Source organism: Diabrotica virgifera, chromosome 10 (genome assembly GCF_917563875.1).
Source record: "Diabrotica virgifera virgifera chromosome 10, PGI_DIABVI_V3a".
Taxonomy (NCBI): domain Eukaryota; kingdom Metazoa; phylum Arthropoda; class Insecta; order Coleoptera; family Chrysomelidae; genus Diabrotica; species Diabrotica virgifera.
In genome coordinates, this window is record NC_065452.1 from 66571700 (window position 1) to 66860057 (window position 288358).

Sequence of the window (288358 nt, forward strand, 5' to 3'; positions counted from 1 at the left end):
AAGAAGAGTTGGGCTTGAATTTAGGTACTTAAAATTTTAAAAATTATATTTTTTACTTGTGTTCTTGAGCCTTGAAAATCGTCATTATTCGATTTTTTCAGTTTTAAATTGTTTATAACTCGGAAACGATTAATTTCAGAGAAAAATTACAACAGATCTTTTTTGTTCCCAATGATCCAAACAACCTAAAATAGTGTTTACCCGGGCCAAAAAAATTGATTTTTATAATTTGTTAAAATTTTTTTTTTAATAAATGTAGCAATAACTCCGAATTTATGGCATTTAGGTATAGGGAATATAACATATAAAATAATCAGTATTTCGTAAGGACTTCAAAACGCAAAAAATATATAGGGTGTTCCATTTGAAATAAGAAAGTTCATTAGATTTCCAGAAAAACGGAAAATATGACAACAATGTTTTTAGCACTATAATATCGGCCGCATTAAAAAACCCCTACCTACCAAAATATATAAAAATCGTCCAAGCCGTTTCGAGATAATTGAGTGTATTCTACTATTTTTTAAGTGTATTACAAGATATACACAATTTACACAAGACCCCCTCTGTGGCTCAGTGGTAAGAGCGCCTAACCTTTGGATCGAAAGTTCCGAATGGTAGTGAGTTCGAATCCCACCAGGGTCAGGAATTTTTTCGTTTATTATAAATTAATAAATGAGAATAGTTTCTGTCCTTGTGGGATACCTACTCACCGGAGGGACCGCAGACGTTCGGATACAATTAGCGTCTCTTTGCAAAGACAATGACGTCGACTTTGTAAAGTAACAAGACACTTACTCAACACACACACACACACACACACACACACACACACTACACATTACACCTGAGTTAGTGATAAGTTATACAATTACGTGGCTAAAGGTTCTAGTTCTAAACCAAGGCCAGAATCAGAGAAAAAAAAAGATATACACACTATTCCCGGGCTCGACCATTTTGGTTTTAACGGATAGTGACAGATGTTTATTGTTTAATGCAGTGGCGTACTGAGCAGGGTTCCGCCGGTTCCGCGGAACCAGGGGCCCGCACTAATATGCTTTTTGTTTTTTTTTTATAATTTGATGGGGACATTTTGAACTACAAACTACACAAGTACACACTAGGAAAAAATGTAACTGCTTATTAAACTTTTATTTTTGAATAGGTACTTATAAATAAAAACAAAGAATACCTATTCATAAAAAAGTTTGAAAACAAAATTTATTAAGAAACACAGGGAACGCTTTTGTAAGGATAGAGATTATAGGGATCTCCCTAGAGGTTTGATTCCGATGTTCATTTTTTAAAAGCTGTTTTAGTTTTTCGATAACGGTTTTTAATTATGACTGGAGATTTAGATGTAGAAAACGTTTGAGTTTCATTGTTTATAAAAACGGTTGGCGTAAAGTGATCAGTCATGTCAGTATGAAAAACGATATGGTTCATATTAACTTACGCCCGGTTTCATAATCGTTAAAGTGGACTTTAAATTTTAAGTTGGTATGTACCTTTATCAATGGAATTGTTATGGGTAAATGTCAACCTTAAAGTGAACTTTAGTTAATGTTCACATTCTGAAACTGGGCGTTACTGTTTTAATAGTCCATTGATTTTTAAGTGTTTCTAACATCAAAAATAGGTAAGTTACGATCAAAATAATGTTGGTATCTTTTCTTTTTTTGGTTGGTAAAAAAATCGTGAAAGTTACCCTCTAATTAGCATCCGAAATGAAATTAATCGTTACCGCTTCACAATTTACTTTACTTATGTATTGTTTATATATGTCCGATTTGTTGGTTCAAAGTGCATATTTTTGAAAAGGCTGTAGTTAAATGGGCTTAAACGAGTCACTAATCACGAGTGTATGCAAATTTTGAACAGCCATATCGTATACATATAACCAACTTTTGTCTTCAGGAAAACAAAAAGTCCAAAATATTCATAATAGCAAAATTAATTTTTTTTTTACTATGGAGCGTTTCACATTTAGAATAGAACATTACGGAGATAACCCCATGTATTTCTTACGAGCGATAGCAGCGCGGCGATGCCACGTCGTGTTGACTATTAGAATGAATCGTATATCGGCAGTCGAGTATCCACCTGTACGCGAGAGATTTGGCAATACTGATCTCCGTAAGCGTAATGTTCTATTCTTAACTTGAAATAAAGATTAGTTGAGATTTTTGGTATCACCAATAATTTTTAAGTTATTTTAAAAAAAAATATTTTTAAAATAATTTTTTTTTTATTTAACCCTTTCAGTCATCGTGTCCACACCGATGGACATCTATTTTCAAAGCATTCTCTTAAAACATCGATGGTTATTATCGCCCAAATCATTTTGTCCATGTGTGGGTACATGCATAAGAAAAGCATTGAATACATTGATAGCCATCTGTTAGTCGATTTGTGAAGCTATATAAAACGCAAAACAGGTTGCATTTAGCACGCTGTCGTGGTGGTGAAAACACCTGTTTGTTATTGGAACGATTTCTATTGAATAAACTTGTTTTTTCGTACAAATACCTGCTGATTTGGGTAAGTAAAGAGCATTAGTATAGTGTGTTTATATTATGTATCAAACTGTTGACCGAAAATATCTTATAAAGTGGTGTATATTTATATGTCCATGTAGATGGACAAAATGACTTAGGTATACTTATGCATATAAAAATTAGCAAGGTCGTGTTGTTTTAGATATCCATAAAATGGAAAGTTTACCGTCAACTAGTAAAGAAAAGAGATGGTCACGACCCTTGACTGAGGATGAACTTCTGGATTTACTCATGAAAGACGATGACTCAGAAATATTACGTTTGTCAGATGCTGATAAAGCCAACAGTATTGCGGATCTAAATGACGTTTCCTCAGAATTTGGCGATGATATCCAAGATATTGAGGAAACTATTTTTGACGGATTGATCCAAGAACAGAAGTCAACAGAAATAGGTGAGTTAGAAAATCTAGAATATCCCAATGAAGTGACTACAGAACAACCAATGTCTGAGGACATGAAAACCAAAGAAAATTCCAACCAAACCACTGAAAAACAAACAACTGCAAAGGAGAGACTGCTAGAGTTTTGTAAAGAGTTCAAACTCACAAATAAGAAAGATGTTTGTTGGAAAAAAAATATTACCTATCTTACCAGGCCAGTACAGTGGTTTGTTCCAGAAGAAGTACAAGTTGATGAATTACCTGCTCCTATTGAATATTTTATGAAATACATACCTGATGCTCTGTTTGAGAAGATTTCAGAAATGACTAACTTATATGCCGTACAAAAAAATATTGCTCGGTTTTCTCCATCAGATAAAGAAGAAATAAAGCGATTTGTAGGCATTCACATTATTATGGGAAATCTAAAATTCCCAAGAGCAAGACTGTATTGGTCCCAGCTTACAGGTATTTCAATTGTAAAAGATAATATGACATTCAATCGCTTCTCTAAGTTGTGCAATACCATTCACTTAGTAGATGTAACAGCAAGAGGTGACGAAACAGATCGCATGTGGAAAGTCCGAGAAATATATAATTCCATTAGAAATCGTTGTAGGGAACTTCAAACCGAAACAAATTTGTGCATTGACGAGCAAATTGTTCCATTCAAGGGACAGATCAATGTCAAGCAGTACCTCCCAAATAAACCGAAAAAATGGGGGATCAAATTATGGATATTGGCTGGACAATCTGGTACCATTTACGATTTCATCATATATCAAGGTGCTGAAACGGAAATAAAAGAAAATTATGCACAGTTTGGACAAGGAGCTGGAACTGTGATGCAGCTAGTTGAGAGAATTGAAGAAACTCATCACGGTTTGTACTTTGATAATTTCTTTAGTTCTTATCACCTCTTTCAATGGTTGAACAATAAATCTATTATGGCTGTCGGAACAATTAGAATAAACCGATTTTTTGGACCAGAACTAACATCTGATAAAGATCTAAAAAAAAATGGTAGAGGTAGTTTTGATGTAGCGGTTAGTGAAGATGGAATTGTGATTACAAAATGGTTCGACAATAAACCAGTTTTAGTGGCTTCAAATTTTGTTGCAGCGGGAAAAATGGATTTGTGCCAGAGATGGGATAAGACGTCGAAAGAGTATATAAATGTATCTAGACCGGAAGCCATATCGCTTTACAATTCCAACATGGGTGGTGTTGATAAGTTAGATTTTTTATTGAGCGTTTACAGATCCTACAGACGATCCAGAAAATGGACTGTACGTATGATAACACATGCTATAGATATGGCGATAGTAAATTCGTGGTTGGAATATAGAAAACAAGCTGAACTGCTAGGCGTACAACACAATAAAATCCTGGATTTGTGGGACTTTAGAATGAGTATTGGGCAACACCTCATTTTACATAAGGTTCTACCAAAGAGAGGCAGACCATCTGGTCAAGAAAATACTGGTACAACAAATAATAAAAAAACCAAAACTGAAGCAAGGCCATATATTGAATTACGGTTCGACAGCTATGGACATTTTCCGAAAATAGATGAAAAAAAAGATAGTACACGTTGCAAAATGGAGAACTGTAAGGGAAAATCACATACATTTTGCGTGAAATGTAATGTTCACTTATGTTTTGTAAGCGGTCGTAACTGTTTTTTTAAATTTCATGTAAAATGATTAATTCGTTATTTACAAAGAATATTGTTTATTTCGTCATTCTAATGATATTCAAATAAATTTCTAAAATCTTCAGGTTTATTTTATTTTGCTTCAAGTCATAATGTCCATCAACATGGACATGTCATATGCCAAGTGACATATGACATATCAAAAAAAAATGATGTTAAAATTATCAACAAAAATAGTTTATTTTATATACCAAATATGAGAATTTTCCCATAGCTCAAAAAAAGTTGTGACTGAAAGGGTTAAAACCAATTTTTTTTTCAAAAATGAGCACTTTGAACGGATAAAACTTACAGATCATATAAACAATACATAAGTCAAGTAACTTGTGGAGCGGTAACAATTATGTAATTTCATTTGGGATGCTTATTAGGAGGTGATTTTAACGATTTTTTAACCAAAAAAGTGACCAACTTTATTTTTAGTGTTACATAATACTTAATATTGATGGTAGAAGCTAAAAAAAAACAAAAATAAAGCTTTTTTTAAAACAAAAAACTAAGTTTTCAATCTAATAGCACATAAAACGACATCCAAAAATGTTATTCTACATCCTTCCAGACTGAAAACAATGGGAACCTTCTCTGGTAACACCTCCGAGGCTTCTACAATTTGCAAGCCATAACGGATGCTGAGACTAAGGAAGATGAGCGAATTTTACAATTTATAATTCACGTCCCATCTGCTCAGCGCGGTAAAGTTCCAACGAGAATGGTTCCCTTCGTACTCCAATCGGAGTAAACATGTAAATCAAAAATGAATAACCATTTTCAATTTCGTTGCAACACGAAACTACAGCCGCATCATTATTCCAGTTCAATCAGAGAGTGCAGCAAGCACCTCTACCGGTTTCGAAATTTATTAGTCTCTCATCAGGGGGCACATATGCTGCTCTCTCTGACCCAACTAGGACAAACCCCGGCTGAGACTAAGGAAGATGAGCAGATGGGACGTGAATTATAAATTGTAAAATTCCCTCATCTTGGAATCCGTGAGTACATCATACATAATCGATTATCCTCTTATACCGTAATGTGTCGAGGTGTCTTCTTTACTCGTTATTCTCTGCGAACTTATGCCACTTTTTTCGGTCCCTATCCTCTATCCTGCAATATTTACATCACACTGGTATTCCACGTTTTCCTTGGTCGGCCTCTCCTGTTTTTCCCTATCGGCCTCGCTTCCCATATCATTTTAACATGTCAGCAGTCGTTCATTCTGAATAAGTGCCCAGTCCACTTTAATTTCTTTTCATGAATTTTTTCCTTTAATGATTTTACTTTTAATTCTCTTCTAATATCTTCGCTACGTCTTTTATCGGTATCTCTTTTCTTGTTTGTCGTTCAATACCCAATTCTCTGCTCCATATGTAGTGATAGGTATGTAAATTGTTTTAAATATTATCATTTTGGTTTTCCTTGTTATTTTTTTTTATTTAGGAAGTTTTTATACAGCGAATGATATGTTCTTGTGGCTGCTTTTATCATATTTCCAATTTCGTCTTCTTGTGTCCCCTTCTTATTTAAAATTATTCCAAGGTATTTAAATGTATCTACCTGTTCTATTGTTTTGCCTTGGATTTCAATATTTAGCTTAACATCTTTCTTCGATATTGCCATTACTTTTGTTTTTTTCCATGTTAATTATTAGATTTTAATTTGTTAATTCTTCCTCCCAGATTCTTATGTTCTCCTCCAGAGCTCTTTCTGTTCTTGCCACAATAAGAATATCATCCGCAAATACACAGGCTTCGATTTTTATTTGTTGTAGGTTTCTGTATCCTATGGTATATTTTTTTGTTTTTGGCCAGCACTTTTTAATTACTTCGTCTATTACACAGATAAACAGTAGGGGGCTCAATATGCCTCCTTGTCTGACTCCGTCGTTATTCTCAAATTTGCTGGAAATAATATTGCCTGGTCTTACCTGATTTATGGTATTGCAATACAAACTCTTGATTGTGGTTATCAGTTCCATATCCACTTCCTTATTTGTCAAGCTTTGCCATATTCCCTCTCTGCTCACCATGTCAAAAGCTTTTTTCATATCTAGGAATCCCAAATATACCGTTTCATCTTTTAGTATGGCTTTTTCGGTGATCTGCTGTAGAGTGAAAATATGGTCCTGAACGCTATGTGCTGGCCTAAACCCACTTTGAATATCTGCTAAACTAGGCTCGACTAAATTCCGGAGCTTCCGTTCTAGGATAATTTCGTAGACTTTTAATGTTGAACAGAGCAACGATATGCCTCTGTAATTTCCACATTCTCTCGAATTTCCTTTTTTGTGTATAGGCAATATTATAGCCGTGTTCCAGTCACTCGGTATTTTTTTAGTTTTCCATGTTAGGCTTAACAGTTCATAAAGTTCCTTTTTGCCCAATTCTCCCAGATATTTCAACAACTCGGCATCTAATCCATCTATACCTGCAACTTTGCCTATTTTTAGTTGGGTTAAGGCATCTTCCACTTCATTCATTTGTATTTTATTGTCCTCAATTACATCTTGTTCTTCTGTGGTTGTATTGTTTAACTTTGCTGCCTGCTGTTGTCTTATCTTTGCTTAAAAGTTCCATAAAATATTCTTTCCATCTTTCTATAATGTGGTCTTCTGCAGTTATTATATTCCCATTCCGATCTTTAACCTGCTGCAGCTTCCTTTGTGGTTCCTTTCTCATATTTTTTAGGACTCGGTGAAATAATTTATTATTATGGGTTCTATTTTCTTCCATACTTTTCCCAAAATCTGCCCATGCATTTTGTTTTTCTTGTTTAACCATTGTTTTAACTTTGTTTCTTTGGTCTTTATATTTATCGTAGACCAACTGATTTCTGTTTTGTATATACATTTTCCATAAACGTTTCTTCTCTTTCACTTCTTTTTTAATATCTGCATTCCACCAGCTCGTCTGTTTTTTCTTGTTGTTTCTTCTTGTAAATCCACAAACGTTTTCTGCCGTTGTTAAGAGTATTTCTTTAAATCTAGTCCATTTAACTTCCACATTGTTTACATGTTTACTTTTATCAATCTGTTCAAACTCTTTTTCTGTTTTTTTTACATACTTATTCCTGGTTTCAATATTCCTTAGTTTGTATGTCCTAATTCTTCCGCTGTAGTTTCTTGTAGGTTCCTGAGTCTTATCAACTTTGTTTCTGCTTATTTTAATTTTTCCTTCTAATAAATAATGATCACTACTTATTTCGAAGCTTCTCTTTACTCTAACATCTTTGATTCTAGTTCTTGTTGCCCGCGAAACTATGATATAGTCTATTATTGATTTTTCATTTCGTTGGGGAACCTCTCTGGTTATTTTATGTATTTCTTCATGTTCAAAGAAAGTGTTCGTGATGATTAGGTCGTTATCAATGCAGAATTCTAATAATCTTCTCCCATTTGTATTTATTGTTGTTTCTCCATGTTTTTCAATAGTTCCTTGCCATTTTTTGTTTTCATTTCCCACTCTGGAATTAAAATCGCCCAATATTATAAGTGATCCCTCATAATCCTCAATTGCTTGTTGCAGTTGGTCCCAAAATTTATTTTTATTTTCGACATTATCATTTTCGCCTGGTGCGTATACTATAATTAATGTTACCACTTCATTTTTATTGCAGCTCATGGATACTTTCAGCAATCTTTCATTAATAAACTCCCAATTTCTTATCATTTTTATTTTGTTTTTGGGTATCAAACAAGCTACTCCTGCACAAGCCCATTCCGTTTCCTTTACTCCTCCAAAAATTAGCATATTACCATCTCCTATTATTTGAGTACCGGCGCCTTTCTTCTTTGTCTCTGTGATGGCTACTGCGCTGTAATCAGTGTTACAAAGATTTTCTATTAATTCCAATTCTTTACCACTTGTGTGTGTGTGTGGTTGAAAAAAATGACTGCGGATTACTGGATACATTCGCCTAACCGATTTCTTTACCACTTATTCCTCTGACATTTCATGTTGCTATTTTCCATATATCTGATGTTTTTTCATTACTTTTCTTATTTTCGTTTTCTACATGACTTTTACGAATTTTTCTTGTGCTCTTTGTTGTTTTGCAACTTCTCTTAATTGTCTTTGTACGTCCCTTTCTGGAATCCGTGAGTAAATGGACTATAAATATTAGATTCAGCTTTTATAAATATTTGATATATTTTATGATATATTATGATGATTTATATTTAATGTTTATTAAAAACTTTTAATATACAATGTGTGTCTTTATTGGGTGGGCAGGCCCGCATACCAACTGGAACTAGGGCCCGCTGATCTATCAGTACGCCACTGGTTTTATGTGAAATAACATAATTAAATTATTGTAAAATTATTATACAGATGTACAGCTGGTTCCTAAAAAAACTGATACGACTCTTAGTAAGATTTGATCATTTTGAGCAGTGTATGATTGGTCTGACATTATATTATATTTATTATGACAGACAAATAATAAAATAAACAAACAAACAGCCATTTTTTGAGGTTGAAGTTATCTGACAAATTTTAAGATTTGGAAGTGACAGTGACAGTATGTAAATAACAAGTTTATCCTTCAAAATATAATAAATTAAATATAATTAAACTCATATTCATTATATCACAGCTCATCAAAAGCTTTTTACAAGAACATAGTCAGATATTTTGATATGGCTTAGAGCCAGACTACATCAAGATCGCCTATAAATCGTGCTGGTAATTGCCTTGCAGCGAGACCAAAAACAAAAAGAAGAAGAAGAAGAAAATACACTGCTCAATTTTCTACAAAATACGCTTCAAGAGTCGTATCAGTTTTTTTTGGAACCAGCTGTACATGAAAACTAATAAACAGATTATTAGGTATAATTATTATTATAATCCCTATAGTACAGTTGTGTAAAAAAATTTACCCTGATCCGGTTTCTTCGCGGATTCCTGTTAAAAAATGTGCCCTTTAAACAAATGAGTGTGCCGGGCGAAATTTTTGGGCTTTTTCTTCTTCAAGTGCCGTCTCCTAATCGGAGGTTGGATATCATCATCACTCTCCTTTACTTACTCTATCCACCGCTGCTCTAAAGAGTTCTAGAGAACTGCATCTAAACCAGTCCCTTAAATTCTTTAACCATGACACTCTCCTTCTTCCTATACTCCTTCCGCCTCTTATCTTTCCCTGTATTATCAGTCTTAGCATTTCATATCGCGGTCCCGTCATTACGTGTCCAGATATTGTAACGTTCTTATTTTTATTGTGTTTATTATTTCGCATTATTTGCCCATTTCTCGCAGTACCTACTTCCGTGTTCGTTTTCCTCTGTGTCCATGCTATTCTAAGCATCCTTCTGTAACACCACATTTCAAATGACTGTAGCTTATTTATGTATTCTTGCTTTAATGTCCAGCTTTCAAGTCCATATTGTAGTATCGAGAACACGTGGCATCTCAAAGCTCTTACTCTCAGTTCTAAGCTAAGGTCTTTGTTGCAGAGAACTGTTTTCATTTTTACAAACGCATTTCTTTGCTATTTCTATCCTGATCCTTATTTCTGTTGTTTGATCATTTTTCTCTGAAATCCAGGTTCCTATGTATTTGTATTTATCAACCCTTTCTATCGGTACATTTCCCAAATGTATGCTTGTTTGTATGTTTGTTTTCTTAGTTATTATCATGTATTTGGTCTTTTTTATATTCATTTTTAGTCCATATTCTTCACAGAAATTGTTTGTTTTGTTTAGTATTAGTTGGAGTTGTTCAGCAGAGCTTGCCATAATCACGGTGTCATCTGCATATCTTATGTTGTTAATAGATCTTCCGTTAATTATTATTCCTTCACTTTGAGATAGCAATGCTTCTTCAAAAATGGCTTCACTATATGCATTAGAGAGTAATGGAGACATAACACATCCCTGCCGAACTCCTCTCCTGATTTCAATTTCTGGACTGGGTTCGTTATCTATTACAATTTGTGCTCTTTGATTCCAGTAAAGGTTTGTTATTATTCGTAAGTCCCTTTTGTCTATGTTTTTTGTCTTTAGAATTTGGACTAATTTTTCATGTCTTAGGTACTTTGTCAAAAGCTTTCTCAAAATCAAAGTAACAAACATGCACATCCACATTCATGTCCATGCATCTTTGAGCTAACACATTAAAAGCAAATAACGCCTCTCTGGTTCCTAGTCCGTTTCTGAACCCAAACTGACTATCATCTATTCCTTCTTCTAGTTTTTTATTTTACGACCATGTATTATTTTCAAGAATAATTTGAGAATGTGACTTATTAATTATATTGTTCTGTATTCACTGCAATCTTTGGCGTTTGTATTTTTAGGGATAGAACGAAAGGTTGAGAGTAACCATTGTTTTGGTATGTTTCCTGTTTTGTACACTGTGTTAAACAAGTCTACGATAATGTCTAAGGTTTGATCATTTATGCATTTTAAGCTTTCTACTGGGATTTGGTCTGGACCTACTGCTTTACCATTTTTGCTGTTTTTTAATGCCGATTTAATTTCTTCTTTTAATATCTTCAAAACGGTATCATCTTCTACTTCGACTTCCATCTGCTCTGTTCTATTGTCTTTGAACAATTCATTTATGTATTCTGTCCATCTCTTTAATTTTTCGTTAGTACTCAACACAAGTTTCCCATCTGTATCTTTTAGTATTCCCGGTTTTCTTTTTCTGTTGTTCTGAGTTAATTCCTTAATTTTTTTATGTGTGTTAAAATTATCTTGCCTTTTCTGGTGTTCTTTTATTTCTGCGCATTGTTCTTTTAACCATTGTTCTTTAGCCTGCTTAATTTTGGATTTTATTTGTTTATCCACATTTTTGTACATCTGATTATCTTTGTTTTTATGCTGACGTCTTTCTTCCATTAAATCTAAGATTTCCTCCGTCATCCATTGTTTCTTTTTGTATATGGTTGGTGTAAGAATTTCTTTTTGACATTTATCTATTTCTGTCTTTATTAATAACCATTTTGTCTCTGTTTCAGTATTTTGCTGGATTTGTTCTTTAACATTCATTAAACGGTTATTAATTTCATTTGTCAGGCGTTGTTTTATGAGTGGGTTTCTTAGTTTACTTGTATCGATTTTTTACATCTGTTGTTCTGCGTTTTATTATTTTCATTTTTAGCCTAATTTTGGTCACTACTGGGTTGTGATCTGATCCTATGTCGGCACCTGGATAGGTTTTTGAAGATATAATTGCGTTCTTGTATCTTTGTCTAATCAATACATAATATATTTGGTTTCTTATAATTCTCCCTTCTTGATCTGCTGATGACTTCCAGGTATATAGTCTTCTCTTTGTCATTTTAAACAATGTATTAGTTATGACAAAATTATTGTTTTGGCAAAATTCGATAAGCCTGTCACCTCTTTCGTTTCTGTTGCCCAGACCATATCCTCCTGTACATTCTTCTACTTTTTCGTCTCCAACCTTTGCGTTAAAATCTCCCATTATAATTGTAACATCCTGTGTTTTAATGGATTTTAAAATATTGTCTAGGTCTTCGTAGAAAGTTTCGATATCGCTCTCTGATTTGTCCGCAGTCGGAGCATAAACTTGTAGTATTTACTTGGAGCATAAACTTGTATTTAGTTTAATTTGGGTTTATTCTGATTTAATTGTAAGAGACAAATTCTGTTTTAGTATGGAATGAAATTTACTACAGTGTTCTTATTTTAAATGACATAGGTACTCGATATTCTATTCTTTATAAAGGAAGATATTTAAAATCTCTTCAATTCCATGTAAACATTCTCAATATACATGTTATTTGTAAATATAAATTCTCATGTTATTTTGTAAATAACCATTTTACATATTTTTGTACAATAGGCTCGTTTTCGTCAAAGTAGCCATTGCATTTAATTGTTTGTAATTGCGATTCAAAGATTCAAACAAAAAGTGGTGTTCTTAAATTTACTTAATACCCGTTGGGTTAAGATATAGAAAATACTTATACGGAATGAAATATAATTTAAATATCTTCCAGAATACGGCATCGGCATCTAATATAGGGTATGCAGTTTAATATAAACATATTATTCAATGTCACATGTAGGCCAAAATCAATTAAAATAATACAACACTCTGTGTGATTACACGATAACAATGAAAATTTTATTAATGACAGTATCTTGTCTAAGTATATTGCCGGTGCTGGTAATGTGTTGTACATAACCACGACATAGGTACTTAATTCTAATTTTTAAAGCTTACAAATTAGGAAATCTTCAAATATTTAAAAAATGAAGGGAGATAGGTATAGGAAACCCTAATAAGAATTGAAAGGTAAGTACATTTTCTACGCGATAGACTAGTAAGATATAGGGTATTTCATTTAAAATAAGTAAGTTATTACAGCTTGAATTTGTTAATAGAAAAATCTAATATTTTGACCACCCTGTAAAAAGATAGGTGTAGGAAACCCTAATACAAATTGAAAGCTAAGTAAATTTTCTACGCGATAGACTAGTAACATACAGGGTGTTCCATTTAAAATAAGTAACTTATTACAGCTTGAATTTGTTAATAGAACAATCTCATATTTTGACCACCCTGTAAGAAATTTTGTTGCAATAAGGATCTGTTTAAGTATGCTAAATAGTCTATTAATAGGATCCAAGAAAGAATTTGTTACTGATTCTTAGATTCGTAGATATTTATTTTTTTCTAAAACCTTACATTTTTATAAAAATCGAAATAAATCAAAACACCCTGTATTTAGGTATAGGGAACCCTTATGAAAGTATAGCTTATTTTTTAAGGTCAATTCAATAATGTCATCAGATATAAGGCATTCCATAAGAAAAAATATACTTTGATACACCTCTCTTTTTTGAGCACCCTGTATAATTCACATTATTTTTAGATTGTAGTATTGATGGCCCTGTATATTTCTGTGAAGAAATTTTTTTAAAATATGAAGTGGTTTTTCGTACAGATACCGAGGCGAATAAGATGAACCACCCTGTATTTAGTACAATTTGTATCCCAATTTAGTAGGTACCTATAATTCTGGTGATTCTTTTAAATCCCCTATTGTTAAGAGAATTTACACCTTTAACCATAGTTTTACGATTTTCTAACGGACATTGAAATATGCATGCTTTAGATCAGATCCCGTCTTTAAACGGCTTTAAAACTTTGGAGGACATATGCGAAATTTTTAATGGAAATTTTGAAATTGATTTTGGTGCAGAATTTTCGGCTTTAACAAGTTATTTTAAATACGCTTCAATTACTTCTGTTGATGTTGAAAGGAGTTTTTCAAGTTATAAAAGTATTTTATCAGATCAAAGAAAATGTTTCCTGGTAAAAAATTTGGAAAACACATTGTAGTGAATTATAATCGAAGATATACAGTATGTCCCTGCGTAAGTTTTATCCATATGGAAAAAATTTTTATTATTAATTTTACGAAAAAAAGTGATTCCTCATAAAAATCTCTGCATGGTCCAAAACCTATGATTTAACCATCAAATATCAAATTTTTTGAATATTATACGAGGTATGTCAAAAAGTTTGAATTTCACTCAAGAGTAAAGTAGCTTTATTTTTCACAATATTGAAAATTGCTATTATGAAAAGTTGTTTGGAATTAAAAACTATACTCTAGTAGGCAATTACATCCTTCTAATTGAAAAAATGTTTTTTTGAAAAATTATGGATTACTAACATTATTTTCAGTTATTTCAATTCAGATAACTCTTTTATTATTCATTTTACGAAAAAAAGTGTTTCTTAATAAAAAGTTCTGGATGGTCTAAAACCTGAAATACAACCATCTTACGTCAAATTTTATCAATTTTATACGAGGTATGTCAAAAAATATGAATTTCGCTCAAGAGTAAAATACGTTTATTTTAAGGTTACGTAAAAGTTATTTAGAATTAAAAACTATGTTTCAGTATGTAATTACATCCTTATAATTGAAATATTCTGAACTATAAAGATATTTTACTTTTGATCTAAATTTATCTTTTTTGACATACCTCGTATAAAATTGATAAAATTTGATATAAGATGGTTGTATTTTAGGTTTTAGACCATCCAAAACTTTTTATTAAGAATCACTTTTTTTCGTAAAATTAATAATAAAAGAGTTATCAGAATTGAAATAGGTACTGAAAATAATGTTAGTTATCCATGTTTAAAAAATTTTTTTTTTTCAATCAAAAGGATGTAATATATTAGAATATAGTTTTTAATTCCAAACAACTTTTCATAATAGCAATTTTCAATATTGTGAAAAATAAAGCTACTTTACTCTTAAGTGAAATTTAAACTTTTTGACATACCTACCTCGTATAACATTCATAAAATTTGATATCTGATCGTTGAATCTTAGGTTTTGGACCATGCAGAGCTTTTTATAAAGAATAACTTTTTTTCGTAAAATTAATAATAAAAAAGTTTTCCATATGGATACAACTTACAGGGACATAGTGTATACATATACTGTATACATACAGTATGTCCCTGTAGGTTTCACCCCTATTCAGCGGTCCCCATAAGCGCGGTCCCCGATTGAGCGGTCTCAATAAGAAAATAAATGACAATGATAAGTAATTAGTTTTATTGTAAGATATTATTTTAACCTATTCTTGTTTGAAAATATACAGGTAATATCTAAGTATCTGGTATTTACCCCAGTTAATAGGGAAAAAAATCATCGATTTCACGTAAAAATGTTCTAAAGGGTTTTCAAAGTTTTAAACGGTAGATGAGGGATAACTGATGATAATTCTGTGAAGACGTACAGCTGATTTTGCTTTTTTTTTAACAATTGTAAAGAATGAAAAAAGCAGTTTTTTGACTATAAAACGTTTCTTGTACATTTTAGAGAAAAAATGTTTCAAATAAATGTAGATCTTAAAAAGTTATTTAATTTGGTGGTAAGCCCTCATTTTTTGCAGTAAATTATAAATATTAATAACTTTATTTTTTGCACAATGACGTAAAATTTAATGGCTTTAAATTATGTCAATTATTGAGTTATTTAAGTGTGCTAAATTTCAACCAGATCGACCAAATAGTTTATAAGTTATTCAGTTTGTTTATCCCAGAGAGCAATTGTTTATACAACTGTTCTTGCCCTACAGTGACTCTGTGAGATATTTAGCAGATCGCAGTCGATTATTTGAGACTTTAATTTTAAGACGTATTAAAATTTTTTTAACATTTTATTGAAATTGTTATTAAAAAAACTGTTTGAAGAAGACCTGATTTTTAGCTTATAAACAATTACTTAGAATAACTTAGATATTTTTTATGTTCCGTGATTGCATGTAGGCTCAATGAAAAGCTGATGAAAAAATGTATATAAAAAAAGAAAAAATAATTTTATATGACAAACAGAAATCAAGTTAGCATTTATTATTTAATAAATCATATTTCCGTTGTTCATAAAAACTAAGAGCTGAAAATTGAACAGATTGTATATGAGAATCTACGTTTTATGATCCAGTTTATGAACTGCCTATGCAGTGAAATAATAAAAAGTTGTGACCCTTTAAAATGATGGAAAATCATGGAAAAATCAATTGATTACATTTTTTTTAATTATTGAATTTTACAATTATTTCTTAAGAATTCTGTAAATTTTATTAAATAAAGTATATTATTAAGATAAATATATAATAAAAAATACACATTAAAAAAGAAAAAAATAGTTTTATATGACCAGTAGAAATCAAGTTAACATTTGTTTTTTAATAAATCATTTTTCAATTGTTTACAAATATTAATAGGTGAAAATTGAAAAGATTTTATATAAGAATCTACATTTTATAATCCAATTTATGGATTGTACATGTAGTGAAATAATAAAAAGTAAGGACCCTTTAAAATAATGGAAAATCCCTGAAAACTAAATTGATTACATTTATTATAAAAGTTATTGAATTTTACAATTATTATTATTTTGTAAGTCACTTACACACGTAAAAACATGTGTAGTTCATATGCTGTCAAAGTCAAAGGTGACTTGACAATTTATTTTCGGTACGGTGTGGACTAACTGGACTAATCAATAATTGTGTTCGCATATGGAAACCGTGAAATAAAGTTAACGCTGTGGCATTTTTTTTAATGCCTTTTTACATTTTGTCACTCTAACTATAAACAGCCGTTTTAAGTGCAACAAACCGGTTGTGGGGGCCTCTAAAGATTTACCCAATCTAAACAAACCCCCGAGATTCGAGTTTAAATAAAAGACTTTGTACTTTTACTTTCTATAATCAGCTTTAAGATAACAGCTTGCAAAATTATTGAATGACGAAAAATTAACCGTATATCTCTAAAATGGATAAGTTCTAACACACCGCGTATAATTAAAATGTTAGTAAATACCATAATCCGGAGTGTCAAACGTGCATTACAGTATTTCTTGTCGAACCTATTATTACCACTACACGATATCTTAAAAAGGTTCCCGATTTTCCGGAAACGTTCTTTGAATGCTAAAATGTGTTTTTTATTACGCGGCTCGGAAAATCTCGATCGCCCGTATCTTGACTTATCAATTCACATTTCAACACTGAAAACTATTTACGACGCTCTCATTCTGAAATTCTTGTTACGAACATATATGTGTCAAAGATCTGCAAACTTAGCATGACGTGATTTCTTCGAAGTAGATAAATATTATCAAAACAAAACGTATATGTCTGAGCAGAAGAATGTGTCTATTCAGGGTTTTTGAAACGCCTAATATTATAACGATTTTTGAATACAGGGTGGTGCTTTAAACCAGACAACAATTAATTAAATATCTAAATGGCTCGAACATTCTCCCACCTGAGACATTCTCTTTTGTTACACAAAATGAACATGGCTCACAAAATTAACAGAGACATCAAAATACCATGATCATCAAACAACAGTAGCATAACATAAAATACAAAAATAAAAACCGAGTCTACCTCGTATACCGCAGCGGGGTCTTGACTTCACGCCCACTCCGCGTTACACTTATTTTCGCTTCGGGTACTCTGCTCTTAGACACTCCCGGCTCCGCGACACTCGCGGCCATAGCAACTCCCGCACTTTCGCACACATTCTCTGAAGGCGGTCCCTGGCTGTTGCTCGACTCCACACTGATGTCGTCACCTGGCATCTGAACCCAATCTGTTGGGCATCCAATGGGTAGAAACGCTGAATGGGTCTGAGAAACTGTCCTGTATCTATAGCAATTTTCTCAAAGCCCCCTCGACGAAACGCGTTCTCGGTACCGACAAAGTTAGTCCCATTGTCACTGGCTATAGTCTTCGACCGACCTCGTCTGGCAATAAAGTATTTGGTAAAGTCTACACCCGTCGTCTCGAATGCTATCGCGTCCCGGACACGATCTATTATCAACAGTGTCGCACTCACCCCAAACGACCCGGTATTATGTCTTTTGCAGACGACGCACTTGGAAATCGCGGATTCTATAGCGCGACGACCACCTAAAATCCAATATCGTTCGCGCACGATAGCCATCAGTCCTTGTGTTCCGACATGACACGACTTGACATGTTCGCGAAATAGTAGGCTATTCACTATAAAATGCTTGGCTGGCAAAACTACTGGAAAACGAAAATATTCATCGTCGTTTCTATTACTGATGCGAGACTTCAATCGAATCAAACCACTCTTGTCTTTGAAGGCTCCCATTCCACACAATTTTTTATCGTTTTCGTCCGAAAACGTCTCTTTTTGTACTAGGTTTAGTACCAATGTTTCAGCTTTATCAAGCTCCTCAAGGGTTAACTCTCCCTTTTGTTTGTCGTCCTTATTTCTAGCATTATTGGTAAATCGACAAATCCATGCGCACATGCGCAATGTCTTCAGATACTGAGAAAAGTAATTAAGATGCCAATCAGCTAAGGTCATACCATCTTTCTCACGGTTAACAAGGACCGTAACTAGCTTTTTCTTTTTCTCCTTGTTAATCTCTTCCTCATCACAGCTGTGATTGTCTCGGGGCCAAAATGATGGATCTTCATAAAGCCATTGCGGACCCTCCCACCATTTGGACTCTAGCAACTGTTCAAACACGCGCTGCGCTTGTGAGACTATGACTCTTTTAGTTGTAGGTTTTTCAAGAGGTAGATCTGTATCTTCATCCTCTTGTCGTAGACACAAGGTGTCATCTATCTTGTTCCATTTTATTCCCAAGACTTGGGTCGAGGCATCAATAGTGTCATCGGGGGGTTGGCCTGTATACTCCCACCCTCTGAGATCAAACTTGCCTTCAGCCATTATTATATTCGACTCTTCTACAAAAATTCGCAGCTCCTGTTCATTAGCAACACTAGTAACGCAATTGTCAACGTAAAAACTATGCGACAATTTTAAAATAGTGTCTTCCGAAACATTCAGCAGTTTTGACGCACATCTTGTTAACATCAAGGAAAAATGATGTTCTAGTGAAGCTCCTAATAAAAACGGACTACTGCTAATCCCGAATACCACACGACAGTGGCGGTACACCTTTTCTTTCCCTGCATCATCTATCCAAAGAAAACGAAGAAAATCTCTGTCAGCTTTGTGTATCCCAATCTGTAAAAAGGCTTTGCGAATATCTGAGATTACACCGATTTCTTGTCGTCTGAATCTTAATAAAATAGCAGGAATTAATTCAATCAAGTTAACCCCCTTTTCAAGGCACTGGTTTAAAGAAGGTTTGTCTTTTTCTTTCGCTGAAGCGTCAAAAACTGGTCTGATTTTTGTGGACGCGCTATTAGGCTTAATTACCGGCCTGTGGGGTAAATAATGACCTCGGTTCGGCTGGTCCTCGAACACTTCCTCAATTATATTTTCATCCAGCCATTCTTTAAATATTTGGCCGTAGGCTTCAAGATATCCATCTTTGTTTATCTTCTTCAACGTGGTATCCAGCCGTTTCTTAGCCATCTGGTAGTTACTTGGTAATGCCGGATGTCCTTCTAACCATGGCAGTCTGGTTTCATATCGTCCTGTGGAATCTGTTGCAACAGTCTCAAAGAAAAGTTGCTTTGCTGCTAGCGCTGTTTCTTCCCTTGTCTTCCTTTCAGCCGGATCATTGATACCCAAAGCATCTAACTCCCACAGTTGACTAATCGACGCGTTGCTAATAAAAAGTGAAACCGTTGTCGCGGTGCGATTGTCCTGTTGATCTAAAGGTATCTTTCCCATCAAAGTCCAGCCCAATAAGGTTTCTACAGCTACCAGTCCACATCCTAAAATATGTCTTCTTCCGGTATAGAGTTTTCCTGCAATATCTGCACCTATTAAAACCTCTATAGGAGATGTATCACCGGAATCTGTTATCTCTATATTCAGCTTCTTCAGTTCTTCCATCCAGGGACCATTAAATACGGAAGAAATATCGCTACAAATTACGGGCTGATCTAGTGCTTCAAATGTGCAACTGTAGTTATTATAACTCAAGTTAACGTCATAACAATCATGTTTTTGTGCTAGTTCGCTACCTCCAAATAATCCATGTACAAGGTTAATCTGTCGTTTACATGGATACTCTAATAATCTAGCAGTGGACCTCAGAATATACGTCTTTTGAGATCCGGTATCTATTAAGGCGCGTACAACTCGCGTCTTGCCTAAGTGGTTCATTTTGACGCGCAAAGATTGCAAAAAAACATTAGTAGTAGCACTATTGGCCAAGGACTGATTTATTTTCGGCACAGCTTGACCATCATTCTCTATCTTATTTTCCTCTTCCTTTTTTGCCTTGCCCATCGAAAATTCTCTGCACATTAGGGGCACATGTGGTTTATGACAAAGTAAGCAACTTAATTGACCACGGCATCTTCGAGATTGGTGTCCAATTTTCAAACAGCGGAAGCAAGCACCTTTCTCTGTCAAAATATTCACTCTTTGGTCGTGAGTCAACTTCTGAGCCTTGAAGCATTGACTGCTTTCGTGTGCATTTTCGCAAAATACACATCTATGATTTGTACTATGGGAATTCACCAAACCCATCGCCGAAGGAAACTGGGGTTCTTCCTCTTCAGGCATCCTCTTTTTCGGACCATTACGTTTAGAATTCCCAGACTTAGTACCTGATACGCCAAAGCCTTCGATCGCTAAAGAAACATGCTGTTCATTGTCGACTTCATTTTTCAAGAATTGCATTAAGCTTTTGAGTCGATTTTCTATGGTGGAAATACCGGCACTATTAATAGACGTTTGTGACCCAACATCTTCCGGAAATCTTTGCCATATCCTTAATAAATCCGCGGGTAGACACGATTCGACCAAAGGAAATAACATAGCCGCGTATTTATCCGATTTAATACCTAGTGTCTCCAAAGCCCTTAACTGAGTCTCTAACCTATCATACAATAAAGAAATGTCTAATTTATTGCCAGACGAAGTATTATTTATTACCAATTTGAGCAATTCCCGAACATATACCTCGATCTGCAAATCGTCGCGGCCAAAACGCGAAATTAGACAGTCTATAATCTTAGTGTAATTATCTCCAGTCGCGGGAAAACTATCAACTAGTTGCCTTGCCCTACTGCCCGGTACAGTAGCTTGAACTAAATACTCGACTTTATCGCTTAAGTCTATGTCTGAATCATGATGTATTTTTTGAAATTGTGACCAAAAGGGCAACCAGCTTTTAATGTTCCCATCGTACTTCTTGAATTCTAGCATAGGTAATTTGAATTTACGCTTACCTTGTAGGCTCCCTGTGCTCTTACCAGTTGTCCCAGAGGCCACCTCATCCTCCACGGACGCAGCTATCCTTGGTTGAACCCGTTCCTCGAACTGTATACTCAGGTCCGCAAACTTTCTGATGTAGCTGTCACTGTCTTCTATTTCCTTCAACAGGTCTTGTTCACTGGCATCCTCGTTTAACAGGAGATCATAAATTTCTTCATCTATTCTCCTTAGATCATGCATTTTCTGTCGTAATAGATCTAAGGATATTTTGATCTGTCGTACCTCACCTTTTTGGTCTTTTAATAGGTCCTCTAACTCTTTTGCTGCTTTGCTGAAAGTGGTACGAAGCACTTTGCGATGCTTTTCCTTAATATCCATTTTCACTGCAAACTAAACACACACGCTTACCGAAAAAACTAGAAGCGAAACGTGATAGAGTTCAACGATCCTCGATACGCTTTTTCGTCACACCTCGTATGCACACACGATTAACTTTAACTTAAAGCCGTCCTGTCCACACGGTCGCCACAAAATGTGGGGGCCTCTAAAGATTTACCCAATCTAAACAAACCCCCGAGATTCGAGTTTAAATAAAAGACTTTGTACTTTTACTTTCTATAATCAGCTTTAAGATAACAGCTTGCAAAATTATTGAATGACGAAAAATTAACCGTATATCTCTAAAATGGATAAGTTCTAACACACCGCGTATAATTAAAATGTTAGTAAATACCATAATCCGGAGTGTCAAACGTGCATTACAGTATTTCTTGTCGAACCTATTATTACCACTACACGATATCTTAAAAAGGTTCCCGATTTTCCGGAAACGTTCTTTGAATGCTAAAATGTGTTTTTTATTACGCGGCTCGGAAAATCTCGATCGCCCGTATCTTGACTTATCAATTCACATTTCAACACTGAAAACTATTTACGACGCTCTCATTCTGAAATTCTTGTTACGAACATATATGTGTCAAAGATCTGCAAACTTAGCATGACGTGATTTCTTCGAAGTAGATAAATATTATCAAAACAAAACGTATATGTCTGAGCAGAAGAATGTGTCTATTCAGGGTTTTTGAAACGCCTAATATTATAACGATTTTTGAATACAGGGTGGTGCTTTAAACCAGACAACAATTAATTAAATATCTAAATGGCTCGAACACCGGTGTAATATTAGGAACTTTAAAAATGGGGCGTAGAAAAAGCTCTTTTTGAGTAGTGGTTGTAAAAAAATGGATTTTACTCACTTTTTTTTTGGTGCGGAAAATGTGATTTTCCGCATGCTAGTAGAAAAAATATTTTTTTTACTTCTAACAAATTGATTTGATAAACCCGCTCTCCCTCTTTCGATAGGTACCCGCAGAATCATCCTAAGTAAATTGGTTTATGTAGAATATTGTTATAAATATTTAGCCTCTAGGATAAACTTTTACAATTTTACAAAAACTATTACATGAAATAATCTAAAAATTTTTTTGCAAATTATTTACTATATTACCCTACTTTTTATGCAATTGCAAAGCTATATATAGGGTGATTTTGGGACAATTTATTGTTTATTTTATAAAATTCATTTTTTATTTTTAAAACTACTGTCCCCAAGAGGGTCCTGATTTTACTCATTTTCCTGAACTATGCCTCTCAAACGGCATGCTGCAGAACCAAACGCCGCTGAAACGGGTCGGTGGAATCGAGAACCGCCGAAACGGGGACTGCTGAAATGGGTACCGCTGAACCGGGGACTGCTGAAAAGGGTCGGTGGAATCGAGAACCGCTGAAACGGGGACTGTTAAAATGGGGTCTTACCGTCCCTGTAAGTTGTATCCATATGGAAAACTTTTTTATTATTAATTTTACGAAAAAAGTCATTCTTCATAAAAAGCTCTGCATGGTCCAAAACCTAAGATTCAACCATCAGATATAAAATTTTATGAATATTATACGAGGTATGTCAAAAAGTTTGAATTTCACTCAAGAGTAAAGTAGCTTTATTTTTCACAATATTGAAAATTGCTATTATGAAAAGTTGTTTGAAATTAAAAACTATATTCTAATATGCAATTACATCCTTCTAATTGAAACATTTTTTTTTTTTGAAAAATTATGGATAACTAACATTATTTTAGTTATTTCAATTCTGATAACTCTTTTATTATTAATTTTACGAAAAAAAGTGATTCTTAATAAAAAGTTCTGCATGGTCTGAAACCTAAAATACAACCATCTTATGTCAAATTTTATCAATTTTATACAAGGTATGTCAAAAAATATGAATTTGGCTGAAGAATAAAATACCTTTATTTTTCACAATATCGAAAATTGTTATTAAGAAAAGTTATTAAGAATTAGAAACCATGTTATAGTATGTAATTACATCCTTCTTATTGAAATATTTTGAACTATAAAGGTACTTTACTTTTTATCTAAATTTATCTTTTTTGACACACCTCGTATAAAATTGACATAAGATGGTTGTATTTTAGGTTTTAGAGTATTTTAGACCATGCAGAACTTTTTATTACGAATCACTTTTTTCGTAAAATTAATAATAAAAGAGTTATTAGAATTAAAATTACTGAAAATAATGTTATCCATAATTTGTCAAAATTAGAAGGATGTAATTACATATTAAAATATAGTTTTTAATTCCAAACAACTTTTCATAATAGCAATTTTCAATATTGTGAAAAATAAAGCTACTTTACTTTTGAGTGAAATTCAAACTTTTTGACATACCTCGTATAATATTCATAAAATTTGATATCTGATGGTTGAATCTTAGGTTTTGGACCATGCAGAGCTTTTTATAAGGAATAACTTTTTTTCGTAAAATTAATAATAAAAAAGTTTTCCATATGGATACAACTTAGAGGGACATACTGTATAATAGTGATATTGTTATTTTATTTTAAATAGGTAACTATTGGTATCAGTTTTTGTAAAAAATGTGAATAAAGTGCATATATAAAAAATAATGGTTTTATTTGAAAGATAATAAATAAGACTGCCCCCCCCTATAAAAGTATAAAAGGACCCCCTAGAATAGAACAGAAAATTTGTGGTTTCTCGAAATGCGCATTTTTTGAATATTTGTGCATATCTTGCGCATATTTCGTAATTTTTTACTGCATATATATGCGCATATTTCATCAAAATTGATCGCATATAATCAGCTCTCTAGTAATAAGCTAAAAATTGACCATGTTCGGGACACTCAAAGATCCAGGTAGCTGACTACTTTTTTAGTTATTGTAGACCTATAGGAAGAAAATCTACCTGTTTCCTGCCTAGAGTTCGCGTCCGTTTTTTAATTATTAACAATTTAGTGCAAAAATCGCGATTTTTTCGATTTTTTGCACCTTGTTCAAAAGCTAAACAGTTTACATAAAACTACAAAATTTAATTTTTTAGAACATTGAAAAACCTTCAAAATGCCGATTTTTTTAAGTTAAAAAGTGAATTGGTTGCTACGCAAACTGCAAAATAAGAGAAAAATGTTATTTGTTAATAACTTTTACTAAAACTACTTTAGAACTTTAGTGTTTCGCCCAAAGTTGTGTATTGAGGTACTTAATAAACCCTCACTTGGTTCTCAATTTTGAGACTAATCCATTAATTAGTTTAAAAGTTATTCTATTTGTTTATCTCAGAGACCTTTATTTTGCAATAACATAAGACAGAAAATAATGAAGATAAGGCAATTCTGCGTATGTCAAATGAAAGTAGAAAAGTGATACTATCAAATGTTCTAAAAAAAAAGATAAACAAAATATCTAATATAGTCAAAAATACTAATGCCAAAGTTTTGAAATTTTGTAGTTTATAAACATTTGGAACAACTTTAAAAATATTGTCCGTAGAAAAAATCATTTGACATATTCTAAAAGCTGGTATTTTACACGAATTTTTAAAAATGTTGATCAGTTGGTGACTAAGTCTGACTGTCGGTGACTTAGTCGTGGTAAGTGAAGGGGGAGCTGGGAGCCGATAAATGCACGAATTCAAAAACTAAAAAAGGCAACTTAAAACTACTATCATTTTCTATATCTCGGGATCTACTGAATATATTTTGATCTTTCTTTTTTTAATTTGTATGTAATTTTTCTGTACATTACAAATATGTAATTTGTCTATTTGCAATTTGACATTTATTAATTAATAAAAAGTTTAATTTGTTTAAACAATTTTTGAAAAAATAATTTTTTCCCAAAAATCCATGTTTTTAATCAGACTATCATTATTAATCATACAAAAAGTTAAGGTATACTTTAATAAATAAATTATCTTCAATAAATAATTATCTAATAAAAATAATTTATTTATGAGAGTGAACTTTAACTTTTTGTATGATCATTAATGATACTATGATTAAAAAAATAGATTTTTGTAAATAATATTTGTTCAAGAATTGTTTAAACAAATTAGACTGATTATTAATTAATAAATTTATAAACAAATTGCATATTTGTAATATAAGTAGAAATTACATACGAATTAAAAAAAGAAAGATGAAAATCCATTAAGTTGATCCGGAGATACAGAAAATTGTATTAGTTTGAAATTGATTTTTCGGTATTTTAACTATGTGGATTCGTAGGTTCCCCCTAGTAATCGTTTGAACTACAATTTTAAAAAATCGTAGAGGGTGCTGTGAACATACAATGTTTATGAAAATTTTTTAATAAAAAATACAAATCCCATTATTTAAAATGGCAACAAATTAGCTGTGAATTAAAAAAAACCCATGGCTAACTTTGTCCCGAATGATCCCAGGCTAAATTTTTTTATTTGAAAATTCGTGTTAAAATACTAGCTTTTCGAATACATAAAAAATTGTTCCTACGGATAACATTTGTAAAGTTATTATAAATGTTTATAAACTACAAAATTTAAAAAATTTGGCATTAGGATTTTTGAATATAATGATTAATTTTTTATCTTTTGTTAATTCATTTTAATACTATCATTCTTTTACTTTCATTTGGCATACTCAGAATTGCCCTATCTTCATTATTTTCTGTCTTATGTTATGGCAAAATAAAGGTCTCTGGGATAAACAAATAGAATAACTGTTAAACTAATTAATGGATCGATCTCAAATTTTAAAGTTTTGTTAAGTACCCCAATACCCAACTTTTGGTGAAACACTAAAGTTATAAGGTAGTTTTATTAATAGTTATTAACAAATAACAATTCTCACTTATTTTGCAGTTTGCGTAGAAACAAATTACCTTTTTAACATTAAAAAATCGGCATTTTAAAGGTTTTTCAATGTTCTACTAAAAAATTGAATTTGGCAATTTTATGTCAACTATTTAGCTTTTAAATAGGGTGCAAAAAATCGAAAAAATCGCGATTTTTGCACTAAATTGTTAATAATTAAAAAACGGACGCGAACTCTAGGCAGGAAACATGTAGGTTTTCTTCCTATAGGTCTACAATAACTAAAAAAGTAGTCAACTACCTGGATCTTTGAGTGTCCCGAGAAAATCCTTATTACCCTGGACTAAGACGGACGTGGATAATTCAAAGTTTTCACATTTTTTCAAAATTGGGTTCAATTTAAACGTTCTTAAAAAAATTATTCTATAATTCTTGTAGGTACGTTTAACATTTATTGAAATTATGAAAGAAATAAACAAAAAAGTATGGCAACACTGTGACGCACAAACATAAGATTCAGATGTAGGTTACGTAGGGTGCACTAATATACAAGCTGTCCCAACTGTGAACCCACGTTCTTTGGCAATCTACGCAGTGTTAGCAACCATGCAATAATTATTATAGTACATACTATAATTACTCTCCTTTTTACTATGTACCTACTATCATGCCTTTACAGTAATTATCCTTAAAGCTACTATAATTTTCTAAACCATATTTTAGATCGAAAAAACCAATTTTTTTGTATAGGTACCGTCATCTCGGATAGCCCTAATTTGCATATTCTGGTGCATCCAGCAATTGTATAAGAACTGACATGTTGGTTTTATCTCAAATAAATGCTTCTGGTTTTCATGCCATCTGCTATTCCATATATCAACTATTTTGCTGTGGAAATATAATTTGAGATCTGACGCTGGAGTTGTTGTTGATAGATCTCTATAGTTGCGTCCTCTAAGGCTTCTCGAGCATGTTTATCTGCCAGTTAATTTCCAGCGATTCCAATATGAGATGGAACCCACAGGAAAGCAACATTTTTGTGATTTAGATTGTGCAATTCTTGTCTTATGAGTTTGGCCACAAGGTGGGGAGAATAGATTTTAGAGATGATTTCTAAAGAATTTAAAGAGTCCGTAATTATGAGAAAGTTAATTTGAGAACTTTTTCTAACATGACTTAGGGCTTTATATATCGCAAAGAGTTCTCCTGTTAAAATAGTGTTTGTCCCTGCTAGTTTATATTTAGTCTTTGATCCATCAGTGAATAACTGTTCGAATGAGGAAAATTGAGAAATTAAGGTTTGATATTTAGAAATAATTATATGACGATTGATTTCTTTCTTATTTTCTGACACTAGATCCATTATTAAATGAGGAGAAGATATTAGCCAAGGAGGGGGAGTTGGTATTTTGCTAGGATAGATTTTGGAAACTTTAAGGTGTAGTTCATTTATGATTCGTTTGCATTTTTCTTGAAAGGGAATGTGAGTTTTTGTATGCTGAGTACTTGAAGAGCAAATAGTTTGGTGACATTGTGAAGAGTACCGCTTCACTGCATATGAGAGTATTAATTCCTGTCTTCTTAAATCTAAAGGTAGTTCACCGAGTTCGGCCTGAAGACTTATAATAGGAGTTGTTCTAAATGCACCACATATTATTCTAAGAGCGCTGTTTTGTACGATATCTAAAACTTTTAGAGTTGTTTTTGAAGCAGATGAGTAAGCTTGGCATCCATAATCAACCTTGGAACGGATCAGATTTTTATATAATGTGAGTAGAGTCCTACCGTCCGCTCCCCAGTTTGTACCAGAAAGACATTTCAAGAGGTTTAGTCTTTTTTGACAGGCTGCTGAAATATATTTAATATGTTCTTTCCAGGTTAGAGCTTGATCAAATATTAGACCTAGATATTTAATTGTTTCTACATATTCGAGTCTCTGACCTCCAAATTTTAAAGTAGATATCTCCTTTATCTGCTTTGGTCTATTTGAAAATAGGATACAGCGAGTTTTGGGTGAAGCAAATTGAAAACCACTCTTTTTAGACCAAGATATAAATTTATCGAGTTGATCTTGTAGTAATTTGGCCATACTCTGTATATTGTTTCCCTTTAAGAATATTATGAGATCATCAGCATATAATCTGGCTATATTCATTGATTTGATGATTATATCATTAATAGCTCTAAGAAAAAGCGTCGGACTGATCACCGATCCTTGAGGTGTGCCATTTTCTTGATATTTCACATTAGATAGAAGACCGTTTATTTTTAGCTTGAAATTTCTATTTAGGAGAAAATTTTTAACAAAAGCGAGTATATTTCCTTGATAACAACATGATTTCAGTGTGATTTCATTTTGTGATTCCAGGTAATATCAAATGCTTTATGCAAATCAAAATAAATTGCAATACATTTCTGGTTGTTACAGAAGGCGTTATTAATATGCGTTTCTTTCTAGATCAACTAAGTTGTCGGTGGCCGATTTTAAAGGACGAAATCCAGATTGTTCATTAATCAGATGGTTACAACAATTATTGTTTTAGTTAATTTTATAGAATAAAAATATGCTTTATTGTCATTGAAAATTGTACAAATTTTTATCGACAAAGCTTACAAAGAGTCATAAAAACAAAACAATAACAAACACAATTTACTAAAATTACATAATTCGTCAATATAAATAAAAAAATAATGAAGTAAAACAAAAACAATCATCAATATTGCAAAATTTAAATAAATTGCAAATTGCATAGTCTACCTTAGTAACTAATAAGTTTAAAGTTAAGCTGCTGCATATGACACCCAAATACACTACTTGTACAAAGGGTTAGTTATTGATTAAGAAATTCTTCTATTGATTAATATGGTCTTTCAGATAGGTAGGCTTTTGCCATTTTACGGAATTTGGGGAAAGTTGTTGCAGATTTAAGTTGTAGAGAGAGATGGTTGTACAGTTTTTTTGCTGAATATAATATAGATTTTTTACTAACTCAGAGGACGGGATCGGTAAATAGACGTCAAAGGTAGAATTTCTGGTGGAATAGTCATGATTAGGTCTTGCTGGAAAGCAGAGCCTATTTTACTTCAAATCAGGCCCGAGGCACTAGCACTACACAATTTTCGGGCCCCTAAATATATTTAATAATAATAATAACTTTATGTATTAATTATTTAATAGAAATATAGTAGCACCACAAGTTTAAATTTTTATTACTTAAATATAAATAAAATTTATATTTAAACGATTAAACATTGTTTAATTATTATAACTCTTATTGTTACCATTTATCATTACCTGTTCGTAAAAGAAATACTTTTGAAAATTTATTTTGTTATTGTAATAAATATGTTTTTTGGTGATGTTTCCGGGCCCCATTAAAATACGGACCCGAGACAGGTGCCTCACGGGCCTAGTGGTAAAATAGGCCCTGCTGGAAAGACATGTAGATGTTTACGAATTAGGCAAACAGTTTCTAAAATATATATAGAAGGAAGTGTTAAAATCCCGTGATCTTTGAAGTAGCTTCTGCAATGTGTTGTTCTTCTGAGGCCAAACAGATATCTTATTGCTCTTTTTTGTAATTTGAAAATAACATCGGATTGGGCAGCTGTACCAGAACCCCAAAAAGAAAGACCATATCGAAGATGCGACTCGAACAAAGAAAAATATGTTATTTTGGAAGATGCTAAATTGAGTTCCTTCGAAACAGTAGCATAGCAAGCTGAAGATAGTTTCTTCCTTAACAAATCGATTTGAAGGGACCATTAAATGTTGCTGTCTAAAAAATACAAAGAAATTTTACAGAATAAACGTAACTGATCTGGCTGTTATTAAGAGGTAAGGGTTGAAGAGCAACTTTATAAGATAATGCTACTGTTTTATCTACGTTAAACGAGATTAAATTAGAGTCGGACCAGGTTTTTATTGTAAGTAAATCAGAAGTTATAGTGGCATGAAGAGTTTCAATATTTGAGTTGCTCTAAGTGATACTGGTATCATCAGCAAAAAGAAAGATTTTTCCATCGATATTTAAACTAGTGGTGACATTAATAAAGATAAGGAAAAGTAGAGGACCCAATACTGAACCTTGAGGTACCCCACATACAATGTTTTTGAGACTAGAGTCTGTATGATTTGCTCTAACCAGTTGTTTTCTATTATCCAAGTAAGATTGGAACCAATTCAAAGAAATGCCTCGAATTCCGTAGAAATTTAGTTTTTTTATCAAAATGTCGTGATTTACACAATCAGAAGCTTTGGCGTAGTCACAAAAAACGGTGGCAATGTGAAGATTATTGTTCAAGTTCAGTGCTTGATAAACCTCATGTAGTACAGAAAACATGGCATCAGTCATCAGTGATACATTTATTATTTAAAAAGCCGAACTGATTTTGTGATAAAATGTTGTTTTCAACGAGTAAGGACATAAGTCGGGCTTTTATGAGTCTCTCAATAATTTCGGAGAGTACCGGTAGCATCTGTAGTAATGCAATAGGCAATAGGCCTGCCTATACTAAATTCACAATCAAGATGCAGTAGAAATAAACAAACCAAGACACTTCAGTGTTTCGAGGAGCAAAATCATAATAGAAGATTATCTTTTAGATCCTGATTTTCGCTGTTTTTATATAACATCCCTAACATATTATTAATTAATTAAAAATGAATAACCATTTTCAATTTCGTTGCAAAACGAAAATACAGCCGAACCATATTCTAGTCCAATCAGAAAGTGCAGCAAGCACCTCTACCGGTTTCTAAACTTATTAGTCTCTCATCAGGAGGCACATATGCTGCCCTCCCCGATCCAACCAAAACAAACCCCAGCGTGCAGTCCCGGATTGCAACGAACGAAATGGCATAGATGCCCTAGCGGCAACTGCTAGCAAAAAGACTAAATCAGATTTTTTATCAGCTAGCCCTCATATACCTTTCAGAATCAGAACCTTCAAATATCTGTATAAGATTTTTTCATGTTTTTCCGTATTGACTTGAGTAAATGCAAGATCGCCGGAAGAAGCGGCCCAAGCCGAAAAAGAACATCGTTGCTCCCAAATCTCCAAGAGTGGTATTAAGCAACCGAGCAACCACCGCTAATCTCTTTCGAGCTGCAGTAAACAAAGTTATTATTGCCAATATGATTGCCAACGTTAGATAATCGGACAAGGCACTCATAGGCGTAACCAGGAGGGGGTTTTGGGGGTTATAACCCCCCCCATTGGGATGTACTTTGAGCTCTATACGCTTAACACCATACCCTTCAGAGACCTTCCAGTAGTTGTAACCCCCCCCTTTCAGGTAGTTGTAACCCCCCCCTTAGGATCATCCTGGTTACGCCTATGAAGGCACTGAAAGAAGAGGAATTTCCTGCCGAGCTAAAATTTCTAGTTCTATTTTTTTCATTTCTGGGGCTATTTCTTGCATTTAATGCTAGCATGTTTTTGATATCCCAGGATGCGATTTTAATGGGCTTTATTCTTCCTCCTATTACGTTTCTTTTTTTCTTCATTGTGTCTTGTTTTGTTATTCTCGTTAGCCTTTTCTCTTGTCTGTTTTCTTAGTCTAACTCTGGCGGTTATATTCATACAATTCTTAAATAACATTTTATTTGAAAATGATTTTCGAAAATGAGTGGAAATTGAAACGTCAAATTTTAGTTAAATGTAATTTTCATTACAGTCAATTGTGACTTAATCCCCCATATAACTAAATACAATATTTAACGGTGGTTTAAGTTGCGGATAAAAAATTGTGATTATCTTTTAGATCCTAATTTTCGCTGTTTTTATTATAACAACCCTAAAATATTATTAATTGTGCGAGATGTGTTCAAAAAATAAGACATAAAATTTGTGTTATAAAGTTGATTAAAAGATAATATCCAATACACTTTTCCATTGGCAAATTCTTTTCATTTTGTAGGAAAAAGTCAAAGAATGAAAGATGAAAGCTTTGTCCGAGATTTCTTTTCTTTAAAATATTAAAGAAGCTGTCGCACCTAATTTTGAACGCCCTGTATCAATGATGCCCTTTCTAAGTCAAGATACCCTGATTACAAAGAATTATTTTCCGTCTAACACATAAAAGATGACTTTATCAAGAAATCTATTCTCGTGAAGACATACATAGAGATGGTGACAAAAAACATAAGTAATATGATTTGGAATATTTACATCTAAAGAGAAATGTGGGTGGTCCAGCTTCGGTCTCAGTCGCTCCGGCTCGCCGAAGAATCAGAATCAAAGCAACGATACAAGACTGACTAAACTTCATTACATTTACAGTGTGCGAGCGAAACCGGGAGGTTACAGATCGCATGTCGTTTGTCACAACTAACGTGATCAGTTGTTTACTTTCGAAAGCATGTTTAGCATACAGCAACGGAACTGTCGAAGTAGTTTGTTTCCTAGTCGGGAGTTACAGATTTCGGGAACTGCTTAGTGCCAGTGCATGGTGCCTCCAGAGGGTCAGATGTGCAGTGTAAGAATTGCCGATGAGTGGGCCTGAGTGCTACCGCTGGAATCGTGTGTCCGTCGAGGATGGCCTCAATGGCGCCATCGGACTCAACGACGGAGTCTACACAGAGGCACGAGTCAGATATTTACACCAGAACAGGATGGGTAGACGCAGATATCGCCTTAGGACAATTGGACCAGGTAATCATTAACGATATATCACTCTATCAAATCCCAAAACAACCTCAAAATCATAACAAATATCCATTCAACTCACCCCAAACAAACTGAATCTAACTTAAAATTGAGTCAAAAACTTGTTATGTAGCCCGATCTCATGCATAGAATTTACTTAAATATACTAAACACAATCATTCTACCAGTATACCACTTTTACTTCAACAGTAAAATCTATTATTTTTTCTTTAGTTTTGTTATGTATTAAGTACGAAAAGGACCTTCAGCCTAACGTAATTTACTTCCAAACAAAATCTACATTAATAAAACAGGATAATGGTGAAAGTACATTATTTGATTCACGTTTTAAAAATCATGACTGAAAACATTTCCAATAGCTCTAGTTTCCGGTTGAATTTATTCATCATGTGTTCACAGAAGCAATTCAGTGCCGTTTGGACTATAAAGTTCGATTCAAAACTAAAAATTGTTCATCCGAGATCGACCAAATATCTAAAACAATATTTCACATCAATATGTATATTATAATGTTAGGTGAAATTATTTTTTGTTCTTAAAATGTGAGTGGGCCCGTATGGGAAGCAATAATTTCATACAATTTTCGTATAGCTTACGTCTACTAGAGAAAGTAAAATATTGAGACGTTTAGTTTTTTCTGTAACCCTTCTCTTTCCTACTTCTAGGTTTTGAACTTTTGTTAATTAAACCACATCTACAATTTTTATGCATCGAAAAGAATTAAACGATTTTATTTTTGTTTCTTATATTTTGGTTTTGTTTATAGTTTCTTTTATTATATGATATTATTCAATTGTATCCCTCACTCGTTTTTAATAATTATCTGTTCTGTTAATACTAAGCATAGGGGTGCTCCTAAATGTATCTATCTATGTGGTTTTCTTTATACATTTAGACATCAATCTCATTATTCCTTTATCACAGTACATACTTTTGTGTTTTTACACCTATTTGTAATTTTATTTTCATTGGAGATTTTAAAAATTCCCAATCTTTTATTAAAAATTAGGTTTAACCTTCTCGTGCTACTTATCATAGTTTAAACAACCAAAATTATTTAATTTGGACTTTTGTTTTAAATTCAGCAAAGAAAATTTTTATTCCCATGATTAATAGCTACTTTACTCGATGCAAGTAACTGCGAAATTTATTGCACAAGTTTTTGCAGCAATAGAAATTGCATGGTGTCATACAAAAATTGCACAGAAAAATTGCAGCTAAATAGAACCTGCGCTATTTTTCATGCAATTTTTTCTACAATTTGGTTATATTTTTAGTAACTTTTGGTTTTAAGGCTTCACTGTTTGTGTTTTTTACTTTTCTGTCAACTTCTGGTGACATTGACATTCTGCCATCCTCCCAAGTTTTTGATTGTTTTCCAATTTTATTTTAATTAAGATTGTAATAATTAACAGTAACGATGAAAGTACAATAAAATATTAAATAATCAATATAAAGTGAATTTTTATCCTTTATTTAAGTAACAATTTAAAAGTATTATGGTAATTATAAAAAAAGGCGGCTGAGAAGGAAATGGAACAAGTGTAAATAAAAACTGAAATAAAAGCAGGTTAAGGTTAAATCAAATAATACTTTTGATTTGAGAGTTTCTTCTCTGTTAACTGTCTAAGAAATTTCTGTTCATTTCATGTCAGTTGTCAGTTTATGCAATTGTTGCACCGTGTAATCACTTTATTGCAGAAAGTTACCTAGTTGCAACTTATTGCACAAGTTCTTGCGCAAGAAATTGTGCAATTAATTTCGCAATTACTTGCATCATGCAGTGGTGCACCGAGAATTTTGCTCTGGGGGGGGGGGGGGTTAGCTTGGGCACAGAAATTTTTTTGTATTGGTTGTGAAAGACAAATTACATTTTCCTACTATTCTTTATATATTTTTTACATGCCCCGGGAGGGGGTTTTAACCCCCAAAACCCCCCTGGGTGCGCCACTGGCATCATGTAAAGTGGCTATAATAATATGAGTGACTTTGTAACACTATATACATATTCATGTTATCTCATAGAACATTATGGATAAAAAATATAATACCTCTATACATAGCTGTGAAGATAATAACATATTTTACATTTTTCTGTCTCCATGGACTTGTAAACCCTTTGAATTTGTTTTTACCTTAAGTACATAGTAGTTAAACATTCTTCCTCTGAATTTGTTGGTGTTCTGCTGCATTTTCTAAAACTATTTACAATAATACTAAAAATAAAAAATAACAATTTTCTTTATAATATATGTACGTTCGCAACAACCTTCCATTTTATAAACACTTGTTGATTTAATCATTGCTTCACTGCTGTATTGTCAACCCTATCTATTTATTTCCAGCTATTTTCTAAAATACATTTTAATGCATGTACTTCCATAGGCGCCCATACCCATGGGCAGGGGGGCGTGGCCCCTCCTAGCTTTTCGGGTGCTTTAAACTATATATTGTTGTCCATAGTGTACAAAATGTAATGCGCAAAATCTTCACGTCTGCCCCCCTGAAAATTTTTATATGGGCGCCCATGTGTACTTCTCCACTGCCGCTGCTCTAGAGTTATATTTAAATTTAAACCAGTCCATTAAATTGTTCAACCATACACTCTCCATCTTCCCATACTCCTTCCTCCTCTTATCTTTTCCTGTATTATCAATCTTAGGATTTCATATCGCTATCACCTCATTACGTGTCCCAGATATTGCATCTTTCTTATTTTTATTGTGTTTATTATTTCGTATTCTTTGCCCATTTCTCGCAATACTTCCGTGTTCGTTTTCTTCTGCGTCCTTGCTATTCTAAGTATCTTTCTGTAACACCACATTTGAAACGACTGTAGCATATTTATGTGTTCTTGCTTCAGTCTCCAGCTTTTAAGTCCATACTGTAGTATTGTATGTGGAAAACGTGTAACATCTCAGAGCTCTTACTCTCAGTTAAATCCAAGGTCTTTATTGCAGAGGATTTTTTCATTTTTACGAACGTATTTCTTGCTATTTCTATCTGGCCCCTTATTTCGGTAATCCAGGTTCCCAGGAGTATGTTTGTATATTTGTTTTCTTTTGTTATTATCATATTTTATTTAGTTTTTTTTTATATTCATTTTTAGTCCATATTTTTCACAGAAACTGCTTGTCTTATTTAGTAGTAGATGGAGTTGTTCAGCAGAGCTTTAAATACCATAATCACGGTGTCATCTGCATATCATGTTGTTAATATTTAGTTCTTCCGATAATCATTATTCCTTCACTTTCAGATAGTAATGGTTCTTTAAAAATTGATTCACTATACATTGAATAATAATGGAGACAATACATCCCTACCTAACTCCTCTTCTTCTTCATGTGCTGTGCTCGATTATCGAGCGTTGGCTATAAAATTGGCTATATAAATTTTGTTGAAGGCAGCTCTTAGGTAAAAGGGATGCAGAGGATCTGTTAAATGTTAAACCATTCTCTCAGGTTTCTAAGCCATGACGTTCTTCTTCGACCTGGTCCACTTCTTTCGTCTACCTTGCCTTGTCAGGATATACAGACACAGATCTTGTATTATTAAATGGAGTACATTATATCTCTGGGTGTCGCATAACATGGCCAAAATATTTAAGTTTATTAACTGTTCTGACGACTTCCGTAACTTTTCCCATCCGATTTCAATTTCTGGACTGGGTTCGTTATCTATTACAATTTGTGCTCTTTGATTCCAGTAAGGTTTGTTATTATTCGTAAATCCCTTTTGTCTATGGTTTTTGTCTTCAGAATTTGGTCTAATTTTTCATGTGTTATTTTGTCTAATGCTTTTTCACAATCAACATAACAAACATGCACATCCACATTCATATATATGCAGGTTTGAGCTATCACGTTAAAAGCAAATAATGCCTTCTGGTTCCCTGTCCGTTTCTGAACCCAAACTGACTATAAGCTATTCCTTCTTCCAGTTTTTTATTTATAGGGCATGTTTTATTTTCAAGAATAATGTGAGGATATGACTTATTAATGATATTGTTCTGTATTCACTGCAATCTATAGCATTTGAATTTTTAGGGATAGAGCAAATGGAGGAGAGTTTTGACTTTTATCTATTTCTGTCTTTATTAATAACCATTTTGTATCCGTTTCATTATTTTGCGGAGTTTGTCCTTTCATTCATTAATCGATTATTGATTTCTTCTGTCACGCGTTGTCTTATGAGTGGATTCTTCATTGTATTTTTTTTGTAACATTCATTGCTTTAATTATCCCCTATTTTCCTGTTTTCTAATTTCTCGTCGTAGAATTTGGCGGGTATCCACTGCATGGTAAAGTTGGGCAAACTATTTTCGTCCAACCTTTGTAAATGTCCGTACCATATAAGCTGTTTGTTTTTGTTCTCATTATCAGTTATTAATGAGAGGCCCATTGCCATACCACAGTAAAAGAGGGACCATACCATACCATATCTGACATCATAATTTCTAATTCTACCCCCTTTTGTATGCTCTCAAGGATAGTCTGAACACATTCATGTCTGAGTCTGACTACTCTTTAATTTCAATGTTTTATTGGTTTGCCTCCAACTAGATGTTTTTAAAAATCGGTATAATAATAATAATAATATAATAATAATAATAACTGTTACGTCCAGCGCCGGCTCCAGACGTGCCCTGGCGATCCCCAGGCAGCGATCCTAAACATAAATTATTCTTATAATCTCCATTCTCATGGGTGTGCATTGTATACCTACTGCCAGGTGTCAGTTTTTGTTCCACGTCAAGTATCCCTGCTACTCTCTGGGTATTGGCGCTACGAATACCCAGAAAGTATCCCCCATTCGCAGGGGGCCGCGCCTGATAGAAGAACTGACAAAAAACTCCCACAGGATAATAACCGGTAACAAATTAATTATCAAATTCGAATTTAAACGATTATTATATGGAATTAATCCATTCTGCCTTGTTTGTACATTTCGAGTCGCCAAAGACATTCGATTGCTATTTTGTAATTACATACGAACATTTTGTTAAAAGCATAATAAGAAGGTGAAGACATAGGAAATCTGTTTAGAAATACCAAAACTAGCCTTAAGCAACCTCTTAACATAAGGAAGTAGGCCAGTCAAAATACATGCAAAAACGTGGAATGCATGCTATATGTTATTCAAATTCGGCCTTTGTGATTATGTTTAATATATTTTGAAGGAGGCATTTACATACATGTATAAAAGAATCTATAGGACGATTTTCCGAAAACATACATTGTAAACGTTCTTTCATTTTATTTTCATCCGATGATGAAATTAACTCTATTTTATTTTACTACTAGTCAAATCACTTATCTAAAATATAACTCAACTTGTATTGTAACAGCATCTCAACGAGACATTACCAGAAAATGCTATAACAATAGATAATAGGTATGTAGGAAATAAGTAATTATATAAAGGAACAATTGAAACCAAGTATTTATGTAGAGCAATTAATAACGAATTAACTATATAAAATATTTTTTAAATTTACTGAAAAAGTAAATTTCCCAGTAAAGTAAAATACTCCCAGTGTAAATGGTACCTATTTATTAAAAATGGTACCTATTTATATAAATTTTATTAAAAAATATCCAAATTGGATTAGTAAAAACATTATAGAACGAACGTTTTCGGTTATATCAGACCATCATCAATGTACGTGTACACTCTAAGTAGTCTAAGTCATCGTAGTTGAAACTACCCACAGAAACTGCGAAACTGGTCAAATGACCGTTAAATCACATATAGTCTAAGAGCTAGTGAACCCTCCGACTAACGGTCGTCCTGTAAGGCTAGAAATTTGTCTAGTGATAATTCATAGTACACCAAGGCTAAAAACCATGACCTGGCAGGCATCAGCCCTGCACGTGTATCTACCAGGTGAATCGAAAAGTGCAAAAGGGGGTAAAATAAACTTTCTCCTGTAAAGTTTAAATTTAAGTATGTGTTTGAGTAAGTCATTTAGAAGAAATGTGTACAATGACAAGCGATTCTGAAGAGCATAAGTCCTTGCCAGGCGAGGGGAAAGATTAGGTTTTTCCTAAAATTATTCTTTTTGCATCGAACAAAGTTTTTTTAGCTTTTTTGAATCATTCCAAACAGAAAAGGTATTTGGTTATTTTTCTCTTGTTAATAGTTTTTGTTATATAAGCGATTAAAAATTTTGAAAATTGCGAAATCGGGCATTTAACTAAAAATTTCAATGTTGCCAAGGTAAGTAGATATTCTTTAAACATTGATTGATGAAATCCCGAAGAGTTTTTTTGCAATACAATATCGAAAATCCCTTTGTTTTTTAATTGCTAATCAAGCGGGAGCGACACTGTAGTATAAGTGAGGACGTTTGAGTTTGCATAAATTCATTATCTCGAGAATGGGCAAATTTGAAGAGAAATCCTCAGACAGGTCGATTTTTATTTTTAAATTAGGACTTTTTGGCATATATATAATACTAGTGACGTCATCCATCTGGGTGTGATGACGTAATCGATGATTTTTTTAAATGAGAGTAGGGGTTGTGTGATAGCTTATTTGAAAGGTTATTTAATTCTCTATTTAGTAATATAAACATTAACATAATTATTTATACAGGGTGTACAAAAAAAATTTTTCTTCATTTTGTCTAAATTAATTTACTAAAAATAATTATGTTAATGTTTGTATTACTGAATAGAGAATTAAATAACCTTTCAAATGAGCAATCACACAACCCCTACTCCCATTTAAGAAAATCATGGATTACGTCATCACGCCCAGATGGATGACGTCACTAGTATTATATATATGCCAAAAAGTCCTAATTTAAAAATAAAAATCAAATTTGCCCATTCTCGAGATAATGAATTTATGCAAACTCAAACGTCCTCATTTTTATACTAGTGTCGCGCCCGCTTGATTAGCAATTAAAAAACAAAGGGGTTTTCGATATTGTATTGCAAAAAACTCTTCAGGATTTCATCAATCAATGTTTAAAGAATATCTACCTGCCTTGGCAACATTGAAATTTTTAGTTAAATGTCCGATTTAGGGTTAAAAATGGCCGATTTCGCAATTTTCAAAATTTTTAATCGCTTATATAACAAAAACTATTAACCTAAGATAAAAGTCACTAAAGACTTTTTCTGTTTGGAATGATTAAATCTAAAAAAAACTTTGTTCGATGCAAAAAAGATAATTTTAGGAAAAACCCCTAATCTTTCCCCTCGCCTGGCAAGGTCTTATGCTTTTCAGAATCGCCTGTCATTGTACACATTTCTTCTAAATGACTTACTCAAACACATACTTAAATTTAAACTTTACAGGAGAAAGTTTATTTTACCCCCTAAATTTGCACTTTTCGATTCACCTGGTAGATACACGTGCAGGGCTGATGCCTGCCAGGTCATGGTTTTTAGCCTTGGTGTGCTATGAATTATCACTAGACAAATTTCTAGCCTTACAGGACGACCGTTAGTCGGAGGGTTCACTAGCTCTTAGACTAATAGTTAACTCATTAAAATTTAATAAAAATGCGACAATAAGTCGACGATAATGGAATACAATTAAAGAAAATGTATTTATCCCTGCCCGAACTGTCCTTTTAATGATAATAAAATATGACAAATTGAAACAAAAAAAACATTTTCCATTAATGGTATAATACCCCGTTTAAAACGTGTTTGACGTTTGTCGGGGTAGTCATATTATTTTTATACAGTCATGTTACATAACAATGTTTTTATATATTCGTTAACTTCAGAATTGTAAAAAACATGCAGAATTTAACATAAGAAAGTGCTTTGATATTGTTGGTGTACGTAACACGCTATACAATACAGTCTCTACAGCATTTAGGGAAATGGTAAAACGAAAATAAATCTACACTAGGAGCATAATACGATTAGTCATAAATCAACAATAGTAAAAAAACAATGAATCGATAATTGACAAAAGTTGCACCACCCTTTTATGTCGAAAATCAAATATCGTCTTGTGGGGTTTAAGTTCAGGTACTAATCCTGAAAAGTGTGGAGAGTTCGTAGACGAGTATTTTCGGCTGGCCTAATGCGAAGTCTTTAATCAGGTGTGACAGATGATTTTGGAGCCAGTCCTGATATTCGGTCTGTGGGCGATGCGCCGGTATTACGTTAGCCTTGGTAGGACCACCGGGTAGGCAGCGTGTGTGGTCCTCGGCTAGCTTAGCGGCTAAAGTTACCTGTCCCCCTCACCCCACCACGTACTGCGCCTAGCTGTGAGACCGTACCTGTACCCCTACTCTCTTGGTCCTTATGTTTCCGGAACCCAAAGTTCAACCCCTGCGATGTCTCAATCTACATTGAACTATCGCCGTTGCCGCTTCATTCTATTTTTCGTGTATAGTAAATACAAAATTATTTCATCTCATAATTTTTACTCTTTAAACCGTTAGATTTAGTATACAGTAGTGAGTAGATGATAGTATTACTCAAATACGGTAAAATTCAGAACAGGATGCATTAGTATTATTGCGGAAAAAAATAAAATTTATTTACTTATGAGCAATATTTTTAATTTTCGACCACTTTTGTGGGGGGTGGTTTGTGGATATTTACCAAATTTTGGTATATTATTGGACCTTAAAAAAGTAGCCTACAGCTATTTTGTAGCTTCGAAAGGGTCAGAAATGGCGCTATATTTGAGGAGTTATATATCTCTGACACCGGTGAACCGATTTTATCGCACAAGGTCTCTCATTTTTCTTGTTATAATGCAAACTTTTTGATAAAATAATTTAAAACCGTAAAAGATACGTTTTTGGAGATAAACATGAGTAAAACTGAATTAATGAAGATTAACACACCAAGAGAAATGGGCATACAAATAGAAAACCAAGAGCTGAAATCAGTGGAAAGAGTTAGTTATCAAGGAAGCATACTGAACACGACAGGAGGAGCAGAGGAGGATATTCAAACACAAATTGGCAAAGCACAGACAGCATACTATATGTTAAATAATATATGGAAATCTAATGAGATAAAACTAGACACCAAAGCAAAGTCGATTTTCCGTACCATTGTCTTAGATTTTTCAGCCATGATGCTCTTCTTCTACCAGGACCACGTCTACCTTGGATCTTTCCCTGAATGATCAGATGTAAAAGTTCATATTTGTATTCAAATTTGTCTCATAATGTGACTTCTTCTTCTTCTTGTGCCACTCCTATCGGAGATTGGAAATCATCAAGGCTACCCTGACTTTGTTTACAGCTGACCTAAAAAGTTCATTAGTGGTGCAGCCAAACCACTCTCTCAAATTCCGCATCCACGACATTCTTCTACGACTTCTAATGTGACTAAATTATTCCAATTGAGTCTCTTTATTATATTGACCAGCAAGGGCGGATCCTGGACCGATTTTCGAGAGGGGCCATGAACTTTTTTTGGGGAGGGGTACCAGGGGGTCTGGGGGTAATTTTTAAAAATTAGGGTTACAGTGGTGAGTTTTAAGGTACTTTTCACACACTTTTGAGTGACATAAAAAAATTCAAAACTTATCGTTAATAAAGTCAGTACCGATTCCTACACATTCCTTCGGATCCAAGGGCAGTTCTTTCAACACATTCAATTTTTCCCAATGCTTCTCCTGTCAGGCATTGTTTCCATCTTTCTTGATGTTCACGAATTATTTTTATGTTCTCATAAGCGTCAATGAACTTGACAAACTCTTCATGAATGTTGTTATTGTAAATGTATCTCAAATTTAGAAAAAGCTGTTCCACGTGGGATACGTCGGTCGTTTCATCAAATATGGCAGAGTAATAATTTGCACTTTGACTCTAATTCATTATTTGTTCAATTATTTCTTCACCACATGTTATCAATTGATTTTGGCTAGTGCTAGTAATGTATGTTGCTCGGGAAGATGCTGTGGATAGGTGCTGTTTAGGTGTCTTATCTCCTAATGCGATTTTAAATCTTAACAATTCCCCTCATTGCTAGGTCCAGCATCTTCGTCCGGAAGCAGAAGGCCATCATTACGATGGCCTTTTAGAGGAATATTTTGTCGACCTAAGAACACTATAAACTCTACTATTAATCGTAGTCTTTCTCTATTTTCTGGTATCTGTGTAGACCTGTGAGAGTCTAACTGGTTAATGACTGACTTTTGCGGGTTGAGATAACTTTGTGGAAAATCCAGCCAAACCTGAACGCACTCCTTGTGGTATGATGTTTTTTCATGGGTTTGTATGGCTCCGTCTTTGCCCATGAGTTTGGCGAAAAATGTTAAAGGTTTTGTGACAAGGCTTTGGGCTATCATCCCTTTATTGTGACTACATTTCTCAGTAGAAAAATAAAACGCAAAACTTGCAAAACAATTCCTTTCGAATGTGCGAAAGTACCAACCAACTTTATTCTAAGTACTGGTGACCCAAGTATAACTCTTCATTTCTTTTTTATTCTTTTTGTGTACAGAATATGCAAATTCATACGATTTTGATGGCTGCCAAGGTCGATCTAACAATTGGCACTTTGTAAAATTATCAACATTTTGATTTACAAAATATGTCATTCTTGAAGCTTCCGTTATTGCTTTTGTTCAATTCTAATTCAGAAGACATATTTATCCCCTGTTTTTTTACATATATATGTGTTTGAAACTAAAAACATTTGAACTGCAAATATTTAAATTTCATTTTTTTTTAATTCTCGGAGGGGGTCATGGCCCCGCCCTTGTTGACCAGTTGTGTTGTTCGGTTTGGCCGTCTAAGGACCTCCTCATTTCTAACTCTATCGACCCAGCTTATTCTTAGTATTCGTCTGTATACCCACATATCAAAGGCTTCCAAGTGTTTAAGCATAGCCTCATTTAGTCCACGCCATGCAATAGAACAGGAAAGATATAGGAATATGTTATTCGAATGCGAAGGTCAATACTAAGATCGTGACTGCAAAGTACGTTTCTCATTTTTACAAAGGCAGCTCGGGCTTGTTTTATTCCGCTTTTAATTTCTGTTGTTGGATCCCAGCTCTCATTGATACTATTGCCGAGATACATGAGTTTCTCTACTCTGTCCAGTATGACATCTCCGACTTTTAAACCGCCATCCTGTATATGATTTTGTTTAATAACTATCATATATTTAGTTTTAATCCATACTGATTACAGGTTTGTTTTATTTTGTTCATTAGACTTTGAAGATCTCCTCAATTAGCCAGCACCAAGGTATTGTCGGCATATCTAATATTGTTCACGGTTAATATATTCACAATAATACCTTCTGTTGTCTCCATTAAGTCTTCCTTAAATATTTCTTCTGAATACAAGTTACAGAGTTAAGGCGGTAGTACACAGCAATACAGCCTTGTTTTACTCTTCTTTGTATATTTATTTTATCCGACAGTTCTTGTTCAACCTTTACTCTTGCCACTTGATGCCAGTACATATATATTTGTAACTACTACTTTTGGTTATTCCTAGTTTGGAACTAGAATTAGTTCACTTCCAATTCCATGCACTTTTTTGTTTAAAAATGACTCGATCTATAAATCTTGCTATGTGTCCATGTGGTCTTTTGTTATATGTGTTTTGTAGGTTCTGCCACATTTATTCTCCCTACATGGCCTATCGATCCTAGCCTGTTTTGATGGATTGGATAATGTAGGGTCACTGTAGAAGTGTAGAGTGGAACCTGTGCTACATTTTTTTACTCTTGTGCCTAATATGTTATGTTCAAATCAGGAACTTCATCATAGAGTTAAGGTGACCAAACGTCCCGTAAAAACGGGATTGTTCCGTTTTAAGTTGCAAAATCGTCGTTTTTATTAATTATACATACGCCCCACATTTTAAATTAAATTACATATTCATAGGTAAATTGAAAAAGGTGTATGTCTCAAATTACCTAAAAAGAGCATGTTTCAATGATTACGTCTCGATGGAGGCCCCTGAAGAGTATCTCATAGAAGCACTTCCTGCTTTTTGTAATCATTCATGTTGCTGAAGCATTTAGAGTTTTATATATAAGGGAGCGTTCAAGTATTACATAACGCGATTTTTAACTCCCCCCCCCCCCCACGTAATGCACTATTATGGGAGTTTAACTATTGCGTAACGCAATTTTTGAGGATTTTTGCCCCCACCCCCAACCTTTGTTTCGTAATACTTGAACGAAGTAGTTTCACACTTTTTGTGAATATACTTGTTGCCAAAAATTTCTTTCAAATCAAAAATATGTATTTACTAAATATGTATATAGTCCAGAGAAATAAGGTTTTTGTCGGGACACTTGAGCAGCCAGGTTGCAAATGGATTTTTTGGGTACTGTATACCTAATACATTATAAATAAAAAAATGCCCGTCACAGTTCGGACGAGAAACTTAGTTATTAACAAATAAGGGTCAAAAATGGCAGTTTTTTCGTTTAAATCGCTCCAGGTAAAAATTAACAAATAAGGATCAAAAATGGCAGTTTTTTCGATTAAATCGCTCCAGGTAAAAATAGGGTAATTAAATATCTCATTTATAATATTCTTCTTTTTGTAGATGAGCCAAGGTTTTAAATGGCACTTTTTGAATTTTGGTCCAATTCTTTTTTGTTTGGGAAAGTGCAAAATAAGACTAAAATTTCAAAAATTAAAAATGTGCTATAACTTTTGCAAAAATGGCCTTAAGACTTTCATATTGCACGAAAAGTTGAGTCAAACATTCCATATAATGCACAAAAAATTTTAAGACGATTTGTCAATTAGTTTAAATTTTATTCAATTTGTTTATCGCAAAGAGCTTTTCTTTCGCAATGTTATTGTTCAGAAAATAATAATGACATAGCAGTTCTGTGGAAACCACATTCAACAATAATAGTTTATATATTTTTAAAGTATTGAAAAAAATCATTATAAAGTCGTTTTTATCACTCCGAAAAAAGTTTAGTAAAATAGAGTCATTTTTGGCTTCTAAACAATTTTAATAACTTTGTTAATATTGACTATAGTGTAAATCTACTTTAGGATTTCAAAAGCTGGTATTTTTATACGAATTTTCAGAAAAAAACTTTTTGCCTAGGTTAATTAGGTTCAAACTTAGCCACTTTTATTATTTAATTCGCAGTTACTTCTATATACATCAAATTCTCCTGTAGCAGTGTTAGTTACCATACTACTCCGAAACGGCTTGGCCGATTTTTATAAAATTTTACACGTTTATCTTGTAGGACGTTGAAGAGATTTTAATCTATTTTTTATACCCATAAGTTATAAGGGGGTTGCCCCCTGACATTTTTTTTTATTTTTTTGGACAAAATTATCTACCTTAATTTTATATGATGTAATACATACAACCCTTAATTTTCACTCTTCTATCACCAACCCCTATTTGTTAATAGCCATCATATATTTACATCTATAAAATTCTCCTGTCACAGTGTTAGTTTCCGTACTCCTCCGAGACCGCTTGACCGATTTTTATGAAATTATATATTATGTATATTCGGTAGGTCTTAGAATCGGTCCTAATCTCTTTTTCATATCCCTGAGTGATAAGGGGAGTTCCCCTTAACATTTTGTAATGTTAGGTGGGGTTGTGTGTACATAACGTACTCTATAAGACTACGAGTGCATACAAATTTAAAAAATTATGATCGAAATCCATCAACAAATTCCAGCGATATTATTCGCAGCATATGTTTGCAGAATCAGTTTCATTTTTTGAGCGCACGTATTTTAGTAATTCCCCTCTGCCGACCACGAATTAATTCCGTTCGGACGCCATTTTTAAAGCTTTATTAACCACTGTTGAGCTTCAAAGTTTACTCAAACTTTTACACATAACCTATATATCTTCAACTTCAAAATGGCTCTAGTTAGGTTGCTTAATTGTTATAAACAAAGTAGCCGTCAATTAAATAAAAAAAGTGGCTAACTTTGACCGTAATTAACCTAGGTGAAAAGTTTTTCTTCGAAATTTCGTATAAAAATACCAGCTTTTCAAATTCCATTGTAGTTTTAGCCTACAGTCAATATTAACAAAGTTATTCAAATTGTTTATAAGCCAAAAATGACTCTCTTTTAGTAAAATGTTTTCTGAGTGATAAAAATGACTTTTTAATATTTTTTTTAAAGCGTTGATAATATGACTATTCTTCTTTCATGTTGTTTTCACATAATTGCTGTATCATTATTATTTTTAGCTCTTTTTTAGAAAAAAAAGCTCTTTGAGATAAACAAATTTAATAAAATTTAAACTAATTGACGCATCGTCTTAAAATTTTTTTGTGCATTGTATGGACTGTTTGACTCAACTTTTCATGCAATATGAAAGTCCTAAAATTTATTTTAGCAAAAGTTAGAGCAAATTTTTTATTTTCGAAATTTTAGTTTCATTTTGCAATATCCGAAGCAACAAATAATCGGACCAAAATTCAAAAAACGCTATTTTAAACCTTGGCTCATCTAGTAAAAGAAAAATATTATAAATAAGACATTTAATGTTGTTCTGAAGCTATTTTCTTGTGGCATTTTTATAATCAAGTATATTCAAATGGGAAATAAGCCACAATTTTACCTAAAAATGATTTTATTAACGTTTCGACGCCCAAGTCGGGTGTCGTTGTCAAAATACAAAATAATACTAAATAAACAAAAATGGTGTTGCTTAGTAAAAAATTCTTCTAATAATTTATTTAATCTGACTCATTTATATCGGCAATTCAGACACGTATTATACATTTTAAAGTAGACGACTTTAAAATGATATTGCCAATATTGATGAGTTGCGTTCCTGGGACGACTTTACTAAAAGATAGTTCATTCGATTACATGAAATCAATCCCAACTCAAGAATATCCACCGTTGCATTTGGTTGTCTTTTTAAAGACAGATCACATGCTATGATTTTTTGTGGCGGATATTCTTGAGTTGGGATTGATTTCATGTAATCGAATGAACTATCTTTTAGTAAAGTCGTCCCAGGAACGCAACTCATCAATATTGGCAATCGCATTTTAAAGTCGTCTACTTTAAAATGTATAATACGTGTCTGAATTGCCGATATAAATGAGTCAGATTAAATAAATTATTAGAAGAATTTTTTACTAAGCAACACCATTTTTGTTTATTTAGTATTATTTTGTATTTTGACAACGACACCCGACTTGGGCGTCGAAACGTTAATAAAATCATTTTTAGGTAAAATTGTGGCTTATTTCCCATTTGAATATACAAGACATTTAATTACCCTATTTTTACCTGTAGCGATTTAAACGAAAAAACTCGAATTTTTGACCCTTATTTGTTAATAACTAAATTTCTCGTCCAAACTGTGACGGGCATTTTTGTATTTATAATGTATTAGCTATATAGTACCCAAAAAACCCATTTGCAACCTGGCTGCTCAAGTGTCCCGAACACGGTATATTTTTGCCTTATTTCCCTGGTGTAATATCCCTGTGTTAATTTCTGTGCTTATTGTATTGTTCCAGTTTAGTTTTGAACCTATACTACAATCACAATAAAGATTCACTAGAAATAAACAAACCAAGGCACGTTGAATGTTACTAGGAGCACTCCCAAATCATGATTTACAAAATTTATACATTGTAAATAATGATTAGGGAGTGCTCCTCGTAACATTCAGCGTGTCTTGGTTTGTTTATTTCTAGTATCTTTATTGTGATTTTAGTATAGATATTTGAATTCTGTTACACTTTAAGACGATCAGTAGCCAACTCGATTTTTTTTGCGGTACATTTATAGATTATGTACTTGGATAAACTATTATATCAAATAGGGACATCTTGCTTTTTAATCTATTACCTATATCATATGGGCAACATTTAATGTTGATTTTGGTATTCTTGTAGGATTCAGATGATCTATAAGTACATTTCTATCCATCAGTAGTTATTTAGATTTAGACATTTTGATTATAATGCGCAAAACTTATTTGGTACGGACATCTAAAAAGAATGACAGACCATCGCCTACCTAAGTTAATATTGGATTGGTAGCCACTTGACCGGAAAAATAGACTTAATGGAGTCCAAAAGACAACGTCAGAGAGAGATTTACGACCAGGAGACTGGGCCGACAGACGTGAATGGAGACGGAACCGGACATTACGTACGATTATAATGCTAGTAGTCACATTTGACTCTCGAGTAGTGTTCTTATTATAACACGATCTGTTATCGAATGTCTACATGTACGTATTCTTTTAAGCTTTTAATAGTTTATTTATTCATTTCATGCCTTATATGAGGTCTAATTCAGTTACTTACTATGTGGCAACACCGGTCGATCGTATGCGAACGACGATGTGGAGTCACGTTATACAATGTTTTCCTTTTTCAATGGGGACCTAACCTAACAGTTTTTTTAAAGACAGCTGATTTTATTTAGGGCTTAATACTACATGTTTAAAATGGAACATGTATGTTCGTTAGATTTTTCTCTTTTGTGTGTATTATGCCAAATTGATATCTTTAATCCAATAACGGTTTGATCGGCACCTTTAGGTCTTCCTATTATTTTAATTTTGGGCGGTTATTGCAGTGTTTTTATTATAGTTATAAAAAGGTCTAAGGTGAAATTATACATAAATATGTACGAATTATGTAAAATCACAGTTTTCTCGAAAAGTTACCAAGATACGATTTTAATTTTGATCAGAGATGATTACTGGAACACCGACTTTTTATATTTTGGAAAAATGTTGCGGGTGGTTTGCATGTGGGATTAAATTTTTTTCTACACTACTGTGTTTACTAATCAATATTAAAATGTAAACACAACGCGATTAGACAAATTCTAACCTCACTCTGACACTCGCGGTACCTACCACAGATACACGCGGCTCAAGTTAGCGTGTACCAAAAAACCAGTCACAGTGCACGCTAAATAGTGACGTCACTGACTTGATGACGTTTAGCTCGCTTGTACCTAACTTTTTTATTTGCGTACAAACAAGTTAGCGTGTACCTAGACACAGCGTTTATTTTTAAATTAACCCGGGAGCAGTCGCGCTCACTTCAGTTACATCGTAGTCGCGCGTAGAGAAAAAATCTCACAATACAAATTTAAATACGAATTTAAAACAAATTTCTATTTTATAATACTTTTATTTACTTGCTATGTTAAAATATCTATTTCTAACAATTTTAAAGCTAATTGGTTCTCACCAAAGCCATAAATTCCACAAAAAAAAAAAATAAAAAAAATCCACGCATTACTACGATTCTCCTCGAGGCACTTACAAGTGGAAAGCAATGTTGCAACATTTTTCATCAAGTTATCATGGAAACGAATAAAATGTGAGATTTTTTCTCACGGCGCTACTGCTCCCGGGTTAAATAAGCATATTAAGTACAATTCAAAGAATATTCAAAAAATGAAAAGTAAGCCAATTGTGGCAAATTTCTACAGACACCTCAAAAAAAAATGGATTTTACAGTGGACATCATGTTCAACAAAAAATTTAAAAAGATTTTATTAGATTATGAGTTTCTCGAAGTCGAGATGTTGAGTTTTTTATTTTTAATGATTTTTGAGTTCTTGGTATCACTCGGAAGTTAAAAAAACGAAATTCTTGTAACAACAGGGTGAACATCAACATAGGTACCTATTTATTATTGTTCAACAAAAAATAAGCATAAAAACACATATAGGTATCTCGACATTCTCGACAGCGTTACCTCACAAAATGTCTAGTCTTCTTTTTGCACACCGGAATATGTTTTTGAATCGCGGAATAATCTGCAAAAGAGAAGGGAAACAGTTGTTGATTGAACGTTTCTCACTAGGCTCAAGCGTGCTGGCGCGAAAATGCGGCAAAGCGAGTCGAAGATAGGAATATTCAACATGCTGTATCTCTGGTAATTTTACTCTGGAAATATTTAATTTAGTATACAGGGTTGGTTTAAACTCGGAATGAGTATTTTCTTAAATGAAACACCCTGTAATTTAGTACTGTAATGAAGTGATATTTTATGGTACGTTTTTATTTCTTAAGCATTCCCTATACCTAATTGGTATGCTATAAAAACAATGAAAAATGGCAAATCACCGGGTCCAGATGGACTTCCATCGGAACTTCTTAAGCTTGTGGAAGATGAAACAGTAAATGTTTTGGTTGACCTCTTTAACTGCATTTATAAAACAGGAGAAATACCTAAGGAATGGCTTCTGTCAACTTTTGTAACTATTCCAAAGAAAACAAACGCAAAACTGTGCACCGACCATCGCACAATAAGCTTAATGGGACACACACTAAAAGTATTTCTTAAAGTGATACATACAAGAATTCACAAAAAACTAGACGCTGACATCAGTGATACTCAGTTCGGGTTTCGAAACGGGCTTGGAACAAGGGAAGCACTATTTGCACTTAATATCATGTGCCAAAGATGCCTGGATGTTAACCAGGATATATATATGTGCTTTATTGACTACAACAAGGCGTTCGATAAAGTTCGCCACGAACACCTGATGAGACTGTTGGTAGAGAAAAACTTGGATAAAAGGGACGTCATAATTATCTTCAATATTTACTATAACCAGAAGGCGAATATTAGAGTAGAACGGGAAACAACCGAGGAACTCGAGATCATAAAAGGCGTAAGGCAGGGATGCATACTTTCACCAACCTTGTTTAACTTATATTCAGAAGATATTATAAACAGAGCCCTTGCTGACCAAGATATAGGGGTTAAAATAAATGGCATTTTAATAAACAATTTGAGATACGCTGATGACACAGTATTAATAGCAGACACCCCGGAAGATCTCCGAACACTGATAAACAGAATAGTAGAATGCAGCGAAAAGTTCGGTTTATCACTTAACATCAAAAAAACAAAAATAATGATGGTGTCGAAATCTCCACAAAATTTTTCTGACATAACCGTACATGATCAAAGAATTGAGCGTGTTAGAAAATATAATTACCTGGGAACTGTTATTAATGAAAACAACGACAACTCTGAAGAAATCAAGATCAGAATAGAAAAAGCTAGAGCTACTTTTACCAAAATGAAAACAGTTTTATGCGGAAGAGAGCTAAGTTTAAATCTTAAAATTCGCCTCATGAGATGTTACGTGCTGTCAGTTCTTTTCTATGGAATGGAAGCTTGGACACTGAAAAAGATCGATACAAGGAAAATAGAAGCATTCGAGATGTGGATGTACCGCAGGATACTGAGAATATCGTGGACAGAGAGAGTGACAAACATGGAAGTGTTGCGAAGGATGCAGAAAGAAAAAGAACTTGCGCTTACTATTAAAAAGCGCAAACTGCAATACTTGGGACATATAATGAGGGGACAAAAGTACCAGCTACTACAATTAATTATTCAGGGAAAAATAATAGGTAAAAGATCCATTGGCAGAAGAAAACATTCATGGTTGAAGAATTTAAGAGATTGGTACAAGTGCAGCAGCTGCCAATTATTTAGATCTACGGTATCAAAAATACGCATAGCCTTGATGATAGCCAAACTTCGGAACGAGGACGGCACCTGAAGAAGAAGAAGATACCTAATTACTTTAATTCGCGAGTTATTCGTGATTCTTTAAGCCAAACATTAATTGCAACAAAAATTGCGTGAAATTATATTAGGTAGCCGTGAAAATATTCAATCAAAAATAATTTGTCGATAAAAATACATATTATTCTGGACTGATCGTTTATTAATTTATTAATATTGGACGAAAATCACAATACCTACGTAGTTAAGGTTGTTGGTGCGTAAAATATTAATAAAAACATACAACATACTACCTAGTTGGCTATGACACTAAATTTGCTTAAACATTTGACATTATATGAAGGAATAAACTATTTTTATAGTTCCAGTTGCTTTGTTACCATTACTAATATGAATTTTTCTAATGAGGAACTGATTAATATGGCTTTTATGCTAGGAGAATATAACAAAAATGTGGTACTAGCAATAAAAATCTGTCATCAGCAATTCCCTGATAGAGGACAACCAAGAAGAGAAACTTTTAAAAGTATACTAAAACGGTTTTAACAGACTAGACACTGTGAGAACGGTCGTACTAATATGCAGATCCTCAGTGACACTCAGGATTACAATTAATTCATTTCATTCATTTAATAGTTTTTGCTCGATCTGATTTTTTCATAATCTAAGTGCAGTCTGTTATAACCGTTTTAGTATACTTTAAACAGTTTCTCTTCTTGGTTGTCGTCTATCAGGGAATTGCTGATAATAAATTCTAATTGCTAGTTTTTTGGGGGAAAAGGAAGCGAACTGGAGTGGAGCTACTCGTAAACTAAGTCAAGATAGGACGTCTTGTCTGAACATCAGTCTAGACGTTTCGTTTTGTTCTATCAGTTCTAACAAAATGATGCTTCTTCCATCACTTCTTCAATCCGACCTTGAATTTCATTTCGATTCGACAAGACGTACGTATTGCTGCTTACAGCTTCGTCCACATGAGGGTTTACCAACGTCGACGTCGCGGTTTACCTGAAAAACCCAACCGCCGCGCCGGCGCCTCGGCTCAAGTTGCCAAGGAACAATGGAATCGTACACATGCAACCGCTCCGTCGTCAAACCGAGGCGGTTGTAAGACTAGGGGAGGAATGGGACCGCCAGTCAACCGCTCTCATGTGTACGATACAAACGTCGGCTAACCGCGGCGTCAACCGCAAAACGTACAATAAAACGTAGCGTGAAAACCGGCCTTAAAGGTTTTCAATATTAAAGTTGTACAGTACATATTATAACATAACATTTTAGAGAACAGGGTTAATATTTCTACAATTGCCCTACTTTATTTTCGTATAGGATTCATATTCCATTGAATAATTTCATTCCTACCCAAGAATTTTGGTTTGAGCTTAATTAAAATTATTTTATGGTTACTTTTCGCTTTTCTTTCTTTTTACTAATTTTTGAAGTTTGCACGAGAATTACGCAGAATAACAAATCAATCTCATCAGTATAATATAGTTTGTTTGTAAGTATGTACTTATACAGTTGTAAGTATGTATTGTCAAATATAAAATAAATAACATCGATGAAGACATGAGAAATATGGGAATACGCACTTGGTGGAGGAAGGCGATGAATAGGACCACTGGAAAGCCAGAATGGTGATGATGAAATAGTCTTAAATTAATTATAGTGTAAGTAATATTGGGTGTAATATCTTTGTTAGGTATCACAGAAAAACGAGAATCTGGTGAAAATATTGATGATATTATGTACTGTAATTGACTGGTGTTATTGTGTGATACTAAATCCATAATATAGCCCGATCAAAGTAAATAAAATCATCTTAGACAAAAAAGAAATGGATCTGAAGACTACTATTAGAATTTACAATAATTTAAGGATGGTGAGAATAAGTTACTGTAGATATATCCATGTATAGATGTGATGGAAGCTAAAAGAATAGACAAAAGACAAAAATACAGATCAACGAAAAGCTCGGAAATAGAATAACAGGAGCAATAAAAAAGTAATACACGTTTAGAAGCAATAAAACGTAAACGTAGAAGGTATAATATGTCTATGTAAAGGTACGTATAGATATGCGAGCCGCGCCGTTCGAGCCGTGGATGCGCTGCGCGTTCGTTATATTAGTACGTGTTTTCAAGAACATGGAACAAATCGCACAAACGGTGCACACACGGCGCACCACTATCCAACTTCTGTCGGCGCCACAAACGCTCCCATATGACTTTGAACGCTTTGGCTCCCATATGACTCACCGGTGATACATCAGCTTCAGTCGCTGTTATACCGGCATAAATTTGCATAGACTTCTGTCTGGTACCAAGCACACTGCGGTTATAAATGTATTCTCCTATTCATAGGTGTCGTTCGGGATATCTTAAATATCATACCGGAATACCTTTTAGGCGGGATTTGCTTGTGATCACCGGTTATTCACATGGTACATATATGAATGAACTAGAAGAGTATAGTTTTCGTATTTTTCGCCTGGTACCCTTCTGATTTGTTTAAAGGGGACATTTTTAAACAGGAATCCACAAAGAAATCGAATCAGAAAATTTTTCATACCGCGGCGGCCTCACAGCATGCACTAAATAGTTGCCCAAATGCTCCGGCCCTATGTTTGGAATGTTTTGAAAAAAGACAGTAAGATATTATTTTTTATCTGTTAAAATATATCTTTTTTTTCTGTAACTTTTTATAACAAAATATTCAGCAAACAGTGCGTGATTGTTTTAGTAATAGTCGTCAAATCTTGCTATGTTCTCATTACTTTTGCAACTTGACTAAGATGAATCACCCCTGATGCCCACTTATACCAGGTTCACTTATATATAATCGGTATACTCTGTTTGCCCGATTTTATATACCAACTATATTAATGGTCATTTAAAATATACTCTGCATGGTATCACCGGTGATACACATGGTCCAGATATAAACCAAGTAGGTTGATCACCGGTGATACATATGGTACCACAACGCACAATCATCACAGTATCATTGTAGCCAAAGTATTAATAGGAGAATTAAATGATTAAATCACAAAAAACAAATAATTTAAACCGATTGATGTAATAAAATCGTGTATTATTTCCGATTTTGGAATTCATTTTTATGTTATAGTAATAATTTATCATAATATTATCATCATGTTGATATTAAAAAATAATTTTCTGAGCTTTCACAATAATAATTAACTTAGGTAAGTATAAAAATTATTTTAACAGTATTTTGTACATGTCATGTCAACTAAATATTTATTTTGCTATCCTGAATATACTTTTATATGCACATGGATTTATTAAAATTAAGTTTGAAACATCTGAATAGTTCTGCTTCCCTTCCCCTTCCCTTAATAACAAATATTTTTCTATCAAACAAACACTAAACATATCAAAATAGCGTGTACCGACTGTACAGTATTGTACTGTAAAATATACAGTAACTGCTCACGCTAAATAATGACGTCACTGGCTTGATGAAGTTTAACTCGCTTGTATTACCTAACTTTTTTATTTGCGTACAAGTTAGCGTGTACCTAGACACAGCGAAAAATAAATTAATTGTACTATGATTTAAAAAAAACAGCCATAAGACCAGCTATGATGTACGGAACTGAATGTTGGGCAGTGAAAAAGAAAGAGGAACAGCGAATGCATGTGGCGGAAATGAGAATGCTTAGATGGATGAGTGGAGTGACAAAGAAGGATAAAATTAGAAATGAGTATATTAGGGGAAGTCTAGGTGTGGCACCAATTGATGCCAAAATGAGAGAGCATAGGTTAAGATGGTTTGGTCATGTTCAACGTCGAGACGTTAACCACCCAATACGAAGAATAGCTGAAGTGCAGATTCCTGGAAGGAGTAGGAGAGGAAGACCAAAGAAGAGCTGGGGGGAGACGATAAGGCAGGACATGTTGGTAAAGGGGATTAACATTGATATGGCCCAAGATAGAATTGTGTGGAGAAATGCAATTAGGGAAGCCGACCCCGCATAGGGATAAGGCAAAGAGAATGATGATGACTATGATTTAAAAAAAAATCACAAAAATGTGCTTGAAATGTTGATTTCAAACCATACCCTCCCCTAACATCATAATCATATAAATACGAAGACGGTCGTTGATATGAAACTGTTTACTGTGAATGAGTATTTTGAACTGAATTTTTTTGCTTATTGCTCGGCAATAAAAATCAGAAGTCGTGTTGAATATGACACCTTTCGACAATGTTTCCCACCTTAGTCAGAAGTCAGCCTAAAGAGAGTCATTAAAGAAATGTTTTTTTAATTTTTTAATTTGGAGCCTGTTTGGTTGAAAACTTCAAATGTCACGTACAGGCGCGGATAATATCTCAACTCAAGAAAGTTTATTCCCTTTTTTACAGTCTTAGTTTTAATTCCCTTTTTTACAGTCTCAGTTTTACAATAATTTTATAGTCCATAATATCGTTAAAATTTTGAATGCATTGTTACACCTTTAATTGTTGTATGTTGTAAGAATTTTTTACATGTTTATCTATGGCAAACAATCTTATATAAACTTATAGACCAGGGTATTTAGCACTAAAAACACCCGAATAAATCGATTTTTAAATACAGCACCTAGAGACTTGCAGTTTTTTGCATTATCTTCAGGATGACGTCTGGAAAAAAGTCTACTATTGAAAAATGGGTGGAAATGTATAATTGCACTTTAAAGTGCATAAAATGCATCCAAAAGTGCATAAATATAAAAATAAATTCAAAATCAGTATACTAAGGACCAGAATTTATTATTCGGGTGGCTTTTGGGTCACTGAATACGATTACGCCATCAGAACTGACCCCCGAATCACCTGGTGCCCAAGGTCACTGCAAGAGACGTCATCTTCTGGAGTTTCGATGGTTTTCGGCATTAAACCGATGCAAACGGATTACTCACTGGTTTTTTTTGGTCGATAAACACGAATATGCCATCATAATTGACCTCCGAAGTACCTGGTGCCCAGGGTCGCTACGAGGGCACGTCATCTTCTGAAGTTTTAAAGGATTTCGGCACTAAATTAATGCAACTAAACTAATCGGGGGTTTTTGCAAGATCACTGCAAGGTCACTGCAAGGGACATCATCTTCTGGAGTTTCGACGGCTTTCGGTATTAAATTGATGCAAATGGATTACTTACGGGTTTTTGGGGTCGCTTTTATCAAACTTTATGCAAAAATCAATTTTGTTGATTTTTCAACTTTAACTCGCTGTATCTCTGGTCGCTGTCAATATTTCCTGTTGAAGATTTTACTGTGTCATCTTTGAAGTATTTAGATAATAAAAAAATATAAAAAAAATTTTTAAGAAACGCTTTTCTTTAGTTACGAGTGACTGAAATTAAAAATATTATAAAAAAAATCAACTAAAACGCAAAAAATAAAAAAAATTGAAAAAATCTAACATTCGTCAAAGAAAAGCGTGGCGCATCTTCATCGAATAAACGGTTTTCGCCCCACGCTTTTCTTTAACGAATGTGTTAGATTTTTTCAATTTTTTTTATTTTTTGCGTTTTAGTTGATTTTTTTTATAATATTTTTAATTTTAGTCACTCGTAACTAAAGAAAAGCGTTTCTTAAAAAATTTTTTTCATATTTTTTTATTTTTTACTTTTTAGTCTTACACTTTTCAAACATTAAAATATATATGTTTCTTAAAATATGTATAAAACATATGATGTACTAACATGAAAAGTAGTCGGAATCGGCAAAAAAATTGAAACTTTATTGTTTATTTATGAAGCATAACGTAAACAATTAACGTAAAAAGTGAAATTATGTATAGTTCATATCATTAGCTACAACACGTAAAAGTTTCAAGTTTTTACATTGTAAAAAACAAGAGAACTTAAGCATTTTCCATTAAAATAGTTTTTTTTATTTAAACAATAATTAATAAACATAAAAAAATGTTTATTGATTATTCGTGTATTGTTTCCGCGAATACATATGTCTGCAAATTTTCATTCATTTGCATTGGAGAACAGGCACTCAAAATTAACGTCTAAAGATTTGACGCAAACTATTGAACTAAATAAAAGCGTTTAAAAATGAGATTCATCCGAAATGCTTAAACAGATTAAAAGAGGAGTTGTTAATTTTTAAACATTTTGTCGTCGACTTAGTTTCATAAAAAAGTTGAGTGACAAACTTTTTAATTTATAATTTTAACTAACACTATTAAACAAACATTAAAATATAAATCATGAAGAAGTTTCCTGGAAAATTTCAAGTCAAAATATGCAATAGGAACAAAGTTTGTGACTTTAGAGATCGGCATCGGCCGAGCGCTCGTTGCGCGTATAGTGTGCAACGCACTCGGTAACGCGGCAAATCGAAACTCAATGCTCTATAAACGAATATGATGCTATTTTCAAAACTTATAGTATCAATTATTGATTCACTATCATCGATTTGAAAGTAATACACAAATTTGGTTTTTTACTGAAAAAATTTCACTCGTACCGATTTGCGCAGATAACTACCTATTCACGTATTATCTGAAACATTAGCAAAAACTTTTAACTTCGTCATTTTTAGCAGCTCACGTTCTCATTGGCTATGGTACAGTTTCATCATTATTTTATGTAGGAAAAGAGACTGTTTAAAAAAAAATGTCAAATGATGATTCGAAAAATTTAGCTGATCTGTGCAACTTGCCAATTGAAGGAGCCATAGAAATAGTAACCCTTTTTATGTGTTTCCTTTATGGTCAACAAAAAAATTCCAAATTTACACAAACAAATATCACTTATTAAATATATCAAATAGCTTTTTCTAAAAATGTATGTACCTACATATAGATAAACCGCCTCCTTCAAAACCAGCTTTAAAAACACATTTTAAGAGCTCTTTGGCAAATTAATGAATGGAATCAAGCTACACTTTCCAATATATTTAGTAAAGATTTAAATGAATGTGGATGTCTTATCAATGATGAAATTATACTCCGGGGAAATAAGGCAAAAATATACCATTTTCGGGACACTTAAGCAGGCAGGTTGCAAATGGGTTTTTTATCTAATACATTATAAATACAAAAATGCCCGTCACAGTTCGGACGAGAATCTCAGTTATTAACAAATAAGGGTCAAAAATGGTAGTTTTTTCGTTTAAATCGCTACAGGTAAAAACGGTGTAATTAAATATCTTTTCGAGTATTTATCCTTTAGTAGATGAACAAAGGTTTAATATGGCAGTTTTTGAAATTTTGATCCGACCATTTGTTGCTTCGGAAATTGCAAAATAAAACTAAAATTTCGAAAATCAAGAATTTGCTATAACTTTTGCGAAAGTGAACTTAAGACTGATATTGCATGAAAAGTTGAATCAAACAGTCCTTAGAATGCACAAAAAAATTCAAGATGATTCATCGATTAGTTTTAAAAAAACTTTAAATTTTATTCAATCCCATGGAGCTTTTTTTGCAATGTTATTGCTCAGAAAATAATAATGATATATCGATTTTGCGGTACTACATGAAAGAAGAACAATATTTTCATTGTTTTTAATAAAAAATCAACAAAAGTCGTTTTTACCATTTCAAAAATATTTTAGTAAAGTAAAGTCATTTTTGGCTTATAAACAATTTGAATAACTTTGTTAATATGAACTGTAAACTAAATCTACTTTGTTATTTGTAAAGCTGGTATTTTTACACAAATTATCACAAAAAAAAATTCGCCCAGATCAATCAATGTCGAAAGTTGCCACTTTTTTTATTTAATTCACAGCTATTTGGTTTATATATTAAGCAACCTAACCAACGCCATTTTGAAGTTCAAGATATATAATTTATGTGTAAAAGTTTGAGTAAACTTTGAACTTTAACAGAGTGCTTAATAAATCTTTAAAAATGACGTCTTAACGAAATCGGTTCGGGGGGTCGGTGGAGGGGAATTATTAAAATCCGTGCTCTCAAAAAATGAAATTGATTTTTCAAAAATATGCTGCGATTTACATCTCCAGAGCTTGTGGATGGATTTTGATCATTATTTGTTTAATTTGTATGTACTCGTAGTCTTGTAGAGTACGTTATGTACACATATCCCTACCTAACATTACGATATATTAGGGGGGCGTCCCCATTGTCAATCAGGGATATGAAAAATAGATTACGACCGATTCTCAGACCTACCGAATATACATATACAGGGTGTTTCATTGGGAAACGGAAATACTTTAACGGTGAATAGAGGTCACCGAGCCGGTTCTAGATATACTACATTTTTTGCATTGTCGACTTTTATAACCGAGTTACAGGGTGTTTTATCGATTTTGCCCATTTCTTTCCTGTCATAACTTTAGAACCACCCTGTATATTTTTTTGATATTTTGTACACATATGTCTCCTTCAAAACCCAAACGACCGACATAATAACCATAAGAAAAATCCAGGTCCGGATTAACAAAAAATTATAAAGTAATTGTGACCTTAAAACAACACCCTGTATATTCAAATTTTGAAAATCTGTTTGCATATTTGAAAAGAGCACAAAAAAGTAAGTTTAATGGTTCGCTTCAATTTTTCGGCCAGACAATTTTATGACTTTAATTTTGACATTATATTGAATTTTTTAAGAACTCTTGACATTAAAAAGCAGGTATTATTAACTTTTAGTTACAAATTATTAAAGTTAATGAACAAATACTAATTTTAAAAATAATCGATAATTATTTACCACATTGGAACGACCCAATTACTAATGACAAGAAAAATCCAGGTCCGGATTAACAAAAAAATTTAGAGTAATTGTGACCTTAGACCAACACCCTGTATATTGAAATTTAGAAAATTTGTCAGTGTATTTTAAAAGAGCATAAAAACTGTGATTAAAGGTTCGTTTTAATTTTTTTGCCGTTGATTTAATTACATCAATTTTGAAAGTGTATTGAAATTTTAAAGAACTCTGAGATTAAAAACCAGGTATAGTATGTATTATTAACTTTTAATAATTTGATGTTAATGAATCAATACTTATTTTAAAAATACTTAATACTTATTTACTACGCTGGCTTCATGGATTCTCTGGATTTATAGCTGTATGCACATCATTAGAATTGCAAGAATTGGGATATTTTAATGATTTAGTAAAGAATTAAATAAAAAAAATATGAAAAAAAAATTTAAGAAACGCTTTTCTTTAGTTACGAGTGACTAAAATTAAAAATATTATAAAAAAATCAACTAAAACGTAAAAAATAAAAAAAAAATTGAAAAAATCTAACACATCCGTCAAAGAAAAGCGTGGCGCGAGTTCATCGAATAAACGGTTTTTGCCCTACGCTTTTCTTTAACGAATGTGTTACGATTTTTTCAATTTTTTGTTTATTTTTTACGTTTTAGTTGATTTTTTTATAATATTTTTAATTTTAGTCACTCGTAACTAAAGAAAAGCGTTTCTTAAAAATTTTTTTTTCATATTTTTTTATTTTTTACTTTTTAGTCTTACACTTTTCAAACATTAAAATATATCGTCATGTTTATTAAAATATGTATAAAACATATGATGTACTAACATGAAAAGTAGTCGGAATCGGCAAAAAATTTGAAACTTTATTGTTTATTAATAAAGCATAACGTAAACAATTAACGTAAAAAGTGAAATTATGAATTGTTCATATCATTAGCTATACAATCCGTAAAAGCTTCAAGTTTTTACATTGTAAAAAACAAGCGAATTTAAGCGTTTTCCATTAAAATCGTTTTTTTTTATTTAAACAATTAATAAACATGAAAAAAATTTTTTATTGACTATTCGTGTATTGTTCCCGCGAATGCATATGTCTGCAAATTTTCATTAATTTGCATTGAAGAAAAGGCAGTCAAATTAACGTCTAAAGATTTGACGCAAACTATTGAACTAAATAAAAGCGTTTAAAAAACAGCTATATTTAATAAAAAAAAATTCGTTTAAACAATTCAACAATTTAACATAAATTAAAAATATTTGAACTATAACAGTTGCTCAAAATGTCCGCCATTCTGTTCGATGCATTTCCGTGCTCGTTTTAAAAGATTTAGAATCGATTTTCGAATTACATTGGGATTGACCTTCATTTTTCTGGCAGCTTCTTGTGACCTTGACAGAATTAATGAATATGATTTCAAAATTGCCGTAATTAAATTATCTGCGCAAAAATTTGACATGCACCGTTTAACGCAGTTTCTTATGCTCTTTTAAAATACGCAAACAAATTTTCAAAATTTCATTATACAGGGTGTTGTTTCAAGGTCACAATTACTTTATATTTTTTTGTTAATCCGGACCTGGATTTTTCTTGTCATTAGTAATGAGTCGTTCCAATGTGGTAAATAAGTATTGATTATTTTTAAAATTAGTCTTTATTCATTAAATTTAATAATTTAGAACTAAAAGTTAATAATATCTGCTTTTTAATGAGTTCTTAAAAAATTCAATATAATTTCAAAATTAAAGTCAGAAAATTGTCTGGCCGAAAAATTGAAGCGAACCATTAAACTTACTTTTTTGTGCTCTTTTCAAATATGCAAACATATTTTCAAAATTTGAATATACAGGGTGTTGTCTTAAGGTCACAATTACTTCATAATTTTTTGTTAATCCGGACCTGGATTTTTCTTATGGTTAGTATGTCGGTCGTTTGGGCTCTGAATGAGACATACGTGTACCAAATATCAAAAAAATATACAGGGTGGTTCTAGAGTTATGGCTTAGGAAAGAAATGGGCAAAATCGATAAAACACCCTGTAACTCGGTTATAAAAGTCGGCAGGACAAAAAATGTAGTATATCTAGAACCGGCTCGGTGACCTCTATTCACCATTAAAGTATTTCGATTTCCCAATGAAACACCCTGTATAATTTGATAAAAATCGGTCAAGCCGTCTCGAAGCAATATGGTAACTAACACTATTACATGAGAATTTTATAGATGTAAATATATAGATGGCTATTAAAAATGGGGGTTTGTGATAGAAGGGTGAAAATTAAAAGTTATATTTATTTTTTAATGCTACATCATATAAAATGAAGGTCGACAATTTTGTCCAAAAAATTCAAAAAAATGTCAGGGGGCAACCCCCCTTATAAGTTATGGTTATAAAAAATAGATTAAATAATTATTTCATTAATTTCATAAAAAAACCGTTTCGGAGGAGTATGGTAACTTAACAGTTTTTTTTTAATCTGTTACATCACAAAAAAAGTAACACTAAGCAGTCCAATAGTCCAATGACTATCAACTCCTAGTAGGTTTGTTACTAATAACTACACTAAGTCACTTATTTTCACTTAAAACCTTTGTTGACACTTGAAACACTTATGTTCTAAATGGCAAGTCAAGAGGAGTTCTAATTTTCACTATATTTAGTTGTGTAGAGTTGTCCAATAAATTCACTGCTAATTCGTTGCTTCATCTGCTTCACTATCTCGATCTTCAAGTCCCTGTAAATGTCTGCATTTGGAATGAACCACGGTGCATTTGTGATGGCACGAAGAACCTTGGATTGAAACCGCTCCAGTATTGCTAGGTTGCTGTCAGCTGCAGTTCCCCACAGTTCAATCCCGTATGTCCAGATGGGCCGGATGATTGCTTTATACACTAATATTTTGTTAGATAGAGATACGGTGGATTTTCGGCCGAGTAACCATTAGTGTATTTTGTATTGTATTCCTAATTGCTTTCTCTTCGTCCAGATGTGTGTTCTCCATTAAAGTATTTCGATTTCCCAATGAAACACCCTGTATAATTTGTCACCTTGTCAAGGTGTAATCCGAGATATTTTACAGTATCATTTTTAGGAATATTCTTGTTGTGCATTAGGATATTCGGTGTTTCTTTGTGACATTTAGTGAATACTACGTTAACTGATTTTGCTTCGTTGATCTTTATCTTCCATTTCTTAGCCCATATTTTAACTAGATGTATGTTTTGTTGCAATATTTCAGCTGCCTGCATGGGATCTGGGTTTTTTACCAGAATTGCAGTGTCATCAGTGTAAAAATACCAGCTTTTTAAATCCCGAAGTAGATTTAATCCAAAGTCAATGTTAACAAAGCTATTCAAATTATTTATAGGCCAAAAATGACTACTTTAGTAAAATGTTTTCGGAAGGTTTAAAATGACTTTTCATTGGATTTTTTTAAATATGGTGAAAATATACGTATTCTTCTTTCATGTAATTTCCACAAAATTGCTGTATCATTATTATATTCTGAGCAATAACATTACAAAAAAAAGTTCTGGGATAAACAAATTGAATAATTAAACTGACAAATCGTCTTGAAATTTTTTGTGTATTATATATGAACTCTTTAACTCCACTTTTGGAGTTCGACACGAGCACCTGAGCGAGGAACATCGTTTTTGCTGTTCTCGTAAATTACCGTGTTTATAAATAGTTTTTAAACTTGTTTTACGTTTTTAAACTAGTTCCGGACAAAAACAAAAGTGCAGTGTATACAAGTGTAGAGTGTATCTACGTGTACTTTCGCAAATTTCACCACTATGGTGCATAATAAGTTGAATAATAAGGTGCAACCTCCTGACTCTTAATAATTATGGCAAACCAAACTGAAGAAGCTGTCTTTGATTACGAGGACAGCTCAAAACCAACAATGTCAACAAACCAAACTGCAAACAACACCAACTCAACCATCAACAATAACTTATCGTACACTGCTGCATTAAAAGCCGTCCCGAGGCCATCGTTTCCGAAAAAAAAATCAGGCAGTATTTCTTCATGCCGAGAACAGTTTAAAACTATATGACTACGTTCACGCAATTGGTAATATCATTGGGGCCAAGAATATTTGCTTCGCATCCAGAATATCTATTAATAGGGTATGTATTTACTTATCTAACTCCGAACTAGTTGAAAAATTGATAAATTCTCACCCATTAATTCAAATCAACACATTTTCTCTCAACATTCGAAGGCTTATATCTCCAACCAAAAGAATTTTAATTTCGAATATTCCACCTGTTATTCCTCATGAAATTGCTGAAAACGCTATAAAAAGTCTTGGTTTACACCTAGCATCCCCCATATCGTTTCTCAAAGCAGGTATCCCTGGAGATGAATACAGCCACGTATTAAGTTTCAGGCGCCAAGTTTATATAAATTCCCCTTCTGAAAACTACGAACTACAAACATCATTACTTATTCCATACGATGGCACCGAACATAGAATATTCCTTTCTACAGATAGAATGGAATGTTTTCTCTGCAAGCAAACCGGACACGTTGCAAATAATTGCAACAATCCCCCATCTTCCAGTATTCCTGCACAGTCAGAGGCCCAAGCCCCAACTTCTAACATTAAACCTAGCGCAAACATAAATGAAAGCGACCAGTCATCTCAAATTCAAGCAACAGTCCAAGAAAGACCTCCTTCATCTTCCATCATTCCTACACAGAGACCCAAGCCCCACCCATTAACATTGAACCTAGCACGAGCATGAATAAAAGTGACCAGCCATCTCAAATTCTAGCAACAGGCCTAAAAAGACCTCCTTTGGACTCACTTAATGACGAATCTAGTCTTCCTACATCTCCGTTAGCTGACACCTCCGAAATGCAACCTCCTGATATTCCCAATGAATTAAAAAGTAATAAGAAAACCAAGAAGAAGAGGCGAAAAACGGATGATACTATTATCACCGATATCACTAGACTGGATATAACTGAATCCTACAACAAAAATACACAAAATATCCTCTCTCTAAACGAACTTTTTGCGTTTTTAGAAAATAGTAAAGGTAGCAATGACCCCTACCATGAAGCCCTAGAGTTTACAAACGACATCAACACACTTCTTACCAATTTACATTCTATGTATACACACCTTTCTGAAAGAACAATAAAAAGCAGGCTCACACGATTAATAAAAAAAATCAAACAACAATGCAATGATAAATCTGCAGAAAATAATGATACATCAACAATACCGTGTCTTTTACAAACAGATCATAGTGATGACGAGTCATTCTCCGATACTTCTCTTACCTCCCAACAGTCACAAAAATAAATAATATCTTTCACTTTACTTTATCCTTCACTCTAATCCAGTGGAACTGCGATGGATTTTATCCACGCTTAGAACACCTTCAACATCTCACCTCTGAATTCTCCCCAGGGTTTTTCTGTCTCCAAGAAACAAACTTTACCCATTCTCATACACCTTTTCTAAAAAACTACATTGGCTACCATTTTATCAGAACTTCGCACCTACGAGTAAGTGGAGGTACATCAATTTTCGTTTCCTCTGATGTATACCATCAACAATTCCATCTAGACACCGCACAAAAAATCGTAATATGTAACTTATACATCCCTCCAAATTACAAACTATCTCCAACTGAAATCACAAATTTAATTAATCAGCTTCCAACTCCATTTATTCTAGTTGGTGACTTTAACTCCCATAGTCCTATGTGGGGGTCCAAATATACATCTGCGCGTGGCAAACTAATTGAAAAGGTGATAAATGATTTAAATATAAATGTTCTAAATACAGGTAGCAGCACATATTTCATGTCCAATCTGGCAGCACATCATCTATTGATCTAAGTATTTGTGACCCTGGTTCTGCTCCTCTCCTCTCCTGGTACACATTGGACGACCTATGACCTATACAATAGTAACCACTACCCAATCATTATCTCTAATAATACTTCTCAACCCATTCAAACTAAGATTAAATGGAAAATTTCAAAATCGAACTGGAATATTTTTAGCGAAACTGTTAGGGAAAAAACCGATCAGATCTTGTTTGAATATGATGTAAACAAAAACGTAGATGTTTTTACTAATTTTTTACTCTTTTCAGCTAAACAATGCATTGGCACATACAATACAAATTTCACAAGAAAAAGAGCTGTTCCATGGTGGAATAATACATGCCAAACTGCTGTAAGAGAATGTAAAAAAACTTTAAATAAATATCGACGAACACGCAATGAAACAGATCTTATACATTTCAAAAAAATGAGAGCCTTATCGAAACGTACCCTCAAGGAAAAGCAAGAAGGATTCGTGGAAAAAATACGTTAGCTCTATTAACTCTAACACAAACCCCTCTCAAGTGTGGAATAAAATCAGACAAATGAAAGGACACAACACATCATATAAAATTCCTGCACTCATCCAAGAAAATAAAGTTATTACTGATGACAAGGAAATTTCAGAAATAATTGCTGAACAAACATCCACAAAAACTTACGCAACAAATTCCAGCCATATAGAGTGTATAAATCTTCCTTTTTCTTTGTCAGAACTCGAATTTGCCATTTCCACTTTAAAAAATTCGGCAGCAGGACCCGACATGATCCCCTCAATTTTCATTAAAAATCTACATCCAAGTACACAATCGAAACTACTTGAGCTATATAACATTATATGGACAAGCCAAGAATTTCCTTCTCTTTGGCAACAATCGCTTGTTATTCCAATCAAGAAATCTTAACTCACTGTATAACACAGTAAACTCTTTCAGACCAATCTCTTTGACATGGACACTGTGCAAACTCTTAGAAAAGATGCTAAATTTTCGACTTATCTGGTATCTTGAAAAGCAATGTTTTTTTGACAAAGCCCAATCAGGATTTAGGAAAAATCGCTGTACACTAGACAACCTAATTATGTTACAAAATGAAATTGCACATGCCTTCGCCAGCAACAGAGATTTAATTGCTGTATCTCTCGACATAGAGAGCGCATTTGATACAGTTCAGAAATCGGTAGTTCCAGAAACACTTCAAAAAATGAGATTATAAAATATGGTAATAACAAAAAAAAACAGTAAAATCCTGTATAAAAGGTATATTTAAAAACCGTCAAAAGGGCCACATCCAAATCACATAACTAGTTTTCGACTGGTTTACCAGTCATCATCAGTGCTTACGTGCAATGTACATGCTAACCACCTAGATAGTATTTACAAAAATATTAGGGTCAAAGCCCAGTAAAAGAAGTCCGTCTAGGAAACATTGGTTTAAAAAGCTACGTAAAGTATGTATGTTTAAAATATTTAGCTAATCTGTCCCAGGTAACATCTGAGATGTGGATTTGACTTGTTTACATGTTGAATGTATGACGGCAAGTAAAATATTTTAAACATCCATACTTTATGTAGCTTTTTAAACCAATGTTTCCTAGACGGACTTCTTTTACTGGGCTTTGACCCTAATATTTTTGTTAAATACTATCTTGGTGGTTAGCATGTACATTGCACGTAAGCACTGATGATGACTGGTAAACCAGTCGAAAACTAGTTGTACAGGCAACCACAGGAAAACTTTTTCCTTGTGAATTTTTATATGGTAATGTATATTACTTTCTTGAGAACTTTTTGTCTAATAGAACCTTCAGAGTCTCCACCAACGGAAAATTCTCCGCAATACATCTTACTGAAAATGGTATACCACAAGGACCGGTTCTAAGTACTGCTCTATTTTTGATAAGTATAAATAATATTGGCACACTGATTCGACCCCCAGTCAAATATACAATATTCGCAGATGATCTAGTAATTTTCTCTCAAGGCAAAACCACATCATCCACTTGCGCCTTAATTCAAACTGCTTTAAATGATATCCACAGTTGGTCAAAAGGAACAGGATTTAAATTTTCATCAAAAGAATCTAAAATAGTTCATTTTAGTAAAAAACATAATCCCAACTTAATTAATTTAACCTTAAATGGCACCCCACTACAAGTAGTTCATCAACAAAAATTTTTAGGTGTAATCTTTGATAAAAAGTTATTTGGAGATATCATATTCAAGAATTAAAAGGTACCTGTCTTAAAAGAATAAATATCTTAAAATCACTAGCGCATCATCAGTGGGGAATAGATGAAGATATGTTGCTGAGAATTTACCGATCTTTAATTCGTTCAAAAATGAACTATGGAAGTATATTATACATGTTAGCTCCCAATTCACAACTAAATTGCCTCAATATCATCCAAAACACCGCTCTTCGAATATGTCTTGGTGCGTTTAGATCTAGTCCCATTGAAAGTATTCAAATCGAAGCTAACGAACCACCTACTCATATTCGCCGTCAGCGACTTCTTTTGTCATACTTTGTCAAAGCATCAGCTAATCCAAATAATTCAGTCAATGGATTAATCAACTCTACCAAACCAACGATAGTAAACAAACCCAGAACAGTAATACCAGCTTCTCAAATTCTTAAAAAACTAGTAGGTAATATAGACTTACGAACTACATACTACTCCAATCTCATATTCTAACATTCCACCATGGACAATAACATTGCCCACTATAAACACCAGTCTATCAACACATTATAACAAAAAAGAAACCCCTAGTTCGGCCCTAAATAAAGTCATCCTTCCTTGAACTCATCCACACCAAACAGTATGACTCAATCATCTACACAGATGCTTCTAAACTCGAAGATCAAGTTGGTTCGTCTGTGACTACCACCAACGAAGTTATACCGTCTTCCATATTACTGTAGCATCTTCACAGCCGAACTATATGCTGTCATGAAAGCACTTAGTTGTCCAACCAACAAAAGCAAAAACCTTGCAATCTGCACTGATTCGCTATCTTCCATACTATCCATCAAGGACTTTTACTACCAAAACCCACTAATTCAAAATATCCACAATGCATGCCACCTATTGTTAGATAAGAACGTATCGGTTAGCATTATTTGGACTCCATCGCACATGGGTATTACAGGAAACGAAAACTCCAATCAAGTGGCCAAAGAGGCATCCCGTTCTGACATTCCAATGGAGAGCATACAACTTGGTGTAGATTTACAACATACAGTAAACCAAATGTGCTTGAGAGTCTGGCAAAACCTCTGGAATAGAACAAACTCAAAACTCCATAGTATTCAACCCAGAATACCTGCCTTAAAAATACCAGCACTTTGTAGAAGGGACAAAGTTGTCATGAGAAGACTAAGAATTGGCCATTGCCGTCTTACACATGGTTACCTGATGAGCCAGGGAAATCCTCCTTGGTGTCATACCTGCAACACTCGTGTCCCCGTCAAACACATACTAGTTGAGTGCCAGCTATACACGAACACCCGAAGACAACATAAACTGGATGAAGACCAAACCGCCACTCTTAGTGATAATAGTAACTTTAATAATGTGATAATGTTTCTCAAAGACTCTCGGTTATACTACGCCATATAAATGTTGTTTTTTATCATTTTGCTAATATTGTAATTTCTTAATTTAAATTCTTTATTTTCTTAATTAATTCTTGTAATTTAAACATACTGTAAACCTTACTTTTGTAACCGTGTCAATGGCCTGCTTTGCTGAGACACGTTAATTTAAATAAAAAAAATAACTCTACTTTTTACGCAATTTCAAAGTCTTAAGGTCATTTTTGTAAAAGTTTTAGCAAATTTTTTATTTTCGAAATTTTAGTCTTATTTTACAATTTTCGAAGCAACAAATAATCGGACCAAAATTCAAAAACTGTCATTTTAAACCTTTGCTCATCTACTTACTAAAAGATGAATACCCTAAATAAGATATTTAATTACCCTATTTTTGCCTTTAACGATTTAAACGAAAAAACTGCCATTTTTGACCCTTATTTGTTAATAACTAAAATTCTCGTGCTAATTGTGACGGGCATTTTTGTATTTATAATGTATTATTAGGTATATAGTACCCAAAAAACCCATTTGCAATCTGGCTGCTCAAGTGTCCCGACAAAAACCTTATTTCTCTGGACTATTATTATCTCTTCTGACTACTACGATGGATGTACGGCAATGGAACTGATGCAGAAATATTTTTTCCACCTACCTCTACCGAAAGTATACTTTTCCGGACTTGTAGGGAGCAAAGTTGTACTTTTCCTCCCTAGGGAGGAAAAGTAAAAGTGACGTCATGGTATTTCATTCAGGAAATATAACTTATTGACGCCCTGTACAATATCTATTTTCTATTACGTAAGTATCTATACATTTTAACGTTTATTTAAAAACACCCTGTATTTTGCAGAATGGTAAAAAACAGTAAATTGTTATTTTGATTTAACAATGTTTACATTAATAATTTGACTTATATTTGACAATTGACAGTTATATTGTACCTACTTGTTAGTTTTAGTTCTAATAAATTTTGTTGGTTAGTTACATAAATAAATTAAGTAAAAATGAAAAAATTACTTGTATTTGAGGAAGGTGGAAAACCCATATGTATAACATAAAAGTAAAGTGCCTTTTCCTCCCTTTAATGATTACTGCCCTCCGCTACGCGTCGGCCAGTAAACTTCATTCTCGATAGGAAAAGTAGCACTTTCCTCCCTTATTATACAAATAGCTATTGTTCGGGAATGGGAAAAGTGTGTGTGATCATGATGTCGGTCCCTGCGTAGAATTTAAGTTAGAGCATTGTGATATCTGTAATTATTGTAATAATTCGTGGAATTCGAAACTTGAAACACAATATGTAGAGGTAACAAAGACTGCAGAAGTTGAAAAATAAAACTTTAATATTATTATGTATAATTTTTTCGTACATATCGACGCTTGAAAGGTAAAACTGCTAATACGCCAATTACGAATTTTACAGGAGAACCGTTTAAAGTTTGAAATTTTATAAAAAAAAATTATAATTTTTGTTGTAAGCTTACTATCTTGACAAATCTTAGGAATATAAATGTTTTATAGTAGAATGCTTTCATGGTATAAATTTCTAAAAGAAATATTATCTAGTTTTAAAATTAATGGCGCATTATGCAAAGTGATTCTTGAATGCAATCAGGAGAAATGTATTATAAGCATAATGCATTATATTATAACCAGGTAACTGAAAACGGCTAATTTACCAAATATGAGTAATTTTATGAGAAGGTGAAATGTTTTATAATATATTTATTTTATGAGTGCAAGCTATTAGAAGTGTCTTTTGGGAAAATTACAAGAATATAAGTAATTCTCGGTTTAAATTCTAATATTATTTCATTATATTTATTCCATAATTATTAGATATTCTAGACATTTTACATTAAAAAACAAAAAGAAATAGTTCAAGTTACTAGAAAATACTTTATTTCTACGAAAAAAACAAGTGAGGTTCATGACAAAAACAATAAAAAACAGATCAGCAATATTAAAGTTGAACTCAATCTTCTTCGTCAGTCTCTGGAAGGACATCATTTACACACTATTACCTCTAGGTAGATTTGAATATTCATTATGATATTGCATGGGTACATTCAGACAAAAATTTTACTAAAATAAAAAATTTCAGCGAAAGCCGCATATTATTTCTATCTTGAAATATAAGTGGACACCTGGTATATCAATTACTATTTCACTACCTGTATCATAACGAACTTCATTATGATAAAGATTTTCATTACGATACAGATTTAATTGTAACCAGTAGAATCGCGATATGGCATTCGCGATGAAGGTGGCACTCGCGCAGTGACCAATGGCGAGTCAAATACATACTTTGATGGCTTTGACAGTTCTCAATATGTAAACAGACTGACTAATTACTTAATTTGTTTGCGTTACAAAATTAATAAATTTGAATATATTTTTTGTTGTGAGTGATCATAGAAAAAATCGTGTATACATATTGCATTTAATTATCATAATAAAGCTCGTACTCTGTACAAAACTCGCCGCTAGGCGGCTCGTTTCGTATCCCTCATACTCGCTTCATAATGACCATCATTAAATGCTCGTTGCATAATATACTATTATGAGACTTTCTAATTTTTGTGTTTTAAATCTTTCAATATTTTAAACTTTGAGTTTAATATGAGAATACTATGTGTATAAAAATTAAATGTTTTATTGCCAAAACTGAAATTCCCTTAAACACCAACTTTTATCAGAAAGAAATATTTCAGAGATTTATAATAAAACATTGTTTCTCATTTGCCGCGAACATTTTGGCTCACACTGTACATGTACATATACCTACCATAAAATCGAGTTTCTGTAGGTGAAGTCAGAATTAAAAAAAATTGTTATATACTTATCAGACATAACTAATTTATATTTTTATGGGTGTTTTTCGCAAAATATTAATAAACCATGTCTTTACTTCTGTGTTGATGTTATGTTTGAAATTTTGTTTGGAAATTGTTTCTATCTTTGGAAAGACCGTCTTCGAAGAGGATAATGTAGCACGCTTGATATTATTTTTTAAACAGATAAAATGTATAATACGCCACCTGTACCCGTAACTGATGTAAACAAAACTGTTTTAAGCACCGCTATGCAAAAATATTCTGCCATATGAAATGACTAACACGGCTTTAAAGGCAAGCGTCCACAGCCCCGCATCGTACGCATCGGACGCATCGTACGCAACGGATTTTAGTTTGCCTTGTACAGAAACTTATGTAACCGCGTCCACTGATCCGCATCGTACGGATCGCATTATCGATTGTCAAACTAAAATCCGTTGCGTACGATGCGGGTCTGTGGACGCTTGACTTAAAGCTCTAATACCTGAAAGTAAAATTGACTTATTTGCTAGAATCAAACGTAGTGGGTGTATTATACGACTGATAACATATTTTTGTTATTAAAATTTGGCGCATAAAGGGAAGCGTCCACAGGTCCGCATCGTACGCTTCGGACGCATCGTACGCATCGGATTAATTTTTCATACTGCATCCACTGTATCGGCAGCGATCGGATTACCGATGCCACTACCTGCTAGGGTAGAAAAATTACTAAGGTAGACTTTAAAATTTGTTGTTTATTTAATTTAATAATTAATTTATGCATATTAACTATATTTATTAGTATGGTAAAATGTTTAGTAAATGGTACTGTTCAGTAATAAGAAATCATCAAAAACGAAAAATATAAAATATAGTTCTTTTTTAAATATCTACAAAACGAAACATACTAGGTACATACAACCTGATATCAAAAGAAAGCCTGTACTATTTACTACAAAATGCAATACTAATATACAAGGTGTCCATTTAAAAAAATTGTTTTTGCAAATAGTTATCACATTGTGTATTATATTGATATACCTATGTCAAAGATATTAAATTATTTAAAAATGACACTATACTGGTAAAACTCTCATATGTCATTTTAAATATTTCGAAAAGTATTAACTTTAGACCTATAAAACCTTACACAAACTCTACATATATTTTTAAAAAATACATTCAAAATGATTTGTAAACATTCTTTATCGGTATAGTAATATTGCAGCTTATACAATAATTCTCTCGGTAGACAGCAAGCTGCAGCAGAAACACGACGGTAGGCCGCATAGTAGCACCCATTTTCTAACTAATTATACATTTGGATATAAAGGCATACACAAAGCTGTTACAATTTGATTTAAATGGAAAATAGCAACAGTAACTACATCAGTAAAAGTTTCTTTAAAGATTAATTAAACTTGCCTTTCTGAAATTGGTAAAATACTTTCTGTGTTTTTAAACAGTTTGGCCAAACTGTACTTGTAACACACTTTGCTTGCTTTTTCATCTTTTGTGAAGGACAATGAAATGTCTTGCAACAATTTTAGGTACACTTCTCTCTCAGGAACATCATTAACAAGTCTAATATATTTTTTAAAAAGTTCATTGCATTTAAGATAGAAAAATGTGTTGTTTTTTTGACGAGAATAATTTTCATAGTTGGATATTCAAGATATCCTAAAAAGACCAATAAACATGAAAAATGAATAATATTTATGATGTTTTAATCCCCGTAATCAACTTATCATGGGCTGTAATATTTTTACCTGAATATACCTATAATAAAATAAAAGTTAAAACTGAGTTTACTTGTTTCATTACGAAGACGATCGTCAAATTAAGCAAGAAACCCATTATGAACGGCCAGCACGGCACAGCCCGGCACGGCACAGCACAGGCCGGCCCGTCCAAAAACCCATTTGTAACGGCCAGCGCGGCACGGCACCGGAAAAATGATCATTTGCCATAAATGATAATGTATTTTTATTAATAAAATATATACAGAGAGGGGCTAAATTATCGAATAAATTCATTTTCTCTAAAATGGACGGCTTTGGAAGAAAATACCAAAACAGGTCGATTTTTACTTTTAAATTACAATTTTTTGGCATATACAGTGGAACCTCGATTATCCGTCACCTCTGTTAACCGTCAGGGTCCATTAAGTTATATTGTATACACAAGTAAAAATTGAGTCATCAATTCATTTTGTTTGAGCATTGCGATAAGCCAAACGAAATTCATTGAAATGTACACGTGCAGTTATGCCATCACCGCATTTTTTTATGTAAATAATTTTTGTTCTTATTCAGGGCTCTGGATTAAATTTCAATTTAAATAGGTAATGATAAATGATACCATACTTTTAGAGTTCTATTTTTAGAATCGCAAGCCGAAAATAAAAATGTACATCACACAAATTATTAGTTAATATCTGTGTGTCACCATAACAGTATGATTTTTATTTTTATAATGTTCTGTTAACCGTCTTCTCGATTATCCGTCATACCCTTGGTCCGGTGCCCTGACGGATAATCGAGGTTTCACTGTATTTCATACTAGAGACGTCATTCATCTGAGCTTAATGATGTAATCGATGATTTTTTTAAATGGGAATAGGGGTTGTGTGGCATCTCATTTGAAAGGGTGTTCAATCCTCTATTCAGTAATATAAACAATAATATCATTATTTATACAGGTTAGCCAAAACAATAATTTTTAAATTACATTAATTGACGCAAAAAGAAGAATGTATGTAATTTATTTAACTCGAAATACATTGTACTGCTGTCAGTAAATAGAAAAAAATGTTTATTTCACAAATAAACATTTCGTTTCACTTATATTAAATCACAAACAGCCTCCCACCTACCTCTTGATAGTTTGAACATTTAATTTAAGCGAAAAGCAATGTTTTTGTGCCAAATAAACATTTTTTTCTATTTTCTGACATCATTAGAAAGTATTTTGAGTTAAATAAATTGCATACATTCTTCTTTTTTCGTCAATTAATTTAATTAAAAAGTATTTTTTGGCCACAAATGAGATGCCACACGACCCATATTCCCATTTAAAATAATCATAGATTACGTCATCACGCTCAGATGGATAACGTCACTAGTATGAAATATATGCCAAAAAATTGTAATTTAAAAATAAAAATCGACGTGTTTCGGGATTTTTCTCCGCCGTCCATTTTAGAGAAAATGAATTTATTCCATAATTTAGCCCATCTCTATATAGGAGAAAAATGTTATGTATTGTTTTAATTTTATTTTAGAAACGCATCATGTCATCTATGATATATTTTAAAAACTATCGTAAAATAAAAGTTTTTAAAAGACATAAACTACACAATTTTAATGAATATGCACCATGTTAAAAAAACGAATTCATGGTTAAAAGATAATGTACGTACCTGTCCATTGATCAAAATGTTCGGATATTTGTACCCATGCATTGTCCTTTTTCTTGCTATCGTGATAACCTGGGTCCGATGCATCTTACAAAAATGGGTATTCTCTGACACTCTCAATTAAAAGTTCGTCCATATTATTTCAAAAGAAACAACGCGCTTTCAATTAAAAAATCAACAATATAATATTTTATAACAATTATGACACACTGGCGCCGACTGGCCGTTCAGAGGCCGTTCGACTCCAACGGATTTTATTCTACTCGGAGAATTTCGGCCGTTCCGTTTGCGTGCTGGCCTGTGCCGGGCCGGGCTGGCTGCTCATAATGGGTTACGTTGCATTTAAAACTATACAAATGAATTTGGACTGTCCTGTGCCGTGCCGGGCTGTGCCGTGCTGGCTGTTCATAATGGGTTTCTTGCTTTAGCCGTAGATTTGCTCCCACTGGGCCAAGCGAAATTCCGAACAGAGTGAGTGGGGTGCGTCTACTGGTCGGAATTCCGAATGCTTCATCGGCACGCATCGCAAAAGTTGCCTCTCGAAGCCACCCTTCGGCATTACCGATGATGCGATCCGTACGAAGCGGATCAGTGGACGCAGTTACATAAGTTTTTGTACAAGGCAAACTAAAATCCGTTGCGTACGATGCGGGTCTGTGGACGCTTGCCTTAAGGCATAGCTGCTTTCAAAACCATCCCAAAAATAAAATGTTTAATACGCCAAAAAAGTAGTTGAAACAGCCTAAATCCCCTTTATACATACGTAGAAAAATTCACTGAATCTAATAGTTTATATATAAGTCTATTTTACAAAAAGTGGCGTATTATTATACATTTTACCTGTCTTTAGATTAGGTAAACCAGACAGTAATCGTAAATTTCCACGTCCATTAAAAGTTATTTTTCCGAATGCACACGTCGCTAAAATTATTTTAAAAAACAAAAGGAAACTACTGAACACGCAATACAAAAACATAAAGATTGATGACGATAAAACTCCAATGCAAGAACAATACTTAAAAGACCTGCGTCTTAAATTAAATCAACGCATCGAGAATGGAGAAAAGAACGTCACAATCAAGTATCAGAAAGGTATTACCTGTATAATTGATCTTTCACCAAAAAACTGAGTTCGAGCTTTCATCAATGGCGTATTATGTATACTAATCTTTGTTCTCTGCAAGCGAAATTTTTAGATACCATTACTTTTATGCAATGCGAAAAACCTTCACTGTTCTTAGTATCCGAATCTTGGTTGCATAAAAATATTTTGGACTCTATGGTAAATATACCTGGGTATAAAAATTTTAGAGCAGACCGCATAGGGAGAATAGGAGACGGATGTTGCATATATGCAAAGGAATCTGACTTCTGCCAATTTAACATTGTTTGTGAAAACTTCTCTGATCACCATTATGAAGGGTTGACGCTTAATTTTTCTTCTATAAAGTTAAAAATAAATTTTGCTATAGCTTGTATATATAGACCTGGTTACAGTTCCGTTCAAAGTGATCAAGAATTATACAGTCAATTGGAAACGCTCATAGCCAAACATAAAACCTTAATTGTTTTTAGTGATTTCAATCTAACCAACATTTCTTGGCCGCTGATCAATCACCCTCATGATACTCAATCTCAGCTTTTTACTAATTTCTTAGAAAATTCTGGATTAGAACAAATAATCAATGAACCGACTCGTTTTCGTCTGAATCAACAACCTTCTCAGCCAGATCTTACTTTAACCTCTGATGTTAATCTTTTACCTAATATTTCGGTTACATCTCCAATTGGAAAGTCGGACCACGCAGTTATTTCAACTTCCATACAGATCCTCAAGTCGGAAATATTACAAAATAATATGCTAATGACATATAAAAGAATAAACTATCATCGTGTAAACTTAGATGTATCTACTGCAAATTGGGCAGATATGTTGAATGGTAGGGATGTTAACAAACAGTGGGAAATTTTTGAAAATTTTCTGAATGAATCCATGCGCACGAACTCTCATTATGTGCAACGTAGATGTAATCCTACATGGATAAGTTCAGAAATATTTGAAATGATAAAATTTAAAAAGTCATTATGGAAAAAGTATTTACGAAGTAAAACGAATGCTGACTACCTCAATCATCGAACTTTTTCTAATAACTTAACATCAACTATTTTTAAATCTAAACAAAATTTTGAAAACCAACTGTCCTCAAATAAGAACAAAAAACCTCTTTATAAATATGTCAGAAATTCTATTTTATCTAAAGTCTCGTTACCTATTTTAAAAACCGAAACAGGCGAACCAACCTCAGTGAAAATGGAAGTTGCTACTATTTTTGCCAAAAAATTTCAAGAAGTGTTTACAATCGAGGAGGCTCTTCCGAATACTTTACGTGTTGTTTTTACAAGAAATAACTACGATATTAGTGACATAGACTTTGATCCAGAGATTCTTAAACAAAAAATTTTGTGTTTAAAATTCTTTTCCGCTCCCGGATTAGACGGTTTCGCCGCAATTTTATTTAAGAAGTGTGCAAACTCGATTATCCATCCGTTAAGTTTTATAATGAAAACCTCATTTTTGTCACACACTTTACCTGATGGCTGGAAAATCTCTAGTGTTACTCCAATTTATAAAAAAGGTGACAAGTTAGATCCTGACAATTATAGACCAATTAGTCTAACATCCATTGCAGCTAAATTGATGGAATCAGTTATTCGCGAATCGGTTATGAACTTTCCTAACTTAAAATAATAATAGAATTCCTAATTTCCAGCACGGTTTTGTACCTGGAAGATCGGTAGTTACTAATATGTTAACATGTGTTAATGACTGGTCTCTTTGTTTGGACAGTAATCAACCTGTTGATATTATATATTTAGACTTTGCTAAGGCTTTTGATCGAGTTCCTCACAAGAGACTACTATTTAAGCTCGAACATAACGGTATTAGAGAAAACTTACTTGAGTGGATTAAAGGATTTTTAATAAACCGTAAATTTTGCGTACGCGTTGGTGACTGTTATTCCTCAATGTTTAGTGTATACAGTGGCGTTCCGCAGGGTTCAGTGTTGGGGCCGATTTTGTTCCTAGTGTACGTTGCTGATCTGCCAATTCACCTTAAAAGTAACATGTCGCTTTTCGCTGATGACACAAAGTTATATGCAAATCCCTTTTGTGGTTACAATAAATTACAGACCGACCTTCAAGAGGTTGCTAAGTGGGTAGACGATTGGTGCTTGCCATTGAACACATCCAAGTGTGCAGTTCTACATTTAGGTAAAAACAATCCAAGGAATTGGTATGTACTTTCAAATATTTCTCTAAAAACTGTTTCGCAGCAAAAATACTTGACTGGCAAAGGGATTCTGATCGACTTGAATCTGTGCAAAGATGGGCAACAAGAATTTCTTATGGCCGTCGTCGTCCTTCCTACGAAGAACGGTTAACCTACTTAAATTATCCTACATTTATGGACCGACGACTTCATGGGGATTTAATAATTGCTTATAGAGCGTTACAGGGAAAGTTTGGGATAGATCTCTCACATCTTTTCCCTTTGAGTAACGACCTTAGATTGCGGGGTCATCCATACAAATTAGCCAGACAACAGTTTCACAGTAAATGTCGTGAGAACTCTATATCCAATAGAATATTTTATACCTGGAACTCACTTCCACACGACGTCGTCGGGGCTGTATCTGTAAATTGCTTCAAAAATAAATATGACTCTTTTAGTTCTGTATCACGGGAAGAATAATTTTTCGTTTCTTAAATTAAATTAATTTATAAGTCGTATGTAGTCTTAAGTTTAGGTTTCTTTTTGCATAGTTCTTTTTAGTCAAATGGAGCTATATAGGTCCTAGACCTCGGCTCCTTTTTCTTTAATAATAATAATACCTTTGGGAGCGTTCAAGTATTACGTAACGCGATTTTTGAAGATTTTTGATCACCCTCCCCCCTACGCAACACACTAATGGGCGTTTAACTATTGTGTAACGCAATTTTTGAGGATTTTTTACCCCCCCCCCCCCCAACATGCGTTACGTAATACTTGAACGGCCCCTTTCAAGCGTCGATAGAATTTAATTTAATATTTATAGTATTATAAATATTATATTCATTAATACACGGTCATTTCGGACCAAGAGTTAGCAACGTCGGAAAAACAACTATTTTAAGACAACTGGTTCTTTAATATATTGTTCCCTATGCTTCCTCTAACACCGTACCGGCCATCTGGCTACTGATACAGGTTGCGTTCATTACTGCGCAGCACACTTGTACAGGTAAATATAAATATCGAATTTAAAATTATTTTAAGACGAAAAATTTTTTTGACATTACTTTTTAAACATTATTAGAAATATGAATTATAATTGCCAGACATTTCTGTGGTTTAAAAAGTAATGACAAAAACATTTTTAGTCTTAAAATAATTTTAAATTTAATATACATGGTGATTGATTAGTGTGATAAAGCCCAGTAGATCCGTTATATTAATAGACAGCAATAAAAGTTACTAACAAAAATTGTAGCCAATTTTGAGCTTCACATTACAAAATTAGTTAGAATGTTACAGGGTGTTCGATAACATAGTGGCAGACCAAACTTATATTTTTTTAAATGGAACACCCTATATTTTATTTTATATTCGAAATCCTCTTAACTTTTCCATCACAAAAATATAAAGGTTTGTTATGTTATATAGGGCTTTTATAAAGTTATAACCAATTTTCTTTGAAAATCTTAACAAGTTCAGCTCCCTGTATAAATAAAAATAAGCACAACAGCAATGGTTTATTGGTGCCATATGTTTTTGTTGATTGTGAAAATTTTTAAGAATTGTTGATATTACTAATTTTCTTTATATCGAATACAGGGTGAGCAAAACGCAAGTACATTCTTTTCTCAGAAATTTTAAATGGAACACCCTGTATTTTATATCACTATCGAGAAGTACCATTACCGTACTTTAATTTTTTTATGATATTCCCTATGTTTAAATTTGTTAATTTCCGAGATATTTTCATTTTTCAGAGCAAGTTATTAATTAGGTTCTTCTCTTTAAAATTACTGAGAAAATAATGTACTTGCGTTTTGACTCACCCTGTATTAGATATAAAGAAAATTAGCAATATCAACCATTTTTATAAATTTTGACAATCAACAAAAAAATATGGCACCAATAAACCATTGCTGTTGTGCTTATTTTTATTTATACAGGGAGCTGAACTTATTACGATTTTCATAGAACATTGGTTATAACTCTGTAAATACCCTGTAGAACATAACAAACCTTTATATATTTTTGTGGTGAGGAAGTTAAGAAGATTTCGAGTATAAAATAAAATATTAAAACAACAAAAGTTTGGTCTGCCACTATGTTATCGAACACCCTGTAACATTGTAACTAATTTTGTAATGTGAAGCTAAAATTTGGCTACAATTTTTGTTATTACCTTTTATTGCTATCTATTACTATAGCGGATCTACTAAGCTTTATATCACACTAATCAGTCACCCTGATTTTGTATTTACCTGTACAGGTGTGCTGCGCATTAATGAACGCAACCTGTATCAGCAGCCAGATGACCGGTACGGTGTTCGAGGAAACATAGGGAACAATATATTAAATAATCAGCTGTCTTAAAATACTTTCTCCAAAACGTAGACATATGGTGCGTATATTTTTTAAAAATATCAAAAGAAAAAAGTTTTAAAAATAGCATAATATTCGTATATAACCTATTAGAGCACTGAGTTTCGATTTGCCGTGTTACCGAGTGTATTGCCCACCATGCGTGCAACAAGCGTGCGGCCGATGCCGATCTCTAAAAAGTCACCTAACTTTTTTCATATTGCATATTTTGACTTGAAATGGTGTATTGCTGTGTTGGTTAAAATTATAAACTAAAAAGTTTGTCACTCAACTTTTTTAAGTAAATATGAAACTAACGAAATCTGACGACTAAATGTTTAAAAATTAACAACTTTACTTTTAATTTGTTTGAGCATTTCGGACAAACTTCATTGTTATTTAAATACTTCAAAGATGATACAGTGAAATTTTTGAAAGGAAATATTTACAGTGACCAAAGATACAGCTAGTTAAAGTTGAAAAATCATCCAAATTGATTTTTCGCACTTTTCCATAAAATTTTATTTTTGAACATGTTCCACGAATTCTAGATAAAAATAAACTTCATATTCATTCATCTTAAAGTTGATTTTCGTGATATCGTCATTTTAGGTGTTGCTGCCATAAAATGACTATCTACAGAACCTTGATTAGACCCGTAGTAACCTATGGTTGGTTCTGAAACCTGGGTAATGACGAAAAAAGATGGAGCCCAACTCAGGACATTCGAGAGAAAGATACTGAGAAAAGTATATGGCACGGAGAACATGGAGAATCAGGAGAAACGACGAGGTTAATGAACTGAATGAAGGGTATGATATTGTAAGATTTGTGAAAAGTCAAAGACTGTCACGGCTGGGACATGTTCAGCGACAAGAAGATACGAAAACGACAAAGAAGATATTACAGTGGAAGCTGCTAGGAAGGCGAAAAAAAGGAAGGCCCAGGACGAGATGGTTGGATGACGTGGTAGACGACCTGAAAACCATAAGTATAAGACAATGGATGAGAAGGGCACAAGAGAGATCTGAATGGAAGGATATAGCCAGACAGGTAAAGACCCATTCAGGGTTATGATGCCAAAAGAAGAAGAAGAAGGGGTAGCTGCTGCTCGCCTTATAACTTCCAGTGTATGGGTTAGCGTTTTATATTGTTTAATACGACTAGTGTCCATTTGAATATATATGAACCTCATTCTCCAAGTTCTTAAACGTTTTTTTAATTTTGTTTCGGAAGCCGTTTGTTGCTATAAGTGGCCGTACTACCTCCAATTGGCATTGTGCCTCTTCGATTCATGTAACCTGGCTCAAGTTGTAATACCTGCCCTCCGAAACACGGTGGATGTTCAGTTAAATCATAAATTTAAAAATTTCTGGTGTGCGCCGGGATCGAACTGTTGTAAAAATAATTTTTATCAACATATAGAAAACTGTTATTAAAGATTTTATATTGAAAATGGACATGTGGCTTTCTCAATTCTAATAATTTAATTGAAACGTATACAAACATTTGGGGGAGTTTAAGGGAACAACTCCCCCATACAATTTTTATAGGGTACATAAATACTGTTATTTTTTTAAAGACATTCCTGTCATAAGAATACCACGTCCATTTTCAATATACTTAAAATAAACAGTTCTCGATATATTGAAAAAAATCGATTTTCATTTTGTAACTTCAAAGTGCTGTAACTTTTTTTATGTGAACATTTTTGTACTAAGGTAAGTTAGGCTCAATGAACTATTTTTGCTCCCACAATAGGTGATTTAATTGATTATCTACATTTTTGTTACACCCTGTATATTAACAAATGACATCAAAATATAAAAATCTAGAAGTTTAGAAACGATGAAATTTTAAAAATTTTGATTTTAATTGTGGGTAAGAATTCGTTCTTATGATTACTGCCAAATACACCAGGGAAATAAGGTGAAAATATACCATGTTCGGGACACTTGAGCAGCCAGGTTGCAAATGGGTTTTTTGGGTACTATAGTACCTAATACATTATAAATACAAAAATGCCCGTCACAGTTTGGACGAGAAATTTAGTTATTAACAAATAAAGGTCAAAAATCGCTTAAATTCGTTTAAATCGCTACAGGTAAAAATAGGGTAATTAAATGTCTTATTTATAATATTTTTCTTTTAGTAGATGAGCCGCTCCGACGCCCCTAAGGAGCATAAGGAGTTTCGAGAAAGAAGAAGAAGTAGATGAGCCAAGGTTTAAAATAGCGTTTTTTTAATTTTGGTCCGATTATTTGTTGCTTCGGATATTGCAAAATAAAACTAAAATTTCGAAAATAAAAAATTTGCTATAACTTTTGCGAAAATGAATTTAGGACTTTAATTTTGCATGAAAAGTTGAGTCAAACAGTCCATACAATGCACAAAAAATTTTAAGACGATGTGTCAATTAGTTTAAATTTTATTCAATTTGTTTATCCCAAAGAGCTTTTTTTCGCAATGTTATTGTTCAGAAAATAATAATGATACAGCAATTCTGGGTACAGCAATTTTCAAAGAAAAACTTTTCGCCTAGTTTAATTGCGGTCAAAGTTAGCCACTTTTTTTTATTTAATTGATGGCTACTTTGTTTATAAGAATTAAGCAACCCAATTAGAGCCATTTTGAAGTTAAAGATATATAGGTTATGTGTAAAAGTTTGAGTAAACTTTGAACCTCAACAGAGTGGTTAATAAAGCTTTAAAAATGGCGTCCGAACGGAATTAATTCGTGGTCGTGGAGGGGAATTACTAAAATACGTGCACTCAAAAAATGAAACTGATTCTGCAAACATATGTTGCGATTAATATCGCTGGAACTTGTTGATGGATTTTGATCATAATTGTTTTAATTTGTATGTACTCCTAGTCTTATAGAGTACGTTATGTACACACAACCCTACTTAACATTACAAAATGTTAGGGGGAACTCCCCTTATCACTCAGGGATATGAAAAATAGATTACGACCGATTCTAAGACCTACCGAATATACATAATATATAATTTCATAAAAATCTGTCAAGCTGTCTCGGAGGAGTATAGAAACTAACACTGTGACAGGAGAATTTTATAGATGTAAATATATAGATGGCTATTAACAAATAGGGGCTGGTGATAGAAGAGTGAAAATTAAGGGTTGTATGTATTTTTTAATTCTACATCATATAAAATTAAGGTAGATAATTTTGTCCAAAAAGATAAAAAAAATGTCAGGGGGGCAACCCCCCTTATAACTTATGGGTATAAAACATAGATTGAAACCTCTTCAGCGCCTACAGGATAAACTAGTAAAATTTTATAAAAATCGGCCAAGCCATTTCGGAGTAGTATGGTAACTAACACTGTTACAGGAGAATTTAATGTATATAGAAGTAACTGCGAATTAAATAATAAAAGTGGCTAACTTTGAACCTAATTAACCTAGGCAAAAAGTTTTTTTTCTGAAAATTCGTATAAAAATACCAGCTTTTGAAATACCAAAGTAGATTTACTCTGTAGTCAATATTAACAAAGTTACTCAAATTGTTTAGAAGCCAAAAATAACTCTATTTTACTAAACTTTTTTCGGACTGATAAAAACGACTTTTTAATGATTTTTTTCAATACTTTAAAAATATAACTATTATTCTTGCATGTGGTTTCCACAGAATTGCTATGTCATTATTATTTTCTGAACAATAACATTGCGAAAAAAAAGCTCTGCGATAAACAAATTGAATAAAATTTAAACTAATTGACGAATCGTCTTAAAATTTTTTTTGCATTATATGGAATGTTTGACTCAACTTTTCGTGCAATATGAAAGTCTTAAGGCCGTTTTCGTAAAAGTTATAGCATATTTTTTATTGTTGAAATTTTAGTCTTATTTTGCACTTTCCGAAACAAAAAAGGATCGGACCAAAATTCAAAAAGTGCCATTTTAAACCTTGGCTCATCTACAAAAAGAAGAATATTATAAATAAGACATTTAATTACCCTATTTTTACCTGTAGCGATATAAACGAAAAAACTGCCATTTTTGACCCTTATTTGTTAATAACTAAATTTCTCGTCCGAACTGTGACGGGCATTTTTGTATTTATAATGTATTAGGTATATAGTACCCAAAAAATCCATTTGCAACCTGGCTGCTCAAGTGTCCCGACAAAAACCTTATTTCTCTGGACTAAAATGGTTATCCTAACATCGTTCATATACCTAAATATGTCCTAATTTCAGTATTCTGGTAATTTTGAAACTTAATTCAGAAACGTTGTCCAATATTGATTATATGCCTTTGTTACATAATTTCATCTTTTTTCAACAGCTTCATCTTCTCTGGCCTCGATCTTGACCAAGACCCTGACCCACTTGAACCACACGACTAATAATGTTTGTTCTTTTTTTTGTATCTTTAACGAGAATCAGGAATGTTGTTATAAATCAGCTAAATTAAGCAATTTGCGGCAGAAAAACTTCGATTAACTACATTTAATTTAAGAGTTGTTGAGAGGGAATAATAGCCCAGGTCAATCTTCTGCGTAAAACGATAAGGTTAGGTGTAGCCTTACGATGTTTTAATGGACAACCTGAGTAATTTATGAACAATTTAAAAATAATTATAGTCGAATAGAAATGTAATAAATACAAAATTATAATTAGATTATGCAATAGGTCTGCAGGGGCCTCGTTCAAGTCTACCTATATTGTGTCAAAGAACAAATCAAGAAAGAGTGAAGAACATCAAACCTATTTTTCAACAGAATTCGTAATTATATTTATCATCTTCGCCATTTAAAAAAGACTGGACATTTTTTTATGTCACTAAAAGGTAGACTAGACAACTAGACTACGTTAAGTAAGGGTAAACTAATTGGAAGATAACGTTACAAGTAGGTTATACAATTACATTTCTTCTTCTTCATGGGTCTCATCCTTTAAGGACATTGGCGATCATCATGGCCCATTTTACTCTGTAGCTGTTCTGAAGAGTTCTATTGTTGTTTTTCCACTCCACTATTTTAAATTTTACAAAAAGGACGTACGTCGTCTCCCCACTCCTCTTTTTCCTTCCACTTTCCCTTGTATAACCAATCGCATCAACTCATATTTTTCATCTCTTAGTATGTGACTAAAGTAGCTCATTTTTTTCCGTCATAGTGTTGAGTATTTCTTTTTTCATCTTTCTTAATGTTTCCGTGTTCAATACGTGTTCTGTCCATGATATTTTCCACATTCATCCATAACACCACATCTCAAAGCTGGCAAGTCTTTTTTCAGTTGCGTCCGTAATTGTCCAGGCTGCAACTCCATATAAAAGGACACAGAACGCGTAACATCTCAATACTCTAGTTTTAATTTTTATTCCGTTTTCCATTGCATAAAAGCAAGCGTCTACAGACCCGCATCGTACGCAACGGATTTTAGTTTGCCTTGTACAAAAACTTATGTAACTGCGTCCACTGATCCGCATCGTACGGATCGCATCATCGGTAATGCCCAAGGGTTGCTTCGAGAGGAAATTTTTGCAATGCGTGCCGATGAATCATTCGAAATGCCGACCAGTGGACGCACCCCACGCACTCTGTTCGGAATTTCGCTTGGCCCAGTGGGAGCTAATCTACCGCTAATTTGCATTTGACGATCGTCTTCTTCGTAATGAAACAAGTAAACTCAGTTTTAACTTTTATTTTATATATAGGTACTATATTCAGGTAAAAATATTACAGCCCATGATAAGTTGATTATGGGGATTAAAATATCATAAATATTACTCATTTTTCATGTTTATTGGCCTTTTTTAAGATATCTTGAGTATCCAACTATGAAAATTATTCTCGTTAAAAAAACAACACATTTTTCTATCTTAAATGCAATGAACTTTTTAAAAAATATTAGACTTGTTAATGATGTTCCTGAGAGAAGTGTAAAATTGATGCAAGACCCTCACATTGTCCCTCACAAAATATGAAAAAGCAAGCAAAGTGTGTTACAAGTACAGTTTGGCCAAACTGTTTAAAAACACAGAAAGTATTTTACCGATTTCAGAAAGATTAATCTTTAAAGAAGCTTTTACTGATGTAGTTACTATTTTCCATTTAAATCAAATTGTAACAGCTTTGTGTATTCTTTTATATCCAAATGTATAATTAGTTAGAAAATGGGTGCTATTATGCGGTCTACCGTCGTGTTTCTGCTATAGCTTGCGGTCTACCGAGATAATTGGTGTATAAGCTGTAATATTACTATGCCGATAAAGAATGTTTACAAATCATTTTTGAATGTATTTTTTAAAATATGTAGAGTTTGTGTAACGTTTTATAGGTCTAAAGTTAATAATTTTCGAAATATTTTTTTAACTGTTACCAATGGTAACAATGTTTACATAGACGCTTCGCCAGTGCTTCATTGATGTCTTTTAGTGCCTCTTTAAACATCTCTTCTGCGCACATATTAAAAAGTAGAGGGGATACACATCCATGTCGTTCTCCTTTTCTTATGGGAATCACTTTATATTTTTGTTGGTCTACTCGAATTATGGCTTTCTGATATCGGTATAAATTTGTAGATTCTCATATCCTGATCATCTATTTCTGTGTTCCGTAATGTGTTTGCATTGCAAGCTTTCTCTGTTTTATTTTGTCGAAGGCTGTCTCAAAGTCAACAGACATATAAATACGTCACAGTTGACATCTCGACACCGTTCTATGAGTTTTTGTAATTAAATAATGCAAAAATTGAAGAAAAATCTGCTGCGTAAAAGGTTAATTAATTAAAAAAAGACCCCCAAAAAAGGGCTACAAATACAAAACAGAACGTTTTCGCTCTAAAGAGAGCATCATCGGTGTTCTTTGCAAGCTCTACATGCTAAGCCACCAAAAATACATGGGTCGACCCTTAAAATGTCGACTAAAAGTCTTACATTAAAATGTTATATGCTAAATCCTGACGATGGATGAAATTAATAAGGATACCCTAAGGCTTTATATGACTTTCCACGAAGCACGTGGTTGTTGAGTCGAATTCTCTGTCTTCACATAGAGAAAGGTGAAAGCCAACTAACAAGTAAATAATGCCCCTCTAGTGCCAAAACCTTTTCTAAATTACATTACATTTACAATTATGTGTAAAATTACCCACTACATTTAACCTCATTTGCTGTAGAAAGAGTTCATAATATTGTACTGAAAACTTTATTTATAGCAGTTAGGTGATGCTTAAACAGCTGTAAGTAAATAAAACTGTACAAAGGTGTTCTGTTTCTTTGATTATTTATGAGTGCGTTAGTAGACCCACCATGTCGTTCTCCGACAAACCAATTTTGCGACAGCATGGCGTTGTATTCCAACCACATTTTATGGTTCTTCCACATAAGTAATACATTGTGTCCATAACTAAGTTGTTATTCTTTCATTTCATTTCATTATCTGAAATTGCCTTTTTATGACAAACGAGATTACAACCGCTACCTCCAAAGATTACTTTTCAATATGACGTACTCGAAAAACTATACTGATATTGATATTTTCAACTGCTCATAATATATATTATATTTCTATAATATGTATATATTCTTTTTTTTATTCTGTATATTATATTTCTATAATATGTATATATTCTTTTTTTTTATTCTATATAGTCTTTTTGGTCTTGCTGTTCTCGGGTTGTTCTCTCTCTCTCTCTCTCTCTCTCTCTCTCTCGCGCTCTCTCTCTCGCTCTCTCTCTCTCTCTCGCTCTCTCTCTCGCTCTCTCTCTCTCTCTCTCTCTCTCTCTCTCTCTCTCTCTCTCTCTCTCTCTCTCTCTCCAGACGAAAATGCATTTTCAATTGCAATGTTGGAGTCTTAGAACCATATTTTCAGTCTCAATTATTGTTAATTATTATTTTATAAGTTATGATTTTCAAGTTTTCAATTGGGACTATTATTCAATTAATATTCTTTTTAATCAATTTTGTTACGAGACCTGGTTTGTTCTTTCATATAGCTCTATTTACTTTGATTATTACGAGATTCTTTCATTCTGGTATTACAACTACAGGGTGGGGCATTAGTGTGACAAAGTCTAATAACTCGTTTCTCGTAAGAGATACGAAAAAAAGTTATTTAGGTAAAATTGGGGTACAGATAGGACAGAATAATTTAAAAATATTTTCAAATATACAGGGCCGCCCGTATTGACAGGGTGACACAAACTTATGTTTTTTTTAAATGGAACACCCTGTATATTTTTAGATTTAAAATATAGGGTTTTGTAATATTATACGGGATAGTTTAAAAAATAATTACGTTTTTTCGTTTCACACCCTGTAGAATTGTTGTAATTTGACATCAAAATTTCGATTTATGTTCAAACGATTTTTAATATAGTCTACTAGTCTCAAACATTATTAATATAGCGAAATGTTTAATTTTAGTATACAGGGTTGGTCGAAACTCGGAATTAGTATTTTCGGAGTTTTCTTAAATGGAACACCCTATATTTTAGTATTGTAATGAGATGATATATTTTATGGTACTTTTTTATTTCTTAAGCATTTCCTATACCTAAGTGCTTTAATTTGTGAGTTATTCGCGATTCTATAAGCCAAACATTAATTGCAACAAAAATACTTGAAATTTTATTAGGTGACCGTGAAAATATTCAAACAAAAATAATTTTTCGAAAAAAATACAGTTTAATCTAGACTAATCCTTAATTTATTACTATTGGATGACATATCAAATACCTACATACCTAGTTAGGCTTGTTGGTTCGTAAAATATGAATAAAAACGGGTCTACCCCAAAATCCCGACAGCCACAATTCCGACGGCCAAAATCCCGACACGCCAGAATCCCGACAGACCAAAATCCCGACAGGCCAGAATCCCGACAGGTTTGATAAGTTTCTTTTTAACATATAATTACATTTATTTCTTGTTTTTTGTTTATGGCTATCTGTTTTTTAGTTTTTGTTACTAAACAAAAGTATTTTGTATTAAAAGTATTAAACAAAAGTCAGAATTTTTACTTATGCGAGGATTGTTGCATGTCGGGATTTTGGCCTGTCGGGATTTTGGCGTGTCAGGATTCTGGTGTGTCGGTGTTTTGGCCGTCGGGATTTTGGCTGTCGGGATTGTGGCTGTCGGGATTTTGGGCGGCACCGATAAAAACATACAATACTCAACCTAGTTGCCTATGACGCTAAATTTGCTTAAAAATTTGTTATTATACTATTTTTATAGTGCCAGTTGCTTTTTTACCATTACTAATATGAATTTTTCTAATGAGGAACTGCTTAAAAGCGTTTTTGTGCTAGAACTGTATAACCATAATGTGCTACTAGCAATAAGAATTTATCTTCAGCAATTCTCTGATAGACGACAACTAGGAAGAGAAACGAGGGAATGCTTAAGAAATAAAAAAGTACCATACAATATCATCTCATTACAATACTAATATACAGTGTGTTCCATTTAAGAAAACTCCGAAAATACTAAGCATCGAGGAGAATCCAAAAATCTAAAAATATACAGGGTGTTCCATTAAAAAAAAACATGTTTGTGTCACCCTGTCAATACGGGCGGCCCTGTATATAACTTCAATACATTAAGTGTCTCATCGCTTTTCGGTAGTCGGTGTTATTCGTTATTCTTAATTAATTTTTGTAAGTAGCCTAGCTATTGAAGGCTACGTTATAAAAATCCGAAACAACCGGTTCATTGTCAATTTTGGTTTTGTATCTCCAAACTAACTAACTAAAAACACGTTTAGGATAAATTTTAATGCCAAAAAGTTTTAATTAGACATTCGCTTCTATATCCGTCCGCGTAAATGGCATATGTCGTGAGCGTATTTGTAGGTCGGTAGCATGATGTAAAATTAGCAAAATAATGTAAGAACATAATCACTTGTTGGTACCCAGCTAATAGCGTACACAGTTGATATTCCTACATAGGTATGTATTTAGTAAAATATTAGTTATAATCTTGTGCTACTATAGTATGCGGTCTACTCCTAGAATGCGGTCTACCTGTGCATATCTATTATAGTGTGCAGAATAAGCCAATTTTGTGGCTTATTCCCAATTAAAGTAGTAAATTGATATAACAAAGTATTAATTTATAAATAATAATTCTGATTAATGCGTTTTATTCACTTTGTAAAAATTTGCATATGTGCGGCTAAACAACACCATAATCTTTTCTCAGAAGAGTTCACACACAATAATGAAAATCTAAAGTGAAGAAAACGCATAAATCAGAAGAATTATTATTTTAATTTTACAAATTAATACTTTGTCATATATCAATCTACTATTTAATAGTATACAATAGTTATTATTCAAAACTGATCTAACATAATATGACATAGCATAAAGAAGTTTAAACGACGAAGGAGCGAGATAAAAGATAAAGATAAATGCACATTGTCAACAAACAGAAAAAAATGTGTATAATGTTGTACAATACCAAAAAAAATGTTGATTGTGCGCAAGATATAGCTGCATCCCCAACGACTAAATTGAGGGAGTGGCATTCATATGGCATAAAAAGCACGACAATATTCTTTGTAAACACGAGCTTATATACCTTTATTTTTTCTATTCATGTTAAAGCCACTGTAATATCCTTGGCCTTACAATCATCTAAATTCAATTAAAAATCATTCATTAATTTTTTATTACTTATCTCATATAACGAGTAGGACTATTATTTGATACTTAGAACCAAACTATGGGAAGCAATGGAAGACATCGAAGTTCCACGAATATTAATAAGAGCAATAAAAGCAGTCTAATATTTGCTAGGATTGTAAGAGAAAGATTAGAGGTATACGCAGAGAAACTAATAGGAGAATACCAAGCAGGATTTAGAAACAATAGATCGACGACAGAGCAAATATTTAACATAAAAGAAATCCAAACAAGCTGCTACGAACATAAAATGGTTTTATATGCACTATTCATAGATTTTAAGCAGGCCTATGACAAAATTAATAGAAAAAAAATGTATGAAGCCCTACGGCAAATGGAAATACCAGAAAAACTAATCAAGTTAATAAGAATTACCTTAAACATGACATCTAACGAAATAGTGTAGAACAGTCACAAATCGGAAGAGTTTATAGTCAAAAAAGGACTTAGACAAGGTGACCCTCTATCAACTGTGTTATTTAACCTAGTTTTGGAAACAATTGTAAGGAACAGCAGAATAGAAACACAAGAAACGATCTACCGTAACGAACATCAATGCATGGCCTACGCCGACGACCTTGCACTGCTAGCAAAAACTCTAATACCGAATTAAAGAAAATCATGAGAAGATTAGTCAGAGAGGCAAAAAAATTCGGCCTAGAAATAAATGAAGAAAAGACGAAGTATAATATGGTGCTAGGCAACACAGAAAGAGAACCTGTAGATATGCTAAAGTTAACAGCGTTCGATGGAAAAGAATATAAATTTAAACGAGTAAATCACTTTACATATCTAGGTGCCATTATAGATGAAAAAGGACACGAGCAAAACGAACTAAAGCACAGGATAGGTAACCGAAAGGTCGGCAGTTTAAAAAAATTATTAAAGTCAAATTACGTATCAAGAAAGACGAAAATTAGAATATACCAAACTGTAATAAGAGCAACAGTCACCTACGGATGTGAAACATGGGTACTAAACAAAACAGAAGAAGAAATGATAGAGAGATGGGAACGCAAGGTACTGAGGACTATTTTCGGGGGAAAAAATACGACAGATGGTTGGCAAAGAAGGACTAATCAAGAATTGAGGATGCTTTACAAGGAACCAACTATAACAAGATACACAAAGGCACAAAGAATCAGGTGGGCAGGTCATGTCGAGAGGATGGATAGGTCAAGAATGCCAAAGAAGATACTACTAAGAAGACCAGTTGGGACAAGGAGAAGAGGTAGACCAAGAAAAAGATGGCACGAAAAGTTTCAAGAAGATATAGGATCGATGGAAATTACAGACTGGAAAGAGAAAGCGAAAAACAGGATACAGTGGAGAAACATAGTGCAACAATTTTTACATAGACATTAAATCAAATTATATAACAAATATAAGACATTAGTACATATTGTCATTTGTATTATGTAAAATTGTTATTGTTAAGTTGTACAGCCCTAGGCCTCCAAGGCCTGTAGAGTAGGTTAAATAAAATAAAAGCCGTCTACAAGAATAACAAAGTAGCTATCAAAATGGAAAATAGAATATGCAGTCCAAACATATGTCCGCAAATGCTTCGTTTCCGAGATACAGGCTGTTGAAATTTTTCTTACAAACTGACTATTTATTTAGTACTCTAAAATCGGCTGAGATATGCGCATTTTTTGACATAAAATTAAGAATTGTATATCTACCGTTGGCGCGAATACGGGTAATGGTCTGATTTTTTTAAAGAAAAAAAAGTATGTCACTGAGATATTTCAAATAGAAAATCATTTTGGAATTCCTTGTTTAATTTGTGATACAAAAATCTATCTTTCCTTTTTTTCATGCAACGCGCCGTTTTTATGCAAAAAATAAAACATCTTAACCTTACAAAGTATTCGAAATAAGTTACATGTATATTCATATGAAAAAGAACTACTTGTCACTTCTAATTCATTCATACCCAGTTTATTGGCAAAAAACATTGTTAAAAGAAGAAATTAATAAGTTTTCAATGAAAGAATAAGTAAATTTATTTACTAACATGGATGAGAATAATAATTTTATAAAATCACTTCAAATATTCAAAATTCCCGTTGTTTACCCCCTGACAATGAGCAATTTAATATTATGTTTCCTACCATAAATTTTACCTATATTTTTTTATTACGTGGATATTTACTTACCGAAATTTATATAGCGTAAAAATAAAAAAAAATTATTACCTAATTAATACCACAATACCACAAATTCTCAATATCTAACAAATCTTTGTTTTATTTCACTTTAATTATTACACACCCACGGAGACACCCCAATCTTGTTAACACAAAGTTTACAGAACAGAAAGACAAAATTGTTTAACCTTAACCATTGAGGTGTATATAACATCCCTGATATAATATTCAACCCCCGTAATCTATTATCCCTGACTATTCATAAATTTGATCTTTTGTCAATTTTTTTAAGTACAGGGTTATTCACTATATTTTGACCCCCCTGTAAACTGCTTTATTTACAGAATTAGAAAAAAATGTAAAATACAAAAGTTACTCGATTTGCAAATTATGATTTTTTGACATATATATCGTACTAGTGACGTCATCCATTTGGGCGTGATGACGTAATCTACTATTTTTTTAAATAGGAATAGGGGTCGAGTGCTAGCTCATTTGAAAGGTTATTCAATTCCCTATTTAGTAATGTAAACATTAACATGATTAATTATAGAGTGTCCAAAAAAAAATTTTTAATTAAATTAATTGATACAAAAAGAAGAATGTATGTAATTTATTTAATTCAAAATGCATTCTACTGCTGTCAGAAAACAGAAATAAATGTTTTTCTGTATAAATAATTATCTTAATGTTTATATTACTGAATAGAGAATTGAATTGCCTTTCAAATGAACTAGCACATGACCCCTATTCTCATTTAAAAAAATAGTTGCTTACGTCATCATGCCCAGATGGATGACGTCACTAGTATGTTATATATGTCAAAAAATCATATTTTCTAATTCTGTAAATAAAGCAGTTTACAGGGGGGTCAAAATATAGTGAATAACCCTGTACATATGTATATACATTATACATTGTTATCATAACTAATAGGTACGTGACAAAAATGTCTTTTTAAAACCTGAACAAACTTTTTAGATCGCAAAAAATATTTTAGTCTTCATTAATATTGCATGGCTGATAAAAATTCTTAGGTTGCATTACATTTATTAGAGAATTTTTGTTTTTGTCTAGTAATCTTTTTTTGGGTTATTGATTCTGATTATAGCTAGCAATAGTTTTCTTATTATTAAAATTATTATTCAATCATATCATAGAAATAATGTTCAAAGTTATGAAAAAATAATTAATGTAAAAAATATTTTATTATATCAGCATCCCTCAAAATTTGGCGCCCCTCAAAATTCGGCGCCCCGGGCGGTCGCCCGGCTCGCCCGCCCCTTTATCCGGCGCTGGTTATTCCCAACTAAAATAGTAAATTGATGTGACAAAGTATTAATTTTTAAAGATTAGTTGAAACGCGACAGTAGACCGCACATTATAGTGGCACCGTTTATCTTTAATATATTTTAAAGTGGAGACTGTAATCTAAATTGTTCCCCTCATTGATTAATCCACTGTTTTTGTTCGTTTCAGTTAATTTTCTAAAATATATTCATGTATAGTCTCTAAAGGGCCTATCTATTTTAATTTTTTTTTACTTCGCCAAATACAAATCGGTTAAAATTTGCCTTTTGTCACCCAAGGCTTGGGTATTAGATTAGCGACCACCCCATAACCGTTTTCGAAAATAAAAACGGTATAATGCATCGTAGTATGTGTAATCTGTGATAGTAGGGCTACCGATATCCCTAGCCACGCATTTTACTCAGACTCTCAGAAGGACAGGAGACGGATCTAAACACAACAGTTTCGTCCGCAATAGAGGTGAGCTTCACACATAACAAGACTGGTACCTACAAAAAATAATTTTGTAGGTACAAAAATAATTTCAAATAAAATTTCGTAGTCTTAAAATAATTTTCCTTTATATTGATTCAATAAAAACTAGATTTGAATTAAAGAAAAATTTATGCTACTATAGTATGCGGTCTACCCCAAGGATACGGTCTACCTGTGCATATAGCTCTATTATAGTGTGCGGTGTACCAAGCGGAATCTGAAAATTCGTGAAGGATTTGCGTAAAATAATGAAATGCAATAAAACTCTTTTAGAAGTAGAAGAAAATATTCACAAATAATGAACATTTGGAGGAAAATAAACGTCAAGTGAAAGTGGACTAACAATTTACAAAAACAATGTTTACAAAAATTTGGTGCTACTATGGTATGCGGTCTACCTGTCCCTATCTATTATAGTGTGCAAAATAAACCAATTTTGTGGCTGATTCCCAACTTATAGTAGGTAAACTGATATGTCAAAGTCTTAATTTGTAAAACTAAAATAATATTTCTTCTGATTTATGCGTTTTATTCACTTTGTAATGATTTTTTTGCTGGTACTGAATACCAGTACTGTGTGGTTAAACAATACCATAATCTTTTTAATCTTTTCTCAGAAAGGTTTGCACATTATAATGAAAATCTTTACAAAGTGAATAAAACGCATAAACCAGAATTATTATTTTAATTTTACAAAACTTTGTCATATCAATTTGTTATTTTAATGGGAAATAAGCCATAAAATTGGCTTATTCCCAACTATAATAGTACATAGATACATATAAATAAGGCTTATTTGTAAAATTAAAATAATAATTCTTCTTATTTATGCATTTATAAACGCGACGGCAGACCACGCTATAGTAGCACCAAAAATGTATATGTAACCTAATATTCATGCACCTTAATTTAAGAGAGAAAGGCAATCAATGATTCTAGCTTAAAAAATTCATGCAGGCACCTTAACCAAGATGATTATGGTATGGTGTTCTTTATATGTATAATAGTAATAAAAATACAATACCAGGAGAAAATGCGAGAATTAGTCACAAATGGACCATAGGTATTGCATCAATTTACATAAAAATTTGGGGTTAGGATCATCTTACCCTGTACTTCATATTCTATCTATATCATGCTCAAGGGCGTTGATTATTTTTAGGGCTGTAAACTACCCTTATTGTCAAAAATTATATAAAAACATTGTTAACTTTAATATAGGTAAAATTTGGTTTTGACTGGTTAAACAATGATTGTTTTATGCTTTAGGATATATTATAATATTTCAACCCTTAAAAACCACCCTTAATAACATTGCCATTTTTATAAGTAGACAATTTAATAGATCTATACAGAAAAAAAGTAGAATTAAAGAATTACAAAAACATTTATTTACACAAAAATACGAATTTACAAATATATAAAAATACACATACAAATAGTTGTTTAGTCATCCAGTATACGAACCGGCTCTGTGGTATTATATAAGTACATTGAAAATGCTCTATAAGGGGACTATTCGAATTTTTCGAAAAAAAATTAGTTTTATAAACATAGTTCCGTCATTTTTGGCGATAAAAAGTTTTTTCAATAATAGTTTTGTAGGATTTCATCATTATGCAAGGAAGGATCCAAGGAAGAAGACGCATCTCCTGGCTGAGGAACCTTAGAGAATGCTTTAACTGTAGTTCATTACAACTATTCAGAGCAGCAGCCAACAAAGTGACCATAGCCATTATGATATACAACCTCCGATAGGAGAGGGAACTTTAAGAAGAAGAAGGATTTTTGAAGAGTAATAAGACTGAGAGTCATCCTTTAAACATTGGCAACCCACACTTCTTCAAAAAAGGTGGTTTTCTTCATTGGAGTCCAACCGAAATTTTATTAAAACTATTAATAGGCTAAGGTCAAATCATGTTCTAACACCTGCAAGAATGCACAAAATGAATCTATCAGACACTCCAAACTGTACTTGTGGTAAATATGGAGATTTAACACATATCTTATTAGAATGTGAAAACCAACAGGGAAATATTGCATATTTTTATGAAGACTTACGAAAACTAAATGTCTGTTTCCCATTTTACTTAAATGAACTAATTTTCCCTGGAAACGTAGAAATATTTAATTGTATTTATCGGTTAATTAAAAAATGTAAATATAAACTTTAAACAATATAATGTACTAACCATAAAATTAAGATGAAACTTGTAAGCAATCTGCAAAAACACCAATAATATAATAAATCTTATAATACGAAAAAAAGAAACAAAAAAAGAAACAAAAAAGAAACAAAAAAATAAATAAAAAAAATTAACATAAAAAAGAAAAAAACAAAATAAAAATTTAAAATTTATATACACATTATATACCATATCAAAAGAAAGTAATATAATGAAATTAAAAAAAGACTGAAAATAAAAAATGAAAAAGAAAAAAAATTAAAAAAAAAAACAGTAACAGTCAAAACAAGTCAAACTTTTTAATTTAATTTACTACTAACTCGAACTCTGATTGTAGATTTGTGAATACAAACTCCAAAATAGTCTGGTCAATTGGCTATGCCAAGGCCATTAAAAAAAATAAGACTGTGTAAATTAATATCCGTAAGATCCCTTAATTTTTAATTGAGGTGGGCTTAAAGGGCTCGAATAAGGGGATGTTTGCTCGTAAATAGATGTTTTAAACAGCTATATCTCGCTAACTGTTCACTTTAATGAAAATCTATGCATAAGTAAATTTTAGCTATTAAAAAAGCTACAATTTAGTAGTCTATCATTTTTTTCGTATCTCCAGTATTTTCGGAGATATTTTGAAGAAAATGATAAAAAATGCAAAATTGCAAAAAATCAATTTTTCTTATCAATATCTTATCAATAGGTCAAACTTCTTGTGTGTATTGATAATATAAATATAAAAGGAAATACAGAAAGGCGAAGACTAATTTTTAGTTACAAGGGTAGTTAGGGGGTTGTTTGCAGTGTTTTTTTTTTCGTAGAGAAAAATAGGTACCGACTTTTTTTATCATAAGTTGCTCAATTTTTATGCTAGAAACTTTTTATTATTTTTTTTTGAAAGATCTTATTGTATGCTTGAAAAAACATCATGTAAGTTTTCCTGGAAAATGCAAAGTTTTCCCGTTATTTGGCTTTGATTATTTCAAATTATGCATTTGACGAAAAAAGCTAACCTTTAACATGCCGTATCTCGGTTTGTATTGGTCGTAAAAATATTATAGAAAAACAGTTTCGTTTGTGTTACTAAAAGGTACAATTTTGATATGTACAGGTTTTTTGACTAAATGCACATTTTTCGAGTTATTCTCAAAAAACCCTCTAAAAAAGTCGATTTTTCCGTGGAAAAACTGTTACGTTCAACCACGAATAACTCGAAAAATATTAGTTTTACGAAGAAAATGTAAAAAACATTTTTTTTTCTTATAATTACTTTTTACTGTTGTTCTGAAGCTATTTTCTTGTAAGCTATTTTCTTGTGGCATTTTTACAATTTTAACTATTTATAATGGGAAATAAGCCACAATATTATTAAAAAATGATTTACTATGAGATCTCTAACGCGAGAATTTTAATGTCACCGTTGCATGTGGTTGTCTTTTTAAAGACAGATCACATGCTATGATTTTTTTGTGACGGATATTCTTGAATTGGGGTTGATTTCATGTAGTCGAATGAACTATCTTTCAGTAAAGTCGTCCCAGGAACGCAACTCATAAATATTGGCAATATCATTTTAAAGTCTACTTTAAAATGTATCATATTATGTATCTGAGTTGCCGATATAAATGAGTCAAATTAAATAAATTATTAGAAGAATTTTTTTTACTAAGCAACAGCATTTTTGTTTATGTTAGTAGTATTTTGTATTTTGACAACGGCACCCGATTTGGGCGTCGAAACGTTAATAAAAATCATTTTTTAATAATATTGTGGCTTATTTCCCATTATAAATTACTTTTTACATCGATTTACATGGTTAAAATGTAATAAAAAATTCCCACCCCCCGAGATGGGGTGGCAACTACCCCAAGGTTTTAGCGTACAGCAGCATGATATAGAAAATGATCCTTGGACTATTCCCTACCTTCTGTGAAAATTTCAAGTAAATCCGTGATGGACGAAAAAATTGCTAGCCAAAATGCTTCATTTCCTCGACTAATTGACATTGTACAAAATACAATGGAAATATGCATCAATATCAATTGTGATGAAGGAAACAGTAAAAAAGAGAAAAATAAAAGAAGCCGTTCTCTTTTTAATGAAGAAAAATCTATAGCAAACCCATCAACAGAATGTATCAGGCTCTGGTTGTTAATACTAAAACAAGAAGGCAGTAACAGGAAGCTACCAACATTAATGGATTAATAGAAGGTCAGATACATATATCATCTACAATTATACATATTATGATCATATAAACACATAATACATAAACACACAAAAATCAGAATTTGATATCACCCTTAGAATTTTCAACTCAAAGCATACCTACAAGATCGAGACCATGTAAGTCATCAATTGCAAACAAAACGCCAATTAGGGGGCTATCCTAGTGTAAAAGTACGAAATTTATATACTTTTTGGGAATTTCTAAAATAAAAAATACTGTACCATTTGTTGTACCAATTGCATGAGCATTTATTATAAAAAGAATTACATGTAAAACAATTTTCATAAAAAAATATTGAAAATTAAACGATTTATGCGCCATCTACTGGCACCGTGAAAATAAAATATAACTCCACTGCTGCAGTGATTGGGACTAATAGAGATCCTGAAAAATAAAATTTCAAAGTTATTGTTAAAAGATAAGTTATTTTCTATACTATCAACTAGGGGTTTTTTGATCGGATAAAAAATGTCAATTTGGCGGTTTTTTTAAACTGAAAATGTTTAGCTAATTTAAATTTTTTTTTTCAACACTTCGTCGTTTTTCCAAATTTTAATATTTTTCAAAAATCCTAGTTGGTGGTATAGGAAATAACTCATATTTCATTAATCACTTTGAAATTTTATGTTTCAGGATCTCTATTAGTCCCAATCACTGCAGCAGTGGAGCCATGTTTTTATTTTCACGGTGCCAGTAGATAGCGCATAAGTCGTTTAATTTTCAATATTTTTTATGAAAATTGTTTTACATGTACTTCTTTTTATAATAAATGCTCACGCAAATTTTCAAAACAATTGGTAGAGTACTTTTTATTTCAGAAATTCCCAAAAAAAGTATATGAATTTCGTACTTTTACACTAGGATAGTCCCTTAATAAACGACCACAGGTGAAAATAACTTCTTATTCAAAAAATCTTTTTTTAAACGGTTTCCTGAGTGGAAATTGAATCGTTAAAACAAAAAATCTAAAATGTAATTTTCATTACAATCAATTAATTGTGATCTAATCCTATATAAATACAATGTAATTTTTTATAATTTAGTTAGTTGTCTCAACTATACAGTAGCCAAGAAGAGAATTTTGTTTGACAAAAACCTTCGTAGTAAGTACTAGATAAAATTCATTACTATATTTTGTGGAAATAAATCACAATTTGAATTAAAAATACTTCATTTTAAGTCATTGAATCGCCACACACAAGACTGTCGGTGGATGTATTCTGAATTTCCATTTTATTCAAAGGAAACTCAAACAAATAATCAGAAAAATATAATTAAGTATAAAAAAATCACAAGTATAGCTCTAATTTTGCATTATGTACATAATATATTTGTTATATTTTATATCATTTTTTATCTAAGAAAACCTCAAATGACTAATTCTTGTTCATATAAAATCCTTTAAAGCCAATCCCTGTATCAAATTCTTCGGATCTTACAATTTCAATCTCTTAACGATATCAGATTCCAAGAACCTAAGAAATAATTAATGTTCCAAAATAACTATACCAACTGCCCTCTCCATCTCTGTTTCGTCGAGTACGCGGTATTCCGTTTGGTCTTGGGTGGTCTTGTGACGTCAGATCGCATCTTGGGTGGTCTATATACCATGTGTTGTTATGCGCTGTTGTCACGTTTGACACGCCGACTAGAGACCTGCTACTTTCTGAATTAATGTACCCTGCGAAGATCTCGAATAAATTGGATTTTTTTAATATATTATAAAATCCTTTAAATATATTATAAAATTCTATTGTAATAAACAATATCACAAAACAAATGGCAATATATACCAAGTTATGAAACGTTTAAAATATATTATTATTTATTAAAATAATGATAATGAAAATAATGATAAATGCTTCAGTTTAATAACTACATAATATAAAATTATTACCTTGCTTTAAGCCTCTTAAATATTAAACTAGAACGATATATTATGATGTAGGATGTATAGGTAATGGATTTTGACAAGAGCTATCACATTGAAAAATTCACATAATCTTGTGTACTAAATCGGCATGACTCATAGCTCTTGTCAAAATCCAATACCTATATCTTTCCAGATTTCAGTAAGTTTGACCGTTGCTGATCTGGCCTTGTAAGGCGTCGACGTGTTTCTTCTTCGCATCCACCATTGATTGTGATAACACAACCTAAGGGGTCGTCCATTAATCACGTGATGTTTTTTTTGGAATTTCTTAACCCCCTTTCCCCCTAGGTGATACATGGAGAGGTTTAAGACCATCTATATCACGTGTATTGTGACATTTCGTGATTTTTTATGGACCCCTCCTCCCCCCTTTCGAGCCTCACGTGATTAATGGGCAGCCCCTAAGTAATTGAAACGGCTTACCACTGCATACCCTGCTACGTTTCCTATTTTTGGCTAGTTATTTCTAGTTTGATCAATGATTATTACCTTGGTCTTCTGTTAATAATTAAGGCGGGTTGACATTACTAGTGAATAACGAACGTGGCTCACGCTTACGTAGTTGGCACGTGCTGAACGACTAAAGGCGGGTTGACATTACTAGTGAATAACAAACGTGGCTCACGCTTACGTATTTTGTCCCTGCTATTGTTAGATATTTTATTATCTATTTTCAAACTCGAGCAGTACATTTGTATCTATGCATTGTATAAATACAAATGTACTGCTCGAGTTTGAAAATAGATAATAAAATATCTAAAAATAGCACGGGCAAAATATGTAAGCGTGAGCCACGTTCGTTATTCACTAGTAATGTCAACCCGCCTTAATGTAAACAGATGTTCGTGCAGCACGATTGCCTCACGAATGGTCTACGCCACGCCACGATAGACATTAAACATTTTAAATATTTCACGCCCTAAAGACAGTCGTAGAGAGTTTGTATTTGATTAAGCACGTGCTTTTACCCTCAAAAATGAGCATCTGAATGAACGGGAGACCGTTATATGTTAGATTTGTAGAATTGTACGAAAGTGATCCTGTACTCTGGAATGATTCTGACGCAAGGTATAAAAAGAATGACGCACGAAACGCAGCAGTAGAAAGAATTGTTGCTCAGCTTGAAATTGAAAATTTTACAGCAAAACATGTACTAGAGAAATAATAGCTATTATTTCGCAGGTTGTTATAGTAGCCTCTAATACAAATGATGATGCCATGTCCACTACTAACACATAAAACTCTCGTGCCCAGTGTAAACACAATAACGTTTCTCACGAAACGTATTGCACAGAAGCGTAGATAACGCTTGTTTTTTAGTGTGAACCACGTTCGTTCTTCAGTAGTAATTTAGACCCGCCTTTAATTATAAGTCCATATTTACGACTAATATTATCTTACTTACTAACTTACTTATCCTCTTGGTTCCCACTGGAACATAACATAGGACATCTACTGTCACTCTCCATTTTTACCGATCTTGTCCTTTTTCTCTGACTTCTTGCCAGGTTAGGCCGACGTATTCTGCTTCTTTAATAATTGTTTTCTTCCATATATTTATCGGCCTCCCTTGTTTCCGTTTTTCTGGAGGTTGGAATTCCAATGGTTGTTTTGTTATGTCTGTGTCCGCAGAGTATGGCCCAACCGTTTCCATCTTCTCTGCCTTATTTCTTTATGTATTGGTTCTTGTTTAGTTTTTTTCTATTTGAGTTTATGATCCGGTTGGGCCAAAATATTTTTTCTTTCCAGTGTTGTGTTTTGTTATTCTCCAAGTTTGTGATCCGTATAGTAGTACTGCCTTTACATTACTAAGTATTGAAGATTTTTTATTTTGGTGTCCAGTTTTATCTCATTAGATTTCCATATATTATTTAACATATAGTATGCTGTCTGTGCTTTGTCAATTCGTGTTTGAATATACTTCTCTGCTCCTCCTGTCGTGTTCAGTATGCTTCCTAGATAACTGATTCTTTCCACTGATTTCAGCTCTTGGTTTTCTATTTGTATGCCCATTTCTCTCGGTGTGTTAATCTTCATTAGTTCAGTTTTATTCGTGTTTATCTCCATACCCACTTTTTTACCTTCTTTGGCTAATTTCTCACTTTTTTTCTGCATATTCTGTCTCGTTGCTGATTAACATCTGTTGATGATGCTAGTACTAAAGTGTCGTCAGCATAGTGTATATGTCTGATTTTTCGACCTCCGACTGATATCCCTCCTTGCCATCCATCAAACACAATGCACATGATGTGTTCGCTATCCATATTGAATAATATGTGTTGTTGACCCTTAAAATTTGCTGTGTTGTTGACATACAGTTGTTTTAGTAGGTATATTAGATGTTCGGGAATGCCCATTTCTGTTAGTGTTCGCTACATTTTATGTCACATTATATTATCTATGTTTCTGTGTTTCTATGTCAAATTCTCTAGATTTTCTATAATTTTTTGGAGATTAATAATATATGTTCTCGTATGCCTCTTCCGGAGACAAATTAACATTGTTCTTGGTGGACCTGTGGTAAAAATATTAATTTTAATCTCTTGTTAATTATAGTAAGAAAAACTTTAATTGCTTAGAAGATTAGGGCTATTATAGTACGGTAGTTATTAGAGTCAGTTAGTGAATATATTGTAGATGGGTATGAAAGTGAGCTTAGACCAATCATCTGGCCATTTTTTATTTTAATTCCTGTTTCCTATTTTTTCAAGTGCTTCCACCGTTTTCCGCCTTCCTCTGGAGATTTTCCAGTTTTTAATTTCTTTATTGCTTTTTCTATTTCGGATTTTAAGATATGTGTTTTTTTTGTCTTTTCGCCGTCTTCAGATAGATAGAATGTTTATATTTAAGTATATACAGATACTTTTTTAATAATAAGCGAAAATTATAAAAAATTGCATTTTTCGCACTCAATTGTTAATAATTAAAAAACCAGACCCAAATTTCTGCAAAAAAAGTATAGGTTTGCTTACTAGAGGTATATATTAACGGAAAACTCTTCAAATACCTGGCTATTGCGATGTTCTGGCAAAAATATATTTCCCTGGACTAGTTGAATAATAAATCTCACAACTGGTGAATTTTTTTATTAAAATTTAGTGTGACTGATGTTTAGCCCCAGATTGGTGAGCAGGTAATATTTGACAGGTATCTCTTATAATGGGGAACTGTAAGTGGGCCTTACTATTTTCTTTATATATGTATTAGTCAATATATTGTAAGTCAATAATATATTTTTATAGTATCTTCTGATTGTTTCTAATCTTTAAAAAATAGTGATCGATAACCTAAAAAATAGAAAAATGCTTTAGCTGTAAATCAGTTAATAGTGTATATATCTATAACATGTGAAAAATTTCTCTTGTTTGTGGCGGAGACCGAACCTGGCCATCCGGTGCGGTAAGCGAGTATAGTATGTAATACCATAGTATAAAGAGCGACAGTAGAACCACTCTCCGAAAAATTGAAAGTAAAATCTTTAGTCGCGCATGGCGACCGCGCATGACGACCGCGCATTGTTGGCAGTCGCTTTTGCCCCACTCTCACATTGCTAGCCGCATAGAAACATACTGGTTTTAACAGGAAAACCCCGCATCCACCACTGGTGAATTACCAATTGCGTACTGGCGGTATTACTTCTTGAGATCAAAGTGCTGACATGGAAGCGGTTTTGCTGGGTAATACCGATTTATCTGCAACCGTGAGGAGAAGAAACGACAGACGTTCGTTTATGCGGTGCAAGTGACCTTGAGGGTTTTTGGTAACTCTTATACTGTACTATAGTCACTGAACGCAATACCACAGTATAAAGAGGGACAGTAGAACCACTCTCCGAAAAATTGGAAGTAAAGTCTGTAGTCGCGCATGGCGACCGTGCAATGTTGGCAGTCGCTTTTGCCCCACTCTCGCATTGCAAGTCGCATAGAAACGTACGGATTTTAGCAGGAAAAACCCGCATCCACCACTGGTGAATTACCAACTGCGTACTGCCGGTATTACTTCTTGAGATCAAAGCGCCGACAACGGAGTTATTTTACTATGGAACCTCTATATACTGTGGCAATACTGTGAACGTGTTAACATAGTACTCTAATACAATTAAAGTATTATTGCTTGTTTTTTTTTTCTTTTATTACTTATAAAACACTGTATTTTCTAGTGTTGAAAAATAAATACAGTTGTTAATGAACTAAAGGTCAAAGGTCTATGCTATGCTTTGCTGCAATTAAAACTTTTGTAGGATTATCAGTATAAGTCTGTTAATCTTTCATTGTGTTTTAAAAAATACCCAATTATATGACTACTTTATTGTAGTTAATAACTTGCGTCCAGTATGAGAGATATATGCACCGTCTTTTGCATTTGCCAAGATAGTGCTTTTTTATCATCCGTCCCTTGTCGGCTCATTTTCATAATTCGTCTACAAATAATTATCTCTAGGCTCCCTATATTTTATGGTCTCAATGTCTTCACTGCACTATTGCCTTATTTCTTCTCTTTAATACAACAAATTAGCTAACACTGTTATTTTTTTAACACTGTTATTTTTTTAATCTACTTTAGGCGTATCCTTATAATTTGATATTTTTTTCATTGATCATCTTTGACTAGTTTTTCCTGTTTCTCTATTTTTTCGTTGTGATCGATATTCTTTTACTTTCATTTTTTTATTAATTTTTTTTTGAATTAATTCCTCTCTGTGCACATTTATAAATTTTTACCTCTCGTTTTATAAATTATTACTGACACAAAGAGCTATAACTTATTTCCTTGCAAATGTTTCTTAGATCTGTTGTGTACTAAATAAATTTGGCAACGTGACCCGTATTTCAGTAAATTACCAGGACTGATTAGAAAGTTCAGAAATTCAGAACTCAAATGTGACATTTCAGTAATTAATATCTGATGCCTAGGGCAGTTGATTTAAATATTGATGATGTATTTATGAATGCTTTTCGATGTATTCTCACCATTATATTCTGTATACTAGCTATTATTACCGTCGATCCCCTTGTATAGTGTTTCCAAAAGAAAAAAATTAAAGCGGAAGATAACAGTGGTCCCGCTCATTTTTCTTGGAAAAGTAAAGCTAGGAATGTGTCTATTTCTAAGATCATAGGCGGAGGAACGATTTTTACAGGATAAAAAGAAAATTGCAGTTTTAAAATTTAAAAGTTACGTTATAGTATGGTAATTTAGTTAACCTTCTTATGTACGAGGATAGATTGATATTAAACTGGCCTTTGATAGATGGCGCTACTTGATACCGAATTGATTTCGGTTTTGACATTATTTGCCATTCATGATATGACGTATGTCAAAATTTTAAGTTTTAAAAACAATTAGTTTGGTTTTTACAGCCGTCAAAAGCAAGCCAATTTTGTGTTTTCGGAGAAATGGAAAAAATCGAGTATCGTTCGATGATTAAGTTCCTCCACAAAAAGTTTAAAACGAATGTGCAAATCAAAGCTGACCTGGACGAAGTATATGGTGAGGTTGCACCTTCGTCAGCAACACTAAAATTTTGGAAAGTTGAATTTGTTCGTGGTCGTATGAGTGTTTTTGATGATGAGCGTCTAGGGAGGCCAAATGATGTCACCACGCCGGAAATGATCAACAAAGTCCATGACATGATTATGGTAAATCGTCGAATTAAGCTCCGCGAGTTGATAGAGGTCCTAAACATTTCCTACGAACGCGTACACAACATCATTCACCATCATTTGGACACGAAGAAGCTATACGCGCGATGATACGGCGTGATACGAAGGATTTTTTTCGCCGATTTATCACCGTTGATGATACCTGGGTGCATTATTACACAACGGAAACCAAAGAACAGTTGAAACAGTGGCGCAAACGCGGCGAAGGCCCGCCGAAGAAGGCAAAGAGTGCACATTCGGCCGGAAAAGTGATGGCGACTTTTTCTGGGATGCGAAGGGCATCATCCACATCGACTACTTGGAAAAAGGAAAAACAATCAATGGCGAGTACTACGCAGCATTATTAGATCGATTCGATGCCGAATTGCGTCGAAAACGCCCCGGTTTGGAACGCAAAAAAGTGCACTTTCACCAAGACAACGCACCGATCCGCCGTCGCCATGGCAAAATTACACGAATTGGGCTATGAATTGATTGGACATCCACCATATTCCCCAGATCTTGCCGCCAGCAACTTTTTCCTGTTTCCAAACCTAAAAAAAAATGGCTTGGAGGACGCCGTTTCGCAACAAATGATGAAGTCATCGCTGAAACTTCGGCCTATTTTGAAGAGCTCGAGCAAAAGTACTATTCGGATGGGGTAAAAAAATTGGAACATCGTCTTTCTAAGTGTATCGAGCTAAAAGTGGACTATGTTGAGAAATAAATCGATTTAATCCCAAAAAACTTGCTTTTTCTATCAGAGGCTAGTTTTATATCAAATCACCCTAGTATGTTGGGTCAATGGTGTGGTGACCCACGAGTAAAAATCCTGTACGATTTTACATAAATATGCAGAATATGTTATGTTGTAATTATTTTATTTTATTAATTAAACGTTTAGGAAAAATATAAAACAAGATAAGTGGATACAGATTACACACATTATCATTATGAATTAAACATAAAGATTGAATTTTTTTGCACGTTGATACAAAAACTAACAAAATAGTAATAGAAACATTTATAAAGCGCCAATCTGATTAAATACTGGTTTGCAACTTATTTATGTCCGTCCTGTAAAAAAGAAATAAGTAAAAAAATATGAAAAAAAAAAATTTTAAGAAACGCTTTTCTTTAGTTATGAGTGACTAAAATTAAAAATATTATAAAAAAATCAACTAAAAAGCAAAAAATAAAAAAATATCAAACTCGAAGGATTATACGAAAACAATGTTCGTTAAAAAAATGAAAAAAATCTAACACCTTCGTTAAAGAAAAGCGTGTGGCGCGTCTTCATCGAATAAACGGTTTGAGGATAGCGCCCCACGCTTTTCTTTAACGAATGTGTTAGATTTTTTCATTTTTTAACGAACGTTTTTTTCGAATAATCCTTCGAGTTTGATATTTTTTTATTTTTTGCTTTTTAGTTGATTTTTTTATATTTTTAATTTTAGTCACTCATAACTAAAGAAAAGCGTTTCTTAAAAATTTGTTTTCATATTTTTTTATTTTTTACTTTTTAGTCTTACACTTTTCAAACATTAAAATATATCGTCATGTTAAAAAAAAGGATGTAAGTATATGATACACATTTTTTGCATTTATTTCAACTTTTGATAAATACATTGTACATTTTCTGTAATTTCTTCATACATTTCTTAAATCAAAATCATTATTTACACCTATTACAGTTTTCGCAGTCTTTCCATCTCTTCTAATGCTTTACTATTGCACGGTGTAGACCCTGTTAATTTCTCGCAAAGCAGTCCTTAGATGCGCAAACTGTCTAAAGGTACGTATTTATACAAGGGTAAACCTCGCTCGGTGTAGCAGCTCCACATAGTGGATACGTCGGTAATCGCCGCTCGGCGTTCGCCCTCTTCGATTCAACCGGTTTGTGGTTTATATGTAGGGGAGCGCATGCCGTATCCATTTGAGCAGCTACACCGAGCGGGGTTCACCCTTGTATGGATACGTGCCTTAATTATCGCACTCGGCTTAATGCAACGTAAGCCTGTCCTTACGCAAACATTTTCGGGCCCAAATTCACGACAGCGTAGTCAACAGTCGAACCTTCCGTTTTATGGACAGTCAAAGCCCACGACAATACTAAGGGCAGCATTCGTCTCTCTGCGGTGCCATAACTTTTTTCGCTGAAAACTGTATAGAAATCGGACAGAAACTGGATAAATTTGAAACTTTATTGTTTATTTATGAAGCATAACGTAAGCAATTAAGGTAAAAAGTGAAATCATGTATAGTTCATATAATTAGCTACAATCTGTAGCTGTTTCAAGTTTCTACATTGTAAAAAACAAGAGAATTTGAGCATTTTCCATTAAAATCGTTTTTTTTATTTAAACAATTAATAAACATAAAAAAAATTTTATTGACTATTCGTGTATTGTTCCCGCAAATGCATATGTCTGCAAAATTTCATTCATTTGCATTGAAGAAAAGGCAGTCAAATTAACGTCTAAAGGTTTGACGCAAACGATTGAACTAAAGAAAAGCGTTTAAAAATTAAGAATTTTAGTCAAAAAGTCCAGGGTATTTTGTACAACCCATGACACCTTTATATAAAACATTTTACTGCTGTGTTATGTACATGTTAATTTATTAACATGTTTATAATAATGATTTTGTTTAATTTCTTTTTGTGACGTATAATTTAGGTTTACCAAGTAATCAAAGTTATGCCTTTACATTGATTTTCGTAGGATATTTTGAAAGAAAATATTATTAGAAAAAAAGATTCCTTAAAACGGACTACAATGTCACGTGATGACGTAATACCATTTCTACCGTATGAAAAGTTTGTATAAATACTTAAAACTTAATTATTTAGAAGTATACCTTTCTGTACAGACGGAGTATAGTGAGCAAGTTTCTTGTGATGTATATTGAACTAAGAAGCGAAACGAAACCAAAATGGCGAAGAGGACTGTTCAAAATCAAATGGTGGATGACAGAAGAGGAGAAAAAGTGTTTATTCAGACCAAAAATGTTATAAAAATGAGCTGGAGCATTAAGAGAAGTCATATTACAATTTGGAGAAATATGGCTATTATTATTAGAGAGACTGCTATGAGCTCCTATAAAAGAGCTTGAGAATGAAGAGATCTGGCGGTATGTTGGTGAAGAACTTCAAAATATAAAGAAAGATAAAGCAGTTGGACCAGGTGATATCAATGTGAAAGTGTGAACAGTTTTAGGAGAGATGGGAACAAGTTAGCTAATAGGTTTGTTAACTCGAATTTTGAAACTTAGACAAACACAAGGCGAATAGGGAAAAGCAGTATATTACTGCGTGTTTACAAAAACAAAGGATTTTCAACAATGCACAAAGTACAAGGTCATAAAACTACTTCTTCTTTATTTGCCTCATTCTTTAAGGACATTGGCAATCATCATGACCCATTTTACTCTGTCTGCAGCGGTTCTGAAGAGTTCTATTGTTATTTTTCCACTCCACTGCTTTAAAATTTTCAACAGTGACGTGCGTCGTCTCCCCGTTCCTCTTTTTCCTTCCACTTTCCCTTGTATAACTAATCGCATCAACTCTAATTTTTCATTTCTTAGTATGTGAACAAAGTATTTCCTTCATAGTGTTGAAGTATTTCTCTTTCTTTTTCATCTTTCTTAATATTTCCGTGTTTGTTGTGTCCATGATAATTTCCGCATTCTTCGATAACACCACATCTCAAAACTGACAAGTCTTTCTTCAGTTGCGTCGGTAATTGTCCAGGCTTCAACTCCATATAAAAAAACAGAGAATACGTAGCATTTCAATACTCTAGTTCTAATTTCTGTTCCCAGTTTTCCATTGCATAATACTGTTTTCATCTTATCGAAAGCGCTTCTGGCCATCTCAATGCGTCGTTTTATTTCAAGGCTGCGGTCCCATTGTTTATTTATAGACCGGTCTAGTTAGACTCAAAAATAGGAGTGAGGCTACAATAATTACCATCAAGCTGAAAATTGGCAGGATTGTTCAAAATACCATCATAAATGAAATCTAAAAAGTCCTCATAAACCCGACCCCTGCTAAAAAATTGACGCGGGGTCAAAGGTCACCAAATATGGTTTTTAGCGATTTTCAGCGAAACGGTAAGTTTTATCGTAAAATTAGCTGTAACAAAAAATGTAGGTTAGATAATTATCTATAAAAAATATCTTAATAGTTTTTTTCCTAAGAGCCACTAATAATTACCATCAAGCTGAAAATTGGCAGGATTGTTCAAAATACCATCATAAATGAAATCTAAAAAGTCCTCATAAACCCGACCCGACGCGGGGTCAAAGGTCACCAAATATGGTTTTTAGCGATTTTCAGCGAAACGGTAAGTTTTATCGTAAAATTAGCTGTAACAAAAAATGTAGGTTAGATAATTATCTATAAAAAATATCTTGAATAGTTTTTTTCCTAAGAGCCACTAATAATTACCATCAAGCTGAAAATTGGCAGGATTGTTCAAAATACCATCATAAATGAAATCTAAAAAGTCCTCATAAACCCGACCCGACGCGGGGTCAAAGGTCACCAAATATGGTTTTTAGCGATTTTCAGCGAAACGGTAAGTTTTATCGTAAAATTAGCTCTAACAAAAAATGTAGGTTAGATAATTATCTATAAAAAATATCTTAATAGTTTTTTTCCTAAGAGCCACTGTTTTTGAGACACAACGATTCAAAGAGTTGAAAGACTTCTAATCGTCATAATATATCTATTAGTACACCAGGTATATATGTACATCACTGAAGCTGTAATACAAGTAAACGTAATATTCTATCGGTCAACTTAACTTATATTATACATAATAATATAAGATTATAAATATGATAATTTGTCTACTATACAGCTTGCGGTCTACCGAGGGATGCAATGTATAAGCTGTATTATATTACAGTGCCAATAAAAAAATCTTTACAAAGTAAATGTAAGGCGAAAGTAATAAGAATTATTTGAATTTTACGGCTTAATCCCAACAAACATAGTAAATTGATATGACAAAGTATTAACTTATAATAATTCTTTTTATTTATGCGCCTTACTTAAATTTGTAAAGATGGGTTTTGTCGGAATAAACACGTTCGTCGGCTAATCTAATCACCCTACCTATTCTTTTCTCAGAAGGGTTTGAACATAATAATGAAAGACAACTTTATTTGATGGCTATAATGATTTTACGAGAAATATTAAAGCTGCAGAACAACGTCGTAGAACTTCAGCAACATCTTCATCTTCTAATATTTTATTTGATCAATCTATGACAGTATCTACCACTCAACAGAAATTTCTTGCAAATACTCACAACAAATCTCGGTTCATTTTAATGCTGAAATAAAACTTTATTGCTGAAAATATATCGGTAAAACAAGCTAATAATGATGCTGACGTAATGATAATTGAAACAGCCAGAGAGCAATTCAATTTAACAAATACAACTATTGTTGTGGGTGAAGATGTAGACTTGCTCGTATTACTCACTGGTAGAACTCCAATCGGAAATATATTCATCGAAAAGTTTATCTACTTTTGCAAAATGTCAAAATCATATACTATTTTTACACGCAATAACTGGCTGTGCTACGACATCTGCATTTTTCAGGAGGGGTAAAACGACTGTTTTTAAAATGTTTGAAAAACAAGATTTACTTGAATGAGCTGAAGTTTAAAAAAAAACTAATTCAACTCCACAAGAAGTTATTTCCAACGGAATTAGCTTTCTTCTCTCTATGTATGGAGCGCCTAAGAAAACTACGTGCTTAGATAAGTTTCGATATGCATGTTTTTTTTTTAAAGTACTCGAAACAAAAAACAACTGCAGTTATCTTGTCTTCCTCCAACCTCAGCGGCTGCTCATCAACATCTTTTTCGGGTGTATTATTAAATTCAAGTGTGACTTGGTTATCAGCTAGATCCAAAAGACTGGAGATGGAAATTAGTCGACAGTTCATTAGAACCAATTCAAACTTTACTCCCCCCTGCGCCGGAAAAACTCCTGAACACAATTTTTTGCAACTGTAAAAAGGGATATAGCGCTAAATGTGGTTGCAAAAAAGTTGGACTGTTTTGTTCGGTAGCATGCACTAATTGTCAAAACCGGCCGTGCTCCAATGTTGAATCACCAACAATTGAGGATTCATTTGATTCTATCGAGGAGCCATGCGATGTGTCATTATTGGGACAATTTATTTGCACCCAGGATGAACAAGAAGAAGAAGAAAAAGAACAAGAAGAAGAAGAACTAGAAGATGAAGAAGAGAAAAGAAGAGAAGAAGAGAAGAGAAAATTATGAACCAGTTTGGATAAATTTCCCTTTTTTTTTTTATTTGTACCGCTTTATACAACTTTTATCATTTTTAACCCTTGCCAATATCAATTATTAAATAGCTTTAAATTAAACAGAATCATAACAGATCCGTGGAATAGGACTACTGGGGAAACCACGTTAAAAAACGCGCTAAGTACACTACCTCAAAGGTGGTGTGGAAACGTGTGCGCATATTATGACGATTACCAAGGTTCATAAATAGACAGGTTGTATGGTAACTTTCCACCAATCAGCGTCGAGAATCTAATGGCGGGAGTGACGTCACCCAGAATGCTGCATTCAAATTCATTCACTTCACTCATTGAAATGAACTCGGAAAGTAGGAATGTATTGAAAATATGTATATTAAAAAAAATACGTTTGGATTTTTAATGACTATTTATTTCATATATTCTTTAAAAAATGCGGTAGATGCCTGTAGAGTTACAAAAATCATAGAATATAATTGCAATTAAATATATGCAGTGGAATAGCATTACTACATACTTAATTAAAGCAGAAGTAGATTCTTTCTTGTGTATATATGGGACTAAATCATTAAAATATCCTAGGTATATTAATAATGGGTTGAATACAATTTACTTTTTTAAATGATTTTGAGTAGGTATATAATAATTTTGAATTGGGGATAATGCATGTAGTACATTATTATAAATTCCTCCTAACATGTAAAACATGGTGAAAAAGAGATTAAACTAAAGATTTATGTATCAAAATTAGTAGTTTTTCCCTTAAGAGCATCTAATTACGTTAGGTACTTGATTATAATACCTAAAACTATGAAAACATTATGATTCCATTCAATAGGTACCTGTGAAGTTTTACGTTAACAATAAATTATAAAAAAAATACAATTTCAGTGCAATAAAGGGAATTTTCCCCATTTTATATATTCATTTAGTTTATAATTGTTTATTCAAACGATCTTCAGATGGCTGCAATCCAGTAAGTAAGTAGGTACTTAACGCAACCACATTAAAATGTATCTGAACACTTGTAAAAGAGTTTTGGGTTTAAGTTATTATACTAAAAACGCTTAATGATATCTATAGATACATTATATCTCAAGATATAAACACAAATTAAAACACTAACGATATTTAATAACAAAATATAGCCTCCAAACCACGTATCCTATTATGTTTACAAGCAATTCGTAAAATTGATCGTCTGGGTGACGTCACGATGACAATATTTCATTTGTCAATGTCAAAGTTACCATACAACCTATGGTATAGGGACCTTGGACGATTACCACTGTTTGAATCGTTATATCTCAAAAACAGTGGCTCTCAGGAAAAAAAGTAATAAGGAATTTTTTATAGATAATTATCTAATCTACATTTTTGGTTGGAACTAATTTTACGATAAGACTTACCGTTTCGCTAAAAATCGCTAAAAACCATATTTGGTGACTTTTGACCTTGCGTAAAATTTTTAGCACGGGTCGGATTTATGAGGACTTTTTAGATTTCATTTATGATGGTATTTTGAACAATCCTGCCAATTTTCAGCTTGATGGTAATTTTTGTAGCCTCGGATGCGTAAGTTGACCGGAGTATTAGCTCACATCCCAAATAATTGTCTCTGCGTACTTTTTAACTATTTACACCATGAAAACATTACGGAAGAGAGTAACTGACAGACGGTTATGTGAAGAAACCAAAATACATATTCGAAAATAACTTTAGATTTACGCAAGGCAGACCAACAGATTAAATTTTTGTTATAAGGCCGTTGATGGAAAAATTAGTTACTAGAGGTCCCGTCATTTGGGAAGGCACTAATTTGCATATTATTGCACTTGTATAGCAGTCAAAATTTGTTTCTCCTAAGCCACACCTTAGCATTAAATAATTTCAATACTCAGTAGCAAAATTCAATGTGAGTAACCAATCACCAACTTTAAAGACGGTTCTTAGATCATTTTTAGATGCGGCATAATACGCAAATTAGTGCCTTCCCAAACCCAAATGACGGGACCTCTACATACTTTTACAAGAGTTTCCCTGAATATGTAAAGATTGTGAGAGATTTGTTTGAGGAAGTAACAATTACTTAGTGTTGGATCTAGGTGTGGGAGGGACTAATAAATTTCATGTGAAAGTCAGATTTTATCAGTGCTTAGTGCAACACTTATTTACTCTCACTACTGGTGAATCAGATAACAGTTCAATGAAAAAGAACAGGTGAAGCTAGGGAAAGATTGAGATAGAAGGGCAAGAGCAAGCGAATAGGTCAAACAGAGCAGAGGGATTTTTTTGTAAAACTTACAAGGAAGTGTAAAACCTCTCTGATAGGTTAATAATGATTTATGATTACAGAAACGGTGGAACGATAATACACTGATAGACTAAGAACCGATATGGGTGAAATTTGCTAATCATTTTAGGCACGATAAGAGTAGAACTTAAATAGTAAAACCTAAAGTAAAACGTATAAATACAGTGCCGTCACTTTTTAGTGGCACATGCGTCGACAGTGGCGCATCAATCTTGTATGGACGGGATAAATAGATAAATTAAGAGGCACCCTCCCTCACTCCCAGAATTCAATTTTAGTGATTAGTTATATGTGATAAGTTATATGTGATTAAAAAATAAGACACCGTAATTTTAACCCACCACCACCTTCCCCCTTCCCCCACCATCAAAAACTTAATTTTTCGTTTTTATTTTTTTATGTGGGATGCACAATTTTAAAATTTAAAAAAATGCACACGCACATTTGAGGCTTCTAGAAAACATGTCTATTTTTTATAGACCCGTAGGTTGAGTATACATAACCTCAAAATATTTTTTTTTATTTTTTTTTTTTTGAAAAAAGCGTATAACATTTTTTTGGAGATGGCTGCCGGTTTCATTTTTTTTAATCTTGTGTATTTTATCAAACACTATATTTCTAATTTTTTTTTCAGATTTTTCCGTAAGGTTAGCCACCTTCAAAAATCCGAAAAACTGTTCTTTAGGAGGTTTTTGTGTATTTGTCCTATTTTATAAACTTCAAAATAGATCAAATTATTGTTTTTTTTTAGGTTATAATATGTAAATTTATGTAACTGAGTCCTTTAGAACATTTAAGCATGGGAGAAACACTTTTAAACCCCCAAAAACCCCATAAAAGAACAGTTTTTTTGGATTTTTTAAGGTAGCGAACTTTACGGAAAAAAACTAAAAAACAATTTTAAATAGTGTTTGATAAAATACACAAGATTAAAAAAAATGAGACCTGCAGTCATCCCCAAAAAAAGTTAAGATTTTTCCAAAAAAAAATTTTTGAGATTATTTACACTCAACCTACGGGTCTATAAAAATATACTTACTTTACTTACTTAGTCCTAAGCCCTTCTACCTTTAAGTGTAAGGCTGGTGGAGTTGCGTTTGGCATTGTAGTCTCCATGCTTTCCGATCTTGCGTTAGGTTTCTTGCGCTTTCCAATGTCAATCCCTTCTTCTCGACTTCTTTCCTGATTTAATCTACCCACATATCTCTTGGTCTTCCTCTTTTGTTTTTCCCCTGCACTCTCGTTTCGAACACTCGTTTGTCCCCGAACACCCCGAACCATCTAAGTTGTCCCTCCACTATTTTTTCATTGATTGGTTCTAGTTTTAGGTTTTGTCTAATTGTTTCGTTTCGTATTTTGTCTGTCCTCATTCTGTTTGCTATTTTCCTCAGGAACCTCATTTCCATAGCATTGACTCTCGATTTTTGTCTCCCCGTCAATGTCCATGTCTCGCTGCTATACATGATTGTTGGTCTAACTACTGATTTAACGACTGCCGTTTTTACTTTCTCCGGTATTTCTTTTTTCCCCAAAAATGTTGTTTTCATAGCGTTAAATAAGCTTCTTGTTCGTCCCATTCTCTCGTTTATTTCCATGTCTTGTTTACCATTTGATTCGATTATTACTCCTAGGTATTTAAAATATTCCACTTGCTCTAGTTGTTTCCTGTCTAATTCTATTGCGTGTGTCTTCCTCGTATTTGAAATTATCATTGTTTTTGTTTTCTCTGTATTAATTTTCATATTTATGTTTGATAGTTCTCCTTCTAGGATTTCAAGATTGTTCTGTAAGTCTTCTCTGTTTTTTGCTATCAATACCATGTCGTCTGCAAATAGTAACTCCGATAGTTGAGTCCGTTTCATTTGCCAGTATCCTAATGTTAGTTTTCTCATTCTTCTCTTGGCTTTCTTTATCGCTTCATCCAGTACCACTGAGAATAGCAGTGGACTCAGCACGCATCCCTGTTTGACGCCCTGACCCGTAGTAAATTCTCTGGATTCCTCGTTATTGGTTCTTACTGTATTTGTATTATTTTTGTACATATCCTTTATTACTTCTATTATGTGTCTGTCGACTCCCCTTTCTTTTAGTGTCTTCCATACGTCCTTTCTTCGTATTCTGTCAAACGCCTTTTCCAGTCAATGAAGCACATATTTATGTATCTCTCTATTCTTCTTGATTACCTTCTCACTTACTTGTCTTAATGTGAATATTAGGTCTTGCGTGCTTCTGTCCTTCCTGAATCCACACTGTGTGTCTTCCATAGTTGTTTCTATTTGGGTTTTTATTCTTGTCTCTATTATTCTTGCGAATACCTTTCCAGGGATACTTGCTATGGTGATACCTCGGTAATTATTACAGTTTCTCTTGTCTCCCTTTTTGTGTATTGGTAATATAATGTCTTTCTTCCAGTCCTTTGGTAATTCTGCTCTATTTATGATATCATTCATTAGTTCTTTCATGCTATCCATTCCCTCTGTCCCCATGAATTTTATCATTTCCGGAGTGATATGATCCTTGCCTGGTGCTTTGCCCAATTTTACTCTTTCTATTGCTTTCTCTAATTCCTCTCTTGTTATGGATTCCACTTGTTGTTCTTCATTCCTTTCTTGTATCTCCCCTATGTTGTCCGTGTCTGCATGAGTTAGCTCTTTGAAATGTTCTCTCCATCTTTCCATTATTTGTTTTTCTTCTATTAGTACGTTTCCATTCTTGTCTTTTATATTCGGCATCGTGTGCTCTTTCTTTTGTCTGAGTTGTTTTAATGCGCCGTAGAAGAGTTTTTGGTTTTCCCTATAATTTTTTGTCATTTTTTGTCCAAATCTCTCCCATGACCTTTCCTTTCCTGCTGTCACCGCTATTTTAACCTCTTTCCTTTTTTCTTTCTATGCCTCGTAATCTTCCGGATGTTTTGTGCTTAGGTATCTCTTCCATTTTTCTTTTTTGTTCTTTATTTTCTCTCGTATTTCTTCCGTCCACCATTCCGTTCTGCTCATGTTAGTATTTGCTATTTTTGCTTTCCCGCAAGTTTCCTCAGCTGCTTTGATTATGCTGGTTTTTAGATATTATCATTTTTCTTCTATATTTTTGTTTTTTGCCCTACTTTTCCCTATTTGCCCTATTTTTCCAAATAATGATCAGCACAGACACAGGAGCACCTGGTGCCTAAGACAGGTTAACTTTTGGAGTTAAAAACCTAAGAGTAGTCCGTTTGATTCCTCCGAAACTCCAGAAGATAACCTGTCTTAGGCACCAGGTGCTCCTGTGTCTGTGCTGACCACGTATTCGTGTTCAGCAACCCCAAAAACCTATAACTAATCCGTTTGCATTAATGTAGTACCAAAGACCCTCGAAACTCCAGGAGCGCCTTTCATTGACCTTGGAAACCAGGTGCTCCGGGAGTCGGTTCTGGTGGCATATTCGTGTTTAGCGACCTCAAAAAACCCTCTTTTAATTCATTTGCTTCAATTAAATGCCGAAAACAATCGAAACTCTAGAAGATGACGTCCCTTGCAGTGGTCCTGGCCACCACGTCCTCCGTAGGTCAATTCTGATGGCATATTCGTGTTTAGCGATCCCAAAAACCCATGAGTAATAATCTGTTTATTTCAATTTAATGCCGAAAACCCTCGAAACTCTAGAAGATGACGTCCGTTGAAGGTCAAGGTCAAAGTAAAGGTCGTCATTGGAAAACCAGGAAAAAATCATAGACTACTAGTACTTTTCCTTGATCCAAACTTCTACATGTTGCCAGATAACCAGTAACTCAGGGAATTGGAATACCCAGTAAATCTTATAATTTTCCGAGTTTGTGCCTCTATCTTAAAAATCTTTTTTTCTAATAATATTTTCTTTCAAAATATCCTACGAAAATCAATGTGAAGGCATAATTTGATAACTTGGTAAACCTAAATTATACGTCACAAAAAGAAATTAAACAAAATCATTATTATAAACATGTTAATAAATTAACATGTACTAACATAACACAGCAGTAAAATTATATAAAGGTGTCATAAAAGATATGTCCGCTTACCTGGTCCACTAGTAATTAAATTATCAGAATGTGATCCCAATTCGGACATAGTACATGGTCTTTACTTTACAACGTATTAATCCTCAGAGCACCAAGCTTTTTTTGTGACGTTGTTTACCAAGCGGGGTCCCAAAAGGACGTCAGTTTGTTTATTTAATTTTTGTATGTTTTTATATTTTTTTTTGGTTATTTTGGGCCCTAAGTAACATGTTGTGCAAAATTAAATGTTGAAAGTTTTTATTTTCTTAGAAAAAAAAATAGTTTACATGAATAACCGAAGATTTCACTAAAAATAAACATGTGTTTTAAAGTTTTGTTATCATTTATTTTTTTTATGGATCATACATTTTACAACTGTTTTCTTCTGTTTGTGTTGATTACATACAAATGAACTTGCTTTTCTGTCCTTAAAAGTAGAAAAAACGTTTAATTTCTCTTGCGTAATTTTTATTGTCTAATTATTTTAACTGTACATACTAATATCCATCGACCAATTTACAATGATTAATGGGATGTTAAAATATCTTATCTTTATGCGGCTTCTGCAAATTCTTAACATATCGAATTTTAAATACCAAACATTGATATCGACACTTTGTTGAGCATTCTGATTGATTTCCGTTTCGACTATACTATACCTCGAACTGAGCCATAAATATCAGAGACAAAGTGTCAATGAAACCAGATGTATTTATTGCAAATTCTAAAGAGGAAGTTGAAAAAAAAAAAAGAAAAGACAAAAGATTTGAAGTCAATAATAGAGCACTAAATTTATGTCTAACGTTAAACGCCAAGCAGGGTCCCAAAGAGACCCCAGCGCATATTTTATTGATGAAATAAATATAAAACAAATATTTTTGAAAAGTGTTATATAAATAATATTTAAAAAGGTTAAAATGAGACATATTGAAAAAAACATCCTCAAAATAAAATTGTGTAAAAAGTTATTTAGAAAAACACTCGATGGGGTCTCTTTGGGACCCCGCTTGGTACTCTAAGTGTTAGTATGCTATGCCCGTCGAAGACCTTTCAAACGCAGTGGCGGCTCGTGGTAATTTAAGGAGGGTGTTCAATTAAAGAATGTAATTATACAAACGGTGAATAAGCGCCGCAGGAGAAAAATTTTTGGGGCCTCGCCAAAAGATGTTCTGTAAAATGAAACCTATCTTTGACCCGATTAGTCAGGATGTCACACTCTTTTTTTGTTTTGTGCAGAATATGATACCTACTGAATGATGGCGCTTCTTCGGTGGTGAAGGTGGAGGCAGAAGTTACGAATAATGAAATGGCTTTGTCAAAACTGTTTAAAAGCCGTTAATTTTAACGGCATCCAAAGACCGAGATTGAAATTATAGTTTTATTCTTTGAAAATACTAAACATGGAAAACAAAATAAAGAATGTAGTTTATCACACCCACATAATCACTAAGTTTTTCTATATTGTTCAACTTTAAAACGATGTTTAAACTTTTTGTTTCTTATTGCACATTCTTGTACCAAGTTTATCTCCGGCCAAGTTAGTCCATTCTTTTTATAAGAAGTCGATTTTCAAAACTATTTGCATTTTCTTTTATAAACTTCACGGAATAAGGCTCCACCATCCTAAAAAAACTACCTACCAATATTGTATTTAATAAAATCCCACAACAGAAAATGCCAAACTGTGAATCGAAACGCTTCGCCCCGGTCTCTGTGTGCAGTGCACAAATGGTCAATGTTTTAAGATAGGAGAATCTCTGGTTCACGGATTTAAGAGCTCTCGTTCTTCTATATTCTATAGGGTTACTGTATAGTGGCTGGGTTCAATTTGAATTCTGCACTTACCACGTGCATCTAGCGTAGCGATGTTGTGCAAACAAATTATGTGATTAATAAATACAGTTATATTTTAATGATACTATGATATTTATGAGATTTAAGAAAAAATATTTTAATGATATTTATGAGATTTTTAAAAATATGTATTTTAATGAAATTTGATTGGGTGTTCACTGCACAAGTGAACCAATGGAGAAACCGCCTCTGTTCAAACGTCTCATGTTTATGTGAAAACTAGTTCAGGTAATGAACAATTACTGTTAAAAATGTTGTTCCGAAGCTATTTCCTTGTGGCATTTTTATAATCAACTATTTATAATGGGAAATAAGCCACAATTTTACCAAAAAAAAAAGATTTTATTAACGTTTCGAAGCCCAAATCGGGTTTCGTTGTCAAAATTTTTATAATTTTATATTTTGTATTTTGACAACGAAACCCGATTTGGGCTTCGAAACGTTAATAAAATCTATTTTTTTTTGATAAAATTGTGGCTTATTTCCCATTATAAATAGTTGATTACTGTTAAAAATATTATAGAAAATGTGATAGTATATGGTAGATTTTATGTCTCTTTTTTTGTTTCAGGGGAAAGCACAAGGCGATCGGGGAATTCTGTGGGTACGAGGTCGAATTCAGCAGCAACTTTATGTCCTAGGGAGGATCCTAGACACGCATGCTGGGAAAGTCCTCTTCGTGAGTATTCTAGCCATCTCGACCTTCTTGGTAGGTCTGAAGAGCATGACCTTCCATTCAGACATCGAGTTGTTATGGTCAGAGCCCTCAACCATGCCCGACACTTTGCCTCCAGAGATGCTATCCACTCATCAGATGGTTCTTCAGACAGGTATGATCCATATTGCGTAGTAATTTTTGTGGACATCTTGGATATTAGTGCACCCTAATATGTCTGTGTAGATTTTGGCATTGGATCCGACCATCACTTGTAACACCGTTGCCGTATCCTCTGTTTTTTCATACTATCACGTTACAATTTTTTGTGATATTATACACAAGCGGGATACCCTCAAAAAACCGCTTAGTTTTCGAGATACTGACCACGGAGGGGTGAATAGCTAATTTTATTCATACTTTATATTTTCGAGGGTGCTCAAAACGAAAATGAGGTTTATTTTGAATTTTATGTGGGGGAACGTTGTCAAAATCGCAATTTTAACCTAAAAATAAAAAAATGAAATCACGTTTTTTGCGTTTACCTCGCTACAACTCTGTTCCATTTTAATATTTTTTTCTGAAATTTTTACAGTATATAGCTCTAACATTTCTGAAGACAAAGGTACCTGCTTCAAGTTTTTATTCTTATCATGATAAAGGTTATAAATTTTTCAAAGAAAAAGGTGCGGATTTGTGCATTGCAAAGTTTAATCGCAAAAGTTGTGTGACGAAGTTTAAAATTTAGCTTCTTAATTACATTTATTTGAAAGTAGGGAGTACAAAGAAGTTTTCTGGTAAGTTTTAGATCAAAATGTTTTATAGAAAAAAACTAGTGCAACTTTTAATGTCGACATTAGAAATCCCCAATATAACGCTTATTTTTTGAGGGACAGACAATCTAGGTCTAATTTCTCACCTTTAGTACTATCCTTGGATTATAAGCTTTCATCTGTCATTCTACCTAGTATAATGACGGAGAAGTAAACGTTCTTATTCTATTATTCTTGCAGGTACATTTAACATTGATTGAAATTATGAAAGAAATGGCATGGCAACACTGTGACGCACAAGCATAAGATTCAGCTGTGCGTTACGTAGGGTGCACTAATATCCAAGATGTCCTTTGAACAAGAAGATATCGATATTTACCTTTAAATCATTTTTCTGCTTTGAATAAAAATCGATGTAGTACAGTCACTAAAGGTTTTCACCTTCGATTTCGTTGAACCTCCATCGATTTTCATGAAATATGGTGAGTAGTTAGAGGATACTTCAAGAAATAAAAGTGACATGGTGCGAACTTGCGCTTTTACACTGGGGGTGGATGCCACACCTTATCGGGGGTGGAAATTAGTTTATTATAAATAAACCCATAAATCGATAGAGGGATAAATTCTAAGCAAAAGTTATATAATGTAATTAAAATAAATCGATACTTTTTGAGTTATTAAAGATCAAAGATTTTAATTTTTGCAATGCATGTTTTAAAGCGGTTTTCCATAAATAACTCGTTTTTGCAAAAAGTTGTCATTACCAAAATTAAAGATAATAAGAAATCTAAAAATTCCTTGGTTGAAAAACCTTTTAATATTAATTCAAAGTCAGTTATAGGTAATTGAATGTATTTTTTTCGGCGAGTACTCAAATCTAAGCGAAATGTCACACGGGCGATAATTTACGGCGCCGTATGAGCAGTAAACCCATTGGTTGACAAACTACTCCACCAATTTTAGATTAAATAGGAGTTAGTCAACCAATGCCTCGTCAGGTTTACTGCTCTTACGGCGCCGTAAATTATCGCCTGTGTGGCCTTAGCCTAAGTATTCAAGCTTACGCTAAAGCTAAGGCCAGACACGCGATAATTTACGGCGCCGTAAGAGCTGTAAAATGACTCGCGAAAATGGGTCCCACGGTGAGAGTAGTGGATGGCCAGACTGAGCTATAAAATATGGCTCAGCAACATCGAACGGACCCATCTTTGGCGCCATTTCCACAAAAATCAAAATTTATAGTAATCCATATAAATAAGACTTTCTTTACTTTAGCATAAGTAATGACCTTAAACATTTTGACCTCTGTAGAATGCATAATTTTGAATAGAACAATATTAAAAAAATTAAAACTTTTAAAATTTTCGTAAAATTCATTTTCTTTTGATAATAACTCCAAACATAATCAATATACGTAAAAAATAATGCAGAAAGAAATTTAACGTTTTTTAAAAAATATATTCCTTTTTTTTGTAGGATAAAAAATAACCAAGATAGAAATGTTTAAGTCCTAATTTTACTGCGAGAATCATGTAACCGGGGCCATTTAACATTTTATCTTAAAAAATAAGTGATTTAAAAGATTAAATTTAATTTATATCATAAAAATTAAACTTAAATGATATCATAAAAATTAACTGACTTATTCTAAAAAAAAAAAAATAACATTTTTTCGGGAATTCTTTTTGGAGCATACATTTTGATGCTATTAACTTCGTCTGGAGCTCATTTGATAGGTATTGCTGATTACTTTGATAAGTACTTTGTTTAGTGAGTATATTCTATAAAATACATCGTTTTTCCGTTATTTAGGCTTGAATATTTAGATTTGAGTACTCGCCGAAAAAAAAAATACATTCAGTTACCTATAACACTCACTTTGAATTAATATTAAAAGGGTTCTCAAGTAAGAAATTATGCAATTTTTTATTAGCTTCAATTTTGGTAATTTGGTAACTTTTTTGTAAAAACATATACTTAGCAAAGTACTTTTGAGTTATTTATGGAAAACCGCTTTAAAACATACATTTTTGTCATGAAAAAATTTTTTTTTTTCCGTGGAATTTATGGCTTTGGTGAGGACCAATTAGCCAGACTATGTTAGATTGTATAAATAGTTTGTGTAAATTGTTTCATAGTATCAAACTTGAGCATGATGTATTCATTTGTTTTGTTAGTAATATGTAGCATTAGTAAAGTGTAAGGTGTTTAATTTTTTTTTTTCCTTCCGCGCTAGAGCATCAACCCGGTTCAACGCCGCGGAGGTTTTAGCCCTCTTTGTGTGTGTTTTTATTTTTTTTTTGTTTTCTTTTTTTTTTGTTTTTTTTTGTTTTTTTTTGTTTTTTTTTGTTTTTTTGTTTTTTTTTTTTGTTTTTTTTTTTTGGTTTTTTTTTAATTGGTTCATTTTTTTTACTTGGTTTATTTTTTTTATTTTTTTTTTTTTTTTTTTGTATTCACCTTTTTTTTTCCTTTAATGCTTTACATTTAGTTTGTTTTGCAGAATTGCTTACAAAATTGGTTAGTAATTTTACAATTTTAGTTTACAGTTTATGATGTGTTGATGAAGTACATAAAGTATATTATTATTTCCTGAAAAAATAATACAATTTAGGTCTATTGGAAGGTTTATCTTGTAGTGAATTAAGTTTTTATATAGATTATTAATGTTTACAATATTTATTGGACATTCAAGTAAAACATGTACCAATGTACCCATTTTACCACAACTACACAGTGGATCGTCTGTAATTTTTATTTTGTGCTTATAATAAGGTGTTAGTGCATGGTTTGCACGTATTCGATTTATTGTGGCGACAAAGTTTCTGTTTGGTATTTTGTGAAACCATGGTTTTCTGGGGATCCTTGGCTGGTGTTTACAAAAGTTTGTTCCAGTTGTTGATGCACTGTATAGGTTTTGCCACATCTTATTTATTTTGTTCCTTTGATTTAAGAATAAATCGGACGGGGGTAGTTTAAGATTTAGTTCTTCTCCTGATGTTGGAGCTGTTTTTGCTAAGGCGTCCACCATTTCATTACCTGTTATGCCTGCGTGTCCCTTTACCCATAGATATATGACGACTTTATTCTTGATGTGTATCTCATTATGTAAATACAGGATTTTTGCTTCAATATGATTAACTGATCTATTTATTTTAACATTTTTAAGTTTATCTACTGCACTTTTGCTGTCCGTACATATTATAAATTTGTCGTGGTTAGAGCCGAGTACGTATTTCATAGCTTGCACTATTGCTGTTAGTTCTGCAGTGTATATGGAAGCTTCCTTTGGTAAAATAAATTTTTTGTCAGTATTTTCCTCAAAATGGTAAAAGGCACAACTGGTATATTCTTTTGACTTTGATCCATCAGTGAATATAGAATCATAGTTTGGCCAGTATTTGTTTTTTGTTTCGTTGAACTTTGTTTGATTGATACTTGCTACTTCTTCACTTTCAAAATAGTAGGTTCTAATTTCACGTGAAAAAATTTGTTCAGGTGAGTAAATTAAAACTGGAGGGAGTTGGTTGGAATAGAGTATATCTGTAATGTCAGCTATTTCTGAGAAAGATTCTACTATGAGGGGGGTTTTCTTGAAGTGCCAGTATCTATGGGTCAAAACTTGAACTGTTAGTGACTGTACACTATTGAGGTAAGAAGTTTTTTTTGAAATGGTTTTTATCATGAATTTTCTGCTCAATAGTTGTCTTCTTAGTTTAAGAGGAGGTTCCACGGCTTCAGCTTGTATAATGTTTATGGGCGTTGACTTAAGATATCCCAGGCAAACTCTTAAGCATTTATTTTGTTGTATCTCGATTTTATTTAGATGTGTATCTGCTGCTGTTCCATAGAGTTGACTTCCATAATCCATTATTGATCGTACCATTGTTTTGTAGAATAGTAAAGCCGTATTTGGGTCTGCTCCCCACTTTGCTCTACAAAACGCTCTTAGGATATTTATAGAATTACTTGTTTTTTTGATAATTTGGTGGATACAGTCCTTCCATAATAGTTTTCTATCTAGATGCAGACCAAGATATTTTACAGAGTTACTAATACAGAGTTTATATTTTCCTATTGTTAATTGTCTTTGATAGTTGTTTCTGTTTCTAGAGAAAATACATATATTGGTTTTGGACTCGGATATGGAAAGTCCCATGTTGTCTAGGTATTTTTGGATTTTTATAAATTCAGTGTTGATATTTTCTATACATTTGTCCTCTGATTTGCTACTGGTGTAAATAACAACATCATCAGCGTATTGAATGATTTTAGACTTTTGTGATATAACATTTTCTATATCCATTGTGTACAGGCTGTAGAGGATTGGGCTCAGGATACTACCTTGTGGTAATCCAGATCTACATATTCTTGATTCCGAAATTTCTTGATTTATCTTTAAGGAAACTGATCGATTAGAGTAAGCTGATTTTATGAAGTTGGCAAAGGAGGTTGGTAGACCAATATTGATGAGCTTCTCTTCCAGTATATTTATTTGAACATTATCATATGCTGAAGTTATATCCAAAAATGTGGCCAAAGTGCTGTATTTGTGTGTGAATCCTAGATAGATGTCATTTACTAGTATCGTTAGGGGTTCCAAGGAAGATCTTCCCTTTCTAAAAGCATATTGTGAGTCAGGTAATATTTTTTCATTTTCTAGCCAATATTCAAGCCTGTTCTTTATCATTCTTTCCATGGTTTTAAATATACACGATGATAAAGCTATGGGTCTATATGAATCTGCATTTCCATTCTGTTTTCCAGGTTTTTTGATAGGTACTATGATGTATTCTTTCCACATCGGTGGAAAAGGAATCCTATTTATCCAAATCGAATTGAACAATTCCAACAGGGCTTTCTTATGGTCTAAGGGCATTTTATGCAACATATTATATGAAATGTTATCCGCCCCGGGAGATTTATTATTTGTTGATTTAATGCAATGATCGAGTTCCCATAATTGAAATAACGATTGTAGGAAAGAAGTGTTCCTATTTACAGTAGCTATTTGTTGAGTAATGTTGTTTTCGACCCATGGAGGTGAGATTTTTGTGTGGAATTCGCTTATCCAGTCTTCTTTGGGGTCCATTAGGGGTTTATTCGCTTGTTTTCGGTTTTTATATCGGTTTACTTTGTTCCACACTTCTTTAATTGGTGTATTTTGATTTAGATTTTGGCAGTAATTTATCCAACTTTTTTTCTTAGTTTCTTTAAAAGTTTTTTTAGCTACTGCATCAAGTCTTTTATATTCTGTTAGATTATTAAGATTTGGAGCCTGTGTGTAGGTTAAGAAAGCTTGTTTTCTTGCTTTAGCAGCTATGTTACAGGTTTCGTTCCACCAGTCCTTTGAGCAATGATTTCTATTTTGTGCGTTTGATTTTCGTAACGGAATTGCTTTGTCGGCAGCTTTGTTAATATTGTCGATAATGCCCATTAGTGATGATTTTGGTTCTGTTGCTTCAAGGGTAGCGGTGTATACATCCCAATTAGCAGCCTTGAGTCTCCATATATTATGTTTTGTCTGTTTAATTTGCGCAGGTGGGATATTCCTTCCAAATTGTATGTGTATTGGTAAGTGATTAGAGCCATAAGGTTCTTCTAAAGTACACCACGTAATTAGTTGTGTCAGATCCTGTGTACAGAGGGTCAAGTCTACAGCTGACTTCTTATTGTTTGCTAATGTAGGTGATCCGTCGTTTATAATTACTAGGTTGCATTGTTCGATAGCTTCCAAAAGAATCTTGCCATAGATATCGTCATATCCATCGTTCCATGCCAAACTATGTGCGTTAAAGTCGCCCCCAATTATGAATGGTTTTGGAATTTGTTCCAAAAAGTTAATCCACTGTTGTAATGATATTCTAGTTCTCGGTTTAATGTATACTGAAACAAAGTAAATTTTTTTATGTATATATGGAAAATTTACCGAGATACAAGTATGCTCAAAGTTGATTGTAGTTGGAATTGAGACTTCTTGGTATATTAAGTCTGATTTTAATAAAATGGCAGAGCCGCCGTACCCGTCGTCCCGGTCACAGCGAATATTGTTGAAGCCTTTAAAATTATAGTATTTTTCTGCTTTAAACCATGTTTCCGATAGAAGTGCAACGGAGTAGTTGCCCCTATCTAGTAGATATTCTAAGTTATTTTTATTAGAAACTGCCGAACGGCAGTTCCATTGAAGGATATTTATTGCACGGTTGAGGTCTGAGAATGTGATGACGTGTTTCCATTTATAGTTAATTTGACTAAGTTTTCGAGTTCTTCCTTATTTATGTTTATACTTTTTGTTACTAAAACTTTTGTGACAATTTCTATAACTAATTCTAATATTGAATTTATCATGCTCAAGTCTGAAGGAGATGCAACTGGATTATTATTAATATTTCCCTTATAGTTAATGCTGTCTAATATTCCTCCCGTAGGTAATTGAGATCTAGGGGAAGATATAATTTCATTATGCAAAATTAATGTTGGATCTGGACTATTTGGTCTCTGTCTTTTGAATGTTCGAGAATTTGTACTATTTGAATTATTATTGTAGAATATATTATTAGTTGACATTTTGTTAATTGGATTTGATGGGAATTGGGTGGGTGTATAATTATTGGGATTTAATGGAGGGAAAGTTTTGAGGCAGGAGAGGTTTGTAGTTTGTTCCGTATTTATGGATGTTACTTTTGCATAGGAGTTTCTGGGGAACTGTTTGTTTGCGTCTTGATAACTAATATTATTGGAAGACATAGCGTCTTTAATAAGTTTTTGACGCTGAAATTCTTGACACGCGCTTAAATTTGTAGTAAAATGATCCCCCGAACAGTTAAAACATTTTGGAGTGAGATCGGTCTTTTTACAATCTTTTGAGTTGTGGGATTCTTGACATTTATCGCACCTAGCCTTGCTCTTACACTGCCCACCTGTATGTCCAAATCGAAGACAATTAAAGCATAATAGCACCTTTTGTTTGTATGGTTCGACTTCCTTTAGTACCTTGTTGATTGTTATATATTTTGGTAGCACTTGTGACTTAAAACTAACTACGCATGTTTTTGTTGGAATGTATTGAGTACCGTTTTCATCTACTTGTCTTCGATTTAATCTTGTGACTTGAAGGACTTCAAATTTACAGTGTAAATCGTACATTTTTATTCTGTTTTTAACATACTCTACTGAAAATTCTGTGGAAATATCTTTTATTACGCCCTGTCTAACTAAAAGAAACTTAGGAATGTATATGTCTAGATTATTTTTTATAAATATTGCTTCATTTTTTTTAGATATGATATAGTTAGCCGATTTATAATCTTTAAATTTTATACGTATTTTATTTCTTCCTACTGCATCAATGCTTACAATTTTTTCATCAATTTCTTTAAAATTTGTGATAATAATGTCACCTATCCTTAACGCGTTTAATCTGCCTTTAAAATCGGGTGAATTATTTTCTAAATACGCGTAAAAAGGTCCTAGGTCGTTTTGTCGGTAAAGAAATTCCTCCCTTTTTGTTCCTACTTCTTTGTTAATGTTATTTGTTATTGAAGTGTGTACATTAGCAAAGTCATTATCGATAATGGGTTTATTATTAACAAGTTTTGTGGTACTTATCTGTGTAACTGGAACAAGATTTTGGAATCCTAATAGCTCCTCCTTTGAAGATGTTGCATGTTCTGTATCCATTTGGGTTTCTAAAACATTTTTATCGGGGGCGTCGCCCCCGCTAACTGCACTCATAACTTTTTAATGTTTTTATTCCGATTTCGCTTTTTTATTTGGTGTAATTAATTTACTTTTAAAATTCACAAAATATTTATTTAAATATCTAATTTATAGACACCGGTTTTAAAAAACAAGCTTCTTTCCTACGCACGTCTGACTACCACGACGAATGGAAGCTAAGTGTCATGAAAAATTAAAATCTTTGATCTTTAATAACTTAGAAAGTATTAATTTCTTTTTGTATCTTGAGGTATCCTCTGACCACTCACCAGTTTTCATGAGAATCGATGTAGGTTCACCGAAATCGGAGGTAAGAGTTGATTTTTACCTTCATTCATTGTACTAATGTAATCTTCTATCGCTGTCGTGCTATCATACATTTCCAAATCGAGAATAATAAACATTTACACCAATCTATCTATGAAAAAGTCACTGATTTCATGTAAAAATCTTACACAGATAGTTGAAGGTTTCTAAAAGGTATATAAGGGGTAGCTGATGACATTTGAGGGGGCCAGACGTAAAAGGGTTTAAGTGCAGTTTTGGTAGTTCTGAGATAATCAGCTTCAAAGTTGTTTGAGTTTTATAAATTCTAGGAGTCATTAAACTAAAATTTGTCTAGTGTACAATGTACTATAAAGTGATAAAAATATAAGGGTAGGTATATTATTACCCTTACTACATCCTTCCTTTTTTTTAATTATTAAAAAAATGTACTTGAATCGGTACATGATGTTGATAAATATTACTGGTAAAACGGTTTAAGTGCAGATGTTAACTACATATTACTAATCATTTTTGTTCCAGCTGTTATCCACAGTGTAACTACAACTGGCAGGTTGCATAATACTTAATTAGTCTTCAAAATTGGTCACAGATCTAATATTTATTTACTTGAAATTAATCCTGTATTAACATGTGTTTACACATTACAAAATACTAAAAATAGTTTTGTGGTAAAATGGTTCAATCGCACTTAAACCCGTTTCTTACTATTTGTTTTTACAGAATACTAAAGATAGTTTTGTGGTAAAACGGTTCAAGAGCACGGATAAACCTGTTTACTACCAAATCAAACTGCAATTGTTTTCATTTAACAAAATGTAATGGCGATAGATGGCACCTGTAGGGCGAAATATGCTTAGATCAATTTACCACCAAGTTATAATACCATTTAGGTATGCGAATCTGTACTTAGGTCAGAATTTGAAAAAAGTGCACTTAAACCCTTTTACTTCCAAGCCCCTCAATTATGTGAAGACGTACAGCTAATTTGCTCTGTATTGTATTCATAAATGACAATCATAAAAAGTAAATAAAAAGAAGGTTCGGTATTTTTTTGGAAAATATGCCTTTCCATCAGCTTTTGAACTTGTTACAAGCGTGAGACATAAAAAAAGTTAATATGAATGTTTATAAGCTAAAAAGTCCTTTTTCAAACTGTTTTTTAATATAAAATTTAATAAAATGTTGAAGTTTTTTTAATATTCCTTAAAATTGAAGCCTCAAAGAATCGATTGCGATTTACAAAATACCTCTTCGAGAGTGACTGTTTGGGCAAGTATAATTGTTCAAATAATCGCTCTCCAGGATAAACAAATTGAATACATTATAAAATATTTGATCGATATGTTTGAAAGTAGGAAACCTTATGGAAAAAGCACAAACCGTATGGAAATTAGGTCCCAGTGGATTTCGTTCATACTTTGCGACAATACTTTTTGAAGCATCCTGATAAAAAGTTCTCATGGGCACAACTCAATCGTATAAAGGATTTTCAAGATATAGAGGCACAAACTCGGAAAATAATAAGATTTACTGGGTATTCCAATTCCCTGAGTTACTGGTTATCTGGCAACATGTAGAATTTTGGACCAAGGAAAAGTACTAGTAGTCTATGATTTTTTCCTGGCTATCCAATGGCGACTTTTACTTTGACCTTGACCTTCAACGGACGTCATCTTCTAGAGTTTCGAGGGTTTTCGGCATTAAATTATATAACCAGATTACTCATGGGTTTTTTGGGATCGCTAAGCACGAATATGCCATCAGAATTGACCTCCGGAGGACGTGGTGGCCAGGGCCACTGCAAGGGACGTCATCTTCTAGAGTTTCGATGATTTTCGGCATTTCATTGATGCAAATGAATTACTGGAGGGTTTTTTGAGGTCGCTAAACACGAATATGCCACCAGATCCGACTCCCGGAGTACCTGGTTTTCAAGGTAAATGAAAGGCGCTCCTCGAGTTTCGAGGGTCTTTGGTACTGCATTAATGCAAACGGATAAGTTATAGGTTTTTGGGGTTGCTGAACACGAACACGTGATCAGCACAGACACGGGAGCACCTGGTGCCTAAGACAGGTTATCTTCTGGAGTTACGAAGGAATCAAATGGAGGAATCAAATAGATTACTCTTAGGTTTTTAACTACAGAAGATAACCTGTCTTAGGCACCAGGTGCTCCTGTGTCTGTGGTGATCACGTATTCGTGTTCAGCAACCCCAAAAACCTGTAACTAATCCGTTTGCATTAATGTAATACCAAAGACCCTCGAAACTCGAGGAGCGCCTTTCATTGACCTTGGAAACCAGGTGCTCCGGGAGTTAGTTCTGGTGGCATATTCGTGTTTAGCGACCTCAAAAAAACCCTCCAGTAATTTATTTGCACACAAAAATGCCGAAAACCATCGAAACTCTAGAATTAGAAGATGACGTCCCTTGCAGTAGCCCTGGCCACCACGTTATCTGGAGGTCAATTATGGTGGCATATTCGTGATTAGCGATCCCAAAACCCATGAGTAATCTGTTTATATCAATTTAATGCCGAAAACGCTCGAAACTCTAGAAGATGACGTCCGTTGAAGGTCAAGGTCGCCATTGGATAGCCAGGAAAAAATCATAGACTACTAGTACTTTTCCTTGATCCAAATTTCTACATGTTGCCAGATAACCAGTAACTCAGGGAATTGGAATACCCAGTAAATCTTATAATTTTCCGAGTTTGTGCTTCTATATCTTGAAAATCCTTTATACGATTGAGTTGTGCCCATGAGAACTTTTTATCAGGATGCTTCAAAGATTATTTTCCCAAAGTATGAACGAAATCCACTGGGACCTAATTTCCATAAAGTTTGTGCGGGGTACTTTAGCACGCTTAATTAACTCCGTGCCACAATTGCCAATTATATTAAATATCATTATGCAACAATCCAGGGCTTATTTTACCACTAGGCCAGTGAGGCACCTGACTCGGGCCCGCATTTTAATGGGGCCCGGAAAAATCATCAAAAAATTTTTATTGCAATAAAACAAGATAAATTTTCAAATTTGTCAACTGTGGCCTTAGAACCACATGAGCCACACTTTGAAAATCTTTCTACGTATCTTCCACAGTAAAATCAAAGATACATGTGAAGAAGACCAGGATGAAACACAATTTGGCTTCAGAAATTTACTGGGAACCCGGGTCGCACTCTTTGCACTAAATGTATTATTGCAGAAATGCCGAGATCAAAGAAAAGACGTATTTGCTGCATTTATTGACTATGAGAAGGCCTTTGATCGAGTACAACATCACAAATTAATTAAACTATTTAAGAATTAATGAGTTGATAGTCAAGATGTACGAATCATAGAAAAATTTACTGGCGTCAAACAGCGACAGCTTGCATAAAAAGAAAATCAACAGAAATATGCAAAATACAAAGAGGTGTCAGAGAGGGTTGTATACTGTCCCCACTGTTATTCAATTTATATTCAGATAGAATATTTAAGGAAGCGCTCCATATTTTGGAATGGGGTGTGAAAGTTAATGGAATTCTGATAAATACAATCAGATATGCAGACGATACAGTTATTTTAAGTAATGATATGAATAGATTACAACACCTTTTAAATGCCATTGACACAGTGGGAAGAGAGTTTGGCCTAAACATAAACTGTTCAAAAACAAAATACATGGTATTTAACCGTTTGGCCCATCAAGATTCACAGTTATATGTATGTTGATGGTCATATAATTCAAAGAGTACCCAGTTTTAAATATCTTGATTGCCATATTACTGAACAACTAGATCCAGATAAAGAGATAAAATGTAGAATCGAGATAGACTGCACGACATTTTTAAAAATGAGATCATTCTTCTGTAATGATAACTTGCAACTTAAACTTCGAAAGCGCATGATTAAATGTTACATTTGGTAATTCCTCTTGTATGTTGTCGAAGCATGGACATTAAAAATATCAACCATTAATCGTTTGGAGGCCTTTGAAATGTGGCTGCACAGACGTACTCTGAAAATACCATGAACGGCTACTCTGACAAGTGTGGCAGTCCTTAAGAGAGCAAATGCTGCCCGCAAGCTGCTTGATAACATCAAATATAGAAAGATGGCCTATTTTGGACACGTAGTAAGGGGAAACCGGTATAATATTCTTCAACTTATTATGATGGGTAAAATCGAAGGACGCAGAGGAATTGGTAGAAAGCAGGCCTCTTGGTTGAAGAATATCCGTGAGTCGACAGGAATAAAGAAAGCAGAACAACTATTTAGAATAGCTCGAGACAGAGACAGTTTCGCCATGTTAATCGCCAACGTCAAGAGGACTTGATAGGGCACGTTAAGAAGAAGAAGGTCTTAGAACAATTAAAAAAATTGATATCAATATTAACTAATTAACTTAATTAATATTATTATTAAATTATATTTAGGGGCCCGAAAATTATGTAGTGTCTCGGGCCTGATTTGAAGTAAAATAGGTTCTGCAACAATCAGAGTTATTAACATTTATAAATTGTTTATATATTTTAATTTAAATACTCTCAAAATTAAAGAACTTTTTATGATGTACAACTTTTATTTAAACCATTTTTTTCTAAACTGTATAGAAACGTTTTATAAGCAAAAAATATTTTTTTTCTCTTTTTTTAAGATTGTTAAAAAAACAAACCTGTACGTCTTCACGGATTTTTCATCAGCTGCCCCTCATATACATTTTAGTTTAGAACCTTCAAATATCTGTAAGATTTTTGCAGCGTTTCTTCGTCCTTGACTGGGGTAATTCTGTAATGAAGCTATTCAGTGTACCTGTTTGTTGATTTTACTGAAATTGCAGATACTTTAAGATTCGGAAATAAACTTCAAACTATTTCATATTCCGTGATTATCAGAACGTGATCCTGGCTTAGTATTTTCCAAGTCGAAAGGTCATAAAGGATTTTTTATTTTCCTAGTTACGTGACATATTCCCGTCAGAATAACTATTCATGCACATTAATATATGTGTATACATATTTGTAAAGGACAAATTACGCTGTAACTTACGTGTGTGTAAAAACAAGAGTTTTTTTAAAGGACGTATTTAATATTTTGAAAAAAGAACAACAATAATATAAACAAGATGATTGTTTTCCTTCCTTTGGATTGTCTGCGGGAACTGAACCCATTTGCCAAACTACACAAATATTGTTGATCTTATAATATGTCTGTGGAGATTATGCGGCGTCATATTTCATTGGTCATTTTAATATTAAATACATATTATAAATAAAGGCCTGTCCGAAAAACTTTAAAACTCAGGAAAAAATGCAATGCAATCCAAATTATAAAGAACTTTTTAAGATCTACAACTTTTATTTGATTCATTTTTCAATAAACTGTATAAGAAAGGTTTTATAGGCAAAAAATGATTTTTTCACTTTTCATGATTGTTAAAAAAAACACAGCAAAAGTAGCTGCACGCCTTCAAGGATTTGTCATCAGCTATCCCTCATATACCTATTAGTTAGAATATTCAAAAACCTGTATAAGATTTTTTCAGCTGTTTTTTTTTCTCTACTGGTCTATAAAGTTTACAATGGACAGGCCTTCTCACTGGTCACTGTCACTGCCCTCTGAGATAATATTCATTCATCATTCTCTTTGCCTTATCCCTATGCGGGGTCGGCTTCCCTAATTGCATTTCTCCACACAATTCTATCTTGGGTCATATCAATGTTAATCCCCTTTACCAACATGTCCTGCCTTAACGTCTCCCCCCAGGTCTTCTTTGGTCTTCCTCTCCTACTCCTTCCAGGAATCTGCACTTCAACTATTCTTCGTATTGGGTAATTGACGTCTCGACGTTGAACATGACCAAACCATCTTAACCTATGCTCTCTCATTTTGGCATCAATTGGTGCCACACCTAGACTTCCCCTAATATACTCATTTCTAAATTTATCCTTCTTTGTCACTCCACTCATCCATCTAAGCATTCTCATTTCCGCTACATGCATTCGTTGTTCCTCTTTCTTTTTCACTGCCCAACTTTCAGTTCCGTGCATCATAGCCGGTCTTATGGCTGTTTTATAGAATTTTCCCTTCAGCTTCATTGGAATTTTTCTGTCACACAACACACCACTTGCTTCTTTCCACTTCATCCATCCAGACCTAATTCTACTGCATGCATCTCCATCTATTTCTCCATTACTCTGTAATACCGATCCTAGGTACTTAAAACTATTACTTTTCACAATCATTTCACCATCCAAAGATACCATTTTATTTGTAGTAACTCCATCTTTAAATGAACATTCCAAATACTCTGTTTTTGTCCTACTAAGTTTTAAACCTTTTTCCTCCAGAGCTTGTCTCCACTGTTCCAGTTTTTGTTCTAAATCTCTTTCACTATTTCCTATTAACACTACATCATCAGCATACATTAGGCACCATGGAATACTACCCTGTAGTTTCGCTGTTATCTGGTCCAAAACTAATGAGAATAAATAAGGACTAAGCACCGAGCCTTGGTGCAATCCTACTTTCACCTGAAAGTACCCCGCACAAACCTTATGGAAAATAGGTCCCAGTCGATTTCGTTCATACTTTGGGAAAATACTCTTTGAAGCATCCTGATAAAAAGTTCTCATGGGCACAACTCAATCGTATGAAGGATTTTCAAGATATAGAGGCACAAACTCGGGAAATTATAAGATTTACTGGGTATTCCAATTCCCTGAGTTACTGGTTATCTGGCAACATGTAGAAGTTTGGATCAAGGAAAAGTACTAGTAGTCTAGGATTTTTTCCTGGATATCCAATGGCGACCTTTACTTTGACCTTGACCTTCAACAGACGTCATCTTCTAGAGTTTCGAGGGTTTTCGGCATTAAATTGATATAAACTAATTACTCATGGGTTTTTGGGATCGCTAAACACGAAAATGCCATCAAAATTGACCTCCGGAGGACGTGGTGGCCAGGGCCAGTGCAAGGGACGTCATCTTCTAGAGTTTCGATGGTTTTCGGCATTTAATTGATGCAAATGAATTACTGGAGGGTTTTTTGAGGTTGCCAAACACGAATATGCCACCAGAACCGACACCCGGAGCACCTGGTTTCCAAGGTCAATGAAAGGTGCTCCTGGAGTTTCGAGGGTCTTTGGTACTACATTAATGCAACCGGATTAGTTATAGGTTTTTGGGGTTGCTAAACACGAATACGTGATCAGCACAGACACAGGAGCACCTGTTGCCTAACACAGGTTATCTTCTGGAGTTAAAAACCTAAGAATAATCCATTTGATTCCTCCATTTGATTCCTCCGAAACTCCCAAAGGATAACCTGTCTTAGGCACCAGGTGCTCCTGTGTCTGTGCTGATCACGTATTTGTGTTCAGCAACCCCAAAACCTATAACTAATCCGTTTGCATTAATGTAGTATCAAAGACCCTCGAAACTCCAGGAGCCCCTTTCATTGACCTTGGAAACCAGGTGCTCCGGGAGTCGGTTCTGGTGGCATATTCGTGTTTAGCTATCTCAAAAAACCCTCCAGTAATTCATTTGCATCAATTAAATGCCGAAAGTAAAGGTCGCCATTGGATAGCTAGGAAAAAATCATAGACTACTAGTACTTTTCCTTGATCCAAACTTTTTTTTCTCTGATTCTTGAGAAACCTTGGTTTTAGAACTAGAATTTCTTGGCCTTGGTTTAGAACTAGAACCTTTAGCCACGTAATTGTATAACTTATCACTAACTCAGGTGTAATGTGTAGTGTGTGTGTTGAGTAAGTGTCTTGTTACTTTGCAAAGTCGACGTCATTGTCTCTGCAAAGAGACGCTAATTGTATCCGAACGTCTGCGGTCCCTCCGGTGAGTACCGATCCCATGATCCAAACTTCTACATGTTGCCAGATAACCAGTAACTCAGGGAATTGGAATACCCAGTAAATCTTATAATTTTCCGAGTTTATGTCTCTATATCTTGAAAATCCTTCATACGATTGAGTTGTGCCCATGAGAACTTTTTATCAGGATGCTTCAAAGAGTATTTTCCCGAAGTATGAACGAAATACACTGGGACCTATTTTCCATAAGGTTTGTGCAGGGTACTTTATCAGTCGCCCACACCTGTCCTAACACTAGTTGTTACTCCCTCATACATATCTCTCACAATCTTTACATATTCGCCAGGGACACCTTTCTTATTGAGTGCCCACCACAGAACCTCTCGAGGAACTCTATCATATGCTTTCTCAAAATCAATGAATACCATATGAGCGTTGGTCTCTTTATTCCTGTATTTTTTCATCAGTCAGTTGCCTTACAATGAAAATTGCATCTGTTGTTGATCTGTCCTGCATAAAGCCAAATTGATTATCGGATATTTCGGTTTCTTCACGTATCCGTCTATCAATTACTCTCTCCCATATTTTCATCGAGTGGCTAAGTAGTTTTATAGCCCTGTAGTTTGTACATTGTTGTATGTCTCCCTTGTTTTTGTAGAGAGGTACTAATATACTGCTTCTCCATTCGTCTGGCATTTGTCCAACTTCCATAATTCTATTAAATAGACCTGCTAGCCTGAGATAATCTCTGAGATAATATTATCATCTACAAAAAAATAGGCAAATCAGATAGTGAGAATTATCGTTTCTGTGATAACGAAAAAGAAACGGCAGAATATACTATTCAACTTCGTAGCACTGTTCTGCAAACTACTGAAATGTCTAGAAGTGGTCAGTCCAGCGCCCTCTGACATAGGAAACAAGTCAGCTAGGAAGCTAATCAACTTCATCAGACGTATTGACATTGAAGCGAAAAAAACACGCGATAGACTACCCAGCTAATTGAAATACCATTCGAAAATAATACTTCAATTATCCAAAATAGCCATCGTTCACCCTAGCTCAGCTCAGTCTCTCCCAAGGTGTGTGTTCGCCTTGTCCTATTCTTAAATATGATAGTCCAGAGAAATAAGGTTTTTGTCGGGACACTTGAGCAGCCAGGTTGCAAATGGATTTTTTGGGTACTATTTACCTAATAAATTATAAATACAAGAATGCCCGTCACAGTTCGGACGAGAAACTTAGTTATTAACAAATAAGGGTCAAAAATGGCATTTTTTCGTTTAAATCGCTACAGGTAAAAATAGGGTAATTAAATATCTTATTTATAATATTCTTATTTTAGTAGCTGAGCCAAGGTTTAAAATGGCACTTTTTGAATTTTGGTCCGATCATTTTTTGCTTCGGAAATTGCAAAATAAGACTAAAATTTCAAAAATAAAAAATGTGCTATAACTTTTGCGAACATGGCCTTAAGACTTTCATATTGCATGAAAAGTTGATTCAAACATTTCGTTTAATGCACAAAACATTTTAAGACGATTCGTCAATTAGTTTAAATTTTATTCAATTTGTTTATCGCAAAGAGCTTTTTTTTCGCAATGTTATTGTTCAGCAAATAATAATGATATGGCAATTCTGTGGAAACCACATGCAAGAAGAATAGTTTTATTTTTAAAGTATTGAAAAAAATCATTAAAAAGTCGTTTTTATCACCCCGAAAACAGTTTAGTAAAATAGTCATTTTTGGCTTATAAACAATTTGAATAGCTTTGTTAATATTGACTATAGAGTAAATCTACTTTGAGATTTCAAAAGCTGGTATTTTTACACGAACTTTCAGAAAAAAACTTTTTGCCTAGTTTAATTAGGGTCAAATTTAGTCACTTTTATTATTTAATTCACAGTTACTTCTATATACATTCATCAAATTGTCCTGTAACAGTGTTAGTTACCCTACTACTCCGAAACGGCTTGGCCGATTTTTATGAAATTTTACACGTATATCTTGTAGGGCGAAAAATAGGTTTTAATCTATTTTTTAGACCCATAAGTTATAAGGGGGGTCGCCCCCTGACATTTTTTTAAAATTTTTTTGGACAAAATTATCTACCTTAATTTTATATGATGTAGAATTAAAAAATACATGCAACCCTTAATTTTCGCTCTTCTATCACCAACCGCTATTTGTTAATAGCCATCTATATATTTACATCTATAAAATTCTCCTGTCACAGTGTTAGTTTCCATACTGTTCCGAGACCGCTTGAGCGATTTTTATGAAATTATACATATATGTATATTCGGTAGGTCTTAAAATCGGTCGTAATCTATTTTTCATATCTCTGAGTGATAAGCGGAGTTCCCCCTAACATTTCGTAATGTTAGGTGGGGTTGTGTGTACATAACGTACTCTATAAGATTACGAGTACATACAAATTAAAAAAAATATGATCAAAATCCATCAACAAGCTTCGGCGATATTAATCGCAGCATATGTTTAAAGAATCAGTTTCATTTTTTGAGTGCACGGATTTTAATAATTCCCCTCCACCGACCACGAATCCGTTCCGTTAGGACGCCATTTTTAAAACTTTATTAACCACTCTGTTGAGGTTCAAAGTTTGCTCAAACTTTTACACAGAAACTATATACCTTCAACTTCAAAATGGCTCTAGTTAGGTTGCTTAATTGTTATAAACAAAGTAGCCGTCAATTAAATAAAAAAAGTGGCTAACTTTGACCGTAATTAACCCAGGCGAAAAGTTTTTCTTTTAAAATTCGTACAAAAATACCAGTTTTCAAATCCCATTGTAGTTTTAGCCTACAGTCAATATTAACAAAGTTATTCAAATTGTTTATAAGCCAAAAATGACTCTATTTTAGTAAAAGGTTTTCGGAGTGATAAAAATGACTTTTTAATTATTTGTTTAATTGCGTTGAAAATATGATTATTCTTCTTTCATGTTGTTTCCACATAATTGCTCTATCATTATTATTTTCTGAACAATAACATTGCGAACAAATCCCTCTTTTGGATAAACAAATTGAATAAAATTTAAACTAATTGACGAATCGTCTTAAAATTTTTTGTTCATTGTATGTACTATTTGACTCAACTTTCCATGCAATATGAAAGTCTTAAATTCATTTTCACAAAAGTTATAGCAAATTTTTTATTTTCGAAATTTTAGTTTTATTTTGCAATATCCGAAGCAACAAATGATCAGACCAACATTCAAAAAGCGCTATTTTAAACCTCGGCTCATCTACTAAAAGAAAAATATTATAAATAAGATATTTAATTACCCTATTTTCATCTGTAATACATGAGTACCCTAAATAAGATATTTAATTACCTTATTTTTACCTGTAGCGTTTTAAACGAAAAAACTCCCATTTTTGACCCTTATTTGTTAATAACTAAATTTCTCGTCCAAACTGTGACGGACATTTTTGTATTTATAATGTATTAGGTACATAGTACTCAAAAAACCCATTTGCAACCTAGCTGCTGAAGTGTCCCGAACATGCTATGTTTATGCCTTATTTCCCTGGCGTATGAAAATTTAGAATGGAAGCAAATAAAACAATATTTTAACCAATCATGTTTATTGTTCATAAAGATATAAATAAAATGTGACTTATTAAATGCATTAACAAATATATTCAAAAATTCTTGCCAAAAACTAACAATTCGTAGATTATACTTATGCATGGCTTGTGGTGTTACATAACCATTATTCAATGTTACGCACCGACAGAGGTAAGCGCAGAAGATGAGAAAGAAAATTTCTACCAACAATTAACAGATACTATCGGAAAGGTGAACAAAGGAGATATACTAGTAGTCATGGGAGATCTGAACGCGAAAGTTGGCAAAGACAACAAGGGAGTGGAAACATGCATGGGAACACATGGACTAGGGAATAGAAACAACAATGGAGAGAAACTCATAGAACTTAGCCTAGAAAACAACCTTGTCATTGGAGGAACGATTGTCCCACACAAAGACTGCCACAAAATAACCTGGATATCACCAGATAATAAAACGCAAAATCAAATAGACCACATTTTGATTAATAAAAAATGGAGAAGTAGCCTTCTAGATGTACGAAATAAAAGATCAGCAGATGTAGGAAGTGATCACCACCTACTAATAGCAGAAATAAAAGTAAACATTAAGGCAAAACGCGGGAGTAAACAATATAACAAACGAAGAAGATACAATATACAACGACTGAAAGACAGTGAAACCCAAAAAATGTGGAGTAACAAAATAAAGTTGAACACAAAAACTGTAAACAACACACAGACAAATATAGCAAACAAATGGGAGATGATCAAAGAGAGAGATCAAAGAGAGAGAGAGAGATACACCAAACCGCACAAGAAGTGTTGGGCTACAACGAAGAAAAGAAATCAGAGTGGCTAAGTGATAACACATGGCAACTGATAAAAAAGAGGAAAGACTTAAAAGCCGAACTAAATAGAATACAAAAATTAGAAGATGGAGTCAGAATAACCCAAGAGTATGCAGATACAAATAAACAAGTAAAAAAGAGCGCTAGAAATGACAAAAGAAAATGGACAGAGAAGATGGCGCGCTTAGCAGAAGAGGAGCCGAAACAAATAATCATAGAGAGCTATATAGAACCACTAAAAGACAAACAAGGACAACTGCTTACAACAACTGAAGAGCAAACACGAAGATGGCATGAGTACTATAGCGAACTTATGACAGAAGAAGAAAATGAGCCGCCGTTCCAAGAGAGTAACGACGTAGAGCCAAATGAAAATTATCTACGGATAAACGAGGAAATTCCAACGAAAAAAAAATAGCTGAAGCAATCCGGCACCTGAGGAACAACAAAGCAGCGGGAATGGACGATATCCCAGCAGAACTGTGGAAAGCGGACACTGGGAGAACCGTGGACCTAATAGCACCATTATTAGCAGATGTATGGACTGAAGAAATCCTACCTAAGGAATGGAATAATGGAATTATAGTCAAGCTTCCAAAAAAAGGGGACGTACAGCTATGCGAAAACTGGAGAGGAATAACGCTGTTATGTTCCAGAAATAAAATATTAGCATTTATTGTTCATCAAAGAATCAACAATATAATAGACAAAACTCTCAGAAAAGAACAAGCGGGTTTCAGAAGGGGAAGATCCTGTATAGACCAAATTTCGACGGCAAGAATCATCATAGACGAAACTATAGAGAAGAACGCAGCCTTGATAATGGCCTTTATAGACTTTGCTAAAGCCTTCGACAGCATAAAACATACAGCCCTGTGGAAAATCTTAAGACTAAATAGATTACCTCCAAAGATCATTGGAATAATCAAAATGATGTATCAGCAAACAACATGTCAGGTATTGCATAAAGGGCAAATGACAGATAAAATACCAATTGAAGTAGGTTTAAAACAAGGTTGCATACTGTCACCTTTGCTCTTCAATATATGTCTTAATCATATACTGGAAAAAACAATTGAAAGAAAAAATGGGATCCCTTGGAACTACCTTCAGAACAAGAAACTAGCAGATATGGAACACGCAGATGATATCTGTTTCGTAGCGAACACAATAGATGATATGAAGAGCATGTTAAGGAAGCTAGAGGTGAAATCGGCAGAAGTGGGTCTTAAAATCAACACGAACAAGACAGTAGAGATGAGAATAGGAGTAATTAACTGTGATAAACTATACATCAACCAACAAGAAATAAAACAGGTTCAAGAATTTTGCTACCTAGGCAGTATAATCAGTGCAAAAGGTGGAGCTCAAGCAGATATTAAACAGAGAATATGAGAAGCACAACAAGCCTTTGGAACCCTCGCAAATATATGGAGATCAACACAGATCAGCCAAAATACTAAAATAAGGCTATTTAATAATAACGTGAAAACTGTGCAACTTTATGGGAGTGAAACATGGGCAATAACTGACGGAAATGTAAATAAAATCCAAGTTTTTGTAAATAGATGTCTACGTAAAATTCTAAAGGTATACTGGCCCAATACCATAACAAATGTAGCACTATGGAAAAAAACCAAACAAGAACCCATCAGAACAACAATAAAGAGGAAAAGATGGAACTGGCTGGGACACACACTGAGGAAAGAAAATGCAGACATAACAAAACAGGCACTCAAATGGAATGCAGTAGGACGAAGAAGCAGAGGACGCCCGACCAAAACATGGAGGAGTACCGTTGAAGAAGACCACAAAAGTATGAAGAAAACCTGGGGCGAAATAGCAACCATGGCCAGAAATAGAGGAGAATGGAGAAGCTTCGTGGATGCCCTATGCTCCTTCACGGAGTAACAGGATTGGATATATATATGGCTTGTGGTGTTGGTTCGATGGTAACTTATTGATGTTGAATGGTACAGCTGTTGACTTCTCTTGACCTGGGCTCGATGGTAGGCCTCAGGTGAGTGCAGCTCTAGTTTACTGGTGGTGTTGGTCGCTGCAGTCTAGTTGCGATGCATCCATGAAGTCCTGCCTTTTCTTAGCATCACCGGTGATGAGGCTTGAAGCTACCGAAGGGAGAAAAGTTATTTGTTCTCAAAAACTAGAAAATAAGACACATATCAAACATCAAGAAGGAAACCAAAGTGTGCCATGCTTTTAAGAAATAATCGTCAGAAAGAGTAGCAGATGACAAGAATAAATTAAATGGAATTAAGATTGATCTTCTTCTTCTTTAAGTACCGTGCCCAAATTTTTAGGCGTGGGTAGCTTCCATAACAATTTGCCGATAAGATTGATACTACTAGTTAAAATTTGATTAACACGTGCATATATGTAAATTAGAAAGATATACGGTCGGAAAAAGAAAAGACCACATGCTTTTAAAAGATGGGAGGTTAGGTACCTATAAAAAATACTAGAAAAACTGTTATAAAAAGCTAGGTATGCATGTAGGAATATAATGATTGTAATAATTAGAATTCTTAGTATTCTTACCCCAAGAGAGAGATCGTCTATTGAATAAAAATGATTTATTTTTAATCTCCTTTGGCTTTTGTAACTTTACCACCTCCATTTTGAGAATTGTGACACTCATTGATATGACAGCGTGAACTTTAGAAAGGTAGGATAAGCGATAAGCATGTTCCGTAATGAAAGACAAATATCTAGAGAGTAAGGATATACGGAGTACGTTCAGTATGATGACTTAGATGTTAGATGAAAAGAGAGCTGCCTATAGAACGGGCGCCAAACAAGTTTTTAACGGAAACAAGTTAAAACGAATACAGAAGATAATGGTTAATGAAATATTAAAGAAAATAAAGTAAAATAATTATTTAAAAATAAAATAGCAAAAATGTGACATTTGTAACGTTACACACTCCTCTCACCCACCAGAAAAATTTTGAACACAAGTGTGAAATTTTTCTCAAAGAAAACAGGAACGTTACAACATCCTAGAGATAGTGGATACGTGGATGGTCCGATAAGTACTTAGCCTCTCTGTCCGATAGCGTTAATATCGCAAGAGAAGTCTACTATCGTGTAATACATTCTTGTAGACGGCTTATGTCAAAATCTCAACCGAATCGGACTCATAGTTTTGTTTTGACCGCGTGTGTAAGCGGGCGTGTCACGGGATTTTAGAACAATAAAAAAAGAGAAATATCGGTCCACGGCTCTTGTTTTTGGAAAGGAAATCCCGCAGCGAAATCAAAGAGCGCTTGGATGCTGTGCATGGGATCTCCTCTCCTTCGATGGCCACTATCAAAAATTGGTTTAACGAGTTTCAACGTGGTCCCACGACGGTATTTGCTGTCACGCCCAGGTGCCCCAAAAATGGATACCACGGAGGATAACAGATATGATCGATCTCGTATTAGCAGACGGCCGACTGAAGGTGCGCGACATAGCTGAGACAGTAGGCATCTCAAAAGATCGCATGGTTTATATCCTGCATGAAATTTTGGGCATACGAAAGCTGTCGGCGCGATGGGCGCCGCATTTGCTCACTCCGGACAAAAAGCGCAAACATGAGACCAGTTCAGAACAGTGTCTGAGGCTGTTTAAGCGTAATCCAAAGGAGTTTATATGTTGTTTCATAACCGTCGACGAAACATGGTTCCACTGGTACATACTAGAGACCAAGAAACATTCTATACAGTGGACATCATTGTCCAATCGGCCGGAAAGGTGATGGCCACCATTTTCTGGAATTCACAAGGTGTGGTCTGTATCAACTTCTGGAAAGGGGCAAAACGGTCACAGGGCTTTATTATGCCGCATTATTGGGCCGATTCGATGCCGAATTGCAGAAAAAACAGCCCCAATTGGGGAATCAAGTTCTCTTCCACCATGACAACACATCGGCTCACACCTCCGCCGTCGCGTCGCCATGATTAAATTGGTCGAATTGGGCTACGAACTGCTGCTCCATGCACCGTATTCTCCAGGTTTGGCCCTGTACGACTTCTTTTCATTTCCAAACTTGAAAAAGTCACTCACCGCGCCGGGCAGAAATTTAAGTCAAATGAGGAGATCATCATTGCCACGAAAGCCTACTTTGCAGACTTCGAGAAAACGTATTGTACTGATTTATTTAAGAACTATTACGCGAATTGACTTTTAATTATTATTAAATGAACAAAAGACTTACTTGAAATTGTTTTATTTTTAACACTTACAATTTAACTACAATATCTCATTTATTTTACACTTTCTAACTTATTTAATTTATTTAATAATTACAAATTTGACTTATCTACTTTAAATACACATAATACATTTCAAAACCCGATCACAACGTAACAATATTCTCGCGTCGAAAATATTAACTGAATACGTCTCCACGCAAAACGTGAATTTGTATTGTTTGTCTCAGAATTCTCGATCATTCTGGGGTACTGGCGAATCCTCGAGACGGTGAACTCACTCCTTGTTGACGGCTCGGCGGGGCAGGGCCGGACTCAGTTCGAAATGCGTAACAGTATTTTTCAGACGGGGTAAAGAAGGTAGAGCGTCTCTGGGTCAATTGTATCGAGCTAAAAGGAGACTACGTTCAGAAATAAATCACAACTTTTCCAAAATTTTCGTTTTTCTTTTGAAGGCTAAGTACTAATCGGACCGCCCTAGTATTTAATCACTAGATTAAGGTATGCATAAAATATTTGTATAGGTCGAAGTGCGATGAGGCTGCATGGCCTTGACAACCTAACATAATCTAATCTAGTCTAACAATGTACAAGAAGGAGCAAAAAATTCATTTTTCCAAATCAAAAATATTATACATATTACAAAAGTAAATTTTATTTCAGGATTAGATCCGGACGTGGACCTCTTGAATCCCCACGGCCTCCTTGAACATTTAGCCTTAGTACAGAAAGCTACGCAAGTTACTGTTACAATGTATGATATTACCTGGCGACTCAAAGACTTCTGCCAATCACCTAGTATTCCTAACTTCGATCTCCAGTATGTCGAGCAAATTTTTGAAAATATGATGCCCTGTTCCATTGTTACGCCGCTAGATTGCTTTTGGGAAGGGTCCAAACTACTCGGACCTGAATACCCAGTTCATATACCGTAAGTTTTATGCATGATTTTAACCACAATATAACCTTTTGCAGTATAATATAATTTTTATATATAACCACTCTTATAACATGCGCCATCATAGATTAGAATGAAACAAAGAAAGAAACATTTTAACGCTACAGTTAAGTTTGTTGTTTTCTAACTCTTAACAGTGATATACAGGGTGTCCCGAAAAGAATGGTCATAAATTATACCACACATTCTGGGGTCAAAAATAGTTCGATTGAACCTAACTTACCTTAGCACAAATGTGCTCATAAAAAAGTTACAGCCCTTTGAAGCTACAAAATGAAAATCGATTTTTTTCAATATATCGAAAACTATTAGAGATTTTTTATTGAAAATGGACATGTATCATTCTTATGGCAGGATATCTTAAAAACAAAATTATAGGGAAATTTGTCCAACAGTTTTATGGGGGTTTTGTTCCCTTAAACCCCCCCAAACTTTTGTGTACGTTCCAATTAATTCATTATTGTGGTACCATTAGTTAATCACAACGTTTATAAAACTTTTTTGCCTCCTAGTATTTTTTCGATAAGCCAGTTTTTATCGAGATGCGGCTTATTTTTTAATATATTTACATAAAAATTTTATGGGGGTTTTGTTCCTTTAAACCCCCCAAATGTTTGTGTACGTTCCAATAAAACTATTATTTTGGTACCATTAGTTAAACACAGTGTTTTTAAAACTTTTTTGAGTCTTAGTATTTTTTTGATAAGTTACGTTTTATCGAGATATGGCTTCTTTTTCAAAATATACTAAAAATGTAAAATAAATTTTCAGATTATTAACAGGTCTCTATAATCGTACTTAACCATATACAAATATGTGGTGGATTCGACAAATATTCAAAATATCTCGATAAACAGTGGCTTATCGAAAAAGTACTAGCAAAAAAGTTTTAAAAACATTGTGTTTCACTAGTGGTGCCACAATAATAATTTAATTGGAACGTACACAAAAGTTTGGGGGGTTTAAGGAAACAAAACCCCCATAAAATTTTTATGGGGTGCACAAATTTCACTTTAATTTTTTATTTAAGATGTTGCTGCCATAATAATATCACATGTCAATTTTCAATAAAAAATCTCATAAGAGTTTTCGATATATGAAAAAAAGTCGATTTTCATTTTGTAACTTCAAAGGGCTATAACTTTTTTTGTGTGCACTATTGTATATAGGTAAGTGAGGTTCAATCAACCTATTTTTGACCCCAGAATCTGTGGTATAATTTATGACCAATCTTTTCGGGACACCATGTATGTACCGGGTGTCCCAATAAGAATGGCTCTCGGCCATATCTCAGGAACCGTTTATAGTAGAGCTTTGAAATAAAAAATTTTATAACAAAAGTTGCCTCAGGAAAAGCCTGGAAATTATTTTCATAATTGTGGGTCCACCGCTAGAGGGCGTAATTGAATATCAAAAATAAAAAAATCTAAATTTTACAAAATTTTTCTAATGAAGGGGCACTGGAAATCCGATTATTGTATTCTTCATCAAATTCTGCGCATATTTGATTTAACAAGTTTAACTCTACCTTTGTAAATAAGAGGTGGGGGTGAGTGGGAACCTTGTTATGAAAAAATGGCTGTAAGTCCGGTTCTGCTAAATCAAATTTTGAAAACTGGCTCTTGTTGAAGACAGATCTTTTTCTTCAATGTAAGCGTGATAATTTTGAACCATCCTAATAAGAAATAAGCCAGCTGGGAGGCGTTATTTAATTTTTTCAGAAATCTAGTTTTCTTTGGAAAATATTAAATACAAGTATGCATTTTTAATCATACTTTATAAAATTAGATTAAATTAGCAAGAGAATAGCGAAAACCGCATGTCGATACCTTTTTTCTATCTCAATATATCTCGAGAAACGTGTAAATTTTATACATAACTGTTACTATCACCGGTAAACTAAGTTAATGAAAAGTAGTGTGCTGTGGAAAAAACAAAATAACATTTTCCAGATGTCAACGTATAAAAATATAATTAATTAAAACAACAATATAAAGAGAAATAATACTATTAAAATTAAATATAACACAGAACAAAAAGAACTACTTAGTGACGACCTAAATATTCAAATTGTTGCCCATCATACACTACTCTAGAATACATTATCCAGAGAATACTAAACGCCATTCAAAGCATATCGAGAGCAGAAATTGAGACTGCTGTTCAATCTACTCTTGAAAGAGTAAATGTTTGCAACGAAAATGATGGGCAAAAATTTGAACGTTTATGTCATCACTAAATAGTTGTTTTTATTTCTTTGTAATAGGGCTTTTCAACGCTTCTCATTTGTTTCGAGCCTCTGTCATATGCCGTATAATCCGTGTATAATATTAATATACGAGATATGAACGAGGCTCCAAACAAATGAGAAGCGTTGAAAAGACCTAATATACGGTGACAGCTGGAAAATGTTTCTTTGTTGTTTCCATAGCACACTACTTTTAATGAATTTCGTTTACCGGTGACAGTAACAGTTATGTTTTTAAATTTACACGTTTTGTAAGATATCTCGAGAGAGAAAAAAGGTATTAACATGCGGTTTTCGCTATTCTGTTGCTAATTTTGTCTAATTTTGTAATATGGTATTAAAAATGCATGTTTGTATTTAATATTTTCCAAGGAACACTAGATTTCTGAAAAAAATTAAATAACGCCTTCTAGCTGGCATATTACTCAGTAAGTTGGTTCGAAATCATAACTTTTACATTGACGAAAAAGATCTGTCTTCAACAAGACCAAGTTTGCAAAATTTGATTAAGCAGAACCGGACTCACAGCCAGTTTTTCATAACAAGGTTCCCACTCACCCCCACCTATTATTTCTAAAGGTAGACCTAAACTTGTCAAATCAAATATGCGTAGAATTTTATGAAGAATACGACGATCGGATTTCCAGTGCCCCTTCATTAGGTAAATTTTGTAAAATTTAGATTTTTTAATTTTTGATATTTAATTACGCCCTCTAGCGGTGGTCCCACAATTATGAAAATAATTTCCAGGCTTTTCCTGAGGCAACTTTTGTTATAAAATTTTTTATTTCAAAGCTCTACTATAAACGGTTCCCGAGATATGGCCGAGAGCCATTCTTATTGGGACACCCGGTACATGTTTTTGTAACGTTATACTAGAAATAGACTATATACTAGAAATAGACCAGGGCGCATCTGTAAAAATATTAGTACATTTGGATTTTGAGAGGTGACTCATTTTGCAGAAATTGTTTGAAAATAACTCATAATAATATTTGAGTTATCCTCCCACCCAAAAAGGTCAGGAACGTTGTTTAAATAATTAAAATGTCAAAAAATGAAGGAAAACTTCAATTTTTTTCTTCGTTTTTTGATTATAACTTTAAAAGTATTCATTTCCGAGAAAAGTTGCACAGACATAAAAGTTGCGAAATTAAATTTACTACAATATGGGATTAGTTAAAAAATTTTAAAATTGTCACCCTTGTTGCCAAATAGCAATAATTGCGAAAAAACCATAAAAAAACAAGTATTAGAATTTTACGTTTTTCAACCATTTATGCTACACTTAGGACCTTCATATTTCACCCAGAAAAACTATATATGATATAGTAAAACAATACTGTAAATTTCATTAAGATCGATTCAATAGATTTTGCAATCCAGCTTTCGAAAAAAATGCATTTTTTCAAAATGTTGCAGGACTGAAAATAAAGCAGACAGCAAGTTGAATTTTTTTTACATATAGAAGAATACTGTACCTTTCATTCGCAATTTGCACAATTAACATCGGTTAACTACCACGTGCGGCGTCAGGATTTTTTTTAAATAAACATTAATTTTTGGTCCTACTCGCAGGACAGCGGATACTTTTGCTCTGATTGGGCATTCCATTGAACTTTGATAATGATTGATAAATTTTAATTTTTAATATATTTCAATATAAATAAATAAATTTATTTATTGCAAATTAATAACACATATTCTATCCTTTGAAATAATACTTTTTTTAGCAAAAACTTTTTGTTCATATATTTTAACTTGGAGATTAAAAGTTTATTATTTTTAAACATATACAATTGTTTAAACAATATTTCACAAACAATAATCAAATTAGTTTGATTTTTGTGGAATTAAAATATTAAAATACAACAAAATATAGAGTAAGAAAATAATATGTATATTAGATAAAGATTGGTCACCGCAATATTCGATAATTTTTGACAGGTCATTAAAATGCCCAATCAGAGCAAACGTATCCGCTGTTCTGCGCGTAGCACCCACAATTAGTGTTTATTTAAAATAAACACCGTGGTAGTAAACCGATTTTAATTTTTGCGAATTTCAAATGAAAGGTACAGTATTCTTATATATATAAAAAAAAATCAACTTGCGGTATGATTTATTTTCAGTCCTGCAACATTTTGAAAAAATGCATTTTTTTTGCGAAAGCTGGATTGCAAAATTTATTTTGCAAAATCTGTTCAACCGATGTTAACTAAATTTACAGTATTGTTTTACTATTTCATAAAGTTTATCTGGGTGAAATATGAAGGTCCTAAGGGTAGCATAAATGGTTGAAAAACTTAAAATGCGAATACTTGTTTGTTTATGGTTTTTTCGCAATTATTGCTATTTTGCAACAAGAGTGACAGTTTTTAAAACTTTATACCAAACTATACTTCCAGTGCAACTTTTCTCGGAAATGAATACTTTTAACGTTATAATCAAAAAACGAAGAAAAAAATCGAATTGTTTATACGTGATACTTATATTATGTGTATATTTATATGTGATCTACCAAAAATTAAGTTATAGTCTTGACGGCATGTTTTCTGTTTATGGATGTTACAAATGTAACTATTCCGGTCAATTTTTATTGGGTGATTATAACTGACCCAATGCGTTAAAGTATCATAATATATGTATTTACAACATAAATATAGTTACCATTTAATTTCTGAAAATGCAAATGCTCTTTTATGGCAAACTTCATAGTCATTATATCAATTTAGTTTACATATTTTTGACGTGTTTATTACGATATAATGGATTATTATTGGATTCTTGTTATTGAACATTGAAATAGCTAAACAATCAACAATCAATAACTATATGCGGTTCAGAATTAAAGTCAATAACACATCTGACATAAGTTCGTTACTAACTGTAAACAGTTTCAATCTAAATATCCGCAAAACATTATGTACATGTTATTATTATATACAATTAACGGATAAATTACATACATATTATTAAGATCTTTCTGTGTAAGATCCTTTGAAATCTCTTCTGACAACACTTACTATATTTTTCTGTGCATTTTGACTTGTAGTATGCTGTAAATTGCCTTACATGTCCAGTCCCGGTGCGAGGGTGTAAGGTGCCCGCCTGCAAAAGTAGCATATGCGCCCGTCGTTTTTTGTTAATTAGTATTTTGTATAATACCAACAGACAAAAAACTCATTTTGGCGACCCCCAAACAGGGGCGCCCGCCTGCATTGCATCCCTTGCAGCAGGCCCGTTATCGCCGGCCCTGTACATGTCTAACTGTAATATCTGTAATAACTGTATCAAATATTCTAGAAAGATTTTCATTTAATTTATAATTCGTAGAACATCTCCAAAAATTGTTTGCTCTGCTTAAGATCCTTAAATTAAATGCTATTCTACTACTGCAGTATAATATATTTCACGGATTTTCGACTGCTTTGGATTATCGCTACACTTGACAGCCAATGTTCCACTCTATTGTACAGCATAAGAAATACGAAAGTAAATTGCCGTAGTAATGAAAATAAGAAACAAGTAATTTCTACAGAGCTAAAAGAACTGCATTATATGTATAATACAATGATAGACTTTAGGATCCCACTTAAGTTAGTTAAGTTGACCCAACCAATGCAAAACGTAAACTCGTGCGTTATACCGGATTTACACTCAGTCCTGTTGGACAGGGAATTGGGCAGGGAAGTGGGCAGCGTGAATGTGTAAATAGCTCACTCGCGCTGCCGCTGCTAATGATACTGCCATTGCACGGCGCTCCCCAAAAAGTCGGTTTTTGGGACGGAAGTCAAAGGAGAGGCAGCGCGAATGCGAGTGAGTATATGTCACGAGGACATTGCTGACATTGGTGAGGACTGGTGTGAACACTTCGCTCGCGTCGATATCGTATTTCGGGCAATATTGCTGACAGCGGCATCAGCAGTGGCAAAGGCTGATAGTCCAGGGCGCATCTGTTTTGAGATGGACGTTGAGAGGTGACTCAAATTTTTTTGCAGAAATTGCTTGAAAATAACTCAAATAATAATATTTGAGTTATCCTCCCACTCAAAATGGTCCGGAACATTGTTTAAATAATCAAAATGTCAAAATATGAAGGAAAAATTCGATTTTTTTATTGGTTCTTGATTATAACTTTAAAACTATTCATTTCTAAGAAAAGTTGTACTGACATAAAAGTTGCGTAATTAAATTTCCTACAATACAGAATTGGTTAAAAATTTAAAAAATAGTCACCCTTGTTGCAAAATAGCAATAATTGCGAAAAAAACCATACAAAAACAAGTATTCGCATTTTATGTTTTTCAACCATTTACGCTACACTTAGGACCTTCATATGTTACCCAGAAAAACCTTAAGATATAGTAAAACTGCAAAATTAAGATTGATTAATTAACACGGCGTCAGGAATTTTTTTAAATAAACATTAATTTTTGGTGCTACGCGCAGGACAGCGGTGTTCGATTCACACAAGTTGATTTAAACCAAAATTTTTTCCAATCTTTATCTAATATATTATTTTCTTACTCTATATTTTGTTGTATTTTAATATTTTAATTCTACAAAAATCAAACTAATTTTATTATTGTTTGTGAAATATTGTTTAAACAATTGCATATGTTTAAAAATAATAAACTTTTATTCTCTAAGTTAAAATATATGAACAAAGAAAGTTTTTGCTAAAAAAAGTGGTATTTCAAAAGATAGAGTATGTGTTTTTATTTTGCAATAAACAAATTTATTTATTTATATCGAAATGTAATAAAAATTAAAATGTATCAATCTTTATCAAAGGTCATTGAAATGCCCAATCAGGGCAAACTATCCTCTGTCCTGCGCGTAGCACCAATAATTAATGTTTATTTAAAAAAATTCCTGACGCCGTGGTAATTAATCGATATTAATTTTGCAAATTGCAAATGAAAGTTACAGTACACTTCTATACGCAAAAAAAATTTCAACTTGGTATCTGCTTTATTTTCAGTCCTGTAACATTTTGAAAAAATGAATTTTTTTGCGAAAGCTGGATTGCAAAATTTATTTTGCAAAATCTATTAAATCGATCTTAATGAAATTTACAGTGTTGTTTTACTATATCATAAAGTTTTTCTGGGTAAAATATGAAGGTCTTAAGTTTAGCGCAAATGGTTGAAAACAGTAAAATGCGAATACTGGTTTTGGTATGTTTTTTTCGCAATTATTGCTATTTTGCAACAAGGGTGACTATTTTTTAAATTTTTAACCAAGTCTATATTGTGGGAAATTTTATTACGCAACTTTTATGTCAGTACAACTTTTCTCGGAAATTAATACTTTTAAAGTTATAATCAAAAAACGAGACAAAAATCGAATTTTTCCTTCATTTTTTGACATTTTAATTATTTAAATAATGTTCCGGACCTTTTTGAGAGGGAGGATAACTCAAATATTATTATTTGAGTTATTTTCAAGCAATTTCTGCAAAAAAATTTGAGTCACCTCTCAACGTCCAAATGTACTAATATTTTTACAGATGCGCCCTGGTCTATGAGTATAAATCCGGAATCCGACAAAGAGACAACGCTACGTTCTTTCAACATTAATAATGGTCTAAGAGAGGAGGACGCGCTGGCGTCTCTCCTCTTTAATATTGCCTTCGAAAAGGCAATCAGAAAATTAAATAGAATGAATGAAACTATTTTTAATAGATCGACGCAAATTATCACATTCGCTGACGATATAGTTATAGTTGGCAGAAGTATGAGAAACATGATGTAGTGTTTTACAAATCTTGCGGACGCGACAAGTGAATTAGGACTTGTGGTAAACGAGGAAAAAACCAAATATATGTTGGTTTGAGCAACAACCATACCTTTGAGCAAGTCAAAGAATTCACATATCTTGGATCGCTAGTAAACGCAACAAATACGACAAGCGACGACATAAAAAGACGCATAGCAATAGCAAACAGAACTGTTCACAATCTCTAGAAACATTTAAAAAATAAAAATATAAAACGTGCAGTAAAGCTCAATATATATACAAGACAATGGTTTTGATATATGGGGCTGAAACGTGGATCTTATCTCAAAATGATAAAAGACTTTTTGGTATTTTCGAGGGAAAAATTCTTAGAAAGATTTTTGGGACCGTCAATGAAAATAGGCTATAGCGTCGAAGATACAACTTTGAACTATATCAGTTATACACCGATCCAAATATTGTGATCCTTACTTAGCGATACTCCCAAATAGGTTGCAAATTATTGGTATGAAATGTTTGTCATAGTGTGAGTGTGAGTGTGAGTGTGAGTGTGAGTGTTAGTGTTAGTGTTAGTGTTAGTGTTAGTGTTAGTGTTAGTGTTAGTGTGAGTGTGAGTGTGAGTGTGAGTGTGAGTGTGAGTGTGCGTGTGCGTGTGCGTGTGCGTGTGCGTGCGCGTGCGTGTGTGTGTGTGTGTGTGTGTGTGTGTGTGTGTGTGTGTGTGTGTGTGTGTGTGTGTGTGTGTGTGTGTGTGTATTAGTGAGACAAAACTCAAGCTAGTTTTGAAAAACAAAAAGTATCAATAGTGAAGTAGAGGTCGCATAATATAAACCTAGACCACACCCTAAGACTAAAGATCTTCCTGAGGGTTGTAAGTTTGAAATTCGAGACATACATAAAATGCGTGAAAAAAACATGTTTCTGTAGAGACGGTGTTAAAAAAAATTAAAAGACAGAAATACGTTCGAAATTTCCAGAGTAAGTCTGTGGAGAGTTTGGTCAAAATGGAAGACACTAGAAAAGTCTTGTGTGAAAGAGCTAATGTCGTTCACATAAGAATTGAGTTAAGGGACTCTAATAATTCTAAAAAGAACACGCTTCATTTATTTATTTAGACAAAACGCGGATTATTGCTAAATAAACAAATTAAAACGGATTTGGAAGGATAAATATATAAAATCCGTAAAACACACCGATACTGAGGAAAAGAGACATATTATATTGCATGCGGGTGGAAAACATAGTTTTATTGATGGAGCAAATCTTGTGTTTTCGTCAAAATCGGCTGATAAACTATTTTTAAGTTTACATAAACCATTTTTAAGTTTACATAAACCATATGTTATAGTTTTATAGTTATAGTTTTGGATAGTACCCCATACCATTCGGAAATTTTAAATAAGCAACCAACAAATTCCTGGACCGTACATAAAATAAAATAATGGTTTACTTTATCATGTTCAACTAACATATACCATGTTATTAACTGCTGTGTTCGCATTAACCTTTGGCTGAAGAAGGTATTGCTCCAGATTGAGCCGTTTCAGTTTTTAAATAACAGAAGAAAAGATCCAACTATTAAACCGAGAGTATACAATTCCTGTCGACAGGTAGGCCTTCATCTGCCCACCCCAATTTTGTCTAATAGCGCGGTATTTCATACTGATCTCAAAGAAACAAATTTACACAAACGAAAAAAAACACATAGCCGTAGTGTAAACGTTTTCTGTGTTGTTTTAAAAGTACATAATCATTTTCTAGTTTAGAAGATTTTAATTGGTTAAAATATTTTTATTTTTATACACTTCTGCAAGAAATTAACGCACCATCACCTTAAAAATGGGCAATTTGTGATGTCTCGAATTTCCTAAGCCTGTTGTCCGATTTAAGTGATTTTTTTAACATGCTATAGCCTTATTCTTTAACAATATCGTTGTAATAATTTTGTTGCTAGATGGGTAAATTGTCATTGTTTGCCAGGTGTACCAACTACCAATAAAACTGTTTTTTTTTTCTCAAAGTTCGCATGACACTGTGGAATATTCTAGCATTTATAAAATACTGAAATTAAAACTTAACTATAGCCTCATGTTCTCTTAATATTCTGTTTTTTAATTCATTCGCTTACCTTGGATAATAAAAAAGCTGGGTACTTTAACAACTAACCATGTTTTTCATCAATACAGGGTGTTTTTAAATAAGTACGGAAAACTTTAAGGGGTAATTCTGCATGAAAAAATAATGATAGTTTGCTTCATAAACGTATGTCCGCAAATGCTTCGTTTCCGAGATAGAGGGTGTTGAAATTTTTCTTATAAACTGACGATTTATTTATTGCTCTAAAACCGGTTGAGATGTGCAAATGAAATTTGGTGGGTTTTAAGAGGTAGTTATGTCGCATTTTTGGCATACAATTTAGAATTTAATATTGCCCATTTGCTCGCATACGGATAATATGACCCGTATGCTCGCCAATGGCGAATGTAAAATTCTTAATTGTATGTAGAAAAATGCGCAATAACTACCTCTTAAAACCCACCAAACTTCATTTGCATATCTCAACCGGTTTTAGAGCAATAAATAAATCATCAGTTTGTAAGAAAAATTTCAACACTCCCTATCTCGGAAACGAAGCATTTGCGGACATACGTTTAAAAAGCAAACTGTCATTATTTTTTCATACAAAATTACCCCTTAAAGTTTTCCATACTTATTTAAAAACATCCTGTACTGATGAAAAACTTGGCTAGTTGTTAAAGTAACTATCTTTTTTATTATCCAACATAAGCGAATGAATTAAAAACAGAATATTAAGAAAACATCGAGGCTATAGTTGGATTTCAATTGCAGTATTTTATATATTGTTAAAGAATAAGGCTATAACATGTTAAAAAATTACTTAAATCGGACAACAGGTTTAGGAAATTCGAGACATCAAAAATTACTCATTTTTAAGGTGGTGGTGCGTTAATTTCTTGGAGAAGTGTAATTTATTTTCGAGTTTATGCTCAATTGATTTTAGTCCAAGGAAGTAAGATTTTTCTCAGGACTTTAAATAATCCAGGTATCTGAGATTTTTTATAGTTATTGTAGATTTATAGAAAAAAACCTACCTGTTACCTGCCAAAAGTTTGGAATCGTTTTTTAATGGTTAACAATTTAGTGAAAAAAAACTCGATTTTTTCGATTGTTCTACTCAATTTAAAAGCTAAATATTTGACATAAAATTACAATTTCATTTTTTAGAACATTGAAAAAGCATCAAAAAGGCGATTTTTGAAAGCTAAAAAGTCAATTTGTTGCTTGAAAATAGGGCAATTCTGCGGGTGTCAAATGAAATTATAGACGGAGAGTTGGAACCGAAAAATCATCGTCATAAGTAATATGGAGTTTTTCCTGTGAAATATGTCCATTGTATATTGACAATTATGACCCCTTTCAAGCTGACACCTCAGTGGATACAGGAAGTAGCAATAAGGGATGAAAGGGGAAAGTTAGTGCAGTCATTAATAAAGGTTTTCACCTCCTATTTTGTTAAACCTCCATCGATTTGCATGAAAATTGGTGTATTGGTTTATAGTAAGAGCATACCTCAAGAAATAAAACTGATTTGGTGCCAACTTGCACTTTTAGTCTGGTGGTGAACACCACCCCTTCCCGCGGGTGAAAACAATTTTATTAAAAATAACCCCACAAATCGATAGAGGGACAAATTTTAAGTAAAATTTGTTACATCATGTTATTAAAATAAATCAATACTTTTTGAGTTATTAAAGATCAAAGATTTGTCTATTTAAGAGCATATGCGTGAAGTTACGGATGATAAAAAGAACATATTAATTAATTGTATGTTAGTAAAATATTATTTCGATAATATAAATCGATTTAATTGAATTTTTTCTATCAATATAAACTGAATATGTCCAGAAACTGGGGGTGTCCAATAATGGGTACATTTGACATATTCGAATACAGTTTTGCTAAATTTATAATATCGAAATAATATAAAAATAATACTTTAGTAACGACAATTAATTAATATGTTCTTTTTATCATCCGTAACTTCACGCATGTGCTCTTAAACAGACAAATCTTTGATCTTTAATAACTCAAAAAGTAGTGATTTATTTTAATAACATGATATAACAAATTTTACTTATAATTTGTCCCTCTATCGATTTGTGGGGTTATTTTTAATAAAATAGTTTTCACCCCCGAGAAGGGGTTGTATCCACCCCCAGGGTAAAAGTGCAAGTTGGCACCAAATCATTTTTATTTCTTGGGGTATGCTCTAACTAGTCACCAATTTTCATGCAAATCGATGGAGGCTTAACAAAATAGGAGGTGAAAACCTTTAAAGACTACACTAACTTTCCCCTTTCATCCCTTATTGCTACTTCCTGTATCCACTGAGGTGTCAGCCTGAAAGGGGTCATAATTGTCAATATACAATAGACACATTTCACATGCCAAACTCCATATTACTTATGACGATGATTTTTCGGACTACACTAACTTTCCCCTTTCATCCCTTATTGCTACTTCCTGTATCCACTGAGGTGTCAGCCTGAAAGGGGTCATAATTATCAATATACAATAGACACATTTCACATGCCAAACTCCATATTACTTATGACGATGATTTTTCGGCTCTAGCTTAGACTATTAGAAGACTTGTACTCTCAATATACAGAGAGAAATAATGGAATAAATTCATTTTCTCTAAAATGGACGACTTTGGAGAAAAATCCCGAAACAGGTCGATTTTTATTTTTAAATTACAATGTTTTGGCATATATTTCATACTAGTGACGTCATCCATCTGAGCGTGATGACGTAATCGATGATTTTTTTAAATGGGAATAGGGCTCGTGTGGCACCTCATTTGAATGGGTGTTCAATTCTCTATTCAGTAATATAAACATTATTATCATTATTTATACAGGGTGGCCGAAAAAATAATTTTTGAATTAAATTAGTTGACGAAACAAGAAGAATGTACGCAATTTATTTAACTTAAAATACTTTCTATCGCTGTCAGAAAATAGAAAAATATGTTTATTTGGCAAATAAACATTGCTTTTCGCTTAAATTAACCCGTTAGCGCCCACTGTACTCATTTAAGTACAGCTGGTATTTTGACATACTAGTGCTATATACATACAATAAAATAGTTGCAATTCTTAGCAATTATTGTAAGTACAGCTGCTATTTTGACATACTAGTGCTATATACAATAAAATAGTCACAATTTTTAGCAATAATTGCGACTATTTTATTAGTATGTCAAAATAGCAGTGTACTTCAATGAGTACAGTGAGCGCTAATGGATTAAATGATCAAACTACCAAGATATAGGTGGGAAGCTGTTTTTTTTAAGCGAAAATAAATGGTTTATTTGTGAAATAAACATTTTTTTTATTTACTGACAGCAGTACAATATATTTTGAGTTAAATAAATTACATACATTCTTCTTTTAGCGTCAATTAATTTTATTCAAAAAGATTTTTTTGGTCACCCGGTATAAATAATGATATTATTGTTTATATTACTGAATAGAGAATTGAACACCCTTTCAAATGAGGTGCCACAAGACCCCTATTCCCAAAGTCATCCATTTTAGAGAAAATGAATTTATTCCATAATTTAGCCCCTCTCTGTATATTAAAAAAGGATAAAAGCAATTATTACAGTCGAAAAACCTAATGCAAAATTATTGACATTTTTAGTTTATAAACATTTAGAATAACATAATAATATGGTCCGTAGAAAAATCTTTTTACACATTCGAAAAACTGATAATTTTTTCACAAATTTGAAAGAAATATAAAATACATATAGTTATTCTGGGACGATTAGATAAAAAGTAGGAATTATTTTTTTTAATTCCCACTAATTTGTTTACAATCATTAAAAATGTGATTAGTTTCATTTTAAAGATAAAGACTTAAAGTTTTATCATACAGTCAGTAGATGATTAATTAGAATTGAATAAAAAATTAGAATTTTTTGGGAAAAATATGTTTTTTAACTGTTTAAACAAATTACATTGTTTGTTAATTAATAATAAACACTGCATGGGTATTGTGTACGAATAATAGATAAATTGTTCATTGTTCTACTTGTTTATACGGTAAAAATAACAGTAATGTTGCAAAACGATTTTTGGTTATAAAAGTTATTTTTTAACCTTTTTTATATATAAATATTGATACACTTCTCAAAGAAATTAACGCACCACCACCTTAAAAATGGGTAATTTTTGATGTCTCGAATTTATTAAACCTGTTGCCCGATTTAAGTGATTTTTTTAATATGTTATAGACTTATTCTTTAACCATATCGCTGTAATAATATTGTTGCTAGACAGGCAAATTGTCATTGTATACCGGGTGTACCATCTACCAATAAAACTGTGTTTTTTCTCAAAGTTCGCATCTCATTGTGGAATATTCTAGCATTTATAAAATACATACTGAAATTAAAACAAACCCAACTATAGCCCCATGTTTTCTTAATATTCTGTTTTTTAATTCATTCGCTTATGTTGGATAATAAAAAAGTTAGATACTTTAACAACTAATAGTCATGTTTTTCATCAATACAGGGTGTTTTTAAATAAGTATGGAAAACTTTAAGGGGTAATTCTGCATGAAAAAATAATGACAGTTTGCTTCATAAACGTATGTCCGCAAATGCTTCGTTTCCAAGATAGGTGGTGTTGAAATTTTTCTTAAAAACTGACGATTTATTTGTTGCTCTAAAACTAGTTGAGACATGCAAATGAAATTTGGTGGGTTTTAAGAGGTAGTTATTGACCATTTTCTGACATAATAATTAAGAATTTTTTATTCGCCATTGGCGCGCATACGGGTCATATTACCTTTATAAGTCCTTTATAACATTTAAAAATGGGAGAAACACGTTCAAAACCTCCAAAAGCCCCCCCCCCCAAAAACAATTTTTTGATGGTGCGGAACCTTATGGAAAATTCTGAAAAAATTTAAAGACATAGTTTTTGATAAAATACACATAATAGAAAAAAATTAGACCTCCAGCCATCTCCAAAAAAAAGTTATACGCTTTTTTCCCCAAAAATTTTTTTTTAGGTTATGTACACTCAACCTACGGATCTATAAAAAATAGACGTGTTTTGTAAAAACCTCAACTATGCATGTTCATAGAAAATCCCCAAAAACAGCGGGCAGCTCAACGCGGGTAAAAAATATTGAGGAAACATCAAGATTCTTCAACTAATTGAAGCCAAACATTGCAAGACATATTTGATTCATTTACACCAAAATTTTACCACAACTTTGTGAAAACTATGCCTCCGAGAATTTTGGATGTAATTAAAAATTAAGGGGGTGTCACTCAGTAGTAAACTTTCACATTTTTTTTTTGTTAAAATTGATATTCTATCCGTTTTTTTAATCTTTTGTTATTTATTCTGTTTAATTAATTGTTTTCATTCATTTAAAAAATATTTTCTATAATCATTTTGGAAATCCAAAAATGTGTTCGATGAAATAAAACTTTTAAAGATTTTACTGGACTTTTGGTGTTGTTTTGGATTTTCTTTTTAATTTACGTTGAACTGAAATGGGAAGGGGCTCGCACAAATCATTTAAATTGGTTATCCATAAATAGTGTTTCATGTGACATCATAATCTAGTGCGATTTGTTCTTGTAATTCTTGCATTTTTTTCTTCTTTCTTTCCAATATATTTCCTGGTTTGTGTCTTTATTTCACAATTAATCATTTCACAATCGGTTATTTTTATTTATTTTAGGGGGTTTTCGATTTTTGGCAAAAATATTTGGCCTAGGACCTAGGATACATTCGCTTTTTGCTTTTATCTGTGTTTTAACACTTTATTTTTCTTATACCCTGATAGCAGTTACTTTATTATGATTATTATGATTAGATCTATGTAGCAACTTAACTGCATCTTTGTTTATGGTTCGTCCATTGAGATGCTAGATAAGTAGTGACTTTCCTTTAATCAAAAGTACATTATTCTAATCTAAAAGAACGTCAGGAATCGACAATTAATTGTTAGGTTGACGTATTCGTCCGTACATGCTGGCGGTGTTGCCAATTGCAACGAACATACTTCAAACTATTAAAAATGAGAATACCTATTATGCCCTCTCGATATCTGGCTAATCCAATGGACTGCTGTAGCAAGGGGTTATTTATATGTTGTATATAGCAATTTATCTAATTTATATAAATACTTCATGTTTATAAAAAATTACAAATACAAACTTAAACAAAAATTTAGGTATACAATTTAAAAAAATAGCTATTTATCTCACATACAAACATTATATCTAATATAATGAAGTTAACTAATTACTCATCTTCAAGTAAAAAATAATTTGTTTGTGTTTGTGGAATATTCTAGCATTTATAAAATACTAAAATTAAAACCCAACTATTAGTCTAACTAGCAACGTTTTCGAGAAAGTATTTTAAGACAGCTGATTCTTTAATATATTGTTCCCTATGCTTCCTCGAACACCGTACCGGCCATCTGGCTGCTGATACAGGTTGCGTTCATTACTGCGCAGCACACCTGTACAGGTAAATACAAAATCAGGGTGATTGATAAGTGTGATAAAGCTTACTAGATCCGCTATAGTAATAGATAGCAATAAAAGTTAATAACAAAAATGGTAGCCAACTTTGAGCTTCACATTACAAAATTAGTTAGAATGTTACAGGGTGTTCGATAACTTAGTGGCAAACCAAACTTATGTTCTTTTAAGTGGAACACCCTGTATTTAATTTTATATTCGAAATCTTCTTAACTTCCCATCACAAAAATATAAAGGTTTATTATGTTATACAGGGTGAAACGAAATAAGCGGCGATGGACTACCCCAGCTAATTGAAATAATATTCGAAAATATTACCTCAATCATCCAAGATAGCCATCGCTACACCCTTAGCTTAGCTCAGTCACTCAGGTGTGTGTTTGTCTTGTCCTAATCTTAAAAATGAACTATGAAAGTTTGGAATGAAAGCAAACAAAACAGTATTTTTAACTAATCATGTTTATTGTTCATAAAGATAAAATAAAAATATGACTTAGTAAATTGCATTAACAAATATATTCAAATTCTTGCCAAAAACTAACAATTCTTGATTATACTTACGGCTTTTCGTATCTGATGGTAACTTCTTGATGTTGAATGGTACTGCTGCTGGTTCTGCAACGGGCTCTGGGGTTGTAGGTGTTGTATTCCACCAGGCCTACGGATGTTGGTCGTTGAAGTCTTGGTGATGTGGATGCAGCATGGATGACATGTCCTCGTTGTTGTATCGCCGGCGATTTGAGGGTTGTTGAAACTCCCGGAGGGAGAACGGTGATCGTATTCCCAAAAACTAGAACAGTAAAACACATATCAACAGTCAAGAAGATAAACCAACGTGTGCCGTCTGCCATTCTAATCGGCAGAAAGAGTAGCAGATGACAAGAATAAATTAAATGAAATTTAGATGAGGAGAATAGTTAAAATTTGATTACTAAACGTGCATATATGTAAATTAAAAAGATATATTTAAAACTAAAATATCAGAAACCATGCTTTTGACATTGGACGTTAGATATAAAAATTTTTAGAAAAACTGTAAGATGTAGAAATGTAATTACAAGCAAAATAATAATCAATTCTTACCCCAAGAGAAAGATAATTTGAATAAAAATGAAATAATTTTTTCCTTCCAGTTTATGTCAGGGAGTAGGGATGAAGTGACACTGTCATTGAAAACGACATTTGAAATGACGACAAAGTACTATGAAGTAGCAGGCATGTTCCGTATTGAAAGACAAATACTTACAGAGTAAGAATATACAGGATACGTTCAGTATGTTCAATTGATGATTTAGATTTTAGATGAAAAGAGATATAGTAAATAGAAGATAATAAAAGAGAATAATCAAAGAGCGCGCCAACGAGTTTTTAACGAAGAAAACTAGTAAAACAAATAGATGAAAATAATTACTGATGAAATATTAAAGAAAATAAAGTAAAATATTTATTTAAAAATAAAATATCAAAGATGTGACGTTTGTAACGTTACAAGGGTATTTACAAAGTTATAACCAATGTTCTATGAAAATCGTAATAAGTTCAGCTATCGTATAAATAAAAATAAGCACAACAGCAATGGTTTATTGGTGCCATATTTTGTTTTTGATTGTCAAAATTTATAAAAATGGTTGACACCTAATTAATAACTTGCTCTGAAAAATGAAGATATCTCTAAAATTAACAAATTTAGACATAGGGAATATTATACAAAAATTAAAGTACGGTAATGGTATTTTTCGATAGTGATATAAAATACAGGATGTTCCATTTAAAATTTCTGAGAAAAGAATGTACTTGCGATTTGACTCACCCTGTATTCGATATAAAGAAAATGAGCAATATCAACAATTCTTAAACATTTTAAAAACCTTCTAAAAGCCCTATATAACACAATAAACCTTTCTATTTTTGGGATGGGGAAGTTTAAGAAGATTTCGAATATAAAATAAAATATAGGGTGTTCCATTTAAAAAAAAACATAAGTTTGGTCTGCCACTATGTTATCGAACACCCTGTAACATTCTAACTAATTTTGTAATGTTCAAAGTTGGCTACAATTTTTGTTATTAACTTTTATTGCTATCTATTACTATAGCGGATCTAGTAAGCTTTATCACACTAATCAACCACCCTGTATATTGAATTTAAAATTATTTTAAGACGAAAAAATTTTTTTTCATTACTTTTTAACCAGAGAAATGTCTGGCAATTATAATTCATGACAAAAAATTTTTCGTCTTAAAATAATTTTAAATTCGATATATTTACCTGTACAGGTGTGCTGCGCAGTAATGAACGCAACCTGTATCAGTAGCCAGATGACCGGTACGGTCTTCGAGGAAGCATAGGGAATAATATATTAAAGAACTAGTTGTCTTAAAATACTTGTTTTTCCGACGTTGCTAGGCTCTTGGTCCATATAGCCTCATATTTTATCATTCTGTTTTTTTATTCATTCGCTTGTTGGATAATAAAAAAGTTAGGTACTTTTTTAACTATCCATGTTTTTCATCAATACATGGGTGTTTTTAAATAAGTATGGCAAACTTAAAGGGGCAATTCTGCACGAAAAAGTAATGACAGTTCGCTTTATAAACGTATGTCCGCAAATGTTTCGTTTCCGAAATAGGGGGTGTAGAATTTTTTTTTACAAACTGTCGATTTATTTATTGCTCTAAAACGGGTTGAGACATGCAAATGAAATTTGTTGGGTTTTAAGTGGGTTTATTGCGCCTTTTTAACATACAATTAAGAATTCACCATTGGCGCATACGGGCATGACCCGTTTGTTTAGAATTACGCCTTAATGTTTGCCATACTTATTTAAAAACACCCTGTATTAATGAAAAACATTACTAGTTGTTAAAATCCCTAACTTTTTTGTTATCCAACATAAGCGAATGAATAAAAAAACTGAATGTTAAGAAAACATCAGACTATAGTTGGTTGGTTTTTAATTTCAGTATTTTATAAATGCTAGAATATTCTACAGGATGATGCGAACTTTGAGAAAAAAACACAGTTTGATTGGTACACCCCGTATCCGGTATACAATGACAATTTACTTGTCTAGCAACAATATTATTACAGAGATATTGTTAAAGAATAAGACTATATCATATTAAAAAAATCACTGAAACCGGACAACAGTTTAGGAAATTCGAGGCATTCAAAATGACCCATTTTTAAGGTGGTGCATTAATTTCTTCGAGAAGTGTATAATTCTCGGTTTGGTATTCGGTACTCAGGTTATTGGATAGTAACGAGTAAAATGTGATGAGTATGTAGTTAATTTTCCACAAACGTTTAATTGATAAAACACAAATACAAATTACGCAGTATTTCCGGCAAAATAAAAGGAAGTGAGATATTGAAGAGTAAGTTTCACTCTGCTTGTGGAGCAGCTGACGTGCCATCAAATCTAAATCCCATACTCGACTGTCCAACCCAACGAGATGGAATTAACTAATTTAAGTTAACTGGTATTAACATATTGTGCAAATCTGTTACCGAATTGAATGCTTTTCAAATCACAGATAGTGAATGGCAAATACTTGAAATACTCGAAAAAATACATGTTTCTAATAAACATTTGTTAGTTAGAACATAGGCACAGATCGCTTAGGTCGTGTGTTCAAACCCCACCCGGTGTTTAGATATTTATTAATTTGGTTTGTCTTTATTATGGCTATGATATTCAAGCTTAAAATGGGCAAAGATAAATGGGCTAAGATATGCAATAGGCTAATGGGCAACTGCGAGACTTGCAAGACTCTTGCTGCAAGACCAAGACCGGGAGCGCAATACCAAGACCAAGACCAGGTGTACTGACGCAAGACCAAGACTGTCGTAAGTCTCGTCTTGGTCTTGCATTTGGGCAACACTACTGGATAGTCGCTTTTTGTGGTCCTACCTATTGGTGATTTTTTTCCTGGAAGCTGTCTGTTATAAACTTTTCGAACTGCGGCCAGTCGGCTTATTGTACATCTTCCATTCTCTCATGATACCCATTCCAGGATTCTGGAACCCTATACCAGCTTATACAGGTCTATTGGATGGGTCTTCTTCTTCACGTGCCATATCAGAACTATCCTACGTTGGCGATCACCATTGCGAAGGCTTCTCGATATTTTGCAATATGGAATAATTGTCCTGCATTTAATATCTGAGTTCATTCACGAATGTTTTTTAACCAAGAAACTTCTTTTCTTCCTACACCTCTACGGCCCTCTATTTTACCTTTAAAGATCACTTGTAATGTTTTATATCGATTTCCCCTCACTATATTATGTCCGAATAAGACATTTTCCGGTGTTTAACAGTCTTTGGCAGTTCTCTATCTTTGTTGACCCTTGTTAGTACTTATCCATTAGTTTTTCTTGCTGTCCAAGGTATCTTCAGCATCCGTCTATAAATCTGCATTTCCACTGCTTTAATTTTGTTCATGATCGATACTTTTAGCGTCGACACTTCTGCACCATACAAAGGTACATACCAAACATAGCACTTAACCATTCTTTGTCATAGACTTGGTTGTCTCCAAAAAGACATTCATGCAAGGTATGGTTGGCTGTGTCAGGTTCTGTGTTACACAGTTTGCAGGTTAAAGCTTCGTGACAGCCCTATTGTATGTAGGTGTAGCTTAACTGGCGTATGTCCAGTACGGAAGCTTGTTATGATTCCTCTTGTTTTTGGTCGGTCGGCCCTATTAGCGTACTGTGCAATATACATGTTACCATATTCTCCCAGTGAGAGTAGTGTGTTGTGTTTTTTATCACTTCTACGGTCGGCTCTGGACCGAATTATTTTTAGTTAATTATCTTTTAGCAAGTTCCTCAGCTCTTTCATTGACGTGTATTCCCCAGTGACCTGTTACCTATATCTGTGTGACACTTTTATGTTCTTCTAGCCTGTGAATGTCTTCCCGCGATTCCCAAGCTAGCCTAAAATCTACCTTAGGATTTCTGAGAGCCCTCATATCCTCTTGACCATCTACCATCTGTACATATATTGATTCGGTTAAGTTCAAAAGTCCTCATGCTCCCATTAGAGATTGATCTTCCCTTATATTTTTTACTCCTCAATTTAACTGTTTATTTGGTCATTCCATTCCCGTTTTATTTTACTAGATACGATTTTAGTTTCAGTATTCACGTGTATCTTTATTCCCATACACTTTGTTTTCTGTGGTAATCTATTCTATTCTATGGTTTTGGAAGCTTGGTAAATAGCATTCTTTTTCGTAAGTCATAGATCGTTGAAGACATGTTATGTTATCAGTTGATTCGCAATAATGTTTATTTGCTTGTGTCGGGAATGAGAACTTTCCCATCTAGTGTATCTTACGCTGAGTACTGGTGAGGTCCTATTCAATTCAGAGCTCTCCTCCCAAACAAACTGACCTACATTATATAATATATTATATTTTATCAAAGCTTTGATTTACTGTATGATCATGATATTTGTACATTTGTACAATTCAAAAGATTTGGGAAATTTTGTACGAACAGGCAACATCGCTTGACAGCGGATTTAATTTGCTTGCATCACGCATCTTAATTTGCCTCAATATTTCATTCCTATTTGAAGCTATGCCACTTTTTGTAACAAGGTTACTGAAAACCAAATCAGAATAGTGCTTTAAACGCAAAACTTCTCAGTTTTTGTGACTATTGCAATTCTTGGTACTCACTTCATTATGATAATCGCTATTTCACCTACCTGAAAAGAACATAAATGAACTAATGAACACTGATGTAATCCTTTTATCGTTGTGTCTGTGTCTGTACATCGTTTTTGAAAACGTACAAACAGTAAATTACTTGTTTTATTGGTTCCTAGGACCATTTTAGATTATCTAAGTATTTAAACCTTTTATAGCTTATTTACTTATTTGAAAGATAGAAAAGGGGAGAATACATATTTAAATAAGCAGTTAAACTGCACATTTTATAAAGTTGAGTCTTTGAATGGTAGAAAAAAACTTCACTCTAGTTTTGTAATTTTCGAGACCATGGAAAATCAAATTTTGTCAGTTGATGTGTTGATACAGCTAATTATGAAGGGTAAAATCGAAGGAAAAAGGTGTCCTGGTAGCAGGTCCGTAACCACGATGTTGGGGGCCCCGGGGCAAACATGATCTGGGGCCCCCTACCGGGAGGTCTGAGGAATGTACCCTCAGCGGGATGGGGGGGGGGGGGTTCGGAAAAATGTTTTAATGTCCTGCAATAACTATAAAATTAACAGCGCTAATGATTACATCTTCATCTGTATCTGACATTGCGGACGGATCATCAACGAATGCGTTCGTTCGCTACAATGTAAATGGTCTTACTTTGTAGCGAACGAATAATCAAGCGAACGTAAATGCACCTTAAGGTGCATTATGCAACTACAGTGTGAGCCAAAGAGACTCTGTGAAGCTGGTCAGTGTACTGGTGGGACTGATCCTAATGTGCTGATTATATCTTATCCTTATCTTTCTTTTCAATATGTGGTACCATGTGGTTCCTTTCACGTACCAAGATGTGGTCTGGAGTAAATTCGTTAAGACAAAGCAGCTGGCACCTGGGTCCCCTATTCCGGTTGCATTTTAGTTTTATTTCGCCAAAATAACTAATTTCCTCAGTAACAATTTATATCTTTACGAAAGGTCTCGGGGGACCCAGCTCAGCGCCCCCTCCTACAATGGTATTTAAGGTTTTATTACGCCGAAATAACTAATTTCCTAAGTAATAATTTAAATTTTTATGTTAAGGTATCGGGGGCCCCAGTTTAGCTCAGGCCTCAGGGGCCCCTGTTCTATTCCAATTGCATTTTAGTCGAAAAGACTAATTTCCCCAGTGAAAAATTAAAACTTTATGTTGCGTTATTTTTAAAAGGTCTTTTCAAAATTGTCATTTGAAAATATTTTGTTGGGATCCGTTTTCAAAATACATATTTTTATTTTCCTCGTTAAAATCTATGTCAATCTCTGTCAATCAATGTAATATCTCGGCCAATCAAAGGAGACTCCTGCGGGCCCCCCCTTGGCCTTGGCCTTGGCCCCAATGGTAGTTACGGCCCTGCCTGGTAGATGACAAATATCCTGGCTGAAAAACATTCGCGACTGGACCGGGTTAAACACACAGAAACTTTTCAGAAAATCAAAAGATAGAGACGAATTTGCAGTGGTTATAGCCAACTTTCATTAGTGGAGTCGGCAGTAGCTAGAAGAAGAAGAAGAAGATGTGTTGATAAAGCATTGCGCTCTAATGGGAAAATAATATGTAGGCAAAACAAGTAAGTGTTATTCGGACTCTTCTTCTTTTGGCATCATAACCCTGGCTGGGTCTTTACCTGCCTGGCTATGTTCTTCCATTCAGACCTCTCTTGTGCCCTTCTCTTCAATTTTCTTATATTCATAGTTTTCAGGTCGTCTTTCACGTCAGTCATCCAACCATCTCGTTCTGGGCCTTTTTTTTGTCTTCCTTATCGGCTTCCATTATAATATTTTCTTTGTTGTTTCTGTATCTTCTTGTCTCTGGACATGTCACAGCCATGACAATGTTTGACTTTACAAAAAAATCTTACGATATCGTACCCTTCATTTAATTTATTAATTTCGTCGTTTCTCCTTATTCTTCATGTGCCGTCTTTATCTTGCACCGGGCCGTGTACTTTTCTCAGTATCTTTCTCTCAAATGTCTTGAGTTGGGCTTCATCTTTTTTGTTATTACCCAGGTTTCACAACCATAGGTTAGTAAGGGTATATTATACTTAATGTTTTGTAGATAGTCATTTTGGTTCATTTATCCAATAATTTCGATGTCATCAATCTTTTATTAGCATAGTATATCCGATTCCCACTGGAAATTCGTGCATTAATTTCGCTACGTACGGTATTCTTCTGATTGATTTCTGTTCCAAGATATTTGAAGGTATCCACACTACACCAGGGAAATAAGGCAAAAATATACCATGTTCGGGACACTTGAGCAGCCAGGTTACAAATGGGTTTTTTTTGGGTACTATATACCTAATACATTATAAATACAAAAATGCCCGTCACAGTTTGGACGAGAAATTTAGTTATTAACAAATAAGGGTCAAAAATGAGAGTTTTTTCGTTTAAATCGCTACAGGTAAAAATAGGGTAATTAAATGTCTTATTTATAATATTTTTCTTTTAGTAGATGATCCAAGGTTTAAAATAGCGTTTTTTGAATTTTGGTCCGATTATTTGTTGCTTCGGATATTGCAAAATAAAACTAAAATTTCGAAAATAAAAAATTTGCTATAACTTTTGCGAAAATGAATTTCGGACTTTCATATTGCATGAAAAGTTGAGCCAAACAGTCCATACAATGCACAAAAAATTTTAAGACGATGCGTCAATTAGTTTAAATTTTATTCAATTTCAATATTCAACTCTTTTGCTAGCAGTTGCCGCTAGGGCATCTATGCCATTTCGTTCGTTGCAATTCGGGACTGCACGCTGGGGTTTGTTTTGGTTGGATCAGGGAGAGCAGCATATGTGCCTCCTGATGAGAGACTAATAAGTTTCGAAACCGGTAGAGGTGCTTGCGGCACTCTCTGATTGGACTGGAATATGGTTCGGCTGTATTTTCGTTTTGCAACGAAATTGAAAATGGTTATTCATTTTTTATTTACATTTACTCTGTGTGGAGTATGAAGGGAACCAGTCTCGTTGGAATTTTACCGCGCTGAGCAGATGTGATGTGAATTGTAAATTGTAGAATTCCCTCATCTTCCTTAGTCTCAGCATCCGTATGGCTTGCAAATTGTAGAAGCCTCGGAGGTGTAACCAGAGAAGGTTCCCATTGTTTTCATTCTGGTGGGATATGTTATATGCCATTAGAGTGAAAACTTAGTCTTTTGCTAGCAGTTGCCGCTAGGGCATCTATGCCATTTCGTTCGTTGCAATTCGGGACTGCACGCTGGGGTTTGTTTTGGTTGGATCAGGGAGAGCAGCATATGTGCCTCCTGATGAGAGACTAATAAGTTTCGAAACCGGTAGAGGTGCTTGCGGCACTCTCTGATTGGACTGGAATATGGTTCGGCTGTATTTTCGTTTTGCAACGAAATTGAAAATGGTTATTCATTTTTTTATTTACATTTACTCTGTGTGGAGTATGAAGGGAACCAGTCTCGTTGGAATTTTACCGCGCTGAGCAGATGTGATGTGAATTGTAAATTGTAGAATTCCCTCATCTTCCTTAGTCTCAGCATCCGTATGGCTTGCAAATTGTAGAAGCCTCGGAGGTGTAACCAGAGAAGGTTCCCATTGTTTTCATTCTGGTGGGATATGTTATATGCCATTAGAGTGAAAACTTAGTCTTTTGCTAGCAGTTGCCGCTAGGGCATCTATGCCATTTCGTTCGTTGCAATTCGGGACTGCACGCTGGGGTTTGTTTTGGTTGGATCAGGGAGAGCAGCATATGTGCCTCCTGATGAGAGACTAATAAGTTTCGAAACCGGTAGAGGTGCTTGCGGCACTCTCTGATTGGACTGGAATATGGTTCGGCTGTATTTTCGTTTTGCAACGAAATTGAAAATGGTTATTCATTTTTTATTTACATTTACTCTGTGTGGAGTATGAAGGGAACCAGTCTCGTTGGAATTTTACCGCGCTGAGCAGATGTGATGTGAATTGTAAATTGTAGAATTCCCTCATCTTCCTTAGTCTCAGCATCCGTATGGCTTGCAAATTGTAGAAGCCTCGGAGGTGTAACCAGAGAAGGTTCCCATTGTTTTCATTCTGGTGGGATATGTTATATGCCATTAGAGTGAAAACTTAGTCTTTTGCTAGCAGTTGCCGCTAGGGCATCTATGCCATTTCGTTCGTTGCAATTCGGGACTGCACGCTGGGGTTTGTTTTGGTTGGATCAGGGAGAGCAGCATATGTGCCTCCTGATGAGAGACTAATAAGTTTCGAAACCGGTAGAGGTGCTTGCGGCACTCTCTGATTGGACTGGAATATGGTTCGGCTGTATTTTCGTTTTGCAACGAAATTGAAAATGGTTATTCATTTTTTATTCAATTTGTTTATCCCAAAGAGCTTTTTTCGCAATGTTATTGTTCAGAAAATAATAATGATACAGCAATTCTGTGAAAACAACATGAAAGAAGAATAGTCATATTTTCAACACATTTAAAAAAATAATTAAAAAGTCATTTTTATCACTCAGAAAACATTTTACTAAAATAGAGTCATTTTTGGCTTATAAACAATTTGAATAACTTTGTTAATATTGACTGTAGGCTAAAACTACAATGGAATTTGAAAAACTGGTATTTTTATACGAATTTTCAAAGAAAAACTTTTCGCCTAGGTTAATTACGGACAAAGTTAGCCACCGTTTTTTATTTAATTGACGGCTACTTTGTTTATAACAATTAAGCAACCTAACTAGAGCCATTTTGACGTTGAAGATATATAGGTTATGCGTAAAAATTTGAGTAAACTTTGAACCTCAACAGAGTGGTTAATAAAGCTTTAAAAATGGCGTCCGAACGGAATTAATTCGTTGTCGGTGGAGGGGAATTACTAAAATACGTGCACTCAAAAAATGAAACTGATTCTGCAAACATATGATGCGATTAATATCGCTGGAACTTGTTGATGGATTTTGATCATATTTTTTTTAATTTGTATGTACTCGTAGTCTTATAGAGTACGTTATGTACACACAACCCCACCTAACATTACAAAATGTTAGGGGGAACTCCCCTTATCACTCAGGGATATGAAAAATAGATTACGACCGATTCTAAGACCTACCGAATATACATATATAATTTCATAAAAATCGGTCAAGCGGTCTCGGAGGAGTATGGAAGGAAACTAACACTGTGACAGGAGAATTTTATAGATGTAAATATATAGATGGCTATTAACAAATAGGGGTTGGTGATAGAAGAGTGAAAATTAAGGGTTGTATGTATTTTTTAATTCTACATCATATAAAATTAAGGTGGATAATTTTGTCCAAAAAATAAAAAAAAATGTCAGGGGGCAACCCCCCTTACAACTTATGGGTATAAAAAATAGATTAAAACCTCTTCAACGTCCTACAGAATAAACGTGTAAAATTTTATAAAAATCGGCCAAGCCGTTTCGGAGTAGTATGGTAACTAACACTGTTACAGGAGAATTGGATGTATATAGAAGTAACTGCAAATTAAATAATAAAAGTGGCTAACTTTGAACCTAATTAACCTAGGCAAAAAGTTTTCAGCTTTTGAAATCCTAAAGTAGATTTACTCTATAGTCAATATTAACAAAGTTATTCAAATTGTTTAGAAGCCAAAAATGACTATATTTTACTAAACTTTTTTCGGAGTGATAAAAACGACTTTTTAATGATTTTCTTCAATACTTTAAAAATATAACTATTGTTCTTGCATGTGGTTTCCACAGAATTGCTATGCCTTTATTATTTTCTTTCTGAACAATAACATTGCGAAAAAAAGCTCTTTGCGATAAACAAATTGAATAAAATGTAAACTAATTGACGAATCGTCTCTTAAAATTTTTTGTGCATTATATAGAATGTTAAACTTTTCTTGCAATATGAAAGTCTTAAGGCCATTTTAGCAAAAGTTATAGCACATTTTTTATTTTTGAAATTTTAGTCTTATTTTGCAATTTCCGAAACAAAAAAGGATCGGACCAAAATTCAAAAAGTGCCATTTTAAACCTTGTCTCATCTACAAAAAGAAGAATATTATAAATAAGATATTTAATTACCCTATTTTTACCTGTAGCGATTTTAAAGGAAAAAACTACCATTTTTGACCCTTATTTGTTAATAACTCAGTTTCTCGTCCGAACTGTGACGGGCATTTTTGTATTTATAATGTATTAGGCATATAGTACCCAAAAAATCCATTTGCAACCTGGTTGCTCAAGTGTCCCGACAAAAACCTTATTTCTCTGGACTACAGGTTCGATAGTATAGTTGTTGTTTATTGCGATATTACTTTTATTGTCAGCTGTTCAAGCAAGAAGTTGTAGTAGCTCAAGCATTGGTCACTCTGTATCTGAAAATACTTAAATAAGGGATAACTTTTATGTAATAAAAGCGTTTTGGTAAAATTGTGGGTTGTGGGTTAAGGCCACTTTGCATCTCATAGCGTCAATTCTGAAAACATCTTTATAGAAGCCTTCGACGAATCAGAAGATGGTATTGAAGTAAATGGCCAACTTAGAAACAATATTAAATATGCAGACAATTGCCAGTCTCCGCAACGGAGGCTGGCAATCGTCATGGCTATTCTGATCTTAGATGCTGCTGCTCTGAATAGTTCGGTTGATGTGCATCCGTACCATTCTCTCAAGTTACGCAACCATGAGATTCTTCTCCTTACTACACTTCTCTTGCCCTGGACTTTTCCTTGTGTAATTAATTGAAGTATGTTGTATCTCTCATTACGCCTAACATGCCCCAGGTATTGCAGCTTTCGTGTCTTGATGGTTTCCAATATTTCCATTATTTTGTTGACTCTTCTCATGACTTCGTTGTTTGTTACATGCTCGGCCCATGATATCTTCAGGATTCTTCTATGCACCCACAGTTCGAATGCTTCCAACTTTTTAGTAGTCGACGCGTTAAGTGTCCATGATTCTATCCCGTAAAGCAAAGACGAGAAAATATAACACCTTGTCAGCCTAACTCTCAAGTCGAATTTCAGTTCTCTTGCACAAAGTACCTTTCTCATTTTATTGAAGTTTGTTCTTGCTTTCTGTATTCGAACTTTGATTTCTTTGGAGTAATCGTTTGTGTGATTAATTATTGTGCCAAGATAGTTGTAGTTTTCAACTTGTTCTAAAGTTTTACCTTTAATCGTCAGGCTTTCATCATTATTTTGGGTTTTTGATATCCTCATAAATTTAGTTTTCTTGATGTTTATTGATAATCCATATTCTCCTTACTCAACTATCTTGTTCATTAGCTTTTGGAGGTCTTGGAGGTTGTCCGCTATTATTATAGTATCGTCCGCATATCTAATGTTGTTAATTGGCGTTCCATTTACCTTTATTCCTGCTGTTTTTCCCTCAAGAGCTCTTTTCATAATTTCTTCATAGTATGCATTGAATAGTAGTGGTGACAATACACACCCCTGTCGCACTCCTCTTTTAATTTCGAACTCTTCTGATGTGTGTTCGTTAATGCGTATGTTTATAATATAGATTTGTTATAATTCGAAGGTCATTGTATTGTAATTGTTTTGCTTTGAGGACGTCCATTAGATCTTTGTGGCAGACTTTATCGAAAGCCTTATAATCTATGAAATAGACGTATATATCCTGGTTCACATCCAAGCTTCTCTGGATTAGTACGTTGAATGCAAAGAGAGCTTCACGGGTACCAACGCCTCTACGGAATCTAAATTGGGTTTCTTCAATATCCAAATCAAGTGTTTGGTAAATGCGTTTATGAATGATCTTTAAAAACATTTTAAGTGTGTGAGACATCAGGCTTATGGTGCGGTGGTCGGTGCATTCTCTAGCATTTTTCTTTTTTGGGAGACAAATAAATGTTGAGGTCAACCATTCATTGGGTATGTCACCCGACTGATAAATTTCATTAAAGAGCTTTAAGAGGACATCCATGTACCTACTCATTTTCTATTATTTTAAGGATATCAATAGGCAGTTGATCGGGCCCCGGGCTTTTTCCGTTTCTGGTGTTCTTTAGTGCGTACAATATTTCTTCCTTTGTAATTTCTACACTTGTTTCTCTGTTTTCGAAAGATATGTCTTGTAGGTTTCCTCTTTCGTCGTCCAAGAGCTCTTCTATATATTCTTTCCATCGTTTTAGCTTTTCGTCAGTTATTATAATAGTATTTCCATTTTTATCTAAAAGAGTTGTGTTGTGGTTGCTTTTTTGCCATTTCTTTAACCTTTTTATGCAGGTTAAATAGGTCGTATTTGTTCTGAAGATCTTCTATCTCTTTACATTTTTCCTCATAGTAAGTTTGTTTTGTCTCTATTATCTTTTTCTGATTTCATTGTTAATTCTTTTGTACTTGTGACTGTCTTTGTTCTTGGCTTGTCTTCGTTGATCTATCATGCCGAATATCTCGTCGGTCATCCAGTTGTCTCTCTTTCATATCCGTTCTTTTAATTTCCCCTTGCATGGAACAAGGAGGCAGTTTTTTAGCGTTTCCCATTGTTGGTTTATCTCGTAGGTGTTAGTATCTAATTTATCAATGTTTTCGTATATTTTCTATTGAAGTTTGTTTTTTATATCAACTTCTTTCAGTTTTCTAACATCTAATTTTGGAGTTATTTTGGGGTTTTCTAATACGATTAGTGGGTTATGGCCTGATGTGACATCTGCTCCTGGATATGTTTGAACTGATTTGATGGTGTTATGATCTCTCTTTAATCAATATATAATCGATTTGGTTTCTTACCACTTTTTCCGGTTTATCTGCTCGTGAGCGCCATGTATATAACCGTCTCATAGGTAATTTAAAGAACGTGTTTGTGATTATTAGACTTTGTACTTGGCAGAATTGTATTAGACAATCTCCTGTATCGTTACGTTCCCCTAGTCCTTGATCTCCCATTATTGTTCCAGCACTTCCCTTGCCGACTTTTGCATTGAAATCGCCCATAGCTACGGTGATTTTCCTGTTCTTTGTCATTTTCAGTGCATCTTCAATTTGTTGGTAGAATGTTTCTACTTCATCTTCTGTTGCATCCGTCGTTTGGCGCATATACCTGGATCAAATTTAGTTTTGTGGGTGATGTCCTTATTTGTAGTAGCATCACTCTTTCTGAGACCCTCTATTGACTTGTTGACCTCTGTATCGACAATAATTGCTACTCCACGTCTATGTTGGTTGTCAGTGTTTCCCGAGTAATAAAAGGTACCGGTTTTTGTCGAAAGGCATCCTGAGTTAGGCTAGGCCACCATTTTTCGCTTACTCCTAATATATTTATATTCAGTCTTCTCATTTCTTGAAGGATGTTATGCATTTTACCCGGTTGATACATGGTTTTGACGTTCCAAGTACATATCTATTTTTGTTTTCGTTAATTTTAATTTGTCTTGTTTCGATGTTTGACAAGGGTTTCGCCGGTTAAAACCCTGGGAAACCTTATCTATTCCTCCCCTGCCGGATCTTGGGCTCCGATTCCCATGATCAGTTTCTTTTTTATGCCACATTATGCATAATAATAAATACCGACTTAGATGATTCTACAAGGTAAAGTTGAGGGCAAGAGAGGCTCTGGACGTAGACGTGTATCCTGGCCGGCCAATCTTTGGAAATGGACTGGTCTAACGTCAACTGATCTATTTCGAGTGAATAGAATAAGATGGGCCAATGTTACCGCCAACATCACTAGAAGATAGGCATCTTTAGAAGAAAAAGAAAAACGATGAGTGGCCCAAAAAAATTCAATATGTTTCTGCTAATTTAGGGGCCCAAAAACAATAAGTAGTAAATTATATTCATATATCCAATTAATTTAATAGTAGTTGTAAAAAACAGTGAATAATAAATTTAAAAAAACCATACACCATGGCTGCTATTTTAGTGGATTATTAATTATGTTCATTTTTTGAAGATATTGATGAAAAGTTAATGCTTAGGAGCAAGTCTTTATTGCGAAATCAAAGTTTATGATTACTATAAATCTTCTGTGACAAATGAAGAACTCACATTGAAATACAACTTTCTGACTGCAATAAAATGTGTTCAGGCTAAAACTTTTCAAAAGTTATATTCATTAAAACTTTTGTAATTTCAATCTAGTAAAGAAATTCCAAGGATAAGACCCCTTAAGACTTCTTTGTTGACCGCATCCGTCAAACAATACAGAATGAAGATCCGTGGTTTTCAAAGAGACGTACAACAGACCTCAGGTGATTTATGATTATACCTGGAACAGTACGACATATTTCCAGTGGTGTGCTAGATTGTCACTTTGATGGTTTATTGAAAAGGGGTTTACTCAAATGTTATACTGGATTTCATGAACTCAAGAGAAGTTATACGATAGCGAACACAATAAAAGGAAGTACTATTAGGCAATGCTTAATCCTTATAATCAATTTTATTTAATTACTAAAGTAATGGAAATTGATTTAAATAAATTACGGTCAAAAATGTTATGATATTAAGTTCTCATAGAGAATACACTTATTAAAATGTTGATAGAAAGGCTTCTAACAATAATAACAATATCTGATTTGCAAATAACTGCAATATTATAATTTATTCTCATAAAATGATTGTGGAAGAAGTTGTGAAGGAGGGCTTTAGTACATAGTTAGCGTCCACTGCTGAACATATACTTCGTGCTAGTGTTTTACGTCTCTCTATCTATATGTCTCCTCTCGTTATTTTCTCTTGGTCTCTTCTCATTACGTTTTTTATGGTTTCGTTGGCGGTATCTGGGCCTCCGTTCCATAATTATTACTCTATATATTTTATGCCCAGTCTCAGTTCAGGATATTTAATTTTTCGGTGACTCCTGATTGGTACGGCCTGATAAAATTACAGCCAGCTGTATATCTGTATTATGTTGTTCGTGGTACTATTATAGGCTTATTTGCAATGTTTTGTCAGCGTGAAGGTATATCACCAAGTAAAGTTTTCGTCTAAGACATACTGGAATTTATTATCTTAAATATAGCATGTACTCGTAGTTTACCAGTTTTGATATACTAATTTACTCCTTTTCTATCGACTCTGCAAACCTTTGAACCATTCGCTTCCTAAATATTAATAAATATTTACCTCTATGGTGTTCTTCTTCTTAGTTCAGGCGAGACTCGTTAATTTCTGGCACATGGTCATAAGACCTTTGTACCATACCTTGTTTTTTCCATTAAACTCTAATAGTTGACCAGTAAATTTCTGCCTCATATCTGTTTGGATTTCTCGTCGTTTATTAAGGTTCATCAAATTGTCCTGAGAGTTTTTATCAATATTCTAGATTATTTTCTTAGTCTGGATTTGATCTTGAGTGGTTCTCCGTTTATTTTGAAGATTCCTTATCGGCCATTTCTGAACCGCCTTTTTTGTAGCATCTTTAGGGATGTCACAGAATGGTTCTGTCTACAGAGGTTTCTCTCGAACCTTGTTTTGCCAACAAGTTTTCTTGTCGCCTTGTTTTCTCGTTTATTCCCTTGCATCATTTCATATTTTAACCTTGCACCCATATTAAAGACACTGTATTATCTTTTGCCAGGATGTTGAGGAGATCTTTGCAGTTGCTTAGCAGTTTTGCTTTGGTGAGTGGGTTCTTTACTGCCAGAATAGCCGCTTGGCTATCTGTGTAAATGTTGATTTTCTTTGCTTTGACGTTTAAATCCATTATTTCATCAATGCAGGCTAACAAAGCAAAAACTTCAGCATGGAGCATAGTTGATCATGGGTAGTTTTGGATCCATCAGTGAACCATATTAAGTCTCCATTAATGAACCAAGTATTTGGAACTTTTTGTTCTCTATTTGGTATAATTATGTTAATAGTTTTGGTGAAGATTACTTCTGGTGTCATATCTGTGTTCATCATAAAGATGGATTCCTACAGTATAGTTTTAGGCCTCCGAGTATCGTTTGCTTTAAATCTCAAAATCGTTATAAAGGCTTCCGCCGAAATATATAACTCCAGCTGAGTGATAGCCTGTAACGATCCCGTTCCTGTGCTGTTCAATGCTTTTGTTATACATATTTACAAACGCTTGACTTTGTCAAGTCACTCCAAGGGTGGTGGAGGAAGTCGCAAAAGATTACAAAACCGTCTTTTTCCACCAAAGTATTACCTACTGATTATAAGTAACTGTCAGTCGTATCACTCACGTGTAAAACTAATAGATTACCTTTGGGTTCAACCCACAGGTTCTACCTACAACTCGTCTGCAGTAAAAGAGTTGCGTAGCCTTGCTGGGTATATTGTTGATATGTACCTCTATATTATTATCACTTCTACCACATCTATTGATATTAGTTATATCACTTTTAACGAAATTCTTCATAGATTTGTCGAAATTTGAAGTTCAAGTGTCAAAAACCTTGTGTTTTGTAATTTATTAAAAAATGACCAAGTTAAGTTTTAAAAAGTCAATATCACTGCCCAATAATTAATCTGATATGATTCAAAGATATATGTTAGATATTTTAATTTTTAATATTCAAATAGCATTGGGCATGGTAGCCTTCGGGTATCTATATGATACCATTGTGGGACAGTAAAGTTGGATTGTTAAAAACATGGCTTGGTCACTTTCGCAGTACATATATCCACCATATATTGACTAATAGGACAATTTTAATTAACAATATTTGATCAAAATACTTCACCTATACTCAGTATATCTACTGAGTACGAAATAATGACTGATTTTGTTGTATTTTCATGATATGAATTCAAGAACAAAAAAGCTTCTCCGTTGTTGCAGTTGCACACCACTGGGACCAGGTATGAATTACGTCCATATATGAAGGACGGATCATATTCAAGAGACATCTTATAGATTATATCCCGTGTTTATGTTTTGGAATAAAGCAGACTATCTCAAATTTGTATACCTTAGAAATTTGATTGTTTTCATGTGTGTGAAATTACTTTTTGAGAATCGCGATGGTCGCTTACAATTTTACAACCTTCGTCGGTTTTATTATAATTGCTTTTCTTGGATTTCATATTGTCTTAATGCAGTATATGTTTGCAACGAATCGCGTTTTGAAGAAACTCTGTTGTAGTGATCATTTAAATTTTAACATTCATTGGGCTATTAAAATTTATTAGTTAAGATGAATAGCTGTTATTATAATAATGGCGATGTTCTGGAGTTCTGGAGGTTGTTTTTGTCTCAATAATAATACTTCAAAACAAATGTACAATCAATACATACATCATACATCGATTGTATCACTTCAGTGTATATTTGTTTTATTTAAATAAAATCTGCAACAATAAGATAACGAGCGATTCACAATTATTTTCATCAAATTTATCCGAACTCAAAATTACGTACCTGTCTTGTTTGAATCTCGAGTTTGTATCATTGGTTTATAAATTAATTTTGATTAACATTGTTAAACATAAAAAAATCAGCCAAAACCTTTAACACAGGACTTTAATCAAAAATCAAAAAAATTAACAAAATTATAAGTAACAATAATAAATAAAATCAAAGAAGATGTCCACCACCAGGCGCGGATCTAGAAATGCATAATAGGGGGGCAGACTTACCTCAAAAATATTATATTTTCCAGATTTAGCCATGCGACTCACACTTACTCTAAGGATAAAATACACTATAATATAATCCCAGATACCTACGGTATCAAAAGGATTGATAAGACAATTCACGACTATTAATCTCACTGATCGTTCTTTACCATAAAGATTAACCTTTCTACCATCAATGGGTAGGTACGCATGGATTATCTAGTAAAATACAAATTTTTATATCTTTATTTTATCGCAAATTTGAAACGTGACTTTTCATGAGATAAGGTTTATACCCAGTGTGATGTATGTATTTGCATTTTAAAATATCATTTTTGTTATTCTTTGAATTGAGAAAAATATTTCCGTTGTTTATGGTTCCACCGGTACCCAAACAAAGCCTGCAGATTATTTTTCAGAGAAGGGTGTTTTATGTATTAGATTTTATGGCTTCTTTAAATTCTTTGGACGCGGTTGTCGTATAATTTAGTGTTGTACTGATGGCTTAAAGTTTAGAGTTAACAGAAAAAAATAATAAATAATAAAAAAATATTTATAGACTAAATACAATAGGGGGTCCATATGGACCCGTTGACCCCCCCCCCTTAATCCGCGCCTGTCCACCACCTGTATATGTCCACCACCAACATCTCTACATAACGTAGCATTGTTATAGATTCTCTATTCTTTGTCTAAGATCTTCCAAATCCGCTACAGGAGTTTTAAAAATCGAATTTTTTAAATGTGGCTACTTAGGTGATACACAGTTTGGGTTCCGCACTAGCCTTGGAACCAGAGAAGCACTATTTAGTATTCAGGTTACGGTACAGAGATGCAGAGATGTCGGACATCCGGTATAGATGTGTTTTATTGACTTTGAGAAGGCCTTTGATTGAATAAAGCATACTGAAAATCATTGCCATTCTACAGCAGGTTGGTATTGCTGATAAAGACCTACGCATTATTAAAAATCTTTACTGGCATCAACGCGCAAACATCAGGATTGGCCGGACACTTCTGAAGAGCTTCAAATACAAAGAGGTGTAAGGCAGGGCTGCATTTTGTCCCCACTAATATTTAACATCTATTCTTTGTTTTCAATAACACAATGGGCCAATGGATAATGTTTAATGTGGTATCAAAATGAATGGCGCCAATATTAATATTTGAGATACGCAGATGACACGGTGTTAATTGCAAGCAATTACGAAGAACTTCAACATCTGATTAACAGGATTACTACAACGTGTGATGAATATGAACTCAAACTTAACACCGAAAAGACAAAGGTGATGGTTGTCAGTAAGACGCCAATACAACCGGAAGTGGTAACAGCTTATGGTGAAAAACTGGAGAGAACGAACAGTATCACCTACCTTAGTTGTAATATCAATTAGAACTGGGACATGAGCAAAGAAATTAGAATACGTATAGACAAGGCCAGAGCTGCATTCTTTAAGATGAAGAAACTCTTATGTGGAAACAACATTACTTTGAATCTGAAAATTAGATTAGCGAGATGTTATGTGTTCTCTACTCTTTTGTACGGTGTCGAAGGTTGGACTTTAACGGATACGCTTCTCAAGAAACTGGCCTTTGAAATCTGGGTGTATCGGAGAATCCTACGAATAAGTTGGGTGGATAGAGTTCGTAACGAAGTTGTTTTGAATCGGATGGGAACAGTTACGGAAGTCGTCAAAACAGTTAAAATTAAAAACTTGAATATTTTGGCCATGTTACGCGACACCCAGTCGCGTCATAATGAACCGCAACATTGAACAATTCTTCAACAAAATTTTCAAAAGCATCTCGGTTGGAGTAAACCAATTCTCGGTTAATTCTTTGGCCATTTCTAAATCCACTAATGTGTCCATTAATTTCTGTTCGTTGTTTTTTGCGTCCATTCGTAACCAGACAGTCGCTTGATGGCATCATTTCATCTGGTTTGAGGTCTGCCTCTACTTCTCTTATTCGTTCTTAGTCTCCATTCAACAATATTCGCGTCGTCTAACGATTGTCTTCCATTTTTCCTATGTATCCTGCCCAGTTCCATTTTAACATTGCAATCTTTTGGATTACATCTGTTACTTTTGATCGTCTTCTTATTTCTTCGTTGGATTTGCGATCGCTGAGCTTAATATTGAGTATTCTCCGGATGAGTGATATATTGTTCCCTATGCTTCCTCGAACATCGTACCGGCCATCTGGTTGCTGATACAGGTAAATACAAAATCAGGGTGATTGATTAGTGTGATAAAGCTTAGTAGATCCGCTATAGTAATAGATAGCAATAATAAAAGTTAATAACAAAAATTGTAGCCAATTTTGAGGTTCACATTACAAAATTAGTAGAATGTTACAGGGTGTTCGATAACATAGTGGCAGACCAAACTTTTGTTTTTTTAAATGGAACACCCTATATTCTGTTTTATATTCGAAATCTTCTTAACTTCCCCATCAAAAAAATATAAAGATATAAAGGTAAAATATAAAGGTAAAATATATACAGGGTATTTACAATAATATAACCAATGTTCTATGAAAATCGTAATAAGTTCAGCTCCCTGGATAAATAAAAATTAAGTACAACAGCAATGGTTTATTGGTGACATATTTTTTGTTGATTGTCAACATTTATAAAAATGGTTGATATTGCTAATTTTCTTTATATCGAATACAGGGTGAGTCAAAACGCAAGTACATTATTTTCTCAGTAATTTTAAATGGAACACCCTAATTAATAACCTGCTCTGAAAAATGAAAATATCTCGAAAACTAACAAATTTAGACATAGGGAATATTATACAAAAATTAAAGTACGGTAATGGTACTTTTCGATAGTGATAGAAACTACAGGGTGTTCCATTTAAAATTTCTGAGAAAAGAATGTACTTACGTTTTGACTCATCCTGTATTCGATATAAAGAAAGTTAGCAATATCAACAATTCTTAAAAATTTTCACAATCAACAAAAAAATATGGCACCAATAAACCATTGCTATTATGCTTATTTTTATTTATACAGGGAGCTGAACTTGCTACGATTTTCATAATAAATTGGTTATCTTTGTATCAGCCCTATATAGCATAACAAAGCTTTATATTTTTGTGATAGGGAAGTTAAGAGAATTTCGAATATAAAATAAAATATAGGGTGTTCCATTTAAAAAAACATAAGTTTGGTCTGCCACTATGTTATCGAACAGCCTGTAACATTCGAACTAATTTTTGTAATGTGAAGCTCAAAGTTGGCTACAATTTTTGTTATTAACTTTTATTGCTATAGTTGATTCGCTAATCTGAGACACAACTGTCTACATTACAATCACAATAAGAAAGCACCATATAGAAATAAACAAACCAAAACACGTTGAATGTTCGAGGAGCACTCCCAAATCATGATTTGGGAGTGCTCCTCGTGCTTGTTTATTTCTAGTGCATCTTTATTGTGATTGTAGTGTAGACAGTTGTGTCTCAGATTAGTGAATCGATTATATCTACATATTACTATAGCGGATCTACTGAGCTTTATCACACTAATCAAATCAATCACCCTGTATATTGAATTTAAAATTATTTTAAGACAAAAATGTTTTTGTCATTACTTTTTAAACCACAGAAATTATAATTCATATTTCTAATAATGTTTACAAAGTAATGACAAAAAAATTTTTCGTCTTAAAATAATTTTAAATTCAATATATTTACCTGTACAGGTGTGCTGCGCAGTAATGAACGCAACCTGTATCAGTAGCCAGATGGCCGGTACGGTGGTCGAGGAAGCATAGGAAATAATTATATTAAAGAACCAGTTGTCAATACTTCTTGTTTTTCCGACGGTGGCTCTTAAGGTCGATTCATATTATACGTTTTCGGCACGTAGCGTAGCGTTTCCGAAAAATATTGTTTTTATGGTTTTAAATATGAACTATTCATACTATACGTAGCGTATCGTATCATACACTTCTTTGTTAAAACAGGTTTTTATATTTTTCGGAAACGCTACGCTACGTGCCGAAAACGTATAATATGAATCGACTTTTAGTCCATCATGAATTGGATAAATAGTTTGTACAGTTACGTGTAGACTTATATCAAGTTTTTGCTTCTGGAATTAGTCTATTGCAGCATTTCGCTTTTATTTTTTCTGTCTTTCATTTATTTGCCCCATATCTAATCATTCATCTGACCAGTGTTTCCCAACCTTGTATGTCTGGCCACCCACCTTCTGATGATTTTTCATATTTGCGACCCATCCCTCACCCATGATGATAGAATAAAATAAAGAACACGGTCACTCTACGCTTCTCAGCTACTGTAAGAGCCACGCCGCGACCCATCTGAAATCCGCCCGCGACCCACTAGTGGGTCGCGACCCACCGGTTGGGAAACGCTAATCTGACCCCATATGCATGGCAGCTCTCACATGTGGTAAGTAGTCAATTCCATCAGCGTACGATCTATTTCTCCCTTGTTGTGAGATGAATGGAAAGCATACCAGATATAACTTTTAAAATAACAGCGAAACAAATAAATGTGTATTAAAATAAAACATATCAAATGAAGGAATGACGATATGAAGTAATAATATATCAATATACAATGTTCATTTACTACCGAACTATGTTCTTCCATTCCACTGTATCGAATCCTTTTCTTAAGTACCGTGAAATCGTTACAATCAGCAATGCATTAATTATAATATTAATAATTATTGTAATACTCAACTCTAGGGAAGCCGCACACCAAAGAAACATGAAACGTAAAACATGAAACGTGAAACACGTTTCATGAAAATGAAACTGCTAAACAAATAGAAGTCCGCATACCAATGAAACGAGTGTGATTCATGCGTGTGAAACATTTTTATCTTCGGGAGGCCGCACACCAAAGAAACATCAAACGTGAAACACGTTTCATGGAAAATAAAACACTGCTAAACAAATAGACGTCCGCCCATCTATGAAACGAGTGTGATTCATGCACACACATTTTTATCTTCTTGAAACGTGTTTCATGAAATAGGACGTGTTCTATTTTTTGATATCAGTTTCATTGTTTTGAATAATTAATTACGTGCGTAAAATGAATGCCGACCAAGAATTTAATATTGCATTGGTTTCTGTGGTGGAGCAGAACTAAGAGTTGTCTAATTATAACCTGGAGTGGTACTCGAAAAGACAGTAACAAGAAAATATCGTTTTTTTTAACCAGGACCCACAATAAAACAATATAAATGTTTGAATACTCATTCTATAAAATTATTGAAAGGACATCGCACACATCTTATGGAAAATATAATGTCACTCAAATTCAATAAAATTTATATGAATATATTCGTTTCAATTTAACGATCAATTCTTATCATTGCGCCAACTCTTAATTTTCAATAATAAGAGCAGAAATCAATCTGAAATCAAATGGGTAGGTACATAAGTTAGAGAGAGAAAAAATATTTTAAAATACCCAAATTATAGTTAGTTCATAAATCTTCTCGAGCTCTTAAGCATCTTATTATAATAGTTTCACTAATCCGCTTAGGCCCAGCGGGGTTTAAGCTGTTTTTAATAGCACCCAGAGCAATAGTGATTATAACTGACACGTTTATAGACTCCAAAAATGTGATTTCGATAAACTTTAATTGCAATTTGCGCCGTAATTAATCATAATTAAGAGTTGGCGCAATGATAAGAATTGACAGTTAATTTAAAACGAATCTATTCGTATAAATTTTATTGAATTTGAGTGACATTATATTTTCCATAAGATGTGTGCGATGTCCTTTAGCAAGATGATTATTTAATTCGTTTGCACCCAAATATTTTGTACTATGGTTATGATTTTTGGACAGTAATAAAAGATTTGCCACAACAGCAACGACCTCGTCATCATCATTTTCCATTATTTACTACGCAAATTTTATTTTTGTTTCTTTGATTAGTATTAGTATATTAGTGTAGGAAACAGAGGTTGAACTTCGTAAACTCGACACAAGTCCGGTTTTATTTGTTTTTTCTGGTATATCAAGGGGTGCTTATTATGAGACTAACTTTTTCTTAAAAGATTTCGCCCCGGAACACCCATTTTCATCTCTTTAAAGGGTGTAGTCTCATAATAAGAACCCCTTGATATACCAGAAAAAAAATAAAACCGGACTTGTGTCGAGTTTGCGAAGTTCAACCTCTGTTTCCTACACTATATAACATGAAACGGTTTCGTTCTTCACAATTTATTTGTTTCATGTTTCACGTTTTATGTTTCACGTTTCTTTGATATTAAAAAGCAATTAAAGAGAAATTAAAACTATACACATTTTATTTTTGTTTCATCAATAATTAGCATATCACATGAAACGGTTACTTTTTTTACAATTTATTTGTTTCATGTTTCACCTTTCATATTTCACGTTTCCTGTTTCTTTGATGTGCCTGCCTAACGTTCTTTTGAACTCAATTTTTAACTCTAAGGCTACGGCTCCACGGGCGAGAAATTGACGCTAGCAGTAGCAGTAAAATGAACTTAAGGTTCCGCGGAACGGAACAGGAGTAGCCGAACTGTACCGACTACAGGACTTGGGCGTAGTCGGTTCAGTTCGGCTATTTCCATTCCGTTCCGCGGAACCTTAAGGGGGTATGTAAACGCCACAGTCAAAATGGTTGGTGATCATAGGAACTAAACGTTTAACAATTCTTTCAGTAGATGGCAGCACGTATATATATTCGAACATTTTAATAACGACGAATTTTAATTCTATTAACGACGGCGTTGTTGCCACGTACTAAATAGAACTTATGATCGTTACCGATCGATCGGTACTGTTCGCTTTCAATCGTACTTGTATTGTATTTACAGTGATGAGGGTGTTTAATTATTCTTTACCTGGAAATGGTAAATTCTTACTATTAATAGATAGCATTGTATAACTAGACAAATTTTTATCTTTTTTTAAACAATGCTAATAGATACAAAACGTTTCATTTGGAAATATTTTATCACTTATTGTATTTAGATTATATTTGTAATAATGTGATTTGTAATTTTGTGACAATTATTAATTCTTTACCTGGTCAAAAATTTTTATTTTAAACTGATACAGAAATTTGCAATTGTTTGAAATACAAGTATGTAGTAAATATATACATTAAATCACACTTTTTGCTCTAAATTTTAAATAATCGCTTGGATTAACATGAAATTTGGCATACAGATAGGTAACATGTCAACCAAGAAAAGTGATAGTGTGCCGATGTAAGATTTTGCCCCGAGGGTGAGTTTTATTCCATCTCGGGGGGTGAAAAAATATACGTTCAAAATAAGTCTGAAAATGGATAAACTGATTAATTCTAAGAAACTTTTGTTCTATAGGATTTTTTCACTAAATTAATATTCGAGTTATTTGCGAGTAAAAAACACGTTTTTAGGCGGCTTTTACAAATAACTCAAAAAATAAGTATTTTATCCGAAAAAAATATTCTTAGCAAAAATATGTAGCTTCTAAAAAAGTATAAAAAAATGGTGTATTAGACCTGGATTCCGCGTACCAAAAAAACTTGATTAATAGCAAGCTGAAAATTTGTTAATAGTTTAACGGTGTCTAGTCGGACAAACTTTGATGTACGGGAGGGAACACTGGAACAGGGGAACTTCGTAACAGGGGGTTACGAAAACGTCCCAGGTATTTTGTTGGACAGAACATCCAATTGATTTGTTACCCTTTCATTAAACTCTCATGCAAACATCAGACTGCTAAACAACCGACTTGATTACTGTCATTTGGCATGTTCTTCGTGTTCCACTCATTAAAATGTACAGTTTGGTGATAAACACCAGTCTGATTTTTACATGAAAGTTTAATGAAATGCTAACAAATCAATGCTAACAATCAAGTTCTGTCCGACACAATGCATGGAACGTTTTCGTAGTCCCACGTAGTTTTACGTTCCAAATTTTTAAGCTGTTCCACAAATAAAACTTCCCCTGTTCCAGTGTTACCATACATCAAAGTTTGTCCGACTAGACACCGTTAAGCTATTAACAAATTTTCAGCTTCCTATTAATCAACTTTTTTTAGGTACGCGGGATCCAGGTCTATATATTATGAACTCTATGGACTCAGTTGAAATAAAGTTGTAGCTAATAAAAAATAGTTTCATATCCGCCAAATTTCAAAGTGAATATTTCAACGTGAAATAACCAAAAAATGATGCACTTTTTTGGGGAAAACTCAAAACTTTTTTAAAGTGTTTAAAAAATATTTATTTTTGTTTTTTTTTTTTTAGTTTGTAGCATCAATAAAATAAGCAAATGCTCAAAATATAGTTGGTCCCTTTTTTTTTTGGTCAAAAACCTCGGGAAATCACCCCCAATTATCATCTTAAATCAAATCAATCGTAACCACTTCACAAGTTACTTTCTATCTATCTTTGAGCTTTAGGACCAGTATTTTATGTCCTGGTTAGCTAATCGGGGTTTAATCGTGACAGAAAACTACCTCTTAGGGTCTCTTGCGTTGTCCTCCTCCTCCTAAGTGCCTTCTCTATTGAGGTTGGCGATCAATATGGCAAATTTCTCTCTGCTCTGGGCTTGATGAATTAAGTCATTCCCTGTTGTGTGGGTCCAATCTCTGATGTTTCGGAAGCAAGATTTTTTCTTTCTTCCTATACCCCTTTTACCTTCGATTTTGCCTTCTAATATTACCTGAAGCTATTTAAATTCCCTATGGCGCATTATGTGTCCTAGATATGACGTCTTTCTAATTTTGATTGTATTGACCAGATGAGGACGTGTGTTCATTATTTCCAGTACTTCTTCATTTGTAGTTTTGGTGGTCCAGCTTATTCTTAGCATTAGGCGGTACATCCACATTTCGAATGAATTCAGTTTGTTGACATCATACTGTTTTAATGTCCAGGTCTCACAGCCATATAGTAATAGAGACCACACATAACACTTTAGTGTTTCAATCTTATTGTGACTGATAGCTTGGGGTTACAGAGCATTTTAAGCATGTTCATGAAGCCAGATCTTGCTATTTCAATGCGTCTTCTAATTTTTTTGAGTGATCTAGCTGACTGTTTAGCTCTGTGCCCAGGTATATGAAGCTTTGGGAGCTCTGAAGGGTGATACCATTGATTTGTATGTTGGAATGTCAACACGGGAAGTTTTTTTCCTTGGAAAATTTTACATTTTCATCTCATTTCTAATTCTTGTTCTTCATGTGCCTTGTCCGTTGTGGAAGATGGCTATCATCATAGCAATTTTTATTTTGTTTACAGCGTGTCTATAACTCGATCGATGTTAGTCCAAACCATTGGCGTAAGTTTTGAAGCCATGAGTGTCTTCTTCTTCCGGGTCCACGTTTACTCTCTATTTTACCCTATATTATCAGCTGCAGTATACGATATTTATCATGTCTCATAATATATGACCGAGGTGTTCACGTTTTCGTTTTTTAATTGTGAAAGATATTTCTTTTTGTTTTCCCATTCGGCGAAATACCTATTCGTTGGTGGTGTGAGTCGTCCAGAATATTTTGAGGATACGTCGGTACATCCACATTTCGAATACATTAGCTTTTTCGATAATGTTTCCGTTATTGTCCAGCTCTGCTCCATACAACAAGACTGGAAATACATAGCATTTTAGCAGCCATATTTTTAGTGGGACAGATATGTCGCAATGATTGAATATATTTCTCATGTTAAATGTAGCTCTGGTTCTGGTTATACTCTGAATATATTTCGGTTTTTTGATCCCATTTCGAGTTGACGACTGTTCCAAGGTATACATATAATTCTACGTGTTGAATTGGTTTTTTATTTTCAATTGTCTGGCAGGTTTTTGAGTTTTGCTCACCAGTGTCTATTTTTGTTTTATTTATGTTGAAGGTTAAATTCTCTTTTTTCACTCGCTCTTTGTAGGTACCCTGTCCATAATATGCTGAAGTTCATCAATACTGCTAGCAACCACAACTGTATCGTCTGCATATCGGTTTATCTAATTATTACTCCAGTAAATTTCAATATTTTTTTTCACTTACGGAAATTTTTGACATAAATTAATCAATGATTATACAATATTGTTTTGTGTACAATTTTTTTATTAGGATAATGCCTCAACAAATACTAATGGCCATTGGCATGTGTAATGTGTCTAAAAATGTCGATGTCATCGTCTTTACAATACAAAAAGCTAATTGTATCCGAACAATGCATTATTATAAAAATTAAATTTGCTAGAAAGTGAATAAAACGGAAATTGTTTTTAGATACGCCCCACATAACATACTAGAGCTTAGGTTATCTATGTATTATGTCAAAACTAGTATAATCCCCCAGTAAACACTTTAAGACATTTTGAGCCTCGTTTAACTTTCAACCATTTGTATAACGTCACGGTTTCAAGCATAAGATATGTATATTTGTATTGTTAAGGCACTGAGACGTTATACAATCATGATTGAAAGTCAAACAAGGCCCAAAATGTGTACTGAGAGGGGGTGGGGCCACTTTCCTAAACAAAACCGCGTGATTCATCGTATTTCCGTGGTTACAAAACTCGTTTTCAATTGTTTGCAGATTTTCTTAAAATCCGGCAAACGCGCATCTGTCGCCATTTAATACATCACTGCTGCCATCTACTAAATGACACGTGAATTCATCTTCTCATCTATTAAGTGACAGCGGAACTATTTTATCACTAGAAAAATGCCAACTTAATGCTGTAATATGAACAAAATCCCCAGATTGGAGCTTTTAACAATAATTTTTACCTTTAGGTACAGTTAATTTAAAAATTATGGCAGTACGGACAATGCAATTTTGTTTAAAATAAAGCTTTTTGCGTAGTTAATCGTTTGTGATAGTTATTTTCTACCGAAGTTCAAAAATTATTATGCAAAACAAATTTTTACAACAAGTTACTAAGTAAGTTATGACATGGACTCCTTTAAGTACAGTTATAAAAAATATACTACGTTCTTTGGAAATTTTAACTAGATACTATTAAAATAGAAAGTCTACAGTTCACGTACATACCCCTAAGTTGAAGATTGGTTTTGAAATAGTGACGGTAACTGTACCTAAAAACTATATAAATTTTAACATTGTGTCATACCACCTTAAGTTCATTTTACTGCTACTGCTAGCGTCAATTTCTCGCCCGTGGAGCCGTAGCCTAACCAATTAGTTTTGTAACCTCCAGAACAAATATGATCTGAACTCGTCTTTAAGACTGGCTGTTTCAATTATTTCAGAATCTAGAAAAAGTTACTATATCAAGGTTTGATAAGTTGAATAGAAATAGCACATTCAGTAAAGTACCGTTGTTATATTTAACTACAAAGGTGTTTATAAAAACTGCTTTTAGACTATAGGTAGTATAAATTCCAAAGAATAAAAAAACAATACACCATGATGCCGTAGTTGTATGTTTCAAAAACAAAGTTCTTAAAGCAGAATATTATATTACAATTTATCGGTGTGATATACTGTTATTTAAGTTATCCAAGTTGTTTTTATCTACTTCTTACTGTTTAACAATAACTTTTTTGCTGTTACTAGACATTAAATTGGTCAAAACTGTCAAGACATCTAGCATGAATGTATTCATGTATTGTAGTAAACACGTAAAAGTTTTTCTTTAGTACTTGTCTATTATGACATAATTTCTTCTACGGCTTTGCTGACTTTACATCTACTTCTAGTACGTACTTTTGTTCCTTATATTGTCTCTAATGTTTACTTTCAAAATTAACACTTCCTTTATTGTCTGTGCATTTGTTAGTTTGTTGTCTGAAACTTTCATGCTAGCCAGTCAGCTATTTCACACTACTGACCTTTTTTTATCTTTATAGAGGAAGGGGTGTCTGAAATCTTCCAAAGACATCTCAGTCCAGGACGCCGCCTGACATACTTCAGTGCAGGATTCCTTCTTCGTAGTATTGGCGATAGTTTCCGAGGTACTTTAAAACTCCCTTATCGCCGAGTCTACGTCGAGAGCCTACCTGCTAAAAGGACCCTCCTCTGACATACTTCGCTCTAGAAGAAAGCAGGATGGCCGCTGTAAGGCCGAGTAACACTTCCGCAACACTACCTTCATTTTTCCACAGACTGTCAGCAAGGAGACTATCTTATCCTTTTTATCGGCATCACTCCCAGCTGGGTATTTCTTCCTTCCCCACAGTCTGACTCACTTGTTCGCCTCTTATCAAAACCTATTACCTCATCATTATCTTTGCCTTATCCCTATGCGGGGTCGGCTTCCCTAATTGCATTTCTCCACACAATTCTATCTTGGGTCATATCAATGTTAATCCCCTTTACCAACATGTCCTGCCTAATCGTCTCCCCCAGGTCTTCTTTGGTCTTCTTCTCCTACTCCTTCCAGGAATCTGCACTTCAGCTATTCTTCGTATTGGGTGATTAACGTCTCGACGTTGAACATGACCAAATCATCTTAACCTATGCTCTCTCATTTTGGCATCAATTGGTGCCACACCTAGACTTCCCCTAATATACTCATTTCTAATTGTATCCTTCTTTGTCACTCCACTCATCCATCTAAGCATTCTCATTTCCGCCACATGCATTCGTTGTTCCTCTTTCTTTTTCACTGCCCAACATTCAGTTCCGTGCATCATAGCCGGTCTTTGGCTGTTTTATAGAATTTTCCCTTCAGCTTCATTGGAATTTTTCTTCACACAATACACCACTCGCTTCTTTCCACTTCATCCATCCAGCCCTAATTCTACTGCATGCATCTCCATCTATTTCTCCATTACTCTGTAATACCGATCCTAGGTACTTAAAACTATTACTTTTCACAATCATTTCACCATCCAAAGATACCATTTTATTTGTAGTAACTCCATCTTTAAATGAACATTCCAAATACTCTGTTTTTGTCCTACTAAGTTTTAAACCTTTTTCCTCCAGAGCTTGTCTCCACTGTTTCAGTTTTTGTTCTAAATCCCTTTCACTATTTCCTATTAACACTACATCATCAGCATACATTAGGCACCATGGAATACTACCCTGTAGTTTCGCTGTTATCTGGTCCAAAACTAATGAGAATAAATAAGGACTAAGCACCGAGCCTTGGTGCAATCCTACTTTCACCTGAAATTTATCAGTCTCTCCCACACCTGTCCTAACACTAGTTGTTACTCCCTCATACATATCTCTCACAATCTTTACATATTCGCCAGGGACTCCTTTCTTATTGAGTGCCCACCACAGAACCTCTCGAGGAACTCTATCATATGCTTTCTCAAGATCAATGAATACCATATGAGCGTTCGTCTCTTTATTCCTGTATTTTTCCATCAGTTGCATTACAATGAAAATTGCATCTGTTGTTGATCTGCCCTGCATAAAGCCAAATTGATTATCGGATATTTCGGTTTCTTCACGTATCCGTCTATCAATTACTCTCTCCCATATTTTCATGGAGTGGCTAAGTAGTTTTATAGCCCTGTAGTTTGTGCATTGTTGTATATCTCCCTTGTTTTTGTAGACAGGTTATCAAAACCTATTACCTATTCCCTCTTATTCAAACTTACATCTTTCCCTCCTACCTTTGCCGTTGGTCCAGCTGTATTTCTTTTCTTCTTTCTTTTTGGTTACTACACGGATATACCTAGTTGGCATACTAGTCCGACTTGCATTATTTTCCATCATTTTTCTTTATTTAACCTCCCAATTTATTTACAATCTGTAAAACAAGTTAAATGAGTAAATGTTGTGACCACTAGTGTAGGTGACTTGGAGAAAATGATTCTATAATCATTTTCTTTACAAATATTTTACATAGCTATAAAACTGTTTATCTCTGGGAATTACGGCATATATATAACTAAAATCGCGATGGTAAATCGCTAGGTGTATTTCGTCTAAGTCTTCGTCTGACTGGTTGTCTTAACAGGTTTCTGGCTGCATTCTTTTCAATGATTTTCTCAATTATTTCTTTCTTTCTATTCTGATGTTCCTTGCTACTATCCATTTGTTGCACCAACATGATATGTATCACAGTGTCCGGGTGTGCGCAGTAGAGTCATTCATCCGTGTCAGTATTTTCAAACCTAAGAGAGGTAGACCCTAAATCACCCTTGTCCTGTGATCGCCTGCGTTATTGCGCGTCCATAGTGCACGCTGGTTTCCGAAGTCAGCGCCGAGTCCGTGTGCAAATAATCCTTCGTATTTAAACGGGCCTGTCCAAAGTGCACCTGCGCGCTGTTATTAGGATTATTCGCACACGGACTCGGCTTTCTGACTCGGAAACCAGCGTGCACTATTGACGCGCCCTTAGGAAAATAATTCAGACGCCTGTGACCACAATCCACCCAATCTCTTAGGTTCGGGATCAGCATGTTTGTCTACTGAGCCACATCCTCTGTGTTGTTCTATTTTTCTTTCCATATTTCAATTGACCTTTCTCTTTTCTGTCTTCTCTCGGTCTTGGTAATATCTAGGTGTCTTCTTTCATATAGCTCTTTTCTTTCCACTACCAACACATACAGAGGAACACATCCAGTGATGGCGCATAAAGGCAAGCGTCCACAGACCCGCATGGTACGCATCGGACGCATCGTACGCAACGGATTTTAGTTTGCCTTGTACAGAAACTTATGTAACCGCGTCCACTGATCCGCATCGTACGGATCGCATTATCGATTGTCAAACTAAAATCCGTTGCGTACGATGCGGGTCTGTGGACGCTTGGCTTAAAGCTGCTGTAGACACAGCTCTCTAGGCGCATGCCACTCGCAGCGCAGCAGACTTATTCTGTCCGTTCGTGTCATGTATCTGTAGGCTGGTGTCTTTGTCTCCCCACTCTAGACTACTGCCGCGTAGGGGACGATCGACTGCACAACACCGAGTAAGGTTCTGCTCCTTTCGGATTTGGGTCCTCCAATGTTGGGCATTACATAACTGGCATAGAAATGCAGAAGCACACAACACTCTACAAGGAGTGGTGGTACCAGAGAGATATTATTGTATTATTCAAATATTTTAGTAAAACAGGAAAGATATATCCAACTAAAACCGTTGCATGACCAACTATGATGTAGGTAGTATTATAAAATAAATAATACTTAGGTCAGTGGAATGACAGAAGGGAGAAAATTACAAATTAGTATATTGGCAGACTGGAGACTAAGAGGAGTATAACTGGAGACCAAGAGAGAACAGGCGAGGAGTAGGCAGACCACAGAAGAGGTGGGCAGATGATATCAAACAACCCAAGTAGCACAATAAAAACATTTTAGTTTTATTTAAGGTTTATAAAGGTTTTATTGTGGTAAATAAGAAGATAATGGTTTTAAAGTTACCTTGTAGATATACTGCCAGAAATTTAACACTAGAAAGTTAGAGGGGCCAATTTGGCCCCTGTTGCGATTTGAAGTTATTGTAGTTTTTTATTTGAGGCAATAATAATTTCATATTTTATGACTTTTAATATTTTGATACAAAGACTTATTTAACACAAAAAAATATTGTTTACTAAATCTATTAAATGAATGGTTTTTCTAACAAATCTACCATAGAAGTCTAAAGGGGCCAAATTGGCCCTGTGTAAGTTATTATCGTTTTCTGGGAAATTCGACGAGCCTTTCTTTCAAATTCCTGTCGGATGGGTAAAATTATATTTATGTATGTTTATTGTAAATGGTTATACCCTTATACTGGTACTGATCATCTACGTAATAAAGATAAAATTGTTGGTGAACACAAGTGAACACAAAGATACAATTGTGGGTGTAGAGGACCAAATGACGCGTCTTTATACTACAAAAGTAACTTCAAGACGATGGCCTTTGTACGTGTTTTATAATACTCTTGACGTGGAAGCAATAAATGCATGGATTATTTATAAAGAAATAACTGGAAGTAGACTCAGTCTTTGTAAGTTTATTCTTCGGCTGTGTGAAGAATTATGTGGCCCATACCTTGCTTCCCGAAATCTGGACCTACGCCTAGCAACACCAGGTCTACCAACAACTATCACTGTTACTATCCAAAAACGACAAAAATATCAGTTGAAAATATTTTGCAAAGGAAATCATACTTCCAATCATTGCCGCGGCTGTAACAAGGCAATGTGTGGCAAATATCAAAAACTGCAAACTGTATGGTGTTCCGAATGTTTTTGATAGGCAGCGAATGTGTTAAACAATGAAAGTAAAAAATAAAATCAGATTCGATCGTCTAGAGTAGATTTAATTTCTTTAAACTGAGTTTTAATTGATTAAAGAACGTGGGGCCAAAATGATCCCTTCCGGCTTTCTAGGTAGGTAAGCTAAGCCCGACTTTCTATGTAGTGTTAAAACTGTTACGCATTTGTTACTAGTTTTAAAGTATCTAATAAGAGTATCAAATAAGACTAATTAATCTTAATAGATAATTTGTCTTATTGTAGTTTTAAAATGGTTTATTCTCAGTTCACTTTAAAACTAATCAGTTTTATGAAAAACTTCCGGACTGTTTGGTTTTATTAGATACTAGTTTGTTACCTTTTAGTTTTATTGCAGTTTTAAAGATTCTCCTAATATGACTAATAAAACCTATTATTAAAACTACTTGATCTCAAGACTATTGTGTCAGTAAAACATATGCCTTAAAACTATTTTTTTTTAGTTTTCTTTAAAGTTGCTTTCATAAAACGCTCTTAACTGAATCAATTTGGTTACCGTAAAGACTAAACTATGCTTCTTGTTAGAAACAATAATACTAAACTCCATATCTTTCATATCCAAAATGGTCGACTATTTGTTTTAGAGCGAAACAGAAGTGGAAGTACAGTTAGTATGGAAGAAATGAGTCGCAAGTACAGTCGAACCCGCTTATTAGGATACCTGTTATAGGAACATCCCGGTTTACGGAATAGAAATTTGAGGTCGCCAAACGTTTCTACTAGCATCCAATGATCTGTTATTAGAATAACCCCGTTATACGAATACTTTTGCTTGACACCAAGGCTATTCCAATAAGCGGGTTCGGCTGTACTTAAAATATAAACGAACTGGTCATTTTAAAAGAAAAATACACACACAGCACTACGACGCCTCGATTTTAGGTTAGATTCACATTAAAACCTTGCTTTTATGTAGGATATATACTCTTGGAAAGGTATAAAATAAAACCATTTGATCTTAACAATTCTCTGTCGATAGACCAAATAGTTTTATTTGGATTTCGGCCATATTGTTTTCTGGAGATGCTGAAAGCCATGATAGATTACAATATAAGGCTTACATAAAAATTATAAATAAGCGTCTTAAAGACATAAATTCGATTTATTTTAACATTAAAACATTAAAATTGTAGATAAAATTATTTTTCTTTCAAATTAATATTTTTCGGATTTAATTTTTTTTTATTTTTTAATCGTCAAAAGTCAGAAATTTTAGGGGGCGTGAGTTATTTAGACCTATTTTTGTTAACATTATCAATAAAGTTGGGTGCGCAAGTGTTTTTCTACCTTGAAAGTCAGAAATAACCAATTACTTTTTATTATTGTATGGTTACAAATACGTATCTACCTATCATAATACATGTAAAAACTTGTTGGCCCATATCATGGGATATATGGGTTTAAAGAATCATTTAATATGGTAAATTGACTTTAAAAGTCTCCATTTAAAAAACCTTTTTAAGTTTGCTATAAAACTGTCTGCACTTAAAGTGTCTTTTAACATGGTTTTAAAAGCACCTTCACAGCAGCGTTAAAACCAGTTGCTTAAGAAAACAAAGTTTTAAAAAGGTTTTTATTTTTGGTTTTATTGACCTCTTTCAGAGTGGGCCCTTTTATGCTGAAAGCGGTTTTATTGCAACCTTAAGGTTTACTTAAAAACCAAATGGTTTTAATTTTAGTTTTATTCTACAGTTTTAAAGCATCCTTAAAAGACTTAATAAACCCGTTCGGTGCTACTTGGGAAAACAGTGGATGAGAATTGCCAAGAGTGGAAATCGATTTAAGCAAATGGAAGAGGCTTATGTCCATCAATGGACGAACACAGGCTGAAGAAGAAGAAGATATTGGCAGAAAGTCTAAATGCAAAATCTACCGATATGAAAATGGGGGTATAGGGTATAGGTTAATGCAATAATGCACTACGAGGTAAGAAACACCCAACACGAAGATTTGCTAAATGTCGATAATGAAGAAGTAAGAAAGGTAATTAAAAAAAAACGTGGTGTTAGATAGTCGGAAGAAACAGATATGTAAAAGAGATCGATATGGGTATACAATTTCACGATAAGAAACATTTATAGAGATGTAATTAAGCAAAATGACGTCTTATAAGCATAAAGGCAAATATGTTGATAATGATCTCTGTACTAAGATCTACAGTAGATACCGCTGTAGCAACTGTTTAAAGGAACTTACGTCACAAAATAAAACACTTACTACTTACAAATAAAACCGGCATAATTAGCGGCTCATAATAAAATCATCTAATAATACCTAGGTCTAATCACCCATATACCTTGTGAATTTCAGTAGACCGCAAACTGGAATGCTATTAATTAAAAATGTAAATTTTTATAGTTCCTTACATTCACTGAGACCACACACCCATTTGCAATAAAAATTATTTGTAATCTCAGATTTTTACATTTTCCCTCCCAAGTAGTACACGCTTGTAAAACAAATGGGGAGAAGTGACGCAACGTTTGGAAGTTGATCTCTCATGAATACGTTTTAAAAATAAACAGCTTTAAAGGTGCCGATATGCAAATGCATTCAGTAGAAAAATCTGTCACAGTTTCTATTTTTGAACTGCTAATTGTTTTGTTTAGTTTAGATTTATCAGTTGGTTTTCAATTAATTTATTGATATATCTATACTAAAATCACAATAAAGATGCACTAGAAATAAACAAACCAAGGCACTTTGAATGTTAGAGGAGCAAAAAATCTGCAAAAACTGTAGTGGCATCTGCGCATTTTTAATTCAGCCATTATCCTGTCATTAACCGTTTAATAATATGTATTCCTTTTTGGACCCTTTCAGAGCTGCCCTAAAGACATATTCAGAATAAATATTGAATAGCAGAGAGGATAAAATGTATCCCTGTCGTACTTCTCGTTCTATTGTGATTTTATCAGTTAACTAATCTTCTATTTTGATTTGGGCTTTTTTTATTTTATTAAATTTACGTGTTGTAATCTATCAAATGCTTTTTGATAATCTATAAAGCATATGTATATTTCGCAATTTACATCCCTGCATATGTGATATAGTACTTGTAAGACAAAAAGGACATCTCTTGTTCCCAAAGCGTCACGAAACCCGAATAATCAAATTTTGGCAGTTGGTTTTTTATTTCATTATTTATATTGTTGTATTCATTCTAAAGGTCGTGGCAGATTATCATGCACGAATCGTTTCCAGCACGTAGCGTTTAGTTTCCGAAAAATATTGATTTTAATGGTTTTAAATATGAACAATTCACACTGTCCGGAACGTATCGTATCAGACACCTCTTTGTAAAATCAGGTTTTTCGGAGACTACGCTACGTGCTGGAAACGATTCGAGCATGATAATCTGCCATGATATTCTTATGGTCTTCCATCATGCTCACAATCTCGTCAGTCATCCATTTCCTTTTTTTTTATTATTATTTGAAAAGCTATATACATTTCTCTATTATTTCTCGGTGTATTTTGTGTACCTTGTCTAATTATATTTCTGCAGTATCTGTTTCTGTGTGATCCTACGTTTAGTTTTTGGACGTTTTTGTAGTTTTGTACCTTGCCTTTATTGATTAATATCGTATAGTATTATAGTGGACAAAACAAGTACAAAACTGGAAACCGCAAGGTAGAAGAAGAAGAGGGAGACCGAGGAAAAGTTGGCAAGAAGGAATAAACAAAGCCATGGATAAAAGAGGTCTGCAAATGGATCAATGTGCGGACAGAGAGGAATGGTGAACGGGTATCGGAAGACGGAGAACGTTGATCTGCCTAGTTAGTAGCAGCAACGAATATAGAATCTTAAGATCTGTATTATATTCGTTGGTAGCAGTTGTTATTTGACATTTTAAATTACGAAATTAATCTTTCTGTGGGTGTTTTGAGGCTGTAGCATTTTGGGAGTATTTTGCTTGATACATTCATCATCATCATCACACAGCCAAATTTGTCCACTGTCGGACATAGGCCTCCTCAAGATGTCTCCACCCTTCTCTGTCCTGGGCAGCTGCAATCCAGTTTGTCGCTATTCTCTTAATATCGTCGGTCCATCTGGTAGGTGGTCTTCCACGACTTCGTTTGTCCACCCTTGGCCGCCACTCTAAGATCCTCCTTGTCCATCTGTTGTCTCTGTCTTGCGACGTGTCCTGACGATTTCCACTTCAACTTCGTAATGCCCTTTATAATGTCTTCCACTCCAGTTCTTCGCCGTAACTCATCATTTCGTATTCTCTCTCTTAAAGTTAGGTCAAGCATGGATCTTTCCATTTTCGTTGTGCTACTTGTAATTTTCTTATTGATGTTTTAGTCAATGTCAGTGTTTCAGCTCCATAAGTAAGCACCGGAAGTACGCACTGGTTAAATGCGTATTGATACATTAACCACTAAATAATCAAATTATTGAAATTCACTCATTACTCATTATGCATAATCTTCTGTGGTTAGGATTTTATGGAAAATCGCAATAATAGTACCTACTTCCGAGAAGTAAATAAAATACTAAAGAATATATTTAATCACGTTTTAATGACGTTAAATAAATAATGTTTAATGTAAATAAATACTAATAAGAAATGAAAAATATGAGATGCGATTAGTTATGTAAGGGAAAGTGGAAGGAAAAAGAGAACCGAAAAGAGGACGCACGTCATGATTGAGAAATTTAAAGCATTGGAGTGCAGAAACAATATAACTCTTCAGAACCGTTGCAGACAGAGTAAAATGGGCCATGATGATTGCCAATGTCCTTGAAAGGATGAGGCATGTGAATAAGAAGAAAGTTGACAAAATTGTCCCTCTGCAAAATATTTTTAAACTGGTAAATAGTGAATTTATGTAAATATTTACATACACATTGTATACACACAATGTAGTTAATTTTATTTGGTAGTTTTGTTTGAAGCCGACCCTGTGAAATGACGACTGAACGTCGATTGTTTAGTGTCTGTATTGTGCTATATGAATAATTGTATATATTATTTACAACAGGAAAATACATAAAAATTAGCATAACTACTTTGATACAGACAATACGGTTTGCATGTGTCAGCTTTATTGATGGTATGCTGGAGCTCTAGCCAAAAATAGGTAAATTTCTTCATGATTGATTATCACATCGCTGTCGTTCAAGTTGTTTTGATTTTAAGGCCACCCAAGTAGTTCCCTCATTTGCTCATTTGATGTTGCTCTTTCTTTGTAAATACACTGTAAAGTAAGCACTTAATTGGTTTAGCCGATAAAGAGGAAACTATTTAAATATTCAAAAAACTGGAAGCAAAAAAAGTACCTAATAAAAAAATATTTTTTAACACTTGTAACTCCTGGGCCCATTTAATCTCATAAGTTGTCATAGCCTGGCCACTTTTTGTCGCATGAATAAGTTCTACTCTTGTGTATCAAATCCATACACATAGGCTCAGGGAGAGTACCTGTTGTGTATTATGTATGTATGATACACATAGGAAAAGGATCCTTTACTAAAATAAATGTGAGTACATAATAACATACATATAATATATGTAATAGTATATTCAGTACCTAGTGCGCAAATATGGAGGTGAAAGCGCAGGTTTTTGTTGCAACCATGTTTTACACACTGTACTTCTTCTACGACTTTTAAATGTATAATAACGCCTCGCTTACTTGACAACACAACGTACTTACTTTTTACAGCATTGGGTCTTACCGAATAAATTAATAGTGGTGCATACTTTATACATACAACTGTGGGACAGGTTGTATATTAGTGCACCCTAATATTTATGTGCCTATTTTGGCATTGGATCCGAGCTTGACATGTAATACCGTTGTCATATCCTCTATTTTTTCATACTATCACATTACATAAAGTTGCATTTAAAAAATATTCCATCATTTTTTCCATCATTAAAAAAACTGCACAAGTAATAGAAGTATTTTTTGTATATCGTACATGGGTTCCATCTCTCTTCATAGTGGTATTTTGAACCTTTTGACGTAAGTTAAACTTTTGAATTCTAAGATTAATTATTCATTAGAGACCTTTCTATTGTAGCATAGCTCCGAAGAAGGCTTTATAAGCCGAAAGCGCTCAGCTAGGAATTATATTATGTTTTACACACTTCAAAAGTACACTTTCCCTGTTCACCTGTTGTCATAAGTGTGTACAAAACTTTTTCAGTCTTTACATTTAAAAAATAGTTTTAAAACACCAATTAAGTCAAGTTTTTTATGTTGTTGTTTTCACCAATTTTGAAAAAATTTGAAAACGTTTAATTAATTATCCACGTCCGTCTGTCATTATGTTATGTAAACTCAACTCCTCCGTCATTATACCAGGTAGAATGACAAATGAGGTGTCAAATAAAAGCTTATAATCCAAGGATGGTACTAAAGGTGAGAAATTTTACCTAGGCTGTCTGTCCGTCCGACAGACGGAGGTCCAGTCTGACCTAGGTCCTAGGTCAGACGGACAGACAGCGTAGGTCAAATTTCTCAAAATTAGTGCCATCCTTGGATTATAAGCTTTCATTTGACACCTCATTTGTCATTCTATCTGGTATAGTGACGGAGAAGTTATATTCGCGGTCGGACGGACAGACAGCCTAGGTCAAATTTCTCACCTTTAGTACCATCCTTGTATAAGCTCTCATTCGACACCTCATTTGTTATTCTACCTGGCATAGTGACAGAATAGTTATATTCGCGGTAGGACGGACAGACAGCCTAGGTCAAATTTCTCACCTTTAGTACCATCCTTGGATTATAAGCTCTCATTCGACATCTCATTTGTTATTCTACCTGGTATAGTGACGAAGGAATTATATTCGCGGTCAGACGGACAGACAGCCTAGGTCAAATTTCTTACCTTTAGTACCATCCTCGGATTATAAACTTTCATTTGACACCTCATTTATCATTCTACCTGGTATAATGACGGAGGAGTTGTGTTTACGGACAGACAGACAGACGGACGTGGATAATTCAAAGTTTTCACATTTTTTCAAAATTGGGTTCAATTTAAACGTTCTTATAAAATTATTCTATTATGCTTGTAGGTACGTTTAACATTGATTGAAATTATGAAAAAAATAAACAAAAAAGTATGGCAACACTGGGACGCACAAACATAAGATTCAGATGTAGGTTACGTAGGGTGCACTAATATACAAGCTGTCCCAACTGTGAACCCACGTTCTTTGGCAATCTACGCAGTGTTAGCAACCATGCAATAATTATTATAGTACATACTATAATTACTCTCCTTTTTACTATGTACCTACTATCATGCCTTTACAGTAATTATCCTTAAAGCTACTATAATTTTCTAAACCATATTTTAGATCGAAAAAACCAATTTTTTTGTATAGGTACCGTCATCTCGGATGCCCTAATTTGCATATTCTGGTGCATCCAGCAATTGTATAAGAACTGACACTGGCGTGCACTATTTACTAAATACAGCTGTTTTTTTAAATCAGCCAATCAATCATAGCATTTTTTCTTGAATTAGGTACTATTGGGCGCAAGATTCAGTTGTACCGAATGGTATGATGCATTATCGCAAACAGCCATTGAGTTAGGGGTTAAATTTGGAATTAGTTTGTCCTTCAACCATTTGAGGTAATTCCTGGCATTCATTTCTAAGTGGTAGTCGTCGGATTTACTACCAGATTTGAATATTAAAATCGCGTTTGGAATCATCCCATTTCATCACCAGCATGCACTATTATTAAATTTTGACCCTTCCAAATGTTTATCAGTAACCCTTTACTAGAATTATCAGTCCAAGTTTTCGATAAAGTATGTCCACTGTGTACATATGTCTCGTCGAGGTAACAATGGGCCTGTTTTCGTTTCTATAAATTTGACAAATATTAAGTATTTAATTCTCAAAACCTAATTTCGGTCTTCTCAATCAACACTTTTCTGTAATCTTGTGCTCTCCTGCAACGAAAATTCATCTTTCAAAGAATTCTTCTTAACGACGCTTCTGATGTTTTGATGTTCAAATCTCTTTCAATTTCGTAAAATAAATAAGAACTGTTTTCATATAAGTATGAAAAATGATGAAGATATCTAACTAAATCAAACAGGGAAATAATGTCACATTGGCAAAATCATTTTAGAGAACTGGCAAATAAACACAAAGTAATAGAAATACCTATATAACAAGAAATAGTAAACGAAATAACAGCCAAAATAACGAATGTAAAGAAAGCGCAGAGAATACGATATTTAGGACACATCGACAGAATGGGAAAAGAAGTACGTCGAAAATGGTACTCTGGAGAAAGCCAATACAAAAAAGAAGCAAAGATATATAAAAAAAGAGGTAGAAGAACAGGATATGGGAAGATTGACAAAGAAGTAACATTGAGAACTAAAAATAAAAAAGTGTTGGATAATTGGATAAAAAAAGAAGTAAAACAAAGATATTTTTAGCTCCAGGCCTCCAAGACTTGTTGAGATTTATGTAACAAATTATTATCGATTTAAAGGTTTAAATATCAAAAATTAATATTAAATAAAATTAAATTGCCTGTTGCCTCAGCAGTTTTATTTTTACAAAAATATAAAATCAATTTAAAAATTCCAATAGTTGGCTGTATGCGTATACCATAGTTAGTTATGTATGAGTTTTTTATTTTTACCATTAACATAGTGTCACTTTTCATATTTTAAAATAATATACACGCTTTTAGCGACCCTGTTCTTTATTAATGCTACGTTTTTTCCGTCAATTTTCAGCAAAATTCTTTGAAAATAAAATTAGTTAAGAAACACACACAACTTGTTCTCGATTGCACCGCTACTGAATATTGGAATTATTTAATATACTAAGGCGTGAATTCCTAAGTATCAAAGTTCGATTTATGTACTAATGCAATTGCAATAATATACAAATTAGGGCCATTTGAAAGAAGGACACCTATAATTAATTCCAAAATGTTCTTTATTTGGCGCCGAAATTATGACTATTGATACAGTAGAGTACATTGAGCGCTTCTAGCTTACAACACATAACTATTTTAATTGATGCATGTAAATTTCTGCAACCTATAAAACACTGCCAATAAAACTGTGAACTATATACTTCATATTCTGTATTTACATTACTTTACATTACTTGTGTAATTTGTTCTCATCTATAATTTTGTCAAATTACCTTTAATTTATAGTAAATAGAACTACTAAATACACACAACCAAACTTACATGGAATCACCATGTATTTCAAAGTAATATTTATTTCTTTTGAAAAAACTTGTTATTGTTGCGAAGAATAAAAGTTTTTATTGAAAATAAACAAATCTATAAGACAATCAGATAATACAGCTCGGTACGGTAGGTTATTTGCTTGAGTTGCAAATTGAACGAAAATAAATAAACTAACTTTTGCGTCCAAAAACGAAAATATGCGGCATATGGGGTTATAGAACTTATAACGGGGAAAGATTATTGGTCTTGTGGAGCAAGTAATGTTCTCAGAGGGACATAGCTGTAGAGCTAGACATAACACAGGGCGTTCTGTCCAAAACCTATGCTAGGTAACAGGACTAGGAAAGCTCAAAAATAAAGCAGCAAGGGAAAGTCGCCAAAAAGTAATAACGGCTCGCCACGATCGTTTAATTGTCCATTCAGCTGGAAGACACCCAACCATTTCTCACCTGCAGCTCCAAAGGCAGCTTTTAGAAGCTACAGGTGTAACTCTTTCAGTTGAAACGATAAGAAGAAGAGTTCGTGCCAAGAAGTATACAGCAGGAGACAGTTATGGGTTCCCGAGTTATCCAGGCAGCACAAGATTGATCGCCTAAATTGGTGTCTTCACCACCAAAACTGGAACATTGGGAATTGACCAAATGTGCTATTTTCAGGAAAATGTGGGACGTAGGAGGATTTCCTGGTTGTGAAATTTAAGGGAGTGGTATGGGTGCAGTTCAATACAGTTGTTCAGAGCTGCAGCCAACAAAGTTAAGATTGCTGTGATGGTAGCCAACCTCCGATAGGAGACGGTACTGCAAGAAGAAGAAGCTATTTTCAGAAAAAAATCAGGATTTGTGTAAAATCAGATGGCCTACGAAATCGTGTACTTAGAGATCGAGGAAGACAAGCAAGAACGAAAACTGTCAGATCTGTTTACAAATATACAAGAGGAAGTGTAATGTTCTGGAGAGGAATTGTGATCGGTAAAAAAACTCCTTTAATTTTCACCCAATCAACTTTAATTGCCCACAGGAATGTTGATAACCTGTAGTTAGGCTCTGGAGAGGTGCAACAGGAGAAAATTTAATTTTCTTGCATGATAATGAACCTCCACATACCATTAATGTGACTAGAGACATCATTGAAGCAGAAGGTATCCTTTGTTTGGAGTGGCCTGCTTGCTCACCCGAACTTAACCCTATAGAGAATTTGTGGGATATGCTTAAAAGAAAAATTAGAGCTCGCCAGGATAATTCACAAAACACCTCACGGCTAGTACAAGCTGCTCTTGAAAAATGGAGCAGCCTACCACAACAAAATGTTGAAATTTGATTAGGAGCGTGCCCACGCAAACTGAAGCTTGCATAAGGACTATAGAGGTGATAACACTGACTACCAAAAAACACAAACAAAAACAATTTAAACATTATTCGTTTTCATTGAAATTTTTTATGCTATTGACTTTAAAACAACTAATTTCAATTTGTTTGTTAAATACTTTATTGCTTTATTTAATTGTTATGTATTTGTTATTAAACTGCTTTAAAATAAATATTGTTTGACTTCGTGCGTTCGTTTTTTTAAATTCGCACGAAATAATAAGAAATCTCAGGTGATTCCATATAAGGTTTGGGTGTGTGTAGAAATATGTACTACAATAGAACAGAAGCAAGGTTTGTGGGCCGGCTCGTAATTTTCAACCTGTAACATTTGATTATCATTTTCTCTGTCCATTTTAAAATTAAAAAAGAACTAAAATTTTGTTTTTGTTGTAGGTATGGAATAGGTAACCAAGTAAAATGGACCAACCTAAATCCTAGCGAGCTAATTTCCCAAATAAAGTTAAAAGAATCCCAATTCGACTACCACTCTTTAGAAGATTATTTGAAGCGTGCTGGAATCACCACGGGATACCAGGAAAAACCTTGCCTTAACCCCAAAGATCCCGAATGCCCTGATACTGCCCCTAATAAGAACCACACTCACCCACCAGATATTGGAGCCGAGCTTACCAGTGGCTGCTATGGTTTTGCTGCTAAATACATGCATTGGCCAGAGGATCTCATAGTAGGAGGGATTCAGAAAAATAAAACTGGTCACATAAAGAAAGCCAAAGCTTTACAAACTGTCGTTCAACTAATGGGAGACCACGAACTGTATGAGTTTTGGTCAGATAATTATAAGGTACATCACATAAGTTGGAGTAAAGAAAAAGCTACTACAGTTTTAAATGCATGGCAAAAAAAGTTTGCGGACGAAATTGACCGGTTGACGAAAAGTAATCCGGCTTCTTCATACATTTTCTTCACTTTTTCAACAGCAAATGTTAACAAGTTATTGAAGGAATATTCTCGCACCGATCTGCTTAAGTTGGGGATTGTTTTGGCAGTGGCTTGTATATATGGTTGGGTTGCTCACTCACCAATTGCCTCCATAGGTAAGAATTGTCCAAAAGTAAATAATGAATTATTTTTGACTTTTTTTTTATTTGTTACAGGTGTTCTAGTCTTAGCAAGCTCTACAGCAGCTGCACTTGGCGTGTGTAGCCTGATCGGGCTTCCTATGAACCTTTTAAGTACTCAAGTGTTACCCTTTATAACAGTAGGACTGGCTATGCGTGAAATGTTCCTTATTTTATCGACTCATACTCGAAAACTGTTACCCGCGGAAGTGTTAAAACGGACAGGACCTAATATTATATCCGCAGCTCTTATAAACTCTGGTGCTTTTGTAGCTGCTGCAATTTTACCCATACCCGCGTTGAGAGTGTTTTGTTTACAGTGCGCGATTATGATCGTGTTCCATGGAACGACTCTTCTCCTCATTTTTCCTGCTTTTTTGGCTCTGCAGCAAAGATGTAAAAAATCCGATGTTCCTTGCTTCAAATCAGACACCAAAGTCAAAATGGTCAACAATAACAATAATTCCGATGTGGTAAGTTTATAATTTTTCACTCTTTTCTAAAGATATTTTTAAATTTAAATCGTTTGGACCGCGGCGAATTTTGCTATGTTCCTCTGTTGAGTTTTCGACTCCCTCTTTGGGCAACTTCGGCAACTCAAGTCTATGGGTGGGGACTGGCACAAAGATTTTATTGAAGGAGCGCTACTGGAAGAAAGGAACCGTGATTTACTCTGCTTGAGGAGGAGTCTCCATATCGAAAGTAACTGGGTGCCGTCATCCCTTATATTAAGACAGCCAGAGCGTTTTGTATCTATCACCCCCCCATATCGCCCCCGGTTGGGAATCACTGTTTTATAAGATTAAATCAACATTTTTTTATTGTCTGATTAAAATGTTTAGGTAGTTATTTTTGTGTGATGTTTGGTATTTTATGAAACATTCAAAAATATTTCTATAATATATAACATATTTGTAGCCCTGTATATAATTCCTTTTATATAGTACTGAACATAATTTCTTGTGGCATGTGAATAAATTGTGGTTTCCTGCCATGTTTTTAATGTTAGTTGAGAATCAGAGTACAATGGATGCGAGCAATCGTGAGCAATCTTACTTTACAAAAACACTTCCTATATCACTTCATTTTTCGTCCTCCATTCTTAGTAAAAACGACGAAGCACGTGACGAAAATATGGTACAACAATTGAAAACGGATGGTTGACTGACTGTCATATTCACCCCGCATGGCACGGCAGTTCGGTCCAGTCAATATCAGTCTTGATCGCTGGACGTGCAGAGACTGTGACTGTACCTTGCCCGTGCGTGGGAATTACCTCATTGGACAACCACAGAAGCAATCGGTGAGTACCGTCTCTGACTGAGACGTGACTGTTGACTGTTGGTCTGAATCAACCTTTACTCTAACTCCCATCCGTTTATATGAACCAAGGATTATCCGAGAAGTCATTGAAATAGAAAAACGTGAATAAAGAGGTATGGCTTTGAGACATCCGACTCCTTTTCAGAGTATTATCTATTTGTTTCTTCTTCTTCTTCGACGTGGACCTGCACCATATCTGGTCATTGATTAAAAACAGGTCTCTTTTGTTAAACTTTTATTAGAACTGAATGTACCTACATACCTTGTGTGACATGTGACACTTACGCTAATATTGCGCCCTCCACTTACACTTAAAACTGATTATTTTTGAACTCACTTTGAAAACTTTCTCATAACCAGCAGGTCGTCCCGCTTCATCTTAGGTAATCATGGGTAATGAATAAAAATGGTTTGTACGCAACTCACACCAAGCCGTTTTGGCGCGCGGCAAGAAACATGTATTTCAGTTAAAAAGGAAGAACAGTGGCGCAGCAGAAAATAAGAAAAAAATAGAGTTTGAGCAAAATACTACATACTCCCCCTCCGTGGACAATCTCGGATTTCCACGATAATGGGTTAACGTAAAGTAACTAATTACAAAAGGGTAAAGGACACAGCTTGGTAATCGGTCTGACGAGAATACCTTCCTTGGTTCGCAACTTCACTGCACGAACCTTACCATCTAATCCTGGTATAACGTCAATTACGCGTGCGAGAGGCCACCACAAGGGCGGAACGTTGTCCTCTTTCAATATCACTAAGTCATCAATTTGCAGGTTTTTGGAAGCATATTTCCATTTTTGTCTGGTTTGGAGGCGGTTCAAGTACTCAACAGACCAACGCTTCCAAAAGCATTGCTGGATTTGGCTGCATCGCTGCCAGAATGAAAGTCTGTTTTCAGGAATCTCAGCGAGATTGTGTTCAGGATAAGCAGTCAGGCTACGCCCAATAAGGAAATGGCCAGGAGTAGGGGATTCGAAGTCAGTGGGGTCATTTGACAGTAGACAAAGGGGTCGAGAATTTAATATGGCTTCAATGCGGGCGAGAACGGTGCTCAGCTCCTCAAAGGTAAACTGTGCATTGCCCATTAACCTATACAGATGGTATTTGGTGCTTTTGACGGCTGCTTCCCAGATACCACCCCAGTGAGGACTACGTGGGGGAATTAATTTCCATAGGAAATTGTTTTCGGAAGCAAATATCTTTACTTGGTCAGAGACCGTAGAGTTTCGAAGAAAGTCTCTTAGTTCCTTCAATTGGTTTCGAGCTCCAAGGAAGTTGGATCCATTGTCGCTATAAACAGTAGAGGGTGTTCCTCTACGAGAAATAAATCGGTTTAATGTTAGAAAAAATGCCTCGGTTGTCAGAGAGGACACCAATTCAATGTGCGTTGCCTTAGTGGCCATGCACACGAATATTGCCATGTAACACTTAGTGACACGTGCCTTTCGGAGTCTGGAAGCTTTGATGAGGAATGGACCTCCAAAATCAAGACCCACATTTTCAAAAGGACGGGAAATAGAAACTCTGTCCTTAGGCAGATCGGACATAATTTGATGAGCGGGTTGCGCTCGAAACCGGAAACAGATTTTACAATTATGGATTATTCCTTTAATACATCTTAGGCCATTAAGTGGCCAATATCGCAAACGGAAATTAGAAAGGACACATTGAGCACCGGCGTGACCTAGTCGGATGTGCTCTTGCTTCAATAGAAAGGAAACTACCGGGTGTTTAGAAGGAAGCAATATCGGATGCTTTTGGCTATAGCTAACATTTGCGTGATGTAAACGTCCACCAACACAAAGAAAGCCTTCATCATTTATGAACGGATTCAGGGATAGGATGTGTTTTTCAGAAATAGTTTTGTTAGATCTTAACTCGTCTATCTCCTTTGAAAAGGTTTGTGATTGAATTTGTCGAAGGACCAGCGCTAGCGCAGAATTGGTTTCGTGGATAGTTATTGGGCCTGTAGATTTGTTACCCAATCGTTTCTTAGTATATACGCTAAAGTATGAAGTAACCTATTTATTTGGGAAAATTTGTTAAACAATTTTGCCCAAAACTCATTTGACGGACTTACCTCGGAAATCAGTACATTGAAAGTCGAAGACCTTTGTTCTGGTACGATTTTAGGAAGAGTAGCTTCAAAATTGAAATCGGATAAGTTCAAGTTTATCTGGGAAAGGAAATTTGAACCGTGCCACCATAACTCAGAGCTTATCAGTAGAGGTGCCAACACCCCTCTGGATAGGAGGTCTGCGGGATTTTTTGAGGAAGTGACATGCCGCCACGATGCCTTAAATGGACAACCTTGAATCGATGCGACTCTATTGGCTACGAAAGTCTGCCAACGAGATGGATGAGAATTTATCCAGTATAGGGCCACCTGAGAATCAGTCCACAAGTTAATGGAATCGAAATTTATTTTATTTTGAAATATTTCAAGAACCCTTTGCGTGAGTTTCGCCAACAATACCATGGCGCAGAGTTCGAGTCTGGGAAGAGAGGTAGTTTTAAGAGGAGCCACTCTGGATTTGGAAGTTATTAAGTTACATGAAATTGTAGTATCTGAATAAGCGGCTCTTAAGTATATACATGCGCCAAAAGCTTTTTGACTGCTGTCTGCGAATCCATGGAGTTGGACTGAGGTGATTGTACGCTTTGAAAAAAGGAATCTAGGAACCCTTAACTCTGTAAGAGATGATATCGAATTAGCAAATGTTTTCCATTCCTTTGCTAGATCTGGAGTAAGTGGGTCGTCCCATGACAATTTGGATTGCCACAATTTTTGTAAAAATATTTTACCTATCACTACGAAAAGTCCAAGGAATCCCAAAGGATCATACATTTGAGCAATGGTACCCAGCGCCTTGCGTTTAGAAATATTATCATTGGAAGGAGATTTTGGTAACGATATTGAGAAGTTGTCGTTTGCTGGATTCCAAGAAAGGCCTAAGACCTTGTTAGGAATGTTTTCTAAGTCGATTTCAATGGAAGTCGCATGCGTTTGTTCGCAGAATAATTGTCTAAAATGGGAGGAGTTAGAGGACCACTTATGCAAGGGGAACCCAGCCGAGCTTAGAAGTTCAGATTCCAGAAATTCCAGAAGGAATTTTTTAATTCTGACAGCGTGGAGCAACCATACAGAATACCATCCACTATATCAAACTATATCCTCGTGGGAAGAGGAAGCTAATTCTTTCAGAACTCTGGTGGCGATAAATGAAGAACAATTAACACCGTACGTCGCGGTGGAAAGCTGAATACATTGAAGTGATTCTTCTGGAGAATTTCGCCATAGAATATTTTTAAGATGCCTCTGATTGGGATTGATTTGAACCTGACGATACATTTTCTCGATATCGCAAGTAAGAACATATGGATACAACTGGAATCTACAAAGGATATCGTACAGGTCAGGCTGAACCTGATAACCCTTGTGAAGAATATCATTCAAGGAAGTATTAGTAGATGTTTTGCAGGAGCCATCGAACACTACTCTAAGCTTGGTAGTTTCACTGGATTCTTTTATCACACAGTGATGAGGAAGAAAATATTTAAAATCAGAATTAGGATTGTGGGAATTGAACGCGACAATTAAAGCATGGTTTAAGGACAAATATTCTTCTATGACCTTCGGTATTCGGAAAACAACTTAAGATCGGAACACAATATTTTTTCTAGGTGTAGGAATCGTCTTTTAGCAACATGGAAAGAATCACCAAGTTTATTTTGACCGTGGGAGCCTTTCAGTGGTAAGTCTACCTGAAAGACTCCATTTTCTAGGCGTTTGTGCGACTGTAGGAAATGATTTTCAGCTTGCTCTGCTTCTAAGGAAGGAATGCGATCTTCGGGAATATTTCCCATTTCCCAGAATTTTGGAAGGAAGCTCTGCAAGACATCGTCGGTAGTTTGATTTTGACAAACCAACGTAGTCCTTTCACTCGAAGTGACAGTAAAGTGCGAAGGCATGTGACCTCCGATGATCCAACCGAGCTGCGTCAATTGCAGCATGGGAAGGTTTTTGCCTAACCGGTATATATTTGGAAGGATTATTTCATAACATCCATCTGCACCAATAAGTAAATCGATTTCAGCTGGAATGTGGAATTCAGGATCGGCTAGGCTAAATTCAGAAGGAATATTTAAGTACTGTGGATTTACCGAAATTCTAGGTAAATTATTGGAGGTGATCGTAGGGAGGATAGCACAAGATAGCTTTAGTTGGAAACTTTGTTCAGTGTTGGAATTAATGACACCATCTACGATTTTATTGGACGTAACTGGGGTGCGTTCTATACCGGAAAATCTCAGCGATTTTCGATAAGGCTTTGCATTGAGGAAGGATAGTAGACGTTCAGAGATGAAGGATAACTGTGAACCATTATCTATCACAGCTCTAGCCTTTATAGATTGGCCAGAAGCGGAAACAATTGTAACGACCGCTGTCGACAACAACACTTCAGGGTTTCCTTTGCCTACAAATAGGGAGGATGCTAAGAAGTCGGAATCTGGAGTGGCCGTGGGAATATTTGTTTTATTATGGAAGGTTTGGCGATCATTGTTAGGATGTCTCCAGTTTTGATTAGAAGAAGAGTTATCTTGGTCAGAGTGATGACCTCGTGTCCCTGGAGTATTATGAGAAACCTTGGGTTTGGTGCCCGTAGCTTTATGTACTTTAGGAGAGTAATTATTCACTTCAGAATTTTGAAATTGAGGACTCCAATTCAAAGTTCAGTTAATTGGACAAGATAAAGCGGTATTTAAAATTCTAAAATTCTAAATATGTGGTGGGTGTCGATGCCGAATTCTAGGGTTTTTTCAAGGATCTGTCTCACTGTAAATATCTGGTCTATTGTTGATTTATCAGGATGGAAACCGCACTGATATCCTCCAACTTTATGTTCAGCGTAGGGGAGGAGTCTTTTGTACAATACGTTGGACAACACTTTATATCCTTATTATCCTTTATATGCCATGTTGAGTAGAGTGATGCCTCTATAACTATCACACACCATCATGTCTCCCTTTGTGTGTAGAGGATACAGTACACCCAACTTCCAGTCTGTTGCTTCTTTCTGTTGCCAGATTGCAGTTATCAGTTTATGCATGTGTTTTAAGAGGGTGTCGCCGCCGTTTTTGAAAAGGCAGGGAGATTATCCGAACCGAGGGCTTTATGATTTCTCAGCGTTAAGATGGCTTCTCTAATTTCTTCTTTGATGGGGAGTGGCTGCCGATCATCTTCATTCATTTGACACATGAGACCCTTCATCTCGCCATCTTCATGATTGCCACTAAGCAGTTTTTTAAAATGTTTCGCCCATCTGATTATTATTATACCTATTATTTATTACTCAAGACCCAACAAGTAACATTCTCAGAGAAAAAGGCTGGCATGTAAGTACCAAGTACCTTAGAAGAGAAGTACTTGCACAATAGAAAAAAAAAATTTTGAAAATGGTATACCTACTGAAAAAACTGAAATCATTAAAAGATCATATCCAAGCGGACTATTCTATATCTTAAATAATTGACGAAAAAAATCAAATCAAGGCTGATAATGTATGTTAGGACAAGAATGAACATATAATAATTAAAAAGGAAGAAGTACTAAATAGGTGGGCTGAACCAGCTTGGAGAGGAAGAAAGAGAATACAGTCTTAGAGCTCCCTTAATTAATACAGGAAATACAGTGTTCAATGCAACACCGAAAAAATAACATCTCCATAAATTGATGGCATACCTGCTGAACCTTTAAACTATGATGGTGATAGTCTCATTAACCAACTACACAATACACGCATTTTAGAGAATACCAATGTGACTTAAGATCTGGTTGATCAACATCAAACTGGTTTTTTGTGTTAAGACAAATTCTGGAAAAAACAATGATTGTGTCAGTGCCTTCCACCTCATCATTGATTTTAAATCAGCTTATGATAGCGTATTTAAGAAGTAAACTGTATGAAACTATGGATGAATCTGACATCCCGATAAACTAATCAGACTAGTGAAGGCTACAATGCATAAAGTTATCTGTAAAGTATAAATACAGAGTGACAGTTCACAAACTTAAAACAAATATCGGACTCAACAAGAAGATGTGTTGGCATGTTTAGTTTTTAACATAGTTTTCGGAAAAGCGGTAACAGATGCCGAATTATCCTAAAAATTATCTGGAATTACCTCACCATATTTATTTCACTCACAACAGTCCGTTAAGACCTAGGGCATTTTTATAAAACATAATCATAAGATTAACTAATTACAATTACAAAAAATACAGGATCGTTTGTAAAAGGTATATTTAAAAGACCCCAATAAGGGTTACATCACAAAACAAAACGTTTTCGGACTAACAAGTAATCCATAATCAGTAAAAACCCTTTAAAAGTTATAAGATCTTACATGATACTACATATTATGATTAAAATAGGTGGATGTTGCAAATATTCCTGGATATTAACCAGGGCAACACAGGACTCTAACCCACGTGGATGTGATGTGAGAGGGATGAACCTCACATATTGAAAATGTGTTGAGTACCATATTGAGTTGACACTCAATTTTCAATATGTGAGGTTCATCCCTCTCATATCACATCCACGTGGGTTAGAGTCCTGTGTTGCCCTGGGTAATATCAAGGAATATTTGCAACATCCACCTATTTTAATCATAATATGTAATATCATATAAGATTTTATAACTTTTAAAGGGTTTTTACCCATAACTTTTTGGTGGCTCACGCATGCATGCCATTGGCTTAACACTGATGATGGATTACCTATTAATCCGAAAACGTTTTGTTTTGTGATGTAACCCTTATTGAGGTTTTTAAATATACCTTTTACAAAGGATCCTGTATTTTTTGTGATTTATGGTATACAGCCAGCTACAGGAATTTTATTTTCCTCGTGGATTTTTAATTACAATTATTTTAAACAAAACTTAAACTTAGGTATATACAAAATTCTTAACTAATCTGAAGGACCTGATAAACAAGATTTCTCCATTCACTTATATTTTGTGCTTTTCATTTCCAATCCCTCTCCTTCACGGGCTTAAGTTCTTCCTCTACTTTATTAATTCGCCTCGTTCTGGGTCTACCTTTTTTTGGACCGATTAGTTTTTTGGTCACAACAAGTTTAGGCATTCTGTTCACTGTCACTCTTTCTACATGTCCCAATCATCTGATTTTTTGTGATTTGACGAACCTGGTGATGGTTCAGCTGACAATGATGTTACTGAAGAAATAAAAGAGAGAATCCAATCAGCTGTCCATTCGCACTGGATAAGCTTATAAAATCAAAAAAGCTTAAAAGTTCAAAGATCAAAATCTATGTTAATAAATTAAAATTAAAAACAAAAATATAAAAAAATAGAAACGTTAATAAATTCATTTTTTTGGTAAAATTGTGGCTTATTTCCCATCGAAAATACTTAATCAAAATCTATAAATCCATCGTCAGACCTGTACTAACATATGGATGCTAAACGTGGACCATGACCTAAACAAATGAAGAAAAGCTTAGACGTCTTGAACGAAAAATCCTTAGAAAAATTTTCGGACCTCACCACGATATCATCACAAACCAGTATAGAATCAGAACCAATATCGAATTAAAAGCACTCTACAATGACGCCGATATTGTCCAAGAAATTAAATAACAGCGACTAAGATGGACAGGTCACGTGCACAGACTTCATAACGAGAGACTTGTAAGACTGGTATGGGAGGAGATTCCTACAGGCAAAAGATCACTGGGACGTCCCAGAATGCGATGGAGAGATAACATCCAAGCAGATCTCCGGAAAATGAACCTTCCATTTAACCCTAGGTTGATGGAAGACAGAACAAATTGGAAAAAAGTGTACAGTCTGCCAAGACCCACCCAGGGCTGTAGCGCTACGTGATGATGATGGTGATGGTAGGTTCTTCGTACAAAGCCATTAATTCGTTGTTGGTTCTTCTCTCCCACCTGTCTTCTGTCCTCCGAATATGCGTCTCAATATTTTCCTTTCCCATCTTTCCAAAGTATCCTCTTCCAGCTTTTTGATCCATGCCTAGCAGGCATATGTTACTGTGGGTCTAATTTCTGTTTTATATATTTGAAATTTACCTTGTCTAGAAAGGTATTTTGAGTTAATTAGGGCTCTTAAACTACCTAATATTTTATTCCCTTTTGCTATTCTAACATCGAGCTGGGTTCTCTTTTCCATTTTCATCGATTGCTACACCCAGGTTTTCAAAATTGGCCACCCTTATAAAACAATTGGCTTTTACAACTTACAGACCTCACACTAAAGTCTTCTTTTTTTTCTTCTGTTCTCCCATGATCATATATTTTGTTTTTTCTTAATTTGTCATCTTCATATAGTTGACCCTACGACAGGTGAATTAAAAGATATGTTTTTTTTCATTTGCATTGCTTTATTGCCAACTTTTTTCACCTCTTCAAAAAATATGAAGACAAAACAAAAATGAGAAAACAAAAATGATGGGCATTAACACCCAATAACAGCCAGAAATATTGGTCACAACTTTACCAACACTAGGTAATTTTAAATTTGAGGTAGTAGACAAATTAATGTAGTTGGGCTTCGTTGTAATCAATGAGAACTCTATTACAGAAAAATGAAAACAGGATAATTCTACCAAACATATGCTACTTTGTATTCCACTAAAAAACGGATTTGTAAGCCAGAAAACAAGACAATGGATGAAAACCTTCTGCTAGTATTTGAACGACGGATCTTGAGAGGAATATTTCAACTATGAAATATATAAGAAATACAAACAAATATCCAGCAGAAAAGATGTGACAACTCTTATAAAAATAGAAAAACTGAGATGAACATAACATCTAGCATGATTATAACAACCCTCACAGACCAGTCTTTATGACATATCCCGGGGGAAGTGGACATAGAGGTATGCCAAAACTTGGCATGGATGGACGATGGTTGAAGATACTAGTAAAATGTGTATGATAAACTGGCAACCGGTTGTTAATTCAATTGGCTTGAAGAAGACTTGGGAAGATGGAGATGATGATGATTACTTATTTATAATCATTTTGAGTATTAAATTTAATTATCGCTTGAATGATTGTTTGAGGTACTTGAACTCATAAATACGGTGTAAAAATAAATTGACTGTATATAACCCATTTCCAACACGAAAGCCTAAAATACTTCTTCCTTCAGAAAGTATTAAACATGTCTTTTGTTTTGTCTATTATTCAAATTGTATTGTTACTTTTTTTGTGATATTAATCATTCATTTTTAAATATTCCCTAAGTAATTAATTATATTTCTGTTGTTTCAGGAACATGGGAGTAATTTATTGACAACAGAACAAGTATGTCAACACAAAAAAGGACTGATATCTTGGTGTGTAACAAGATACTTGACTACAGTGTTATTCAGATCATTCATGAAGGTGTTAATGAGTGTTACATATGCGGTATTAATAGTTTTTTGTGTATTTAATGGATTAAAATTAGAATTTGATGTAAGACTGTCCACATTTTTGCCAAAAGTGACTCAGGAGTATAAATACTTAGAGGCACAGAATACTTATTTCGGGTTTTACAATTTTTATTTGGTTACCACAGAACTGGAATATCCGCTGAATCAACCGATTTTGTATGAATATCATTCCTCTTTGACTCAAGTTCCTTATGTTTTAAAAGATTCAAATGGTGGTCTCAATATGAACGACTTCTGGCTGGCAAATTTTAGAGATTTTCTGATTGATTTGCAACAAGAATTCGACTACAATAGAAACAGTAGTTGTCTAAATAGCGAGAAGTGGTTCCCTAATGCCACCGAAAAAGCAGTATTAGCCTTCAAACTACTCTCACAGACTGGAGTTGTACAATATCCTGTAGACAAGAGTCAAATATTTAAGAAAAGACTGGTTCGTAATAATATTATAGATCCTAAAGCTTTTTACAATTATTTATCAGTATGGAATAGTAATGATCAAATTTCCTATTCAAGCTCACAGGCTAACTTAACGCCTAAACCATTTCAGTACTATAGTTCCAAAGCCGAATATGATTTAAAAATTCCTAAATCACAACCACTTGTATATACCCAAATGCCGTTTTACCTCAAAAATTTGAGAAGTACTTCAAATGTTATCAGTGCTCTCAAGCAAATCAAGGATATATCCGAGCAATTTAATAACAGAGGCTTAAAAAATTATCCAGTAGGTCTTATATTTGCTTATTATAACCAGTTCCTTCTTATTGATCGACTACTAGCTGCTCAATTTGCGTTAACTCTTATTTCTGCTGCAATAGTGGCATTTGTTCTTGTTCAGTGGATAAAACTTTGGTGCGCTCTATTCAGTACCTTGGTGTGTCTATTATTGCTTTGTCTGATGAATGTTAATGCTCTAAGTGGTACTCTGGGAGCTCTTCACTTTATAATAATAAGTAGGAATATATTTTTGATTTTAACAGGGTACCTTAGTGCTATCGGTAGCAGAGAGCGTAGAGTAAGACTATCCTTAGAAGTAAACGCAGAGCCAATCCTAAAAGGGGATATTGGACTTTTGATATGTGCATCAGTATTAGCAACTTCTCAGTTTGAATTTATCCATTACCACATATTTATGTTGATATTACTCTCGGTTTGTGGATCTTTGGCCAATTCGTTCATATTCTTTCCGCTGTTCCTTGCTTTACTAGGCCCAAGAGCTGAATTACAACCTCTTGAGCATACAGATCGTATCTCTACTCCTCCACCTTCTATTCCTTCTCCTCTTCCTACAAGAAATTCATCATTTTCAAAGCCTCCCAAGCGCAGTAGTTCAAATAAGACTACAAGAGAACCAAGTCTCACCACCATAACTGAGGAAAGTTGTAACCAGAGCATTGTAGTGGAACCACAAGTTACTGTTGAGTACAGCAGTCCTGAATCAAGTTCAAGTGGTCCTTTTACTACAAAAGTCACTGCCACCGCTAATATAAAAGTAGAATTAGTTGCCCCTGTATATAGGTCCAGTAAATGCAACAATAAGTGTCACCGATCGTTTAAGTGTGACAGGCGGAAAAGACAAGATTCGGATAAACAGAAACAGCAGTGCCGGTGCTGTAAAGACTCAAATAGTAGTGATAGTAATACCGAGACTGATCAGTGTCCTAGTAGCTAGCATTTCGTTACCATTTAAGCAATCAGTGTAAAAATGTTTATATTGAATATATGTATACCACATTTATTTATTTAAAGATGAACCATGTATAATAGCGAACTAATTTTAATTAATATATTTGTGGGTGAATGTGGAGACATGCACAAATTAATTAACGGATAATTTATTAATGTTTATTTGCCTTACTATAGTTCCATTTTTATATCATTGTTGTAAAAGACTTTTCTTTGTTCATTAACAATACAAGGACGTATATAAAATTTTGGGCAAGTATAATCATTAATAGAATATCATCTCGTCTCCAAAGTGCCTGCCAAAAATGATTCACTTTTGTAAATTACCTACATAGTCTATTTACCTGATCCGTGGAATATACTCAACAAATATTATTAGATGTAAAATATATAGTTTATATCAGGCAGGCTCAAATCCGTTACCCTTCCAATGAAGAGATAATTACAATTTAGTGATTTTTTTAATACAAGTATGTGACCAAAAAGTATAGTAAGACATTAATGAAAATATCTTTGTGCAAACTGTTATATGAATGTGTTCTAAAAAAATACGTTTTCTATTATTTTACGAGAATTAAACCAACAAATTGATACTTGCATATTGGAGATAGGCGTAATGAAATATTAAAATACGTAAATATTGTAAATTCCGTTAAATTATATGGCCCCTGTATGTGCCATTTTCGATTGAAAAATTAAACAAACTTACAATGAAGTAAAAAACTTTTGTATAATGGTATATTTTTTATTAAAAAATAATTTATTATAATCGATTTATTATATTTTATTCAAAAATATGTATACCGAATTAACACCGAATATAAATTTACGATTTATTATATCTTACTGATGATATATTTATCTCATCGTCGTACATATCACAACCATTTGTATATGTTTAATAATCTGGTAACCCAGATCTACTTATGAAACCTTTCAATTTGATATATTATTTGCCATTAATTATTATGTACTACAATGCCATCTCGTTTAATAATGAAAAACTCTTTGAACAATTGCCAATAAATAATACACATAAATATTTTTGTGCAATTTAGAAGTTTCGGATTTGTTATTTTGGTTATATCAACAACTTTTATTGTGCGTGATATCACAAGACCCACCAGTTCTGTATTTTCGCCATTTACTTTGTAAAAATTCGATACCAATAGTTTAAGAATTGTATTTGGTTCCATATTATTTATATTATTGTTTAAGTAAATATTTTGACACAATTTGTCCTTTTATTACACACAATTCTTTTAACCCAGATGAGATTAACCACATGGAACATCAGATCGCTCAACACTAGAGACCAAGAAATCACTCAAGTATTGAAAGAGAAACAAATAGATATATGCGCTCTACAGGAAAGAAAAAAAAGAATCAAAATTTGGTGAATATATACTAATCTACAGTGAAGTAGCAAAAGAAAACAGGTCCAAAGAAGGTGTAGCCATACTAATACACCAAAAATACCAAACGCACATCAAAGATTGCCAATATGTATCAGAAAGAATTGTAACAGCAAAAATTATAATGAATAAGAAAGACCTGAACATCATCGGAGTATACGGCCCTGAAAATAACAAGCCTCAAACGGGGGAAATCTTTTATGACGAATAAAAATAAATAAAAGTCAAAGTTTTCAACCTAATAGAAATATTGAAAATATTCCCAAAAGATATTTAATTGAAAACTTATTGGACCATTTTCCTGGTAACATCTCCATGGCTTCTAAAAATTGCAAGCCAGATGGATGCTGAAGCGAAGAAGACAAGAGGGAATTCAAAAACTTACAATTCACGACCCCTCCTGTTCAGCTGGTAAATTCCAACGGAAAATGGACCTAGTTAAAAGGAGTAAAACTAATATAAAATGAAATAAATCAGTTGCAATTCGAAGGCAAAACTGTCTTATTTTTCGCTTAGAACAGAGAGTGCAAACCAGCACTCTAAATCGACGATTTTCGACTCTATTTGGAGTCATTATCAGAGAGGCGTAGGTTTGCTGCTCTCTGCCCCAAGTGATGAAACTCCGAGAGCTTATCCCCGCATTGCAACTGACGTTTATGGAGTAGGTGTCTAACGACATCTGGCAACTGAAAGTCAAAGTTTTAGACCTAACAGAAATATTAAAAATATTGAAAAATATTAAAAATATATAAATACATAAAAAATAAATAAATTTACAAGTAGTAGATCAAGTTAGAGGGAAGATGATAATACTGGGGGATTTTAACGCTCAAGTAATATCCCGAGTAACCAAGTAATGCCCGGAATTAAGCAAAAACATAATGAGAATGTTAAAAACTAAAATTTAGAACTGATGATAAACTTCTGCACGAATAAAAAACTTAAAATAAACAACACATTTTTTGACCACAAAGACCAACCCAAATGTACATTCAGTAATACCCGTGGTCAAAGATCTATGATAGATTATGTTGTAATAATCAACAGAGATATACATACATCACAAATAAATAAGGTGTAAGATGCCTCAACTCGGCAGATGTAGGTAGCGACCATAGCCTAGTATCATGATACAATAACTATGACATGGAGTCGGTGGGCGGGGCCTACGTAGCTCACTCTGTGAGTAGAACAGCATTAAATTCAGTGTGGTCGTATAGTAAACGGTGTTTATTTTTTTGTTTAGGGTGAATTTTACTTATAATTTGTTAAACTTTTATTAAAAATGAGGTGTGCCGTGTTTGGTTGTAATGTGGACAATCAATCACAAGGTTTCGATACGAATATCAAGTTTTTTAGTTTCCCAAAAGACAAAAAGGTGCGATGTGTGTGAAAACAATTATGTAAACGTAAACGTGCAGACAATTTTAACGTTAATAACGCTCGTATCTGTTCAACACATTGTAACAGCGACGATTATGAACGCAATCTGAAACACGAGCTACATGGATATACTCCAAAAAATTTTCAATGCCTTAAAAAAAAGCTATTCATCCCAAAATTTAGCCAAAGCTGAAAAAGGCAAAGTGGATTCTGGTAGAGAGCAACTAACTATTTTTAATGGGAAATAAGCCACAATTTTACTAAATAATGATTTTATTAACGTTTCGACGTCCAAATCGGATGCCGTTGTCAAAATACAAAACATATTAATGAATTAAACAAAAATGTTGTTGCTTAGTAAAAAATTCTTCTAATAATTTATTTAATCTGACTCATTTATATCGGCAACTCAGACATAAATTATACATTTTAAAGTAGAAGACTATTGCCAATTGTTTATTCGATTACATGAAATCAACCCCAATTCAAGAATATCCGTCACAAAAAAAAATCATAACATGTGATCTGTCTTTAAAAATACAACCACATGCAACGGTGACAGTAAAATTCTCGCGTTAGAGACTCCATTGTAAATCACGAGGGAAAACCAGGAAAAAACCTGGTGATACCATCCCGACATCGTCAGTATTAGGACTTACTTTAGTTTATTTACAAAACTAATACCAGATTCTAAAATAATACTTACGATAATAATAGTTAGCCCTAATACTTACGATGCCTTGATAGTCATACGAGGTTTTTTCCTGGTTTTCACTCGTGATTTACTATGGAATCTCCAATGCGAGAATTTTACTGTCACCGTTGCATGTGGTCATGTGGTTGTATTTTTAAAAACATGCTATAATTTTTTTGTGACGGATATTCTTGAGTTGGGGTTGATTTCATGTAATCGAATGAACAATCGGTAATATTATTTTAAAGTCTTCTACTTTAAAATGTATAATATATTATGTCTGAATTGCCGATATAAATAAGTCAGATTAAATAAATTATTAGAAGAATTTTTTACTAAGCAACAATATTTTGGTTTAATTTATTAATATTTTTTGTATTTTGACAACGGCATCCGATTTGGACGTCGAAACGTTAATAAAATAAAATCATTTTTTAGTAAAGTTGTGGCTTATTTCCCATTAAAAATAATTAATTACAAAAATGTCACAAGAAAATAGCTTCAGAACAACAGTAGAGAGCAACGCTGTGTATTATACAGTATAATAGGTATATACCTAATGAGACGCATCTTGCCTAATAATAAAAAATCATGTTTGTAATTGATTTCTATTGTTAGATTATGTTCTCAATAACTATATTTAATCATACTAAACAAAACAGCACTTCTCGAAAATTTCACAACTGATATTAAAAGCTAAAATCCCCAAATCATAATGGCAATGCATTCGAAATGTAAAGGATCTACTCACAACGTGACGTCATGCGCGACCTGAACGAAATTAGGAACGCTGCGTGTCGTATCTTCTGTTATTGTATCATGGCCTAGTATTATGTAAGATAAGAATCATCATGAAATACCTAAGACAGCAGCACCAACATAAACAAAAATCAGAGTCAAAGGACTAAATACGGAATCCACGAAATACTTATACGGAAAAGAATATCAGAGAAGGTTACTGAGAATGAAATATTATAAAACGATAACATCGAGGAAAGTTGGCAAAAACTCGAAGATAACATAATTAATGCAGCAACAGAATCACTTGAAGAGAGAAAAGTAATGAATACTAATATATGAACAAAAAAGAACACCCCGCGGTTTAGAGAGGAAGTAAAGATAAAATGTCAAAAAAAGAAGAACGTTTTTTTACAATATAGAACAAAACAAACACAACAGGCATACAACCACTATAAACGAATACTTTAGTCAGTCAAATAAAAACGGAACACTGGCAGAGCGTCCCAAAACGACTTCTATGGAACGCAAAAAGATGTATGGATAATGACCAGAGGATAAAGAAAAGAGATGAACGAACTAATAAAATCGAAACATATTCAGAAGAAAACATAACTCGACTACTTTCGATCTCTATTTGCTAAAGGTAACGATAACATACAACCAACACCTGAAGTTACGACAAACGAAGAAATAAACAACGAGGAGGGAGAGGTAAAGGAAGCATTAAGGAAATTAAAAAATAGAAAATCACCAGGAGAGGACAGAATATCGAACGAACTCCTAAAGTACTGAGGACAAGGTCTGACCAAACAACTATTAAAACTAATCCAAAAAATATTAAAACAGAATACCAAAAGACTGGAGATCAACCATCCTAATACCTCTCTTCCAAAAAACGAGAGACAAATCGGACCCGGAAATTACAAAGGAATTAACTTAACACAACATTAAAGTTAACAACCAAAGTGATGACAAACTGAATGAAATTAATAACATTGGCAGAAGAACAACAAGGATTTAGGTCGGGAAGATCATGCTCCGATGCTATATTTATAATGAGCGAAGTTTCAGAATACAACAAACCGGCATATTTATGTTTCGTGGACCTTACTACATTTGACAAGGTCAAATTAAAGGACGTTATTAGGACACATTAAATTTATTGTACTCAAGAGAGGTATCTTTAGAAATAATTAAAACGATAGAAAATATTTACCAGAACAACACAATAAAAGTAGAAGATAAACTAACTGAACCAACTGAAGATGGCAGTGGGATAAGACAGAGGGATTCCCTGAGTCCTTTATTGTTCAACCTGATCATAGATGAAAGAATAAAAAAAGTAAGAACTAAAAAAGGATATCAAATTGAGAGAAAAACAACTTAAAATAAACTGCTATGCAGACAATGCAATACTCTCAAGGCTCAGTTACACGCCGCTATAGTAACTCATCAACAACATCATCATCATTTGGCTCTACAACTCTATGTGAGTCTTGGCCGCGTCTACTATTTCTCTCCATTGTTGTCGGTCCTGAGCAGCTATTTCCCATTGCTGTACTCCCATTTTGCGTAGATCACTGGCTACTGCGTCCTTACATCTCTTTCTTGGGCGACCAACTGACCTTCTGCCATCGGGCCTTTCCCAGAATGTGGCGTTCAGAAGTCTTTCGTCACTCGATCTTAGCACGTGACCCGCCCATCTTATTCGGTTTGCTTTGATGTAGCGTACTATGTTTTCATCTCCATATATTGTCTGGAGTTCATCATTGTGTCTTCTTCTCCATTCTCCTGTTGTCTCTTCTCTGCAAGGCCCATAGATAGTCGGGAGTATCTTTCTTTCACGTACCAGTAATTTTGTTGTTTCCCGCTGATTCAGAGTCCATGTCTCGCTTCCATACGTTATTCTGGGACGAATTATTCTTTTATACTCTTATTTTTGCCGGTCTTGAGAGTATTTTTGATTTAAGTACGGTCATTAATGAGTAATATGCCCCTTTTGCTGCAATGATCCTGGCTGCCACGTCATCCTTTTCATATTTATTTTCAGATGTTATGATCGCTCCCAGGAACTTAAATTCTTTGACGACTTCAAAGTTGTATTCATTAATTGTTACGTTTTGTCTAACCCTTGGTCTTGGGTTCTTCGTAGCCACCATGTAGGTACTTGGCCTTGTCCTCGTTGACCTTAAGACCAACTTCCTTGGCTCCGTTCTCGAATAGGGTGAAAACTTCTTTTGCATCTCTGGCGGATTGTACAATTGTGTCCACATCATCCGCAAAGGCCAATAGTATTTTTGATCCTTGGGCGGCAAATCCGTTTGTCAGTTGTGGCTGAGCTTTCCTTTGAAGATGGTAGTGGAATAAGACAGAGGGATTCCTTGAGTCCTTTATTGTTCAACCTGATCATAGATGAAAGAATAAAAAAAAAGTAAGAACTACAAAAGGATATCAAATTGAGAGAAAAACAACTTAAAATATGCTGCTATGCAGACAATGCAATACTCTCAAGGCTTAGTTACACGCCGCTATAGTAACTCATCATCCATCATTTGGCTCTGCAACTCTATGTGAGTCTTGGCCGCGTCTACTATTTCCCTCCATTGTTGTCGGTCCTGAGCAGCTTTTTCCCATTGCTGTACTCCCATTTTGCGTAGATCGCTGGCTACTGCGTCCTTCCATCTCTTTCTTGGGCGACCAACTGACCTTCTGCCATCGGGCCTTTCCCAGAATGTGGCGTTCAGAAGTCTTTCGTCACTCGATCTTAGCACGTGACCCGCCCATCTTATTCGGTTTGCTTTGATGTAGCGTACTATGTTTTCATCTCCATATATTGTCTGGAGTTCATCATTGTGTCTTCTTCTCCATTCTCCTGTTGTCTCTTCTTTGCAAGGCCCATAGATAGTCGGCAGTATCTTTCTTTCACGTACCAGTAATTTTGTTGTTTCCCGCTGATTCAGAGTCCATGTCTCGCTTCCATACGTTATTGTGGGACGAATTATTGTCTTTTATACTCTTATTTTTGCCGGTCTTGAGAGTATTTTTGATTTAAGTACGGTCATTAATGAGTAATATGCCCTGTTTCCTGTAATGATCCTGGCTGCCACGTCCTTTTCATATTTATTTTCAGATGTTATGATCGCTCCCAGGTACTTAAATTCTTTGACGACTTCAAAGTTGTATTCATTAATTGTTACGTTTTGTCTAACCCTTGGTCTTGGGTTCTTCGTAACCACCATGTACTTGGTCTTGTCCTCGTTGACCTTAAGACTAACTTCCTTGGCTCCGTTCTCGAATAGGGTGAAAACTTCTTTTGCATCTCTGGTGGATTGTGCAATTGTGTCCACGTCATCCGCAAAGGCCAATAGTATTTTTGATCCTTGTGTGGCAAATCCGTTTGTCAGTTGTGGCTGAGCTTTCCTTACTGCGTGTCCAAGTGCGAAGTTAAAAGCAGGGGCGAGAGGATCTCCTTGTCTAAGCCCGGTGTTGATGAGGAATTCCTCCGACGTGGTGCTGCCAATTCTGATTCGTGTGGAAGCGTTCTCCGTGCTCACCTGTGCTAATCGTACCAGCTTTCCAGGCACTCCCATTTCTACCATAGTCTCCCACAATGCTTCTCTGCTAACAGAATCGTAAGCTTGTTTAAAGTCCACGAAGATTTGGTGTACATCGCGGTTGAATTCCCAGTTTTTTCCAACACCTGGCGTAGGACGAAGATGTGGTCTATGGTCGACCTTCCCGGTCTGAATCCGCTTTGGTAGTTGCCTATTATTTCCTCTGCGTATGGAGTTAGTCTTCTAGACATAATGGATATAATTTTGTATGTTGTATTGATTAACGATATTCCTCTATAGTTCCGACATATTTGTTTGTCTCCCTTCTCGTGAATAGGTATTATATGGCTTTCATGCCAGTTTTTCGGTATTTCTTCCCTTTCCCAGACTTCTCTTATAAGATGATATATCTCAAGATGTAGTTTTTCTCCCCTTTTTTTAGTAGTTCCGCCTGTATGACGTCTGGGTCTGGGGCTTTATGGTTTTTTAGGGACGAAATTGCGGACTTTACTTCAGCTAGTGTGGGCCCTGGTATTTCAGGTTCGGCTAACTGGTACTGTCTTTGTTGCCCTGTCGTTGTGGGGTTTTCTGTATTTAAGAGTTGCTCAAAATACTTTCTCCATTGGCGGCTTATTTCCTCGTCGTCTGTGAGCAATTGTCCTGCATCGTTTTTTATAAATCTTAAGCTGTTGGTCGTGCTGCCCGTCATTGTTTTTAGGTCCCTATAAAACTGTCTAGACTGACCGGTTCTATGTTCCTCCTCGAGTTGCTGTATTCGTGCTTCTAGGTACTGTTTCTTTTTTCTTCTCAAAAGTCTTCTGGATTGAGTCCTTACTTTGTTGTAGTCTTCCCTGTTCTCTTCTGTAGGTCGTGTTAGTAACTCCAGCCTTTTGATTGCTTTCTGCTGCAAGTTTTGTTCGCACTCCTGGTCAAACCACTGGTTTTTCTTGTTATTCCTTTCTTTCCCTATAGTTTCCGCTGCGGCGCTTTCTATGGCGTTTGTTATATTTTGCCATTTCTGGTCTATGGTCAATTCTGGTGTTGATGTTTCTTCTTCTTCCAGTGTCTGCAATTTGTTTTGGATCAATGACTGATATTGGCGTTGATTATCAGGTAGATCGAACCTTAAAGTGTCCTATCTGTTTCCTTGTTGGCGTTGCTTTGGATGTCTCGTGTTTAGCCTTGTTGTCATTTTTATTCTGACCAGGAAGTGGTCAGAGTCACTTTCTGCTCCCCTCAGACTGTGTGCGCCGATGATATTGCTAGAGTGTCTTCCGTCGATAAGCACGTGGTCTATCTGGTTTCGTGTGATTCCGTCATTTGACACCTAGGTTCCTTTATTTATATCTTTCCTTTGGAACTGTGTAGTTTTTACTACCATATTGTTGGCTACAGCGAACTCTGCCAGTCTTGATCCGTTATCATTAGTGTTATCGTGTAAGCTATGTGTGCCGATCACCGCTCTAAGATGGTCCTCTTTACCTAGTTTGGCATTGAAGTCTCCCAGTATAATTTTGACGTCGTGTCGGGGTGCCGTTGTGCACTGTTGTTCTAGAATTTCATAAAATTCCTCCTTGTCGTCTTCATTTGCTTCTTCGGTTGGTGCGTCGGTTGAGAAGAGGGTTAGATTAAACCATTTTCCTTTAAGCCTTAGAGAACACATGCGCTTGTTGATTGGTTTGAAATCAATTATGGCAGACTTGAGTTTTCCGTTAACTACAAACCCACATCCAAATTCCAAATTCGTGCCTTTCCTCTTCTCCTGACCAGAAAACCAGGGACTTTTCCATTTGTAGGCTTCCCGATCCTGTCCATCTCATTTCCTGGATCGCTGTTACGCCCATCTTATATTTTTGAAGCTGTTTTATGGCATGTGTTGCAATTCCGGGCCTGAACCAGCTTAGCACGTTCCATGTGCCTAAAAGAATGTCCTTATTTCGTAGCTTGGGTCTAATCCGTGTTTCATGTCTATTTCGAGACAATAGTATTCGATTCGTAGCGTCTTTCTTTTTCCTTTTCCTTGTATGGGTTGATGGTCCATAGAACCCCCTTTTCGGAGGACCATTTCTCCCTTCCTCGTCAGCCCTAACCCTGCCTTCCACTGGGGTTGGTTACCCAATCTCCAGCAGGGTTGCTCAGGTTCTCCAGGGTTCACCCTTGCAGCCTAAGCCGCACTTCGTGGAGGTGAGGATAAGAATTGAGTAGGAGAGACTAGAGATGCTAACTGGAAACAGCATCATGTATTGCGCTTCAGTACCCCATTTGAAACCCCTATAGTAACTCATACGAGGAGTATTTCACAGGGATAGTGGCGTCTACACGCTAAAATCGCTTTTTAATGTGTAGACGCGCTATCAGAGACTTCGTAGCACCTCAACTAATCATTGATACCAGCTACTAGAAGCGGATAACTGGTCTCTACGGTGCTAGTGCTACTCATTCCAGTACAGTAAATAGGATTGCTTTCTATTTACTCGACTGGCATGAACACTCGCAGCGAGTTCACTACTGGAATATAAAACACCAATTTACACAAGGAGAGTACTAAAAGTCAGTACTCGGTTTCAGTGACTCGTACGCGTTACTAGCGTCATGTAACTGAGCCTTGAATATGATTTGCAACGTATGCTGCACCAAGTTAATATAACCGCTAGACTATTTAACATGTTAATTTCCCAAAAAAAAGACAAAATGCATGGTTATAACAGCAAATCCAATAAGATGTAAATTAGAGCTGGAGGGTCAGATAATAGAATAAGTGATGGAGTTTAAATATCTAGTAAACACACCAGCTACGGAAAGCTCGAAACAAAGTGGAAGATCAAGATCAAGTGAAGCAAACAGAGCCGCAGGTTGCCCGAATGAAACAATATGGAGAAATAAAAATATCGGAAAAGAAATAAAGGCAAAATTTACCAAAACAGTCATCAGACCAATAATCACATACGCGGCAAAAACACGACGTGACACAAAGAGGACAAAAATATTGCTAGAACAAGCAGAGAGGACATCCCTTCGAAAAATCGATGGTTAAGCTTCATTTACACTTGGCAAGTTTACTGACTGAAAGTACTTGCGGCCACAAAACTTGCTTGTGGTTTTTCGTCTGCATATATTTTCAAGTTTATTTTAGTAGAAAGAAAATAGCTCCAAGTGCCGTAGTGTGCCAAAAACAGGAAAAACGAGTTTAGATTATAGATTGGATAAGGCGTAGAAATCCTCTGGGTGGGTCAAAACGACTGATAAAGGAGATCGCAGTTAAACACCTTCATATTGTTATAGGAATTTTATGAGTTTATATAACCAATAGTCTTCAGAACTGTTAAACTACCTAATAGAATCTAATCTTACAAAGTCTGAAACATGGATGAGAAGTCCTATTTCTCAAATATAAATAGAATTGACATTACGATATCTTGCTACTGATACTGGTGATAATTTAGCTTCCTTGTAGTATTTCTACACAACAAATAGTGGGCAAGTGACAAGTAAACTAGCCGGTCTGTCAAGCGCTTGCCAACAAGTAACAAGTGCACTTTCCTGTTGTTTACACATGGCAAGTTTAGTGGCCGGAAGTACTTTCAGCCAGTAAACTTGCCAAGTATAAATGAGGCTTTAGACACTATTGGACAGAGCTATAAGTACAGATATAGAACTGAGATTCAAAGTGGAGAACATTAATAACTGGGTAAGAAACAGAAGGGTAGCAGAATGGAATGACCACATAAGCCGAATGACAACAAACAGAGTACCTATTGGGGACGGCGAGAGACGGTTCCCTAATAGAAAAACGATCAGTGGGCGATAACGATGGACGACAAAGTACTGGAGGCACATTGAAAAAACAGAAAGTTATGTCTTACAAAAAGAAGAAGAAGAATTTTTTTAATGATAAGTACACACAAAGAAATTAATCTAATAAACGAAACAGAATATGAATAAAAAAAAGGATGGGGATAATAGGCACAGATTGACAAAGTAATACAGTAGAGCGTCGATAATCCGAACTAATTGGTACAGAGGTAGTTTGGATTATCAGATTGTTCGGATTATCGAACAAATTATGTTCAAAATACATACAAAGCTCATAAACATAGTACATATGTACATACGTTTTAGTTACAAGGAATAAAACACCTGCATAATAAACAAATATATACAGGGTGTAACTAAAATACAGGTTATAAATTAAATCACATATTCTGAGACCAAAAATAGTTCAAATGAACTTAATTTACCTTAGTACAATTATGCACATAAAAAAAGTTACAGCCCTTTGAAGTTACAAAATACAAATCGATTTTTTCGAATATATCGAAAACTATTAGAGATTTTTTATTGAAAATGGACCTGTGGCATTCTTATGGCAGGGACATCTTAAAAAAGAATTATAGTGAAATTTGTGCACCCCATAAAAATTTTATGGGGGTTTTGTTCCCTTAAACCCCCCAAACTTTTGTGTACGTTCCAATTAAATTATTATTGTGGTACCATTAGTTAAATTCAATATTTCTAAAACTTTTTTTCCTCTTAGTATTTTTTTGATAAGGTAGTTTTTATCGAGTTGCGGCTTCTTTTTTAATATGTTTACATAAAAATTTTATGGGGGTTTTTTTCCTTTAAACCCCCCAAATGTTTGTGTATGTTCCAATTAAACTTATAATGCGGTACCATTAGTTAAACACAGTGTATTTAAAACTTTTTTGCCTCTTTGTATTTTTTAAGGAAGGCACTTTTTATCGAGATATTACTTCTTTTTTAATATGGTTCAAAATACATATACCTAAAAATGTAAATCATAAATAAATTTTCATATTATTACCAAGTCTCCATAATCGTATTTAGCCATATACAAATAAGTGGTGGATTTGACAAATATTCAAAATATCTCGATAAAAACTGACTTTTCGAAAAAGTACTAGGAGGCAAAAAAGTTTTTAAAATATTGTGTTTAACTAATGGTACTACAATAATAATTAAATTGGAACGTACACAAAAGTTTGGGGGGTTTAAAGGAACAAAACCCCCATAAAATTTTTATGGGGTGTCCAAATTTCACTATAATTTTCTCTTAAGATACTACTACTATATGAATGCCACATGTGTATTTTCGATAAAAAATCTCTAATAGTTTTCGATATATTGGAAAAAATCGATTTTCATTTTGTAACTTAAAAGGGCTGTAACTTTTTTTATGTGCACATTTGTACTAAGGTAAGTTATGTTAATTCGAACTATTTTGGTCCCAGAATATGTGATTAAATTTATGACCTGTATTTTTGTTACACCCTGTATACAGGGTGTTTCATTAATAATTGTCCATATAGTAACTAGAGAAACCTTAGCACAAAATACGAAGATTTAACCTAAAACACTTAGATAAAATGTGGTTCCTTACTAAGTTACAGGGTGTTTTATCTAAAAATTTAAAAAATATTGTTGCCCAGCATATTAAAACTATTCGACGTATCCTGTTCATACTTGGCAGAAGTGCGACTACTATACACCCTACTAAATTATGATAAACAAATTTTTCTAGCTACTACCAGAGGCGTACGGCAGGGGATAGTAAATGGTTGACCCTTCTCAAATTCTACGCCACTGAAGGAATTACTATTTTAGTTCCATTTTTAGATTCTCCAATACTTTCTACGTAAATAATATACTCCTCATTGGTAACGATAAAGTCATTAGTTTTCGAGATATTTGAAATTAAATATGAAACGGCACAGTTATTTTGATTAATTTATGGTATGATTCATATGATTGAAATTTAAAAAATTATTTGCACCCAGTACTTTAAAACTATTTGGCGTATCCTTATCATACTTGGCAGAAAGTGTAAGTACTGTACACCCTACTAAATTAAGATAAATAAACGTTTCTAGCTACTGCCAGAGGCGTACGACAGGGGATAGTGGCTGGTTGACCCTTCCCAAATTCTACGCCACTGACGAAATTGCTATTTTAGTGTAATTTTTTGATATTTCAACACTCTTTACGTAAATAATATACTCTTCATTCGTAACGATAAAATGATTAGTTTTCGAGATATTTGAAATTAAAAATGAAGCGACACAATACATTAATCAAAATAATCGTGTCGTGTCGTTTTTAACTTCAAAGATCTCGAAAACTAATGATTTATCGTTACGAATGAAGAGTATGTTATTTTTATAGAAAGTATTGGAGAATCCAAAAATTTAACTAAAATAGCAATACCGCCAGTGGCCTAGAATTTAGAAAGGGTTCACTTTCCCTCGTCGTACGCCTCTGGTAATAGACAGAAACGTATGTTTAACATAATTTAGTAGTTTGTTTAGTACCTATACTTCCTGACAAGTATGACAGGGATACGTCGAATAGTTTTAAAATGCTGAGCAAAAATAATTTTGAAATTTTTAGATAAAACACTGTAACTTAGTAAGGAACCACATTTTATTTAAGTGTTTTAGGTTAAATCTTCGTATTTTGTGCCAAGGTTTCTCCAGTTACTATATGGACAATTATTAATGAAACACCCTGTATATTTACGTATATATATTTACGTATATATTAACGTATATATTTACGTAAATATACGTATATATTTCTGCATAAACAAAACAAAAACCCGCGGTCATATTTTGTCCATATTATCATATTAAATCCAAAAATTCGGTCCGCGATCATATTTTTTAATTTTATATTTTTTTGCGTTCGGATTAGCGAACGTTCGGATTACCAGGGTTCGGATTATCGACGATCTACTGTAATGGTTTACATAAAGTCAAAATTAGGCTTCACTAGCACTAGCAGATAAATAATTATTGGCAAATACATTACCTAGTAGAGTGAAATACAGAGACTTCTAAAATAAACAGCTAAATTAGACATAATTCAAGAACAAAAAAGATTGCAATAAAGTCAATGAATACAGAATACATATCATGTCGTTAAAACAAAGTCGTCCGTCCAGCTTGGTGGAATAGAGAACTGTCTGATTTCAGAACAGAAACAAGACGACTCTTTAACAGGACGAAGAAATCAGATGATTGGGATGTCTATAAGGCTTTACTGAAAACCTACAATACAATCCTATCCGCTAAGGAAAGATCCTGTGGAGAATTCTGTGACAACATTGAAAGTACCAGGGTTAATCTTCAAAAGAGATCTTCTTGTAGTGCCTATCCGTTTCGGATGTTGTCGACCATCATGGTAATATGTACTTTGCACCCCAGATAACACAAAAACATCTTAAAGAAATCTAAAAAATAACTTACTAAAGATGTTATAGACGTCTTAAAGATGTCTGGTATTTCCGGAGAGATATCATTACACTATCTTAAAGATGTACGGATGTTACAAATCCTTACATCTTAAAGATGTTTTTTGTCTATTATTAAGGTGTTTAGGATAGCTTTCTTTTTAATTTTTATTGAAATATTTTAAATGAACCTTTAATAAAAATAATTAGGTTCTAAAATACGTTTTTCTATTCTCATACTATAATATATCAATTATGATGTCACTACCTGTATCATAATGAACTTCATTATGATACAGATTTTCATTAAGATACAGATTTTTAACCTATAGAATCGCGATATGGCATTCGCGATAAAGGTGGTACACGCGCAGTGACCAATGGCGAGTCAAATACATACGCTTTGACAGTTCTCAATATGTAAACAAACTGTCAAACTGACAAACTACTTAATTTGTTTGCGGTACAAAATTAATAAATTTGAATATATTTTTTGTTGTAAATGATCATAGAAAAAATAGTGTATACAACTTGCATTTAATTATCATTATGAAGCTCGTACTCTATAAGAAACTCGCCGCATCCCTAGGGAGGAATAGTATTTTTCCTCCCTATGGAGGAAAAGTAAAAGTGACGTCATGGTATTTCATTCATGAAATATAACTTATTGACGCCCTGTACAATATCTATTTTCTATTACTTAAGTATCTATACATTTTAACGTTTATTTATAAAACACCCTGTATTTTGCAGAATGGTAAAAAACAGTAAATTGTTATTTTGATTTAACAATGTTTACATTAATAAATTGACTTATATTTGACAGTTGACAGTTATATTGTACCTATGTACTTGTTAGTTTTAGTTCTAATAAATTTTGTTGGTTAGTTACATAAATAAATTAAGTAAAAACGAAAAATGACTTATTTGAGGAAGGTGGAAAAACCATATGTATAACATGGGAGTAAAGTGCCTTTTCCTCCGTTGAATGATTCTCGCGGGAGGAAAAGTAGCACTTTCCTCCCTTGTTATACAAATAGCTATTGTTTGGAGTTTGTCTTTTAGCTACCAGCTCTTGTCTTAATTGTTTTACTAACCTAACCTAACTTCTAAATTCGTAATTATAACCTATTTTTAAGAAAAAATGTCTTAAAGATGATGTTTAAAAGATATCTTAAATTTGGCGTTTTAGAGATATCTTAAATTTGGCGTTTTAAAGATATCTTTTAAAAGTCTCAAGACATTAAGACCATATTTGGTTGTAAATAAAATATCTCAAAAGATGACCTGTGCTGTATGATGGGACACTGCTTATCTGAAAAGATTTGTAGTTGTTGTGTTGAACCACGTACGTAGATTTCTCAGAACAGAAATCCTTCCCCTTCGTGGTCCGCGTTTTCCTTCTACTTTTACTTGTAAAATTAGTTGAAGCAATCCATATCTTTCGCTGAGGAGGCAGGCCCGCCGAGAGGGCGGTACAGCTGGTACATTTTACCAGGGCCCGGCGATGTAAGGGGCCCGGCGTCGACCAGACCAAAGGCGTAATTTTTCTCGTTTTTTTTTGCTTTTCAAATGAAATTTTTCATTTGAGAGCGATATACAAGGATATTATCCTTAGTATATCGCTCTGGAATCTAAATTTTCTCCAATAGATTTACTTATTAAAATTAAACATATCAAATATAATTAGAATCATTATTTCCTAACGTCTTTGTTGCGTTAAGAATATTTTGCACATTACCGGTGACAGTCGCAGAATCGAAAAGATCCTTTAGTGGTCTTTCTCGCTTAAAACATGCTATGAGATCTACAATGAAATATGATCGGTTAACTGGCCTAGCAACTTTGTGCATTGAGAATGATTTGTAATTTAATGTGATTTTTCGAAAATTAGAGACATCTTTGCCAATCAGAAAACTCGAACAGAATCTGTATTATAAATATTGTTTTCACCCAATTTTGAAAAAATGTGAAAACGGTGAATTATCCACGTCCGTCTGTCCGTCCGTGTGTCTGTCTGTCCGTAAACTCAACTCCTCCGTCATTATACCAGGTAGAATGACAAATGAGGTGTCGAATGAAAGCTTATAATCCAAGGATGGTACTAAAGGTGAGAAATTTGACCTAGGACTTCCGGTTTTAGAAATGCGACCGGAAGTACTGTTTTAAAGTCACCGGAATAGTACAAATGATATATTATTCGACGCACCTTCGCAAGACGAGAACAAATATATACTTTCGGTTTCATGACTATCTGTCCGTCTGTCCGTCCATCCGTGAATATAACTCCTCCGTTATTAATACAGATAGAATGACAAATGAGGTGTCGAATGAAAGGTTATAACCCAAGGATGATATTAAAGATGAAAAATTTCTGACTTCCGGTTTTAGGGTTACAACCGGAAGTACTGTTTTAAAGTCACCGAAAGAGTATAAGCGATATATCATTAGACGTGTCTTAGCAACATGAGAACAAACGTATACTTTATTATAGTCGCAGAAATAGTAATGTGACACATAAATCGAACCGTTTTGAAAAGTCAAGTTTGAATCTTTAGTTCCGGTTTTGGAGTAATTTCTGTTTAAAAAATTATGACCCAAAGTTGTAACGTGGTAGTTCTTTTAGGATGACAGCCTCAGTAAAACACAGGTTGAAAATAAAGCAAATCTATTAATTCTAAATTATATACAAAATAAGTCAAAATAATAATTCAGTTTTCTATTCCGTCCCAGCGAAGTCCTCCCCCGGATAGGCGTCTGTAACAGAAGAACAAAATTAACAGCGATATTCAAATATATATTTATCAGGGGCTCGCTCACTACGCTTGCCTCCGTTGAAATACGAGTCGTAAATTACCTCACTTCGGTACCCCTTGCGTCTCGAGTTGGCCTGCCTAAGTTTGCGAATCACGTCAAAACGGTGCACGTCGCGACTCAGGTCGGCCTGCCTCGCTCACTTCGCTTGGCTGGTTATGGAGCCCAGAACGGTCGTTCAGGACTGACTGATTTCTGCTTGCGACCTTCTTAAATATCCGTGTGCCAGTGTTGTCTCGGAGAGGTGGAACTCGGTGGGGGCATCTGCGCGAATTGAGAGAATCGCTCGGTTCCCAGTGTCGAGGCGTGTTCAGCATATCGGCATATCATTACACCCCTCTTCTTCGAAAAAAAAAAAGAAGTAACATACCTTTTTTTGTCTACATTTGTTTGATCCCATCTATTCCTCTGGGGGCTCGTCCGGGATTTCTTCTCCCACCCACAGCTTTAAATCTTTTACATGCGCCGTCATCTGCTTGCGGCTACTGCTATCGGCAAATTTCAGTTTTACGATTACTGGCGATATCACGGATGTTACTATGTATGGTCCCGAGTACTTTGGCGCTAACTTGCTGGTGAACGCTGCGCTAGCCGATGATAGATAGTGTTCCTTTTTCATGACACGGTCTCCTGGATGTGGCCGCCAGTCTCTTCGCCTTAAATCGTAATGTTTCTTTTGGTCCTCGAAAGCGTGTTCCATGTGTACTTTTGCCAATTCCCTTAACACTTCTAACTTGCTTAAGTTTTCTGCGTACCCCTGTATAGCCTGGTCGTTTGTCACATCTGTTGTATCTAATTCTCTTCCAAAATTGAGAAGCGCTGGTGAAAATCCTGTCGAATCGTGTTTTGACGAATTTATGGCATAGCAGAATTCTGGTATGAATTTGTCCCAGTCTTTATGGTTATCCTCCACGTAAGTAGCTATCATTGTTTTCAGTACCTTGTGTGTTCGTTCTACTGGATTGCATTGGGGCGAGTATGGTGGTGTCAGAATGTGATTTATGTTGTAGGACTTCATGAATGCCCTAAAGCTGCTACTTGTGAACTGCGCGCCGTTGTCCGAGATGATTTTCTTTGGGATTCCGAATTGCATAATTACTTTTGATCGTAGAAAGTCGATGAGGGAGTTCGTAAACGCTGCTTTTATTGGTTGGGCGACGACCCATTTGGTAAACCGGTCTTGCACGACTATCAGGAAAGCGTTTTCCTTTGTAGATCTTGGGAATGGTCCCACTAAATCAATTGAGACAGTATGCCAAGGCTTTTCTACAGCGGACGGTTGCATTTTCCCGGCTGGTTGCACTTGAGACGGTTTATATTGGAGGCACTTCGTACAGGTTCTAACGTAGTCTGCAATTTGTTTGAACATCTTAGGCCAATAGTACTTCTGCGCTATTCGGCAAATTGTTTTTGCAATTCCTAAATGGCCTGCTGTGGTTGAGTCGTGATTTTCTTTCAAAATCTCTTTCCTTTTATAACTTGGTACGCATAATTTCCATGGGATGTTAAATTCTTGGTCGGCTAAATTGCGGCTGCTCCAAATGTGTTTGTATAGTTTCTCGTTTGATATCTGTATATCCGGGAAATTGCCTGGGTTTTGGAGCACATTCCTATATAAATTATCGTACCAATCGCATGATTCTAGTTCCGATGCTAACAACTCCAGCTCTGGTTCTTCATTAAGGGTTTCTTGTGGTTGCCGTGATAAAGCATCTGCTACCTTGTTCAGAACTCCCTTTCTATATATGACCTCGAAATCGTACTGCTGCAGTTCTAAACTCCATCTGGCTAATCGACCTGACGGGTTTTTGAGATTCTTCAGCCATTTGAGAGATTGATGATCCGATATAACCTTGAAGTTGTACCCTTCTATGTATGGCTTTATTTGCTTTATCCCGTACACTATGGATAGACATTCTTTTTCCGTTGTGGAATATTTTGTCTCGGCTGGTGTGAGGGTTCGACTAGCGTATGCGATTACCTTATCTTGGCCGTCGTATTTTTGTGTTAGCGCAACTCCAAGTCCGCAGTTTGATGCATCTGTCTGTAGGTAGAACGTTTTTGAGAAATCGGGACACGCTAATACTGGAGCCGTCGTAAGTTTTGCTTTGAGTTCCTTAAACGCGTTTTCCTGCTTATCCGTCCATTTCCATCTTATCTTCTTCTTTAGAAGTATGTTTAGTGGTCCTGCTATTGTCGAATAGTTCTCTATGGATCGCCGATACCATGAGGTTATTCCTAAAAAGCGACGGAGCTGACGTACATTTCTAGGTGCTGCAAGTTCGGTTATAGCGCTGGTCTTCTCCGGGTCAGTTTTTATTCCTTCTGATCCCACAACGTGTCCTAAATATTTGAGTTCTGGCTGGCAGAATGTACATTTTTCGACGTTAAGTTGTATACTAGCTTCTTTTAGTCTTCGGAAGACCTCTTGTAGGTGATGTAAATGCTCTTGGAATGTCTTCGATATTACCACGATATCATCCAAGTATGCGAACGCAAATTCTATATCAGGCGGTATTACTTTGTCTAGCAGTCGTTGGAAAGTTGCTCCGGCGGAGTGCAGTCCGAACGGGGTAGTTCTGAATTGAAAATGACCTTTTCCGGGCACGCTAAATGCTGTTACTGGGCGGCTTGCTTCTTCCAGGGGTATTTGAAAATATCCCTGCTTCAAATCGAGGGTTGAGATGAAATTTGCTTAAGTCTATCCAAAATTTCTGATATTCGAGGTAACGGATACGCGTCCTTTTCTGATAGTTCGTTGACTTTTCTAAAGTCAATGCAAAATCTGTACGAGTTATCTTTTTTTTCTAACTAGTACAATCGGTGAACTCCAATCACTTGCGGAGGGTTCGATAGTTCCTTCTTTCAACATTTTATCCACCTCTTGGTTGATGATCTGCAACATTGCGGGATTGTGCCGCCTATACGGCTGTTTGACGGGATCGCACCCTTTCTTCAATTTTATTTCGTGCTTTATTAAGTTGGTGGGACCTGTTAACTTCTCGAGTTCCCTAAGTTCTTTTCTTAGGAACCTTTCTAGCTCTGTATTTTGAGTGGAGTCTTTTAAAGTGTTACATGTTTCCTCTTGATGTTGTACGTACTGTTTGGATGTATCCCTATCGAACTTAAGTTCGATCGAATGTTCCCTGAGGAATTCCACTCCTAGTATTGCATCTTCCGTTAACCCTGGCATTATTATAAATGTTTGTCTTGTTTGTAAATTATCGATCTTGCAGTCAATTGTTAACTTCTGGTTGAGCTCCATTGAAGATCCTTTTGCTAGTCTAGTTCTTCCGTTATAGCTATGTAGGGAGTGTTTGAATATCTGCGCTATTCTATCTCCGGCGTAATTTTTGGTGGTCCCTGTGTCAATTAATGCTTTGTAGGAACTTTGTCCGATTTTCAGTGATGCGAACAGTCGCATGTCGTTGCTTGCTTGTTGTGTAACGGCTAGAACGAGCGGAGTCGAATATTGCTCCTCAGACTGGGACGACTCCTTGTTTCTCCAGTCTGTTATTCGTTTCCCTGACGCCTGGAACAGCAGTCACTGCTGTAGATCCCTTCTTTGCCGCATCGCGGACAAAACTTTTTCCATGGGTTTTTACAATTCCTCCGGAAGTGACCTGGCATCTTGCACCGGAAGCATGTCCTTTTGGCATCGTATTCTGTAGGGTCTGTACGTGTCCAATTTCCGTGAAAATTTTGATTTTCTCGGGTCCTTTAACAGCGATATTCAAATATATATTTATCGGGGGCTCGCTCACTACGCTTGCCTCCGTTGAAATACGAGTCGCAAATTACCTCACTTCGGTACACCTTGCGTCTCGAGTTGGCCTGCCTAAGTTTGCGAATCACGTCAAAACGGCGCACGTCGCGACTCAGGTCGGCCTGCCTCGCTCACTTCGCTTGTCTGGTTATGGAGCCCAGAACGGTCGTTCAGGACTGACTGATTTCTAACTAACTACATTGTTTTGATTTGCTTGTCTTGATAATGTTAAGAAGAAATGCATACAATGTGATTCCCCGTTTAGGATTTTGTCCTCTTCAGGGTTTGTGGTGAATGTTTAGTGTTGGCAGCAAAAGCAAACAGTCCGAAAAACACACTGGGGCAAGTACCGTGTCCTGGTGTTCTTGGATCCTTGGTTATGCCGGACGGTGGTGTCCAGAGGGCTAAGAAGACAACAGAGAAGAAAGTTTGATGGATTGTTGTTGGTTCCATAGACATTTACGTGTACTGTCCGTGCTTTGCTCTCGACCAGTCTCCCTAGAAACCATTGTACAACGACAGGCGAACCTGCGTCCCTCGTCGGCGGTCAGGAGGTGGTTTTGAGCGCAGCGTGGACAGTGAGCGTTCGAGTGGAGAAAATAGTTGCGGCTATTTTCTTGGGACGAACAGGTATAATTGTGCAATGAAGTTGGGAAACCGCAAAAAACCAACTTCTCCCTGTTCGGGGTAGGGAAGAGGAAATGTTAGAGGTGGGTACGGTAGGCTAACGGGGTAGCCTCAAGGATGTTTTCGTACTCTACCGGGAGTTCGTCAATGCATGTTTGCATTAGAGCGGACGGTACGTGAATCTTTTTGCGTTTGGGCTTTCGGCAGAGTACGTGGCCGGAAGATGAACAGGAACATTTGAGAGATTCTTGTGTGTCGGAAGGGGGGCCGTTGATTACTTTGATTGTGAAGTTCCTGTTCAGAGAGTTTATTCTCTCGGTGATTTTGGGGATGTTCGAGATGTTATGGATTTCGTTTGAGGGATATCGCCAGTGCTCATAGTTACATCTACGCAAGACTCTGCGCTCTGTCCTCAACAACCTCTCTTGTTTTTGTCTAGAGCAAAGAGAGTAGATACATGACTTGTACTCCATGACGGGTCGAATAAAGGTCTTGTAAGTGTGAATGAGAGTCTTCTTGTGTGTCTTGCCAATTTTTCCAGAGAGAGCGTTGAGAAGTCTGGCCCTGTTCCTTACCCTGTCTAAAGTTGCCTTTAGATCTGCGTCCCAGTTGAGAGTCCTGGTAAACAGTACTCCCAAATAGTTCACAGTCGGGCTAACGACAAGCCTTTCTCCCAACAAACTCAGAGGATATTGGTCGTCTTCATTGCGAATGATTCTATGTGACACAGAAGGGGCGCGAAACACAATTGTTGTTGTTTTGTTCGCGTTGAGCGTGACTCTCCACTTACAACACCATTCGCCGACGCCGTCCAACAGAGCCTGGGCTCTTCTGAAGAGGAGTCTTGGGTTGTATCGAGAGGTAGTTGAGAGCAGAGTCGTGTCGTCCGCATAGAGAAACAGCCGAGTACCTGGGATATTTTGGTTAGTGATATCGCTGTTGTAGATGATGTACAACAGCGGCGCTAGGACTGAACCCTGGGGAACTCCAGCTTGTGGAGTGAAGGGGGTGGACTTTTGATCGCATATTTTCACTCTGACAGTACGATTGTGGAGGTAGGAGTGTACAATTTTGGTAAATTGCAATGGAAGCCCGATGTCCAGAAGCTTCCGAACAAGCCCGTCGTGCCAGACCTGGTCGAAAGCCTTCTGCACATCCAGAAATGTGGCTATGGCGATTGAACCATCGTTGATGGTTTGAGTAACTTTGGTAGTGAAGTCTATTAATGCATGTTTAGTAGATTTACCTGACTGGAATCCATATTGGAATTTTGGTATGATATTGTGGTTTTCGAGAAAGTTATTGAGCCTCTCTTTTAGGATTAGCTCAAGAACTTTACCCAGAGTATTGATTAATGAAATTGGTCTATAGGATTCCACGTCGGTTGGGGGTTTGCCTTTTTTCAAAAGCATGATGGTGTTGGCCACTTTCCAAGGAGTAGGAAAGTGGCTGTTTTTGAGACATGCATTGAATATTTTAGTTAGAAGAGGGATGATACTCTCTGGAAGTTTTTTGAGGCACCTTCGGTTGATGCCATCAGGTCCGGGAGCGCTGTTTTTGCCGAGTTGGCAAAAGCTCTCCGTTTCCCTGTCTGTGAGGGGGTCCATGATAGGATCATAGACTGGAATGTAGTGGTTGAGAGTAACATTTACAATGTATTCTGTGTTGAATTTAAATATGCGATCAAAGTTCGGGTTATCTGGCGTTTGAAAATTGTTTTGTAGCGAATTTCTGAATGCTTCGGCTTTCCCTTCTGGGGAATTGACTATGTGATTGTTGACCAACAGATGAGATGGTTGAGATATTTTTTGTTTTGTTAGGACTTTGAATTTTTGCCAGAATTTACCTCCGTCTCTGTAGTCCAGTTTTGAGGTAGCATCTTCCCACCGGCGAGCCGTTAGGACAGATATCTCCCTCTTTATCCTGGCACAGATCCGGTTGTACTCTGTTTTGATAAGTGGGGTTCTGTTGGCCTTGTATTGACGTAGAAGACGTCGTTTTTGTTGAATTTTGGCAATGATGTATTGTGGAAGTGCCGGTGATGTATAAGTTATTTGTTTGAGTGGAATTGCGTGCGTGATCGCCTCAGTGATGAGGTTCTCGATATCGGTTGCACTGGTGTCGATACTGTCGTTAGTATCGAGTTCGCCTAACATAGGGAGATTTTGTGTGATGAAGTTTTGGAATTCAGTCCAGTTAGCGTGACGATAGTCTCTTATAGATCTTGGAGGGTTTGGTTGTTTTGGAATGAGTATGTCGGTGTCGACAAGAAGAGGTACGTGGTCTGACGTTATCGAATCACCTATGTGGCATCTATCCCCGAACCGATCCAGAATGTTACTAGTAACTAGGATATGGTCGACAATAGAAGCCCCATTGGCGTTCAAAAACGTGAATTCAGTGTTGGTGATTCTTGAAATAGGAAGGTCTAGTAGATAATCCGTGAGGCGGATGCCTTCTGGGTTTTGACGATGATCACCAAACTGTGTGTGTCTACAATTTAGATCGCCCATCAACACAGCCTTGCCGAGCCTCGAAAAGTACTCTAGCAAATGCCTGTTGAGTGGTTGATCCGGGTGTTTGTAGTAAGAGACTATCGTGAGGGTTTCGTTATTGGGGATGTGCACGTCAATTGCCAGGAAGTCCACATCAGGTGGACGAAAATTTTGTGGGAATGTGTGTATGTTGTGCGGTATTCCGTGTTTCACGAGAATACCATTCCCACGTGAAACCTGACAGCGGCTTCGATGGATGATCGAATATCCTGCGAAGTGTGGATCGTTTTTCGACAGAGTATCTGTGAGTGCGAGGATCTGGATGTTATGCTTCGACAGGATATTCTTGATGAGGGGTCTCTTTTTGGAGAGACCCTGACAGTTGACTGTGCCTAGGGTGAAATCCATAAAGGGAGGGTGTTTAGTGGTTGGGGCGGAATGTCACCGTGACATTGCTCCCGTACCCGTGGACCACTGTGGAGTGGTCGTAGACTTGGCTAATCAGATTAGCCGTGATAGCAGCGATATGCTCGCGAAGTTCAGGCAACAAGTTAAGCAACAGAGCAGTCTGAATAGACAAGATGTTCTTTGTTTCAGTAGGGAGTTCGAAAGGGGGGAATGATCTTTCGATCGTAAGTGGCTGTATTTCGTGTTGGGCGGAGGGGATGGTGTGTCTTTGTGGACACTTGTTTGAGTATGCGGGGTGGTCACCGCCGCAATTCGGGCATTTGGGTTCCTGCTGTTTGGTGCAGGCGCTGGACTTGTGGTTACCGCCGCAGTGGGGGCAGACGAATGCTTTTTGAGGGCATTCGTCGATGGAATGTCCGTTGATGCAACATTTGCTGCAATATTTTGGGGTGGGGATTGTAGGGTCGGAGCCATGAGGGAGTTCGGCATTGTAGATTTCGCCATCTAGAGTTATGCCTCGGCTCAGTGCTGACGTAAATCTCTCCAAGGATTTGGTCACCACCTTGATCACTTTAGAGTCTTTGCCTGTTTTATAGGCTTTGACTCTCCACAGTCTTTCGACCGGGAATTGCTGTTCTGTGAGCAAGTCGGTGACCTCCTGCTCGGAGTAATCTACGTCGATTCCGGTAATGCAGAGGAGATAGGTAGGCTCTTTAGCGGAAGTGTTTGCATTTCTGCTACGGCTTTGGACCGTAACCATGGTTTGGCCAGTTGCTGTGTGGATAGCTTTCTCGATATCCCCTGCATTTATAGGATTAAAAAGTCGAAGATGTGCGATTCCGTGTGAGAGAACTTTACAAGAATGAATTTTGTTGGACAAAAGAGTGGTGGCATTTATTTGCCGAAAGAAGGTACGTTTGTTACAAAGATCTTTTGGGAGATCTTTGATTAGATACTCGGACAGTGTGGGATCGTTTATGGCGTTGATGACGTTTTGATTTCTGGCTTGGGTTTTGGGGCGTGGATTGGCTGCGGCATTGGCGTAAGACATTTGTCTTATTTGTCTTCTTTGGAAGACGAAATCGTTCGGTTCAGGATTGTTTTCAGTGCTGATGGTTGCTTGTGGTTGAGAAGAGGGTTGCTGTTGAGAAGATTGTTGTTTCGATTGTTTGGGTGCTTGTTTTGACGGTTGAGTTGGGACTTTTGGTATGGCACCGTGAATATTCCGAGCGCTCTGTCGCTGAGGACCAGCCTGTGCTGGTGTTCTTAGAGGCGGAAAATCGTTAGCATATCGCTGCAGAAGGGGGTTGGAGGCGTCGTCCTGCTCGATGCGAAGGTAGGCCTCGCGATACTTGTTGCGGACGATTTCCATCTCCGCGCTAAGCGTCTCGAGGTCTAGCTCCGCCGTGAGCCGGTTGTAACCTCTGGATGGGGGTACAGTGCCTTCCTGATGTAAGGAAGAGAACTGGTTGGCAGTAGTGGTGGCTGTAGTGGTGGTGGTGGTGGTGGCAACGCTTGTCGAGGTCGTCGTCCGAGGACGAAGCGACCGGGTGGAGCTGACTGACCTTACAGAAGAAGGCATTACAAATGGGTGAGGATGCAAGTCGAGCGATCGGAGGGCACCTCAGCCTCAAGGTGTTATGGGGGGTAAACCCCAGGGATAAAGGTGGCTTGTCCACCCCTCCGTGCTTTTCCGGCGTAAGACAGTGACTATAATTACCTGATGGGTGCAGTTTACCCTGCTGCTGGTGGGTCCCTCGTTGAAAGCCTTTTTCGCAGTTAGTTTGGCCCCCTTACTCGCACTTGTTCTTGTAACCGTATGTGAACACTAGGTAGAGTTCGGGGCGAGCGAACTCGCTCGAGCCCAGGGCCAGAGTATTCCTCTGAAACCCAGTAATCCGTCTACCTTTTTGGTTTACACGGCCAAGCGTCGTTGGTTTTTCACGCTGGTTCCAAACTAATAGCTTAGGGCTAACCGTGCGCCGCTTCTTCAGCACTTGGTGCTCTCAGGCTTCTCGCTGTTCGTCGGTAAGAGTGGGGTGTGCTAGCAGTGACCTTACTCTTCGACGTCCGGGACGAGAATGGCTGATTTCTGCTTGCGACCTTCTTAAATATCCGTGTGCCGGTCTCGGAGAGGTGGAACTCGGTGGGGGCATCTGCGCGAATTGAGAGAATCGCTCGGTTCCCAGTGTCGAGCCGTGTTCAGCATATCGGCATATCATTACAAAGTTTAGCAAAAATGACTCAAAATTAGTGAAATCGAATATCAATCGACGCAAAGTTACACGAAGAGTTCAACTGTCGACTTCCAGTTCTACTATCGCTTACTTAGGGGAAAAGATAGAGGGAAAATTGGCTACGAAGTCTAATTACTTGTATTCACTAATATAAATATAATCAAAATTTAATAAAATTTATATTTAAAATGTTTTTTATTATTTATTATTGTTAATTTTATTTCTATAAAAATTAGATAATTTTTTTCGATCTTCGCTTTTTGCCGGTGGCTCTTCACTTCTTACCCGGGCCCGCTCATCCCTCTCAGCGGCCCAGTGGGGAGGTATTCGATTTTTCCTGTTTTTATTGTGGTTAACAGTCGTTTTATTTTTGAATTTTTTAATAACACTAATAAACCAAAGTCAGTTAAATTTACTAGTGGGAAGTATACGGACACATAGAAGGAGGCTGTAGAGCATCTTTTAAGTGTTCACTTCCCAGGGTCGACGCAATTGACTTCTTTTTTCTTGGCTCTATAACTCTAAGTGAGTCTTGGCCGCGTTTACTACTTTCCTCCACTGCTGCCGGTCTTGAACAATAATTTCCCATTGTTGTACCCCCATCTTACGTAGATCACTCGTTACTACTTCCATTCATCTTTTTCTTGGACGACCAACTGACCTCCTGCCGTGGAGCCTTTCCCAGAGGGTTTTATTTAGTAGTCTTTCATCATTAGTACATGTCCTGCTCATCTTATACGATTTGCCATGATGTATCGTACTATGTTTTCGTCTCCTTACTTGTAGTTCCTTCTAGTTGTGTCTTCGGCTTCACCCTCCTTTTATCTCGTCCAATCTCAAATATTGTACGGAGTATCTTCCGTTCTAAAATTAATAATTTTGTTGTTTCACGCTGGTTGTGTCTCATTTCTATACGTTATTATGGGGAGAATTATAGTTTTATATATCTTTATTTTAGTTGCCTTTGAGAGCAATTTTTATTATGTAGCGTCGCTATGAAGTAATACGATATATTTTTTGACATGATTCTAGCTGCTACATCTTTTTTATAATTGTTTTGGTTGTTATCACTGCTCCCAAGTATTTGAATTCTTTGACAGCTTCGAAATTTATTCGAATTATTTATCGAAATGTTTTGCCTAATTATTTGTCTTAGATCGTTGGTAACTACCATGTAGGTACTTGATTTTATCTTCGTTGACTTAAGACAAATGTCGTTGCGTCGCTTTCAAAAAAAGTAAAAACTTCTTTCGCATCTCTGGTGGATTTGTAATTGTGTCGACATCGTCAGAAAAAGCTAATAGTAACTTCGCTCACTGGGCAGCGAAATCATTTGTTAATTCTGATTGTGCTTTCCTAAATACCTGTTCTAAAGCGAAGTTGCATAGCAAAGGGGAAGGTGGATCGCTTTGTCTTAGACCTGTGCCAATTTTTGACTCATCTGAGGTACTGCTACCAATTCTGATACGTGCACATGAATTTGAGCTAATCCTACCAGCTTTTTGGGTACCCCCATTTCCACCATTACCTTCCACAGTGCATCCCTGTGTACAGAGTCATACGCTTTTTCTTTTTATCAAATCAGGTGAGATCCGTTAGTCTCTGGCACAGTTTTCTTATTGGTAGTTTTAGGATCTCTTCTGGTTCAAAACTCAGTTGACCAGAGAATTCCTGCCTTAGATCACTTAGCACATTGCAATGACATAGTATGTGTATGGTTACATTCTCTTCATCCATTTCGCACTTTCTGCACTATGGTTCATTCACCTTACCTAGCTTGTATAGGTCGTTTCTTAAACGGCAATGTCCATTCACCATTTCAGTGACCATTTGATCGTCTCGTCAGGTCTCGTTTATTGAGGTTCATCAAATTGTTCGAGAGCTTTTTTTATCAATTTTCTTGATTATTTTTTTTAGTCTAGATTTGCCCTTGTGTGGCTTTCTTTTTGATGATTCCTTTTGATGATTCCTTATCAGCTATTTCTGAACGTCGCGTCGTTTTTCGTAGCATCTTTAGTGATGCCACAGAAAGGTTCTGGGCTTCCAAAAGTTTCTCTCGAGCCTTATTGTTTTGCCAACATATCTTCTCGTTCATTCCCATTCACCCTTTCGTGACACGGTACCCACACTAAAGACACTTTATTGTCTTTTGCCAGGTTATTGAGGAGATCTTTGCAGTTCCTCACCAGTTTTGATTTCGTGATGGGTTCTTTACTGCTAGAATAGTCGCTTGGCTATCTGTGTAAATGTTGATTCTTTTACTTTTAGGGTCTCCATATATGATTTCATCAACGCAGGCCACCAAAGCAAAACTTCAGCCTGGAATACAGTTATATGTTGACTTAGGCTGTAAGATTATTATTATAGTTACATGTTTGCACAAATAATCCTGATCCAATACCATGGCAGTTTTAAATCCATACTTACTTATATACTTATTCCTCTTCACTCCATGCGGAGCATAGGGCGTCAACTGTCTGCCTCCATTCTGTCCTATCCTTTGCACTAATCTTTATTTCTGCCCAGGTTTTCCCAATAGCATTAATTTCTTTCTCCACACTTCTTTTCCACGTTTCTACGGGTCTACCTGGTCTTCTCTTGCCGTGTGGTGTGTATTCTAGAGCTTGCCTCACTATGTCTGTATCAGGTCTCCTTAGTGTGTGCCCCATCCAACTCCATGTACAGTAAGGGAAAAAAAACTCCTTACTGTATAATATAATATGTATCAAAAGATGTATATAATTTTAAATAATTTCAGTTGTTACAAAAGATATTGTTTCTAAATATGCAAACAAAACGAAGGTTGATTAATGCAGTTTTGTTTGTGTAACCTCGTAGAGACTCACGTATAGTTTTACTTTTCAAAGTACAAATTATAAGGAGATATAAATAGCCCACAGAGGGATTGCTATGATTATTATTATAGTATTGTTATTATTCAGATCATTACTATGCTAGTGAGCCGTCCTGCGAGAAGGGTGTCCTAGAGGACCACCCCGCGAAACAACATCTTAGTAACCTTATGTTGATTGATGTTGTAAATCGTAAATAAAGTTATAAAGTTAGAGTCAGTGTTTCAACTCGACATTTCAACCCCGCAAGATTATCATGGCAATCTACAAACGTAACAATAGCAACATAACATGGCGATCCTTAGCCCTTTAAACCTGGACAGCTGAGACGACAGGAAGCTGAGAAGAAGTAGAATGTGGGAAATAACCAAAACAAAGAGAAGGAGGAGCAAGTATTTATAAACCAGGCGGGAAACAGCGGAGACACCACAGCTACCAAAGAAAAGGGATACGATATATCTATTCCAGAAATATTGGGAATAGTAGCATTTGCCCTAGTATTCATATTCGTCGTATGGTTGATGTATAGACAATGGAGAAGGCAGCTGGAACGACAGATCCGACGAGAGGTGACTAGATCAACGGAACTGCTGAGAGTGGATACCAGTTTCCAGGAACAGCCACGAACCAATGAGAGGGATAAAAGACAAAAGTGAGTACATTGGTTTACCTTTTTATATCTGTATATTTAATCATTATATAGCTGGCTATATAGATTTCATTTTTAATTTTATTATTGTTAAAGAACTTTTCGTTTCGTTTCGTTTGTTTAAATAAAAATTACAATCTCTAAAACTAAAAATAAAAGTAGAAACATTATACGATCATGTTTCATTGTTTTTAAATACATACGCTAAATGCATCAAAATATAAGGCAGGCCATGAATTTTTTTTGATTAGTAAGCAAAACGATTATTTATTACTACTTCCTATTGCATAAGTGAACTTGAACTGAATACATGAATCATATTGCATAATTTCTACATTTTCGTTAGGTGCTACATTTATTTATAGGTTTTATTTATTTACTTTCATGATATACACGGAAATAGTTATTTATATTAGTTGACCGATTAAAAAGACTATCGGGAATCATATTTTATTTATGTTCGAAGAAAAATTTCGACAAATTTTGGAGGAACTAAGAATATTGGACAGGAATTTGGGAAAAGACACGATACAACGACAAAATAGCTTGAATATTACCAATAAATGGTTGGAAAAATTAATATACTGCACAGACAAATTTAATGCAACGCTTAAAATATACAATTTAGAAGAACAAAGCGAAAAACAAGAGATAATCGTCAGGGGGATAATTACAAGGACAAAAGAAAAAATTGAAGCAATAAAAGTCGTATTAGAAAAAAGAAAGGAGAAGCATAAAGGCGATACAATGGCAGAAAAACTTGATCTCAAAACCGCAGGGAACCTGATCCCACATATTGGAAGCACAGAAGAATCGATCAAGGCATTCACGGATGCAATCGAATTATACAACGAATTTTTGGACGAACTAGGAAAGAAGCAATTGATTACATACGTATTGAAGGCTAAACTGACACAATCAGCGAAACTACGACTAAAAGGTCCATATGGCACGACTGGCGAACTAATAGCGGATATTAAGAAAAAGATGACGGTGAAACAATCAGTACCTGTTTTATCGGCCGAGATAAACTCAGCCAAACAAGCAAATAGATCCATAGAAAAATTCGGAAGGAATTTGGAGGAGCTTATGGCTAAGCTTACGATTGCACAAGCTAATGGCAATAGTGGATCGGAAGAAGTGTTAGCAGGAGGTAATGAAAAAATTGCTATAAGCATATTCAAAAATGAACTCAAGGATGAAAAAATTAAAACAATACTAAAAGCAAAATAAATCGCAACTTTAGCGGAAGCAATCGCTATGGCTAAGGACGAAGAATCAATGGCACGAACAGAGACTTCAAATGTATATCACATGTGTAAGGCACATAGGGAAGGAAAAAGAAACATAGCGCACGGATATAGAAATAGATTCGACAGAAGGAAGGAAGAAAATAGAGATAACAGAAATAGAGGACCACAGGGACAAATGAGATAACAATACAATAACCAAACCAATTTCCAAAAACGTAGAGGATCTTGGAGATCACCGAGAGGAGAAAACAACAACCAAGCGACGCAGCAAAGAGGATATAAAAGAGGTAATGTAGCAGGAACATATTTAGTTACAAGCGAACAAAGGACACATAAAATACCCGAAGTAGAGTTTTTTCGTGACCCCACGAATAGAAGCTAATCAATTCGAAATAAATGGATTGAACTACATAACAGCGCATTTTAAAGGAAAAAATATACGACTGTTAATAGATGCAGGCGCAGCTGTTAGTGTAATTTTCAACGAATCATTAGACAATGACGAAGACATAAATAAAAGCAAACAAATCAAATTAAATGGAGTATCAGGAAGTACGTTTACGATGGGAACACCTTTGTGTAACATAGAATTAGTACAAAAATCAGGAGATATCATCACATTAGGACATGAATTTTCAGTCATGAAAAGTTTTTTACATAATGTGGACGGAATAATCGGCTCAGATTTTCTGTCAAGATATCAAGCAACAATAAACTACGAAACTTTAGGACTAACACTGGGAATAAAAAGAAAACATCGGAAGTACTTATGGAAACAATAGGGGAAAATTTTTCGATTCTACCAGCAAGATGCGAATCTATACATTTTTTATGTAGGAACGGAAACAGGAGAATACGTGGTCATGCCACAAGAAGTTTGCGAAGGAGTACTTACCGCAGGATTGATAGTTAAGCCCATTAACGGTATGCTACCCGTAAGAATGATAAATGTAAATAATACAGATATAAAAATTGGAAATTTTAAACCTACAATACAGAATTTAGACAAATTCAATATTTTTTGCATGGGAGAAACAAGACAAACGGTTGACAGAGTCGAACGACTGTTGAACACCATACAAACGGAGACCATGACATTAGAAGAAAAGAGGTCCATAGAAAGAATTTGTGCGAAATACGCAGATGTTTTTTATCTGGAGGACGATCCTTGCACTACAACGAATATATACAAAGCAAGAATAAGATTGCAGAAAAATACGACACCAGTTTACAGAAAACAATATAGATTGCCACACGGACAGAAAACGGAAATCAATAAAAAGATAGACAAAATGTTAGAGGAAGGAATCATTGAAAACGCAGTATCGGAATACTCATCACCATTACTTATAGTACCAAAGAAGAGTGATAATCAGGGAATGAAAAAATGGAGAGTAGTAATAGACTATAGAGAACTAAATAATAAAATAGAAAACGACAGATTTCCACTACCATGTATAGAAGAAATCTTAGACGCTTTATCTGGAGCAACATATTTCTCACATTTAGATTTGTATCAGGGATATTACCAAATATAATTAGACTCAGACTCTAGACCCTACACGGCATTTTCAACAGATAGAGGCCAATACCAGATGACAAGACTTCCCATGGGACTGAAGACAAGCCCGGGATGTTTCTCAAGAGCAATGACGATGGCAATGTCAGGATTAAACTACGAAAGCATGTTCATATATTTGGACGACTTGATAGTATTTGGCAACAACTTACAACAACACAACAAGAACCTAGAAAAGGTACTAGAGAGACTTAGGAAAGTTAACTTGAAACTTAACCCAAGGAAATGCGAGTTTATAAAAAAGGAACTCTTATACTTAGGACACAAGATTTCGGAAAAAGGAATAGCCCCAGACCCAGAGAAATTAGTAGCAATGACACAATACCCTACACCCCAGAACGCGAAGGAAACAAAACGGTTCGTAGCATTTGCAAATTATTATAGGAAACATATAAACCATTTCGCGAAAATAGCCGCACCACTTTATAGCCGCATAGATTATCTAGGAAAAATGTAAAATTCGAATGGATGACAGAATGTCAAGAAGCATTTCACAAACTAAAGACAGCATTAACAAACCCACCCGAATAAAATTCCCGGATTTATCGGAAGAAAACAAATTTAAAACATTAAAAGGGTAAACCCTGTAGTTGGCTGTATACCTTTGTTAAGACAACGTAGAATGAAGTAAACACTTCTGTTGTATATAGGTATATTATAAATTTATTAAAAAATTTTAAAATTCATCCACAAGGGAGTGGTTGTACAAAACGTTTTCGGTCAAACTGACCATCCTCAGTGTAAACCTGGAAATAAGTGAACCACTTAGATTGAAATGCAAAAGGGTGAAATTTTGACAGTTAAAAAAGAAAATGTGGTTACTTACGTCCAGTGTACAAGTAATTGAAACTAGCCACTTGAATAGGTGTAAAACCTCAAAATAACATTATTGCTACATTATGAGCTGTATAGTAATCGACAATAAGTCGATGTCTTAAGATTAAAAATGTATCACATGTGGATGTATGTCATCCTTGCTCGGAATTAGCACAAGGTTGTGATCAGGTGAGAGGTTAACAACCAACTGATTAGACAGATTGGTGCCTGAAAATTCATGACAAGATGTCAAAGAAGATAGGTGGATTTCTCAAATGTCAACCGAAAAATTTTTGACAATGTGCATTAATATTTAACTTAATTATTCAATTGTGAATATGCAACTATTAAATTTGTTTGATATGAATTCTAAATTGTAAATAAAGGTTAATAAGCTATAATGATATATTCATTAGTGCACCGTAAACAAAAGCAAAATTCTACTCATATGCTGTGACGTCATAGACTGTTTGTCTACTGTATAGGACTGATAATAATTATATTAATTTGAGCAAAGTTATAATGAATGAATATTATTGAAAATTATATAGAAAATTTTTAAAATTTTTTTATCAAAATATGATATTTTAATAGAGTAGCAGCTGTAGAATTGGAAGTAATGCCAATAGTGAATGGTCGGTTGCATATGTTTCAGGGAACCAACGAATATAATGAGAAAATACCAATCTATAGATCTGTAATGTGAATTATTGGAGGTATTAAAGGAAATGATATTAAAAAAAAAAAAAAAAAAAAGGGAAGTGGAATTGAAAAAATGTATGTACATATCTTAATCAAGAAATCTTCTCTAAAAATATTTTGTTATGACTGAATGTAAAGAGTTTGTCCCATATAGAACTATTGAAAATCTAAATTTAGAAAAATTATTAAAAAGGTGATAAGGTAAGTTGCCTATGTTCAGTGGACAAATAAATGAAATATAATTACTGTTTTGAAATTAAATTGTGTGAATTGTTAAATGGATAAAGACTGATATTAAATTAGGAAAACTGCGCTGAAAGAAATGTACATGTTTTGATCAAAGAAGAAAATTAATTTTGATTGTAAGCTCTAAATGTAAAAAGAATATGTCACATATTAAACTATTGAAATTCTAGATTGAATATTGTATTGACCAAAGTTGATATTAAGTAAATTTATTAAATGTTGATAGCTGAGATTTATTTTTTAATTTTAATCTAAATGAAAAATAGAGTGAATCAATTAAAATGTTGGAAATTCAACAAAATTTTTGGTTATTGTCTATATTAGAATGTCATATCCGAAAAGATCAAGGGTTCCATGGTGTGATTTTGATATAATGAGAAAATGATTTTGTTAAGTGAAAATAATTAAAGAATGAGATGGAAGAGATAGAGTCTTGACAGGAGCACAGAGTGAAAGAAACTGGAAGTACTAAAAGAATATTTGATTAGGTATAATGTTTGGGTTTTTTGTTTATTTTGGGTTTGTCGTGGTATGTATAGGAAAGAAGGCCAATGTGAAGGTGAATAAAAATATAGAATTATGGAAATAATTGTCTATGAATGGGGGTGAAATCACGGTTAAGAGAAAGTTGACGGTTAACACAGTTTGGACTTGTCCTTGTGTCCCTGACAATCTCTAAATCCTCATATAGGTCTAAACGAAGGGTATTCTTATCTTGGATGTTATGAATCAAAGTCACACCATCTGGGATGTTAAGGTGGTGTTTGTTGACTTTGAGATGGTGAGAGAAAGCTGATGTATTGTCACGTTTAGTGTGCTCTGCTGCTCTAGTAGACAGTGATCTATAGGTTCTTCCTACATAAGAGGCATCACAATCGGAACAAGATAATCTGTAAACACCACTACGATTCATAAAGTTGATTGGATCTTTAGTGTTAGATAATGTTTTGTTGAGAGTGTTATTGACTTTAAATGATATGTGGACATTGTCCGAAGAACAGAGAATGTGTTTGATCTTCTCAGATATGACAGTATTATGAAAAGGTAGGGACCTATAGATTGGTGTGATGACTGGGTTTGAATTGTAAGCTAGTTGCTGAAGACGATTGGATTCTCTTTTCCGGATGAGCTTGTCGATTATATTAGGGTTGTAATCATTGTTGACTGCTATTTGTTTGATTATATTAAGTTCCTTGTTAAATTCAGCTGTAGATAGAGGTAGTGTATGTAGTCTATGGATGAAACTCCTAAAAGCAGAATATTTATGAGACAGTGGGTGGTTGGATGAAGAATGGATAACATGATCAGTTTGAGTAGGCTTGCGGTAAATACCAAAGTTGAACTGGTTGTTGAGTCTGGTAATGGAAAGGTCTAAAAAATTAATGGCATTAGATGATTCTAGTTCCATAGTAAATTTGATATTGGGATGGATTTGATTGATTTTGAATAAAAGGTGATTAGCTGAGTCTTGCTGACCATCCACAAAAACGAGACAATCATCTACGTAACGGAACCAATGTAGAACTTCAGGATTTTTCATGATATAATTGGATTCTAAATGATCCATAAAAACATCAGCTAGAAAGGGGGATAAGCAACTACCCATTGCTAAACCATCTGGTTGTTTATAGAAATTATTGTTAAAAATAAAGAAATCTTGTGATAGACAAATTTGTAGAATATCTATTATCGAAGAAATGATATGGGGTTGAATAACCTTATTGATTAGGAGAGTTTTTACCAGACTAATTGTTTCATTTTTGGGTACTGAAGTAAATAGGTTGCTAACATCAAAAGAAAGCATAGTAATGTTTGGATTCAGATTGATGAGTTGAAGTTTTTCAACCAATTGGTAAGTGTTAGAAACTGAAAATTGAGGAGTGAAGTTAATTAAGTTTTTTATTGTTTTTAATAGAAATTTAGATAAGATAGAAACTGGAGTATTAATGAAGCTAACAACGGGGCGTATAGGCATGTCAACTTTGTGTATTTTTGGCAAACCATACAACCTTGGAACTAAAGGGTTGCTAGGAATTTTGCTGTATGGAGCATCAAATTCAGTGAAAAAATCAGAAAATTGTTTGATGTTGTCTTTAAGTTTAGTGATAAATCTTTTTGTAGGATCTACTGTTATAGAAGTAAAATGGTTGCTCTCTAAGAAAGATGTGACTTTGTTGTTATATAAGTCACGTTCAAGGATGACAAGACAGTTACCTTTGTCTGCTTTACTGAAAATTAATTGATGGTTTGTAATTTTTTGTTTAATTGATTTTAATGACTTTGTCCTAAAATTTCAATTTCAAGATAAGGTCGGTTATCATTATGTTTCCTAACTAATAACGAATTTATATCAAAATCCAAAATATCTGATTTATTTTCAAAATTATCTGGTATTAACATAGACATATTATTATTATTTACAAACGTACCGGGTGTCCCAATAAGAATGGCTCTCGGCTATATCTCAGGAACCGTTTATAGTAGAGCTTTGAAATAAAAAATTTTATAACAAAAGTTGCCTCAGGAAAAGCCTGGAAATTATTTTCATAATTGTGGGACCACCGCTAGAGGGCGTAATTAAATAACAAAAATTAAAAAATCTAAATTTTACAAAATTTTCCTAATGAAGGGGCACTGGAAATCCGATCGTCGTATTCTTCATAAAATTCTACGCATACTTGATTTGACAAGTTTAGGTCTACCTTTAGAAATAAGAGGTGGGGGTGAGTGGGAACCTTGTTATGAAAAACTGGCTGTGAGTCCGGTTCTGCTTAATCAAATTTTGCAAACTTGGTCTTGTTGAAGATAGATCTTTTTCATCAATGTAAAAGTTATGATTTCGAACCAACTTACTGAGTAATATGCCAGCTAGAAGGCGTTATTTAATTTTTTTCAGAAATCTAGTGTTCCTTGGAAAATATTAAATACAAACATGCATTTTTAATACCATATTACAAAATTAGACAAAATTAGCAACAGAATAGCGAAAACCGCATGTTAATACCTTTTTTCTATCTCGAGATATCTTACAAAACGTGTAAATTTAAAAACATAAAAAACCAATACAGAAGTAAAAACTTCGAGATGTATTCTGGTATAAAATCGTTTATTTAAAAACTATAAAATGTCATCGAATGCAGAACGTTTTCGTTCTAAACAGAACATCTTCAGTGCCTAGAATGAAGTATTTCCACGTTAGATTAAAGCAAAAGGTTAAAAATGTGACTGTTAAAATGAAAAATGTGGGAATACTTACATCCTACCGAGTATTTTGAAACTAGCACACCGTAAATAGTGTTAACATCATCATATATGGTTTACATAATGTAATATGTTAAAATGTTATGACTACAAGTCGATGTTAATGGATAAAGTGGAACACATGCTAAAAGGGTGCCATGGTTCCCTGCTCGAAGATACTAGGTACTTGCCAATTCAATGGGCACAGACCAACTGAGAAATTGTGAAGTGGATATACAATTTGACAAGGGTGACATGACATGACAAGATAAAGCCAATTTTTGGTTAAAGTTTCATTTGATTTTGGATTTTTTAATAAAATGCGAAGGTTTGTCTGCAAAAATAATTTAAATTATTTGAATAATAAAATATACTGTAAAGTTTAAATTAGCAACTCTCTATTCCAGAATAACTTATAGATTCATTAAATTTAATGCAGATATATTACGTGGTTTAAGTTGTGACGTCATCGGATGTGAAATGACGAGATGAAAGTTGAGTTTGTTGAAACAAGGAAATACACTACATAATAAGATAATTAGACTTGCATGGAAAAACAAAGCTAAACAAGCCGAGAAAACCAGAATTTAAGGGTGTTTTTATGTGATGAAATGTTGGTTGCCTAACAAGGCAAGCAGACAACAGGTTGAATGTAAACGGTAGAATATTGCAAGAAAACAGTATATATACAAAAGGTGGCTATTTATTGTGTTAAATTTATTATTATACTATTGTAATGAATAATTATGTCTGTTAAAAGTTGGAAAATAGTTGTTAAAAAATTAAATAACTAAAGATTACTGTTAGTGAGGTAGATATATGTGTGACGGATATGATTGTATATAGTATTGTGAAATGAATGAGAGTATGTAATAATATAATAAAATTAAACTATGTGACCTAAAGTCTAATTCATCTTTATGTAGTTTTGAAAGGACTGAATGAATTGAAAGTAATGTATCTTGATATTCCACCAACGTGGAATAGTGAATAAAATAATTAAAATGAGAGCTACCAATATAGGTCAAATTGTGTGTTGGTGTCAGTATGTAAAGAAGAATCTAAATTGAATGAGTATATGAAATAGAAAAGTATGAGATTGATTTCTATTGGTGATAGTGGAGTGAACAGACTGAACTAAATGAAATATATTTAAGTGCACAAACTTTATGAACGTATGTGATTGTAACTGAAATCAAACAAATGAAAAATGTGAAAAATTTTTTTTAATTTTAAATTGGGATAAATGGATATTGGAAGTTGCCTGATACGAATGGAAATGAAAAGATAGATGAAAAAAGAAGAATAGTGAATGCAATAAAACTTAAATGTTATAATCTGAAAGAAGTTTGACTGAATGGGTCGTAATGGATATAGGTGTGCAGTATCCTATTGTTAAGTGAAGTCTAAGAATCTAAAAAGAAAGAAGTGACAGAATGTTACTAAGTAAGGAAAGTGATATATATGACAGACCAGAGTGATTGGATGTATGGTGTTATTTATTATTGTAAGCGGAGATGAGAAAAAAATGAGTAAGTAACATAACAGGCAACACGATAAGGGAGTGTGAAGAACATTCCAAAGAGACACCATACCAGACCGATTTAAGGATTAATAATAATAAGAGGCATTTAAATAAATTATGAAAGAAGTGGTGAGATGAGATATAGAGGACCTGAAAAAGAGACAGAGACACAAGGTCAGACCAGAAATGAATAGGAGTGGAGGAAAATATGAAGGATAGGAAAATAGAAGAATCAAAACTGTGTTAGGGATGGGATGGTGGGGGAGGCAGCCATGAAGTTGAAAAGAAATGCAAGTTGAGATATGTGTTAATGGGTGATTAGTATGGAAAGAGAAGACTGTTAAACTAGTGGGGTAGTGGAAAAAGAGGGGGAGGGGGAATGGAGAATAGGAGTATAGGGGTAGGGGGGTGAGAGGAATAATGAGAGAAAACTAGGGTTGGATTAAGGGAATAGTTGTCGATGGATAGGAGTGAAAGGACGATTTAAAGTTGTTTGACGATTAACGCAATTGGGGCTGGTCCTCATGTCTCTGGAAATCTCGAGGTCCTCGTACAAATCCAGGCGTAGATTGTTTCTGTCTTGGATGTTATGAATTAATTTAACACCATCAGGGATGTCAAGATGATGATTATTAACTTTCAAATGATGGGAAAAGGCTGATGTAGTGTCTCTTTTAGAATGTTCAGCAGATCTGGTTGAGAGTGATCTGTAAGTCCTGCCGATGTAAGAGGCATCACAATCAGAACAAGTCAGTCTATAAACACCACTACGATTCATATAGTGTATTGTATCCTTAGTATTTGTCAAAAAGTGGCCAAGGGTATTTCCAACTTTGAAAGAAATATGTATATTCTCAGAAGAGTTAGATACAATACGTTTAATCTTTTCAGATAGATGTGGGTTATGATATGGTAGTGACCTGTAAATAGCAGAAGATGAAGATGACTGATGGAAAGCAGAATTTTGAAGCAATTTAGATTCTCTTTTACGGATGAGTTTATCTATTATAGAGGGATCGTAACCATTGTTGACAGCTATTTGTTTTATAATGTTGAGTTCTTTGTTGAACGAATCTGTTGACATAGGTATAGAGAAAAGTCTGTGTATGAAGCTTCTGAAAGCTGCTAGTTTGTGTGATAGAGGATGATTAGAAGAAAAATGAATTACATGGTCAGTTTGGGTGGGTTTACGAAAGATACCAAAGTTGAATTGGTTGTTAAGTCTGGTAATAGATAAATCAAGGAAATTAATGGCCTGAGAAGATTCTAGTTCCATGGTAAATTTGATATTAGGGTGAATTAAGTTAATTTTAAGAAGTAGTTGTTGAGCTGAGTCATGATGTCCAGCGATGAAGACCAAACAGTCATCTACGTAACGAAACCAATGTAAAATTTCTGGATTTTTCATAATGTGATTGGACTCTAAATGATCCATAAAGACATCAGCTAGGAATGGGGATAAGCAACTGCCCATTGCTAAACCATCTGGTTGTTTATAGAATTTGTTGTTGAATTGAAAGAAATCTTGAGATAGACATAATTCAAGGATATCTAGTATCGGTGAAATGACATCCAATCACTCTGGTCTGTCATATATATCACTTTCCTTACTTAGTAACATTCTGTCACTTCTTTCTTTTTAGATTCTTAGACTTCACTTAACAATAGGATACTGCACACCTATATCCATTACGACCCATTCAGTCAAACTTCTTTCAGATTATAACATTTAAGTTTTATTGCATTCACTATTCTTCTTTTTTCATCTATCTTTTCATTTCCATTCGTATCAGGCAACTTCCAATATCCATTTATCCCAATTTAAAATTAAAAAAAATTTTTCACATTTTTCATTTGTTTGATTTCAGTTACAATCACATACGTTCATAAAGTTTGTGCACTTAAATATATTTCATTTAGTTCAGTCTGTTCACTCCACTATCACCAATAGAAATCAATCTCATACTTTTCTATTTCATATACTCATTCAATTTAGATTCTTCTTTACATACTGACACCAACACACAATTTGACCTATATTGGTAGCTCTCATTTTAATTATTTTATTCACTATTCCACGTTGGTGGAATATCAAGATACATTACTTTCAATTCATTCAGTCCTTTCAAAACTACATAAAGATGAATTAGACTTTAGGTCACATAGTTTAATTTTATTATATTATTACATACTCTCATTCATTTCACAATACTATATACAATCATATCCGTCACACATATATCTACCTCACTAACAGTAATCTTTAGTTATTTAATTTTTTAACAACTATTTTCCAACTTTTAACAGACATAATTATTCATTACAATAGTATAATAATAAATTTAACACAATAAATAGCCACCTTTTGTATATATACTGTTTTCTTGCAATATTCTACCGTTTACATTCAACCTGTTGTCTGCTTGCCTTGTTAGGCAACCAACATTTCATCACATAAAAACACCCTTAAATTCTGGTTTTCTCGGCTTGTTTAGCTTTGTTTTTCCATGCAAGTCTAATTATCTTATTATGTAGTGTATTTCCTTGTTTCAACAAACTCAACTTTCATCTCGTCATTTCACATCCGATGACGTCACAACTTAAACCACGTAATATATCTGCATTAAATTTAATGAATCTATAAGTTATTCTGGAATAGAGAGTTGCTAATTTAAACTTTACAGTATATTTTATTATTCAAATAATTTAAATTATTTTTGCAGACAAACCTTCGCATTTTATTAAAAAATCCAAAATCAAATGAAACTTTAACCAAAAATTGGCTTTATCTTGTCATGTCATGTCACCCTTGTCAAATTGTATATCCACTTCACAATTTCTCAGTTGGTCTGTGCCCATTGAATTGGCAAGTACCTAGTATCTTCGAGCAGGGAACCATGGCACCCTTTTAGCATGTGTTCCACTTTATCCATTAACATCGACTTGTAGTCATAACATTTTAACATATTACATTATGTAAACCATATATGATGATGTTAACACTATTTACGGTGTGCTAGTTTCAAAATACTCGGTAGGATGTAAGTATTCCCACATTTTTCATTTTAACAGTCACATTTTTAACCTTTTGCTTTAATCTAACGTGGAAATACTTCATTCTAGGCACTGAAGATGTTCTGTTTAGAACGAAAACGTTCTGCATTCGATGACATTTTATAGTTTTTAAATAAACGATTTTATACCAGAATACATCTCGAAGTTTTTACTTCTGTATTGGTTTTTTAAACTATGGTATACAGCCAACTATTGGGATTTTCCCATTGATTTTTTTTTTTTTTTTTTTTTTTTTTTTTTTTTTTTAAAAACATAACTGTTACTATCACCGGTAAACGAAATAATTCATTAAAAGTAGTGTGCTATGGAAACAACAAAGAAACATTTTCCAGCTCTCAACGTATATTAGGTCTTTTCAACGCTTCTCATTTGTTTCGAGCCTCGTTCATATCTCGTATATTAATATTATACACGGATTATACGACATATGACAGAGGCTCGAAACAAATGAGAAGCGTTGAAAAGCCCTATTACAAAGAAATAAAAACAACTATTTAGTGATGACATAAACGTTCAAATTTTTGCCCATCATTTTCGTTGCAAACATTTACTCTTTCAAGAGTAGATTGAACAGCAGTCTCAATTTCTGCTCTCGATATGCTTTGAATGGCGTTTAGTATTATCTGGATAATGTATTCTAGAGTAGTGTATGATAGGCAACAATTTGAATATTTAGGTCGTCACTAAGTAGTTCTTTTTGTTCTGTGTTATATTTAATTTTAATAGTATTGCTTCTCTTTATATTGTTGTTTTAATTAATTATATTTTTATACGTTGACATCTGGAAAATGTTACTTTGTTTTTTTCCACAGCACACTACTTTTCATTAACTTTACCGGTGATAGTAACAGTTATGTATAAAATTTACACGTTTCTCGAGATATCTTGAGATATAAAAAAGGTATCGACATGCGGTTTTCGCTATTCTATTGCTAATTTAATCTAATTTTATAAAGTATGATTAAAAATGCATACTTGTATTTAATATTTTCCAAAGAAAACTAGATTTCTGAAAAAAATTAAATAACTCCTCCCAGCTGGCTTATTACTTATTAGGATGGCTCAAAATTATCACGCTTACATTGAAGAAAAAGATCTGTCTTCAACAAGATCCAGTTTTCAAAATTTGATTTAGCAGAACCGGACTTACAGCCATTTTTTCATAACAAGGTTCCCACTCACCCCCACCTCTTATTTGCAAAGGTAGAGTTAAACTTGTTAAATCAAATATGCGCAGAATTTGATGAAGAATACAATAATCGGATTTCCAGTGCCCCTTTATTAGGAAAATTTTGTAAAATTTAGATTTTTTTATTTTTGATATTCAATTACGCCCTCTAGCGGTGGACCCACAATTATGAAAATAATTTCCAGGCTTTTCCTGAGGCAACTTTTGTTATAAAATTTTTTATTTTAAAGCTCTACTATAAACGGTTCCTGAGATATGGCCGAGAGCCATTCTTATTGGGACACCCGGTACAACCTGGTATAGAATTTGGAACTGTTTTCTCGTCTTGATTATGCTTATTATTAAAATTCCAGCTTAAGACTGGAGGGAATAATCTACGATCAAGCGAACCGTACGAGTCAACTGAAGTGTTACTAACAATTACTTTTTCCCTGATTTCGGTTTGCGTGCTGGTCTCCGGTTGGAAGTGTTTCTTCCTTCCTGAGAGGGTGTGTTTGAGCTGCTGGAGGGTATTGGACCTGAAGCTTCGTCTACAGCTGCGGTCATATTCCCTGATGGGGCTGCTGTTTGAGGAACGCTCAGGGTACGAGCCTCTGCATGCTCGTTTCCCGAACACTTAAAACAGTTACGTTTAAGCGTATTTTCTCTACCACAACCGTGGCAGAAAATCCGTGTTTGGGGTCTGGTACAATCACGAAATGCGTGACCAACCCCCTGACAGTTCCAGCAAGACAAAGAATAAGTAGTCACAGACACATTCGGTGTATGGGGTCTAGATTGCCAAGAACGATTTCTCGAGGAGTGAGAGTTAAATCCAGCACCAGAATTAGATGTTGTAGGAGGATGAAAAGACCAGGATAGAGTTTCCTCTAACCGTTTACACTTATCTGTCTTCGATAGTGGCTATATCAACCAGTGCCAATTGGGCATGGTAAAAGGGTAACAGACATTTTAAAATTATCTTTATTTTTGCATGATCTGTTAAAGGGGTATCTAAACGACTACACATACCTAACATAGTGTTGATAAACATGGTCACTGATTCTCCAGGTTTCTGCTTGCGGTTATTGATCTCGTCTAAGAGATCAGTTTGGAAGGAATAAGGCAGAAAATCGGATTTTAGTTTCTGAGCCAAACCAGTCCAAGTGGTAAAGCTACCACGGTTGTTCATAAACCACGTAAAAGCATGGCCTGTAAATAATTCAGCAGAAGCTGAAAAGAGATCTTCCTCACTCCTCTCGAAACACGAAGACATTCTACCCTATCTAAAAATGAAATTACTTGGTCATAATGACCTTCACCAGAAAACGAAACTCCCCACTTATGTACCTGCACAGGCTTGGGATGCAACAAGGAATTAGAGGCTTGAACTGAAGAAACAGGAGTGGACGTGGCTAGAGGATTTACTCGAGAATCGAGTTCACCTTCTAGACTGAGAATCCTAATGGACATAGAGCGTTTGTAAAGTTGTTGCTCCTCATCTGAGCAACATAATAAGTGGACACGACCAGAGATATGAGCAAGACGTGAAATGTATCTGGAATACATGCTATCATGGACAGTCCCTCTAAAATTATTTATCTTTTGCGTAAGATCCTCTAGTGTCTCATTTATTCCCTGTTGTTGTTCCAGGAAAGGAATAGCTGCAGCTGAAATCTGACGGAAACTCCTATTTCCTTGCTCTTGTTTAAGAGCACCACGCAATAGACTGCGTTTTTTATCACATTTAGCGGATTCTTCAACCTCTATTTCCCTTATCCTCAGCTCATAATCTACCTCCTTAACTAACAAATGTTCTGGCTGAAAGGTACACATGGTGATAGGGAAAGAATTAGTAACAATAAACCCAACCCAACAACGACAAACCGAACCCAACCCAACAAACTAACGACCCAATTAACCGACAATCTCCTAAACAAGCTGCTCAACCGACGAGCTGCTAAACTAACGACCTAACAAACCGACAAACCAAATATAACCGAGATATATATTTGGGGTAGATATTTAAAATAATTTAAGTAAATGTTTAAACGAAAATGTATATAAAAAAAATGAAAATTTTATAAATTATATATAGGTATGGTAAGCAAAAATTTAGCTAACTGTAGTATATTGTGGCTGCACCTAAATCAAAAGTAGTAATGTACCTAGATATAAAAAAAATAAATCATTCAAAATTTTTCAAAATAAATATCCAGGTATCACCAAACCGACCAGACCGAAATGTCAACCAATATACCTATTCAAATATTATCCTACTCACGATTTACAATTATTATTTTAAATAAATTAAAATAGTACCAATACAGCAATACAAGTGCACTAGTGTATTTTCCAAATAACGTACAAAAGGAATCAAAAATGTATCTCTATATAATTACAAAATATACAACAATGAATCAGAAAGATACTTACTAGAAAAATTTACAATAAGCAACAAAATAAAGAAAGGTACTGTCTTACTGAAAATCGGGCTCCACGTTGGGCGCCAATTGTAACAAAAACGAGTTTTGTGTTGTGGCAGAATAGATATAGCTTTAAAGGGTAGTTACTTATTTATGGAAGTTTCCTCAAACTAGGCTAGCTGGAAATTGAAGATACTAAACAGTAGGGCTCAGGGGAGGATCAGGCCGTATTTGCACGCCCTAGTAAGACGGTACCTACTGAAATACTTGAATGACAAAGAAAATAAATTAATATAAGGAGTCATGAAAAGAAAAGAACTATTGACCAAGAAGATATTCAGAAGTAGTGTTGAGCGCCAGGGAAGAATAGAATATATTCCTCTCCACGTGACCTATATTGCTGTACCTAACTAATACTATTAAAAAGGTAGGATAATAAAACATATAAGTATGTACAACCAACAAATTTAATGAAAAAAAAATACCTATAACCCCTATATACAATTTTATACAAACTAGCTAACCACCTGACGTACTAAGCTAGTACGCTCCTGTCTATTACACAGATATTACAGTAGAGAAAAGCAAATATATTGAATTTATTATACCAAGACAGTTAATGGATCTAAATATGTGTGTACAAAAACTTATTATTAAGGTGGATTACAATATTGGTTGACAATTCCACATCTGATTGGAATGACACACCGGACAATACTGATATATTGTGATAATAACCGAGATAGTGTGCACAGTATCTTACCAGATAGGTTATGGTCTCCGGACTATTTTAAATAAAATAAAATACAAATACAATAATGAAAATGACATATAAAAGTTGTGGAAAAGAAAAATATTGATTATGATTACTTTAATTGATTTTAGAAAAATGAATTTATATGATTATTAAGAGGATATATGTTATTAAAAATGTTAAAGTTGAAATATGTTATGTAAAAGAATTGAAAATGTAAATTTTAATAATAAAACCTGTCGTTTCTACAAACAGTAGGCCTGTGGCTTCTCCAAACTCCGGTTAAGTTGATGCGGGAGAGCCAAGTAAGGTATCTTCCGGGTTTCATCTACCTTAGGGGGAGTACTTCTCACCAACCAGAAGGTACGACGATGTGGTGCGACAAGGAGGTACTTCCTAGCACCGGGAAAACTGTATATCTCCAAAAAACAAAAAAAATAATATCCATCCAATGCCAAATAACCCAAAATGATCGTCTATTCCATATCCAAAAAGATTGACTTAATCTTGATCTCCACCAGTGGCTAAAAAACAAACCTTGATCAGCTGATTGCCTTGACCACACAAGAAACAGGGCCTCTGCAAAAAGGTGTACCACCTTATCAGAACTTGACAGAGAAAAAATCTAAGAAAAAATGAAGTTTGATGTACTTGCTTGAAATGTCAGTGACCTTGATTATCCTTGGCTGGAAAGAGCCTTTTTAAACGAATATAAGGAAGTATTTGAACAAGTAAATATGAATCTGGTAATCAAGATTACTTTAAGGAGTTATATAAATGAGAGAATAAGAATGGTCATTTATTCCAAACTGATTTTGAACTGGAAGTATATAGTTAGAAAGAATTCTTTTCTCTGTAGAAAAAATAAGTGCGATGGTATTGAAGTATTGCAAATCTGATGATTGAAGAATAACAATTCATTTGAAGATAATATATGTAAGATATTTGAAATGAATAACAGGGTTATTTTTTTTTATTTAAGGAAAACATCATTTTTTTAATACATACCCATTACTCTTCAAAAAGGTGTTGGAAAACAAAAAACCTCTTCTTTTCAAAACACTTAACAACCAAGAACAAAACAACTTCCCACGTAAACTTATATTCTATTCAAACATTTCAACTAAAATTTTATATTCTCTGTAATGGCCACTGGTGTGATGGGTCTGCCTTCAACAACAGCCGAGATTGAAGTGACGAATAGCCCCTTCTGCAATGACAATCACGTCAGCCGGAAGCCGTATTGACACACAAACCAACTTCTAGGTTCCGAATTCCCCAAAAGTTACCAATTTTGTCGTCGATCAACTGCAACTTTCAATACAATTGTCTGTAAAGTTGGTTGCATACCTAGTTCCTATTGGAATAAATATTTTAGTAACGATGGTAATAACTAATCGTTACACGTTGTCGAATTGCTGAAACCACCGAAAAATGGGGTAGAAGTAAAACTGATAGACAAGGAGGAATACAAATATATACAATTGAAATCTGCTAATATATATCTATATATATATATATATATATATATATATATATATATATATATACAATATAGTATTTAAAAAGGATGATGATATTATTTATCTAATCCGAGATTCTCGATCAACGTCAGCGTTACACGCGTCGTTGAGAGGCTCGGAAAGTAAAGAATCTCGATCGACGTTAGCACTTCGCGCAACGCTGGGAGACTTAGTAAATATGTACACACAAAGGAAGATTAAGGAAATAGTGATAATAAAAAGTAATAAGAATCGGCCAATTCTTAACGAAATACGAAAGGATCCAAGAATTTTTAAAGGAAAAGGTATAAAAGTTTGTATAATACAAGACAAACAAAATATAGCAGATTGGAAATTGAGAAGAGTTATAATTAACGACTTCCACATGTTACCTACAGGAGGACATGCAGGTATAAATAGGATGTACAGAAATATACGGAAATACTATTTCTGGAACGGATTACGCAGAGATGTCGAAGAATATGTAAAAAGATGCGATGACTGCCAAAGGCACAAGCACTCGAAAATAAACAGACAACCCATGAATATCACATCGACAGCCACCAGCACATTTGACATGATATTCATAGACCTTGTAGGCCCACTCGAGGAAGATGACAATGGAAACAAATATATATTGACATTACAATGCGAATTAAGCAAATACATAGAAGGATATGTAATAAAGAATAAAGAAGCCGAAACAGTAGCCAAACCATTGGTAGAAAATTTCATTTTGAGGCATGGAGTGCCCAGAAGGATTGTAACAGACCAAGGCACAGAGTTTATGGCAAGAATATTTAAGGAAACATGCGTATTGCTGCAGATAGAGCAACTAAACTCCGCAGCATACCACCACGAGACAATTGGAGCGTTAGAGAATACTCATAAGCAGTTAAATGCATATCTGAGAATACAACTGTCGAAATTCCCGACAAGTTGGAGTACATGGGTACAATATTATTGCTTTACATATAACACTTCAGTACATTCAGCAACAGTTTACACACCGTTTGAATTGGTATTCGGGAAAACCTGTAGACTACCGACAAATCTGCAGAGCGAAGTGGAACCACTATATAATTTTGACGACTACCTTTTAGAGCTGAGATACAGACTTCAAACAGCAACGAAAGAGGCCATAGAGACGCTAACAAGTGCAAAAAAAGTTAGTAAAGCAAGATATGATGCCAAGACAAGCACCGTAATATATAAACAAGGAGACAAGGTATTATGTAGTTAGGAAAGAGTCAACTTCAAAACTAGATCCTTTGTTTTCAGGCACATATACAGTTATTGAAGATAGAGCACCTAATGTTATCATAAATAAAAACAATAAACACTTAGTAATTCACAATAACAATGTTAAGCTGTATACTGATTAGATAAATAAGAGGTACAGGGGTAACCAATAGTGTCAAATGAAAAATTGACTAAGTGAGAATAGAAAGAAGACTACTTTATACTCACGGAATTAATAATTGTAAACGATTTTTTTTTGTGTTGTGTTCATTAAAAACGAGCTATGTAGGTAATTAACACCAAACGGGCGAACGGAAAAATGAAGAGCAAAGGTTTTCCATTGCTTTCATTTTTTCCCCGATGGGAGGTGTACAGTAAGGGAAAAAAACTCCTTACTGTATAATATAATATGTATCAAAAGATGTATATAATTTTAAATAATTTCAGTTGTTACAAAAGATATTGTTTCTAAATATGCAAACAAAACGAAGGTTGATTAATGCAGTTTTGTTTGTGTAACCTCGTAGAGACTCACGTATAGTTTTACTTTTCAAAGTCCAAATTATAAGGAGATATAAATAGCCCACAGAGGGATTGCTATGATTATTATTATAGTATTGTTATTATTCAGATCGTTACTATGCTAGTGAGCCGTCCTGCGAGAAGGGTGTCCTAAAGGACCACCCCGCGAAACAACATCTTAGTAACCTTATGTTGATTGATGTTGTAAATCGTAAATAAAGTTATAAAGTTAGAGTCAGTGTTTCAACTCGACATTTCAACCCCGCAAGATTATCATGACAATCTACCAACGTAACAATAGCAACATAACATCCAATTCCTTTTGCATATTGTCTTAAATATAGGTTCCTGATTAGTTCTTGTCCAAAACTCTTGGTTTGATATGCGGTTTGGCCAGTAAATGTTAAGAATCTTCCTTAGACATTTATTTATAAACACTTGCATCTGTCCGATACATTTTCTTGACACTTTCCAAGTTTCTGCTCCGTATAATAACACAGTCTTCACGTTGCTGTTAAATAATCTTATCTTGGTTTTACTTGTCATCTGACGTGAAGACCACATTTCCCTTAGCATATTGAATGAGTTTTGAGCTATTCCTATTCTCCGTTTTACGTCCTCCCCCGTCCCTCCTTTGTTGTTCAAAATACTGCCCAAGTAGTTAAATTTCTCTACCGTTTCTAATTCCGTGCCTCCCAGTGATATTCCCATTTCTCTTTGTGTATTTATTTTCATTATCTTAGTTTTTCTGACGTTTGTGTTAAGTCCGACCTTCTTCCCTGCCTCTGCTACTTTTTCAGTTTTGCGTTGCATGTGTTGTTTTTTTCTGTTAAAAGGCATATGTCATCGTCATCTGCAAATTCCAAGTCCTCAAGTTGGTTAAAAACATTCCATCTTATTACTCTTATTATTATCTTATTAGTTAACTAGTTAACTTATTAGTTAACGAAAAGTCTTGGATTTAAAATATTGTTTATTATATTTTTATTTCAATTATTCTAATTGTTTAAAAGGTAGTAAACTTTGCATCTGGGGCTTTTCGTTGTTTTCCTCGTAATACGAGAGATGTCGCTGAATTGTTTCTCAGAGGTGGGTTCATTGCATTGCGATGGTTTGCCTTAAATTGGAGGAATTGTTTGTATTTCCTTCAGAGTTGAGACTTCTGAGCTTCACCGATGAGGCATAAGGATGCTGAAATAGCTATATGGAGATGGTGGTCCAACTCTGAATCAAATATAAACAAAACCGGCCTTGATCTTTTTTATTTTTATTTTATTAGTCTTATTACTAGTAGCCTTAAGTCGACTTTACACTACATGATTTATCATATGATTTGTCATATGATTTTTCCCATGACGAGCCACATGACAATACGTATGACAAAACGAGCCGTATAACAATGCTTACGACAAGATCATATGACAAATAACACAGTGTAAACATGTAAATTTCACTCCATGACCAAATCATATGACAAATCACATGATAAATCATGTAATGTAAAGTCGACTTTAGACATGATACAGTCGATTACTATCAGGAATAAGGTTGGAGAGAGCACACAGCCTTGCCTTACTCCTGTACCAATATCTTTTTGTTCTGTTAACTTGCCTTCGTGGACTATGCGTGCTGTGGACCCTTCGTCGAACAGTTTTATAATTCTAATATACTTGGGAGGCATTCCGTATTTCTCTAGCAATTTCCATAAGGCTTTGCGATCTACACGATCAAACGCTTTCTCAAAGTCTATAAAGTTCACATATAGCTTATTCTGAGTATTCTGACACTATAATGATTGCTCTATAATCGTTCTCATCGTACAAATGTGGTCAATGCAGGATCTTCGCGCCCGGAATCTAGCTTGGTTTTCTCTTATAATTTTATCAAATTCCTTCTTCATTCTTTCAAGCATGATTCGGGTCATATAGCAGGGTGATCGGCCTCTAATTTTCACATTTGGATGTGTCGCCCTTCTTAGAAATTTTTACAATTAAGCCTTGCGTCCATTCTCTGGGTAGCTCTTCGGTTCTCCAAATTTTATTTAAAAGTGTGTAAAGTATAGAGGTGGACGTTTCGATGTCTGCTTTGAGTAACTCAGCAGGGATATTGTATATTCCGGCAGCTTTTCCTCTTTTTAATTGTTTAATTGCATCTTTTATCTCTTCATGGGTGAATTCTTCGGTGTTCATGTTCATTGGTTGTCTGTTAGGTTCCTCTTCTATTTCGTTTATTATATTCTGTTCTTCATACATTTCTTTGAAATATTCCATCCATCTAGTAAGAATTTGTTGTTCTGTTTTCAGTACGACACCATCTTTATCTCTTATTTTAGTGGTACCATTTCGGCTTGTTCTTGTCAAGGTTCTTGTGATGTCATACAATTTTTTTAGGTCGTTTTCTCTTGCCGCATTTTCAGCTTCATTAATGAGTCCGTTGTGGTATGATCTTTTGTCATCTCTTGCACTTCTTTTGACTTCTTTGTTTTTTTCCAGTATTTCTGTTCTAATCGTTGCTTCTCATCGTCGTCTTTCATTCCTAGTAACTTGACTTTAATTTGTTTACGTTCTTGTATCTTGTCCCATGTTGTTTTTGTCATCCAGGGTTTGTTACTGTTTTTCTGTTTTTCTTGTAGCCAAATGTTTCCACTGCCGTTTTCTTTATCGTCTCTTTATACTTGTTCCAGAGTTCCTCAACAGTGGCTTCCTCTATGTCGCCGGCCGTTCCCCAATTATTCTTCATTCGCTCTCTGAATTCATTCTGTACGTCATTTCCATCTCTGATCCAGTGGACATTGTATTTTTCTCTATTCGGTGTTCTCTTTGCTGCTGCTCGCAGCTTAACTGTAAATTTCGCTCCAACTCGTTTTAAATCCATAAGTCCTCATTAATATTTGGGACTTTTTGTTCTCTCGATAGTATAATTGTGTTTATCTTCTCAGTGAAGATTAGTTCTGGTGTCATCATATCTGAGTTCATCATAAAGATTGATTCCTCAAGTATAGTCTCAGTAGTGTTGGTGTGGCTACATAATTCGGCCTCCAACTCGAAGTGTTGTTTGCTTTGAGTCTCAGGGTGATCATACAGTCTACCGCCAAAATGAATAATTCCAGCGGAGGGAGACCTGTGATAGCCTCTAATGAAGCCGTTCCTTTACTATTCAAGGCCTCTGTTATATTTAGTAGCGCTTGTCTTTGTAGGGTGGTGAGAGAGGGATCCCTTAAGATTGCAAAACAGTTTTTCTCCACCAAAGCACTGAACGTTAAGTAACTGTCGGTCGTATTACCGATGTGTATAACCAACAGATTACTTTTGGTTTCAATCCCCAGGTTTTACCTACAACTCGTCTGCAGTTCCAAAAGGGTTGCTGAGCTCTATTGGTTATATTGTTAATATGAGTGTTCTAATTGAGTTTTGGAATCCTAGGTTAACCACATGGTTCTTTCCAGTACGTCTCCAAAGCTCACTCAGTCCAATAAGCTTCCTCGAAAAGGCTACCAATTTAGTTTTGAAAAGGTTTACGGAGAGGTTCTCTTTCAGACACCAGTTCTCTACGTAATGAAGTGCGTATCGCATCTGATCCGCAACAGTGCTGGGAAATATAAATAAATAGTCATACTTAGTCATACGCTTGTTTAAAATCTACAAAGGTTTGATGTACATCTTTGTTATATTCTCAACTCATTTTTAAAATTTGGGGCAAGATAAAGATCGGGTCTATTGTTGACCTTCCGGGTCGGAAACTTCACTGGTAATAACCTATTATTTCTTCTGCATATGGAATTAATTTTCGCAGCAAAATAATAATAAGAGATAATAGCTCGAGACAGAGACAGTTTCGCCATGTTAATCGTCAACGTCAAGGAGACTTGATAGGGCACGTTAAGAAGAAGCAAAATAATCGGCATACCTTTGAACTAATCTGCAGTGAGAAGATTAACACAATTATAACATCTAGAGAACAAAAAGTTCCAAATATGGAGACTTAATATGGTGCACTGATGGATCTAAAATTGCCCATGGTACCGGATCAATCTTACTGCATTGATGAAATAATGGGTGAAGACCCTAAAGTAAAGAGAATCAACATTTATACTGACAGCCAAGAGGCCATTCTGGCAGTAAAGAACGCACTCACCAACCCTCGCTCCGTCCATAGGATCGTACCATAGTATCGAATACCAGGTAAAATATATGCATTATTTTAAATGTGAGCGTCCACAGTCAAGTGCTCGAGCCAGGTACCGGAGCATAGGTTTAGACCAGAGGTCCTCAAACTATTTTTTCTGGTAGACCACTTTCAAAAATTTACTGGTTTCGGTGGAACCCCGAATACATGTTCTTCTATTTGGCCGAAAATTTGCCCACAGATCGCGAAAACACATGACTTTAAGTGGTTAAAAGAATTTGTATAGTTTTACAATACAAGAAAAGTTACATGCAATGATATCAGAGTCCAAATTATACAGGGTGCCCAGAAACTCTACCGACAAACGAAGACAGGAGATTCCTCAGATAATTTTAAGACAATTTAACCCAATTCACCTAGTCCGAAAATGGGAGCTAGAGCTTAAGGGAGCTAGAGCTCTTTGAAGATGGCGTCATGAAAATACCTCCAGAAGGCTTCTATTTAGAAAAACGAAAATTGCTATGCATATTTACTTTTCAGAGATGAATCGATTCCATCCATTGCAAATTTCTATTACCGGTCATAGGCGTCCGTTTTGGGTAGAGCAACGGGTATTTTATCGCATAACTTTTGTGTCCTTAAATTTTATGCATTTTTGACACCGGATTATTAAATTGTGAGGTATTCTAGTACTAAAAGGTACTCTCGCTTTAAGTCGGTAGAACACACCGTTTTCTAGAAAAATCGATTTGAAAGTTTTTCGTTTTTGGAATTTGAAAAAAAATTGAAAGAACTTTTCAACAAAAAACGAAGTATTTTACCAACATAAAGTAAGAGTAACTTTTAGTACTCGAATACCTCATAATTTAATAATCTAGTGTCAAAAATGCTCGAAAATTCAAGACAAAAAAGTTATGCTATAAAATAACTGTTGACCTACCCAAAACGGACGCCTATGACCAGTACTAGAAATTCGCAATTAATGAAATCGATTTATCTCTGGAATATAAATAAATGTACCAGTTTTCGTCTTTCTAAACAGTTTTTTTTTTAAATTTTTTTTAATTCAGAAAGCGAAAAATTTTCAAATCGATTTTTCTAGAAAACGGTGTGTCCTACCGATTTAAAACAAGAGTACCTTTTAGTACTAGAATACTTCACAATTTAATAATCCAGTGTCAGAAATGCATAAAAGTTAAAGATAAAAAAGTTATGCGATAAATTAACCGTTGCCCTACCCAAAACGGACGCCTATGATCGGTACTAGAAATTTGCAATGGATGGATTAGATTTACATCTTGAAGATAAATATGCGTAATATTTTTGTTTTTCTAAATAGAAGCGTTCTGGAGGTATTTAAGAAAAACTAATTACAAGACGCCATCTTTAAAGAGCTCTAGCTCCCTTAGGAATTATTTTCGGACTAAGTGAATTGGGTTAAATTATCTTAAAATTATCTGAAGAATCTCCTGTCTTCGTTTGTCGGTAGAGTTTCTGGACACCCTGTATAGTCAAGTCGGGTTAGCATTTGATCCTGCATGCCGAGCTACCCAAGCAAGATTCTATTTTTCTAATCTTTAGGGGGTCAATAGTAGGTAGTGTAAATTTAAAATCGCGAATGAATTCCGCCGTTGCGTTAGCCGCCATCTTGTTTTTAAAGGAGAACCGTTTTTGCTCAATATCTCCGCCATTTTTAACCTTTCGACAAAAAGTGTAAGGACTGAAATTGTTGAAAATATGATTTCCTATAATTTCTTTTATTATAAATTTTTTGTGCCGTCGATATTTTCCGAGTTATGGGGGGGGGGGGGGCGGATAGTGACAGTTAGAACATAATTATTGAATTATCTCGTTATTGAAGTATCTCGAATTAGTTTTAGAATAAAAATGTACTTTTTAGATACAAAAATGGAGAGAATTAAATTTTATACAATTTTGATCTCTTTCATTTTTTTGCTAAAATCAATATTTTAGGTAGTACGTATGTGGTAAAGACACGAGCATAAGAGCAATCTGTGGGCAAGTTTTCAATCAAATCAAAGGACATGTATTTTGGAAATGGAGGAAAATGTAAAAGACGGTATTTTGTTTATTTAATAAAATTATATAATATAGTATAGTATAGTAATAAAATTTGTTTAAATAAATACCAAATCACTATAAAATTTTCGTGGACCCCCACTTACAACTTGTGAGCCCCTGTTTTTATTTAACGCCAACGTAGACCCCCGTTGAGTCCCTCGTGGATCCCTAGGGGTCCACCTGGACCACTTAGGGAATCACTGGTTTAGACCATGGTATTCGAGCTTAGTATTTTTCAATCCTCGACCCTGGTACTCGACTTTAAAAATTAAAATATTTAAAAATTAATTAAAAATATCGACTTTTTTCTACTTTCTTTGCTTATAACTTTAAAACGATTCATTTTGGAGCAAAGTCATAGCTAAATAATAAGACAATTAAATAATAAAGACAATTAAATTTCGTATGATACGCGGCTGATTAAAAATGTCTTAATTTATTACACTTGCTGCAAAATAGCAATAAATACAAAAAAAAGGGGAAACAAGGCTGTTCGTATTCAATGTTTTTAAACCACTTATGGTAGGGGAGCCCAAGCGGGGATTTTTGCAGTTACTCGAGCGCGTCAGATATTTACAAGGGGAGAAGAAACCTTGTACCCTGTAAATGTACCTCTACCATTATATTAGCTCTTAATACAGGGGAGTTCGTTAAGGGGGCCCGAAAAAAATATATCCTTAGGAAAACTCGAAATTGTCAGATTAAGATAAGGTAAGTTAAGTACATGCAAAAGAATGTATTGTGACACAATTATGTCACTCAACTATTTTCAGCTCCCGGACTAACAAGACTAAATGTTTAACTGTTCGATCACCCCCGTAGTACAAATATTTAAGATGCATACAAATATTTAAGATGCAACGGTAAATCATCTCTTCACCCCTCGCGGCCGTACCGCTCGTACCTGGTACCGACATCTGCCAACCCCGACTACCCCGGAAGGACACAGAACCCGAGGACATTCTTCATTCAACATTCAGATACATAACATGTACAATTTGTAAAACTTTATTTATATTTAAATTCATTAAAAGTTTTATTATTCTAAAAACATTTCTTATGTATAAAATTCGTACATAATTAAATTGGTCCTTCAAGCCATCATTAATCAGTGCAATTATAATTATTAGTTAGTTATTGTGCAAAATTCCGAAAAATCGCTGTGACAATCCAGGCCGCATTTTTCGACGATAAGCAGACGAGAAGCAGATCATCCGGAACGAGAATCAAAAGGTGTGTAAGCGTTCTATATTCTATTCTACCAATTCCTTTACGATTTTATCCTCGTTTCGACTTGATTTATTCACTTTATTCTTTCTCAAACGTTTCATTACTTTTATAAAATATAACATTATTTCTTTCTGAATTTACATACATTTTTCACATTATTTTAAACTCATACTTACATTATATTGCGTCACTTCTTATATTTAGCCTTTTTTTAATTCTATCGATTATAACAAGCATTTAAACCATTTTAAACCTTACGTTGTCTACTTACGGGCTTATTCTTGTCATTTTACATCACATTCTACATTTTTGTTATTTACATTTACACATATTAAGGTAGGTTTACATTTAACAGTACATAACACTTTTATTAACACTATTATTATTCAAAATGTCGCAGGAACAAAATGTTCCATCCCAAAAAAACGATGAGCTTGCTTCTGAGCTCAAAAGGCTCCACATTACGCGTGGAAATTGTAAATCTCAAATAACAAAATTCAAAACTTATCTTGATAAAGAAAATTCAAAAAATAATCCTGATTTTGCTCAGCTTAAAGTTAGACTATCAAAAATTGAACCTCTTTTTCAAGCTTTCGATGACATTCAGATTCAAATAGAATGTTTAGAGACTAGCAATGATGTAGCAAATCAAAACGAGCGTCTAGAATTTGAAGATAGCTATTTTAGTATCGTTTCTGAGGGTCAAGCAATCTTAAATAAGTCTACTGATCAGCAGGTAGCAAATGCATCAATCTCTAGCAATCCTAATAGTTCTAATGCACCAACACACCACGTTAAGCTGCCTTCCATAAGTTTACCGTATTTCGATGGGAGTTTCGATCAATTCTTGTTCTATAAAGATACCTTTCAAGCATTAATTCATAATGACATATCCATACCTGATATCAATAAATTCCATTACTTGCGCTTATCGTTAAAAGGTCAAGCAGCGGATTTATTGAAATCGCTTGAAATATCAGCAAATAATTACAGTGTCGCATGGAATCTACTAGTTCAACGCTATGAAAATAAACCTCTATTAAAAAAGAACCATATAAAAGCCTTATTCGAGACAAAACCTGCTACAAAAGAATGCCATGTAGAATTAAGAAACATTCTAGATGACATGAATCGGCATTTAAGAGCCTTAAAAGTCCTAGAAGAACCTGTAGATTCCTGGGACGCATTGATAATTCATTTATTCTCCATAAAGCTGGACTCAACAACTCGTGAATGGGAGAGTGAATACGCCAAACATGACAAGGTAACTAGAGAAATATTTTGCAATTTTCTCTCTGAAAAATGCAGAATTTTGGAAACTTTAAATATTCAAGGTAATAAAGTCAAACAAAATGTAAAAAGCCTTTTTTCAAGTAATTCTCCAACTTGTTATTTTTGCAATAAAGAGCATACAATTTATAACTGTAAATCATTTATCGAGTTAAGTCCAAGGTCTAGACTAGCTGAGGTCAAAAAATTGAAACTTTGTGTCAATTGTCTGCGAAATAATCATTCAACTAACCAGTGTCGGTCTATGCATTGTCGAAAATGTGATAGTAATCACAACACCCTGTTACACTTTGGTGTCAATAATCAAGATAACAATCAAAATTTCAACTCGAATAATCCTGATACATCTAGAAGAAATACCTCGCAAAATAATCATAACTCCAATTTTAATGCTAACCATTCCACTGAAACTTCTGATTCTCCTGAAATTAGCTCAAATTGTTTAATTGCAGGTAATAATTCCCCAAGCATTGTTTTATTGTCAACTGCCCTGGTAGACATTTTTGATAATCATGGTAATGTATTTTCTTGTCGTATACTTCTTGATAGCGGCAGTGAGTCAAGTTTTATCTCTGAGGAAATGTGTAACAAGTTAAACGTAAATACAACTCCAATACAATGTTCTATTACAGGGGTTGGGCAAAAAAACACAAATATTCTAAAACAAACTGTTGTGTCGGTTCAAGCACGTCAAGTTCCGTTTAAAACAAGTTTCAAATGTTTAGTTATTCCTAAAATCACAAGCAGAATACCCTTAAACTTTATTAATACGTCAAGCCTAAAAATTCCTCATAATCTGATACTAGCAGACCCAACATTCAATGAACCCGGTCCAATCGACATTTTGATTGGTGCTGATAACTTCTGGGATCTGCTCATGGTAGGTCAGGTAAAACTTGGCAAGCATTTGCCTACATTGCAAAAAACTCAATTTGGTTGGATCGTCTCGGGCACTATACATTCACCCCACTTCATACAACCTTCTAACATTTCTATCTTATGCAATCTAAGCACTTCTGATCAGGCTATTCATTCACAAATAGCTAAATTCTGGGAAATTGAAGAAATCAATGTTCCTAAATCCTCATCTTCAGATGACATTCTCTGTGAAGAACTCTTCAAAACTACTACAATTAGAAACTCGTTGGGTCAATTTATCGTCCAACTACCGTTTCAGAAACCGGTTTGCTCTCTTGGCGATTCAAAGGAAGTAGCAACCAAATTCTTATTCAATTTAGAGAAACGATTACAAAGAAATCCTGAACTAAAGTCTAACTATACAGATTTCTTAAGCGAATACGAAGCCCTTGGTCACATGACCAAGATAAATGACTTTGAATTATCAAATAAACCTTGCTATTATTTACCTCGCCACGGCGTGGTAAAGGAGTCAAGTACTACTACTAAGTTAAGAGTGGTTTTCAATGGATCAGCTACAACAACTAGTGGCTTATCACTTAATGACATTTTAGTAGCCGGTCCAACTATTCAAGATGATCTATTTTCTATAGTTTTACGGGCAAGAAAACATAATATTATGCTGACCGGAGACATAACTAAAATGTACCGGCAAGTATTGGTAGATTCATCACAACGCTCGCTACAACTTATTCTTTGGAGGTCTAATCCTGAATCAGAAATACACACGTATCAATTAAATACACTTACATACGGCACAGCACCTGCAGCCTTTCTGTCTACGAGATGCTTAAAGGAACTGTCAATACAATGTAAAGATACACATCCAGACATTAGCAGAATAATCGCAAAGGACTTTTACGTTGATGATCTTTGCACAGGGTGTTCATCAGTTGATGAGGCAATATATCTTAAACAAAAGCTTTCTGAAATTCTCATTTCTGGTGGCTTTCCACTCCGTAAATTCATGTGCAATGCACCAGAAGTACTTTGTGAACAATCTGAAGTAGATAATATCATATTAAATTTCGGTGAGGATTGCAATAACAAAACTTTAGGTCTTCTCTGGAACTCTCAATCTGACACACTACAATTTTCA

General features: G+C 34.4%; 2 protein-coding genes across 2 annotated transcripts; one reads left to right on the plus strand and one right to left on the minus strand.

The window, feature by feature from the left end:
• Positions 1 to 5093: 5093 nt before the first annotated feature.
• Positions 5094 to 21666, minus strand: LOC126893044 (uncharacterized). Its single transcript, XM_050662984.1, has 2 exons — positions 18644 to 21666; positions 5094 to 5112 (listed from the first exon to the last, which is right to left on the minus strand). Exons 1-2 carry the CDS (start codon positions 21664 to 21666, stop codon positions 5094 to 5096), a joined length of 3042 nt encoding a protein of 1013 aa, XP_050518941.1.
• Positions 21667 to 32733: 11067 nt separating this feature from the next.
• On the plus strand, positions 32734 to 227918 carry LOC114339544 (protein patched). Its single transcript, XM_028290197.2, has 6 exons — positions 32734 to 33117; positions 124267 to 124525; positions 150243 to 150510; positions 213493 to 214154; positions 214215 to 214651; positions 224834 to 227918. The coding sequence occupies exons 1-6, from the start codon at positions 33001 to 33003 to the stop codon at positions 226667 to 226669; spliced, it is 3579 nt and encodes a 1192-aa protein (XP_028145998.1). The 5' UTR covers positions 32734 to 33000; the 3' UTR covers positions 226670 to 227918.
• Positions 227919 to 288358: the final 60440 nt, after the last annotated feature.

What these genes read in the sequence shown, in the direction of transcription:
- LOC126893044 (XM_050662984.1), bottom strand. Translation starts at nt 21,666, where the DNA reads ATGGATATTAAGGAAAAGCATCGCAAAGTGCTTCGTACCACTTTCAGC.
- LOC114339544 (XM_028290197.2), top strand. Translation starts at nt 33,001, where the DNA reads ATGGCCTCAATGGCGCCATCGGACTCAACGACGGAGTCTACACAGAGG. An exon ending in TCAGATGGTTCTTCAGACAG is followed by an intron (nt 124,526 to 150,242) that starts GTATGATCCATA and finishes ATTTTATTTCAG; the next exon opens with GATTAGATCCGGACGTGGAC. An exon ending in ATAACAATAATTCCGATGTG is followed by an intron (nt 214,652 to 224,833) that starts GTAAGTTTATAA and finishes CTGTTGTTTCAG; the next exon opens with GAACATGGGAGTAATTTATT.